The sequence below is a fragment of the Hevea brasiliensis genome, chromosome 3 (assembly GCF_030052815.1).
Source record: "Hevea brasiliensis isolate MT/VB/25A 57/8 chromosome 3, ASM3005281v1, whole genome shotgun sequence".
In the NCBI taxonomy this organism is placed as follows: domain Eukaryota; kingdom Viridiplantae; phylum Streptophyta; class Magnoliopsida; order Malpighiales; family Euphorbiaceae; genus Hevea; species Hevea brasiliensis.
Window position 1 is genome coordinate 53,432,236 of NC_079495.1, and position 288,358 is coordinate 53,720,593.

Genomic DNA, 288,358 nt, shown 5'->3' on the forward strand with positions numbered 1-288,358 from the left:
TGGAGGCATCCCAATGCTTGACTGATAGCTATTGTTATAAGCAAATTCAATTAAGGGCAAGTGTACATCCCAACTTCCTTCAAATTCAATAACACAAGCTCGAAGCATATCCTCCAAAATCTGGATGATTCTCTCAGACTGGCCATCTGTCTGTTGATGGAATACTGTGCTGAAATTCAATTTAGTTCCCATGGCTTTTTGGAGGCTACACAAGAATATAAAAGTGAATCTTGGATCTCTATCAAACATAATGGATAATGGCACTCCATGTAACCTTAGCACCTAATCAATGTATAGCTTAGCCTATCTATCCAGACTATAGTGCATCCTCACTGGCAGAAAGTGTGCAGACTTAGTCAATCTATCCACAATAACCCAAACTGCATCATGATTCGTCTGTGTACTTAGAAGTCCCATCACAAAATCCATAGTGATTCTCTCCCATTTCCACTCAGGAATAGGCAATGGCTGTAGCAACCATGCTAGCACCTAGCGTTCTGCCTTCACTTGCTGACAAGTTAAGCATTTAGCTACATATTCTGCAACATCTTTCTTCATCCCAGTCTACCAATAGTGCTCTTTTATAGTTTTGTACATTTTAGTTCCACTAGGGTGCTGTAACGGTCCGGCCCACTAGTGATATTGTCCGCTCTGGGCCGAAGCCCTCACGGTTTTAAAATGCGTCACTAGGGGTTATGAACCATCAACTTATAAACCCAGCATCTCTCCCGTGTTTTGTCGATGTGGGATTTGCCTAGGGTGTTACAATCCACCCCCCTTATGGGACTCAGCGTCCTCGCTGAGGTTTGCCCCACTATCGTTCAAGGTTGCACGCGGAGCGGCTCTGATACCACAAATGTAACGGCCCGGCCCACTAGTGATATTATCTGCTCTGGGCCGAAGCCCTCACGGTTTTAAAACGCGTCACTAGGGGTTATGAACGATCAACTTATAAACCCAGCATCTCTCCCGTGTTTTGTCGATGTGGGATTTGCCTAGGGTGTTACAGGTGCATAGCAAATGGTGAATCATGTGTTTCCTTCAAAATGATCTGCTTCAATCCAGCATCAATAGGAATGCAAATTCTGTTCTAGTATAGCAACAAGCCTTCACCATTTACTGAAAATTCTGGTTTCTTACCATCTCGAGCCTCTTATACTAATTTTAAATATTTGTCATCATTCTGAGATGCTGTTTTGATTTGTTCAATCAACATTGGCTTCACTTGCCAGGTAGCTACCATCTGCCCATCATTATCTATCTCTAAACTTGCTTGTAGTGCTCTCAAGTCATGCACCATGGACAAAGGTGAAACTCTCAAACTAGCAATGGTCTTGTGACTTAAGACATATGCTACAACATTGGCTTTCCTAGGTTGGTAGTCAATCAAACAATCATAGTCTTTTATCAATTTTAGCCATCTCCTCTGTCTCAAATTTAACTCTTTTGGTGTGCCCAGATACTTCAAACTCTTGTGATTTGTATAAATGTAGCACTTTTCTCCATACAAGTAGTGTATCCAAATGTTCAAGGCAAAGACAATTACTGCTAGCTCTAAGTCATGTGTAGGGTAATTCCTCTCATGTGGTTTAAGCTGGCGTGAAGCATAGGCAATCATGTTTCTATCTTGCATCAACACACAACCTAATCCATTATGAGAAGCATCACTGTAGATGATATACTCTTTACCTGGTGTAGGTAAAGTCAAGACTAGAGCTTCAGTTAAACACCTTTTCAGCTTATCAAAACTCTTCTGGCATTGATCAATCCACTGAAATTTCACATCCTTTCGCAGCAATTTGGTCAATGGAGATGCCAACATAGAGAATCCCTTCATAAATCTACAGTAATAACCAGCTAACCCGAGAAAACTATGAACTTCTGTAACATTTCTAGGCGACTACCAATTAAGAATAGCTTCTACCTTGCTGGGATCCTGTAACACCCTCCTTGTAATAACTTCGTACATTCTACTGTTCCGGTGACCAGTGTCGATCCAGACAGTTAGAACGTCCAGAAAAATATTTAACCTAAAGTGAGGAACCATAATTAACTCAAATATTAATAAGAAATTTTTTTTAAAATAATTAGAAATAAAATACAACCAAGTTAAATGAGCCAATGCCCTAGCGATGGGTAACCTAGTAGGAAGTTGTGGTTCTCCCAACTAAAAGCCCTAGACCAGGGGGAAAATTCATAAAATAATTTTTGAGACTTCAGAGAAGGGTCATTGAGTTTTCTATAACATTAGAATGCCAAGAAAATGCTTAGAAAATTTTTTCTATCGATACAGGTGATTTTGGCTCAATAAGCCAAACGGAGGGCATTTTGGTCATTTCGTCTTCAGAAATGATTTTTGGCCGACTTGTCCATTTAAGTAAATAATTATTATGACATAAAATGTGAATAAATATTGTTAACAATTTAATTAGAAATGAGTTAAACAAATGAGAAAAGAAATTGAAATTAAATGAGGTTTATGACGTAAGCATGACGTCATAAATAACCAAATAAAAATTTTCAACCAATGGGAATTTACCAAACATTTTAAAGGGATAAAGACCAAATTAATTCACTAAAAATTTCACTCATCATCTTCCTCCTCTCTTGTGGCCGAAATTTATCTCTCTTCCTCCATAGCTTTCTTTTTTTTTATTTAAGCTTTGATTCCCTTCAATTTCCCTCATAAAACCTCTTAAACCTTTCATAAAAAATTGTCTTTGCACCTTGGGCAAGTTTAAGGCAGTAAAAAGAAGTGACAAAGAAGAGCTTTTGCAAGCTTGAAAAGTGACTCCATTAGAGGTTAGTGACCAAACTTACTATTTTTCTTTTAATTCATGTTAAAGGAGTGAATTGAATGCAAAATTTACAAGAAAATGGAATAAATATCATGTGTATGCCCATCCCAAATTTTTGGCAGCCTTGGATGTGGTAAAGTTTTAAGGATTTCATGGAACTAAAATGGTAGCATGGCTGCCCTTAGTACTAATCTCTTGAGTGGGATAATGAAATGCAAGTTAAATGCATGATTTGAGAAGGTTGAGTTAGGGTTTGGGTATGAAATTGAGACTTTGATCATGCAAAGGTGAAAGTAAGTTTTAATGGTCAATTAATGTCTATTTGGTTATGTGTGAATGAGAAATGAAGTGGTTTTTTTAGTGGGAATTGAAGTTAGTGTTGCTGCCCTTGGTGACCTGCAGGACAGGGCATGAGTTCAGCAGGTTTGGGCAGCAATAATTGGAGTTGTAGAGGTTCAATTAGTGCAAGACCAATTGGAGATGAAACTAGACACAAAATGGCACAACTTTGGTGGAGAAACCATGCCCAGAAAACAAAACTAAGTTGACCTAAAGATTGCCCTAATCTGGGTGACCTGCATTCTACCTGGGCAAAATGACCAAATGAACAATATTTATTCATTTGGTCATAACTCAGTGTAGAAAGGTCCAATTTACTTGAAATTTTACCGAAAAATAGCTGAGACATAGACCTACAACTTTAATGAAGAAAGCTAACCCAAATTTTGACCATAACATATTCAAAAGGTGACATGCAATCACTGCACAAAACATTATAGATTTGGTCAGTCCAGAAAATCTGGGAAGCTGGCAATCCGGCCAGTCATGGTATTTAGGCCATAACTTGAGCTACAAAACTCCAAAATGGAGTGATTCAAAAAAAGAAATATAACTAGACACAATAAGGAACAACTTTCATGTTGACAACTTTGCTATATTCCGACTGCAAAAATGACTAATGGAACAGTAAATACAAGGCTTAAAATCTGAAAATTTTGAACAACTAACATTAAGCTTAGAAATGGTATGGGCAACCAATACCAACAATTTTAGAATGCAAAATGTGGTATGTTGGGAGTATTAAAACCAATGTACCTATTGTCTATGCAAAAGTCAACATTTTTGTTGACTAATGAAATGAATAGTAACACCTAAACTTAAATTTCAAGAATTGTACAATTTAAGAGTGTAACATGCCCTAATACACCTAGCAAGATTGGTTTGGATAGGTTGGCATGCCACTAGGGTTCTGTTAGCAGTACTGCATATGGCTTCATGCCATTCTGTGTTTTATGGCCTCACATGCCATTCTGTGTTATAATAGCCTTAGGCTATGTTGATTGAGTTGTTATACTTGGGTTTTATCCCTAATAATTATTACAGCTTATTAGTTGTTTTGTTACACATCGGGAGACACAATGTGACCGATGGTGTGATGGTTCGAGGTACTTGGTACCCAGTGCCAATTTACCCGTTTATCTAGTCCAATCGACTAGTATGGATTACTCGGCAATGAAAATAAATCTTACCAAATGTTAATCGAATAATACTGCAATAAATGTCAGAAATTAAGTCTACCTAAAATATAAACATACATTCTGTATATTTATTTTATTTTAGTTATTTTATTTTATATTGTCACCACTAAGCAGAATTGCTTAGCACGTTGCTTTTGCCACACGTAGGTACTGGAGACATAGCTGGGGAGTCTAGCAGACCTCAGACCGGGTGAACTTTCAAATCTGCACATAGAGTCCAGAGTCACCTCACATTTGCAGTGCATTGGTAGGACATTGGGTTACTTTTGGTATTTTGTATTTTGTAAACCTTTGTAATTAGACTTTTATTTTGTCATGTATATTATAAACTCATGTAATTATGTTTTAATGTAAACATCTATAAATCATGTTCAGTAATAAATTTGAGTATTTCTTATTGAGTTGAGTATGATATGAAGCGAATTGAATTTTGAGATATTGAAGTCATTTGAGAAAGTGTGGAAAGATGTTGGTCGTTGACTGAGATTGATAATATGATTATATTGGAAGTGTTTTTAACAGATTCTGAAGAACTGTTTTTTCAAATTATAGCCGGCACTCTGCCAAATTTTCTATAGAATTTGCAGAAAATTCAGATTAATCAAAATTGTAAATAAATGAATTAAAAAGGGTAAATTGTAATGGAAATATGATTTGGTGCTCCGGCATACTGTGTGGCATATGTTGCTCGGCTACACTGTAGACGGGTAAGGGGTGTCACAGATCCACCTTGATACCCTCTGTGGATATAATATGCCCTATAAAGGCAATCTCCTTCAGCCAAAACTCACATTTAGATAGTTTAGCATACAACTGTTTCTTCTTTAAAGTTTGGAATACAATCCTTAAGTGCTTATCATGCTCCTCTACATTTTTTGAATACACTAGAATGTCATCAATAAACACCACTATGAACTAGTTAAGATATGGCCTGAAGATTGTGTTCATCAACTCCATAAAAGCAGTCAAAGCATTAGTCAGCCCGAATGGCATCACCAGAAATTTATAGTGGTCATACCAAGTCCTGAAGGTAGTTTTAGGAATGCTTTGCTCCTGCACTCTCAACTGGTAGTATCCCGATCTCAAATCTATCTTGGAGAACACAGTTGCATCTTTCAACTTATTAAACAAATCATCTACTCTTGACAGAGGATATGGATTCTTCACTGTCACCTTATTCAATTGTCTATAGTTGATGCACAGACGGAGAGTACCATCCTTCTTCTTGATAAACAATACTGGTGCTCCACAAAGTGACACACTAGGGTGGATGAAACTCTTATCTAGCAACTCTTGTAACTGCACCTTCAACTCTTTCAACTCAGTTGGTGCCATTCTATATGGAGTGATAGAGATTGGCTCCACACCAAGCATCACCTCAACTTCAAACGGCACCTCTCTTTTCGAAGGCAATCCTAGTAATTTTTTAGGAAAAATATCAGGAAAATTACACACTATAGGGATATCCTTAAAATCTAGACTCCTTATCCGAGTGTTTATCACATGAGCTAGGTAGCTTCACACCCCTTACGAATTATCCTTCTAGTAAGTGCAGCTGAAATGAGATTAGATGGTAATAATTGCCTCTCCCCATGTATTATTACATTTTTATACTTGGAAAGACCAAAAATGACCATTTTCAGTCTACAGTCAATCATTGCCTGATGCCTAACTAGCCAATCCATGCCCAAAATGATATCATAATCTCTGAAGGGTATTTCAATCAAATTAGACAGGAATGTATGTCCTTGGATCACCAACGGACAATCCTTATACAATTTATTGACCCTAACCTCTTGTCCTAAAGGACTAGGCACCAGCACATCAAAATTCAATTTCACACAAGGAACAGCAGCAAAACAAATAATGCTAGCACTAACATATGAGTAAGTAGAGCCGGGACCAAACAACACATAGACATCCCATTCAAAGATTGAGAATGTACTCGCAACAACATCTAAAGTCTTTGCTTTTTCCCTCTGGCGCATGGTGTACACCCTGGCTGGTGCACTACTTTGCTTTGGTTGATTCACTATACCCTGACTACCAGAAGTACTGCCCCTGCCTCTGGCTTTGCCTCTGCCTTTGCTAATTGACTGTGAACCTCTTGAAGCAGAACCCTGAATTGATCCTTCAGCTGCTGTAGGTGGCCCAGATCTGTGAGTACTGATGCAATCCTTAGCAAAATATCCAGTTCCACTACAATTGTGGTAGGCTCCTATGGCCTTATAGCATACCCCACCATGTACCCTACCATAAATTTCACAAGTATGGACAGGAAAGGAATTCCTAGGCACTTGTTGACTCGATCTGGGTGACCTCTGTCCTAAGGATCTCCCTCTACCAAATCTACGAGTACTAGGTCACCCAAAGTGCTTTCTCTTTCCTGAACCATTGCCTAAAGCTTGACCAAAAGTTTTCCCACTCTTCTCCTTTTTTGCCATTCCCTTTTCAGCTGCACCTTCTAATTCAATTCTTTCCAATTCAAGGGCTTGGGAGATCAGCTCTGAAAAATTTCCATGTTTGAAACCAACCACTTGTAGCCTCAGGCTAGGCTTCAACCCAGCCTCTAACCTCTTGCATCTATCTCTGCTAATGGTAAGCAAACTCCCAGCATAGTGGCTCAAGTGGGAGAATTCCCTCTCATACTCAGCCACCGTTCTATCCCCTTACTTCAAACTGAGAAACTCTTGGAGTTTTATGTCCACATATATATTAGGGACATACTTCTTTCAGAATTCCGTGAGGAAATCTTCCTAGGTCAAGATTGGAGGCTCTACCAAACTGTTGGGGATGGTCTTCCATCGTTCATATGTATCCCCATGTGAAAAGGAGACTGAGTACTCCAATTTCAATTCATCTATGCATTGCAGCTTTCTGAAGACCCTTTCCATCTGCTCTAACCACTATTCTGCTTCTAATGGGTCTACTGTGCCTTTGAACTCTGCAGCCCCATACTTCATTAATTTCTCATATTGTCTTGCTGGAGGTTGTGCTTGTACTGTGGGTTGGACTAGTACATTGTCAACCATTATTGGAATAGTGCAACCATCTGCTGTGCTAAATGTGTAAGAAACTGCATAGGTGGGACTAGTGCAGCTAGCCCATCGGTATTCCACAGAGCTGGGGCCTCTGCCTGTGCCTCAGTTGTAATCGATTGCTCTATGGTGTTATTTCCTTCTTCCATTTCAATTCACAAAAAATTCTATCCCCTGAACAACCAATACAAGGAGATTTCTTTCCATTAGACCATATTCATGACGTAAATGCACTATATTTATCAACCAATGACATTTGAGTAGTTATACTTATCAAAATATTTCAAATATACAATTTAAAACTATAGCTCTGATGCCACTAAAACATGTCTCACCATACCCCTCTGTAAGATATGACATGATCCCGTAGTATACCTAATGAATTATCGAACTCCCCCTACCGATAACCCGTTAAATATACTACAAGGGATTTTAAACAAACTAATTTCTTTTTAATTAAATTATTGCTAAGAAGATAAGAAAATATTATGAAATCCTTTAAGACTCAAAGAATTTATTTTATTTTATTTTACAGAAAATCCACGTGGTGACGGCTATAATTTCATAAAAACCCAAAATTTACACCTGTTAAAAATCAACCTATAACAATTACTATACATAATTTTAAAATCAATCCAAAATTAACAAATTTCTCTTTTTCATTCAACATCAAGAAATAACACTATCTCGTTTACATTCCAAAAGAAACATTTAATTACAACTTTACAAATATTCAAGGTTACAAAAGTATTATTACAAAGTTTATGTACAAATTGCTCATTGTCTTTACATACATACATATAGCTACAAATACATCCAAAATGAAATTAAAAAGGGTATACCTAATATATACCCGAAGTCAAATCAAAACACTACTCCAATGTCTCTCACTTTGCAACTTTCTCTTTTCCCATACCTGATAAAAGCTATCACTAAGCGGTGAACTCAGTGGTGCACAACTATAATTTTTTTTTTTAACTCAATATAAAACATTATTTATCAAATCATAATAAAGAATTTGAAATATCCAAATTTTCCACAATTCATAAAACCAATTTCAACATTTTCAATCATACAATTCATTTGTTTCAATAACATTTTATCAAAACATTCATAAATCAATAGTGTTGCCAACAATCACACAGTTAGGGCCATGATATAAAATTTCACGATCAATGCCGCGTTGTATACCATGACAAAGCAATCTCACTCTAATAACTGAGGTTAAAGGGGGACACAAAGGCTAGCTAGCAATATGAGTACTCCTCCAATCTCAACCTCAACTGGCAAGCCAGAGAGAGAAGTCATATAATCAATCTCATCTCAATTAATGAGGGACACAAATTGAATTGCCATGCCAACTGTGGTTTCAAAATAAATTTAAATAATTTTAATTCAAATAATCACATTTATAAACTCTAATAATGACATTTTATTCATCATAAAATCCCATACAAGGGTGGCAACACATCAAGTTCTCAAAACACTTCTAAAAAGCATTCAAACTAGCTCACCCCCTTGCTACAATAATTTCAAATAGCCAACATCTGCCTGTCCATAATATAAATTCATTTCACAATTTAAAATCCTCAAAACAATGCAAATAATTCCTAAATGCATAAGAAAAATCATACTTCAATCCTACAAAGTTCATTCAATACATTTATAATGTTAAAACAAAAGGAAAGTCTAGTTGTGCACAAACCTTCAATAAATCTCCTTTCCTTTGACTTACTTCTCTTTGTCTTTCATGGTCCCTTTTTCTACTGAAAACACACAAGCGCAATATGTCAATACTCTTCCCAATTATCACCAATAACTAATTAAATAAATATATAATGAATCCCTAAGCTAACTTTGCAATTTCAATGAATTCTTTAGGGCAGTTCTAAAACCTGACATTAAAACCCAATTTTAACTTAGTTCCAGTCAAATTTTGATAATGCAATCTTCATGAACATTGTTCCTCTACGTCTTATTTTTAATTCCCTTTTTAAATCACTCAATTTGGAGTTCTGAATCTCTAGTTATGGCCAAATTACTAGACACTATTTTGGGTGTCATATCCTAAATTTCTAGGTTTTCCAGAATTGTACCTTAAATTTTCATTCTATATCCCGACATCTTATGCACAGAATATGGACCAGGTCCCTGAAACAATGTTTTAGGCCTTTGTCTTAAGTTTTTAAATCATTTTGAATCACTTCAATTAGAGTTTAGTAGAGGAAGTTATGGCCTAATAACCATGCAAAGGTCACAAGGCAATTTTGTTGAAGTGCAGGATTTCCATATTTGGCATTCCTGATTTACCTCAACATTTCTCCCACTTTGCCCTAAGAACTGAGCTTAGGTCAAAACATGAAATTTGTAGTTCTATATCTTATGGTTATTTTGGCTATATAATCACCTAATTTCCTGTTGTGTAGCTTGAGTTATGGTAATTTTTCCAAAACTGGTCGGATGACCAATTACTCACATTTTCAGGTTCAGTCCAGAATGAGGGCAGATTTGCTGGACTAACTTTGTCTAGCAATTTGAGTAAACTAGGGTCATAATTTAACTTCATAATCTTCATAAGAATTGTTCTCCTATGTCTCAAGATTCCATAGGTTCCAGAATTACCCAATTTGGAGTTTCCTAGAGTGAGTTATGCTTAATTGGTTAGGTACTGTTCATTTGGTCAATATCTCTAGGTCCAGAATTGGTAACCCGAATTCAAGCCCTAATTAAGGTTCCCTATGGTCATTTTCTGGGCAGACTCTCTTCATGAAAATTTTACCATTATGTCTTAGGTTTCATTTTCAATTGGTTTCATAGCAATTGGAGTTATGTAGCTTAACTTATAGGCTTCTAAACATACTGGACTCACTTGTCCAGATTTCAGCACATTGACCACACTCCTATCTCATTAATTCCCTTCATCAACCAACATCAATTCACATTCAGCACACCTCAATTGACCATAATTTAACCTTATAAACACTAATTGAATATCATACCACAAAAACCCTAATTTCCAAAACCCTAATTCCACATCTTCCCAATTCATTCTAATTTCATGCAATTTCAACATGTAAATCATGTATACACCTCCATACAAGCTTGAATTCAAGTACACATCAAAACTGTAACACCCCTGCATTAAGTCATGCGTTCTACTATTCTGGTAATTGGTATCTGTCCGGATAGTTAGGATGTCGAGAATTATACTTAAATGTTAGTGAAGAGACATAAAATGATGAAATACATGATAAGAAAATACAAGAAAATAGAGAAAAAAATAAGAGCAATGAAATGTAATTAGGTTAAACGAGCCAAAAACTGTAGCGATGGGTGACCGCATCGGATAGTTACGGCGAGGACCGTTGACTAGCCCTGGACCACGGGTAACCTTGGGAAATATTTTCGGGGCCTAATTAAAGGTCTACTGAGGTATAATTGACATTGAAAACATCAAAGAAAATTTAGTAAGTCAATATAAATGAAAATAAAAATTAAAGAAATCGGCGGGTTAAGAAGTTAATCGGTAGCACCGAAAAATTTGAAATGCAAACCGAAGAGGGGCATTTTGGTTATTTGACACCTAGAGTGGACTTTTGACCTAAATGTCCATTAAAAATAAGTGGTATTAAAATTTTAAAATCCCATAAAAAATGAAATTAAAAATGAAGTGAAATTAAAAGAGAAATGGGGGAATTAATTTCAATTATGAAACTTTGGATTATAATAAGGCTTAATATGAGTTAGTGGAGCATTAGTGGACATATAAAAGCATAAATGGGACAAAATTTTTCCACTAAACTTCATCTTCTCCACTCACCCTTTTCCATGGCCGAATTGAGTTCCTTGTTCTTCCATGGAAGCCGTTTCATGCAAAGCTTCATCTACCCCTTTTCATGCCATTTTCCTTATAATTTCCTTCATTAAAAAAAGATCCTCACACCATGGGCAACAAATAGGCAGAAAAAAGGAGAGAAAATCTCAAGGTTTAGCAAGCTCCAAATAAAGGTTAGTGCTAGTTTTTCATCCCTTGCTTCAGTAAACTTTGTATTAAGCTTGAGGTGAGTTGATTTGCTAAGAAAAATTGAGGATTTGATGAGTATGGACAAGGCCCCAAATTCAAAAGCCATGGATATTGAAGAAGTTTGAGTTGTTTTTACATGAATTTGATGGGAAATGAAGTTGATTAGAGTGTTTAAATGTATAAGAGTTTGATTACCACGTGTATAGTTTGAATTGTGAGGTTGTGAATTGAAAATGAAAGCTTGATGTATATGTGTAAATTGGGCAGCCTTGATGTGCTTAGGAAGGCCTTAATTTCATGTATATTTAATTTTGATTTAAGAACAATGGGATGTATGTTATTAATCTTGGTTAGTTGGATTAGGTTTGAGCAATTGAATTGTTGTTAGACATGGATTTGATCAATTGAGTGTGATGGAGAATTACTTGAGTTGAATTTGTATTTGGACATTAATTAAATTACTGGATATTTGATCACATATATTGTGGCTGGATATTGGTTGTATTAGATTGATATTGGACAATTGAACTAAGTATAAAGTGCATAATGTCCATTAGAATTGCAAAAAATTGCAATGCAAAGTGTGTTAGTAAAAACAGTATATTTTTTAGGTTCTAAATGGAAATGTGTGATCCCAATTGGTATGAGGCCAATTGATGGTGAAATGTGACTAGACCAATTTTCATGTGTAGGTCATGCCTAAATTCTGCATAGAAGTGACCTAAAAAAATGACCAAATCTGGAATTGCCTAACATGTGAACCCAGATTTTTTACTATATGAACAGTAGTCACTAAAATGACCATAACTCACTCAAAACAGGTCAAAATGACCTGAAATTTATATCAATGGAAAGCTTAGACATAGGGCTACAACTTTGGTTAAAACCATCAAGCTCAGAAATGCCATTAAGCAAGTCAAAATGATTGGCCAAGTTGGGTTACAAAAACTGGCCGAATGAACTTTGACCTAAAAATGACCTAGTTGTGCAATGTAAGTGCAACTTAACTAGCCATAGTAAAATGACCATAATTTGGTCCATAAAACTCCAAATGACATGAGATTAGTGGCAAAATTTCAATAAGAAATAGAGCTACATTATTGGTAACTTAACCAAAACCCAGAAATAAAAGAAAATAGGTCAATTAACTAGGTCAAGGCAGCATAACAAATCTGAAAAATTACAATAAAATGCAAAGTCTAGAAAATGCCATTTTAAGCCTATGTAAGGATACAATTAAATAAATTGTTGGAATTATTATGATATGCAATACTGAAATACTGTAAATTGTGTGTTTCAGTTGAAAAAGACATTGAGAGCATAAGGAACATTGAGTTAAGGCCTAGGACGATTCAAATCAGGTCTGTGCACAATAACTCTAAATTATTGTTTTCACCTTGAAAACTTGATTTATTCCATATTGAAAATGTATTGTGTTAATTATGAATTCTGAGAATTATTGTGTTGCCACTTTTTGCCTGTAAATTGGACTTTGGAAATTTATTGGATTTTTCATGCAATATTTGAATAAATTATTTTAAATTGATTTCAAATTCACACTTAGCATGACAGTACCACATTATTCCTCCTCCATGTATGGGGTGAGATTGATTATTTTCCTCCTTCTCTGACTTACCAGTTGAGGTCGAGATCAGATGAGTACTCATTAGCTAGCTAGCCACCTCCCTTATTGATTTTGATTAGTGAGGTTGTAGTTTGCTTTGTCGTGGTGTACAACACGGCATTGATAATAAATTTTGTGTCATGACCTAAGATGTGTATGGATTGGCAACACTATGTTTATTACATTATTTAACAAAATTGTATTATAAATGTGATTTGAAAATTGTGAAATATGAGTGTGAAATGTTTGAATTATGATTTATCAGTAAATATTTTACATTCAACATTTTAAATTTTATTGTGCACCACTGAGTAAATTATATTCAACGATAGCTTATTTTGCTGTCGCAGATAAAAGAAAGGAGAAAGCAATAAAGTCAGCTACTATTGAGATAGAGGACTCTGCTAAATTTTGTACATGTATTATTCTATACCCAATGTATTTATTTTGATGTAAATATTGTAGTGTCATATATATTAATGTAAATTTGAGCAGTTGCATAGTAAATTTGTAATAGTATTATTTTTGGATTTTATGTTTGTAAATTTAACTTGTGTATGTAATTTAAGTATTTTAATGCAATAAGTATAAGTTTTATTTAATTGTCTTGAAAAACAAATGTTGTGATGAGAATTTTGAATTGAAATTGTGATTGATTGTGTTGATTTGAGTTATATTGGTGGTTGGGAGTTGTGAAAATCATTTGGAAGTATTTTTTTATAGGGTTTTGAAGAACTGTTTTCTCAAAATACGGACAGCACTCTGCTGAAATTTTTACAAAATTTATGAAAAAATAAAAGTTGTCAAAAATTCTATCTAATATTTAAACTTCAAATAAAAGTTTTAATACCTGTGAAAAGTGCTCACCACCTTCAAAAGAAGTAAAATTGTTTTAAAATCTCTTGTAGTGTATTTAATGTATTATTGGTCGGCGAAGTTCGGTAATTCATTAAGTATACTATGGGATCATGTTATGCCTTACGGAGGGGTAAGGTATGACATGTTTTAGTGGTATCAGAGCCAGGTTTTGAACTGAGTTTTGATTGTGAATTTGATTATTTCTTTTGATAAGTACAACTGCTCAAGTGTCCTAAGTTGATACTTATAACATATTTACATCATGAATGTAATGTAATGAAGGTTAACCTCCTTGTGTTTGTTATCAAGGAGTAGAAAATTATTGGAATCGGAATGGAAAAAGGAGATCATTCCGTGGAACAGTCTGTTGAGGCTGAGGCACAAGGGGAAGCCCCAGCACTCCAGAATGTGAGTGGGTCAGCCACTCTAGCTCCTCAAGTACCATAGTTTTCTGCTCAGTTTACACAGTAGATGGATGCCTTGTTCCAACAAATGGCTAGGAATTTACCAACACCAGCCCAAACTCAAGCACCAACAGTACAACCACAGCCCCCAGCAGGACAATATGAGAAATTAATGAAGTTTGGGGCTATAGAATTCAAGGGAACCGTGGATCCACTAGAAGCAGAACAGTGATTAGAAAGGATGGAACGGGTGTTTAGGAAGTTACAGTGTGTTGAAGAACTAAAATTTGAATACTCTATATCACTTCTATAAGGGGATGCCTATGAATAGTGGAAGACCATCCCCTACAACCTGATAGAGCATCCAGTTCTTACTTGGTCAGATTTTCTGAGGCAGTTTCGATAGAAGTGGGTCCCTGATGCTTATGTGGATATGAAGTTACAAGAATTCTTGAGTTTGAAACAAAGGAACAGAACCATAGCAGAGTATGAGAGAGATTTCTCTCGATTGAGCCACTATGCTGGAAGCCTAGTTTCCACCCCCAGAGATAGGTGTAAGCGATTTGAGGCCGAGTTAAGGCCTAATCTGAGAATGCAAGTTGTGGGCTTCCGACATCAGAATTTCTCTGAGTTGATCTCACAGGCCTTGGAACTGGAAAGGAAAGAGCTAGAAGGGGTCATTAAGAAGGGTACACAAGAGAAAGAGAAGACTAAAAAGGTTACTAGTCAAGCACTTAAAAGTGGTTCAGGAAAGAGGAAGAATTTTTGGGGATCTATCTCTCGTAAATCTGGCAGAGGTAGATTTTCTAGCCAGAAACCACCCCGATTCGGTCAGCAAACCTAACAGACCGAGCAGACACCCAGAAGGGCATTATCGGTTTGTTAGTGTGAGACCTATGATAGAATACATGGTGGGGTATGCTTCAAAGCCATAGGCACATGTATTAATTGTGGAAGGACCAGATATTTTGCTAAAGATTATACCAATCCACGCCGTTCTAGACCATCTGCCATATTAGAGGGATCAACCCAAGCCTCTACACTGAGGGGTTCATAGCTAGCTAGCAGAGGTAGAGGCAGAGGTAGAGGTAATACCCTAGGAAGTCAAAGCATAGTAAATTAGCCTGAGCAAGCTCCAGCTAGAGTTTACACAATGAGACAGCAAGAAGAGGCTAAGACTTCAGACATAGTTGCCAGTACCTTTTCAATCTTTAATCAAGATGTGTATGTTTTGTTTGACCCCGGGTCTACACACTCATATGTTAGTGCCAGCATTGCTTGCCTTACTGCTGTTACATGTGTGAAAATGGATTTTGAGGTGCTAGTAACAAGTCTGCTTGTACAAGAGGTTAGGGTCAACAGAATGTATAGGGATTGTCCTTTGGTGATCCAAGGACATACTTTTCTGTCTGATTTGATAGAAATGCCCTTCAGAGATTATGATATCATCTTGGGTATGGATTGGTTAGCCAGGCATTATGCCATGATTGACTGTAGACTGAAGATAGTCACTTTTGATCTCCCTCAGTATAGTGATGTGGTAATACATGGGGATAGACAGTTATCACCATCAAACATTATTTCGGTTGCACTAGCTAGGAAAATGATCAGAAAGGGGTTTGAAGCTTATCTAGCTCATGTGATAGATACCTAAGTAGGGAGTCCAACATTGAGAGATATCCCTACAGTATGTGATTTTCTGGATGTGTTTCCTGATGAGTTGCTAAGATTACCTCTAGAAAGGGAGGTGCAGTTTGAAATAGATGTTATGCCTGATGTGGATCCATTCTCCATAACAGCATACAGAATGGCACCTGCTGAATTGAAGCAATTGAAGGTGCAGTTGCAAGAATTGCTTGACAAGGGCTTTATCCGCCCTAGTGTGTCACCTTGGGGAGCGCCAGTGTTGTTTATTAAGAAGAAAGATGGCACTCTACATTTGTGTATTGACTACTGGCAGTTGAATAAGGTGACAATAATGAACAGATACCCACTAGCCTACATAGATGACTTGTTTGACCAATTGAAGGGTGCAGCTATTGTATTTGCTCTTAAGATCTGGAGACATTATTTGTACAGGGAGAAGTGTTACATTCACACAGATCATAAGAGTTTAAAGCATCTGGGCACTCAAAAAGAGTTGAATTTGAGACAGAGGAGATGGTTGGAACTAATAAAAGACTATGATTGTCTGATAGACTTTCAGCCAGGAAAAGTGAATGTTGTGGTTGACGCCTTAAGTCGAAAGACTATGCCAAGTCTAAGAATTTCTCCTTTGTCCATGGTACATGAGTTGAAAGTACTGCATGCTAGTTTGGAGATTAATGATGAGGGACAGACAGCAGTTGCATGGCATGTACAGCTAATGTTGATTGATCAGATTAGCATGGCTACTCAGAATGATGAAAAATATCAAAAGCTACTGAAAGAATTTCAGCAGGGCAAGAAACCTAATTTTTTTATAAGAGATGATGGTTTATTGCTACATCAGGGCAGAATGTGCGTTCCTAAAGATGTTGACTTGAGACAAATCATATTGAAAGAAGCATATGAGTCTTCTTTTGCTATGCACCCTGGTGGCACTAAGATGTACAGAGGATTAAAAGAGCATTACTGGTGGATGGGTATGAAAAGGGATGTAGCTGATTTTGTCTCCAAATACCTAACTTGTCAGTAAGTGAAGGCAGAACATCAAGTCCTAGCTGGTTTACTACATCTATTGCCAGTGCCTGAATGGAAATGGGAAAGGATAACTATGGATTTTATAATGGGACTTTCGAGAACACAGAAGAGTCATGATGCAGTATGGGTCATAGTGGACAGATTGACCAAGCTTGCTCATTTTCTGCCAGTTTGGATGGACTATAGCTTAGAGAGATTGGCCAAATTATACATAGATGAGATTGTGAGACTACATAGAGTGCCAGTATCGATTGTATCTAACAGAGATCCTAAGTTCACTTCTAAATTCTGGAGCAGTCTTCAGAGAGCCCTTGGAACTAGATTGAACTTCAGTATGGCATTCCACCCACAGACAGATGGCCAGTCTGAGAGGATAATTGAGATATTGGAGGATATGCTATAGGCTTGTGTAATTGAGTTTTAGGGTAGTTAGGATATACACTTGCCTTTGATTGAGTTTGCTTATAACAACAACTACCAATCAAGCATTGGGATGCCTTCATATGAAGCTTTGTATGGCAGAAAGTGCAGAACTCTCCTGTGTTGGGATGAAGTGGGCGAAAGAAAGATGATTGGGCAAAAAATTGTTCAGCAAATAAAGGAGAAAATTGGACTAATCAGATATCGCCTTAAGGCTACATCAGACCGTCAGAAGTCCTACATTGATTTGAAGAGGCGAGATATTGAGTACACAGTGGGTGATAAGGTATTCCTCTAGGTTTCCCCTTGGAAGAAAATTATGAGATTTGGCAAAAAGGGGAAACTGAGTCCTCGTTTCATTGGACCATATGAGGTTCTAGAAAGAGTGGGTCCTCTGGCATATCGATTGGCACTACCTCTATAGTTAGAGAAGATACATAATGTCTTCCATGTGTCTATGTTAACGAGGTGTAGATCCATCTCATGTACTATCTATTGAAGAGATTGAGGTAAATCCAGACCTCTCATATGAGGAAGAACCCATAGAGATTCTGGCATATGAGGTAAAGCAGCTGAGGAACAAGCAGATAACACTGGTGAAAGTGCTGTGGAACCATCACTCAGGCCAGGAAGCTACTTGGGAATGAGAGGAGGATATGAGGAGGCAGCACCCACAGCTGTTCAGAGACTGATGCCAGGTAAAATTTTGAGACGAAATTTATTTTTAGGGGGGGAGAATTGTAACACCCCTACATTAAGTAGTGCGTTTTATTGTTTCGGTGACCAGTGTCTATTCGAACAGTTAGGATGTTGGGAATTATACTTAAATGTTAGTGAAGAGGCATAAAATGATGAAATACATGATAAGAAAATACAAGAAAAATAGAGAAAAAATAAGAGCAATGAAATGTAATTAGGTAAAACGAGTTAGAAACCGTAGTGATGGGTGACCGCACTGAGAAGTTACAGCGAGGACCGTTGACTAGCCCTGGGAACCCTGAGAAATATTTTTGGGACCTAATTAAACATCTATTGAGGTATAAATTACATTAGAAATGTCAAAAAAAAATTAATGAATTAGTACAAAGAAAAATGAAAAATAAAGAAATCGATAAAAATTAGTGTTACCGAAAAATTGGGAATATAGCCCGAGGAGGGGTATTTTGGTCATTTGACACCTAGAGTGAACTTTTGACCTAAATGTCCATTAAAAATAAGTGGTATTAAATTTTTAAAATCCCATGAAAAATGAAGTGCAATTAAAAGAGAGATGGGGGAATTAATTTCAATTATGAAACTTTGGATTATAATAAGGTTTAATATGAGTTAGTGGAGCATTAGTGGGCATATAAAAGCATAAATGGGACAGAATTTTTCCACTAAACTTCATCTTCTCCACTCACCCTTTTCCATGGCCGAATTGAGTTCCTTGTTCTTCCATGGAAGCTGTTTCAAGCAAAGCTTCATCTACCCCCTTTCATGCCATTTTCCTTATAATTTCCATCATTAAAAATGAACCTCACACCATGGGCAACATATAGGCAGCAAAAAGGAGAGAAAATCTCAAGGTTTAGCAAGCTCCAAATAAAGTTTAGTGCTAGTTTTTCATCCTTTACTTCATTAAACTTTGTATTAAGGTTGAGATGAGTTGATTTGCTAAGAAAAATTGAGGATTTGATGAGTATGGACAAGGCCCCAAATTCGAAAGCCATGGATATTGAAGAAGGTTGAGTTGTTTTTACATGAATTTGATGGGTAATGAAGTTGATTAGAGTGTTTAAATGTATAAGAGTTTAATTACCATGTGTATAGTTTGAATTGTGAGGTTGTGAATTGAAAATGAAAGCTTTATGTATATGTGTAAATTGGGCAGCCTTGATGTGCTTAGGAAGGCCTTAATTTCATGTATATTTAATGTTGATTTAAGAATAATGGGATGTATGTTATTGATCTCGGTTAGTTGGATTAGGTTTGAGCAATTGAATTGTTGTTAGACATGGATTTGATCAATTGAGTGTGATGGAGAATTACTTGAGTTGAATTTGTATTTGGACATTGATTAAATTGCTGGATATTTGATCACATATATTGTGGCTGGATATTGGTTGTATTAGATTGATATTGGACAATTGACCTAAGTATAAAGTGCATAATATCCATTAGAATTGCCAAAATTTGCAATGCAAAGTGTGTTAGTAAAAATAGTGTATATTTTAGGTTTTATAATGTGTGATCCCAATTGGTATGAGGCCAATTGGTGGTGAAATATGACTTGTAGTAGACCAATATTCATGCATAGGTCATGTCTAAATTTTGCCTAGAAGTGACCTAAAAAAATGACCAAATTCGGAATTGCCTAACATGTGAACCCAGATTTTTGACTATATGAATAGTAGTTACTAAAATGACCATAACTCACTCAAAACAGGTCCAAATGACCTGAAATTTATATCAATAGAAAGCTTAGACATAGGGTAACAACTTTGATTTAGACTACCAAGCCCACAAATGCCATTAAGCAAGTCAAAATGATTACCCAATTTGGGTTACAAAAACTGGCCGAATTGACTTTGACCTAAAAATGACCTAATTGTGCAATGTAAGTGCAACTTGACCAGCCATAGTAAAATGACCATAATTTGGTCCATAAAACTCCAAATGACATGAGATTAGGGGCAAAATTTCAATAAGACATAGAGCTACATTATTGGTAATTTGACCAAAACCCAAAAATAAAGGGAAATATGTTAATTAGCTAGGTCAAGGCAGCATAACAAATCTGAAAAATTATAATAAAATGCAAAGTCTAGAGAATGCCATTTTAAGCCTATGTAAGGATACAATTAAATAATTTGTTAGAATTATTATGAGATGTGATACTGAAGCACTGTAAATTGTGTGTTTCAGTTGAAAAGAACATTGAGAAGCATAAGAAACATTGAGTCAAGGCCTAGAGGTGACTCAAATCAGGTCTGTGCATAATAACTCTAAATTATTGTTTTCACCTTGAAAACTTGATTTATTCCATATTGAAAATGTATTTTGTTAATTATGAATTTCGAGAATTATTGTGTTGCCACTTTGTGCCTGTAAATTATACTTTGGAAATTGATTGGATTTTTCATGCAATATTTGAATAAATTGTTTTAAATTGATTTCGGATTCACACTTAGCATGACAGTACCTCATCATTCCTCCTGCATGTATGGGGTAAGATTGATTATTTTCCTCCTTCTCTAACTTACCAGTTGAGGTCGAGAGCGGAAGAGTACTCACTAGCTAGCTAGCCACCTCCTTCATTGATTTCGATTAGTGAGGTTGTAGTTTGCTTTGTCGTGGTGTACAACACGACATTGATAAAAAATTTTATGTCATGACCTAAGATGTGTATGGATTGGCAATACTGTATTTATTACATTATTTGACAAAATTGTATTATAAATGTGATTTGAAAATTATGAAATATGAGTGTGAAATGTTTGAATTATGATTTATCAGTAAATATTTTACATTTAGCATTTTAAATTTTATTGTGCACCACTGAGTAAATTATACTCAGCGATAGCTAATTTTGCTGTCGCGGATAAAGGAAAGATAAAGCAGCAAAGTGAGCTGCTATTGAGATAGAGGACTCCGTTAAATTTTGTACGGGTATTATTCTATACCCAATATATTTATTTTGATGTAAATATTGTAGTGTAATATGTATTAATGTAAAATTGAGTAGTTATATAGTAAATTTGTAATAGTATTATTTTTGGATTTTATGTTTGTAAATTTAACTTGTGTATGTAATTTAAGTATTTTAATGCAACAAGTATAAGTTTTATTTAATTGTCTTGAAAAAAAAATATTGTGATGAGAATTTTGAATTGAAATTGTGATTGATTGTGTTGATTTGAGTTGTATTGGTGGTTGGGAGTTGTGAAAATCATTTGGAACTGTTTTTTTTATAGGGTTTTGAATAACTATTTTCTCAAAATATAGACAGTATTCTGCCGAAATTTTTATAAAATTTACGAAAAAATAAAAGTTGTCAAAAATTCTATCTAATATTTAAACTTCAAATAAAAGTTTTAATACCTATCAAAAGTGCTCACCACCTTCAAAAAAAGTAAAATTGTTTTAAAATCTCTTATAGTGTATTTAATGGGTTATTGGTAGGCAAAGTTCGGTAATTCATTAAGTATACTACGGGATCATATTATGCCTTACGGAGGGGTAAGGTGTGACAAAAGCCCTACCATACCCCAAGCTGGCCGAAATTCCCTCTTAGTGTTCATGCAAGATTTTCATCAATTTCTCAAGTCAATTCCCCGCAATCAAACTTAATTCAATAAATATGTAACTAATTAAAGCTTGTAAGACACTTACCTCTAATGGTGCTTTTTCATACTTCAAAATCCTTTAATTTCCTTGGTTCCTTTTGCTTTAATTCTTCTAATCAAGACTTAATTTAGGGTTTTCTACTAATTTGGTATGAGATTTACGAGTGAAATGTAGAGTTTCAAGAGCTTGGAAGGATGAAAATTGAGGGGTAGAGAGAGGGAGAGAGAGCCGGCCAAGTGAAGGAAGAAGATGAGTTTTTTATTTTACTTTTAATTGTTTTTGTCTTATATAATACGTAGATAATTATCCTTAATTTAAATATTTTAAATTATAATTATAATTATTATTATTTTTATACAAATTTCTTAATTCCTACCATATCCTTTCTTAATTTTCATGCATTAATCATTTAATTAATTTCTATTTCAATGTTTTAATCTCTCTCATTTTAATAGACATTTAGGTCAAAAGTAAACTCTTGAAGTAAATTGATCAAAATGCCCCTCATTGGGTTATAGTCCATCTGTTTCCATAATACCCGATGAGTCCCTAGGTTTTGATTCACTTATTTGTACTTCTTCCCTTTTCATTTCTTTGATTTTAAAATTTCCACTAATTTCTAAATTAATCCTTCATTAAGGTCTCTATGAGGTTCCTTACGAAATTAGGGTAGCAACTGAACTTACAGTCACTTCTCATGTTGGTCACCCATCGCTGGAACCTAGGCTCATTTAACCTATTTGTACTCCATTTCTTCCATTTTCCTCTAACTTCATTTGATCTTTATTAATTTTATTTATGACTTTTCTCTGTGATTTAGGTATTGTTCCAGATATTCTAGCTGTCTGAACAGACATTAGTCACCAGAACAGTAGAATGTATGGAATTACTTAGTATGAAGGTGTTACACCTTGAGTCTAAAGGTTGATAAAATGATAACTAAATGCCAGAATCAAAATCAATATGGACCTTGAGTCTAGAGGTTGAAAGCATGAAAATTTAAATTGTAGAAAATAAAATTAACATGGGCCTTGAGTCCAGAGGTTGACATCATTAAATTAAATACAAAAATTAAAATCAACATGGGCCTTGAGTCCCGAGGTTGATATTATAAATTTAAATTATAGAAAATAAAATCAACATGTGCCATTAGTCGAGAGGTTGATATCATAAATTTAAATACAGAAATTAAAATCAATATGGACCTTTAGTCTAGAGGTTGATATCATAAAAATTAAATACAGAAATTAAAATCAACATGGGCCTTGAGTTCAGAGGTTGATATCATAAAATTAAATACATAAATTAAAATCAACACAAACCTTAAGTCCAGAGGTTGATATCATAAAATTAAATACAAAAATTAAAATGTATATGGGCCTTGAGTCCAAAGCTTGATATCATAAAATTAAATACAGAAATTAAGAGGTTGATAGGATGAAAAGTTAAATTGTAGAAGGAAAGCAAATTGAAGTTAAGGGATATTAAGGACGAATAATTCCCATTGAGCACTTACCTACTTGATGAAAGAATATGTTGACTTTGAGCTTGCTAAGAGCATTTGTTTATTAAGGAAAAGCTGAGCATATGATGGATGTTTAATTACTAACTACTAACCTAAGTCTAAATTTGGAATTTAGTAAATATCGTTGAGCTAAAAGAGGACAATAGATGCATGGCTTTATTAATATGTTGACTTCAAAGTAAATTTGATGAAAAATCTTACCCGCCATTAAGAGTTTACTTAACCATGAACTCGAAGCCAAGGAGTTGATTGGAGGATCAATATTAATTCCGAAGACAAAGTGTTTTATCTCATTATATTCCCCTTCTTCCTCTATTTTTCTTTCTTTCTTTCTTTCTTTCTCTTTTTTTAAATTACTTTTTCCAAGATGTTTTAAATTACTTTTTCTAGGATGCCCTTTCAAATTTTCATCCCTCCCTCATTCTGCAGAAAAAACTCTTTTGGGTTTTCTCCTTCTTTTCATCATTTTACTAGGAGTGCTTTTTTAGGTTTTCACTCCTACTACCCCTTTTTTTTTTTTAAATATTGGTAGTTTGTATCTTAGTCCCTTTAGCAATTTTTCATGCCTTTATGCTGCTTAATTGTCAGTTATCTTATCCAATGTAATTTCAAAGTAATATATACAATTACCTGTGTTTGAAAATTCTTATTTTATAGTAAAACATGAACAAGAAAATAGCTTATATTTCAGAGTAAAAGCAAGAAGTAAGTTACGCATAAGGTATCATAATAAGAATATCAAAGTAATTTATTTGAATCTAGGCTTTTAACATAAGAAGGTAAGATATATAAAAAGTCTACAATTTTCAAAGGAAGGATAGGATAATCTCCTAAATTTCTTTCGATTAACTTTTAAGACCACTTATTGCCAAGAAAACTAGTAATGCCAAAAAAAAAAAAAAAAAAAAACCTATGCCATGGCCATCAATTACATTTTTTTACAGCTTCAAGTTTATCACCCCTCCTTATCCCCCCGTTCTACATCCTGTAGGTATTCAAAGGATGCCATTGTTAGTAGTATGCCCTAGAGCATACCATTTAGTATGTATCTTATACATGTTTTATTAATAAAAGGTATTTTTACTTTTCTGTTTACATAATATATTTATGTGTAATAGAAAAGGTCCATTGATATTTTGTTAGAAATTCTATTTTTATGTTGTTAAGAATATGAGTGACAGTATTTCTAGCACAAAGTATCATAAATTGGTTCACAATCGAGGATACTTCACAATAAGGACATGACTTATCCCGAAAGATTGTAATCATTTTTGTTCCCAAGTTATTTATATGAGATGTAAATAAGATGGAATGGTGAGTCTCATGCCATATAACAAATATACATGATAAGTAGGCCAAACCAGTGACATTTATGACAAGCACATGGAGTTTACTCTTGTCAATATATTGTCATAAATCATATTAGTGCATATAATCTTTAAACCTGAGATAACACAGTTATCTTGTATATAGGTGGTTTGAGTTTGATACTGCTTTCATACTTGTACTGTGTATGGGTATCTGGGCATGTGTTGCCTCCTACTAGTTATATATGGAGGTAGGTGTTGATCAAAATGGAATCTGTTACCCTATGTAAATAGGGATAAAATCCTATATTCATTTAATTGTTCTTGATGTTTCAAGTTCCTGGCTAGGACAGATAGATTTAATCAGAAAAAAGTTTCTGATGAGAAAATCTTTTTAATCAAGAACTGAAATTAAAAGAGAACATAATATTCATAGCAAATGGCGTTTGACATAAACCATGACTCCAGCTCGAATTGAGATTTTGTAACAGAGAGATTCTAGCGCATGGTAACATATGATTATAGGTTCATTTAAGATAAACCTTATTACTGATTGGGTAGCCATGGCATGCTATGCTAGGAATTAACCATGGCCTATTAGGTTCATAAAATGATTTAGAGAAATCATTTATGTTAAGAAAGAGTTCTGATGATATTAAGAGTTGATATCATGTCTCATTGCCAATTAGTGATGAGCCTAGTAAGCCACACACATACACAAGTTATCACCAAATTAAATATGATTTAATTAATTAATTAAAGAGTTTAATTGATTAATTAAATAGGTTTGGTTTGCAATTAGATTGTAAAGTCCCTAGCATGGCTTGAAACCAAATCTAGGTTAATGGATGTATAATATAAGTTAAATTTATATTTAAGGTATTTAAATATAAATTTAATTATGAAAAATTAATTAATTAATTTATATTTGATATAAATTGATTAGAAGAAGAGAAATAATTATTTTGGGTTGAGAACTCAAAATTAAGACACAGGGGTATTTTGGTCATTTCACAAGGTGACATGTGGCACCATGAGATGGTGACACATGACATAACACATAAGCTTGCCATTTATCTTTTAATCATGCAAGTTTGACACTTGGCATAATGTGATTGGGTCAATTAAACTAAGAGCCAATTAAAAGGTGATATGTGGCAAGGATTTTAAGTGGTGACCTAGCTATATAATGTGTTGTTATACTCAACTCAACTCAACTAAGCCTTTATCCCAAAAATTTGGAGTCGGCCATATGGATTCGCTTTTTCCACTCTGAACGATTTTGGGTTAAATCCTCAGAAATGTGTAATACTTCTAAGTCATGTTGTACTACTCTCCTCCAAGTCAATTTAGGTCTACCCCTTTTTTTCTTTCTATCCTCTAACCTAATGTGCTCTACTTGTCTAACTGGAGCCTCCGTATGTCTATGCTTCACATGACCAAACCACCTTAATCTCCCTTCTCTCAACTTATCTTCAATTGGCACCACTCCTACCTTTTCTCTAATACTTTCATTGCGGACTTTATCTAGTCTAGTATGGCCACTCATCCACCTTAACATTCTCATCTCTGCAACTCTTAACTTAGATGCATACGACTCTTTCAGTGCCCAACACTCACTACCATATAACATAGCCGGTCGTATGGTAAAATTTTCCTTTTAATTTATTGGGAATCTTACGATCACATAAAATAACAAGACTGCTGTTCTTCTTTGGTGCCGCCACCCAAAGGAGCCTCTCCCTCTCTTCTTCTTAATCTCTCATCAATTCAAAGAGAATTGCCAATATTCTCTTGAATTAATCTAGTGTCCTGTATACATCTGTAATCTCTCAAAAGGAAAAACCTGAATTTCTAATTGATTCGAAAGGCTTAAGAAGCTATTCAAAGGGCTGCCATTAGTGATCTTGGTGTGGACAAGCTAGAGGGACAACATCTGGTGTCCTAGGCGCATCCCAAAGGTGCCAAACACACTACAGTGCATCAAAAAGGTTAGTGCACTTGTTCTTTATCTAATCTAGGGTTCTAATGAATTAATCTATTAATTCTAAAATTTTAAATGGCAAATGTAGATCCAAAAACATATTAAAAGAGTTTTAATATGTTGTTTATCATTGATATCAAATAGATAAAAATGAATCTTGCATGATGCATGTGACCCTAGATGAAAATTTTTTGAATTCAATGATCTAAACTTATGTTTTTCATGCTTCCGCTCTTTCAATTAGTATCAGAGCCACTATATTTGCCATTTAGATTGTTGATTGTATGATTTAATTGTGTGATTTGATCATGAGATGATTAAATCATTGCTGGTTGCAATGAAAAAGGTGGCGGCATGATGAAGGCACCATTGGTGCGCATGGTTTGATCCATCTAACCATGCACATGGTTTTTGGGTTTGTTTGTGGGCTTGGTTCCAAGGCCCATAATGAGGCCCATGACTAATTAAAATGTTTAATTAGGAGTTTTAATCGCACAATTAAATTTTGATGTAAATTTGAATTTTTAAATTTGTTTGAATTTGATTCAAATCTGAATTTTTAAATTTATTTGAATCATATTCAAATCTGGATTTTTAAATTGAATATCAGATATTTAATTTAATTGAAGTATATATGTTTTATTTAATTGTTAAATAGTAATATGCATGATGGATGATCATGGACAATAAGAGACCAATGTGATTAGATTTATTTCTTTTATGTTTCTTTGGGTTGTAAATTAATTAATTTATTTTAATTTATTTTGGGCATGTATTATAAAGGTTGTAATATTTTGGGTTGTAATTTCATTTATTTAGTTCTTGTAAATTCACCTTGGTATGCCAAGGATTACTATGTTATTGGATTGCAAGAAGATCAAGGAGGTCAAGAGAATTGGTGGGACCAGTGGGAGGAATTCAAGATCAAGTGTTGATTATGTACCCCTCCAGCAACTCTTGTAATATGAATGAATGAAATGCACCTAGGAATGCCCTGATTTAATTCTTGCTGGCTCAGAATTGAATCCCTTAGAAAGTCCATGATCATACCATATTTATTTATTATCCATAAATGCATGAGATGTATGGGAATGTATGCAAGTATATGACATATGCATACTAATTGGATAATGTGCAAAGTGAGACCTTAATAGTAATTAGGACGATCACAAAATCTTCCAAACAAATGATTAAGTTGGAAATGCTATAATTAAAGTAATTATAACATGGGCCCTCCATTGGGGCAATTATTTTAAGAAATTTTGAATAGTTGCATATGATGCAATTAATTTAAGAGATTTTCTTAAGAATAATCGTTAAGCATGAGATGTTGTAAATATGTAAATGGTTTGGTGGCCAATAATGGATGTGTCTGAGGAAATTAAAATTATTTGCATGTTTACTGGCCCAATGGGATCAACTTAACCAATGTAAGATAAGTCAATAATGGATGTGCTTGAGATTTTGAGCATTAGGGGCTAGGTAAAGGATTGAACCTCACATGAGATGTGATAGGTAAGGAGTTGCTCACTTATAATTTATTGTAATTCCAACAATGGATGTGCCTGAGGATGATCAATAGGATTATAAGAATTCAATTACCCACTAGAAATCCATCTAACTAGGATTTTCGTTTTCTACTTTGGAAGTGTACGATTCGCTAAGTTAGTGGGAGGACCAATTTGATTAAAAGACCATAATCATTTTGGTTAATTACATGATATATTTACTAATTAATCTGGTTATTTTCTACAGTTAATTTTCTGATAATAATGAGCACAGAACAACCACCACCATCCAATATCCTTACAAGCATACTTGATCGCAATAGGTTGACAGGACCTAATCTCTCTTATTGGCTAAGAAATTTGAAACTTGTCCTGAATCTTGAACATATAGGATATGTTCTAAACTCAAATATTCCTGGTCCCTTACCTCCAGAGGCCACACAAGAGGAACATGAAACTTTGCACAAGTGGAAGGAGAATGATAGGAGAGCCAAGTGTTACATGCTTGCTTCTATGAGTAATGAGTTATAGAAGCTACATGAGAACATGCAGAGTACGAGTGAGATCCTCCTTCACCTACAAGAGTTATATGGTGAGCATAGCAGGAATGCTAGGTATGAGATATCTAGACAACTATTCTCTATGAGGATGTCTGAGGGATAGAATGTTGGGGATCATGTCCATAAGATGATTCGGCTGATTGAGCAGCTGGAACATCTTGACTTCAACATGGATTCCCAACTGCAGACGGATTTGATCCTTCAGTCCCTTCCTGAGTCATTTGGGAATTTTGTGATAAATTTCCATATGATTAAACAGGAATGCACCCTGGCTGGTTTACTTAACATGCTGGTTATTGCCCAAAAGAATATACCGAGCAATAAAGGAAAAGAGGTAGCTTTGGATGCATTTTTTTCTACTGGAAAGTCTAACAAGAAGAAAGGCAATAAGAAAAAGAAACCTCAGATTCCTGGTCCTTCCAAGAAAATAGCTAAACAGAAAGGAAAAACTAAAGCTGATGGAGGCAAAGGAAAGTGTTTCCATTGCTAGCAGGATGGGCACTGGAAAAGGGGCACTGGAAAAGGAACTGCCCAGGGTATCTTGCTTCTTTTAAGGATAAGAAGGATACAGCTTTGGAAGGTATGTCCATATCTTGTTATTTAGATTCTGATCATACTCATAGTTCATTTACAGCTTGGGTTTTAGATACTAGTGCCAGTTCTCACATTTCTTATGATATGCAGGAACTAGCAAATAGTAGCAGCTTGCATTCTCGAGATGTTAGACTCCGGATTGGCGATGGCTCAACTATTGAAGCTTTAGCCATAGGATCTAAATCTTTTTACATGTCTGGACATGTTTTGTATTTGGATAATATTTTATATGTACCTGATGCTTTTAAGAACATCATTTCTATATCTAGTTTGACTAGAAATGGCTATGAATTTCAGTTAACAGATGATGTTTGCAATATTTATTTTGGAAACAAATATGTTGGTTCGGGTTATATGAATAATGGTATTTATTATTTGGATAATAATAACAAACACAAAATGAATGCAAGTGATCTAAATAAATGCAATGCCATGGTGAAAATTAACTCAAGTTCAAAATATATTTGGCACTTAAGGTTAGGTCATGTTACAGAAGATAGGATTGCAAAACTTGAGAAAATGGGGATTCTATCCTCATTGGGTTCTGAACCTACTCCAACCTATGAATCCTGCCTTCAGGACAAAATGACTAGATCACCCTTTGTAGGACAAGGGCTAATAGTTGAAAATATTTTGGAGCTAATACATAGTGATGTATGTGGTCCATTTAAAGAAATGGCTAGAGGCAGTTTTCATTATTTTATTACCTTTACTGATGATAAATCAAGGTTTGGGTATTTGTATTTGATGAAATATAAATATGAATCCTTTGAAAAGTTCAAAGAATTTAAATCTGAAGTAGAAAATCAAACGAGAAAGAGTATTAAAGCTCTTCGATCAGATCGTGGAGGTGAATACTTGAGTACTGAATTTGATGAATACTTGAGAGAGCACGGCATTATTTCCCAGCTGACTCCTCTAGGAATGCCACAGCTGAATGGTGTATCTGAAAGGAGAAATCATACCCTATTGGATATGGTACGTAGTATGATGAGCTATACTGATATGCCAATCTCCTTTTTGGGATTTGCATTAGAATCAGCTTTGCATATTCTGAATATTCTATCAAAATTAGTATCTTCCACACTTATGAGATATGGCATGGAAGACAATTAAGTCTTAAGCATGTTAAGATTTGGGGTTGTCCAGCTTATATCAAAAAGCTAAACACTGATAAATTGGAAACCAGATCAGAAAAGGGTCAATTTGTTAGATATCCAAAAGATAGTTTTGGATATTATTTTTATTTGCTTACATCACAAAAGGTTGTGGTAAGTAGAGATGCCACATTTCTTGAACAACAGTTTGTTCAAGAAGGAGGCAAAGGAAGGCAAATAGAGTTTTGGAGAATTCTGATCAACCAACATATCAGATGAATATTGATCCATCTAGTCAACCTACACCTATTGATGAAACATCTACAGCTGTTCCTCGTAGAACAACAAGGATATCTCACCCACCAGTGAGATATGGTTTCCTTCATGAAGAAGAACAAGAGTTGTCTACTCATGAAGAAGTTGATCGTGGAGATGGTGCACTTACCTATGAAGAAGCTATATCAGATATAGATTCTTCAAAATGGATTGATGCTATGAAATCCCAGATTGATTCCATGTATAAGAATCAAGTTTGGGATCTTATTGACCCACCTGAAGATATTGTACCTATAGGGAACAAATGGGTTTTCAAGAAGAAAATTGGTTCTAATGGAAAGGTACAGACCTATAAATCAAGGCTAGTAGCGAAAGGGTATCGCCAAAGGTAAGAAATTGACTATTAGGAGACTTTCTCGCCTGTTGCCAAGCTTAATTCATTTAGGATTCTATTAGCAATAGCTGCACACTATGATTATGAGATTTAGTAGATGGATGTCAAAACAGCTTTTCTCAATGGATACATTAAAGAAAACATTTTCATGGAATAACCTAGGGGTTTTGAATCCCAAGATGGTTCCAAAGTATGCAAGCTAAAGCGATCCATTTATGGGTTGAAACAAGCTTCGAGGAGTTGGAACATCCGTTTTGATGAAGCCATTAAGTCATTTGGTTTTATCAAAAATGAGGACGAGCCATGTGTATATAAGAAGGTTAGTGATAGTGCTGTCACCTTCCTTGTTTTATATGTGGATGATATTCTGTTGATGGGTAATGACACATGTATGTTGACAATTGTAAAGGTATGGTTGTCAAATATATTCTCCATGAAAGACTTAGGGGAGGCAACCTATATTCTTAGGATTTGCATCTATAGAGATAGATTTAAAAGAATAATTGGTTTATCTCAAAGTCTATACTTGCAAAAGGTGTTAAAGAGGTTTAACATGCTTAATTCCAAGAGAGGATTGTTACCAGTGAGACATGTTATCCACCTTTCTAAAGAGATATCTCTAAAAACACCTGAAAAAAGAGATAAAATGGTCAGGATTCCATATGCTTCGGCTATTGAAGGTTTGATGTATGCAATGTTATGTACTAGGTCAGATATCGCATATGCTGTTAGTTTGACTAGCAGGTATCAATCCAATCTAGATTTGGAACACTGGATAGCTGTCAAGAATATCCTCAAGTACTTGAGAAGAACTAAGGATTTATTCTTAATACATGGAGGTGGTGACTTGCAATTGGATGGTTATACTGATTTTGATTTCCAATCAGATATCGATGATAGAAAATCTACCTCTGGATATGTGTTTATTTGTAATAGAGGTGAAGTCAGTTGGAAGAGTTCCAAATAGAGCACGACTGCAGATTGTACTATCGACGCTGAGTATATTGTTGCATCAGATGCTACAAAGGAAGCTGTTTGGATAAAGAAGTTCGTGATAGAACTTGCAGTAGTTCCTTCAATTGAGTCAGCAGTTTTACTTCACTGTGACAATAATGGAGTAGTTATACAAGCTAAGGAACCTCGATCTCACTAGAAATCCAAACACATAGAAAGGCGCTACCACATTATCAGAGAAATAGTTGGGCGAGGCAATGTAACCATGCAGAAAATAGCATCAGCTGAAAATCCAGCTGATCCATTCACTAAGCTTATGTCAAAAACTCAGCTAGACCGACATCTTGAGAAGATGGGTCTAAGATATTGTAATGAATGGCTCTAGTGCTAGTAGGAGATTATTAGTAGTATGCCCTAGAGCATATCATTTAGTCTGTATCTTACACATGTTTTATTAATAAAATGCATTTTCACTTTTTCGTTTACATGATATATTTATGTGTAATAGAAAAGGTCCATTGATATTTTGTTAGAAATTCTATTCTTAAGTTGTCAAGAATATGAGTGACAGTATTTCTAGCACAAAGTATCATAAATTAGTTCACAATCGAGGATACTTCACAATAAGGACATGACTTATCCAGAAAGATTGTAATCATGTTTGTTCCCAAGTTATTTATATGAGATGTAAATAAGATGGAATGGTGAGTCTCATGCCATATAACAAACATGATAGGCACTTATATATGATAAGTAGACCGAACCAGTGACATTTATGACAAGCACATGGAGCTTACTCTTGTCAATGTATTGTCATAAATCATATTAGTGCATATAATCTTTAGACCTGAGATAGCACAGTTATCTTGTATATAGGATGTTTGAGTTTGATATTGCTTTCATACTTGTACTGTGTATAGTATATGGGCATGTGTTGGCTCCTACTAGTTATATATGGAGGTAGGTATTGATCAAGATGGAATATATTACCCTAAGTAAATAGGGATAAAATCCTATGTTCATTTAATTATTCTTGATGTTTCAAGTTCCTGGCCATGATAGATAGATTTAATCAGAAAAGAGTTTTTGATGAGAAAATCTTTTTAATCAAGAACTGGAATTAAAAGAGAACATAATATTCATAGCAAATGGGGTTTAACATAAACCATGACTCCAGCTCGAATTGGGATTTTGTAACAGAGAGATTCTAGTGCATGGTAACATATGATTATAGGTTCATTTAAGGTAAACCTTATTACTGATTGGATGGCCATAGCATGCTATGCTAGGTGTTAACCATGGCCTATGAGGTTCATAAAATGATTTAGAGAAATCATTTATGGTAAGAAAGAGTTCTAATGATATTAAGAGTTGATATCATTCTCATTGTCACTTAGTGATGAGCCTAGTAGTCACACACATACACAAGTAATCACCAAATTAAATATGATTTAATTAATTAATTAAAGAGTTTAATTAATTAATTGAATAGGTTTGGTTTGCAATTAGATTGCAAAGTCCCCAGCATGGCTTGAAACCAAATCTAGGTTAATGGATGTATAGTATAAGTTAAATTTATATTTAAGGTATTTAAATATAAATTTAATTATGAGAAATTAATTAATAGAGATTAATTAATTTATTTATATTTGATATAAATTGATTAGAAGAAGAGAAATAATTATTTTGGGTTGAGAACTCAAAATCAAGACACAGGGGTATTTTCGTCACTTCACAGGGTGACATGTGGCACTATGAGATGGTGACACATGGCACTGTACATAAGCTTGCCATTTGTCTTTTAATCTTGTAAGATAATCAAAGTCAAGATTAAATATAAGTTTGACACTTGGCACAATGTGATTGGGTCAATTAAACTAAGAGCCAATCAAAAGGTGACATGTGGCAAGGGTTTTAAGTGGTGACCTAGCTATATAATGCGTTGTTATGAAAGAATAAAATAACAAGGTTGCTGTTCTTCTTTGGTGCCGCCACCCAAAGGAGCCTCTCCATCTCTTCTTCTTCATCTCTCATCAATTGAAAGAGAATTGCCAACATTCTCTTAAATTAAAATTGCTAGAAATTATTTCTAGTGTCCTGTATACATCTGTAATCTCTCAAAAGGCAAAACCTGAATTTCTAATTGATTGAAAAGGCTTGAGAAGCTGTTCAAGGGGCTTCCATTTGTGATCTTAGTGTGGACAAGCTAGAGAGACAACATCTGGTGTCCTAGGAGCATCCCAAAGGTGCCAAACACACTGCAGTGCATCAAAAAGGTTAGTGTACTTATTCTTGATCTAATCTAGGGTTCTAATGAATTAATCTGTTAATTCTAAAATCTTAAATAGCAAATGTAGATCCAAAAACATATTAAAAGAGTTTTAATATGCTATTTATCATTGAAATCAAATAGATAAAAATGAATATTGCTTAATGCATGTGACCCTAGATGAAAAATTTTTGAATTCAATGATCTAAACTTATGTTTTTCATGCTTCCGCTCCTTCAGCCCTTTATGGGCATTTATCCTTTCTTTGTTTTTTTTTTAAATCACTTTTCCAAGATGCTCTTTTAGGTTTTCATCCTTCTCTCATTTTGTAGAAAGCGCTATTTTGGGTTTTCACCTTCTTTCCCTCATTTTGCTAGGAGCACCTTTTTAGGTTTTTGCTCCTACTTTTTTTTGAATATTTTTTTAGGCATAATACCTTTTTATAGCATCTGCATTTATTGGTTTTGATAATTCTCTATCATCTGTATGAGTCAAGATCAAAGAACCATCAAAAAATGCTTTCTTTACTACAAACGATCCCTTATAAGTTGGTGACCATTTGCCTCAAGGATCATTTTGGTTTGGTAATATTTTCTTCAAAAAAAGATCTTCGGGTTGAAATTCTTGATGGCATACTTTCTTATTAAATGCCCTAGCCATTCTGCTTTGATATAATTGCCTATGACAAACTATAGCTAGCCTTTTCTCATCAATCAAATTAAGTTGGTCAAGTCTTGTTTTGACCCATTCAGTTTCATCTAGTTTTGCCTCCATCAAAAATCTATAGAGAGGGAATTTCCACCTCTATTGGTAAAACTGCCTTCATGCTATACACTAATGAATATGAAGTTACCCCAGTTGACGTCCTTATAGCAGTCCAGTATGCATGAAGAGCAAAAGAAAGCATGTCGTGCCAATATTTATAAGTGATGGTCATCTTCTCAATTATTCCTTTTAGATTATTATTGCAACTTTGATAGCTCCATTCATTTAAGGCCAATAAGGTGATGAATTAAGGTGATGGATCTTATACTGATCACACAACTTCTTGACATTTGAGCCATTCAAAATCTTGGCATTATTAGTGATAATCTCACTAGGAAGGCTACATCTACAAATGATGTTTTTCTTGAAAAATTTATAACTGCATTTTGAGTGACATGAGCATATGAAGTGGCCTCAACCCACTTAATGAAATAATCAATTGCTGCCAAAATGAATCCATGCCCATTGGAGGCTTTGGGAGTAATTGGACCAATGACATCAATGTCCCATATTACAAATGGCTATGGGGATACTAAATTGTAAAGTTGATAGGGAGGGGTATTTATCTGATCAGCATAAATTTGACACTTATGACACTTTTAAAAGGAACCAATATAGTCCTTTTCCAAGGTGATCAAATAATATCCACGCCACAAGATTTTCCTAGCCATCATATGTCTATTGGTATGCGTGGCACAATTTCCTTCATGAGCTTCAAAAAGAATCCTTTTGGCCTCATTTTCATCCACACATCTTAACAATTCACCATCGAAGTTTCTTTTGTATAAAATTTCACCACTGGGGAAATACCCTAAGGCTAATCTTCTTATCATCCTTCTTTCATTCTTACTTGCCCTTGGTGGGTATTCCCTAGTTTTGATGTACTGCTAAATATCATGATATCAGGGTTTCCCATCTATCTCTTCATCAATCATAAGGAAGTATGCTGACTCATCTCTTACTTTTATCAATAATAACTGCACCTCTTGCCCTTCTTCCATTTGAGTCATAACTGTTAATGTGGCTAAAACATTTGTAAATTGGTTCTTATCACGACCCAAATGAGTAAAAGAGATCTCATCAAATTTCTTAATCAGCTCAAGGAGATATTTCTGATATGAGATTAGCGTAAGATCTCTAGCCTGCCATTCCCCTTTCACTTAGTATATTATCAAAGTTGAATCTCCATACACTTCTAATTTCTTCACTTTCATCTCATTAGCAGCTTGCAAGCCACTCACAAAGGCTTCATATTCAACGATATTGTTAGTGCACTCAAATCTCAACTTAACTACTATTGGAAAGTGTTTTCCATCTGGGGATACTAGTACTACCCCAATTCTACTACCAGAGAGGTTAACTGCTCTATCAAAATAAATTTTCCATACATCATCTTGCCTCTCTATTTCTTCATCTATTGCATTGATATGTTCATAAGGGAATTTAAAATCCAAAGCCTCATAATCATTGATTGGATTTTCTGCTAGGAGATCTGCTATCATACTCCCCTTTACAGTTTTCCTTGTCATATAGACAATGTCATATTGTGATAGTATGACTTTCCACTTTGCTATCCTTCCTGGTATGAATGGGCTTTCAAAGACATACTTGATTGGATCCATCCTAGAAATGAGCCAAGTTTTGTAGTTCAACATGTAATGCTCGAGACGATGTGCTGTCCTAACTAGCACACAAAAAGTCTTTTCTATAAATGAATATCATGCTTCACATTCATTTAACTTTTTGCTTAAATAGTAAATGACTCTTTCCTTTCTTCCTGTCATCATGTTGCCCTAGGACACAACCCATAGAGATTTGAAGAACTGCCATGTATAAAATCGATGGTTTATCTGGCGTTAGGGGAACTAAGACAGGTGGATTTGATAAATACTGTTTAATTTTCCCGAAGGCTTTATGATATGCTTCATCCCATTTTGCAGTGTTAGATTTCTTTAACAACTTGAAGATTTGCTTGGCTTTAGCTATAATATTAGAGATGAATATGGGGATTTAATTCAATTTCCCAAGGAAGCTACGCACCTCTCTTTTTATTTTTGGAGATGGCATTTCTTAAATGGCTCTAATTTTGTCTGCATCAATTTCTATCCCTTTCTCACTGACTGTAAATCCTAATAATTTTCTAGATTTTGTCCCGAATACACATTTTGCTAGGTTCAATTTCAACTTGTATTTCCTTAGCCTTTTGAACACCTTTCTTAAAACTTTTACATGGCTATCTAACACTCTTGACTTGATAATCATATCATCCATGTAAACTTTTACTTCTTTATGCATCATATCATGGAACAATGTGACCATGGCATACTGATATGTTGGCCCAGCATTGTTCAGCCCAAAAGGCATAACTTTGTAACATAATACACCCCATTGAGTAATAAAAGCCATTATCTCCTTGTGTAATTCATCCATTGAAATTCGATTATGTCTATATTAACTAGCACATCAATATGCGAAAGTGGAAAGTCATCCTTCAGACTAGCCTTATTGAGATCCCTGTAATCGATGCATACCCTTACCCTACCATCTTTCTTTGTCACCGAGACTACATTAGCTGTCCATTCTCTGTATTTTACCACTGCTAGGAACCAAGCATCATACCGCTTTTTGATTTCATTCCCGACTTTTAGCAATGTGTTAGGATCCATCCTTCTCAATTTTTGCTTTATGGGCACTGCACTTGGAATTAAAGGGATCTTATGAGTTACATTTTGGGGATCTAAACTCGGCATATCATTATAACTCCATGAAAATATATCTGCTAATTCTAGCAATAACTGAATCATGTACTCTAATTCCTCATTTTTTACCACTTTGAGTTCCTTCTTATTTTCTTTTATCCCTAGATTTAAGGTGTTTATCCCATCTCCACAGGGCATAAGACTGGCTTTATCTAATTTTGGCCGTCCTATTATTTCTCATAGGGGTATACACTCTTCCTCTTCAACAAAATTACTAGCTTGCATGTCAATTATAGGTCTTTCAAAGTTAATATGAGGAATATCAGTATTGATTAAATTATTATGATTTGGTTGATCATCAATCCTGAGGAAATTGAAATATGATGATTAAGAGAGTGGAATTTAATAAGTGGTTTTATAAATAAAGAAAAGGCAAAAAGGAAGAAAGTGGACATAAGATTTTGGAAAATGCACTATTAATTCATTTGTAACAGCCCAATCCATCTCTAGTCAGTATTATCCGCTTTGGCCCGTGGGCCTTGTAACACCCCTATTTGCATAGCCTGGTATATGTTACTATTCCGGTGACCGGTATTGGTCTAGACAATTAAGAGGATTAGAACTGTGTTTAAGATACCTAGTTAAGCCCTGAACACAAATAATTAGTAATTGTCAATTAGTTAAGTATAAATAAGAAAAATAGAACATAAAAAGTTAAATGAGCCGAGAGTCACAGCGATGGGTGACCTTCTCGGGAAGGATTGCGAAGTCAATTTAAACTCAAATTTCGAACCGTAAAATATGATGTCGCGGTCCTTAGGACTATTACAAACATAGTGGAAAAGAGAAAATTACGAAAAAGAATTGTTAAGCTAGTCAAATAATTAGGTTAGGGAGCCGGAAGAAATATTGAATTATTTGCAAACCGGGTTGAACCGGTGAGGGGCAATTTGGTCAATCGACCCTTAGAGCTGACTCCTAACCTAATTGTCAAATAAAATCAGAGAAAAGAAAAATTCGGAATTGGGAATTAAATTAAAGAATTAATAGAAAAATAAAAAAAATAAATAAAATAAAATAAAAAAAGAAAATGAAAAAGTGAAGAGAGATGACATCATGCATGACATCATGCATGATGTCATAAATATTATAATTAAAAATTTATTTAATTTGATTTATGGTCTTCCTAAGACATAAAAAAAAAAGAAAAGAAAAAAAAAAGAAAAGAAAAAAAAAAGTCTTCTTCTTTCCCTAACCTTGCCACCTCACTCTCTTTCTCTCTCTCCCTCTCCCTCACCAAAACCTCTATTAAAGCTCATTTTGAGCTTAAGCGAACCCTAAATCCCACCATAGAAAGTTAAACCTCCCAACATTAAACCTTGATTTCAAGCTTTGGTAGAGAACTTGACAACAAAAAGAAGAAGAAAGGAAGAGTTTTGAAGGGAAGAAAATTTTGCATAAGGTTAGTAATTCAAAGTTCAAATTTTTAGTTTAATTAATGTATGTATAGCATAAAGAACTTAGAAATTAACATAAAATGAAAAGAAAACTTATTTGGAGGACTAGATAGAAATTCTAGCAGCTAGGGTTTGTGATGGAAATGCATGTGTTTTGATTGAATTAAATATGCTAGGAAGCTTACTTGAGTTGAGGAATGATGTTGGTATACTTTGAATCAAGTAAATGTGACAAAAATGTGGACTAAGGTTTGGCACCTAGGGTTTCGAAAGCTAAAAATTGGAAGAATGGTCAAATGGTGTGTTTGACCTTGTTTGAGGTGAAAAATGGTCATTAGTGACCAATTGAGGTATATTGGAAGTGTTAGAATTAGGCTTGAATTCGGATTGGTTATGGGCAACCTGTAGGCAGTAGGACCAAGGTCCCTTTGAGGGACCAAAACTAAAAATTTACAAGTCCAATTAGTGTGAGGCCAATTAAGAATGAAAATAGACACAAAATGACACAATTTTCGTTTAGGAATCATGCCCAAAAAGTGACCAAAACCTAGTGAACAAATTGATCAAATCAAGATTTATGCAGTCTGACCTGTACAAAAATGACCAAATGAACAATGTTTGTTCATTTGGCCATAACTTGGGCTAGTTAGGTCTAAATGACCTGAAATTTTACTAGTGGACAGCTGATATATAGAACTAAAACTTTCATGAAGAACACAAACTCAAATTTTGCCCTTAACCAAGTCATTTGGCCACCCAAATTTGGTGACCTAAAACTGTCAGAACCAGTTGGTGCCCAGAAATCTGGGTTAAGTCCAATCCGGCAGCCATGATTCAAATGGCTATAACTTGAGCTACAAAACTCCAATTGGAGTGATTCAAAAAGGAGAATAAAGTTAAGACAATAGGGAACATTTTTTATGAAGAAAGTTTTGCCAAATTCTAACAGAAAAATGACTAATGGAACAGTGCAACTTAAGACACCATAACTGAAAATTTGCAAATTTGCCTAAAAGACTTAGAATTTGAGAAAACAACCAAAACCAACAAATTTAGTAACCAAAATGTGGTATATGGGTGAAGTTGGAATTTCAATACCTATTAAGTCTTAGAAAGTCAACAAATTGACTTGAATAGCGTAGAGAATATTAACCCCGAAACACAAATTTTGAAGAACATTAAGTTTAGCATATATAAGCTAGATAAAAGTGAATTTTAATTTATTTTGGATTTATGATAAGTTATGATACTAAAACACTGTGAAACTGTGTGTTTCATTGGAAAAGAATACCAGGAAAGAACCTGAGACATCGAGTCAAGGCCAAGAGGCGATTCGTATAATGTTTGTGCACAACTAACTATTTTGTTACTTTTCACTTCTAAATTGATTTGAACAAGTTTATTTTATGATTTATAATTTTGTTGTGTTGAGGATTTTAATTTGTTGAATGAAATTGTATGTAACACCCCTAAGTTCGGTAGTGCGTTCTGCTGTTCCGGTGACCAGTGTTGTCCGGACAGCTAGGATGCCTAGAACTACACTTCGTTATGAGTGAGGAGACATAAAATAATGAAATACAAGAAAAGAAAATACAAGAAAAACAAAGGAAAAATAATAGCAAAGAAATGTAACCAAGTTAAGCAAGTCGAGAACCCTAGCGATGGGTGACCGCACCGGGAAGTCACGGCGTGGACCGTTGACTAGCCCTGGACTGCGGGGAACCCTGGAAAATATTTTTAGGACTCAAATAAATATTTATTGAAGTATAAATATCATTAGAAATATCAAAGAAAAATTAATTAATTAGTGCAAAGAAAAGTGAGAAATCGAAAAACGGACAAAACCCGGTGTTACCGGAAAATCGGGAATGCAATCCGAACAGGGGCATTGTGGTCATTTGACATCCCGAGTTGTCTTTTAACCTAAATGTCCATTAAAAATAAATAATATTACACTTGAAAATGTCAAAGAAAAATTAGTAAGTCAATATAAATAAAAATGAAAATTTAGAAATCGATGGGTCAAGGATTTAATCAGTAACACTAAAAATTTCGAAATACAAACCAAATAAGGGCATTTTGGTCAATTGATACCCCGAGTTGACTTTTGACTTAAATGTCCATGAAAAATTAGTAGTGTTAAAAATTTAATAATGCAAAAAAAAAATGAAGTCAAATGTGTGGAGTAATTAAGAGGAATTAAGGGTAAAATGTGGAATAATTAAAAATTTAGATTATTTAAATATTAATTATGTTAGTGGAGCACTATGGATTATTTAAACTCATTAAGTGGACAGAATTTCCACTAACCAAGTCACCTTCTTCAACCTTTGAAACCCATTGCCGAATTCAAATCTCTCTCTCCAAACTTCCATAGCCAACTTTCATGCAAAGCTTAATCTCTCCCCTTTCATGCCATAAATCCAACAAGTCCCTTCATGAAAGTTTATCCTCACATCAAGAACAATCCTTGGGCAGCCATTATGAGAGGAAATAGTGGAGTTGTGAAGGGCAGCAAGGGTCACACATATGAGGTAAGTGCAAAGAACCCCCACCCTTCCTTCTTTAAAGTTGATGAGCTTCATGAGGTGAGTTGAATTCTCTTGAAATTTAAGAGAAATGATAAGTCTACACTCCTTCTAATTTCTGGTAGCCTTGAGGAGAGCCAGGTTTAGATGGTTTTGAATGATTAAACTTGCTGAATGATGCTTGAGAGTGAATATAGACATGTATATAGGTTGAATTGTATGTATAATTGAAATTGAAAAATTATTAGGGTTTTAATGTTAAATTGGGGCTGTTTAATTATGATGAAATTTTGATGATGACTTGATGAAATTGAGACTATTTAATGAGTATTAGAAGTGCCATGTATGCTTATTTGGAGTTTGGAAGAAGGAGGATTGCCAAATTGGAAGTGCAAATTGTGTGCAGGTTGTGTGATTGATGAATCCAGTGTATAAATTAGGTTATAAGTGTAAAGTTGTGACTCCAATTGGTATGAGACCAATTGGAGGTGAAACCAGGCACAAAATGTGCCAACTTTCATTGAGAAAGCATACCAAAATTCTGCTTGCAAGGTGGAATAAAAAAATGACCAATTCGGATTAAGTGCAAGTGAAACCTGAAAACTGACCATTTGGGCAGCAGTTAGTGTTTAGGCCATAACTCACTCAAAACAGGTCCAATTGACCTGAAATTTTAACATGAATAGTTAAGACCCATACCTACAAGTCTTATGAAGACACCAAAGCCCAGAAATGACCATAAGCAAGTCAAACAGCTTGCACAAGTTCGGGTCCAAAAACTGGCCGAACCAAAGTTGACCAAAATTGACCTAAAATGACCTAATTTGATGCCATTTGACCAGAAATAGTAAAATGACCATAACTTGGTCTACATAACCCAGAATGACATAAAATTTTGCCCCGCGTTCCATAAGACATAGATATACAAGTTTTTAGTTTTCACTGAAACTCGAAAACCGAGGGAACTAGGTCGTCCTGCTAGGTCAAACTAGTATACCGGAATACATTAATTTGCAATAAAATGCACTAAACAAGAAAATGAAATTGGTAATGAGTACCAACCCTAAAACACTATCGAATGTGACATATTAGTGACACTAAAACCTAAATTACCTAGAACACATCGAGGGTCGATATATTAGGTGATTAAGCAAATAATAGATTTCAGTGAACTACTTATCAAGCATTATCGATAGAGACAATTTAATTTAGTACTGAAACACTTTAAATTGTGTTTCTCAGTTAGTAAAGACTCAGGGAAAGGGAAGGAAACACTGAGTCCAGGCCAGGAGACAGTCATCAGAGGTTTGTGCACAACTAGTTTTCAACTGATTTTACTCTGAATAAGATTTCATATGATTAATTGTATGTTATTGTTTTAAATTGTGTTTGTACACAACTAGTTTTCAACTGATTTTACTCTGAATAAGATTTCATATGATTAATTGTATGTTATTGTTTTAAATTGTGTTTGTGCACAACTAGTTTTTAACTGATTTTGTTTTGAATATTTCATATGATTAAATGACATATTTTTCTTATGTATTATGCTTAACAAGCATTGGATTTAATTCAATGATTATTGAAATTGTTATAGTATGTATGAATTTAGCTTTGTGAAATGGTATTTCCACAAGTATTAAGCATTGTTATGGATTGAATAAATTATGTTTTGGAAAATTGTGATAGAACATGTTTTGAATTGTGATGGTAATTTTCATGGAAAATGCAAATTTATGATTTGAATTGTGATGAGCATAAAAATTATTGGATATTGGAATTGAATTTGAATCGAATTATATTGTGATTTATGCTCACTAAAAGGATTGTGTTATTGTTTTATATCTCACTATAGATGCTTGACTAGGTTACTACCCGTCTCTCTCATTTGTTGAGAAGACAATGGAGTTAGTTGTGTTTTGATTACCATGGTACGTGCACAGGCTTAGATTTTCCTCTGATTTGAGGTTAGATCTAAGCTTATTTTATCGTTATGGCCCTTGTGGAAGATTCATTATTGTGATGGTACTGTGCACGATGATTCGACCTCCCCAACCATAGGGAGTTAGAATCTGATTCGACCTCCCCGACCATAGGGAGTTAGAATCACATCGAATATGGCCCTTTCGTATTAGTCTTGCATAGTTAGTGAGATAAAGAATGGCTTTTGAGATAAAGAATGACTTTTGAGATAAAGAATGATTTTTGAGATACAACATGGTTTTTGAGATACATAATAATTTTTGAGATACAGAATGGCTTTTAAATGGTAAAGAATTGTGATTTCAATTATGGTTTATGTATAATTGATTTTGTTGGAATTACTTAAATGGTTAGTCATGATTTGATAAATTGAATTTTGTGATCAAAGTCATTTATACAAATGATTTACATTATTGGCAATGAATATTTTGAGTTTTGGAATTTGATGAGTATTCAGATTTTCAAACTATTTACTGTAAATTTTGTCAATGTATATTGTACTATGTTTTAAATTATAGTTGTGCACCACTGAGTTCACCACTCAGCGATAGCTTTGTATGCTGTCGCAGGTAAAAAGAGCATAGAGCAGTGAATAAGTTTCTTTGTAGACATATTCAGATCAGCTCCAGGTATATCATAGGTATACCCATGTACATAGGTTTTGATGTATGCATGTAATAATATGTATGTAAATTATTTGAGTAGTTGTATAAAAACTCTTGTAAAATATTTTGATATGTAATTAAATGTAAATCATTGTAAATATAAAGTTGAGATTTTATTTACTTGAATAGTTTTGTATTATAAATTTTGAGTCTTGTAATCAATGAAATGTTTCTTTATGATGAGAGTAGTTTGAAAATGAATTGATTGTTTATTGAGAATTGAATTGTGAATTGAAATAAAGTTTATTGGAGTTGTATTTGAGAAAACATATTGGGAGCATTTTCTTTTGCAGGATTGAAGAACTGTTTTCTCAAAATACAGCCGGCACTTTGCCGAAATTTTGAAAAAATTTTATAACACCAGATTTTAATCGATGATTTAAATTTCACGAAAATTATTTTAAAATCCCTTGTAGTATATCTAATGGGTTATCGGTAGGCGAAGTACGGTAATTCATTAGGTGTACTACGGGATCATGTTACATCTTACAGGGGAGTAGGGTGTGACATTGTATAAATTAAATGTAAATTTTCTTATACATTTAAGGATTTATTGCATGGTTTTGAGGATTATAAATTTTAAGTTTGATGTGTTGCCAACCTTGAGCATGAATTTATGATAATTAAATATGTTGATTATTTATAAATACTTTGTAAATAGAAATTATTTTGAATATGATTTGAAACCACAGTTGACATGGCAAAATATGTTGTGAATTCTCATTAGCTTGTCTAGTGAGATATCTCCTCCACTAGATGGGGCGAGTTCCTTCCTCTCTGGCTTGCCAGTTGGGGAAGAGTTTGAATGAGTACTCATATATACTAGCTAGTCTTTGTTCCTCCCTTTTAGCTTCAGTTATTGGGAAAGTGTGAAATGTCGTGGTGTATAACACGACATCTATTTGAATTTTGGGTCATAGGTTCAACTGTGTGAATTGTTGGCAATGTAACACCCCTATTTGTATAGCCTGGTATATTTCACTGTTCCAGTGACCGGAGTCGGTCCGGACAATTAAGGGGATTAGAAACACACTTAAGACAACTAGATAAGCCATAAATACAAATAATTAGAAATTGTCAATTAGTTAAGTATAAATAAGAAAAATAGAACATAAGAAGTTAAACGAGCCGAGAGTCACAGCGATGGGTGACCTTCACGAGAATGACTGCGAAGTCGATTTAAACTCAAAATTCGAATCGTAAAATGTGACGCCGCAGTCCTTAGGACCATTACAAACACAGTGGAAAAGAAAAAATCACGAAAAAGAATTGTTAAGCCAGTCGAATAATTAAGTCAAGGATCCGGAAGAAATATTGAATTATTTGCAAACCGGGTCAAACCGGCGAGGGGCAATTTGGTCAACTTGTAACACCCCTTACCCGACTACAGTGTAGCCGAGCAAGTTATGCCACTCAGTGTGCCGAGCACTCTATTTTATCTTAATTCATTTTTATTCTTCCTTTTGAATATAACTTGTGAAATATAATTTATTTAAGCCATTTATCAAAAGTATTATTTATTTAAGGTTCCGAAAATTTTAAAGAAAATCCGGCGGAGTACCGGCTAAAAATGGAGAAAACAGTTCTTCAGAACCTGTGAAAAACACTTCCTATATTCATTTTCCATCATCTCAACTCCATTTATCAAATTCTCAACAATGTTCAATCTCAGTTCTCATTCATCCATCTCATATGATACCATGCATACATCATAGATAAACATTCACTTTTCCATTTACAACCACACTTTTCATTATTTACATGAATATCAAAATACATTACATAAGTTTCAAATACATATGAGAAAATAAAATCAATTACAAAATACCAAAATGACATCTAGCGTCCTACCAATGCACTGCAGACAGTGAGGTGACACAGACACTATGCAAACTGTGAACGGCCTTACCCAATCTGTGGTCTACTGGGCCCTCTGTCCAAAACTTCAGTACCTACGCGTTGCAAAAGTGACGCGCTAAGCATAAAGCTTAGTGGTGCAAATAATACAAGAAAATATAATATGCAAATAAAAATAATAATTTCCTTGCTATTGTGTTCATAAGAAATAAATAATTACTAACTTATTGTTTAGTCGAGGGCTAATCATGTTTTTTGATATTAACTTCTTCATGCATTTTGTTTATTTATTTTCTTCTTGATCTTGAGTTTCTTTGTATTCTATCGTAATCATTCCTGATATTTAATTTTCGTATTTTCTTTAACAATCAGTTCGATTCTGATTATACTTTTCCATGCCCAAGTAACCTATCTTGAACGATCGATCGGATAACGGGTCGTTGGCACTGGACACCGCGGTGCCTTGGGCCTTCATACCATGGGACGCAGAACGTCAACCATGTATGCAGTCAGTATGGCTAAAAAGCCATGATATCACATAATCGGGCATAAAAGCCATGCATATGGGCATAAAAGCCATGAATACGGGCATAAAGCCATGAATACGGCATAAAGCCTTTCGCAGTACTGCTAAAACAATACCCTATTGGCATGCCAATCTATCAAAACCAATCACATTAGGCCTACTAGGGCATTTTGCACTTTTAAGTTTCACAATTTTTGAATTTCAAGTTTTCATGTCACTATTCATTTCATTAGTCAACTAAAATGTTGACTTTTGCATAAACAATAGGTACATTGGTTATGACACTCCCAACATACCACATTTTGCATTCAAAACTTATTGGTTTTAGACACTTTCTCAAAGTTTAGGTCATTTTGGCAAAATTGCCAATTTTTGGTTTTGGTGTCACTATTCACTTCATTGGTCAACAAAAATATTGACTTTTGGATAGAAAATAGGTGTATTGGTTTTAACACCCCAAACATACCACATTTTGTATTTCAAACTTGTTGGTATTGGTTGCCAATACCATTTTTAAGCTTAATGCTAATTGAGCAAAATTTTCGGTTTTCATGCTTCATCTTTACTGTTCCATTTGTTATTTTTACAGTGGGAATTTGAGGAAATGGTAAACATGAAAGTTGTTCCTTATTCTGTCTAGTTGAATTTCCTTTTTCGAATCACTCCATTTGGAGTTTTGTAGCTCAAGTTATGGCCAAAATAAGTTTACTGTTCACGTGCACTATTCATGCTGCACTTTTGGGTTTTGGCAGATTTTGGTCCAACTTTGGTCAGTAATTTGATCAAGTTAAGTTCATAATTTGGCTTAACTTTCTTCATATGAAATGTTCTACTATGCCTTAGGTTTTCATCGGTTCAAGAATTGCCTAAATCCGAGTTTTCTAGAGGGAGTTATAGTAATCCAAACATTACTGTTCAAATGTAAATCTGCAGAGTTGCAGGTTTGATAACTTAACTTTGCCCAATCATTTGAATGGGTTAGTGGCATTATTTGGGGTAGGTTTCTTCATGAAAGTTGTTTGTCTATATCTTATGTTGTTTCTGTAAAAATTTCAGGTCAATTAACCAAATCTACAGTGAGTTATGGCCAAATGAACAGTTATTGTTCATTTGGTCAATTCTGCAGGGGCTGTTGCAGGGTGTCCGGATTGGGGCCAAGTTTTGGTCCTCTTGTCTTTTGGGCATGGTTTCTTCAGAAAAAATGTGCCATTATAAGCCTAGTTTCATGTCCAATTGGACAAACACCAATTGAACCAACACAACCCAAGTTATGGCAGTGCAAGTGGACTGAATTTTCAGTCCCTCTCACGCCCTAGGGCAGCCTACAACTTCACTTTGCAATCCTATTTTTCAGTCCATAATATGGTCAACTTACCTAAAATGGTCACTAATTGACCATTAAAATGTGCTCTAACAATTTCATAAGCCAAATCAATTTTCACTCCCCCAAAACCCTAGCTTCACCTTATGTTTTCTACAAGATACGTTAGTTAGCATACCAATTTATTATCCTTGTGTATATGTATCTTAAACATCATTTCTAATCCACTCTAAGTCCAACAAAACCCTCATTTCTATTCCTTCAATATGGCTGCCGAAATTCATGGCATTCATACACATGGGTTTGGTTCATTTATTCCACAATTTCTTAACTATTACACATCTCTAACATGGAATTCATGTGTTTCAAATACATACGTGCACTAACCTCACTTTAACCTCTTGTAGGCAGATTTTTCCAAGTCCCAATCTTCACTTTCTTTCTTCTTCTTGGCTGCCAAACACTTCCCAAGAGGTAGAGACAAGTTTTTAGTGAAGGGACTTAGGGGTTTTAGGGTGAGAAAGCATGGAAATTTGAAGCTTTTGTTTGAAAATCAATGGAGGGAGAAGAGGGAGAGATTCACGTTTTGGCTGAAGAAGAAGAAGGAAACAACAGAATTTTGGGTCCATTTGTCTCTTTTAATTGTTTAAAAAAAGACTTATTGAATGGTGATTGGTGGAGGGTATGTAAATGACATCATGTGATGTCATTATCCCTAATTTCCTTCATTTTTCTTTTCTTCTTTTCTCTACTCATTTTCAATTCAATTTTTAGCAATATTTATTCATATTTTAGATCATAATAATTATTTACTTAACTGGACAAGTCGGCCAAAAATCACCTCTGAAAGCGAAATGACCAAAATGCCCTCCGTTTGGCTTAACGGGTCAAAATTGTCTGTACCGATTGAAAAATTTTTCTAAATATTTTCTTGGCATTCTAATGCCATAGGAACCTCAATGACCCTTCTCTAGAGTCCCAAAAATTATTTTATGAATTTTTTCCCGGGTCTAGGGCTCCTTGTTGCGAGAACCGCAACTTACCTCTGGTTACCCATCGCTTGGGCACCGGCTCATTTAACTTAGTTGCATTTTATTTCTAAAATTTTTTCTAAATTTTTCTTACTAATATTTGAGTTAATTATGGTTCCTTGCTTTAGTTAAAATATTTTTCCTGACGTTCTAGCTGTCCGGACCGACACCGGTCACCGGAATAGTAGACTGTACGGAGTTGCTACCGGGAGGGTGTTACACAACTGACCTCGAGATCGGACTCCTGACTTAACTGTCAAATAAAATTGGAGAAAAGAAAATTTCAGAGTCGGGAATTAAATTAAAGAACTAATGGAAAAATTAAAAAAAAAAAAGAAAAAGAAAAGTTGAGTTGAAATGGGTGACATCATGCATGACATCATGCATGATGTCATAAACACTAATAAAAAATTTTTTTTTTATAATTTTGGTCTCCCAAGTGGATAAAACTTAATAAAAAGAAAAAGACAAGAAAAGAAAAAAAAAAAGAGAAGAGTGGTCTTCAACCTTGCCGCCTCACTCCCTCTCTCACCCTCTCCCTCACTTAAACCACCATTAAAGCTCATTTTGAGCTTGAGGATACCCTAAATCCTACCCTAGAAAAGTTACTTACCAACCTTAAACCTTGTTGATTTCACTTGAAAAGAAGTTTGAGCAAGAAAAGGAAAGGAAAAAAAAAAAAGAAGAGAATTAAGGAAGAGGAATTTCAAGTGAGGTAAGCAATCTAAATTGACAATTTTAGTTTATTGGTTATGTTTGTGGTTTGAGTAACTTAGAAATTTATTTACAATCAAATGAAAACATTTGTGGAAGACCAAAGGGAATTTTGGCCAGCTTATGAAGGGGGATGAATTGCATGAGTTTGATTGCATTAAACTTGTTAGAATGCTTGAATGAGATGTAAGAGTATGTTAAGATGTGTTGAATCAATCAAATGTAACAATTAGTGTGAATTAGTGTTTTGCACTTAGGGTTTAGGAGACAAAATTTGGAGAAATGGTGAAATGATGTGTTTTACCTAGTTTAAAGTGAGAAATGATCATTTGTGACCAAATGAAGTGTGTTGGAAGTGTTTGAATTGAGGTTAAATTCGGATTCAATGTGGTCATGCTATAGGCAGCAGGACCAAAGTTCCTTTGAGGGACCAAAACTGAAAATTTACAAGTACAATTGGCATGAGACCAATTGGGAATGAAAATAGACACAAAATGACACAATTTTCATTTAGGAATCATGCCCAAAAAGTGACCAAAACCTAGTAAACAAATTGACCAAATCCGGAAATTCTCATTCTGACCTGTACAAACTAATCAAATGAACAGTGTTTGTTCATTTGGCCATAACTTGAGCTAGGCAGGTCTAAATCACCTGAAATGTTACCAGTGGACAGGCGAGATATAGACCTAAAACTTTCATCAAGAATACAAACCCAAATTATGCCACTAACCAAATCATTTGGCCACCCAAAGTTGGTGACCTAAAACTGCTAGAACCAGAATTTGCCCAGAAATCTGGGTTAAGTCCAATCCGGCAGCCATGGTTCAAATGGTTATAACTTAAGCTACAAAATTGGAGTGATTCAAAAAGGAGAATAAACTTAAGACAATAGGGAACATTTTCTATGAAGAAAGTTTTGCCAAAATTTAACAGTAAAATGACCAAATGGAACAGTGCAACTTAAGACACCAAAACTGAAAATTTGCAAATTTACCTAAAAGACTTAGAATTTTAGTAAACAATCAAAACCAACAAATTTAGTGACCAAAATGTGATGTGGGTGAAGTTGGAATTCCCATACCTATTAAGCCTTAGAAAGTCAACAAATTGACTTGAATAGTGTAGTGAATAGTGACTCCAAAACACAAAATTTAAAGAACGTCAAGTTTAGCACATTAGAGTTAGGTATAAGTGAATGTAAATTTATTTTTGGACTAATGATGAGTTATGATACTAAAACACTATGAAACTGTGTGTTTCAGTGGAAAAGAACACGGGGAAAGAACCCGAGGAATCGAGTCAGGGCCAAGAGGGGACTCGCTTAAGGTTTGTGCACAACGTATAATTTTTGTAAATTATCTTCTGCATATTGTTTTGAAGAATTTGAAATATTGAATTGTGACATTATTATGATGCTTTTGATTTAAATTGTTGAAATTTATTTGTGTATATTTGAAATGCCAATGTTAGTAAATTGTTAAGATAAGTTTTGAAATCACAGTGTCATGACCATATATTTGAACACCTCACTAGCATGACTAGTGGGGATAATTAGTTTTGAATTTTGATTCCTTTTCTGGTTGAAGTGTTGAGGTGTGTGCCAGTAGAAGAAGAAATTGAATGTATATCCATATATTTGAGCTAGCTAGGCTTGTGATGTGACTTCTCCTTAGCCTCTGGCTATTGAGATTATATTTATTTCGAATGGCATGATATAACTATGGGATTTATAAAATTGGTTTTGACACTTCAAAATGAAATTATTTGGATTAAAATCTCATAATTCATGTTTTATGTTTAACTCTCATGCTCAGTCCAATTTTTGAATAAATGTGACTTAAATTCTACATAAACATTATTTTAGTATGTTGTGCACCACTGAGTCCTAGTACTCAGCGATGGCTGTTATTGCTGTCACAGATTTAGAGACTAGAGGAGCAGCAGAGTGAGCTACTGAGGATTGTGGAGCAACTTACCTTGAAGTTATATCGGGTATAAGTTATACCTTCACTGTAAATATTTATTTTGATGTATATAATGCACGTAATTATATGGATATGTAAAATTGGTCTTGAGCAGCTTGTACAAAGTTTGTATAAAATTTGTAATAAATTTTAGTTTGGATTTTCCTAATGTAAATTTTTTGTATGATGTATATATAAATTGTTTATCTTTAATGAAATATGAATGAATGAAATTGATTGACAGTATCTTGATAATTACTAAATTTTTGGAAATTGAGAAATGAGGATTGTTGAATTTTGAAACTTGAGAAATTGGTTGAGATTGATTGTGAATTTGAAGAAGTGGTTGAAATAAATAATTGGAAGTGCTTTTTACAGGAATTTGAAGAACTGTTTTCTCAAAATACAGACGGCACTGCCGAAATTTTTATAAAATTTACGGAAAAATAAAATGGGCCAAAAATTTTAACTAGTTTCCAACTTTAATTAAATGTTTTAATATCTATTTAGAAATGCTCATCACTTATAAAAAGTAAGAAAATTGTTTTAAAATCCCTTGTAGGGTACTTAATGAGTTATCGGTAGGTGATGTGCGGTAGTTCATTAGGTATTCTACGGGATCATGTTATGCCTTACAGAGGGGTAAGGTGTGACAGGCAGCGCCCTTTAAAATATGCATAATTTGATAAATTGTGATTGAAATAAATAATTTGTTAGTGATTCAAATATTTTTGTATTGTTTTGGAATTTAAAAGAAATATAAATAAATAGTTATTGTTTGATCAAAATGTTATTCAAATAAATAATTTGCATGAATGAAAATATTGATTTTTGAATGTCATGGATTTTGAAGAATTTAGAAATTTTAAATTTTTATTCATTATGAATTGTTAAGAAAAATTTGTATTAAGTTTTAAATTATTAGTTTGTGCACCACTGAGTTCACCACTCAGCGATAGCTTTGTATGCCGTCGCAGGTGAAAGAAAATATAGAGCAGCTGAGCGAGGTTACTGAAAGACACAGTGAGATTATCCTCGGGTATATCATAGGTATACCCTTGTACATTAGCTTTTGATGTAATTCTGTAATTATATGTATGAAATTTCCTTTGAGTAGTTGTACCAACTCTTTTGTAATATATATATTTCGATTGTAATAAAATACAAATTATTGTAATATTATCTTGAGATTTTATATACTTCTAAAGTTTTGCACTATTAAATTTTAATGCTCCCATGAATGTGAAAATTAATTTATTTACCTCAATGAGATGTTTTAATAGTTGATTTAATTTACACTGTGTATTGAGTGGTTTATGCGGATTTGTGAAATGAGATTGAATAATGGAGTTACGATTGAGAAATATATTGGGAGTGTCTTTATTTTCAGGTTTTGAAGAACTGTTTTCTCAAAATATAGATGGCACTCTGCTGAAATTTTTGTAAAAATTGCGGAGATTTTAAATATCTAAGAATTTAATTTATGTTTGGACTTTAAATAAAGGTTTTTAAAATTTGAAAAAACTTTACCCACCAATTTAAAAATGAACGAAAATTATTTTAAAATCCCTTATAGTATATTTAATGGGTTATCGGTAGGTGAAGTACGGTAATTCATTAGGTGTACTACGGGAGCATGTTACATCGTACGAGTAGGGTGTGACATATTTTAGGGGTATCTGAGCAAAGGTTTTAAAGTAAATTTTAAACTATGAATTTGAAATATTTTTCGATAAGTACAACTGCTCAAATGTTTGATACATATAGTACATTTACATCATAAATATGAACTAACGGGGAGAAATCTCCTTGTGTTAGTTGTATAGAAAGAAAAAACAAATCCTGTGAATAAGTATGGACAAGGGGGATAGAATGGTAGAGCAATCTGATACAACTAATGTACAAGGAGAGGCCCCAGTTTCACAGAGCATTGGAGGTCCAACTGCACCAGTCCCTCCTATACAAATTACTGTACAAATTGCCCAGCAGATGGGCATGTTTTTTCAGCAAATGGCTGATAACCTGTCAGCCCAGGCCTAAGTACAAACCTAACCCCCTCAAGAGCAGCATGAAAAAGAGAAAAGTGCAAAATCTATCGGTCAAAGTTCGAGTAGTAATTTGGGAAAGAGAAAAGATTTTGAGAGACCCCGAGCTCCTAAGTATGACAGACGCGGATCTTCAGGGCGGAAGCAATCAAGAACCATTCGTCAAAGAACCAGAAGTTCCTACCCTATCAGTATCTGTGACGTTTGTGGGAAATTTCATGGGGGGTATTTGCCATAGGGTCACTGGAGCCTGCTTCAATTGTGGTGAAATTGGACATTTCGCCCGAGATTGTACTAGCGCACGTTGATTTATGCCACATACTACACCAGAGGAATTAGTTCAAGATTCTGATTTTAGAGGCTCATTAATAGTTAGTAAGGGCAGAGGTAGAAGTAGAGACAGCACTTCGGGTAATCCTAGCACAATGGACCAACCCTAGCAGAGGAATACACTAGAAAGAGGGAATACCATGCATTGAAGGGAAGAAGCAGAGACTTCAGATGTAGTTACCGGTATGTTGTTAACTTTTGGAATGAATAATTATGTACTAGTTGATTCCGGCTCTACTTATTTATATGCTAATGCTAAAATTATAGGTTCTACTGCGATTCCCTTGCATGGAGATAAATTTTGATGTATTAGTGATTAGTCTTTTAGGATAAGAATTACAATAATAAGTGTGATTGGAATTAATTTTGGAAAAGTTTCTAGTAAGAGACATATCCTAGACTACAATAAATTATAAAGTTAATTAGTAAGCCTAATTAGGTAAGACAAGAGGACCTAAAAGTAAGTTGTAGTAATATATCTGCCCTAGATGAAAGCAAAGGTATTATTGTTGATAGATGTCAGTAGATACCATAATCAAAATAAGTTTAAAACATTAGTGGATTTGAGAGAAATAAGATATAGGAAAGTTTGATATATTGGAATGTGTCGTAGTAACTATGCAATATTCTTGATGTTTGTGCTGTAAGCTGCAGATTATAGTACTGACTTGAGATTTATTGTGTAGAGCTACGTACTACCCAATAGTACATAAGGATAAGAATAGTTAGAAATGACTTTCACTCTGGTACAAATATACCATAATAGAGTTTTATTACTAGAACTGAGTTTGAAAATCCTAATTCAGGATTTAAAACTCTATAATTAGAATATCAAAAGATCATGGTTGCAAGGTAGTGAAAGTTAAAGACTCCGTTACCCTAGCATGAATTATAGTACATCAAGAATTGTTATGGGACTAGAGATTTTAGCATGGTCAAAATTTAAAAATAACACCTATAGGGCTAAGTCATCCAGTCTCCGATATGGGGTTTATAGTTGTTTTGATATTGCAATGGATCTTTTGCTCAAAGTTTAGTAAGGAATAGTATTCTATTTGTATAGCAGTAAGACATAAAATATAATTTTGTTCCCCTATAAGAGACAGGATGCTATGGATGACAATTATAACTTATAATGTTCTATTGATAACAGTAATTCGATAGGAACTAGTTGGCCAGGTATTCTTTAGGAAGAGCACAATTTTATTGTGTGGATCATAAGGATTAGATTAGAATTCAAGAGAAACTTTTGAATAGCATGGGAAACAGGAGAGTCCGGTAGACTCCCTTCTTAAGATTAAAAAATTATTTATGGTTGAAAAAAAGAGAGGTAATGATCGCAAACCAGCGGAAAATAAGCTATAGAATATTGATAGATAAAAGAGTTGTGGAAGTAAAAATTAAAATAGTTGGTGCTAATGTAATAAAGAAACGATATGAATATTAGTTAAAGTGTTGACTAGAATGGTCAGAGGACCAAATCAAAGTAATATTGAAGTATAGTGGATTTATTAGGGATGATAAGAGATGCTAAATCATGACTCGACAGTCAAGTTAAGGAAGAAGATAAGATTGAGGAATAAAATAATTAAAGTTAAGCTGTGGAAAAAAAAAACAAATAGAACGGTAAGAAATTAGAAAACACTAGATGAGGAATTGCCACCAGGGCAAATAACCTACTTAAGACACGTAACGATATCCCGAACTATTTTATCAAGAAGGAAATAAGTTAAACAAAAGCAAACAAGATAGTGCAAAATGGCACATAGGCCTTGGTCATAAATGGAGATGGTAGGATAATGGTTATGGACCTATGGTTAAGAAAGAGATAAGCAGTTCATATATGACCAATAAGGTCATTTAAAAAAAAAAAAAGACTACAAAGGAAAATAATTGCTAAAACAACAGCAAGAAAAGACTAAAATATTCTAAACTAAACTGAAGGTTACATCAAATGATCAAGAGATTTGATAAGAAAAGAGTATTCCCTTATCTTAATTTATTTATTAAAAAGCTTTCAAGTGAAGTTTATGTCATGAATTGAAATTTCAACTAGTTTTGAAGTTATGAAATTTTACAGAAAATTTAGTAGAGTGCTGGTTAAAAATTGAGAAAACAGTTCTTAAAAAACCTGTTAAAACACTTCCAATATACATATCATATCCGCAACTCCAATAAACCTCAACACAATCCCATGAAATCTCAATATTTCAAACTCAATTTCATACATTCCATTCATAGCATACTTAAGCTCAATTTTATAAAGAAACACTCAAATTTTATTAATTAACATAATTTACAGAATTACATAAGTTCATAATTACATGACAAATAAATGTCTAACTATAAAATACATAATACAAAATACAAAATACATGATGTAGTCTAGTTGTAACACCCCTATATTCAGTAGTGCATTCTACTATTCCGATGACCAGTGTCTGTCCGGATAGCTAGGATGCTTAGAATTATACTTAAATGTTAGTGAGAAGACATAAAATAATGAAATACAATAGAGGAAAATACAAGAAAAACAAAGGAAAAATAAGAGCAATGAAATGTGATTAAGTTAAACGAGCTAAAAACCGTAGTGATGGGTGACCGCACCGGGAAGTTGCAGCGAGGACCGTTGACTAGCCCTGGTATGACACCCCTTACTCGTCCACAGTATAGCCGAGTAAGATATGTCACACAGTGTACCGGAACACCCTATTTTATTTCGATCATTTTTATCCTTCGTAATTTATTTTTTTCATAGTTATGAAGTATAATTCGTAAAATATCATTCATTGAAGTCATTTATTGAAATCATAATTTTTTTTGAGGTTCCGTAAATTTTATAGAAAATCCGGCAAAGTGCTGAATAAAAATGGATAAAACAGTTCTTCGAAACCTATGAAAAACACTTCCAAAATTTTCAATCAATCCCAAACTCCATTTCATCAACAAAATCTCAATATTTCTCAAATATACTCCCATTTCTCATCATTTCATTTCATAGGATATTAATGTATAAGTCATAAATAAATATTCACTTTTTCATTCATACACATAATTTCCACTATTTACATTGATAACAAAATACATTACATGAGACTCAATTTCAAATAAGAAAATAAAAATTAATTACAAAATACCCAAAATGAAATCTAGTGTCTTACCAATTCACTGATGTTAGTGAGGTGACACGGACACTATGCAGATCTGCAGAAGGTCTCACCCAGTCTGTGGTCTACTGGGCTCTCGGTCAGTCTCTCTAGAACCTACGCGTGGCAAAAAGCAACGCGCTAAGCAATAATGCTTAGTGGTGCCAATAATAAAATAAAAAGAAATAACATAAAGTAAATATGCAGTGCATGTTTTAATGTCTTATGCAGACAATTTTTCGATCATTATTGGTAATCTTATTTATTATGTTCCTGTTCTATTCATTATTTCATTAAATTTGTTAATTTTCATTTTTGGTTACCCAAGTAACCTATACTAGATGATTGGACTGGATAAACGGGTAAACTGGCACTGGGTACCAAGTACCTCAGGCCGTCACACCATCGGTCACATATGTGTCTCTCGGTATGCAATAGAACAGCTAATAAACTGTAATAACATTAGGCTCAAGGCCAAGTATCAACATAATGTCAGAATGGCTAAAAGCCATGAAATCACATAATGGCATAATGCCATGTGCAGTACTGCTAACTAAACCCTATTGGCATGCCAACCTATCCAAACCAATCTCGCTAGGTGTACTAGGGCATGTTATACCTTTAAATTTTACAATTCTTGAAATTTAAATTTAAGTGTTACTATTCATTTCATTAGTTAACTAAAATGTTGACTTTTGCATAGACAATAGTTACATTGGTTCTAATACTCCCAACATACCACATTTTGCATTCTAAAATTGTTGGTATTGGTTGCCAATACCATTTCTAAGCTCAGTGTTAGTTATTCAAAATTTTCAGATTTCAAGCCTTATATTTACTGTTCCATTGGTCTTTTGTACAGTAGGAATTTGGCAAAATTGTCTTCATGAAAGTTGTTCCTTATTTTGTCTAGTTACATTTTATTTTTTGAATCACTCTATTTGGAGTTTTGTAGCTTAAGTTATGGCCTAAAAACCATAACTGGCTGGATTGGACAGAATCCAAAATTCTGGGCAAAACTGGTTCTGCCAGATTTGGTAACCTAAGTTTGGTTGGCAATTTGACTAGGTTATGATCAGAATTTCAATTTGTGTTCTTCATGAAAGTTGTAGGTCTATGTCTCATCTTTCTTCTGGTAACATTTCAGGTCAATTGGACCTTTGTACGTTGAGTTATGACCAAATGAATAAATACTGTTCATTTAGTCATTTTGCCCAAGCAGAATGCAGGTTACCTGGATTAGGGCAATTTTTAGGTCAACTTGGTTTAGTTTTATGGGCAGGGTTTCTATACCAAAGTTGTGCCATTATGTGTCTAGTTTCATGTCCAATTGGCCTTGCACTAATTGAACCTCTACATCTCCATTTATAACTGCCCAAACCTAATGGACTCATACTCAGTCTTGCAGGTCAACCAAGGCAGCTCACCAACACTCAATTGCCAAGCCTCAACTCACTTCATTTCCTCATCATACACAGCCAAATGGTCACTAGTTGACCATTTAAACTTTCATTCACCAACACATGAGCAAAACCCTAGGTTTTGCCCAAACCCTAACTCCATTAACTTCAATTCTTCTTATACATGCAATTAATGAATTAAGACATCTAACTCATGTTCAATGGCAGCCATGGACCATTATAAATTAACCTAATCAATGAAATCCTAACATACTCTAAGGCTGCCAAAATTTTGATGAGTGCATACTTTCCTTAAACATATATTGAAAGAAAGGAAGAGAGATTGGTCACTAACATTGTGAGCAAAATTTTTCCACTCAAAATTCCTTCACTTTTTTTGGCTTTCTTGGCAGGCAAACACCTTCCCAAGAGGTAAGGACAATTTTTAATGAAGAGAACTTAGGGTTTAGTGGTGAGAATTCAAGGTTTGGAAGAGAGAAAATGAAAGGAATTTTAATGGAGGAAGAAATGGGTCACGGCTGGAAATGGGAAGAAGAAGAAATTAGTTTTTTTCTTTCATTTTCTGCCCATTTTATTCATTTTAAATGGGTTAAGGACATGTGTCACAATGTGATTGGTCATTGGGGTTTTAATGACATCATAATGACGTCAAAATTCTCATTTATTCCATTTTCTTTTCTTTTTCTTTTCTACTCATTTTTTAATTCAATTTTTAGCAATATTTATTCACATTTTATGTTATAATAATTATTCACTTAACTGGACAAGTCGGCAAAAAATACATCTGAAGGCGAAATGACCAAAATGCCCTCCGTTTGGCTTAATAGACTAAAATTGTCTGTACCGATTGAAAAATTTTTCTAAGCATTTTCTTGGCATTCTAATGCCATAGGAACCTCAATGACCCTTTTTTAGATTCCTAAAAATTATTTTATGAATTTTCCCTCAGGTCTAGGGCTCCTAGTTGCGAGAACCACAACTTCCACTAGGTTACCCATCGTTAGGGCACCGGCTCATTTAACTTGATTGTATTTTATTTCTAAAATTTTTCCTAAATTTTTCTTATTAATATTTGAGTTAATTATGGTTCCTCACTTTAGTTTAAATATTTTTCCAGACGTTCTAGCTGTCCAGACCGATACTGGTCACCGAAACAGTAAAATGTACGGAGTTGCTATAGGGAGGGTGTTACAACTCTTCCCCTCTAATTTAAATTTCGTCCTCGAAATTTACCTGCTGCAAACAGTTGAGGGAACTGTTGCCTCATCGTCTCTTCACTTTCCCAAGTTGCCTCCTCGGTGTTGTGGTGCCTCCAAGGCACTTTCACCAGTGGAATCTGCTTATTCCTCAACTCTTTCACTTTCCCAGCCAGGATTCATATGGGTTCTTCTTCATATGTCAAATCCGGTTGTACTTCAATTTCATCCATGGAGATGACATGTGAAGGATCTGAGCGGTATCTTCTTAGCATACATACGTGGAACACATTGTGGATCTTGTCCAGCTCTGATGGTAAAGCTAGCCTATAGGCCACTTGACCCATATGTTCAATGACTTCATATGGGCCAATGAACCTAGGGCTTAACTTACCTTTTCTTTCAAACCTCAGTACCTTCTTCCACGGTGACACCTTAAGGAACACTTTATCACCAACTGTGTATTCTATTTCTTTTCTCTTCAGATCAGCATAGGATTTTTGTCTGTTTGAGGCAACCTTCATATTGGCTTTGATTATCTTTACCTTATCCTCAGTCTGTTTCACCAAGTCTGACCCTACCAGTTTATCTTTGCCCAATTCAGTCCAGCGCACTGGAGTTCTACATTTCCTCCCATACAGTGCTTCATACGGGGCCATTTGGATACTAGCTTGGTAGCTATTGTTGCATACAAATTTTGCTAGTGGGAGGTATCTATCCCAACTTCCCTCAAACTCAATGACACAACTCCTCAGCATATTCTCAAGTTCCTGACATATATTTCATGTTATTATTATCATTTCAGTTCAATATTTGTGTTAGTTCAATTGGTTTCAATTGTTTACCTGGATTACTCTTTCTGATTGCCCATTTGTCTGAGGATGGAAAGTTGTGCTGAAGTGGAGTTGTGTACCCAAGGATTCATGCAACTTCTTCCAGAATCTTGATGTAAACCTTGGGTCTCGATCAGATATGATGGAAAGTGGAATTCCATGCAGTCTAACTATCTCACTGATATATAATTCTGCTAACTTCTCCAGTGAGTAGTCAGTCCTAACCGGCAGAAAATGTGCTGACTTCGTCAATCTATCTACTATCACCCATACTGCATCATGCTTCTTCCGGGTAAGAGGTAGACCACTTACAAAATCCATGATGACCTGATCCCATTTCCATTTAGGTATGCGTATAGGCTGTAGCAAACCCGATGGAACTTAATGTTTTGCCTTGACTTGCTGACATGTCAAGCATTTAGTCACATAGTCAGCTATGTCTTTCTTCATACCAGGCCACCAATATTGAAGCTTCAGATCATGATATATTTTTGTACTTCTTGGGTGCATAGCATAAACACTGGTGTGTGCCTCTTTCAAAATGCTGGCTTTCAATTCCCCATCATCTAGTACACATACTCTTCCTTTGTAGTACAGACACCCATCTGCTTTCACCTCATAGTCATTTGCTTTCCCTTTTGAGATTTTGCTCATAATAGTCATTAACTTTTCATCTACCTTTTGCCCATCTAAAATCTATTGTAGCAGGTTTGGCCTCACTTGCAATTCAGCCAAATAGCTCCATCTCGAGCCAAGGATAGACGGGCATTCAATGATCTCAAAACTGTGATGGATTTTATGCTCACAGCATCAGTAACTACATTTGCCTTCCCAGGATGATAGTCAATTACACAATCATAGTCCTTCAGGAACTCAATCCATTGCCTCAGTCTAAGGTTGAGTTCCTTCTGGATTGGCAAGTATTTCAGACTTTTGTGGTCTGTGTAAATGTAGCACTTTTCACCATACAAGTAGTGCCTCCATATCTTCAGTGCAAATATAATTGTTGCAAGTTCTAGATCATGGGTAGGGTAATTCTGTTTATGTGGCCTTAGCTGCCTAGAAGCATAAGTGACCACCTTCCCCTCTTGCATCAATACACACCCTAACTCATTATGAGAGGCATCACTGTAGACGACAAAGTCCTTTCCCGACACTGGCTGTGTTAACACTAGTGTCTCTGTCAATATAGCCTTCAACTTCTCAAAACTGGTCTGACACTTGTCATTCCAGTCAAATCTGACATTCTTGTGTAACAACTTGGTCATTGGAGCAGCTATTAAGGAAAATCCCTTCACAAATCTTCTGTAATACACAGCTAGCTTCAAGAAGCTTCTGACCTCAGTTGTACTTCTGAGAGGCTTCCATTCCATCACTGCTTCTATTTTCTTGGGATCCACTCTAATCTCATCAGCTGACACTATGTGTCCAAGGAATGTAATCTCATTTAACCAGAAGTCACACTTGGACAACTTAGCATACAGCTTCTTTTCTCTCAGGGTTTGCAGAACAATCCTCAAATGCTCATCATGTTCTTCCCCGGTCTTGGAATACACCAAAATATAATCAATAAAGACCACTACGAACCGATCTAGGTATGGATGGAAGATATGGTTCATAAGGTCTATGAATGCCGCTGGTGCATTTGTTAGGCCAAAGGGCATCACTAGAAACTCATAATGCCCATACCGAGTCCTGAATGCAGTCTTTAGCACATCTGCATTCTTTACCCTCAACTGATGATACCCTTATCCAAGATCAATTTTAGAAAATACTCTTGCTTCCTTCAACTGATCAAACATATCATCAATTCTAGGCAACAGATATTTGTTCTTCACTGTCTCTTTATTCAACTGCCGGTAATCAATGCATAACCTCAAAGTCCCATCCTTCTTCTTTACAAATAGCACTGGAGCTCCCCATGGTGACACACTGGGGCGTATGAACCCCTTATCCAATAACTCCTGTAACTGGATTTTCAGTTCCATCAATGCTGTGGGTGCCATCCTATAAGGAGCAATAGAGATTGGTGCTGTACCCAGCAGTATCTCAATAGCAAATTCAACTTCCCTTTCTAGTGGCAAGCTAGGCAATTCTTCAGGGAACACATCTAGGAAGTTTTTTACTATGTGTATGTCACATAGATCTGGCTTAGCCTACCTAGTATCCACCACATGTGCTAGGTAGGCTTCACAGCCTTTTCTTATCAGTTTTCTTGCAACTGTGGCTGAGATAACATTGGACAAGAAATCTGTCCTTTCCCCTATAACTGTGATCTCATTACCCTCAAGAGTTTTGAAAGAAATCCTCTTCAGTTTACAATCAACTATTGCCTGAAGACATGACAACTAGTCCATTCCCAAAATCACGTCAAACTCATGGAAAGGTAACTCAATTAGGTCTGCCAAGAATTCATACCCCTGAATCCTTAACGGGCAACCCTTGTACACTTTGTTCACCACTATACTGTGGCCCAATGGATTAGTGACCAGGATGTCTTGGTCACTCTCACTTACTAGTATCCCCCTTTCTACGGGTAGGTTGATACAGATGTATGAATGACTGGATCCTGGATCCACCAATGCATGCACAGATGTATTGTAGAGGGAGAACGTACCCCTGATGACGTCCAGGGCATCTTGCTCCTCCTGAGCTCTCATGGCATAAGCTCTGGCAGGTGGTGTACCCTCAAGCCTCTCTGCTGGCTCAGATGCATGCCTCTGTGATGGTCCCACTGCCTTAGATTTACCAGATTTCCTACCCCTTTATGGTGTAGGAGCAGGTCTGTCTGCTTGTGTTGGAGTAGCTGTAGTAGTTCTACATGGATAGTTCCTCAGCTGATGCTTTGTCGACCCACACCTTAAGCAGGCACCTGTCACTCTCCAACACTCCCCCTTATGCCACTTCAGGCAATGTGCACATGCAGAAGATGCTAGGGCTGGTCCCCTGAACCCCATCCCTAGGAAGCTACCCACTGATGGTGTGGACTGACCTCTCCTAGGGGTGAACTGTAGCCTGGGCCCCTAGGTCTGACCCTGACTTTGTGGTTGACCTGAACTCTGTGCAGGTAGACCCTTAAACTTCTTTCCAGGTGCAGGAGATGAACTAGACTGACTTGGGCCCCTCTTCTGCTGTCTCTCTCTTCTGGTCTGCTCACTTCTAACCTTTTCAACTTTTATAGCAGCTTCCACTAACTTGGTGAAGTCTGTGATTCCCAAGGCAGTGATCATGATCTTTATGTTGTCATTTAATCCCTCTTCAAATCTCTTACACCTTTCGGCTTCATTAGGGACTATCTCCTTTCGTAGTGGCTCAGTCTGACAAATTCCATTTCACACTCGACCACTGTCAGCTGTCTTTGCCTCAGGTTAATGAATTCTCTTCTTCTCTCTTCTAGGTATACACTACCCACATACTTTTTCTTGAATTCTAAGAGGAAGAAGTCCCAAGTTATTACTTCTGGCTGTACTTCACTGGATACCGTATCCCACCATTCATATGCATCATCTTGCAACAGAGATACAACAGCTTCTAGATTTTGTTCTGGAGTGCAGTGGAGTTGTTTTAAAACCCTTCCTGTTCTATTTAACCAATTTTTGGCTGCAACAAAATCATCTTATCTCTTGCTAAAGAAATCCACTGCTCCAAATTTTCTCAGTCTTTCCAGGTGTGATTTCTGTTGTGGAGGTTGTGGTGGTGGTGGCATTAACCCAGCCATTTGTCTGAAGAATTCATCCATTTGCTGAAACATGTCCTGTGGAGGCTGAGCAAGCTTGCGTGTCCTCTTGGGTGATGGTGGGGCAAACCTCAGCGAGGACGCTAAGTCCCGAAAGGGGGGGAGAAAGGTCCCTTAGGCAAATCCCACATCGGCAAAGCACAGAGATGGTCTTGGGTTCAAAAAATAATGATATATAAGATGGGGGAACTAATCACTAGAGGCGCCTTTTAGTGGAATAGCCTGGAGAGTTGGAAGAACTCCAGGGTTAAGTGTACTCGCTTGAGAGAAATCCTAAGATGGGTGACATCTTAGGAAGTTTTCCATTCCACCTATGGGACAAAACTGTGAGGCTTATGGCCAAAGCGGACAATTCCTCTAGTGGTTGGAGCCCAATCGTTACACCTAGACTGCGGGGGATCCTTGAAAAATATTTTTGGGACTCAATTAAACATATATTGAGGTATAAATAATATTAGAAATGTCAAAGAAAAATTAATAAATTAGTACAAAGAAAAACGTAAAATCAAGAAATAAACAGAAATCGGTGTTACCAAAAAATTAGGAATACAAACCGAATAGGGGCATTTTGGTCAATTGACACCTAGAGTTGCCTTTTGACCTCAATGTCTATTAAAAATGAGTGATAGCACAATTTGAAAATGTCATGAAAATTAAAAATGTGGTACATAAAATAAATGATGGAAGTTTGGGGCATAATTACAATTAAGGGAAAATTTGGATTTTTAAACATTTAATCCACCTTAGTGGAGCACTATGGATTTGTATATTGATTAAGTGGACATCATATCCCACTTCAGCCACTTCTTCTTCTTCATTTCATCTTCAAGCAGAATCCAATCCTCCTAAAAACTCCATGGATGGCCAAAGTTTCAAGCTCTCATCCACCAAGATCAAGCCATGAAATATTCAAGGTTCTTTCATTAAACTTTATCCTCATACCTTGGGCAACATATTGGGAGCAAAAAGAAGGAGTTTTGTTAAGTTTTGACCAAGCTCCAAAAAGAGCCAAGGGTCCAATTCACTTCATTTCTTAAGTAAAGTTTATGTTTAGCTTGAGATGAGTTGATTGGTGATAAAAATTGATGGAATTATTGAGTTATTGGACTGCCCAATTTTAGGCAGCCATGGGAGCCTATATTATTTGAGTATTCTGCCCAATTTACTTTGCTAGAATTGTGTTGAATAAATATAGAAGTGCCAAGAATGTATATTGAAGTATTGGGAGGAGGAGGATTGCCAAATTGGGAGTGTAAATTCTCTTATGCAGGTTTTGATTGTTGGTAGTGTATAAATTAGGATATAAGTGTAAAGTTGAGACTCCAATTGGTATGAGGCCAATTGGAGATGAAACTAGACATAAAATAAGCCAGATTTCATGTTGAGAGCTTGTCCAAATTCTGCTTAGAAGTGACCTAAAAGAATGACCAAATCCGGAATTGCATGACATGAAAATCCAGAATTTTGACCATATGAACAATAGTCAGTATTTTGGCCATAACTCACTCAAAACGGGTCCAAATGACCTAAAATTTATACCATGGAAAGCTTAGACATAGAGATACAACTCTTATGAAGACACAAATCCTAGAAATGACCAAAACCAAGTCAAAATGCTTGCACAAGTTGGGTTACAAAAACTGGCCGAATTGACTTTGACCTAAAAATGACCAAAACTTTGCAATATAAGTACAACTTGACCAGCAACAGTAAAATGACCATAACTTGGTCCATATAATTCCAAATGCCCTGAAACCAGTGCCAAATTTTCACTAAGACATAGGCCTACAATAATGGTATGTTGACCGAAACCCAGAAACTTAGGGAACTAGGTCAATTAACTTGATTATATTGGTATACCAAATCTGGAAATGGTTCAAATGACCATTAACTCTAGCAAAGTTTTTTAAGTATAACTCCCACTAGAAGTCTTCAAACAAAATGAGCCATACCATTATGGAAAGCTAAGAAATAGACTTTCAACTTTGTTTTAGACCTATCCCTCACCTTATGAATGTAAGAAGCTCAAATGTTGGGTTAAAACTACTGCCCTAGTTGAACATCCTGTCACTACAAGACCATTGAGTCTAGTCCAATGACTTGACCATAAGTAACTCTACAAGACTTGAAAAATTACAATAAAAAATTATTAGTGACCATAAGACATAGGGTAACATATCCTGTGAAGAGTAATAGACCTAAATATGACAGCAACCTACTCAAATAAAATTGGAAAAGTGTAATACTAAAACTGCCTAATAAGGGAACCAAAATTCAGAATTGACCTAGACTTGAGTTATACAAAAAAAAAAATGATATAATTAAAAAAGGAAATTAAAGAAGACACAATGAGAAACAATTTAATGAAGATAAATCTATTAAATTTACACTGTAGCTTGGTCCAATAGACAGTAAACATTGGCCATGAAATCTGAATAATTACAATAAAATGCAATAAGCTTTGAAATGAAACTGGCAACATATGTCAATATGTGAGGAATGAAAAATGGAACATATTAGTGACATTAAAACTAATTCACCTAGTGTGCATTAAAGGTCAACATTATAGGTTGACTAATGAAAGAAATAGTATTAATAAAATTTAATTATTGAACCTTATTACTAGAAACAATTTAAATGAGTACTGAAACACTTTAAATTGTGTGTTTCAGTTAGAAGAGACACTGGAAAGGGAAAAGACCCACTGAGTCAAGGCCAAGAGGCGACTCATCAGAGGTTTGTGCATAACTAGTTTTTAATTGATTTTGTTCTGAAAATTTCATATGACTAAATAACGTATTTTCCCCATGTATTATGTTTATCAAGTATTCAATTTAATTCAATAATTATTGAAATTGTCATAGTATGTATGAATTTAGCTTTATGAAATGGTATTTCAACAAGTATTAATCATTGTTGTGGATTGAATAAATTATGTTTTGAAAAATTTTGATAGAATATGTTTTGAATTGTAATGGGCAATTTGCATGGAAAAATACAAATTTTTGTTTTGAATTGTGATGAGCATAAAAATTATTGGATATTGGAATTGACTTTGAATCGAATTGTGTTGTGATTTATGCTCACAAAAAGGATAAAGAGATTCATGATATTGTTTTATATCTCACTATAGATGCTTGACTAGGTTATTACCCGTCTCTCTCATTTGTTGAGGAGACAATGGAGTTAGCTTTATTTTGATTACTATGGTACTTGCACAAGCTTAGATTCTCCTCTTATTAGAGGTTAGATCTAAGTTTTTATTTGTTATGGCCCATTCGGAAGTTTCATTATTGTGGTGTGTACTATGCACGATGATTCGACGTCCCCGACCATAAAGAGTTAGAATCCGATTCGACCTCCCCGACCATAGGGAGTTAGAATCACCCCGAAGATGGCCATTTCGGATTAGTTTTGCACAGTTAGTGAGATAAAGAATGGTTTTTGAATAGTAAAAAATTTCGATTTCAAATGGGATTTATGCATAATTGATTTTGTTGGAATTAATCTTTATTTCCATGATTGTTGGAATTACTTTCAATGTCTAGTTGTGATTTGATAAATTGAATTTCTTGCTCAAAGTCATTTTAACTAATGATTTATATTATTGGCAACAAAGATTTTGACTTTTAGAATTTTGTTAAATTTCGAGACTTTCAAATTAATTGTTATAATTTTGTCAATGTATATTGTACTATATTTTAAATTATAGTTGTGCACCATTGAGTTCACTACTCAGCGATAGCTTTCCATGCTATCACAATTGAGTAAGCTTATTTGAAGACACATTCAGATCAGCTCCAAGTATATCATAGGTATACCCATGTATATAGGTTTTGATGTATGCATGTAAATATATGTATGTAAGTTATTTAAGTAGTTGTATAAAAAATCTTGTAAAATATTTTGGTATGTAATTAAATGTAAATTATTGTAAATGCAAATTTGAGATTTCATTTAACTGTATAATTTTGTAATAATAATTTTTGAGTCTTGTAATCAATGAAATGTTTCTTTTATGATGAGGTTGGTTTGAAAATGAAATGATTTGATTATTGAGATTGAATTGTGAGATAAAATAAAGTTTATTGGAGTTGTATTTGAGAAAATATATTGGGAGTATTTTCCTTTTCAGGTTTGAAGAACTGTTTTCTCAAAATACAGTCAGCACTCTGCTGAAATTTTAAAAATTTTTTTATAACACTAGATTTTAATCGATGATTTAAATTTCACAAAAATTCTTTTAAAATCCCTTGTAGTATATTTAATGGGTTACCGGTAGGCGAAGTACGGTAATTCATTAGGTGTACTACAGGATCATGTTATATCTTACGGAGGAGTAAGGTGTGACATATTTAGTGGTATTAGAGCAATGGTTTTAAAGTAAATTTTGAACTGTGAATTTGAAATCTTTTTATCTGTAAATACAACTGCTCAAATGTTTGATACATATAGTACATTTGCTGTGACACCCCTTACCTGTCTACAGTGTAGCCGAGCAAGTTATGCCACTCAGTGTTCCGGAGTACCAATTCATATTTTAATTACAATTCATCCTTTTAATTCATTTATTTACAATTTTTGATAAATCCAAAATTTTCTGCAAATTTTATAGAAAGTCCAGCAGAGTGCCGGCTGTAAATCGGAAAAACGGTTCTTTTGAACCTGTTTAAAAACACTTCCAATATAATTTCCAAATCCAAACTCCATTATACACATTTCAAATCAATCTCAAAATCTCAATCTCAAATCACAACATTATTTTCAAAATTTTTTTTTCTTTTCACTTCATTACTGGAAGCACATTCATAAATATTTCTCAACATAATATACAGAAAATTTCAATAATATGAAATTTCATATATTTACATCATCAATAATTTCAAGAGTTTATAGTTACAATCCCAAAACTAATACAAAATACAAAATACAAAATACTACCCAAAATCATAATGTCCTATCATATGCACTGCAGAGATGAGGTGACTCTGGACTCCGGACTCCAGATGCAGCTCTGAAGGCTCACACTGTCTAATGTCTGCTGGGCTCCCCAGCTAGGTCTCCAGTACCTGCGCGTGGCAAAAGCGACGCGCTAAGCAAATCTGCTTAGTGGTGACAATATAAAATAAAATAAAATAAAATAAAATAAAGATAAGCAGGCAGAATGTATGTTTACATTTTTGGGTAGACTTAATTTCTGATATTATTTACAGTATTATTCGATTTAAATTTGGTAAGATTTATTAACATTGCCCGAGTAACCCATACTTGTCGATTAGACTAGATAAACGGGTAAACTGGCACTGGGTACTAAGTACCTCGGACCATCACACCATCGGTCACATTGTGTCTCTCGGTGTTCAACAGAACAACTAATAAGCTGTAATAATTGTCAGGGTTAAAACCCAAGTATATCAACTCAAATAACATAGCCAAAGGCTATTATGTCACAAAATGGCATGGAAAGCTATGAAATACAGAATGGCATGAAGCCATATGCAGTACTGCTAACAGAACCCTATTGGCATGCCAAGCTATCCAAACTAATCTTGTTAGGTATACTAAGGCATATTACACTTTTAAATTTCACAATTCTTGAAATTCAAGTTTTAGTATTACTATTCATTTCATTAGTCAACTAAAATGTTGACTTTTGCATAGACAATAGGTACATTGGTTCTAATACTCCCAACATACCACATTTTGCATTCTAAATTTGTTGGTATTGGTTACCAATACCATTTCTAAGCTTAATGTTAATTAGGTAGAATTTTCAGTTTTCATGCTTTATATTTACTGTTCCATTAGTCATTTTTGTAGTGGGAATTTGGCAAAATAATCAACATGAAAGTTGTTCCTTATTTTGTCTAGTTGAATTCCCTTTTTCGAATCACTCCATTTGGAGTTTTGTAGCTGAAGTTATGGCCTAAAAATCACAACTGGCCGGATTGAAATTTTTCCAGAATTTCTAGACTGACAAAATCTATAATGTTAGGAATAATGGCTGCAACTCACTTTTTGGATATGTTCTGGTCATAATTTGGGTTAGATTTCTTCATGAAAGTTGTTGGTCTATATCTCAGCTTGTTTCTGGTGAAATTTCAGGTCAATTGGACCTTTCTACACTGAGTTATGGCCAAATGACCAAATATTGTTCATTTGATCATTTTGCCCAGGCAAACTGGAGGTCACTCGAATTAGGGCAATCTTTTAGTCCACTTGGTTTGGTTTTTTGGGCATGGTTTCTTAACCAAAGTTGTGCCATTATGTGTTTAGTTTCATAACCAATTGGCCTTGCACCAATTGGACCTCTACAATACAAGTTATTGCTGCCCAAACCTGCTGGACTCATGTATAATCCTACCGGTCACCAAGGGCAGCCACACCAAACCCAAATCCCACTACACAATTCACTTCATTTTTTATTCAAACCAAACCAAATGGTCACTAATTGACCATTAAAACCTACTTTCATCATCACATGATCAAGGTCTCATTTTCCACCCCAAACATAACTCAACATTACAAAACCATGCATTATCATTGCATTTCATCACTTCACTTACAAGATGTATATTATGGGCAGCCATACTACCTTTTTAACTTCATTAAAATCATCACAATCTTGCCCTAAACATGGCTGCCGAAAGTTATGGGTTGGCATACAAGTGGTATTCAACAAATTTTCTTTATAAATTGCACTCATACATAGTCCTTAACATGAATTTGAGGTGAAAACTAAGGTTAAGTCACTAACCTCTATGGAGTGAAGTTTCCCCTCTTGCTAGGGTTCTTGTTTTCCTCTTCTTTTTTCTCCCAAAAGAATCACCAAGATGCAAGAACACTTTTTTTTGTTGGGAGTATAGAGTTTTGTGGGGTGAGAGCTAGGGAAATCAAGCTTGAAAAAGCTTGAAAATGGTGGTTATGGTGGGTAAGGTCACGGTAAGAAGAAGATAGGAAGAGAAGGTTCTGATTTCATTTCATTTTTCAGCCCATTTTATCTCTTTTAAATAAAGTTATGCCATGTGTCAATATTGGGTTGGTTGGGAGAATTTTAATGACATCCTTATGATGTCATAATGCCATTTTCTTTCATTTTCTTTCCTTTTCTTACCTATTTAATTGCAATTAAATTTTTAACAATATTTATTCATATTTTATATTATATAAATTATTATTTAACTGGACAAGTTGGCCAAAAATCATCTCTAAAGACAAAATGACCAAAATGCCCTCCGTTTGGCTTAATGAGCCAAAATTGTCTATACCGATTGAAAATCTTTTCTAGGCATTTTCTTGGCATTCTAATAACATAAGAATCTCAATGACCCTTCTCTGGAGTCCCAATAATTATTTTATAATTTTTTCCCTGGGTCTAGGGTTGCTAATAGCCTTCACCGTCACTTCCCCTTCGGGTTACTCATCCCTGGGGTTTCGGCTCTTTTAATCTTAGTGTATTTGGTTTCTAAAATTTTTTCTTGATTTTTAGGAGCATTATTTAGTTTCATTATAACTCCTCACTATAGTCTATTTATAGTTTCAAATATTCTAGCTGCCCAGAATGACATTGGTCACCGGAACAATAGACTGTACGGACTAGCTAAAGTGAGGATGTTACAACTCTTCCCCTCTAATGAAAATTTCGTCCTCGAAATTTACCTAATTTAAAAAGTTGAGAGAACTGTTGCCTCATCGTCTCTTCACTTTCCCAAGTTGCTTCTTCTGTGTTGTGGTGCCTTCAAAGCACTTTCACCAGTGGAATTTGTTTATTTCTCAGTTTCTTCACTTTTCGAGCTAGGATCTGTATAGGTTCTTCTGTATATGTCAAGTTCGGTTGGATTTCAATCTCTTCCATGGAAATGACATGTGAATGGTCTGAGCGATATCTCCTCAGCATAGAAACATGGAATACATTTGAATTTTATCTAGTTTTAGTGGTAAAGCTAGCCGATAGGCCACTGGTCTCACACGTTCAATAACTTCATATGAGCCAATGAACCTAGGGCTTAACTTACCCTTCCTTCCAAACATCAGTACTTTCTTCCACGGTGAGACTTTGAGAAACACTTTATTGCCAACTGCGTACTCTATCTCTTTTCTCTTCAAGTCGGCATATGATTTCTGTCTATTTGAGGCAACCTTCAGGTTAGCTTTGATTATCTTCACTTTCTCCTCAGTCTGCTTCACCAGGTCTGGTCCTACCAGCTTATCTTCATCCAATTCAGTCCAACACACTGGGGTTCTACATTTCCTCCCATATAGTGCTTCATACAGAGCCATTTGAATGCTAGCTTGGTAGCTGTTGTTATATGCGTATTCTGCCAGTGGGAGTTATCTATCCCAACTCCCCTCAAACTCAATGACACAATTCCTTAGCATATCCTCCAGGATCTATCACATAATTCACATTGTTTGTAACACCCCTATTTGTATAGCCTGGTATATTTCACTGTTCCGGTGACCGGTATCGGTACGGATAATTAAGGGGATTAGAACCATACTTAAGACAACTAGAGAAACCATAAACACAAATAATTAGTAATATTCAATTAGTTAGGTATAAATAAGAAAAATAGAAGATAAGAAGTTAAACGAGCTGAGAGTCATAGCGATGGGTGACCTCCTCGGGAACGTCTGCAAAGTCATTTTAAACTCAAATTTCGAACTGTAAAAAGTGACGCTGCGGTCCTTAGGACCCTTATGAACACAGTGGAAAAGAGAAAATCATGAAAAAGGACTGTTAAGTCAGTCAAATAATTAGGTCAGGGAGCCGGAAGAAATATGGAATTATTTGCAAACCGGGATGAACCGGCGAGGGGCAATTTAGTCAATTGACCCCGAGAGCTGACTCCCGACCTAACTGTCAAATAAAATCGGAGAAAAGAAAATTTCAAAATCGAGAATTAAATTAAAGAACTAATAGAAAAATAGAAAAAAAAGAGAAAAATGAAAAAGTAAAAAGGGGTGATGACATCATGCATGACAATATGCATGATGCCATAAAAGGTATAATTAATAAATTAATTAATTAGGTTTTTGTGGTCTTCCATAACTAAAATAAATAAAGAAAAGAAAAGAGAAAAAAAAACAAAAATCACTTCTTCTTTTCCCTTTGTTGCCGCCACACTTCTTCCCTCTCATCCCCATGAAAATTCTCCATTAAAGCTTGCATTTAAGCTTTAATTCCTCCACTCAACCTTAATAAATCCCCTAAAAACTTCACTAGACCTTGCAATCTCAACTTAAGAACAAGAAAGAAAGAAGAAAGGAGGAGAGAAATTGAAGAATTGGCATTATAGTTGAGGTTAGTATGTTAACTTGTTATTTTTCCATTTTAAATGCATATGTAATGGTTGAAATGAGCTTAGAATTAATGAAATGGAATAAAAATATGGGGGAAGGACCATTGCTGAATTTCGGCCAGCTTGAAGAAGGAACATAAATTGTATGGTTTGATGCATTAGAATGAGTTTAAAAGTCTTAATTAGTTGAATGATTATAGATTAGAACTTTGAAATTGCTAATGGTAATTAAGTAGTGAGATTAGGGTTTGGAGGCCTAGGGTTTTGAGGCAAATTTTGGAGAAATGCATAAATAATGACTTTGACCTATTGTAAAGAGAAAAATGGTCAATAATGACCAAAGGAGATGTGTGGGAATTGTTAGAATGGAAGTCAAATTCGTAGGGTAAATGGTCATGCTGCTGGCAGCATGACCAAGCCAACTTTGAAGGAGCAAAACAGAAATTTCACAAGTTCAATTGATATGCCACCAATTGGGGATGAAAATAGACATAAAATGACACAATTTTCATTAAGGAACCATGCCCAAAAACTGACCAAAACCTAGTGAACCAATTGACCAATGTTGGTTAAGAGCAGTCTGCCACTGCACAAACTAACCAAATGAACAGTAATTATTCATTTGGTCATAACTCGAGCTAGGAAGGTCAAAATGACCTGAAATTATACCAGTAATTAGATAAGATATAGATATAAAACTTTCATGAAGAACACCAATCCAAATTATGCCATTAACCTAATCAAATTATTGAGCAAAGTTGAGTTACTGAACCTGCAAAACTGCAGAATTGCCATTTGAACAGTAAAGTTTCAATGGCTATAACTCTCCCTAGAAAACTCCGATTTAGGTGAATCTTGAACTGATGGAAACCTAAGACATAGTAGAACATTTCATATGAAGGAAAATAGACCAAATTACGAACTTAACTTGATCAAATTATTGAACGAAGTTGGATCAAAAATCTGCCAGAACCAAAAGTGCAGCATGAACAGTGCATGTAAACAGTAACTGTATTTTGGTTATAACTTGAGCTACAAAACTCAAATTGGGGTGATTCAAAAAGGAGAATAAACTTAAGACAATGGGGAACATTTTCTATGAAGAAAGTTTTGCCAAATTCCAACAATAAAGTGACTAATGAAACAGTGCAACTTAGGACTCCAAAACTAAAATTTACCAAATTTGCCAAAACGACTTAGGAATTGAGTAAACAACCAAAACCAACAAGTTTAGTGACCAAAATGTGGTATGTGGGTGAAGTTGGAGTTCCCATACCTATTAAGCCTTAGAAAGTCAATTATTTGACTTGAATAGTGTAGTGAATAGTAACCCGAAACACAAAAATTTCGAGAACGTCGAATTTAACACGTTAGAATTAAGTAAATGTGAAGCTAAATTTATTTTGGATTTATGTTAAGTTCTAGTACTGAAACATTGTAAAATTGTGTGTTTCAGTTGAAAAGAATACCGGGAAAAAACTCGAGGAACCGAGTCAAGGCCAAGAGGCAACTCGCTTGAGGTTTGTGCACAACGTATACTTTTTATAATCATCTTTTGCATACTTTTTTGAATAATGTGAAATATTGAATTATGGCATTCTTATGATGTTTTGATTTAAATTGTTGAAAGTTATTATGTATATTGAAATGACAATGTTTAGCAAATTGTTAAGATAAGTTTTGAAACCACACTGTCATGACCATATATTTGAACACCTCACTAGCACGACTAGTGAAGGTAATTAGTTTTGAATTTTGATTCCTTCTCTGGAGAAGTGTTGAGGTGTGCCAGTAGAAGAGGATGTGAATAGATATCCATATATTTGAGCTAGCTAGCCTTATGATGTGATTTCTCTTTAGCCTCTGGCTATTGAGATTCTATTTGTTTCGAATGGCATGATCTAACTGTGGGTTTTATGAAATGTGTTTTGATACTTTGAAATGAACTTGGTTTGCATTTAAAATCTCATAATGCATGATTTGTACTTAATTCTCATGTTGAGCCAAATTTTTGAATAAATGTGATTTAAGTTTTGCATAAAGATTATTTTAGTATGTTGTGTACCACTGAGTCCTAGTACTCAGCGATAGCTTCTATTGCTATCGCAGATACAGAGACTAGAGGAGCAGCAGATTGAGCTGCTGAGGTGTGAGGAGTTAACAGCTTAAAGTCTTCGGGAATAATTTATACCCTAACTGTAAATATTTCTTTTGATGTATGTATTGCATATAAATGTATGGACATGTAAATGGGTCTTGAGCAGCTTGTACAAAAATTTGTATAAAGTTTGTAATAAAGTTTAGTTTGTGTTTCTTTTGATATAAATTTGTAAGGATGTGTATAAATTATTTTGTCTTTAATGAAATATGAGTGGAACTATTTTATTTAATTTGAACGAAATGTATTGCTAGTATTTTGAGGATTATTGAATTTTGAACTTGAGAAATTGATTGAAATGGGTTGAGTTTGATTGTGAAATTGAAGTAGTTGTTGAGAAAAATTTTTAGAAGTGCCTTTTACAGATATTTGAAGAACTGTTTGCTCAAAATACAGAGGGAACTCTGTCAAAATTTTTATAAAATTTGCGAAAAAATAAAATGGACTAAAAATATTAACTAGATTTACTTTTAATCATATGTTTTAAATACCTATTAGAAAATGCTCACCACTTGTCAAAAGTAAGAAAATTGTTTAAAATCTCTTGTGGGGTACTTAATGAGTTATCGGTAGGTGAAGTTCGGTAGTTCATTAGGTATTCTACGGGATCATGTTATGCCTTACAGAGGGGTAAGGTGTGACATTGTTACTATCATTTCAATTTAATAATTGTGAAAACTCAATTAGTTCTTAGGTTTACTTGGATTACTCGTTCTGACTGTCCATCCGTCTGGGGATGAAAAGCTGTGCTAAGGCGGAGTTGCGTGCCCAAGGCTTCTTGCAATTTTTTTCAGAATCTCGATGTAAACCTTGGGTCTCGGTCAGATATAATGGAAAGTGGGATTCTATGCAGTCTAACTATCTCACTGATATATAATTCTGCTAGCTTCTCCAGTGAGTAGTCAGTCCTAACTGGTAGAAAATGTGATGACTTTGTCATTCTATCCACTATCACCCATACTGCATCATGCTTCTTCTGGGTGAGAGGTAGACCACTAACAAAATCCATAGTGACCCGGTCCCATTTCCATTCAAGTATGCTTATAGGCTGTAGCAATCCTGATGGAACTTGATGTTCTGCTTTAACTTGCTGACATGTCAAACACTTAGTCACATAGTCAGCTATATCCCTCTTCATACCAGGCCACCAATAATGAGGCTTCAAATCATTATACATTTTTGTACTTTCCGGGTGCATAGCATAAACACTAGTGTGTGCTTCTTTCAGAATACTAGTCTTCAATTCCCCATCATCTGGTACACACACTCTTCCTCTATAGTACAGACACCCATCTGCTTTCACCTCATACTCAGTTTCCTTTCCCTCTGGAATTTTACCCACAATGGCCATTAATTTTTCATCTACCCTCTGCCCATCTTGTATCTGCTGTAGCAAGTTTGGCCTCACTTGTAACTCAGCCAAAAGAGCTTCATCTTGAGCTAAGGACAGACAGGCATTTAGTGATCTTAAAGCTGTGATGGATTTCTTGCTTAAAGCATCAGTAACAATATTTGTCTTCCCAGGATGATAATCTATCACACAATCATAGTCCTTGAGGAACTCAATCCATCGTCTCTGTCTAAGATTGAGCTCCTTCTGGGTTGGCAAATATTTTAGACTCTTGTGGTCTGTATAGATGTAACATTTTTCACCATATAAGTAATGCCTCCATATCTTCAGTGCGAAGATAATTGCTGTTAACTCCAAGTCATGAGTAGGTAGTTTTGTTCATGTGGCCTTAATTGCCTGGAAGCATAGGCGACTACTTTCCCCTCTTGCATCAATACACACCCTAGCCCATTATGTGAGGCATCACTGTAGACCACAAAGTCTTTTCCCGACACTGGCTGTGTTAACACTGGTGCTTCTATCAACATAGCCTTCATGTAACACCCTCCCGGTAACAACTCCGTACATTCTACTGTTCCGGTGACCGGTGTCGGTCTGGACAGCTAGAACGTCCGGAAAAATATTTAAACTAAAGTCAGAAACCATAATTAACTCAAATATTAATAAGAAAAATTTAGTAAAAATTTTAGAAATAAAATACAACCAAGTTAAACGAGCCGGTGCCCTAGCGATGGGTAACCAGAGGGAAGTTGCGGTTCTCGCAACGAGGAGCCCTAGACCCAGGGAAAAATTCATAAAATAATTTTTGGGACTCCAGAGAAGGGTCATTGAGGTTCCCATGGCATTAGAATGCCAAGAAAATACCTAGAAAAATTTTTCAATCGGTACAGACAATTTTGACCCGTTAAGCCAAACGGAGGGCATTTTGGTCATTTCGCCTTCAGAGGTGATTTTTGGCCGACTTGTCCAGTTGAGTAAATAATTAATATGACATAAAATATGAATAAACATTACTAGAAATTAAATTGAAGATGAGTAGAGGAGGAAAGAAAAGAAAGTGAGGAAAAAGCTTATTTATGACATCATGGAGATGTCATTAAGAACACTATGACCAATCACAATTAAGTAACCATTTGACTAACAAATAAAAGAGATAATTGAGACTAAAAAAATAAAAGAAAAACCAGCAGCCACCTCTTCCCATTCCAGCCGAAACCCTTGCCCATAGCCAACCTCCATTGCCAACTTCCATCAAGCTTATTTTCTCTCTTCTTTTCACCATAAACCCTAAACCCCTTTCATTAAAAGTTGTCCACTCATCTTGGGAGAGTGTTTGGCAGCCTAGAAAGTGAAGGAAAGTGAAGATTTAACTTGGAAAAAATCTGCCCTATTCAAGGTTAGTGCATTAGATACTTAAAACTCTTTATTTTTATGATTTGTAACTTGAATTGAGTAAGAATTGCAACTAAAATAAACAAGAATTATGTGTATACATACTATGAATTTTTGGCAGCCCTTGTGAAGGAATTATTTTGATTGGTTTGATGGACTTAGAGTGAACTAGAGCTTATGTTTAAAGTGCATACCTATACATATACAAAGAAAGAAAGAGTTAAGTAAGGAATTTGTGAAAACTCATATGGGAATTAGGGTTTTGAGAAGTGAAAAATTGATTTGGCTTAGGAAATTGTTAGAGAACATTTTAATGGTCAATTAGTGACCATTTTAGGTAAGTTGAGCACAATTTGGACTGAAAAATAGGATTGCAAAGTGAAGATGTAGGCTGCCCTAGGACAGCAGCAAAGGGACTGAAAATTCAGTCCACTTGGACAGCCATAACTTAGGCTGTGTTGGTCCAATTGGTGTTTGGCCAATTGGAAATGAAACTAGGCTTATAATGGCACATTTTTGCTGAAGAAACTATGCCCAAAAGACCAAAGTAAGAGGACCAAAACTTGGCCCCAATCCGGATACCCTGCAACTGATTCTGCAGAATGACCAAATGAACTGGCCATAACTCACTATAGATTTGGTCAATTGACCTAAAATTTTTACAGCAACAAGTTAAGACATAGACAAACAACTTTCATGAAGAAACCTACCCCAAATTATGGCCAGAACCAATTCAAAAATGCAATCACAGTCACTGTTCATGTTACTGTAGATATGGTCAATTCTGCAGATTGGCAATCCGGCCAGCTGTGGTTTTTGAGCCATATCTGGAGCTACAAAACTCCAAATGGAGTGATTCAAAAAACGAAATTCAACTAGACAAAATAAGGAACAACTTTCATGTTTGTCATTTTCTCAAATTCTCACTGCAACAGGGCCCAATGGAACAGTAAATTTGGGTCTCAAAAACTGAAATTTCTGCCCTCTTAGAATTAAGTTGAGAAATGGAAATGGCAATCAATTCCAACAAGTTTTAAATACAAAATGTGGTATGTTTGGGGTGTTAAAACCAATACACCTATTTTCTATCCAAAAGTCAACATTTTTGTTGACCAATGAGGTGAATAGTGACATCAAAACTTGAAATGCACAAATTGAAGAAATTAAAAGTTTCAAATGCCCTAGTATACCTAACATGATTGGTTTGGATAGTTTGGCATGCCAATAGGGTTCAGTTAGCAGTACTGCACATGGCAATATGCCATTCTGTGATTTTATGGTTTTTAACCATTCTGACCTTGTATTGAGACTTAGCCTTGTGCCTGATGTATTTACAGTTTGTTAGCTGTTCTGTTGCACACCGGGAGATGCATATGTGACCGATGGTGTGACGGCCCGAGGTACTAGATACCCAGTGCCAGTTTACCCGTTATCCAGTCCAGTCGTCTAGTGTAGGTTACTTGGGGCAACCAAATGAATAACAGTGGACAAAGTAAGTGATATACAAATACCAAACAAATAAAACGTACACATTCACTACACATTTAATTTCTTGCTATTTTCTTTTATTATATTATTGCACCACTAAGCATTATTGCTTAGCGCGTTGCTTTTGCCACGCGTAGGTACTGGAGATACAGATCGTGAGCCCAGTAGACCACAGACTGGGTGAGTCCATCCTGCACTCACGCAGTGTCCGTGTCACCTCAACTTCTGCAGTGCATTGGTAGGACACTAGGTGTCATTTTGACATTTTGTAACTAAATTTTGATTTTCTCATATGAAATTAAACTTGTGTAATGTATATTGATCTTTATGTAAATTATGAAAATTGTATTTGTGAATGGAAAAGTAAATGTTTATTTGTGATATATATGTGATCATCACATGTGATGGATGATTGAGAATTGAAATTGAAATGTTGAGATCATGATATTGAGTTTTGTGATGATATTGGAGTTGAGAATGAATGAATTTGTTTATTGGAAGTGTTTTTCACAAGTTCCGAAGAACTGTTTTCTCCATTTTTAGCCGGTACTCTGCCGGATTTTCTTTAAAACTTTTCGAAACCTCAAATAATTTATAATCTCAATAAATGACTTAAATGAACTATATTTCACAAATTATATTCAAAACTATAATGAAAATGAGTTAAAAAGAATAAAAATGATTGAGATAAGATAGGATGTTCCGGTACACCGTGTGACATAACTTACTCGGATACACTGTAGCTGGGTAAGGGGTGTCACATTTAGTGGTATCAGAGCACGGTTTAGGCGTTTCTTGGCCTAGATTGAGTCCATACCATGCATTGCATTTGCAAGAGTCGAGGTGACACTAATGCAGATCTGTTTGTCTTTCTTATTTTGAATAGGATATGGATCCTTCATCTCAGAGAGCATTCGAAAAGGAAGTGGAGAGTCATGCTCCACCTGCAGCAGCTGAGACTGGGGGTAGGGGAGAACCTACTCCACCAGCTCAAGCAGAGCCTGCTCAGCCTCCACAGGCCATGTTCCAACAAATGGCTGACTTCTTTAGACAAATGGCTGGAGTAATGCCAGCACCACCAGCTCCACAGAAGAAATCACACCTGGAAAGGCTAAGAAAGTTTGGAGCAATGGACTTTTTCGGTAAGAGAGAAGATGACTCTGTTGCAGCCGAGAATTGGTTGAACAAGACGGGCAGAGTCTTAAAACAACTCCACTGCACCTCAGAGCAAAATCTAGAAGCTGCAGTATCCTTGTTGCAAGACGATGCCTACGAATGGTGGGACACTGTGTCCAGTGAAGTGCAGCAAGAAGCTGTAACTTGGGACTTCTTTCTCTCCGAATTCAAGAAGAAATATGTGGGTACTGTATACCTGGAAGAGAGAAGAAGAGAGTTTATTAACCTGAGGCAGAGACAGCTTTCAGTAGCCGAATATGAGAAGGAATTTGTTTGATTAAGCCGATACGGAAGGGAGATAGACCCTAATGAAGCTGAAAGGTGTAAGAGATTTGAAGAGGGACTAAATGATAACATCAAGATCCAGCTCACTGCCTTGGGAATCACAGAATTTAGCAAGTTAGTGGAAGCTGCAATAAGGATTGAAAAAGTAAGAATAAGTGAGCAGACCAGAAGGGAGAGACAGCAGAAGAGGGGCCCGGGTCAGTCTAGCTCATGTCTTGCACCTGGGAAGAAGTTCAGAGGTCCACCTGCACAGAGTTCAGGTCAGCCACATGGTCAAGGTCAGTCTCAGGGGCCCAGGCCACAGTTCACCCCTAGGAGAGGTCAGTCCACACCATCAGTGGGCAGCTCTCCAGGGATGGGGTTCAGGGGACCAGCCCCAACATCTTCTGCATGTCCGCATTGCCTGAAATGGCACAAGGGGGAATGTTGGAGAGTAACTGGTGCCTGTTTAAGATGTGGGTCGACAGAGCATCAGCTGAGGAACTGCCCATGCAGAACTACTACAGCTGCTCCAACACAAGCGCATGCACCGCCTCGCACTACGCAGGGGTAGAGAATCTGTAACTGACGCAGCGGGGACCATCACAGAGGCTCAGATCCGAGCCAGCAGAGAGGCCGGATAATGCACCACCGCCGAAATTATGCCCCGAGAGCTCGGGAGGAGCAAGATGCCCTGACGTCATCGTGGGCACGTTCTCCCTCTACAATACTCCTGTGCATGCATTGGTGGATCCAGGATCCACTCATTCATACATCTGCATCAACCTACCCGTAGAAAGGGGGATACTAGTAGGGGAGAGTGACCAAGACATTCTGGTCACTAATCCATTGGGTCACAGTGTAGTGGTGAACAAGGTATACAAGGGTTGCCCGTTAAGGATTCAGGGGTATGAATTCTTGGCAGACCTGATTGAGTTGCCCTTCCATGAGTTTGACGTGATTTTGGGAATGGACTGGTTGTCATGTCATCAGGCAATAGTTGATTGCAAATTGAAGAGAATTTCTTTGAAAACTCCTGGGGGTAATGAGATCACAGTTGTGGGGGAAAGGACAGATTTCTTGTCCAATGTCATCTCAGCCACAGTTGCAAGAAGAATGATGAGAAAAGGCTGTGAAGCCTACCTAGCACATGTGGTGGATACTAGGCAGGCTAAGCCAAACCTGAGTGACATACCCACAGTGAGAGACTTCCCAGAGGTATTTCCTGAAGATTTGCCTGGTTTGCCACCAGAAAGGGAAGTTGAATTTGCTATTGAGACACTGCCGGGTATAGCACCTATTTCCATTGCTCCTTATAGGATGGCACCCACTGAATTGAGGGAGTTGAAAACTCAGTTGCAAGAGTTGCTTGATAAGGGGTTCATACGCCCCAGTGTGTCACCATGGGGAGCTCTAGTGCTGTTTGTGAAAAGGAAGGATGGGACTTTGAGGCTTTGCATTGATTACCGGCAGTTGAATAAAGTGACTGTGAAGAACAAATATCCATTGCCTAGAATTGATGATCTGTTTGATCAGTTGAAGGGAGCAGGAGTATTTTCTAAGATTGATCTCAGATCAGGGTATCATCAGTTGAGGGTGAAGGATGTAGATGTGCCCAAGACTGCATTTAGGACCCGATACGGGCATTATGAGTTTCTGGTGATGCCCTTTGGCTTAACAAATGCACCGGCGGCATTTATGGACCTTATGAACCGTATTTCCATCCATACCTAGATCGGTTCGTAGTGGCCTTTATTGATGATATTTTGGTGTATTCTAAGACCAGGGAAGAACATGATGAGCATTTGAGGATTGTTCTGCAAACCCTGAGAGAAAAGGAACTGTATGCTAAGTTGTCCAAGTGTGACTTTTGGCTGAATGAGATTGCATTCCTTGGACACATAGTGTCAACTGATGGGATTAGGGTGGATCCCAAGAAAATAGAAGCAGTGATGGAATGGAAGCCTCCGTAAATACAAGCGAGGTTAGAAGCTTCTTGGGGCTAGCTGGGTATTACGTAAGATTTGTGAAGGGATTTTCCTTAATAGCCGCTCCAATGACCAAGTCATTACACAAGAATGTCGACGGATGGAATGACAAGTGTTAGACCAGTTTTGAGAAGTTGAAGGCTATGTTGACAGAGGCACCAGTGTTAACATAGCCAGTGTCAGGAAAGGACTTCGTGGTCTATAATGATGCTTCTCATAATGGGTTAGGGTGTGTACTGATGCAAGAGGGGAAGGTGGTCGCTTATGCTTCCAGACAGCTAAGGCCACATGAACAGAACTACCCTACCCATGATCTAGAGCTTGCAGCAATTATCTTCGCACTGAAGATTTGGAGGCATTACTTGTATGGTGAAAAGTGCTACATTTACACAGACCACAAGAGTCTGAAATACTTGCCAACTCAGAGGGAGCTCAACCTTAGACAGAGGCGATGGATTCAGTTCCTGAAGGATTATGATTGTGTGATTGACTACCATCCTGGGAAGGCAAATGTAGTTGTTGATGCTTTGAGCAGAAAGTCCATCACAGCTTTGAGATCATTGAATGCCCGTCTATCTTTGATTCGAGATGGAGCTATTTTGGCTGAGTTGCAAGTGAGGCCAAACCTGCTACAGCAGATTTTAGATGGGCAAAAAGTAGATGAAAAGTTATCGGCTATTATGAGCAAAATCCCAGGGAAAAGCAATCGACCATGAAGTGAAAGCAGATGGGTGTCTCAGATACAAAGGAAGACTGTGTACCGGATAATGGGGAATTGAAGGCCAAGATTCTAAAAGAGGCACACACGGTGTATATGCTATGCACCTGTGAAGTACAAAGATGTATCATGATCCAAGCTTCAGATTGGTGGCACAGTATGAAGAATGACATAGCTGACTATGTGACTAAATGCTTGACATGTCAGCAAGTCAAGGTAGAACATCAAGTTCCATCAGGTTTGCTACAGCCTATATGCATACCTGAATGGAAATGGGATCGGGTCACCATGGATTTTGTAAGTGGTCTACCTCTCACCCGGAAGAAACATGATACAGCATGGGTGATAGTGATGATTGAAGTCAAGACACTTTCGCCGATTAGACCGACTACTCACTAGAGAAGTTAGCGTAATTGTATATCGCTGAGATAGTTAGACTGCATGGAATTCCACTTTCCATCATATCTGATCGAGACCCAAGGTTCACATCGAGATTTTGGAAGAAGTTGCATGAGTCCTTGGGTACACAACTCCACTTTAGCACAGCTTTCCATCCTCAGACGGATGGGCAATCAAAAAGAGTAATCCAGGTAAACAATTGAACCAATTGAATTAATATAAATATTGAACTGAAATGATAACAATAATATGAAATATATGTCAGGTCCTTGAGGATATGCTGATGAGTTGTGTCATTGAATTTGAGGGAAGTTGGGATAGATACCTCCCACTGGCAAAATTTGCATACAACAATAGCTACCAAGCTAGTATCCAAATGGCCCCATATGAAGCACTGTATGGGAGAAAATGTAGAACTCCAGTGTGCTGGACTGAATTGGGCGAAGACAAACTGGTAGGGCCAGACCTAGTGAAACAGGCTGAGGAGAAAGTGAAACTAATCAAAGCCAATCTGAAGGTTGCCTCAGACAGACAGAAATCTTATGCCGACCTGAAGAGAAAAGAAATAGAATATGTGGTTGGTGACAAGGTGTTCCTCAAGGTGTCACCGTGGAAAAAGGTATTGAGATTTGAAAGAAAAGGTAAGTTGAGCCCTAGGTTCATTGGCCCATATGAAGTCATTGAACGTGTGGGTCCAGTGGCCTATAGGCTAGTTTTACCACCAGAGCTGGACAAGATCCACAATGTGTTCCACGTGTCTATGCTCAGAAGATACCGCTCAGATCCTTCACATGTCATCTCCAGAGAAGAAATTGAAATACAGCCGGATTTGACATATGAAGAAGAACCCCTACGGATCCTGGCTCGGGAAGTAAAAGAATTGAGGAACAAGCAGATTCCATTGGTGAAAGTGCTTTGGAGGCACCACAACACCGAGGAGGCAACTTGGGAAAGTGAAGAGACGATGAGGCAACAGTTCCCTCAACTGTTTGCATCAGGTAAATTTCGAGGACGAAATTTAAATTAGAGGGGAAGAGTTGTAACACCCTCCCGGTAACAACTCCGTACATTCTACTGTTCCGGTGACCGGTGTCGGTCTGGACAGCTAGAACGTCCGGAAAAATATTTAAACTAAAGTCAGAAACCATAATTAACTCAAATATTAATAAGAAAAATTTAGTAAAAATTTTAGAAATAAAATACAACCAAGTTAAACGAGCCGGTGCCCTAGCGATGGGTAACCAGAGGGAAGTTGCGGTTCTCGCAACGAGGAGCCCTAGACCCAGGGAAAAATTCATAAAATAATTTTTGGGACTCCAGAGAAGGGTCATTGAGGTTCCCATGGCATTAGAATGCCAAGAAAATAGCTAGAAAATTTTTTAAATCGGTACAGACAATTTTGACCCGTTAAGCCAAACGGAGGGCATTTTGGTCATTTCGCCTTCAAAGGTGATTTTTGGCTGACTTGTCCAGTTGAGTAAATAATTAATATGACATAAAATATGAATAAACATTACTAGAAATTAAATTGAAGATGAGTAGAGGAGGAAAGAAAAGAAAGTGAGGAAAAAGCTTATTTATGACATCATGGAGATGTCATTAAGAACACTATGACCAATAACAATTAAGTAACCATTTGACTAACAAATAAAAGAGATAATTGAGACTAAAAAAATAAAAGAAAAACCAGCAGCCACCTCTTCCCATTCCAGCCGAAACCCTTGCCCATAGCCAACCTCCATTGCCAACTTCCATCAAGCTTATTTCTCTCTTCTTTTCACCATAAACCCTAAACCCCTTTCATTAAAAGTTGTACACTCATCTTGGGAGAGTGTTTGGCAGCCTAGAAAGTGAAGGAAAGTGAAGATTTAACTTGGAAAAAATCTGCCCTATTCAAGGTTAGTGCATTAGATACTTAAAACTCTTTATTTTTATGATTTGTAACTTGAATTGAGTAAGAATTGTAACTAAAATAAACAAGAATTATGTGTATACATACTATGAATTTTCGGCAGCCCTTGTGAAGGAATTATTTTGATTGGTTTGATGGACTTAGAGTGAACTAGAGCTTATGTTTAAAGTGCATACCTATACATATACAAAGAAAGAAAGAGTTAAGTAAGGAATTTGTGAAAACTCATATGGGAATTAGGGTTTTGAGAAGTGAAAAATTGATTTGGCTTATGAAATTGTTAGAGAACATTTTAATGGTCAATTAGTGACTATTTTAGATAAGTTGAGCACAATTTGGACTGAAAAATAGGATTACAAAGTGAAGATGTAGGCTGCCCTAGGACAGCAGCAAAGGGACTGAAAATTCAGTCCACTTGGACTGCCATAACTTGGGCTGTGTTGGTCCAATTGGTGTTTGGCCAATTGGACATGAAACTAGGCTTATAATGGCACATTTTTGCTGAAGAAACCATGCCCAAAAGACCAAAGCAAGAGGACCAAAACTTGGCCCCAATCCGGATACCCTGCAACTGATTCTGCAGAATGACCAAGTGAACTGGCCATAACTCACTGTAGATTTGGTCAATTGACCTGAAATTTTTACAGCAACAAGTTAAGACATAGACAAACAACTTTCATGAAGAAACCTACCCCAAATTATGGCCAGAACCAATTCAAAAATGCAATCACAGTCACTGTTCATGTTATCAGAGATATGGTCAATTCTGCAGATTGGCAATCCGGCCAGCTGTGGTTTTTGAGCCATATCTGGAGCTACAAAACTCCAAATGGAGTGATTCAAAAAAAGAAATTCAACTAGACAAAATAAGGAACAACTTTCATGTTTGTCATTTCCTCAAATTCCCACTGCAACAGGGCCCAATGGAACAGTAAAGTTGGGTCTCAAAAACTGAAATTTCTGCCCTCTTAGAATTAAGTTGAGAAATGGAAATGGCAATCAATTCCAACAAGTTTTAAATACAAAATGTGGTATGTTTGGGGTGTTAAAACCAATACACCTATTTTCTATCCAAAAGTCAACATTTTTGTTGACCAATGAGGTGAATAGTGACATCAAAACTTGAAATGCACAAATTGAAGAAATTAAAAGTTTCAAATGCCCTAGTATACCTAACATGATTGGTTTGGATAGTTTGGCATGCCAATAGGGTTCAGTTAGCAGTACTGCACATGGCAATATGCCATTCTGTGATTTTATGGTTTTTAACCATTCTGACCTTGTATTGAGACTTGGCCTTGTGCCTGATGTATTTACTGACTTGTTAGCCGCTCTAATACATCGGAGATGCATATGTGACCGATGGTGTGACGGCCCGAGGTACTAGATACCCAGTGCCAGTTTACCCGTTATCCAGTCCAGTCGTCTAGTGTAGGTTACTTGGGGCAACCAAATGAATAACAGTGGACAAAGTAAATGATATACAAATACCAAACAAATAAAACGTACACATTCACTACACATTTAATTTCTTGCTATTTTCTTTTATTATATTATTGCACCACTAAGCATTATTGCTTAGCGCGTTGCTTGCCACGCCGTAGGTACCGGAGATACAGATCGTGAGCCCATGAGACCACGTGATCGGGTGAGTCCATCCTGCGACTCTGCACATGTCCGTGTCACCTCAACTTGCAAGATACATTGGTAGGACACTAGGTGTCATTTTGACATTTTGTAACTAAATTTTGATTTTCTCATATGAAATTAAACTTGTGTAATGTATATTGATCTTTATGTAAATTATGAAAATTGTATTTGTGAATGGAAAAGTAAATGTTTATTTGTGATATATATGTGATCATCACATGTGATGGATGATTGAGAATTGAAATTGAAATGTTGAGATCTTGATATTGAGTTTTGTGATGATATTGGAGTTGAGAATGAATGAATTTGTTTATTGGAAGTGTTTTTCACAGGTTCCGAAGAACTGTTTTCTCCATTTTTAGCCGGTACTCTGCCGGATTTTCTTTAAAAATTTTCGGAACCTCAAATAATTTATAATCTCAATAAATGACTTAAATGAACTATATTTCACAAATTATATTCAAAACTATAATGAAAATGAGTTAAAAAGAATAAAAATGATTGAGATAAGATAGGATGTTCCGGTACACCGTGTAACATAACTTACTCGGATACACTGTAGCTGGGTAAGGGGTGTCACACTTCAGCCTCTCAAAATTGGCTTGGCACTTGTCGTTCCAGCCAAATTTCACATTCTTGTGCAACAATTTGGTCATTGGAGCAGCTATAAAAGAGAACCCCTTCACAAATCTTTTGTAATACCCAGCTAGCCCCAAGAAACTTCTGACCTCAGTTGTATTTCTTGGAGGCTTCCAATCCATCACTGCTTCTATCTTTTTGGGATCCACTCTAATCCCTTCAGCTGATACTATGTGTCCAAGGAAAGAGATTTCACTCATCCAAAAGTCACACTTGGACAGCTTAGCATACAACTTCTTTTCTCATAGGGTTTGCAGAACAATCCTCAAATGTTCATCATGTTCTTCCTTGGTCTTGGAATACATCAGAATATCATCAATAAAGACCACTACAAATCGATCTAAATATGGATGGAAGATACGATTCATAAGGTCCATAAATGCTGCTGGTGCATTTGTTATCCCAAACGGCATCACTAAAAATTCATAATGCCCATACCGGGTTCTGAATGCAGTTTTTGAAACATTTGCATCCTTGACCCTCAACTGATGATACCCTGATCTGAGATCAATTTTTGAAAATACACCGACTCCCTTCAACAGATCAAACAGATCGTCAATTCTGGGTAATGGATATTTATTCTTCACAGTTACCTTGTTTAACTGCAGGTAATCAATACACAATCTCAAAGTTTCATCCTTCTTCTTCACAAACAGCACTGGAGCTCCCCATCGTGACACACTGGGGCGTATGAACCCCTTATCAAGTAACTCCTGCAACTGAGTTTTCAACTTTTTCAATTCAGTGGGTGTCATCCTATAAGGAGCAATAGAAATTGGTGCTGTACCTGGCATTACCTCAATAGCAAACTCGACTTCCCTTTCTGGTGGTAAACCAGGCAACTCTTCAGGAAATACATCTGGGAAGTCTCTTACTGTGGGTATATCACCCAGGTTTGGCTTAGCCTGCCTAATATCAACCACGTGTGCTAGGTAAGCTTCACAGCTTTTTCTCATCAATCTTCTTGCAATTGTGGTTGAGATAACATTGGACAGGAAATCTGTCCTTTCACCCACAACAGTAATCTCATTACCCTTAGAAGTTTTCAGAGAAATCCTCTTCAATTTGCAATCAACTATTGCCTGATGACATGACAACCAGTCCATTCCCAAAATCACGTCAAACTCATAGAAGGGCAATTTAATTAGGTCTGCTGAGAATTCATACCCCTGAATCCTCAACGGGCAACCCTTATACACCTTATTCACTACCACACTGTGGCCTAGTGGATTTGTGACTAGAATGTCTTGATCACTCTCCTCTACTGGAACTCCCCTCTATGGGTAGTTTGATGCAAATGTAGGAATGAGTGGATCCTGGATCCACCAATGCATGCATAGAAGTGTTGTAGAGGGAAAACTTACCCCTGATGACATCCGAGGCATCTTGCTCCTCCTGAGCTCTAATGGCATAGACCCTGGTAAGTACTCTAGTGTCTGGCCTCTCAGCTGACTCGGATGCAGGCCTCAGTGATGGACCAGCTGCCTCAGATTTACCGGGCTTCCTACCCCTTTGTGGTGCAGGAGCAGGTCTATCAGCTTGTGTTGGAGCAACTGTAGTAGTCCTTTTCGGACAATTCTTGATCTGATGTTCTATAGATCCACACCGTAAGTAAGCACCAGTCACTCGCCAACAATCCCCCTTATGCCACTTCTGACAGTACTGACAAGCAGAAAATGCTAGGCCTAGTCCCCTAAACACCGTCCCTGGAGAGCTGCCCACTGATGGTGTGGACTGGCCTCTCCTAGGTGTAAACTGTGGTCTGGGCCCCTGAGACTGACCCTGACCCTATAATGGTCCTGAACTCTGAGCAGGAGGGTCCTTACTCTTCTTACTGGGAGCAGAAAATGTACTGGACTGACCCGGACCCCTCTTCTACTGTCTTTCCCTTCTATTTTGTTCATTGATTCGGACTCTTTCCACTTTTGATGCAATATCTACTAGTTTAGCGAAATCTGTGATTTCCAATGCCGTGATCATGACTTAGATATTATCATTAAGTCCTTCTTCAAACCTTCTGCACCTCTTTGCCTCTATAGGGACTATCTCCCTCCCATATCGGCTCAGTCTGACAAACTCACGCTCATACTTAACCACTGACAATTGCCTCTGTCTCAGACTGATAAATTCCCTTCTTCGCTCTTCTAAATACACTTTGCTAACATATTTCTTCCTGAACTCTATGAGGAAGAATTCCTAGGTGATCCGTTCCAGTTGCACCTCACTAGTTATTGTGTCCCACCACTGATATGCATCATCCTGATGTAGGGACACAACACCCACCAGGTTCTACTCGGGGGTGCAGTTTAGCTGTTTTAGCACTCTGATGGTTCTGTCCAACCAGTTTTCTGCTGTCATGGGATCATCCTCCCTTTTCCTAAAGAAACCCACAGCCCTATGTTTCCGCAGTTTCTCCAGATGAGATTTTTGTGGTACTGGTGGAGGTTGTGGCTGTGGTTGTGCTGGTCGTATAGCCCCCATCATTTGTCGGTAGAATTCAGTCATTTGCTGAAATAGCGCAAACTAAGGTTGGGTAGGTGCCTTAGCTGCTGGTGGAGTAGATTCAGCCCTTGGTAGAGCACGACTCTCCACCTCTTCATCAACTGCTCTTTGCGAAGCAGGATCCATATCCTATTCAAAATAAGAAAACAAACAGATCTGCATCACTTACAAATGCAATGCAATGGTATGCACTCTATCTAGGCCCAGAAACGCCTAAACCGATGCTCTGATACCACTAAATGTGACACCCCTTACCCGTCTACAGTTTAGCCGAGCAAGTTATGCTACTCAGTATGCCGGAGCACCAATTCATATTTTAATTACAATTTATCCCTTTAATTCATTTATTTACAATTTTTGATAAATCCAAATTTTTTCGTAAACTTTATAGAAAATCCGGTAGAATGTCGATTGTAAATTGGAAAAATAGTTCTTCTTAACCTGTTTAAAAACACTTCCAATATAATTTCCAAATCCAAACTCCATTATACACATTTCAAATCAATCTCAAAATCTTAATCTCAAATCACAGCATTATTTTCAGAATTTTTTTTTCTTTTCACTTCATTACTGGAAGCACATTCATAAATATTTCTCAACATAATATACAGAAAATTTTAATAATATGAAATTTCATATATTTACATCATCAATAATTTAAAGAGTTTATAGTTACAATCCCAAAACTAATACAAAATACAAAATACAAAATACTACCCAAAATCCTAACGTCCTCCCATATGCACTGCAGAGATGAGGTGACCCTGGACTTTGGATGCAGCTGTGAAGGCTCACCCTTTCTGATGTCTGTTGGGCTCCCCAGCTAGGTCTCCAGTACCTGCGTTTGGGAAAAGCGACGCACTAAGCAATTCTGTTTAGTGGTGACAATATAAAATAAAATATCAATAGATCTTTCTATTACACATAAATATATTATGTAAATGGAAAAGTGAAAATGCCTTTTTATTAATAAAACTTGTACAAGATACATACTAAATGCTATGCTCTAGGGCATACTACTAACAATCTCCCACTAGTACTAGAGCCATTCATTATAATATCTTAGACCCATCTTCTCAAGATGTCGGTCTAGCTGAGTTTGTGACATAGGCTTAGTGAATGGATCAGCTGGATTTTCAGCTGATGCTATTTTCTACATGGCTACATCGCCTCACCCAATTATCTCTATGATAATGTGGTAGCGTCTTTCTATGTGTTTGGATTTCTGATGAGACCGGGGTTCCTTAGCCTGTATGACTACTCCATTGTTGTCACAGTGGAGTGGAACTGTTGACTCAATGGAAAGAAGTACTGCAAGTTCTGTCACGAACTTTTTTATCCAAACAGCTTCTTTTGCAGCATCTAATGCAGCAATATACTCAGCCTTGATAGTGGAATCTGCAGTCGTACTCTGTTTGAAACTCTTCCAACTGACTGCACCTCCATTACAAATGAACACATACCCAGAGTTAAACTTTCTATCATCGATATCTGATTGGAAATCATAATCAGTATAACCATCCAATTGCAAGTCACTACCTCCTTATATCAAGAATAAATCCTTAGTTCTTCTCAAGTACTTAAGGATATTCTTGACAGCTATCCAGTGTTTCGAACCTGGATTTGTAACACCCCTAAGTTCGGTAGTACGTTCTACTATTCCAATGACCAGTGTTGTCCGGACAGCTAGGATGCCTAGAACTAAACTTCGATATAAGTGAGGAGACATAAAATAATGAAATACAAGAAAAGAAAATACAATAAAAACAAAGGAAAAATAATAGCAAAGAAATGTAACCAAGTTAAGCGAGCCGAGAACCCTAGCGATGGGTGACCGCACCGGGAAATCGCGGCGTGGACCATTGACTAGCCCTGGACAGCGGCAAACCCTGGAAAATATTTTTAGGACTTAAATAAATGTCTATTGAAGTATAAATACCATTATAAATATCAAAGAAAAATTAATTAATTAGTACAAAGAAAAGTGAGAAATCGAAAAATGGACAAATCCCGGTGTTACTAAAAAATCAGGAATGCAATCCGAACAGGGGCATTGTGGTCATTTAACACATAGAGTTGTCTTTTGACCTTAATTTCCATTAAAAATACATGATATTAAACTTGAAAAATGTCATGAAAAATTAAATTGGTGGTACATTAATTAAATAGCAAAAGTAAGGGGTTAAATGTGGGAATTTGGGAATTTAAGATTAAATAAATATTAAACTTCACTTAGTGGTCCACTAACTCCCTTAAGTGGACCATTAACCTTCATTTTGGATAGAAATAATCCATCTTCTTCAACCTCCCAAAGTCCAGCCGAAATGCTCTTAAAAGAATCCTCCATGGCCAAAGCTTCCAAGCTCCATGCAAGCTCCATTCTCTCATCTCCAAGCCATTTTTCCACTTGATTCCTTCACTAAAGTTGTTCTACACCACTTGGGCAGTAGATAGGTAGCAAGAAGATCAAGTTTTGGTGAAGTTTTAAAGAGTTTCAAAAGTGGAAAGTAGGTATTTTTGATGCTTGTTTCATTAAAGTTTGTGAGGAGGTTTTGGGTACTTGAATTGTGAAAAGAATTTTGGAGTTTGATGTTCTAAGGGAGATGTTTATTTTTGGCAGCCATGGAAACTCCTTGAGGGCAGTTTATTCTTGCTTGTAAATGGTAGATTAAAGGGTTGATTAAATGTTTATGTGTGTAGGAATTAATTTGGGTTATGTATACTTAGTATATGTGAATGTGTATTTGAATTTGGAAGCTTGGAAATTAATGGACTGTAATGTATGAATCGGCAGCCTGGTTTAGTGAACCATAAAGATGTTATTTCATGTTTGGTTTATGGAATATTAATGTTTAATTATGATAGTTGATATGGCAGCTTGGATATATGTATGATGGTGTGAGGTTGGACATGTAAATGAGCTAGGTTAGGTGATTGAATTATTGTAATTTGAGCTTGAAAAAATTTGTACTAAATGGTGCATGTTGAGTGTGATTATAAGCTGCCAAAATGACCAAAAATTTGTTATGAAATGTATAGTTTGGTAAGTGTTGAAAGTATCCTTTGATGAGTAATGAACAAATGCAATAGGGCAGTTTATGTTATGGGCCTAGAACCTTAAGTGTGTGGCTACAATTGGTATGAGACCAATTGGAGGTGAAACTAGGCACAAAATGTGCCAACTTTCATGAAGGAAGCTTACCAAAATTCTGCTTGTAAGGTAACTTGAAAAGTGACCAAATCCGGATTAGTGCATTTAAGGCTTGAAAATTGACCATTTGGGCAGCAGTTAGTATTTTGGCCATAACTCACTCAAAACAGGTCCAATTGACCTAAAATTTTGACCATGAACATTTAAGACATATATCTACAAGTCTTATGAAGACACCAAAGCCCAGAAATGACCATAAGCAAGTCAAACAACTTGCACAAGTTCGGGTCCAAAAACTGGCCGAACCTAAAATGACCTAAAGTGACCAATTTTGGTGCATTCTGACCAGCAATAGTAAAATTACCATAACTTGGTCTACTAAACTCAGAATGGTCTGAAATTTTGCCCTGCGTGCAATAAGACATAGATCTACAAGTTTGTAGTTTTGACCAAAACCTGAAAGTTGAGGGAACTAGGTCATCCGGCTAGGTCAAATTAGTATACCGGGATCCGACAAATTGCAATAAAACGCAATATACATGGAAATGAATTCGGTAACATGTACCGATACTAAAAGGCTACAAATATGACATATTGGTAACATAAAAACCTAATTCACCTAGACTGCATCGAGGGTTGACATCTTAAGTTGACCAAGGAAATAATAGAATTCGATAAATTAATTATTGAACCTTATTCCTAGAGACAGTTTAAATGAGTACTGAAACACTTCGAAATTGTATTTCTCAGTTAGCAAAGACTCAGGGAAGGGGAAGGAAACACTGAGTCAGAGCCAAGAGACAGTTATCAGAGGTTTGTGCACAACTAGTTTTTAACTGATTTTGTTTTGAATATTTCATATGATTAAATGACATATTTTTCTCATGTATTATGTTTAATAAGCATTGGATTTAATTCAATGATTATTGAAATTGTTATAGTATGTATGAATTTAGCTTTGTGAAATGGTATTCCCACAAGTATTAAGCATTGTTATGGATTGAATAAATTATGTTTTGGAAAATTGTGATAGAACATGTTTTGAATTGTGATGGTAATTTTTATGGAAAAATGCAAATTTATGATTTGAATTGTGATGAGCATAAAAATTATTGGATATTGCAATTGACTTTGAATCGAATTATATTATGATTTATGCTCAGTAAAAGGATTGTGATATTGTTTTATATCTCACTATAGATGCTTGACTAGGTTATTACCCGTCTCTCTCATTTGTTGAGAAGACAATGGAGTTAGTTATGTTTTGATTACCATGGTACGTGCACAGGCTTAGATTTTCCTCTGATTTGAGGTTAGATCTAAGTTTTTTATCGTTATGGCCCTTGCAGAAGATTCATTATTATGGTGTGTACTGTGCACGATGTTTTGACCTCCCCGACCATAGGGAGTTAGAATCTGATTCGACCTCCCCGACCATAGGGAGTTAGAATCACTTCGAATATGGCCCTTTCGGATTAGTCTTGCATAGTTAGTGAGATAAGGAATGATTTTTGAGATACAGCATGATTTTTGAGATACAACATGGTTTTTGAGATAAAGAATGATTTTTGAGATATAGTATGATTTTTGAGATACAACATGATTTTTGAGACACAGAATGTTTTTGAATAGTAAAGAATTATGATTTCAGTTGTGATTTATGTATAATTGATTTTTTTGGAACTACCTTAAATGGTTAGTCATGATTTGATAAATTGAATTTCGTGATCAAAGTCATTTCATACAAATGATTTACATTATTGGCAATGAATATTTTGAGTTTTGGAATTTGATGAGTATTCAGATTTCCAAATTATTGCTGTAAATTTTGTCAATGTATATTGTACTATGCTTTAAATTATAGTTGTGCACCACTGAGTTCACCACTCAGCGATAGCTTTGTATGCTGTTGCAAGTAAGAAGAGCATAGAGTAGTGAGTAAGTTTCTTTGAAGACACATTCAGATCAGCTCCAGGTATATCATAGGTATACCCATGTACATAGGTTTTGATGTATGCATATAATAATATGTATGTAAATTATTTGCGCAGTTGTATAAAAACTCTTGTAAAATATTTTGGTATGTAATTAAATGTAAATTATTGTAAATGTAAATTTGGGTTTTCATTTATCTGAATAGTTTTGTAATATTAATTTTGAGTCTTGTAATCAATGAAATGTTTCTTTTATGAGGAGATTGATTTGATTATTGAGATTTGAATTATGGGTTCAAATGAAGTTATTGAAGTTGTATTTGAGAAAACATATTGGGAGTGTGTTCTTTGCAGGTTTTGAAGAATTGTTTTCTCAAAATACAACTGGCACTTTGCCGAAATTTTGAAAAAAAAATTTTATAACACCAGATTTTAATCGATGATTTAAATTTCATGAAAATTGTTTTAAAATCCCTTGTAGTATATTTAATGGATTATTGGTAGGCGAAGTATGGTAATTCATTAGGTGTACTATGGGATCATGTTACATCTTACAGGGGAGTAGGGTGTGACAGGATTGGATTGAAACCTGCTAGTCAAACTAACAGCATATGCGATATTCGGCCTAGTACACAACATTGCATACATCAAACTTCCAATAGCCAAAGCATATGGAATCTTAGCCATTTTATCTCTTTCTTCAGGTGTCTTTGGAGACATCTCTTTAGAAAGGTGGATACCATGTCTTACTGGTAACAATCCTCTCTTGGAATCAAGGATGTTAAACCTCTTTAACACCTTTTCCAAGTATAAACTTTGAGATAAACCAATTATTCTTTTCGCTCTATCTCTATAGATGCGAATCCCAAGAATATAGGTTGCCTCCCCTAAGTCTTTCATGGAGAATGTATTTGACAATCATACCTTTACAGTTGTCAACATACCTGTGTCATTGCCCATCAACAAAATGTCATCCACATATAAGACAAGGAAAGTGACAGCACTATCACTAACCTTCTTATATACACATGGCTCATCCTCATTTTTTATGAAACCAAATGACTTAATGGCTTCATTAAAACGGATGTTCCAACTCCTTGAAGCTTATTTCAACCCATAAATGGATCGCTTTAGCTTGCATACTTTGGAACTATCTTGAGATTCAAAACCCCTAGGTTGTTCCATGAAAATGTTTTATTCAATGTATCCATTGAGAAAAGCTGTTTTGACATCCATCTGCCAAATCTCATAATCATAGTATGCAGCTATTGCTAATAGAATCCTAATTGATTTAAGCATGGCAACAGGCTAGAAAGTCTCCTCATTGTCGATTCCTTGCCTTTGGCAAAACCCTTTCGCTACTAGCCTTGCTTTATAAGTCTCTACCTTTCCATCAGAACCAATTTTCTTCTTGAGAACCCATTTGTTCCCTATAGGTACAAATACATGGAATCAATCTCAAATTTTATAGCATCAATCCATTTTGAAGAGTCTATATCTGATATAGCTTCTTCATAGGTAAGTGGATCATCTTCATGATTTACTTCTTCATGAGTAAGCAACTCTTATTCTTCTTTATGAAGAAAACCATATCTCACTAGTGAGTGAGATATCTTAGTTGATCTGCGAGGAATAGCTATAGATGTTTCATCAATAGGTGTAGGTTGACTAGATGGATCTATATCCATCTAATCTGTTGGTTGGTTAGACTTCTCCAATTCTAACTCTATTTACCTTTCTTTACCTCCTTCTTGAACAAACTGTTGTTCAAGAAAAGTGGCATCTCTACTTACCACAACCTTTGTGATGTAGGCAAATAAAAATAATATCTAAAACTCTCTTTCAGATATCCAACAAATCGACCTTTTCTAATCTGGTTTCCAATTTATTAGTGTTCAGCTTTTTGATATAAGCTGGATAACCCCAAATCTTAACATGCTTAAGACTTGGTTTTCTTCCATGCCATATCTCATAAGGTGTGGAAGATACTGATTTTGATGGAATCCTATTCAGAATATGCAAAGCTGATTCTAATGCAAATCCCTAAAAGGAGATTGGCATATCAGTATAGCTTATCATACTACATACCATATACAATAGGGTATGATTTCTCCTTTCAGATACACCATTCAGCTGTGGTGTTCCTGGAGGAGTCAGCTGGGAAACAATGCCATGCTCTTTCAAGTATTCATCAAATTCAGTACTCAAGTATTCACCTCCACGATTTGATTGAAGAGCTTTAATACTTTTTCCTGTTTGATTTTCTACTTCAGATTTAAATTCTTTGAACTTTTCAAAGGATTCATGTATGTATTTCATTAAATACAAATACCCAAACCTTGATTTATCATCAGTAGAGGTTATAAAATAATGAAAATCGCCTCTAGCAATTTCTCTAAATGGGTCACATACATCAGTATGTATTAGCTCCAAAATATTTTCAGCTCTTAGCCCTTGTCCAATAAAGGGTGATCTAGTCATTTTGCCCTTAAGGTAAGATTCACAAGTTGGAGTAGGTTCAGAACCCAATGAGGATAGAATCCCCATTTTCTCTAGTTTTGCAATCCTATCTTCTGCAACTTGACCTAATCTTAAGTGCCAAATATATTTTGAACCTGAGTTGATTTTCACCATGGCATTGCATTCATTTAGATCACTTGCATTCAGTTTGTGTTTCTCATTATTATCCAAATAATAAAGACCATCATGCATAAAACCAGAACCAACATATTTATTTCCAAAATAAATATTGCAAACATCATCTATGAACTGAAATTCATAGCCATTTCTAGTCAAACTAGATATAGAAATGATGTTCTTAAAAGCATTAGGTACATATAAGATATTATTCAAACATAAAACATGTCCAGACATGTAAAAAGATTTAGATCCTATGGCTAAAGCTTCAACAGTTGAGCCATCGCCAATCTGGAGTCTAACATCTCGAGAACGCAAGCTGCTATTGTTTGCTAGTTCCTGCATATCATAAGAAATGTGAGAACTGGCACTAGTATCTAAAACCCAAGCTGTAGGTGAACTATGAGCATCATCAACATCTAAATAACAAGATATAGACATACCTTCTAAAGATGTATCCTTCTTGTCCTTCAGAGAAGTAAGATACTCTGGGCAGTTCTTTTTCCAATGCCTATCTTTCTGGCATTGGAAACACTTTCCTTTACCTCCATCAGCTTTTGTCTTCCCTTTCTGTTTAGCTATCTTCTTGGAAGGACTAGGAATTTGAGGTTTTTTTCCTTATTGCCCTTCTTCTTGTTGGACTTTCCAGCGGAAGAAAATTCAATCAAAGTTGCCTCTTTTCCTTTATTACCCTGCATATTCTTTTGGGCAATAACCAGTATGTTAAGTAAACTAGCCAAGGTGTATTCTTGCTTAATCATATGGAAATTTGTCACAAAATTCCCAAATGACTCAGGAAGCAACTGAAGGATCAAATCCATCTACAGTTGGAAATCCATGTTAAAGTGAAGATGTTCCAGCTGCTCAATAAGCCAAATGATCTTGTAGACATGATCCCCAACATTCTGTCCCTCAGACATCCTCATGCGAAATAGCTGCCTAGATATCTCATACTTGGCATTCCTGCTATGTTCACCATACAACTCTTATAGGTGAAGGAGGATTTAACTTGCATGTTGCATGTTCTGATATTGCTTCTGTAACTCATTACTCATAGAATCAAGCATGTAACACTTGGCTCTCATATCATGCTCCTTCCACTTGTCCAAAGTTTCATGCTCCTTTTGAGTGTGTCGCAAGGTGTTTTGCGGTCCCCTGGACGAACCCTCACCGAAGTGGGAAAGAGTGAGGAGTTGCCACTTTAATTTTGAGGGAAATTAAATAAAACCATTTGCGAAAATAAATTAAAATGAAACCACTTCAAAAACAGAGATTCTAAGTTTGGGGTCCGTAAACGGGTGGGGAAGGTGTTAGGCACCCCACCTCGTCCCTCAATGAGGGTAAGCAGATTTAACTTCAAGCTCTTTATAAACTAGAATTGATAGTTAGGAGGTTCGAACGGAGATGTTAATCCTCTTAGTAAAAGGGAATATTTGATTTTTCACCAATTCGGGTTACCCAGATACATAAATAAATGAGATGACCCTTAGTGAGTTACTGTTGCGTATCAGTTTTGTTTAAGGGGTTATTTTGCATATTTGTTAAAATTCGATTTGAGAATCGGATAAGAACTCTCCTCCGATCTCTTTTAGATAAAAATTTTGATTGGAGATCGGATAAGAACTCTCCTTCGATCTCTTTTAGGTTAAAATTAGAATTTCTTGGATTTAAAATCGGATAAGAACTCTCCTCCGATCTCTTTTAAATATTTATTAAAATTATGGATTGAGGATCTGATAAGAACTCTCCTCCGATCTCTTTTAAATATTTATTAAAATTTTGGATTGAGAATCGGATAAGAACTCTCATCCGATCTCTTTTAAATGTTTGCTAAAAATTTTGGATTGAGAATCTGATAAGAACTCTCCTCCGATCTCTTTTAAATAACTGTTAAAATTTTGGTTGAGAATCGAATAAGAACTCTCCTCTGATCTCTTTTAAATATTTGTTAAAATTTTGGTTGAGAATCGGATGAGAACTCTCCTCCGATCTCTTTTTAATATTTGTTAAAATTTTGGTTGAGAATCGGATAAGAACTCTCCTCCGATCTCTTTTAAATAACTGTTAAAATTTTGGTTGAGAATTGGATAAGAACTCTCCTCCGATCTCTTTTAAATATTTGTTCAAATTTTGGTTGAGAATCGGATAAGAACTCTCCTCCGATTTCTTTTAAATATTTGTTAAAATTTTGGTTGAGAATCGGATAAGAACTCTCCTCCGATCTCTTTTATTTTAATGGGAGTCGGATAAGGACATTTTTGACCTCTCGAAATTTGATTACAGCTACACATCACAAGAGCCTAAGACTAAGGGTTCTGGCATTCAAAGATGCCAGGGATCGGAATAAGGCTTCTTTTAACTCATTGGTACCTCATGACTAGACAGGGGATACCAGACAGAATTTTACCGACCTCCTATGTGGTCGCCTTACCAGTACCTTTTGATATCCGATCTATTCCATTTATTTATCTGAGATTTGGTTTTATTCCGCCTTATGACGTCTTACCCAATTGTCTTCTGTGTTAGTCTAGTTATTCAACTTTACTATTTTCCTGACTTATTATTCAGACCTTTTATCATTTTAAAGAAATTCTTAAGATACAGTTACCTACATTTTATCCAACTACTTATACGCTACTCGGGACTAGAACACTTGCATTTAGAAGTAACAAAGATTAACAAAAAGAATGGACTGATTAACAAAGAAGTAAACTCAAGAATAACCTTCTTCTCATTTTTTAACGCAATATAAACTTGGTGAAAATTACAAACATAAAAAAAAGAAAGGAAATATGTAAAATAAGAACGAGCACTTGATAAAGCAGCGATATGAGCACTCAACTGTAGGGAGCCAAATCTACTGAACTAACTACGGAATCACAAAACGTAATAGGACTACGGGCTGATAGCCTAAGGACTAAGGTTCGCCTTGAAATGAAGGATACTTTGCTAAAATGCAATCAGGTCAAAATAATAACCGAGTTTGAATGAAGTTGAGCTTGGACAACGGGAGTGGAAATAAAGATAACAAAGACAGAAAGTGAGAGTGTCACAGGATAATGAACGAACTGAAAATGGAGAGTTTCAGTATTCAAAAATCCCTTTGCAAGAAAATACTTCAGAAAACTAGTTTCAAAAGTTTTTCTTATGAAAGCTCAAAAATAGCAGAGTAACGAACTGAATTAAGTTTCAGAGTCCTTCCGCTATAGTCACTACCCTTTTTTCATCCTCTTTTTTTTTTTTTTTTTTTTTTTTTCAAGCATAGTATCTTTTGACGGTGTCGGCATTCACAGGTCTTGGAAATTCTTCACCGTCCATGTGGGTCAAGATCTAGGCCCCGCCAGAAAATGCCTTTTTAACCACATAGGGTCCCTCGTAGGTATGTGACCATTTACCCCGGGGATCATTTTGATTCGGAAGCACTTTCTTCAGGACTAGGTCCCCTGGTTAGAATTCACGTGGGCGAACCCCTTTGTTAAATGCCCTGGCCATTCTTCTTTGGTATAACTGCCCGTGACATACAGCCGCTAGCCTCTTCTCATCTAGCAAGTTTAATTAGTCCAACCTTGACTGGATCCATTCCGACTCATCAATCCCTGATTCCTTCAGAATTCTTAGGGAAGGAATTTCTACTTCAATAGGTAGTACAGCTTCCATCCCGTAAACCAATGAGTATGGGGTTACCCCAGTTGATATCCTTACAGAAGTCCGGTATGCATGAAGAGCGTAGGGAAGCATATCATGCCAATCCTTATAAGTGACTGTCATTTTCTGGATGCGGCTTCCACTGCTCCATTCATCTGGGGACGGTATGGTGAGGAATTGAGATGTCGGATTTTGTATTGATCACATAATCTCTGAATTTTTAGACCATTCAAATTCTTGGCGTTGTCAGTGACGATTTCATTGGGGAGGCCATGCCGGCAGATGATATTATTTCTGAGGAATTTGAGAAATGTGTTCTGTGTAATGTGAGCATATGAGGTTGCTTCGACCCATTTAGAAAAATAATAGATAGCCACAAGGATAAATCTGTGCCTATTGGATGCCTTAGGGTTGATGGGGCCAATCACATTGATGCCCCAAATTGCGAAAGGCCATGCTGAAACGAGGTTGAACAATTGGTGAGGCGGAACGTTTATTGGATCTGCGTAGATTTGACACTTATGGCATTTTCGAAAATACTCAACCCTTTTCCATGGTAGTCCAAAAATATCTTCGTCTCATGATTTGTTTAGCCATCATATGCCCATTGGCATGGGTTGCACAATTTCCCTCATGAGTCTCGAAAAGGATCCTCTTCGCCTCTTTTGCATCCACACATCTCAACAATTCACCATTGGAGCTCCTTTTGTATAGAATTTCTCCAATGGGGAAGTATCCCAATGCTAATCTCCGAATCATCCTCTTTTCGTTTTTGCTCGCCCCTGAGGGTAATTCTCTGGTTCTGATGTAAAGCAAGATGTCATGCTACCAAGGTTTACCATCAGGTTTTTCTTCGATCATGAAGCAGTAAGCCGACTCACTCCTTGCTTTAATCTTTAATACCTGAGTCGTCTGCCCTTCTTCCACTTGAGCCATAACAGCCAGGGTGGCTAAGGCATCTACAAATTGATTCTTGTCTCGACTAAGGTGAGTGAAAGAGATTTCTTCAAACTTCTTAATCAACTCCAGTAAGTACTTCTGATATGGGATTAGCTTCGGATCCTTAGTTTGCCATTCTCCCTTGACTTGATAAATGATCAGGGGTGAGTCTCCATATACCTCCAACTTCCTGACTTTCATTTCGATGGCAGCTTGTAAACCCATCACACAAGCTTCGTATTCTGCGACGTTGTTGTTGCAGTCAAATCTCAACTTGATAGCTATTGGGAAGTGTTTTCCATCCGAGGATACCAATACAGCTCCGATTCCATTACCGAACAAATTGACAGCTCCGTCGAAAAACATTTCCCATACATCAGCTGGCTCTTCTTCTCCGCAGTCCACTTCGTTAATATGCTCATCGGGTAACTTAAAATCCAGAGCTTCATAATCCTGGATAGGGTTTTCTGCTAGGAGATCGGCGATCACGCTACCTTTGACTACTTTCCGGGTCATATAGACAATGTCATATTGGGAGAGAATGACCTGCCATTTGGCTATCCTTCCTGGCACGAATGGGCTTTCGAATACATACTTAATAGGATCCATCCTGGAGATGAGCCATGTCTTGTGATTCAACATGTAGTGTTTGAGGTGATTTGTTATCCAAGCTAATGCGAAGCAAGTTTTCTCAAGGAAAGAGTACCTCGACTCACAATCATTGAACTTTTTGCTTAGGTAATAAATAGCCCTCTCCTTTCTTCTTGTATCATCATGTTGCCCTAAAACACATCCCATTGAGCTTTGTTGGACTGCCATATATAGAATCAGCGGCCTTCCTGCTACCGGCGGAACCAATACTGGTGGGTTGGACAGGTACTGCTTGATTTTCTCAAAAGCCTCTTGACAAACTGAATCCCATTGAGTGGTGTTGTTCTTTCGGAGTAGTCTAAAAATAAGCTCAGCTTTAGCGGTGAGATTGGAAATAAACCTTGATATGTAGTTTAACTTCCCCAAGAAACCGCGCACCTCCCTTTCTGTTTTTGGGGATGGCATCTCTTGAATGGCTCGAACTTTGTCTGGATCAACTTCTATTCCCTTCTTGCTCACTATGAATCCCAACAATTTCCAGATCTAGCTCTGAATATGCATTTGGCAAGGTTCAGTTTTAGCTGATATTTCCTGAGTCTCTTAAATACTTTCCTCATCACCTGTACATGGCTCTCTTCTCCCCTGGATTTGATGATCATATCATCCACGTACACCTCCACTTCTTTATGCATCATATCGTGGAATAATATGACCATAGCGCGTTGGTAGGTGGCGCCAGCATTTTTTAACCCGAATGGCATGACTCGATAACAAAATACCCCCCATTGAGTGATAAAAGCAGTTTTCTCCTTATCTTCCTCATCCATTGGGATTTGGTTGTACCCCGATGCCCCATTGATACACGAACACCTGCCCAATCCTGCAGCATTGTCTACTAACACATCAATGTGAGGGAGAGGGAAATCATCTTTCAAGCTTGCTTTATTAAGATCGCTGTAATCAACACACACCCTGACTCTCCCATCCTTCTTCATTACCGGGACAATATTAGCTATCCATTGGGGATATTTGACCACTTCCAGGAACCCTGCATCATACTGTTTCTTGACCTCATCCCTAACTTTGAGCAGTGTGTCAGGATTCATTCTTCTTAATTTCTGCTTTACCGGGATTGTCCCCAGAATTAGGGGAATTTTGTGCATCACTATATGAGGTTCCAAACCAATCATATCATCATAGCTCCAGGAAAACACGTCTAGGAATTCTTTGAGTAAACTGATCATATCTCGCAATTCTTCACTTTCCACAACCTTAAGTTTCCTTTTTACTTCTTCCGTGCCTAAGTTTATGGTGTGCGTTTCGTCTCCACAAGGCACTAGGGAAGGTTCATCTCTTTCATCCCTTTCCTCTGTGAGTTCCACCTCATAATCATTTGAAGTAATGGCAGTTATGGGGATTTCAAAATTAACCAGAGGAATTTCTGAGTCTATTGAATTATTAGGTGCTAATTGATGAATGGTCTCGAAATTAAGTACAGGGATGTCCTATGCTATCCAGTTGTCCAGTTCTTGCCCTTCAGCTATTGGCGAGACCAGAGCCTCATACAAGGAATCCAAGTGGATGACATCGATGGATGGTTCATCGGGTGATTCTTCAACCTCTGTCAGATTTTCAATGACCGGTTTAGTGAATACCTCCGTGATTCTCGGGAATACTTTCATTCTCCCGAGTTTCTGGTCAAATCTTTGATCCCGAAGTCTGTTCCTCATCCAGAATTGCCCATCCATAAGGGCATCCTCCTCATAACCCAAACCGCAATAGCCTACCTTCTGGATAGCCGGTATAGGTTCAATAATCCCTTGCAATGCGGCGCCTAACCCTTTGCCCTCTTCATACCCATTCCTTGACATCACCTTGGCTATCATAGCCATAGCCCCTTCATTCCTTGAGATGGTTTCTTGTAATTTGAGGGCCTGGAAGGAGCTTTCCAATGACTCCTCAGCAGCTTCCACATAAGGAAGTGATTGTGGCTTGGTGACCAATATGGCTTCTTCCCCTCTTACAGTGATGATTTTGCCGTCCATAATGTACTTTATCTTCTGGTGCAAAGTCGAAGGAACGACATTTGCTAAATGGATCCAAGGCCTCCCCAGTAACATAGTGTAGGCAGGTTCAATGTTCATCACTTGGAATGTGACGTTGAAGGTTCATGCGCCAATTTGGAGGGGTAAGTCAATGTCTCCCAACACTTCTCTTCTTGTACCGTCAAAGGCTCTTACCACAATAGCACTCTAACGTATATTTAAATGGTCAACCGGCAGCCTAGCCAAGGTGGCATTAGGCAATACATTGAGCGCAGATCCATTATCAATAATGACCTTGGCCACTATACAACCTTTACATTTCACCGTCACATGCAGAGCTTTAGTGTGCGTTAAGCTTGCAGGGTCTATCTCTTCTCCAGAAAAGGTGACAAACCTGGATGCCTGAATTTGTCCCACTATCTTCTCGAACTACCCCGGTGTGATGTCGGGGTTCACAAAGGCCTGATCCAGAATTTTCTGCAGGGCTTGACGATGTACCTCTGAGCTCAAAATTAGTGACAATAGTGAAATTCGGGCAGGTGTCTTCCTTAATTGCTCAACCACGTCATATTCACTCTGCTTCATTATTTGAAGCAACAGCTCCTCTTCTTCGTTCGAGCCGGTGGGTTCTCCTCTCTCCATTATCTCAACCTCCTCTCCTGTATTCTCTTGGGGCTCTCCCATTTTTACTTTCCCTCTCTTCTTTTCTTTTTCTTCATACCCGTAACATCTCCCACTTCGAGTTATAAACTTGACTTCTTGCTCAGGTGGGAGGATTTTGTGGCAGTGACAGGCTGATGATTAGCTTGGGGAGTAGTACTGCTGGTAGGTCCGGCATAAGTTATCTTGAAATGCTCATGAGGAGTGAAGCACGGTTTTGGAGTGCCGAAGGTGAAGCAAGATTAGGAGCCGATGTACTGCTTGACGCTCCTTGGGTGAAAACTTGGAAGTTATAATTCCAAAGTATGGCATGGGTGTTTATGACAGGAAGCTGAGGCGGGGTTCGTATGATTGTCACTGGAGGTGAGGATAGTGGGGGTGAGAAAGTGATTCTGTGATTAGGGGTAGAGGCGTTTTGGCCGAGTTGGGCTGTATTTACTCCTTCCTCCATTTTGGACCTTGCCTGGCATCTCAGAACTTTGAGGGACAATAAGTTCTGGACCTCTTGCTTAAATTCTTCACAATTTTGTAGCTCATGGCCAGCTGCTCCTCCATGATAGGGGCATCCCGTTTTAACCTCAGGTTCTGGGGCTTGAGGGTGGAGGTAACCTTCCCTTACTGCCATTCTAAAAATTTCCTCAAAGTGAGGAATCAGCTCGTCTACCTCTGGTGCCGACCCCTCTTCGTCTGACTCTATGATGTTTACACCATTGCCCGTATTATGATTGGGCAACGGGTTTGAGGTAACATTGGGGAGGGAACCATTTCCCTCAATCTTCAACCACCCATTCCTGATTAAGGTGTGCACTCTCCCTCTGAGTGCCCCGTAATTGTCAGTCAAGTGCCCCTGCGCCCCTCCATGATACTCACACCGGGCAGTGGCACCATACCACCTGGGGTATGGCAGCTGAATTGGGTCAAGGGGAATGGGTACTATCTAGTTTATACTGATGAGATATCGGTATATTTTGCTGAGTGGCAGGGGGCAGAGGTGGATTAGGATTTCTTGGTGGTCTCGGGTTGTTTTGAGGTGGTCTGGGTTGAGTAGGTGGAGGAGACGGTCTGGGTTGGTAATTTGTAGGTGGTGGATACTGTGGGCGTGGGTGAGGATAATTTGGGAAAGGGGTGGAACGTTTGCAATGGTTTGGCCATGAGGGGGAGGATATGGCTGATAGTTATTTTGAGGAAGTAGGGAGTGATTGTTCTATCGGGTGATGGAATGCACATCACCCTCCTTCTTTTTGCCAAAATTGGCATTTTTCTTTGCAGGGTTCTCAGTCAACTCCTGCAGTCGTCCCATCCTTAAATTAGCTTCTATCCTCTAGCCAGCTTGGATAATATCTGAGAAGCTGTTGGAGGTATTTCCAATCATCAGATTGAAATAAGGAGCCTTTAACGTCTCTATGAACAAAGAGCATAGTTCATTGTCAGTCACTGGGAGATATACTTCTACAGCCTTCTCCCTCCATCTTTGGGCATATTCCTTGAATCTTTCCCTGTCTCTCTGTACTAGGTTTTGGAGGTCTCTCCTTGTGGGGGCCACATCGTAGTTAAATTTATACTGCTTCAGGAAAGCATCTGCCAAATCTTTCCAGGAGCGCGGTTTGCTCCTGTCCAACTGAATGCACCATCTCAGGGCTGCCCCGGAGAGGCTCTCATGGAAGAAGTGGACTAGAAGTCTGTCATCTTCCGTCAAGGCAGACATTTTAGCGATGTAGGTGGCCAAGTGAATGCGGGGGTCTGAGTTTCCGATGTACTTGTCAAAGTCTGGGACCTTGAACTTGGGCAGCACCACCACATCAGGAACCAATCTAAGTGATGCCACATCGACTGAACCATACATGTTCAACCCCTCTATAGCTCTCAATCTCTCTTCCAGAGCGGATAGCTTCTCGTTTTCTCTCATCTTATTTTCCCCTCCTGCTGCAAGAGGTATTCCCCTAGTTGGGAAATGAGGGGCGGAATGAATTGGAGGGATCAGGACTGAAGGGGATGGTTCGGCATTTGAGATAGCCGGATAATAGGAGAAAGGTGGTTCATTATTCAGTGGGGCCGGATTGACAGTGATTGTCAGATCCGGGATCGATGGCTGGAAAGTGAAAGAGTTGAAGCATAGTGAGAATCAACCGTTGTAGGAGGCGGGGGAGGTAGTGGTAAGTTAGGGTCTGAAGCAGGCTTATTATGGGACATTTCCCTTATTAGTCTCATGAGCTCTGAGACTTGGTCTTTCAATTCGGAAACCTGTCCTTTTAGGTTCTGGACTTATTCCTGGTCTTCCATTATCTTCTTTGTTCGTGATCTTGTTAAGTACACTCGTTTGGGTTGAACTGTGTGTCTGGTCAGACTTGCTTTGTTTGAAGCAATGTTGATTTTCTGTAGGGAAGTAAAAAAAGTTTTTAATGAATTTTGAATTTCGTAAAAAAAACTAAAGGTCCTGGTTCAGACAAAGGATATAGTGGCATTTGGGAGCCAAAATGAAATCTGCAGAAGGATGATTGCATCAATTTTATCATGGCATCGTTCGATAGTCTGACTGTGAATGACTGGATTGAATGCGCATATATTATACCTGTCCATATGGCACATCCAATTTTTCACATAACCCTAGTGAGGGGGTTCCTACGGGAGTTATACTATTCATTCACAATTTTGCTAAACAATGGCCCAAAAATTATTCTATTAACTGAATAATTCGTACACAGCATTCTTTACATCGGCCTAGGCTCAGGGAGGTTCTTTATAATGTAATGACATTTTCTGAGATACTCATATAACCTTTCTTCTTGTCTGGCAGGGTTGAACACTTTCAGAGCATACTCGGATTCAGGTAGGAGTTCTTGTTTTCCCTATGCTATCATTCTCTCCAGCTGGTCAACATTCTCTTTCAGCTCCTGATATAGAGCAGCTTGTTTTTCTTTTTCCTTCCTTTCTTTAGCACATTCCTTCAGAATATCATTGATAAGCAGTGCTTGTTCCTTCAGTTCAAGCTTCTTCTTTTTGCTTTCTTGTTTATACTCTTCCATGAGTATCTCTTGATATTTCATTTTCTCCTGAAGCTTGCTATTCTGTACTTCTGCTTCTTTTATTACAGCTTGGAGAGAGTTTTTTTCCTTTTCCCACCGTATCTCTTACTCTTCGAACCCCATCTTTTTCGTCCTTGCCTCTTCCCTGAGCCTTCTTACTTTTCTTTTGAGGATCTGCTATTGGTCCTCCAACTGTTTTATTTGTTGTTGCAGTTGCGAGTTTTCGGTGTTTGCCTTTTGTAGGGAGTTGGCTAAATGATCACCATCTTCTTCTGAAAGGACGTTTCAGCGAGGGTTGCTGTTTTTGAATTTTGTTGGATCTGCAGTCAAGTGTTCTTGATCCCTGTCAGCCCTCCATTTAAGATAATCGCCCGTGGCACTCGGGCCTTTAGGCGACCTCTCCATCAGAGTGATGTTTTCCCAAGATCTGCGAGCTATTTTCAACTCTTCCTCTTCCTTGAGCTCATGGTAGAAATGACCTTGGTGGTATTCTTCAATGTTGATTCTGAACTGTGTTGAGCCGAATTGTCTCATTACTAATGCCAGAGTGTAACTTGTGTATCCAGTCACTCTGATTAGGGATACTGATTGATTACCCCCCGTGCCGACCAAAATGGATTGACCCGACGTCCACAATTTCCTCCAGCAGTAGTCATGGCTGTTGAAGCTCAAAATCCGTTTTTGCCACTGTGGCTCATCCTTCGGGCTGATTACTAATCGGGTCATTTTCTCGATGAGAGGCGGGTCAAGGTACCAAGTTAATCCCTTCGTCTCCACAGGACACATATGACTAATGATCCAGAGGTGCAACAATTGAGAACAACATTTAATGGATCCCTTGCCTTGTTGTCTGCAGTAAGTAAGGGTTAAAAAAGTCTCGGCAAGAATTGCCGGTACTGGATTGACTTTCTGTTTCTCTACTGCCTAGAACATTTCCACAACGCCGCAGGTTATGATTCCGGAAGGTCCAGGGAACAAGATCAGTCCGTAGATTGCTAAAGCGAGCATCAATGAAGGTTGATCCCACTGTTCATCTTGGATGCATTGATCCAACCACTTCTTGAGATAAGTCCAATACCATCCATGCGTGTTCCCTTTGACAGTTTCCCTCGCCTTTGCTTCTTTTGGTGGAATCCCCAGCATATGTGCGAACTGTTTCCAGGTCTGCCTATGCTCGAGGTGTAGGTAAATCCGATTCTATACCGCATAAGGAATTTCTAGCAATGCTTGATATTCTTCCATAGTGGGAGCAGTATCGATATCGTTGAAAGAGAACACCCCATACTTAGGATTCCAAACTGGCAACATGGCCTTTAATGTCGGGACTTGAACTCGTATCAAGGTTGCAATCCTCCCATATCTCTTCTCAAATTGTGCTTTGACCTGATCGAGAAATGACTTCCAACCATTGGCCAGACCCTCGAGACTGTTCATTCTGACTTCAATTTTGCTCAGGTCCAATGGAGGTAATGAGCTAGTATCACTTTGTGGAGGCACTGGACTATGAGGCAGTTCGGGCCATGGTTTAGCATTCTGTTCTGATTTAAGAACTTCTTCTGCCGACTGACTCGAGGATGCCATATTAAAAATGATGCTTATCCTTTTACAGACCTTATTTTGGTGATGCCTGCAGGAAAGACTTGTTAGCAGGATAAATTCAGGTAGTCTTGAATTATACTGTTGGCTGAGTGACACCTACACATTTATCAAAGTAGGAAAGTGTGTAGGTTTTCTTAACAGTATGATTCAAGATTACCCTTAAAAATAAGAACAAAATAAACACAAGCGGAATAGGGTAAGAGTAAGTATGCCCCTTTTGTCCTAAAATAAGGAGAGTCCTAGTATCGGCTAGGTGCTACCTAATTGGATAGTTCTATCTTATAAGGTAGCTTGCTATGGCTTCCAGCTATCGTGATAGTTTAGCTCAAGGTCTAATTTTCTAAAAGCCATAGGTTCCCAAATTGCCCCTACTGTAAACAGTAGAGCCCCATTCTATCCCCCATGATACTGTCGGGAAAGTTCCACGGGTATCACAGTAGATAGAACGAGTTTCAATCTGAGCAGAAGCCTTCACGGATACTAACGGGGTAAAACCCACGGGTACCGCTACATGACCCCCTCCTACTTTCCTAAAAGGGTAAGAAAGCCCGGGTATAGGGCTGAAGTGTGTGAGGACATTATGTGAGTGTTCAGTGTGTGAAGGGACACCTTCACCTCTTCCCAATACAGGGGGATTTTTATTTTTCCTTTTTAGACGGAGAATGCTGTAGGATATAAAACAAAAATAAACAAAGCGGTTAGAGGAAATAACAAACATTAATAGATTAAGGTTTTCGAATTTCTCAAATTGTACCTATCTAAATATAATTATAGTTTATAGGAACATAAAATTAAATCTGCTTTTGGACCTCTGGGCCGGGGTTGAAGAAAAGTCCCCGACTCCCCAGTGGAGTCGCCAAGCTGTCGCAAGGTGTCTTGTGGTCGCCTGGATGAACCCTCACTGAAGTGGGAAAGAGTGAGGAGTCGCCACTTTAATTTTGAGGGAAAATAAAGAAAACCATTTGCGAAAATAAATTAAGATGAAACCACTTCAAAAACAGAGACTCTAGGTTCGGGGTCCGTAAACGGGTGGGGAAGGTGTTAGGCACCCCACCTCGTCCCTCAATGAAGGTAAGCAGATTTAACTTCAAGGTCTTTATAAACTAGAATTGATAGTTAGGAGGTTTGAACGGAGATGTTAATCCTCTTGGTAAAAGGGAATATTTGATTTTTCACCAATTCGGGTTACCCAGATACATAAATAAATGAGGCGACCCTTAGTGAGTTACTGTTGCGTATCAGTTTTGTTTAAGGGGTTATTTTGCATATTTGTTAAAATTTGATTTGAGAATCGGATAAGAACTCTCCTCCGATCTCTTTTAGATTAAAATTTCGATTGGAGATCGGATAAGAACTCTCCTCCGATCTCTTTTAGGTTAAAATTAGAATTTTTTGGATTGAGAATCGGATAAGAACTCTCCTCCAATCTCTTTTAAATATTTATTAAAATTATGGATTGAGGATCGGATAAGAACTCTCCTCTGATCTCTTTTAAATATTTATTAAAATTTTGGATTGAGAATCGGATAAGAACTCTCCTCCGATCTCTTTTAAATGTTTGCTAAAAATTTTGGATTGAGAATCGGATAAGAACTCTCCTCCGATCTCTTTTAAATAACTGTTAAAATTTTGGTTGAGAATCGGATAAGAACTCTCCTCCGATCTCTTTTAAATATTTGTTAAAATTTTGGTTGAGAATTGGATAAGAACTCTCCTCCGATCTCTTTTAAATATTTGTTAAAATTTTTGTTGAGAATTGGATAAGAACTCTCCTCCGACCTCTTTTAAATAACTGTTAAAATTTTGGTTGAGAATCGGATAAGAACTCTCCTCCGATCTCTTTTAAATATTTGTTAAAATTTTGGTTGAGAATCGGATAAGAACTCTCCTCCGATCTCTTTTATTTTAATGGGAGTCGGATAAGGACTTTTCCGACCTCTCGAAATTTGATTACAACTACACATCACAAGAGCCTAAGACTAAGGGTTCTGGCATTCAAAGATGTCGGGGATCGGAATAAGGCTTCTTTTAACTCATTGGTACCTCGTGACTAGACAGGGGATACAAGACAGAATTTTACCAACCTCTTATGTGGTCGCCTTACCATTACCTTTTGATACTCGATCTATTCCATTTATTTATCTGAGATTTGGTTTTATTTCGCCTTATGACGTCTTACCCAATTGTCTTCTGTGTTAGTCTGGTTATTCAACTTTACTATTTTCCTGACTTATTATTCAGACCTTTTATTATTTTAAAGAAATTCTTAAGATACAGTTACCTACATTTTATCCAACTACTTATATGCTACTCGGGACTAGAACACTTGCATTTAGAAGTAACAAAGATTAACAAAAAGAATGGACTGATTAACAAAGAAGTAAACTCGAGAATAACCTTCTTCGCGTTTGTTAACGCAATATAAACTTGGTGAAAATTACAAACATAAAAAATACAAAGGAAATACGTAAAATAAGAATGAGCACTTGATAAAGCAGCGATATGAGCACTTAACTGTAGGGAGCCGAATCTACTGAACTAACTACAGAATCACAAAACGTAATAGGACTGCGGGCTGATAGCCTGAGGACTAAGGTTCGCCTTGAAATGAAGGATACTTTACTAAAATGCAGTCAGGTCAAAATAATAACCGAGTTTGAATGAAGTTGAGCTTGGACAACAGGAGTGGAAATAAAGATAACAAAGACAGAAAGTGGGAGTGTCACAGGATAATGAACGAACTGAAAATGGAGAGTTTCAGTATTCAAAAATCCCTTTGCAAGAAAATACTTCAGAAAACTTGTTTCAAAAGTTTTTCTTATGAAAGCTCAAAAATAGCAGAGTAACGAACTGAATTAAGTTTCAGAGTCCTTCCGCTATAGTCACTACCCTTTTTTCGTCCTCCTCCTTGAACAGTTTTCATGCAGGTATTTATAGGAACCGGGTGCTCCCCATGAAGGGTCAGGATTTATTTTGAGGGAGATGGAGGGTTAGGATTTTAAAGGACATGATCTGAGGCTCAGGAATTAAAGAGAATCATAACGACCGGCTGAGATCCCTTTCAGAATATTTGTCCTTTTTCTCTTCTAATCTGACGGTCTAAAATTTTCTTGTCAAGGGCGATCCGAGGGCTGGGAGTGAAAGGCGCTGGTCTTGTCGTCTTCTTCTTTGATCCAAGGGCTCCGGGCTCGTCCTTACAAGTTAGATCAACGGTGGAGATTGGGATGTACAGCACTGTCATGACATACTCTGGCACATGTCAGTAATGCGGGCGATTTTGGAGTGTGCGGTGGAGATTTCGTTTGCGACGCTTTAACTACCTCGGCTCTGATTATGACGACAGTTAGCGAGAGTTGTCTTATTCCCTTTGTTTTCCAACCTTCCCTCTCTTCTGGTCTTTCTAACATGATCCTTTTCCGATCTCTCATGCCGGGCTCTGCTCTTCCGACCTCTCCAACTCCGATCTTCTCCTTCATCTGGTCCGGTTCAGTCAAAGCATCTATTCCTTCGATTTTCGAGGCATCTGCTTCGTTTTATGCTCGCAATAAATGCTCGGATTTTCCCTATATATATACCTTCAACCAGGAAGCCCCCCGCATTTGATTTTCTCCTCTTCCTTCTCACATTTCCTGTTCTAACTGCTCCGGCAGTAGTCCCGGCCATGATAGTGGCTTTTGATCTTTTTTCGATTGTTCTTTTTATTCCCCGACTGAAAATTTATAATCTCGGTGATTGGGAAATTATGATAGCCTCATTCGATGATAGTGAGAGAACCGGACTAACTTACCGACCTGGATCGAGGACTTCGATCATGTCGATCTCGAATCGTTTCACCGATATAATCAGTGAACTGACTTCGGGTGAGAAGACTGCTAATATTCCCCCTAACATTGGTGACTGTGCCTTGAAGTTCATTTGGCTTCTCACCACATTGGGTGTCCCAACAGCGGCTCGGTTCCGAGCAATAACATCGATGACGGCCTCTCTCATCTTCATGAGAGTCATAATCCCCCCATCTGAGCTGTACATCTGTCTGGTGTCAATGGCTGGCCTAACACATCTTTTGATTCAGCCAGGAGACTAGGCTTTGACATAGGTCTTTATTAGATGGGATGTACTGTCGATCTCTAGAGATCGCCCAAATGATGTAATTTGACTTTCAATGTAATATGATCTCTAGAGATTGCCCAAATGATGTAATCCGACCTTTAATGTAACCCGATCTCTGGAGATCGCCCAAATGATGTAATTTGACCTTTTTGTAAATAAAATTTACTTTGTCAATTATCATTTTTATTATTATTGCATTGATTATTTTCTGATCTCTGATGTGTTTATCCGATCCGGTTCCTAACTGAACAACCCTTAACCGATCTGCCTTAATTCACCGATCTGTAACTAGCCGACCTCTTTTATTATGGAATTTCTGGAATATTCATGAAACGTGTCAGAACCGATGCACCGCCTGGAACACTGTGAGCATTAAATGCTCAGACAGGTATAAATAGGGGATGGGTCAGCCAGTTGCTCTCTTATGTCATTTTCAGCATCTCGCGAGCGATTCCAAAATTCTCTTGATTTCTCAAGTTCTTCCGACACCGATCAAGCTCCGGTGAGGGTTTTGATCCTTCTTTTAGTTTAAATTCTCTATTTCCTTTGAAAATGAGTGGCGCCGAGGGCTAGGGAGTGGCAAGCCCCCCTTCCGTTCAGATCTCGTGGTCGTCTGATGAAGTGGAGGTGGTTGGACCAAGTGTGCGACCTGAACCTCCTAGGGCCTCTGTTCCAGCTCGGGGGCAAGGAGCACCATCAAGGCATGTACATTCTTCAGGGAGAGAAAATCTTCCCATGGACGAACTGCCATCAATCCTTCAAGAAACCGACCTGCAGTCGTTTAGCCAAGAGTATAACATTCGGCCTGATTCATACGAGCTGATTAAGTGTCACGGCGATCTTCGTGCCGATCACTTCTTCGAGGAGAACGATATGATCATGGTATACGAAGAACAATTAAAAGCCGGGCTACGGTTCCCTCTTGACGACTTCTTCAAGAAAGTTTTAAAATTTCACCAAGTGTGCATCGCCCAAGTTCACCCGAACTCGTGGTGGATCCTAGTAGCCTTCAGAGGCCTCTACCGAGCTAAGGGACTCAGTCCTACAGCTAAGGTATTCACCGAACTACATAGGTTAACTCGTCGAAAGGACGACGAGTATTGGTTCTTCCAGGCAAAGCCACATTGTGGGCTCTTTACCGATCTGCCCTCCTCCCTGAAGAATTGGAAGAATCGCTTCTTTATTCTGAGGAGCAAAATTCTGAACGGCTTTGAGGGTTTCCCTCGCAGCTGGCTGTACCAGGGCCCCTTGCTTCCGAAGCGCATCACCTTGAATAGGGAAGAAGGCCTGATGGTGATGGAACTGAAAGATCAGGAGACCAGAGAGAAGTTCTCTTGTTTGGATGCAGTGACAGTCGAACTGCATCACTGGACAATGGAGTTGATTACTGGCGAAGATCGCGGGCTTCAACTCTCTGACCTCGGCATCAGTATTTTCTATATCTCAGATCTTTGGGCCTTAGCGATCTCATTGACCTCTTCTTTGTGCAGGTATGGTAAGCAGCGAGGCTTCCAAGGAGAGCTGAAAGCAGAAGAGGGAGGTCTCCCAGAAAGTGAGGGAGATGAAGCGCTCCGAGCTGCTTCAAATGCCCAGCCATGATCCCATAGAGATGCAAGGAGGCTCATCTCAACCCTCGGGACCGTCGGTCATAGAAGTGGTTTGGTCTCCTCCTCACCAAGAAGAGCCTCCTCCACCTCCTCCAGTCGCTTCGAGTGCGGAAGGGGGTCCTTCCCAACCTCCTGTGAGGACCCTTTCCCGTGGCGCTCAAGTTCTGATCCACTCACCGGAGAAGAACCAGACAGTTCGAGAAAATCCGGGCTTGGCCAAGGTCCTGGGGGCCTCGATCTGCCTTCAAGAGGATCGGGATAGGTTATCCCCGAACAATCTTGATGACATCCTGACCCGGACAATGAGCCTGAACGTGGAGAGTTTGGTGAACTAGCACATTATCCGGCAGAAGGCTCACCTTCTGAGTAAGGAGGTGGAGAAGATGGGTCACGAAGTGGCTTCCCTCCGATCCCAACTTTCATTCGCTCAGAACTACATATCTAAAATTAAGGGGCGAATGAAGTTTTACGAGGATAAGCTGGCCGAGCAAACTCAAGTTCTAGCCGAGCGAGCTCATGTTCTTGAAGAAGTTCGGGCGCTCTGAGCCGGTGAAGTTGCTCACCTCACTAAGGAGCTCAGAGCAAAAGAAGAAGAGGCGGTGACAAGGGAGGCCGGCTCTTATGTGAACGCTCATAGGGATCTCTTAGCCGAGCTCAAGAAGCGATATCCCAAGGAGGACTTCTCTTGGATGGTAGATCTGGCTCCCCAGGACGAAGGTGAGGATAGTGAGGAGGAGGCTGAGGGTGAGAGAGGAAGCGAACAAAATGTAGATCAGGCTGGGGGTGATCCTCCAGCTGAATGACTTGTATAAACTTGAAATGAAATGAAAGTTCCCCTTTTGTTCAATGATTGCATGTGATCGGAAAGTCTCTAAATTGCATAAGCACTTGATTGTCTGAGCATATTAAAACAACAACTAAAAGTGATTATTAATCCAAGTGTAAGGGGTCGAAAAACACAATAAGCATGAGATCGGCTGGGAACCAACACTAAACGGGACTTGATTAAAATTGGAAATTTGACTTGAACACTTAAGATCGGGATCATCATTAAACCGGATCGAAACCTTAACTTTATTATTCCCAAACTTCTAAAAGAGAGATCAGCAATAAGACTGGTGTCACGAAGGCCTAATGTTGGTTCAATCTCGTTTAACAAGAAAGATCGGAAATATAATTGACTGATCAGGGGACTTGACAATTGGTTTGAGAGATTGGTGAGGCTTTAAATGATATGGGAACTTAGTATTGATTAGATTCCTTTTGAGGAGAGATCAGAAATGTGGTTATTTGGCAAAGGGAGACTCAGTGTTAGGGATCGGTTTCAAAGTTTATTGATTTCAGGGATCGGCCAAAATATGGTGTCGGCAGAGTGGCCTCTAGAGGTAAGGGACCCAGAACCTGTGAGTCTATAACATATCCTATATGTTCAAGGTTCAGGACAAGTTTCAAATTTCTTAGTCAATTAGAAAGATTAGGTCCTGTCAACCTATTGTGATCAAGTATGCACGCAAGGAAATTGGATGGTGGTGGTTGTGGTGTGCTCATTATTATCAGAAAATTAACTGCAGAAAATAACCAGATTAATTAGGAAAGGTATCATGTATTTAACCAAAATGATTATGGTCTTTTAATCAAATTGGTCCTCCCACTAACTTATCGAATGCTACACTTCCAAAGTAGAAAATGGAAATCCTAGTTGGATGGATTTCTAGTGGGTGATTGAATTCTTATAATCTTATTGATTATCCTCAGGCACATCCATTATTGGAATTACAATAAACTATAAGTGAGCAACTCCTTGCCCATCACATCTCATGTGAGGTTCAATCCTTTATCTAGCCCCTAATGCTCAAAATCTCAGGCACATCCATTATTGACTTATCTTGAATTAGTTGAGTTGATCCCATTGAGCCAGTAAATATGCAAATAATTTTAATGTCCTCAGGCACATCTATTATTAGCCACCAAACCATTTACATATTTACAACATCTCATGCTTAACAATTATGCTTAAGAAAATCTCTTAAATTAGTTGCATTATATGCAGGTATTTAAAATTTCTTAAAATAATTGCCTCAATGGAGGGCCCATAATATAATTACCTTTATACCTTTTCCAACTTAATCATTTGTTTGGAAGATTTTATGGTCGGCCTAATTACTATTATGGTTTCACTTTGCACATTATCCAATTAGCATGCATATATCATATACTTGCATGCATTCCCATACATCTCATGCATTCATGGATAAACATATAAATATGGTATGATCATGGACTTTCTAAGGGATTCAATTCTGAGCTACCAAAAATTCAATCAGGGCATTCTTAGGTGCATTTCATTCATTCATTTTACAAGAGCTATTGAAGGAGTACATAATCAACACTTGATCTTGAATTCCTCCCTCTGGTCCCACCAATGCTCTTGACCTCCTTTATCTTTTTGCAATCCAATTACATAGTAATCCTTAGCATACTAAGGCGAATTTACAATAACCAAATAAATGAAATTACAACCCAAAAATATTACAACCTTTATAATACATGCTACTAAAATAAATTAATTAATTTACAACCCAAAGAAACATAAAAGAAATAAATCCAATCACATTGGTCTTATATAGTCCATGATCATCCATCATGCATATCACTATTTAACAATTAAATAAAACATACAAACTAAAATTAAATTGAATATTTCATATTCAACTAAAAAATTCAGATTTAAATATGATTTAAACAAATTTAAAAATTCAGATTTGAATCACATTCAAACAAATTTAAAAATTCAGATTTGAATCAAAATTTAATTGTGTGATTAAAACTTCTAATTAAACATTTTAATTAGTCAAAGGATGGGCCTTAGATCATACAACAATTGCACATTCAAAACCCAAACACCATGCGCACCATGGAGGTGCTAAAACCATGCGCACCATATGTGCACAAAACATGCTGCCACCTTTTGATGCAATGCAACCAGCAATGAATCAATCATCTTATGATCAAATCACACAATTAAATCATATATTAAACAATCTAAATGGCAAATATAGTGGCTCTGATGCCAATTGAAGGAGCGAAAGCATGAAAATTATTAGATTAGAACATTGAATTCAAAAATTTTCTTCTAGGGTCTCATGCATCATGCAAGATTCATTATTTATCTAATTGATTTCAATGTTCAATTGCATATTAAAACCCTTTTAATATGTATTAGGATCTATATTTTCCATTTAAGATTTTTTAATTAACAGATTAATTCATTAGAACCCTAGATTAATTCAAGAACATGTGCACTAACCTTTTGATGCATTATAGATGTGTTTGGTACCTTTGTGAAGCACCTAGGACCCTAGATGTTGTCCCTCTAGCTTGTCCAAACCAAGATCACCAATGGCAGCCCCTTGAACATCTTCTCAAGCCTTGCCAACCAATTAGAAAATAGGGATTTCCTTTTAGGGAGGTTGTAGATGTATATAGGACACTAGAAACAATTTCTAGCAACTTTAATTCAAGAGAATATGGGCAATTCTCTTTGAATTGATGAGAGATGAAGAAGAAGAGAGGAAGAAGACTTCAAGGGTGGCGGTACCTCTTTGATAAAAATCAGAATGTTATATTATTCTTTCATAACATTACATTATATAATTAGATCATCACTTAAAACTCTTGCCACATTTCATCTTCTGATTGCACCTTAATTTTAATTGACCTAATCACATTAGGCCAAGTGTCAAAGCTAGGTTTAATCTTGACTTTGATCATCTTACATGATTGGAAGACAAATGGCAAGCTTATATGGTGCTATGTGTCACCATCTCATGGTGCCACATGTCACCCTGTGAAATGACCAAATTACCCTTGTGTTGTAATTTTGAGTTCTCAACCCAAAATAATTATTTCTCCTCTTCTAATCAATTTATATCAAATATAAATTAATTAATTAATCTCTATTAATTAATTTCTCATAATTAAATTCATATTTAAACACTTTAAATATAAATTTAACTTATACTATACATAGAATATTCTAGATTTGGTTTCAAGTCATGCTAGGGACTTTGCAGTCTTATTGCAAATCAAACCTATTTAATTAATTAATTAAACTCTTCAATTAATCAATTAAATCACATTTAACTTGGTGATTATCTTGTGTATGTGTGTGACTCACTAGGCTCATCACTAATTGGCAATGAGATATGATATTAACTCTTAATATCATCAGAACTCTTTCTTACCATAAATGATTTCTCTAAATCATTTTAGGCACCTCATAAACCATGGTTAACACCTAGCATAGCATGCCATGGCCACCCAATCAATAATAAGGAATACCTTAAATGAACCTTTAATCATATGTTACCATGCACTAGAATCTCTCTGTTACAAAATCCCAATTCGAGCTGGATTCATGGTTTATGTCAAACTCCATTTGCTATGAATATTATGTTCTCTTTTAATTCTAATTCTTGATTAAAAATATTTTATCATCAGAAACTCTTTTCTGATTAAATTTATCTGTCCTGGCCAGGAACTTGAAACATTAAGAATAATTAAATGAATATAGGATTTTATCCCTATTTACTTAGGGTAATAGATTCCATCTTGATCAATACCTACCTCCATATATAACTAGTAGGAGCCAACACATGCTCATATTCCCATGCACAGTATAAGTATGAAAGCAGTATCAAACTCAAACCACCTATATACAAGATAACTGTGCTATCTCAGGTCTAAAGATTATATGCACTGATATGATTTATGACAATGCATTAACAAGAGTAAACTCCACGTGCTTGTCATAAGTGTCACTAGTTCGGCCTACTTATCATGCATAAGTGCCTATCATGTTTGTTATATGGCATGAGACTCACCATTACATCTTATTTACATCTCATATAAATAACTTGGGAACAAACATGATTACAATCCTTCTGGATAAGTCATGTCCTTATTGTAAAGTATCCTCGATTGTGAACCAATTTATGATACTTTGTGCTAGAAATACTGTCACTCATATTCTTAACAACTTATGAATAGAATTTCTAATAAAATATTAATGGACCTTTTCTATTATACATAAATATATTATGTAAACGAAAAAGTGAAAATGCCTTTTTATTAATAAAACATATACAAGATACATACTAAATGATATACTCTAGGGCATACTACTAACACTTCTGTGAGCATAGCCTTCAGTTTCTCAAAACTAGCTTAGCATTTGTCATTCCAGTCAAACTTGACATTCTTATGTAGTAACTTAGTTAGTGGGGCTGCTATAAGGGAGAATCCTTTCATAAATCTCCTGTAGTATCCTGCTAACCCCAAGAATCTTCTAACCTCTATTACATTTCTGGGAGGCTTCCATTCAACTACTGCTTCAATCTTTTTTGGATCTACCCTGATTCCATCTGCTAATACAATGTGTTTAAGGAAAAATATCCCATCTAACCAAAAGTCACACTTGGACAACTTGGCATATAACTATTTTTCCCACAATGTCTGTAATACTACTCTCAGGTGATCATCATGCTCCTCCCAATTCTTAGAATACACCAAAATATCATCTATAAAGACCATTAAAAACCAATCTAAGTAGAGATGGAAGATACGGTTTATGAGGTCCATGAAAGCTGCTGGTGCATTTGTCAGCCCAAATGGCATCACTACGAACTCATAGTGTCCATACCGGGTCTTGAAAGTAGTTTTTGGCACATCTGTCTCCCTTACCCTTAACTGATGGTAGCCTGATCTAAGATCTATTTTGGAGAATACACCGGCTCCCTTCAGTTGAACGAATAAGTCATCTATCCTTGGTAAACGATATTTGTTTTTCACGGTCACCTTATTCAACTGCCGGTAATCTATATAAAGCCATAGTGTACCATCTTTCTTCTTCACAAATAACACCGGTGCTCCCCATGGTAACACACTTGGGCATATGAAACCCTTATCCAGTAGCTCCTATAACTGAACTTTCAACTCTCTCAGTTCAGTAGGTGCCATCTTATATGGAGCAATGAAAATTGGTGCAACACCCAGCATAACCTCTATAGTAAACTTCACTTCTCTCTCTAGTAGCAAACCCGGCAATTCTTCTGGAAATACATCCAAAAAATCATAGAAAGTGGGGATATCTTGTAAACTCAGGCTAGTCTTACTAGTGTTAGCCAAATGTGCTAAGAAAGCCTCACAGCCTTTCCTCATCAATCTTCTAGCTACTGTGGCTGATATAATGGTAGAAAGACAACTCGTTCCTTCACCCACAACTGTAATCTCATCCCCATCTGTTGTTTGTAATGAGATCCTCTTTAATCGATAATCTACCATCACCTGATGATGTGACAACCAATCCATTCCCAGTATCACATCAAATTCATGGAATGGTAGTCCAATCAAGTCAGCTGGAAACTCATAACACTGTATTCTCAAAGGACAACCCTTATAGACCTTCTTCACCATGAAACTATGGCCTAAAGGATTAGTAACTTGTATGTCCTCCTCTAACTTCTCTATCTGTAACCCTTTATCAACTGGTGGTGTAATACACACATATGAATGTGTGGAGTCGAGATCAATCAATGCACATACTAACACATCATAAAGAGAAAATGTACCTCTAATGATATCTGTTAGATATGGCTCCTCCCAAGTTCTTATCTCATAAGCATGAGGTGCTACCCTGACCTCTTGCCTCTGAACTGTCTCTACAGTAGGCCTCTGTGATGGACCAGTTGTATCAAGCCTCACAGGTCTTTTACTCCTCTGTGTTGCTAGGGTAGAACTCTCTGTCTGGGGTGGAGCAGTGGGAACACTAGCACTCCTCTGTGGACAATCCTTCAAGAAGTGATTCGTAGACCCACATCTGAAACACCCACTAGTTAACAATCTGCACTCTCCTCGGTGGTTCCTACCACAGTGTTTACAGGCTAGTATTGGGCCTGATCCCCGTGTAGCTGGACCTAGAGAACTACCCACTGATATACCAGATTGTCCTACTGTAACACCCCTATATTAAAGCAGTCTATGCATTCTACTGTTCTGGTAATCGATGTCGGTTCGAATAATTAAGGGGATTAGAACTACGTCTAAGACACCTAGATAATCCCTAAACACAAATAATTAGTAATTGCCAAATAGCTAAGTATAAATAAGAAGAACAGAACACAAAAAGTTAAATGAGCCAAGAGTCACAGCGATGGGTGACCTCTTCGGGAATGACTGCGAGGTCAGTCTAAACTCAAATTTCAAATCATAAAATATGATGTTGCGGTCCTTAGGACTATTGTGAATACAGTGGAAAAGAGAAAATCACAACAAAGAATTGTTAAGCAGGTCAAATAATTAGGTCAATGATCTGAAAGAAATATTGAATAACTTGCAAACCGGATCGAACTGGCGAGGGGCAATTTGGTCAGTTCACCACTAGAGCTGACTTCTAACCTAACTGTCCAATAAAATCAGAGAAAAGAAAATTTTGGAATTGGAAATTAAATTAAAGAAACAAAAAAAAATTAAAGGAAAAAGAAAAAGAAAATAATAAAGTGACATCATCATGCATGACATAAAGCATGACATAATAAAACTATAATTTTAAATTTGAAAAATGGGATAATCATCTAATTAAGTGACCAATTAAAAACAAAAAGAAATTAAATTGAAACAAAAATCATTTTTGTGTCTTCTTCTCCACAATGTGCCGTCCCTCTCCCTTGGGCCTCTCTCTCATTTTTCTTTCTTGAAATCTCCATGGAAGCTTGACTCAAGCTTCACAAACCCTAATCTAGCCATAATTTCCCTAAGGTTTCTTAAGTAAATCTTGTCCTTGAACCTTCATTCATCTATGGACAACAAAAAGAAGAGGAAAGAAGTGGAATTTGAGAAGAGAGAAAAGCCACACAAAGAGGTTAGTTATCCATTCTTTGATTTCTCTTTATATTCATGCATATCTACTTGAATTAATTTAGATTTGAGGGAAATCAGAAAAAAATAATTGTTTAGGGACCAAATAGAAAATTCGTCTAGCTAGAGTTAGGGTTTGATATGAATGAGTTTGATGGTTTTGAATGGTTATTTTAGGTGAATTAGGTGTGTAGAACATGAATACACACTTAAAATTACATTAGATTGAACTTTGTGTGTAGCTAGGGTTTTGAACGTGTGAAAAATTGAAGAAAAATTTGAGAATTGGCCAAATGATGTTATTGACCTTATTTGAGTAGAGAAATGGTCAATTGTGACCATTTGTGATGTGTATGAATTGTTGGAAACAAGTTCCAATTCAGATTGGTGAGGGTCAATCTGCAGGCAGCTTGACCTAGGTCCCTTTCAGGGACCAAAACTGAAAATTTACCAACCCAATTGGTGTGAAGCCAATTGGGAATGAAACTAGACACAAAATGGCACATTTTCCATTCAAGAATCATGCCTAGAAAGTGACTATAACTTAGTGAACAATTAGGCCAAATCTGGAATTGGCAAACTGACTGTTCAAAAATGACCAAATGAACAGTAGTTACATAAATGACCATAAATTAATCTAGGAAGGTCCAAATGACCTGAAATTTTACCAATAGAAAGCTGAGATATAGCCCTACAACTTTTATGGAGAAAACAAACTCAAAATTTGACCATAAGCTATCCAAAAACTCATCTGCAATCAACCTACAAAAACTGCTATTATGCAGAATTTGCTTAGAATTCTGGGTAAAACCAAATCTAGCCAGCCATGTTCAAATGGCTATAACTTAGGCTACAAAACTCCAAATGGAGTGATTCAAAAAGTGAATTAAATATAAGACAATAAGGAACAACTTTGATGATGGACAGTTAGCCAAATTTCTACTGTAGACAGACCAATGGAATAGTACAAATAAGTAACCCAAAACTGAAATTTTGATATTTAACTCTAACAGGCTTTGAATTGAATTTGGAAATCAATGCCAAAAAAAATATGACTCAAAATATGGTATGTGGGTGTAATTAGAATTATCATATCTAATTCGTATGAAAAAGTCAATATTTTGACCAAATGGTCAAATGAATAGTAGCCACAATTATACTAAGTACAAACGACTCAATTTTATGGGGTAAATTAAATGTATAAAATTTAATTATTGAATTTATTAATTGGAAATAAATTGAACAGATATTAAAATACTTTAGTTATGTGTTTTAGTGGAAAAGGAGCCCACCAAGGAAAGAGGAGCAATTGAATCAAGACAAGCCTAGATAAGAGGTTTGTGCACAACTAACTCTTATATTATTTTTCACTTCCAAATTGATTTGAACAAGTTTATTTTATGATTTATGATTTTGTTGGGTTGAGAATTTTAACTTATTGAATGAAATTGTATAATTTAAATATAAATTTTCTTATGCATTTAATAATTTATTACATGGTTTGGAGAATTGTAAATTTTAAGTTTGATGTGTTGCCAACCTTGAGCATGACTTTATAATGATTAAGTATGTTAATGGTTTGCAAACACTTTTATAAATAGAAATTGTCTTGAATATGATTTGAAACCACAATTGACATGGCAATATGTTTTGAATTCTCATTAGCTTGTCTAGTGAGATATCTCCTCTACTATATGGGGTGAGTTCCTTCCTCTCTGGCTTACTAATTGGGGAAGAGTTTGGATGAGTACTCATATATACTAGCTAGTCTTTGTTCTTCCCTTTTAGCCTCGTTTATTGGGAGAGTTTGAAATGTCGTGGTGTACAACATGGCATCTATTATGAATTTTGTGTCATGGGTCCAACTGTGTGAATTGTTGGCATCGCCCTTTAAATTATGCATAGTTTGATAAATTATAGTTGAAATAAATAATTTGTCAGTGATTCAAAATTTTTATATTGTTTCATGAATTTTGAAGAATTTATAAATTTTAAATTTTTATTTGTTATGAGTTTTCAAAGCATAAATTGTATTAAGTTTTAAATTATTAGTTGTGCACCATTGAGTTTACCACTTAGGGATAGCTTTGTATGATGTCGCAGGTGAAAGAAAATATAAAGCAGCTGAGCGAGATTACTGAAAGACACTGTGAAACTATCTTCGGGTATATCAAAGGTATACCCTTGTACATTAGATTTTAATATAATTCTGTAATTATATGTATGTAATTTCATTTGAGAAGTTGTATCAACTCTTTTGTAATATATTTTTGGACTGTAATCAAATACAAATTATTCTAATATTATCTTGAGATTTTATGTACTTATAAAGTTTTGTACTACTAAATTTCTAATGCTCCCATGAATATAAATATTAATTTTGTTACCTTAATGAGATGTTTCAATGTTTGATTAAATTTAAACTGTGTATTGAGTTGCTTGTGCTGATTTGTGAAATGAAATTAAATAATGGAGTTGTGGTTGAGAAATGTATTGAGACTGTCTTTCTTTTCAGGTTTTGAAGAACTTTTTTCTCCAGATACAGACGGCACTCTACTGAAATTTTTTGTAAAAATTGCAAAGATTTTAAATATCTAAAAATTTAATTTATGTTTGGACTTTAAATAAAGGCTTTAATATCTGATAAAAATTTACCCACCAATTTAAAAATGAACGAAAATTATTTTAAAATCCCTTGTAGTATATTTAATGGGTTACGGTAGGAGAAGTACGATAATTCATTAGGTGTACTACAGGAGCATGTTATATCTTATGAGGAGTAGGGTGTGACACCTGCTTTCCTCGGAGCAAACTGAGATCTCTGCCTCTTACCTCGACCCTGAGTCTGACCCTGAGACTCATTAGGCTTCTTACTACCGGTGGCTGTTGAACCAGGCTGACCAGATCCAGAACCCCTCTTACGTTGCCTATCCCTCCTGGACTGCTGCTCATTTCTGACTCTCTTAACATCAAGAGCTAAGGCTACTAATAGGGAGAAGTCTGTAAAGTGATGAGATTTGACTATCAGTTTGATGTTATCATTTAATCCATCCTCAAATCTCCTGCATCTATCAACCTTTGTAGGCATTATCTCCAATGCATATCCACTAAGTCTCACGAATTCTTGCTCATATTCGAAGACTGTAAGCTGCCTCTCTCTCAGTGCTAGGAATTCTCTCCTTCTGGCCTCTAAATACACATGGCTGACATATTTCTTCCTAAATTCTACCAAGAAGAAATCCCAAGTGATCTGCGCAGGCTGTATTACACTCGATACTGTCACCCACCACCGATATGCATCCTCCTGAAGTAATGATAGTGCACACTCCAACTGCTGCTCTAGAGTGCAGTGGAGCTGCTACAAAACCCTCTCTGTCCTCTCCAGCCAATACTTTGCGGTAGCTGGATCATCCTCCTTCTTACCCTTAAAGTCAACTGCCCCATATTTTCACAATCTCTCCAATGGGGACCTGTGTAAGGCTTGCGGCTATAGGGGTACTAGTAACTGCACAGGTGGTGGTGGCGGTGGCTGAGGCTGTGGAGGTGGAGGTTGTTAGTAGTATGCCCTAAAGCATATCATTTAGTATGTATCTTATATACATTTTATTAATAAAAGGCAATTTCACTTTTCTGTTTACATAATGTATTTATGTGTAATAGAAAATGTCCATTGATATCTTGTTAGAAATTCTATTCTGAAGTTGTTAAGAATATGAGTGACAATATTTCTAGCACAAAGTATCATAAATAGGTTCACAATCGAGGATACTTCACAATAAGGACATGACTTACCTAGAAAGATTGTAGTCATGTTTGTTCCCAAGTTATTTATATGAGATGTAAATAAGATGGAATGGTGAGTCTCATGCCATATAACAAACATGATAGACACTTATACATGATAAGTAGGTTGAACCAGCGACACTTATGACAAGCACATGGAGTTTACTCTTGTTAATGTATTGTCATAAATCATATTAGTGCATATAATCTTTAGACCTGAGATAGCACAGTTATCTTGTATATAGGTGGTTTGAGTTTGATACTGCTTTCATACTTGTATTGTGTATGGGTATATGGTCTTGTGTTGGCTCATACTAGTTATATATGGAGATAGGTGTTGATCAAGATGAAATCTGTTCCTCTAAGTAAATAGTGATAAAATCCTATATTCATTTAATTGTTCTTGATGTTTCAAGTTCCTGGCCAGGACAGATAAATTTAATCAGAAAAGAGTTTCTGATGAGAAAATCTTTTAATCAAGAATTGGAATTAAAAGAGAACATAATGTTCATAGCAAATGGGGTTTGACATAAACCATGACTCCAGCTTGAGTTGGGATTTTGTAACGCAGAGATTCTAGTGCATGGTAACATATGATTATAGGTTCATTTAAGGTAAACCTTGTTACTAATTGGGTGGCCATGGCATGCTATGCTAGGTGTTAACCATGGTCTTTGAGGTGCATAAAATGATTTAGAGAAATCATTTATGGTAATGAAGAGTTCTAATGATATTAAGAGTTGATATCATGTCTCATTGTCGATTAGTGATGAGCCTACTAAGTCACACGCATACACAAATAATCACCAACTTAAATATGATTTAATTAATTAATTAAAGAGTTTAATTGATTAATTAAATAGGTTTCGTTTGCAATTAGATTGCAAAGTCCCTAGCATGGCTTGAAACCAAATCTGGGTTATTGGATGTATAGTATAAGTTAAATTTATATTTAAAGTGTTTAAATATGAATTTAATTAATGAGAAATTAATTAATAGAGATTAATTAATTAATTAATTAATTCATATTTGATGTAAATTGATTAGAAGAAGAGAAATAATTATTTTGGGTTGAGAACTCAAAATTAAGACACAAGGGCATTTTGGTCATTTCACAGGGTGACATGTGGCACCATGAGATGGTGACACATGGCACTACACATAAGCTTGCAAAATGTCTTTTAATCATGTAAGATGATCAAAGTCAAAATTAAATATAGGTTTGACACTTGGCACAATGTGATTGGGTTAATTAAACCTAGAGCCAATCAGAAGGTGACATGTGGTAAGGGTTTTAAGTGGTGACCTAGCTATATAAGTATTGTTATGAAAAGAAAAACATAACAAACTACTGCCTTTCTCTTTGTGCCGCCACCTTGGAGACCTCTCCCTTCTCTTCATCAATTCTAAGAGATTAGCAAACAATCTGTTGAATTAAAAATACTAGAAATTGTTTCTAGTGTTCTATTTACATCTCTAATCTCTCAAAAGGAAAAACTTGATTTTCTAATTCATAGAAAAAGCTTTAGAAGCTGTTCAAGGGCTGCCATAGGTGATCTTAGTGTGGACAAGCTAGAGAGACAACATCTGGTGTCCTAAAGATGCATCCCAAAGGTGCCAAATACACTGCAGTGCATCAAGAGGTTAGTGCACTTGTTCTTGATCTAATCTAGGGTTCTAAAATTAATCTGATTAATTCTAAAATCTTAAATGGCAAATACAGATCCAAAAACATATTAAAAGAGTTTTAATATTTTGTTTATCATTGAATTCAAATAGATAAAAATAAATTTTGCATGATGCATATGACCTTAGGTGAAAAAATTTTGAATTCTATGATATAAACTTGTGTTTTTTATGCTTTCGCTCCTTCAATTGGTATCAGAGCTACTATATTTGCTATTTAGATTGTTGATTATATGATTTAATTGTGTGGTTTGATCATGAGATGATTGATCCATTGTTGGTTGCAATGATAAAGGCGGTAGCTTGATGAAGACTCCATATGTGCGCATGGTTTGGGCAATGTTTGTGCAATTGTTGTATGATCTAATGCTCATAATTATGTCCATTTTATTTCTAATTACATAGTTTAATTAGAGTTTTAATCACACAATTAAATTGTGATTCAGATCTGAATTTTAAAAATTATTTAAATATGATTCAAATCTGAATTTCAAAAGTTGTTTGAATATGATTCAAATATGAATTTTTAAAGTTGTTTGAATGTGATTCAAATATGAATTTTTAAAGTTGTATCAATCATATTCAAATCTGAATTTTTAAAGTTGTTTGAATGTGATTCAAATCTGAAATTTAAAAGTTGTTTGAATATGATTCAAATCTGAATTTTTAAAGTTGTTTGAATGTGATTCAAATCTGAATTTTTAAATTTGTTTGAATGTGATTCAAATATGAATTTTTAAATTTGTTTGAATCATATTCAAATATGGATTTTTATGTTAAATATGAGATATTCAATTTAATTTTAGTATGTATGTTTTATTTAATTGTTAAATAGTGATATGCATGATGGATGATCATGGACTATAAGAGACCAATGTGATTGGATTTATTTTTTTTATGTTTCTTTGGGTTGTAATTTAAATTAATTTATTTTAATTTATTTTTGGGCATGTATTATTAAGGTTATAATAATTTTTGGATTGTAATTTCATTTATTTAGTTCTTGTAAATTCGCCTTGGTATGCCAAGGATTACTATGTAATATTGGATTACAAGAAGATTAAGGAGGTCAAGAAAATTGGTGGGACTAGTGGGAGGAATTCAATATCAAGTATTGATTATGTACTCCTTCAACAACTCTTGTAATATGAATGAATGAAATGCACCTAGGAATGCCCTGATTCAATTCTTGGTGGCTCAGAATTGAATCCCTTAGAAAGTCCATGATCATACCATGTTTACTGTTTATCCATGAATGCATGAGACGTATGGGAATGTATACAAGTGTACGATATATACATGCTAAATGGATGATGTGCAAAGTGAGACCTTAATAGTAATTAAGATGACCATAAAATCTTCCAAACAACTGATTAAGTTGGAAATGTTATAATTAAAGTAATTATAACATGGGCCCTCCATTGGGGCAATTATTTTAAGAAATTTTAAATAGTTGCATATGATGCAATTAATTTAAGAGATTTTCCTAAGAATAATTGTTAAGCATGAGATGTTGTAAATATGTAAATGGTTTGGTGGCCAATATTGGATGTACCTGAGGACATTAAAATTATTTGTGTAATTACTGGCTCAATGGGATCAACTTAACTAATGCAAGATAAGTCAATAATGGATGTACCTGAGATTTTGAGCATTAGGGGCTAGGTAAAGGATTAAATCTCACATGAGATGTGATGGGTAAGGAGTTGCTCATTTATAGTTTATTGTAATTCCAATAATGGATGTACCTGAGAATGATCAATAGAATTATAAAAATTTAATCACCCACTAGAAATCCATCCAACTAGGATTTCCATTTACAACTTTGGAATTGTCAGATTCGCTAAGTTAGTGGGAGGACCAATTTGATTAAAAGACCATAATCATTTTAATTATTTACATGATACATTTACTAATTAATCTGGTTATTTTCTGCAGTTAATTTTCTGATAAAAATGAGCACAAAACAACCTTGGGTCCTCCCACTAACTTAACGAATCCTACACTTGCCCAAGGATTCATGCAATTCTGCTAGCTTCTCCAGTGTGTAGTCAGTCCTAACTGGCAGAAAATGTGCTGACTTCATCAATCTATCCACTATCACCCATGCTGCATCATGCTTCCTTCGGGTGAGGGGTAGACCACTAACAAAATCCATAGTGACCCGGTCCCATTTCAATTCAGGTATGCTTATAGGCTGTAGCAATCCTGATGGAACTTGATGTTCTGCTTTGACTTGTTGACATGTCAAACACTTAGTCACATAATCAACTATATCCCTCTTCATACCAGGCCACCAATAGTGAGGCTTCAAATCATTATACATTTTTGTGCTCCCCGGGTGCATAGCATATACACTAGTGTGTGCTTCTTTCAGAATATTAGTCCTCAGTTCCCCATCATCTGGTACACACACTCTTCCTCTGTAGTATAGACACCCATCTTCTTTCACCTCATATTTAATTTCCTTCCCCTCAGGAATTTTACCCACAATGGCCATTAGTTTTTCATCTGCCCTCTGCCCATCTTGTATCTGCTGTAGTAGGGTTGGCCTCACTTGCAACTCAGCCAAGATAGCTCCATCTTGAGCTAATGACAGATAGGCATTGAGTGATCTTAAAGCTGTGATGGACTTTCTGCTTAAAGCATCAGCAACTATATTTGCCTTCCCAAGATGATAATCTATCACACAATCATAGTCCTTTAGGAACTCAATCCATCGCCTCTGTCTAAGATTGAGCTCCTTCTGGGTTGGCAAATATTTTAGACTCTTGTGGTCGGTATAGATGTAGCATTTTTCACCATATAAATAATGCCTCCATATCTTCAGTGCGAAGATGATTGCTGCTAATTCCAGGTCATGAGTAGGGTAGTTCTGTTCATGTGGCCTTAACTGCCTGGAAGCATAGGCGACCATTTTCCCCTCTTGCATCAATACACACCCTAGCCCATTATGCGAGGCATCACTATAGACCACAAAGTCTTTTCCTGACACTGGCTGTGTTAACACTGGTGCCTCTGTCAACATAGCCTTTAACCTCTCAAAACTAGCCTGACATTTGTCATTCGATTCATCGACATTCTTGTGTAACAACTTGGTCATTGGAGCAGCTATTAAGGAAAATCCCTTCACAAATCTTCTGTAATACCCAGCTAGCCCCAAGAAACTTCTGACCTCAGTTGTATTTCTAGGAGGCTTCCATTCCATCACTGCTTCTATCTTTTTGGGATCCACTCTAATCCCCTCTGCTGATACTATGTGTCCAAGGAAAGAGATTTCACTCATCCAGAAGTCACACTTGGTCAACTTAGCATACAGCTTCTTTTCTCGCAGGGTTTGCAGAACAATCCTCAAATGTTCATCATGTTCTTCCCTGGTCTTGGAATACACCAGAATATCATCAATAAATACCACTACGAACCGATCTAAGTATGGATGGAAGATACGGTTCATAAGGTCCATAAATGCTGCTGGTGCATTTGTTAACCCAAACGGCATCACTAGAAATTCATAGTGTCCATATCGGGTTCTGAATGCAATTTTTGACACATCTGCATCATTTACCCTCAGCTGATGATACCCTGATCTGAGATCAATTTTTGAAAATACACCGGCTCCTTTCAACTGATCAAACAGATCGTCGATTCTGGGCAATGGATATTTATTCTTCACAGTTACTTTGTTTAACTGCCGGTAATCAATACACAATCTCAAGGTTCCATCCTTTTTCTTCATAAACAGCACCGGAGCTCCCCATGGTGACACACTGGGGCGTATGAACCCCTTATCAAGCAACTCTTGCAACTGAGTTTTCAACTCCCTCAATTCAGTGGGTGCCATCCTATAAGGAGCAATGGAAATGGGTGCTGTACCCGGCATTACCTCAATAGCAACTCGACTTCCCTTTTTGGTGGTAAACTAGGCAACTCTTCAGGAAATACATCTGGGAAGTCTCTTACTGTGGGTATATCATTCAGGTTTGGCTTAGCTTGCCTAGTATCAACCACGTGTGCTAGGTAAGCTTCATAGCCTTTTCTCATCATTCTTCTTGCAACTGTAGCTGAGATAACATTGGACAGGAAATCTGTCCTTTCACCCACAACAGTGATCTCATTACCCTCAGAAGTTTTTAGAGAAATTCTCTTCAATTTACAATCAACTATTGCCTGATGACGTGACAACCAGTCCATTCCTAAAATCACGTCAAACTCATGGAAGGGCAATTCAATTAGGTCTGCCGAGAATTCATACCTCTGAATCCTCAACGGGCAACCTTTATACACCTTATTCACTATCACACTGTGGCCTAGTGGATTTGTGACCAGAATGTCTTGATCACTCTCCTCTACTGGAACTCCCCTCTCTATGGGTAGTTTGATGCAAATGTAGGAATGAGTGGATCCTGGATCCACCAATGCATGTACAGAAGTGTTGTAGAGGGAAAACGTACCCCTCATGACATCCAGGGAATCTTGCTCCTCTTGAGCTCTGATGGCATAAGCCCTGGCTGGTATTCTAGTGTCTGGCCTCTCGGTTGACTCGAATGTAGGCCTCAGTGATGGACCAGCTGCCTCAAGTTTACCAGGCTTCCTACCTCTGTGTGGTGCAGGAGTAGGTCTGTCAGTTTGTTTTGGAGCAACAGTAGTAGTCCTTTTCGGACAATTCTTGAACTGGTGTTCTGTCGATCCACACCGTAAGCATGCACCGGTCACTCACCAACACTCCCCTTTATGCCACTTCTGACAGTACTGACAGGCAGAAGATGCAGGGGCTAGTCCCCTAAACACCGTCCCTGGAGAGCTGCCCATTGATGGTGTGGGCTGGCCTCTCCTAGGTGTGAATCGCGATGCAGGCCCCGAGGTGACCACGACCTGTGGTGGTCCTGAACTCTGAGCAGGAGGACCCTTACTCTTTTTACTGGGAGCAGAAAATGCACTGGACTGACTCGGACCCCTCTTCTGCTGTCTTTCCCTTCTATTTTGTTCATTTATTCTAACCCTTTCCACTTTTGATGCTGCATCTACTAGTTTAGCAAAATCCGTAATATCCAGTGCTGTGATCATAACTTTGATGTTGTCATTGAGCCCTTCCTCAAACCGTCTGCACCTCTCTGCCTCTGTAGGGACTATCTCCCTCCCATATCTACTCAGTCTGACAAATTCATGCTCATACTCAGCTACTAACAACTGTCTCTGTCTCAGACCAATAAATTCCCTTGTTCGCTCCTCTAAATACACTTTGCTAATATATTTCTTCCTGAACTCTGTGAGGAAGAATTCCCATGTTATCCGTTCAGGTTGCACCTCACTGGTCACTGTGTCCCACCACTGATATGCATCATCCTGAAGTAGGGACACAACACCCACCAGGTTCTACTTGGGGGTGCAGTTTAGCTGTTTCAGTACTCTGATGGTTCTGTCCAACCAATTTTCTGTAGCCATGGGATCATCCTCCCTTTTTCCAAAGAAGTCTACAACCCCATGTTTTCACAATTTCTCCAAATGGGACTTCTGTGGGGCTGGTGGAGGTTGTGGCTGTGGTTGTGGTGGTGGAATTGCTCCCATCATTTGCCGATAGAATTCGGTCATTTGCTGGAATAGAGCAAACTGAGGTTGAGCAGGTGCCTCAGCTGCTGGTGGAGCAGATTCTCCCCTGCCCCCAGACTCAGCCCTTAGTGGAGCATGACTCTCCACCTCTTCATCAACTGCTCTTTGCGAAGCAGGATCCATATCCTATTCAAAATAAGAAAACAAACAGATCTGCATCAGTGTCACCTCAACACTTACAAATGCAATGCAATGGTATGTACTCTATCTAGACCCAGAAACGCCTAAACCGATGCTCTGATACCACTAAATGTGACACCCCTTACCCGTCTACAGTGTAGCCGAGCAAGTTATGCCACTCAGTGTGTCGGAACACCAATTCATGTTTCAATTTCAATTAATCCTTTTTAATTTATTTATTTATAATTTTTGATAAATCTAAATTTTTCCGCAAATTTTATAGAAAATCTGACAGAGTGCCGGCTATAAAATGGAAAAACAGTTCTTCTGAACCTGTTAAAAACACTTCCAATAATATCATTACATTATTCTCAATCAACCTCCAATATTTTCTCAGTAATTTCTCAATTCACTTCAGTATCTCAAAAATTCAATTAAATTCAAACCACAGTCAACTCAATGAAAAATACTCAATTTATTACTGAACATATTCCATAGATACTTACATCAAAAGCATAATTACATGAATTTATAATATACATTACATAAGGTTACAAAATACAAAATATCAAAATATCAAAATATCAAAATGGCCTAATGTCCTACCAAATGCACTGCAATGTGAGGTGACTCTGAACTCTGAGTGCAGATATGAAGGCTCACCCTGTATGAGGCCTGCTGGACTCCCTAGCTATGTCTCCAGTACCTGCGCGTGGCAAAAGCGACGCGCTAAGCAATTCTGCTTAGTGGTGACAATATAAAATAAAATAAAATAAAATAAAATAAAATAAAAACATGTGTACATAATGTATGTTTACATTTTTGGGTGAACTACGTCTCAAATGTTTATTGCAATATTATTCAATTGAAGTTTGGTAAGATTTATTAATACTGCCCGAGTAACCTATACTAGTTGACTGGACTGGATAAACGGGTAAACTGGTACTGGGTACTAAGTACCTCGGACCATCACACCATCGGTCACATTGTGTCTCCCGGTGTGCAACAGAACAGCTAATAAGCTGTGATAATTATCGGGGATTAAACTCGAGTATAATAACTCAATATCATAACCAAAGGCTATTATGTCACAGAATGGCATGGGAAGCCATGAAATACATAATGGCATGAATCCATATGCAGTACTGCTAAGATAACCCTATTGGCATGCCAACCTATCCAAACCAATCACATTAGGCCTACTAGGGCATTTAACACTTTATTTATGTAATTCTTTGAAATTGATTTTTTATGATTACTATTCATTTCATTGGTCAACCAAAATGTTGACTTTTGCATTGAAAATAGGTAAATTAGTTTAAATATCATCAACATACCACATTTTTCATTTTTAACTTGTTGGTATTGGTTGCCAATACCATCTCAAAGCTTAAAGTGAATTGGACGGAATTTTCAGTTTTCAAGCTTTGGGTTTACTGTTCCATTAGTCACCTTTTCAGTGGGAATTTGGAAAAATGATCAACATGAAAGTTGTTCCTTATTTTGTCTAGTTTAATTTCCTTTTTTGAATCACTCCATTTGGAGTTTTGTAGCTCAAGCTATGGCCTAAAAACCATAACTGGCCGGATTGGACAGATTCCAAAATTCTGGGTAAAAATGTTTCTGCCAGATTTGGTAACTCAAGTTTGGTTGGCAATTTGACTAGGTTATGATCATAATTTGGGTCAGGTTTCTTCATGAAAGTTGTTGGTTTATATCTCAACTTGTTGCTGGTAAAATTTCAAATCAATTGGACCTTGCTAGATTGAGTTATGGCCAAATGACCAAATACAGGTCACCCGGATTGGAGCAAGGTTTTGGTCCACTTAGTTTGGTCTTATGGGCATAGTTTCTTCACCAAAGTTGTGCCATTTTGTGTCTAGTTTCATGTCCAATTGGCCAAACACCAAATGAACCTCTACAATTCAAGTTATGGCTGTCCAAACAGGCTGGACTCACATCCAAACCTGCAGGTCACACAAGGCAGCCACTCCAACCTCAAATCCCACAACCCAATTCACTTCATTTTTGATTCAAACCAAACCAAATGGTCACTAATTGACCATTAAAACCTACTCCCATCATCACAAGATTAAAGTCTCATTCTTCAACCCAAACCCTAACTCAACATTTCAAAACCATGCATTATCATTGCATTTATCAATTCACTAATAAGATACACATTAAGGGCAGCCATACTAGCATGTTAGCTCTCCAAAAATCATCACCATATTACCCTAACCATGGCTGCCAAAATATAGGGTTAGCATACCAATGGTGTTTCATCAAATTTCTTTGTCATTTACACCCATTTATAGTTCTTAAACATGAAATTTAAGTGAAATTCAAGGTTTAGGTCACTTACCTCTTTTAGCTCAAATCCAAGCCAACCAAAACTTTAATTTTTCTTCAAAATTTTTCTGCCCAAAGCTTCCTCAAGGTGTGGGTGAATTTTTTGTGAAGACAACTAGGGCTTTTGGTGGAAGAAAGCTAGGGAAATGGAGGTTGAGAAGTTTGTTAATGGTGGTTATGGTGGAATGGTTCACGGCAAAAGGAAGAAGAAAGAAAGAAAGTCTGATTTTCTTCATTTTCCAGCCCATTTGACCTCTTTTAAGTTAGTTTATGCCATGTGTCACCATGTAATTGGGTGAAGGCACACTAATGACATCATGTGATGTCATAAATTCCCATTTAATTCATTTTTTTCTTTTCTTTTCTACTCATTTTCAATTCAATTTTTAGTAATATTTATTCAAATTTTACGTCTTAATAATTATTTACTTAACTGGACAAGTCGGCCAAAAATCATCTCTGAAGACGAAATGACCAAAATGCCCTCCGTTTGGCTTAACGGGCCAAAATTGTCTGTACCGATTGAAAAATTTTTCTAAGCATTTCCTTGGCATTCTAATGCCATAAGAACCTCAATAACCCTTCTCTGGAGTCCCAATAATTATTTTATAAGTTTTCCCCCGGGTCTAGGGCTCCTAGTTTCTAGAACCGCAACTTCTCACTAGGTTACCCATCGCTAGGGCACCGGCTCATTTAACTTGGTTGTATTTTATTTCTAAAATTTTTACTAAATTTTTCTTATTAATATTTGAGTTAATTATGGTTCCTCACTTTAGTTTAAATATTTTTCCGGACGTTCTAGCTGTCCGGACCGACACTGGTCACCAGAACAATAGAATGTACAGAGTTGCTACAGAGAGGATGTTACAAAGCCATTAAGTCATTTGATTTTATTAAAAATGAGGATGAACCATGTGTATATAAGAAGGTTAGTGATAGTGCCATCACTTTCCTTGTCTTATATGTGGATGACATTCTGTTGATGGGTAATGACACAGGTATGTTAACAACTGTAAAGGTATGGTTGTCAAATACATTCTCCATGAAAAACTTAGGGGAGGTAACCTATATTCTTCGGATTCACATCTATAGAGATAGAGCGAAAAGAATAATTGGTTTATCGCAAAGTCTATACTTGGAAAAGGTGTTAAAGAGGTTTAACATACTTGACTCCAAGAGAGGATTGTTACCAGTGAGACATGGTATCCACCATTTTAAAGAGATGCCTCTAAAGACACCTGAAGAGAGATAAAATGGCTAGGATTGCTTATGCTTTGGCTATTGGAAGTTTGATTTATGCAATGTTGTATATTAGGCTGGATATCGCATATGCTGTTAGTTTGACTAGTAGGTATCAATCTAATCCAGGTTTGGAACACTGGATAGTTGTCAAGAATATCCTTAAGTACTTGAGAAGAACTAAGGATTTATTCTTGATTTATGGAGGTGGAGACTTGCAATTGGATGGTTATACTGATTCTGATTTTCCATCAGATATCAATGATAGAAAGTCAACCTCTGGGTATGAGTTCATTTGTAATGGAGGTGCAGTCAGTTGGAAGAGTTCCAAACAAAGTACGACCACAGATTCCACTACAGAGGCCAAGTATATTGCTGCATCAGATGCTGCAAAATAAGCTATTTGGATAAAAGGAACCCCGATCTCACTAGAAATCCAAACACATAGAAAAGGCACTACCACATTATCAGAGATATAGTTGGGCAAAGCGATGTAGCCATGCAGAAAATAGCATCAGCTTAAAATCTAGCTGATCCATAAACTAAGCCTTTGTCACAAGCTTAGTTAGACTGACATCTTGAGAAGATGGGTCTAAGATATTGCAATGAATGGCTCCAGTGCTAGTGGGAGATTGTTAGTATTATGCCCTAGTGTAATACCCCTATTTGTATAGCCTAGTATATTTCACTGTTTCGGTGATCGGTGTCGGTCCGGACAATTAAGGGGATTAGAACCATACTTAAGACAACTAGAGAAGCCATAAATACAAATAATTAGTAATTTCCAATTAGTTAAGTATAAAAAAGAAAAACAGAATATAAGAAGTTAAACGAGCTGAGAGTCACAGCGATGGGTGACCTTCTCGGGAAGGACTGCGAAGTCGGTTTAAACTCAAATTTCGAACTGTAAAATGTGACGCCGTGGTCCTTAGGACCATTACGAACACAGTGGAAAAAAGAAAATCACGAAAAAGAACTGTTAAGCCAGTCAAATAATTAGGTTAGGGAGCCAGAAGAAACATTGGATTATTTGCAAACCGGGATGAACCGGAGAGGGGCAATTTGGTCAATTGACTCCGAGAGCTAACTCCTGACCTAACTGTCAAATAAAATCGGAGAAAAGAAAATTTCGGAATCGAGAATTAAATTAAAGAACTAATAGAAAAATAAAAAAAAATAAAAAAGTTAAAAGGGTGATGACATCATGCATGACATCATGCATGATGCCATAAAAGTAATAATTAATATATTTAAACAATTAGATTTTTGGTCTTCCATAAGATAAAGACGTAAAGAAAAGAAAAAAAAAAGTTGGTCTTCTTCCCATTTTTGCCGCCTCACTTTCTCCCTCACCCTCTCCCTCACTTAAACCACCATTAAAGCTCATTTTGAGCTTGAAGAACCCTAAATCCCAACCTAGAAAATTTACATACCAACCTTAAACCTTGTTGATTTCACTTGAAAAGAAGTTTGAGCAAGAAAAGGAAAGGAAAAAAAAAAAGAAGAGAATTGAGGAAGAGGAATTTCAAGTGAGGTAAGCAATCTAAATTGAAAATTTTAGTTTATTGGTTATGTTTGTGGTTTGAGTAACCTAGAAATTTAATTAAAATCAAAAGAAAACATTTGTAGAGGACCAAAGGAAATTTCAGCCAGCCATGGATGTATGAGAATATGATGAGTTTTGAATGAATTAAATTTGTTAGTAAGCTTGTATGAAAGTGGTAGTAAGATTGAAATGCTTAAATGTGATTAAATGCAATGAATTAGTGTGGTTAGGGTTTGAGACCTAGGGTTTTGAGGCAAAAATTTGGAAAAATGAGTAAATGATGTCTTTGACCTATTGTGAAGTGAAAAATTGTCATTTGTGACCAAATGAGTTGTGTTGGAATGGTTGGAATTAAAGTCAAATTCGGAGGGAGTGTGGTCATGCTGCTGGCAGCATGACCAAGTCAACTTTGAAGGACCAAAAATGAAATTTTACAAGTCCAATTGGTATGAGACCAATTGGGGATGAAAATAGACACTAAATGACACAATTTTCATTTAGGAACCATGCCCAAAAAGTACCAAAACCTAGTGAACAAATTGACTCAATTCGGAAAATCTCAGTCTATCCCTGTACAAACTGACCAAATGAATAGTATTTGTTCATTTGGTCATAACTCGAGCTAGGCAGGTCAAAATGACCTGCAATTTTACCAGAGGTTAGATGAGATATAGACCTAAAACTTTCATGAAGAACACAAGCCCAAATTCTGCCAGCAACCAAGCCATTTGGCCACCCTAAGTTGGTGACCCAAAACTGCCAGCACCAAAATTGCCCAGAAAATCTGGGTTGTGTCCAATCCGGCAGCCATGGTTCAAATGACCATAACTTGAGCTACAAAGATCCAATTGGAGTGATTCAAAAAGGAGAATAAACTTAAGACAATAGGGAACATTTTCTATGAAGAAATGTTTGCCAAATTCTAACAGTAGAATGACCAATGGAGCAGTGCAACTAGGGATACCAAAACTGAAAATTTGATAATTTTGCCTAAAGGACTTAAGCTTTGAGAAAATGACCAAAACCAACAAATTTAATGACCAAAATGTGGTATGTGGGTGAAGTTGGAGTTTCCATACCTATTAAGCCTTAAAAAGTCAACAATTTGACTTGAATAGTATAGTGAATAGTAACCCGAAACACAAAAACTTCGAGAACGTCAAATTTAGCACATTAAAGCTAGGTAAAAGTGAAGTTAAATTTATTTTTGGAGTTATGCTAAGTTATGGTACTGAAACACTGTGAAACTGTGTGTTTCAGCTGAAAAAGGCTTGGAAGCTCTGAGAGACTGAGTCAAGGCCTAGAGGCGACTCACGTCAGGTCTGTGCACAATAATTCTTGTTTAAATATTTTATTCTCAAAAATTTGACTTCTCTGATTAATTATGTACTGTGTTGCCATTTTATAATCGCAAATATGACTTTGGAAATTGATCAGATTTCTCATAAATTGAAAAAATGATATATTTACATCATGAATATGCACTAACGGAGGTCAAGCTCCTTGTGTTTGATCTCATGAAGTAGAAAATTTGGGAAAACGAAATGGAAGAAAGAGATCATTCCGTAGAAGAATCTGTTGAGGCTGAGGTTCAAGGGGAAGCCCCAACACTCCAGAACGTGAGTGGGCTAGCCACTCCAGCTCCTACTCCTGCACCGCAGTTCCCTACTCAGTTTATACAGCAGATGGCTGCGTTTTTCCAGCAAATGGTGGGAAATGTGCCACCCCAAGCTCAGATGTAAGCACCTGTAGCACAACCATAGCCCTCAGCACGGCAATATGAAAAAATGATGAAATTTGGGGCCACTGAGTTTAAAGGCACTGTGGATCGACTGGAGGCAGAATAGTGGTTGGAAAGAATGGAACGGGTTTTTAGAAAGCTGCAGTGTAGTGAAGAATTAAAATTTGAGTATTCAGTATCTCTTCTCCAAGGGGATGCATATGAATGATGGAAGACCATCCCCCACAGCTTGGTTGAGCCACCTGTGCTGACATGGATAGACTTCCTGAGGGAATTCAGGCAGAAATGGGTTCCTGATGCGTATGTAGATATAAAATTACAAGAATTCTTGAGTTTGAAACAAGGAGACAGAACCATAGCAGAGTGTGAGAGAGACTTTTCAAGGCTAAGCCACTATGCTGGAAGCTTAGTCTCCACCCCTAGAGATAGATGTAAGAGGTTTGAGTCCGGGTTAAGGCCGAATCTGAGGATGCAAGTCATGGGTTTTTGACATTAGAATTTTGCTGAGTTGATCTCACAGACCCTGGAACTAGAAAGGATAGAATCAGAAGGGGCAGTGAAGAAGGGTACACAAGAGAAAGAGAAGACTGAAAAGACTACGGGACAAGCATCTGAGAGTGGTTCTGGAAACAGGAAACAGTTTGAGGGATCCAGCTCCCGTAGATCTGGCAGAGGCAGATTTTTTGGCCAAAGACCACCCCGGTCTGGTCAGCAGACCTAGCAGGCACCCCTAGGAGTTCTATCAGTACGACAGTGTGAAACTTCTGGTAGAACTCACAGTGGGGTTTATTTCAAGGCCATCGGTGTATGTTTTAACTGTGGAGGGAGCGGACATTTCGCTAAGGATTATACTAGTCCGCGCCGGTCTGGACCTTCTGCTACATCTGAAGGATCAGCCCAAGTCTCTGTACCTAGAGGGTCACAGTCAGCTGCTAGAGGTAGAGGCAGAGGTAGGGGTCCTGGTAACACTTCTGGAAGTCAAAGCACTGTTAACCAGCCAGTACCCAGTGGCGCACCAGTCAGAGTGTATGCCATGAATCAGAGGGAGGAGGCTGAAACATCAGACGTTGTAGCTGGTAATTTTTCCATCCTTGACTAAGATGTACATGTGTTATTTGATCCTGGCTCCACACATTCGTATGTTAGTGCTAGTGTGATATGTTCTGTTGCTATTCAGTGTGTACCAATGGACTATGATGTGCTAGTGACTAGTCCATTAGGCCAGGAGGTCAAGGTAAATAAATTATATAGGGATTGTCCTTTGGTGATCCAAGGACACACTTTTCTATCTGATTTGATTGAAATACCCTTCAGAGATTATGACATTATCTTGGGCATGGATTGGTTAGCCAGGCATAACGCCATGATTGACTGTAGACTGAAGACAACCACTTTTGGTCTCCCTCAGTATGGTGATGTAGTAATACATGGGGAGAGGCAGTTATTGCCTTCAAACATCATTTCAGCTGCACTGGCCAGAAAAATGATTAGGAAAGGGTGTGAGGCGTACTTGGCACATGTGATAGACACCCAAGTGGGGAGTCCAAAGATCGAGGACATTCCTATCAGATGTGAATTTACGGATGTGTTTCTGATGAATTGCCGGATTACCTCGTAAAGAGAAGTGCAGTTTGAAATTGATGTTATGCCTGGTGTGGACCCAATCTCCATAACACCATACAGAATGGCACCAGCAGAACTAAAAGAATTGAAAGCACAGTTGCAAGAGCTGCTTGATAAGGGCTTTATCCGCCCTAGTGTGTTACCTTGGGGAGTGCCAGTATTGTTTATAAAGAAGAAGGATGGCACTCTCCGGTTATGCATTGACTATCGGCAGTTGAATAAGGTGACAATAAAGAATAGATACCCATTGCCTCGCATTGATGACTTATTTGATCAGTTGAGAGGTGCAACTGTGTTCTCCAAAATTGACCTAAGATCAGGTTATTATCAGCTGAAAGTACAAGAGCAGAGTATTCCTACAACTGCCTTCAGAACCCACTATGGCCATTATGAGTTCTTGGTTATGCCATTCGGGTTAACTAATGCTCCGGCTGCTTTTATGGATCTGATGAACACTATCTTCAAACCATACCTCGACCAGTTTGTTGTGGTATTTATCAATGATATATTGGTTTACTCGAGGAATGTAGAAGAGCATGATAGACATTTGCGCATTGTACTGCAGACTTTGAGGGAGAAACAACTATATGCCAAATTGTCGAAGTGTGAACTTTGGTTGAAGGAGATATCCTTTTTGGGGCACATAGTATCAGCAGAGGGTATTAAGGTAGATCCTAGCAAGATTGAAGCTATCCTTAATTGGAAGCCACCCAGAAATGTCACAGAGATTCGTAGTTTTTTGGGTTTAGCTGGATACTTCCGTCGATTTGTGAAGGGATTCTCCATGTTGGCATCTCCATTGACCAAGCTGCTTAGAAAGGATGTGAAATTTTAGTGGATGGACAAATGCCAGCAAAGTTTTGATGAATTGAAAAGATGTTTGACTGAGGCTCCAGTCCTGACTTTACCTACACTGGGTAAAGAATATACAATTTACAACGATGCTTCTCACAATGGGTTAGGTTGTATGTTGATGCAAGATTGAAATGTTATTGCCTATGCATCATGCCAGCTAAAACCGCATGAGAGGAATTATCCAACACATGATTTGGAGCTTGCAGCTATTGTGTTTGCTCTTAAGATCTAGAGACATTATTTGTATGGGGAGAAATGTTACATCTACACAGATCATAAGAGTTTGAAGTATTTGGGCACCCAGAAAGAGTTGAATTTGAGACAGAGGAGATGGTTAGAGTTGATAAGAGATTATGATTGTCTGATAGACTATCAGCCAGGAAAAGATAATGTTGTAGCTGACGCCCTAAGTCGCAAGACTATGGCAAGTCTACGGATTACTCCTTTGTCTTTGGTACATGAATTGAGATCATTACATGCCAGTTTAGAGATTAATGATGAGGGGCAGACAGCAGTTGCATGGCATGTACAGCCAGTGTTGATTGATCAGATCAGAATGGCTGCTCAGAATGATGAAAGGTATCAGAAGCTGTTGGAAAAAGTCCGGTAGGGCAAGAAACTAGAATTCTCAATTAGAGATGATGGTTTACTGCTACACCAGGGCAGAATATGTGCTCCTAATGATGTTGATTTGAGGCAGATCATTTTGAAGGAAGCACATGAGTCTCCTTTTGCCATGCACCCTAGTGGTACAAAAATATATAGAGGGCTAAAAGAGTATTACTGGTGGATGGGTATGAAAAGAGATGTGGCAGAGTTTGTATCCAAATGCCTAACTTGTCAGGAAGTAAAGGCAGAGCATCAAGTACCCACTGGATTGTTACATCCACTACCAGTGCCAGAATGGAAATGGGAAAGAATAACAATGGATTTTGTGATGGGACTTCCGAGGACACAGAAGAGTCACGATGCAGTTTGGGTCATTGTTGACAGACTGACTAAATCTGCTCATTTTCTGCCAGTTCGAATAGACTACAGTTTAGAAAGATAGGCCAAGTTGTATATAGATGAGATTGTGAGACTGCATGGAGTGCCAGTATCCATTGTATCAGACAGAGATCCTAGGTTCACTTCTAGATTCTCGGGTAGTCTTCAGAGAGCCCTAGGAACTAGATTGAACTTCAGTACTGCATTCCACCCACAGACAGATGGCTAGTCTGAGAGGATAATTCAAATCTTGGAGGACATACGACAGGCTTGTGTGATTAAGTTTGAGGGTAGTTGGGATACACACTTGCCTTTGATTGAGTTTGCTTACAATAACAGCTACCAATCAAGCATTGGGATGCCTCCATATGAAGCTTTATATGGTAGAAAATGTAGAACCCTATTGTGTTGGGATGACATGGGTGAAAGAAAGATAATTGGACCTGAAATTGTGCAGCAAACTGAGGAAAAGATCAGAGTGATCAGAGATCGACTTAAAACTGCATCAAACCGTCATAAGTCCTATATTGATTTGAAAAGAAGGGATATCGAGTATGCAGTGGGTGAGAAAGTTTTCCTCAAGGTTTCTCTTTGGAAGAGGATTATGAGATTCGGCAGAAAGGGGAAACTAAGTCCTCGTTTTATCGGGCCATATGAGGTTCTGGAAAGAGTGGGTCTTTTGGCATACCGGTTGGCACTACCTCCAGAGTTGGAGAAGATACATAATGTCTTCCATGTGTCCATGTTGAGGAGGTATCGATCAGACCCATCTCATGAACTACCAGTAGAAGAAATTGAAGTAAATCTAGACCTCACATATAGGGAAGAACCCATAAAGATTCTGGCTTATGAGGTGAAGCAGCTACGAAACAAGCAGATACCATTGGTAAAAGTGCTGTGGAACCATCATTCGGGCCAAGAAGCTACTTGGGAATGAGAGGAGGACATGAGGAGACAACACCCACAGCAGTTCAGAGATTGATACCAGGTAAAATTTCGAGACGAAATTTATTTAAGGGGGGGAGAATTGTAACACCCCTATTTGTATAGGCTGGTATATTCCATTGTTTCGATGATCGGTGTCGGTCCAGACAATTAAGGGGATTAGAGCCACACTTAAGACAACTAGAGAAGCCATAAATACAAATGATTAGTAATTTCCAATTAGTTAAGTATAAATAAGAAAAACAGAATATAAGAAGTTAAACAAACCGAGAGTCACAGCGATGGGTGACCTTCTCGGGAAGGACTGCGAAGTCATTTTAAACTCAAATTTCGAACCGTAAAATGTGACGCCGCGGTCCTTAGGACCATTACGAACACAGTGGAAAAAAGAAAATCACAAAAAAGAACTGTTAAGCCTGTCAAATAATTAGGTTAGGGAGCCGGAAGAAATATTGGATTATTTGCAAACCGGGATGAACCGGCGAGGAGCAATTTGGTCAATTGACCCTAAGAGCTGACTCCTGACCTAACTGTCAAATAAAATCGGAGAAAATAAAATTTTGAAATCGAGAATTAAATTAAAGAACTAATAGAAAAATAAAAAAAAATGAAAAACTTAAAAGGGTGATGACATCATGCATGACATCATGCATGATGCCATAAAAGTAATAATTAATATATTTAATTAATTAGATTTTTGGTCTTCCATAAGATAAAGACATAAAGAAAAGAAAAAGAAAAAGAAAAAAAAAAACAAAATTGGTCTTCTGACCATTGTTGCCGCCTCACTTTCTCCCTCACCCTCTCCCTCACTTAAACCACCATTAATCATGGACCAACCTTAAAAGAGAGATGGTGGTGGAATGAGGAAGTACAAAAGGCAGTGAAGAGAAAGAGGGAATGGTATCAGAAATTACCTAAGTGTGATAATAATGAGACTTATGAACAATACAAGATAGTAAAGAAAGAGGTAAAAAAGGCGGTTAGTCAAGCAAGAGCACAGGCCTTTGAAAAGTTATATGAGAAACTAAGAACTAAAAAAGGGAAGAAAGATATTTATAGATTAGCAAGGAGGAGAGAAAAGAAATGTCAAGATCTCAATCAAGTTATGTGTATTAAGGATAAATAAGGAAAAGTGTTGGTAAAAGATGAGGACATTAAAGAAAGACGGAGAAATTAGCTTAATGATCTCTTTAATAATAGTCAAAGTGGTAATAGTGTGAATATAGACTATAGAGCAATAGAAAAGAATGTGAATTACACTAGAAAGATTAGATCTTCAGAAGTAAAAGAAGCACTTAAGAGAATAAAAGTGGGTAAAACCTGTGGACCCGATGGAATACCAATTAAAGTGTGTAAGTGTTTGGGAGATGTGAGAGTGGCATAGTTAACTAAATTATTTAATAAGATTTTAAACTCAAAAAAATGCCTGATGAATGGATGAAGAGTATTTTAGTACCTATTTTTAAAAATAAGGGAGACATACAGAGTTGATCAAACTATAAGAGAATTAAACTCATAAGCCGTACTATGAAGTTATGGGAGAGAGTTGTGGAACATCGACTAGGTCATGACACTTCTATCTCTCCCAATCAATTTGGCTTAATGCCCGGTCGTTCAACTATAGAAGCAATCTTTCTCATTAGAAGCTTAATGGAGAAATATAGAGATATGAAAAAAGATTTACATGTGGTTTTTATCGATTTGGAGAAGGCTTATGATAGTGTTCTAAGAGATGTTTTATGGAGAGTATTAGAACAAAAAAGGTTATCTATTAGGTACACAGAAATTGTGACACCCCTATTTGCATAGCCTAGTATATGTTACTATTCCGATAACCGGTATCGGTCGGGACAATTAAGGGAATTAGAACCATGTCTAAGATACCTAGATAAGCCTTGAACACAAATAATTAGTAATTACCAATTAGTTAAGTATAAAGAAGAAAAACAAAGTACAAAAAGTTAAATGAGCCGGGAGTCACAGCGATGGGTGACCTTCTCAGGAATGACTGTGAGGTCAGTCTAAACTCAAATGTGACGCTGTGGTCCTTAGGACCATTACGACCACAGTGGGAAAGAGAAAATCACAAAAAAGAGTTGTTAAGTAGGTCAATTAATTAGGTCAGGGATCCGGAAGAAATATCGAATAACTTGCAAACTGGATTGAACCAGCGAGGGGTAATTTGGTCAATTCACCCCTAGAGCTGACTCCTGACCTAACTGTTCAATAAAATTTGACAAAAGAAAATTTGAGAATCGGGAATTAAATTAAAGAACTTATGAAAAAAAATAAATGAAAAAGAAAAAGGAAAAGAAAAAGGTTTATTTACATCATGCATGACATAAACATGATGCAATAAATCTAATATTTAAATAATTGAAAATTTGGGGATAAATCCTAATAATTAAAAGACAAAATAAAAAGAAAAAAAAAATTATTTCTCTTCTTCCATTTTAGCCGCCCCATCTCTCTCTCACTTCTCTCTCTCAAAACTCCATTGAAACCCCATTTCCAAGCTTGTGTGAACCCAAAAATCAGCCATAAAACTTATAGATTTCTTAATTAAATCTTGTCTTTGGACCTTGCTAAGCAACTTAGGAGCAAAAAGAAGAAAGGAATCAAAGATTTGGGAAGAGGGAAAAGCTCTAATTGAGGTAAGTAATTGAATTTGGAAATCTTAGTTTATTTATTGTGTTTGTATCTTAATTAAACTAGAAATCAACTTAAAAATCAAAACAAAACAATTGTTGGTGGAGTAATATGGAATTCGTCCAGCTATAGTTAGGGTTTGAAATGAATGAATTTGATGGTTTTGAATGGTTATTTGAAGTGAAATAGGTGTATAGATCATGAATATACACTTTAAATTGCATTAGAGTTGAAATTTAGGTAATTAGGGTTTGAGCATTTTGAAGAAAATGGAGAAAAAGTTGAGAATTGGTCAAATGATGTAGTTGACCTTACTTGAGTTGAGAAATGGTCAATTGTGACCATTTGTGGTGTGTATGAATTGTTGGAACCAAGTTCCAATTCGGATTGGTTAGGGTCAATCTACAGGCAGCTTGACCTAGGTCCCTTTCAGGGACAAAAACTGAAAATTTACTAACCCAATTGGTGTGAGGCCAATTGGGAATAAACTAGACACAAAATGAACCATTTTTCATTTAGGAATCATGCCCAGAAAGTGACCATAACTTAGTGAACAACTAGGTCAAATCTGAATTTGGGCACACTAACCTATACAAATGACCATAACTTGGTCTAGAAAGGTCCAAATGACCTGAATTTTATACCGATAGAAAGCTGAGACATAGCCTTACAACTTTCATGAAGAAAAAAAACCCAAATTTTGACTATAACCTGTCCAAAAACTCACTTCCAATCAACCGATAAAAATTGCCAAAATCCAGGAAATGCCCAGAATTCTGGGTAATACCAAATCTAGCCAGCCACGTTCAAATGGCTATAACTTGAGATACAAAACTCCAAATAGAGTGATTCAAAAAGGGAAATAAAGTTAAAACAATAAGGAACAATTTCTATGAAGAAAACTTAGCCAAATTTCAATAGCAACTTGACCAATGGAACAGTGCAAAATAGGGCACCAAATTTGAAATTTTAGAATTTCACCTAAGAAACTTAAAGTTTGAGGAAAACAAACAAAACCAACAAGTTAGGTAACCAAAATGTGGTATGTGGGTGAAATTAGAATTCCCATACCTATTAAGTATTAAAAAGTCAACAAATTAACTTGAATAGTATCGTGAATAGTAACTCCGAAACGAAAATTTCCAAGAACGTTAGTTTAAGATATTGGGGCTATAATTAAATATATATGAATTAATTATTAGGTTTATTATGAGATAAGATACTAAAACACTATGAATTGTGTGTTTCAGCTACAAAAGATGTGACACCCCTTACCCGTCTACAGTGTAGCCGAGCAAGCTATGCCACACGGTGTACCGGCACACTCTATTTTACCTTAATTAATTTTTTTTGTCAAGGTTTTGAATATAGTTTGTGAAATATAGTTCATTTATTGAAATTATAATTTATTTGAGGTTCCGAAAATTTTATAGAAAATCCGGCAGAGTACCGGCTAAAAATAGAGAAAACAGTTCTTCGGAACCTGTTAAAAACACTTCCAAATTTTGTATTCAATCATCTCAAACTCCAATATCCCAAAATCTCAACAATATTTCTCAATTTCAGTTCTCAATAACCTTTTCATTTCTCAAACATCCATTTCTCATAATACTCATATACAAGCAATAAATAAATGCTCAAATTTTGCATTCATAGTCATAACTTTCATTATTTACATGAACATCAAAATATATTACATAAGTTCAAATACATATGAGAAAGTAAAAATTTGCTACAAAATATCAAAATGACACCTAGTGTCCTACCAATGCACTGCAGAAGTTGAGGTGACAAGGACACTGTGCAGAACTGCAGGATGGACTCATCCAGTCTGTGGTCTACTGGGCTCACGATCGGGATCTCCAGTACCTACGCCTGGCAAAAGCAACGCGCTAAGCAATAATGCTTAGTGGTGCAATAATATAATAAAAGAAAATAGCAAGAAAACGAATATATAGTGAATGTGTATGATTCATTTATTTAGTATGGTTATATATACATTAATTCAGTAACTTTGTTCACTTTCATTCATTTGGTTGCCCCAAGTAACCTACACTAGAAGACTGGACTGGATAACGGGTAAACTGGCACTGGGTATCTAATACCTCAGGCCGTCACACCATCGGTCGCATATGCATCACCCGTGCAGCAATGAGCGACTACCAAGTCGTAAATAATCTCAGGTACAAGGCCAAGTCTCAATGCAAAGTCAGAATGGCTAAAAGCCATGAAATCACAAAATGGCATTTTTGCCATGTGCAGTACTGCTAACTGAACCCTATTGGCATGCCAAACTATCCAAACCAATCATGTTAGGTATACTAGGGCATTTGAAACTTTTAAATTCTTCAATCTTTAAATTTCAAGTTTCAGTGTTACTATTCACCTCTATGGTCAACCAAAATGTTGACTTTTGGATAGAAAATATGTACATTGACTTTGGCACTCCCAATATGCCACATTTGGCATTCAAAACTTGTTGGCATTAAGTGTTAATACCATTTCTAAGCATTAAACCAAAGGAGCAGATTTTTCAGATTTTGTACCATAACTTTACTGTTCCATTTGGAACTGTTACAGTGAAAATTTGAGTAATTGGTAAACATAAAAGTTGTTCCTTATTTTTTCTAGTTGAATTTCCTTTTTTGAATCACTCCATTTGGAGTTTTGTAGCTCTAGATATGGTCCAAAAACCCAAGCTGGCCGGATCACCATTCTGCAGAAATTACCATATCTACAGTAACATGAACAGTGGCTGTCACTGCCATTTGGGTTAGGTTCTGGCCATAATTTGGAGTAGGTTCCTTCATGAAAGTTGTTTGTCTATGTCTTAACTTGTTGCTGTAAAAATTTCAGGTCAATTGACCAAATCTACAGTGAGTTATGGCCAAAGGAACAGTTACTATTCATTTGGTCATTCTGCAGAATCAGTTGCAGGGTATCCGGATTGGGGCCAAGTTTTGGTCCTCTTGCTTTGGTCTTTTGGGCATGGTTTCTTCAGAAAAAATGTGCCATTATAAGCCTAGTTTCATGTCCAATTGGCCAAACACCAATTGGAGCAACACAGCCCAAGTTATGGCAGTGCAAGTGGACTGAATTTTCAGTCCCTCTGCTGCTGTCCTAGGGTAGCCTGCAACTTCACTTTGCAATCCTATTTTTCAGTCCATTTTATGGTCAACATACCTAAAATGGTCACTAATTGACCATTAAAATGTGCTCTAATAATTTCCTAAGCCAAGTCAATTTTTCACTCTTCAAAACCCTAGTTCCATTATAGGTTTTCACAACACCTTAAATACTAGCTCCTTTCAATAATCACATTCACACATGGTTTAAACTTGATCTATAGCCCACTTTAAGTCCATCAAAACAATCAAAATAATTCCTTCACAAGGGCTGCCAAAAGTTCATAGTATGTATATACATAATTCTTGTTCATTTTAGTTGCAATTCTCACTCAATACAAGTTACAATTCATGAAAATAAAAAGTTTTAAGTGTCTAATGCACTAACCTTGATTAGGGCAGATTTTTCCCACCTCTAAACTTCACTTTCCTTCACTTTCTAGGCTGCCAAAAGGTTGTTTAAGGTGTGGGGACAAGTTTTAGTGAAGAGTGTTTAACGTTTACTAGTGAAACAAAGAGAGAAAGGGAGCTTTGGTGGAGCTTTCATGGTGGAATGGTTATGGAAAATGGAGAGCTACGGGTGTGTTTTTGTGGGAGTGGTGGCTGCTGGAATTTTTTGTTATTTTGGTGTTCATTTAGTCTCTTTTATTGGTTAATCAAATAATGGCTTAATTGTGATTGGTTGGAAATTTTAAATGACATCACAATGATGTCATTAATAAGCTTTTTCCTCATTTTCTTTTCTTTCCTCCACTACTCATTTTCAATTTAATTTCTAGTAATGTTTATTCATATTTTATGTCATATTAATTATTTACTCAACTGGACAAGTCGGCCAAAAATCACCTCTGAAGGCGAAATGACCAAAATGCCCTCCGTTTGACTTAACGGGTCAAAATTGTCTGTACCGATTGAAAAATTTTTCTAGGTATTTTCTTGGCATTCTAATGCCATGGGAACCTCAATAACCCTTTTCTGGAGTCCCAAAAATTATTTTATAATTTTTCCCCCGGGTCTAGGGCTCCTCGTTGCGAGAACCGCAACTTCCCTCTGGTTACCCATCGCTAGGGCACCGGCTCGTTTAACTTGTTTGTATTTTATTTCTAAAATTTTTACTGAATTTTTCTTATTAATATTTGAGTTAATTATGGTCCCTGACTTTAGTTTAAATATTTTTCCGGACGTTCTAGCTGTCCGGACCGACACCGGTCACCGGAACAATAGAATGTACGGAGTTGCTACCGGGAGGGTGTTACAAAAGACCTGGAAAATGATATGGCAAATGAATCAAGGCTTAAAGGTGACTCACATCAGGTTTGTGCACAACAAACTTAAAATTCTTTGTTTCTACTTGACAATTCGTGAAATAAATGTTGTGAATAATTTTGATTGTTATGGCTTTGAAAATCTTATTTGAAAAATAGTGTGTTACCTACTTTGTAAATGAAAAGTTTAGAATGAAATATGATTTGTGAATTGTATGAAATGTTTGAATAACTTGATTTAAATTGTTTTTGATTCACACTTAGCATGGCAATATCACTATGTTCCTCCTACATTTATGGGGTGAGTTTGACTATATTCCTCCCTCTCTGGCTTGCCAGTCTGAGGTGAGTTTGAATAAGTACTCATTAGCTAGCTAGCTACCTCTCTCATTGATTTCGATTAGTGGGGTGAGTTTGCCTTGTCGTGGTGTACAACACGGCATGTTTGGAAATTTTGTGTCATGGCCTAAATTGTGTTATTGATTGGCGACACTATGATTATTAAATTGTTTGATCAAATTTGTGTTATATTAAGCTTTGAAAATTGTGAAATATTAAAATTGTAATTTGTGATAAATGTGATTTGAAAATTGCAATATGATTATGAAATATTTGAACTGTGAATTAATAACAAATGTTTTATATTTTTCATTTTATATTTTATGGTGCATCACTGAGTATTTTTATATTCAGTGATAGCTTTCTTTGCTATCGCAGACAAAAACAAGGGAAAAGCAGCAGAGTGAGCTGCTGATTGTTGGGACTACACTGGGGCTTTTTTATGGGTATTTAGTTATACCCTTGCAATTAGTTGATGTAAATAATGTTATAGTCATATGTATTTTTTTTTTTTTTATAATTGAGCAGTTGTACAGTCATATGTAAAATTATTATCTTTTGGTTTGTTATGGCTATGAACTATATTGTGAGTGAAATTAAATATTTTCAATGCAATGAGAATGGATTTACTTGAATGTTTTGCAATTGTCATAAATTATGGAGATTGATTGGATTTGTGATGATTTGAGTTTTGGTGGTTGCAATTGGGTTGAAATGAATTATTTGGATGTGTTTTTCACAGGTTTTGAGGAACTATTTTTCCCAAATTTAGACAGCACTCTGCCAAAAATTTTTCAAAATTGGCATAAAAAAATGTACAAAAATTTTAACTAGTCTTTAAACTTTAAATAAATGTTTTTAATACCTGTTATAAAAGCTCACCACTATCAAAAAGTGAGAAAATTGTTTTAAAATTTCTTGTAGTATATTTAATGGGTTACCGGCAGGCGAAGTACGGTAATTCATTAGATGTACTACGGGATCATGTTACATCTTACTGAGGGGTAGGGTGTGACATGTTTTAGTGGTATCAGAGCATGGTTTTGAAATGATTTTTGATTGTGCATGTACATATTTCCTTTGATAAGTACAACTGCTCAGGTGTCCTAAATTGATACATATGACATATTTGCATCGTAAATATGAATTAATGGAGAGAAATCTCCTTGTGTAGGTTATCTCGACAAAAGAAAATTTTCTGAATAGAAATGGAAGAGGGGAATAAACCAGTAGAACAGTCAGATACGGTTGAGGCACAAGAGAAGGCCTCAGCTCCTCAGAGTGTCGAAGGCTCGACTGTACCAATTCCACCGGTACAAATCACTGCACAAGTGGCATAGCAAATGGCCACCTTTTTCCAACAAATGGCTGATAGTTTGTCAGCCCAAGCTCAAACCCAAGCTCAAGCCCAAGTACAAACTCAACCCCCACAAGGGTAGTATGAAATAGAAAAGAGTGAGAAATCTATGGGTCAGAACTCAAATAGGCAATTAGGGAAAAGAAAAGAATTTGAGGAACCCTGAACTTATAGATATAACAAAGGCAAATCTTTAGGGTGGAAGAAATCGAGAACCCGTCGGCAAAGAATTTGAAGTTCCTACCCTATCTGCGTCTGTGAAGTATGTGGCAAGTTACATGGGGGTATTTACTATAAGGTTACTGAAGCCTGCTTCAATTGTGGTGGAATTGGGCATTACGCCCTATATTGTACTAGAGCACGTCGATTTATGCCACATACTACCCCAGAGGAATCAGTCCAAGGTTCTGATTTTAGAGGCTCATTAATAGTCAGTAGGAGCAGAGGCAAAAGTAGGGACAACACTTCGGGTAATCCTAGCACAATGGACCAACCCGAGCAGAGGAATACACTAGAAAGATGGAACGCTATGCATCGAGGGAAAGAAGCAGAGACTTCAAATGTAGTTGTCGATACGTTCTTAACTTTTGAAAGGAATAATTATGTACTATTTGATTCTGGCTCTACTTATTTATATGCTAATACTAAAATTATATGTTCTACTACTATTCCCTTGCATGGAGATAAATTTTTTATGTGTTAGTGATTAGTCTTTTAGGATAAGAATTACGATAATAAGTGTGATTGGAATTAATTTTGAAAAAGTTTCTAGTGAGAGACATCTCCTAGACTACGATAAATTATAAAGTTAATTAGTAAGCCTAATTAGGCAAGGCAAGAGGACCTAAAAGTAAGTTATAGCAATATAGTTACCTTCGATGCGGGTAAGGGTATTACTGCTGATAGATGTCAGTGGGTACCATAATCAAAATAAGTTTAAGATATTAGTAGATTTGAAAGAAATAAGATATAGAGAAGTTTGATCTATTGGGATGTATCGTAGTACCTATGCAATATTCATGATGTTTGTGCTGTAAGCTGTAGATTATAGTACTGACTTGAGATTTATTGTGTAGAGCTACGTACTACCCAATAGTACACAAGAATAAGAATAGTTGCAAACGGCATCTGTTTTGGTATAGTTATGATAAGATAAAGTTTCTTATTGGAAAGGAGTTTGAAAATCCTAACCCGGGATTTAAAACTCTAAAGTTAGAATATCGAAAGGTTATAGTTCAGTACAAAAGGAAATAATAACTACATATCAGTGTAAAATAAGCTATAGAATATCGATAGATAAAAGAGTTGTGGAAGTAAAAATTAGAATAGTTGGTGCAATTATAATAAAGAAATGTTATGAATATTAGTTAAGGTGTTAACTAGAATGGTCAGAGGACCAAATCAAAGAAATATTGAAGTATAGCGGATTTATTAGGGATGATAAGAGGTGCTAAATCATGACTCGATAGTCAAGTTAAGGAAGAAGGTAAGTTTGAGGAATAAAATAATTAAAGTTAAGTTGAGGAATAAAAAAAAAAGGAAGATTATAAAGAAAAATAATTGCTAAAGCAATACTAAGAAAAGATTATGATTGTACAAACAAATTAAATATTACATGAGATTGTAAGAACGTAATTATGATATAAAATTTTGGCCAAAATTCTGTTGGTATAAAATTTTGAAAGGAAGATTATAAGATTATGTAAAAAGGAGAAAGACTAAGTTCTCATTATCTAGGATCACATGAGGTCCTAGAAAGAGTGGATTCGTTAGCACACAGATTTGCTTACCTCTAGAATTGAAATGAATTCAAAATTAACTTATGACAGAAGCTCATAAGGAACTTGGCACACGAGGTGAGCAATCGATATGTAAATATTATTGGTTAAAGTGCTACGGACCATCATTCCGATGATGAGGCTACATGGAAATGTGAGAAAAACATGAGAAAATGACACATATGACTAATTAAGGACAGATAGTGGGCAGAATTTCGAGGACCAAATTTCTTTTAAGGGGGGGAGAATTGTAACACCCCTATTTGCATAGCTTGGTATATGTTACTGTTCCGGTGATTGGTATCAGTCCGGACAATTAAGAGAAATAGAACCACGTCTAAGATACCTAGATAAGCCTTAAACACAAATAATTAGTAATTGCCAAATAGTTAAGTATAAAGAAGAAAAACAAAGTACAAAAAGTTAAATGAGCCGGGAGTCGCAGCGATGGGTGACCTTCTCGGGAATGACTACGAGGTCAGTCTAAACTCAAATTTTGAACCATAAAATGTGACGCTGTGGTCCTTAGGACCATTGCGAACACAGTAGAAAAGAGAAAATCATGAAAAAGAGTTGTTAAGCAGATCAAATAATTAAGTCAGGGATCCGGAAGAAATATCGAATAACTTGCAAACCGGATTGAACCAGTGAGGGGTAATTTAGTCAATTCACCCCTAGACCTGACTCTTGACCTAACTGTCCAATAAAATTGCACAAAAAAAAATTTTAGAATCAGAAATTAAATTAAAGAACTAATGGAAAAAAATAAATGAAAAAGAAAAAGGAAAAGAAAAAGGTTTATTTACATCATGCATGACATAAGCGTGATGCAATAAATCTAATATTTAAATAATTAAAATTTTGGGGATAAATCCTAATAATTAAAAGAAAAAATAAAAAGAAAAAAATTCATTTCTCTTCCTCCATTTTAGCCGCCCCATCTCTCTCACACTTCTCTCTCTCAAAACTCCATTGAAACCCCATTTCCAAGCTTGTGTGAATCTAAAATCAGCTATAAAACTTGTAGATTTCTTAATTAAATCTTGTCTTTGGACCTTGCTAAGCAACTTAGGAGCCAAAAGAAGAAAGGAATCAAAGATTTGGGAAGAGGAAAAAGCTCTAATTGAGGTAAGTAATTGAATTTGGAAATCTTAGTTTATTTGTTGTGTTTGTATCTTAATTAAACTAGAAATCAACTTAAAAATCAAAACAAAACAATTATTGGTGGAGTAATATGGAATTCGTCCAGCTATTGGTAGGGTTTGAAATGAATGAATTTGATGGTTTTGAATGGTTATTTGAAGTGAATTAGGTGTATAGATCATGAATATACACTTTAAATTGCATTAGAGTTGAAATTTAGGTAATTAGGGTTTGAGCATTTTGAAGAAAATGAAGAAAAAGTTAAGAATTGGTCAAATGATGTAGTTAACCTTACTTGAGTTGAGAAATGGTCAATTGTGACCATTTGTGGTGTGTATGAATTGTTGGAACCAAGTTTCAATTCGGATTGGTTAGGGTCAATCTGCAGGCAGCTTGACCTAGGTCCGTTTCAGTGACCAAAACTAAAAATTTACTAACCCAATTGGTGTGAGGCCAATTGGAAATGAAACTAGGCACAAAATAGACCATTTTTTATTAAGGAATCATTCCCAGAAAGTGACCATAACTTAGTGAACAATTAGGCCAAATCTAGAATTAGGCACACTGACCTGTACAAAAATGACTAAAAGAACAACAGTTACGTAAATGACCATAACTTGGTCTAGGAAGGTCCAAATGACCTGAATTTTATACCAACATAATTTTGGGTAACACCAAATCTAGCCAGCCATGTTCAAATGGCTATAACTTGGGATACGAAACTCCAAATAGAGTGATTCAAAATGGGAAATAAAGTTAAGACAATAAGGAACAATTTCTATGGAAAAAACTTAGCCAAATTTCAATAGCAACTTGACCAATGGAACAGTGCAAAACAGGGCACCAAATCTAAAATTTTGGAATTTCAACTAAGAAACTTAAAGTTTGAGGAAAACAACCAAAACCAATAAGTTAGGTAACCGAAATATGGTATGTGGGTGAAATTAGAATACCCATACCTATTAAGCATTAGAAAGTCAACAAATTGACTTGAATAGTATCATGAATAGTCACTCCAAAATGAAAATTTCCAAGAAAGTTAGTTTAAGCATATTGGGGCTAGAATAAGTATATATGAATTAATTATTGGATTTATTGTGAGATTGTCGCACCTTATCCCTCTGTAAGGCATAACATGATCCCGTAGAATACCTAATGAACTACCGAACTTCACCTACTGATAACTCATTAAGTACCCTACAAGGGATTTTAAAATTATTTTCTTACTTTTTAGAAGTGGTGGGCATTTTATAATAGGTATTAAAACATTTAATTAGAGTTTGTAAACTAGTTAAAATTTTTATCCCTTTTTATTTTTCCGCAAATTTTAAAAAAATTTCGACAGAGTGCTGTCTGTATTTTGATAAAACATTTCTTCAAATACCTGAAAAAAAAAAACACTTCCAATGATTTATCTCATCAACTCAACATCCACCACAACAAATTTCAACATCATTTCTCAAATTCCAAAATTCAAATCAATAATTTCCAATTCAAACATCATAAAAAATAATACTAAGTAATTTCATTCAAATTAAAACAAAATAATTTGATTCATATTTCATTTAAGTTAAAACAATTTATATTCATCTATCCAAAATTTACATTAGAAAAATCGAAACTAATATTATTACAAACTTTATACAACTGCTCATGACCAATTCTACTTATACATACATTTACATACATCAAAATAATTATTACAATCAGGGTATAAAATATACCCTATAGAACTTCAGGGAAGGTGGCTCCACAATCCTCAGCAGCTCACTCTGCTGCTCTTCTAGTCTCAATATCTGTGACATCAATAACAGCCATCGCTGAGTGCAATGACTCAGTGGTGCACAACATACTAAATAACCTTTATGCAGAATTTAAATCATACTTATTATAAAACTGAACTTAATATGATCAACAAATACAAAAAATGATTTATAAGCTTTTAATCCAAACAATTTCATTTCGAAAGTCTCAAACAAATTTCATAAAAATACATAGTTATATCATGCCATTCGAAACAATAATTATCTCATTAGCCAGAGGCTTATGAGAAATCACATCACAAGGCTAGCTAGCTCAAATATATGGATATCTATTCAATTTCTTCTTCTACTGGCACACACCTCAACACTTCGGCCAGAGAAGGAATTAAAATTTGAACTGATTTCCCCCACTAGTCATGCTAGTGAGGCATTCAAATATATGGTCATGATACTATGGTTTCAAAACTGTCTTAGCAATTTACTAAACATTTAATGCCATTTCAAATATATACAAATAAACTTTCAACAATTTAAGTCAAAAGCATAATACACATTTCATGCACTTTGTAAATAAATTTTAAAGAATATTGATGTTGTGCACAAACCTTATACGAGTCGCCTCTTGGCTTTGACTCGATGCCTCGGGTTCTTCTCTGGTATTCTTTTCAACTGAAACACACAATTTTACAGTGTTTCAGTATCACAATTTATCATGAGTCCAAAAATGAATTCAAATCTACTTATAACTAGTTTTAATATGCTAAACTTGACGTTCTTTAAAATTTGTATTTTGGAGTTACTATTCATGATACTATTCAATTCAATTTGTTGACTTTCTAATACTTAATAGGTATGGGAATTCTAATTTCACCCACATACGACATTTTGATTACCTAGTTTGTTGGATTTGGTTGTTTTCTTAAATCTTAAGTCTTTTAGGCACAAATTTCAAATTTTTAGTTTTGGTGTCCTGTTTTGTACTGTTTCATTGGTCATGTTGCTGTTAGAATTTGGCTAAGTTTTCTTCATAGAAGTTGTTCCTTATTGTCTTAACTTTATTTTTCTTTTTGAATCACTCCATTTGGAGTTTTGTAGCCTAAGTTATAGCCATTTGAACATGGCTGGCTGGATTGGTCTAACCCAGATTTTTTGGGCACCTAATTTGGTTCTGGTAGTTTTGGGTTATTAATTTTGGGTGGCTAAATGACTTGGTTAAGGGCATAATTTGGGTTTTTGTTCTTCATAAAAGTTGTAGGGATATGTCTCAGCTTTCTGCTGGTAAAAGTTCAGGTCATTTGGACCTGCCTAGCCCAAGTTATGGCCAAATGAACAAATACTATTTATTTGGTCATTTTTGTATAGGTCAATTTGCCTAATCCGGATTTGGCCAATTTGTTCACTATGCTATGGTCACTTTTTGGGCATGATTTCTAAATGAAAAATGTGTCATTTTGTGTCTAGTTTCATTCCCAATTGTCCTCACACTAATTGGATTGGTAAATTTTTAGTTTTGATCCATGAAAGGGACCTAGCTCATGCTATCTGCAGAATGACCATAACCAATCCAAATTTAAACTTAATTCCAACACTTCCTACACACCACAATTGGTCATACATGACCATTTTTCAACTTAAGTAAGGTCAGCCACATCATTAAACTAATTCTCACATTTTTCTCTCCCAAACCCTAGGTGCCAAAACCCTAATTCATAAAATTCAAACCTAATGCATTCTAAACATCTATCCATTGTCTACACACATAATTCAACCTAAATAACCATTCAAATGCATCAAATTCATTCATTCTCAACCCTACATACTGTTGGCCGAATTTCACTTATAGTCCACACTTTTGATTTGTTTCAATAGTTTACCAAATTCTAGTGTAATTTAACTACTTGAACATGAATTAAAAGAGAGAATTTAGAAACAACCACTAACCTCTTTCTTTGTATTTCAACTCTTCAATTCTCTCCACTTCCTTTCTTTTTTTCTTAATCAATCTTCTTTTCTAGTTGCCAAAGTAAGGTTTAACCAATAATAATGGGAAAATTTATGGGAACTTTAGGGTTTATGAAGCTTAAAAGTAAGCTTCCATGGTGGATTGTCAATGGAGGTGGAAATGGGAGGGGCGGCCAAAACTTAAGGAAAGGGAAGAAGTGATTTTTCTTTTTAATTTTTAGGTATTTTAAATGAAATTTTATGTATTAAACTTGGTTAAAAAAGTTGAGAAAATAATATTAATTTTTTTGACATCACAATGATGTCATTCACATGATGTAATAACCTTTTTCTTTTCCCTTTTTTTTTCATTTATTTTTCCTTAGTTCTTTAATTTAATTCTTGATCCCAAAATTTTATTTTTTCTGATTTTATTGGACAGTTAGGTCAGGAGTCAGCTCTAGGGGTGAATTGACCAAATTGCCCCTCGCCGGTTTGATCCGATTTGCGAGTAATTTAATACTTCTTCCGGATCCCTGACATAATTATTTGACCTTCTTAACAATTCTTTTCTATGATTTTCTCTTTTTCATTGTGTTCACAATAGTCCTAAGGACCACGGCATCACATTTTATGGTTCAAAATTTGAGTTTAAATCGACCTCGCAGTTCTTCCCTAGAAGGTCACCCATCGCTGTGACTCTCGGCTCATTTAACTTCTTGTGTTCTATTTTTCTTATTTATACTTAACCATTTGACAATTACTAATTTTTTTTTAGGGCTTATCTAGTTGTCTTAAATGTGGTTCTAATCTCTTTAATTATTCTGACCGACACCGGTCACCGGAACAGTGAAATATACCAGGCTATACAAATAGGGGTGTTATAGAGATAAGATACTAAAACACTATAAATTGCATGTTTCAGTTGAAAAAGACCTGGAAAAGGATAGGGCAAACTGAGTCAAGGCCTAAAGGCGACTCACATTAGGTTTCTGCACAACAAACTTAAAATTTTTTGTTTCTACTTAACAATTCTTGAAATAAATGTTGTGAATAATTTTCATTGTTATGGTTTTGAAAATCTTATTTGAAAAATAGTGTGTTGCCTACTTTGTAAATGAAAAGTTTGGAATGAAATATGATTTGTGAATTGTATGAAATTTTTGAATAACTTGATTTAAATTGTTTTTTATTCAAACTTGGCATGACAATATTACTATGTTCCTCCTCCATTTATAAGGTGAGCTTGACTATATTCCTCCCTCTCTGGCTTGCCAGTCTGAGATGAGTTTGGATGAGTACTCATTAGCTAGCTAGCCACCTCCCTCATTGATTTCGATTAGTGGGGTGAGTTTGCCTTGTCGTGATATACAATACGGCATGTTTAGAAATTTTGTGTCATGGCCTAAGTTGTGTTATTGATTGGCAACACTATAATTATTAAATTATTTGAACAAATTTGTGTTATATTAAGCTTTGAAAATTGTCAAATATTTAAATTGTGATTTGTGATAAATGTGATTTGAAAATTGTAATGTGATTGTGAAATACTTGAACTGTGAATTAATAACAAATGTTTTATATTTTGCATTTTATATTTTATCCTGCATCACTGAGTATTTTTATACTCAGCGATAGCTTTCTTTGCTGTCGCAGATAGAAACAAGGGAAAGAGCAGAGTGAGCTGCTAATTATTGGGACTACATTGAGGCTTTTGTACGGCTATTTAGTTATAACCTTGTAATTAGTTGATGTAAATAATGTTATAGTCATATGTTTTTTTTTTTTTATGTAATTGAGCAGTTGTACAGTTACATGTAAAAATATTATCTTTTGGCTTGTTATGGTTGTGAACTATATTGTGAATGAAATCAAATATTTTCAATGCATTGAGAATGAATTTACTTAAATATTTTGCAATTGTCATAAATTATGGAGATTGGTTGGATTTGTGATTATTTAAGTTGTGGTGGTTACAATTGGGTTGAAATGAATTATTTGGAAGTGTTTTTCACAAGTTTTGAAAAACTATTTTTCCTAAATTTTTGACGGCACTCTGCCGAAAATTTTCCAAAATTTGCGTAAAAATAAAAATGTACAAAAATTTTAACTAGTCTTTAAACTTTAAGTAAATATTTTTAATACTTGCTATAAAAGCTCACCACTTTCAAAAAGTAAGAAAATTATTTTCAAATCCCTTGTAGTGTATTTAATGGGTTACCGGTAGGCGAAGTACGGTAATTCATTAGATGTACTACGGGATCATGTTACATCTTACTGAGGGATAGAGTGTGACATAAATGTTAAAAGATATTTATGAAGGAGCAACTACTATTGTCCACATAGTGAGAGGGGACACGAGAGATTTTCCTATCTCAGTTGGATTACACCAAGGTTCAGTTGTGAGCCCTTACCTTTTTACATTAGTTCTAGATGAATTAATGAAACATATGCAAGAGAGTATCTCTTGGTGCATGATATTTATAGATGATATAGTTCTGATAGATGAAACGCGAGAAGGAGTCAATGCAAAACTAGAGCTTTGGAGAAGTACACTAGAGTCAAAGGGCTTTAAGTTAAGTAGAACGAAGACAGAATACATGCATTGTAAATTTAGTGAAGATCAAACTAGTGATAGGGAAAGAGTTAGTTTGGATGGAGTGATATTGCCCCAAAGTAATCACTTTAAATATCTCGGCTCAATCCTTCAAGTAGATAGGGGATGTGAGGAGTATGTTTGTAACACCCTCACTTTAGGTAGTCTATACATTCTACTATTCTAGTGACTAATGTCTGATCGAACAGCTAGAATGTCTGGAACTATACTTAAAACTAGAGTGAGGAGTCATAAATAAACTAAATAAAGGTGAAGTAAAATTAAGGAGAAATCAAAAAAATGAAATGCAAGTAGGTTAAAGAAGCCGAGGTCCTGGCGATGGGTAATCCTAACGAGAAGCGACTATGAAGACAGTTGTTAATCCTGAACACGTGAGGAACCCTGTGGAATAATTATATGGGACTAAATTGAAGGATTTATGAGGTTATATGATAATAAAAATGTCAGAGGAATGCAAGGAAATAAAGCTAATCGGTAAAAACAATTATTACTAGATGAACACAACGAAGGGCATTTTGGTCATTTCACCCTCAGTGTTGAATTTTGACCTAAATGTCAATTAAAATGGGAGAGATTAAAACACTAAGAATGAATTAAAATTTTGAAGTGTGAAATAGAAATGGGAAAAGAAAGAAAAGAAAATAAAATCTAATTAATGACATAAGCATGATGCCATGGTGATGTAATTAAAACCTTTAACAAATTAAAGTTTGACAAACACATTTAAAAGAGATAAAAGTGATTAAAAGAAATAAAAATTGGTCATCTTCTTCTCCCCACCCAAGTTGCCCAAACCACCATTGTCATTCCCTTCCACCATTTTTCTCCTTTCAAGCTTCCTCTTCTCTTATTCTCATCATATTTTCCATAGTTACCTTCACTAAAATTTTTCACTAGACCTTGATTAAGAGTTTGAGAGTAAAAAGAAGATAAGAAATTGAAGTTTGGGAAGCTTGGAATTGACTCAAGTAAGGTTAGTGCTAGCTTCACTCTTCTTTTCTTTTCTATTGTTGAAATTAAGGTTAATTATGAGTGAATTACATAAGAAAGGTTGAAATTTATGAATGAAAGGAGAGACCTAAATTTTAGCCAGCTTTGTAGAAGTAGGGTTTGATATGTTTAATTGTATGTGAACATGGATTTTTGCTTAGACAAGATGAAATACATGATTTATATGTTGATTTACATAAGGAAGTATGAGATTGTGATCTTGAAGTTAGGGTTTTGAATGAATTGGGGAAAATGATGCTATGATGCTTAATTGAGATGGTTAATGTCAATTATTGACCATTTGATGAGAATTGAATGAGTTTTGAAGTTGGTAGTAGTATGGGATTATTGGATTGGAAGTGTTGTTTTCATGCAGGAAATTTTGGACCTTGAGTCTAGTACATAAATATGGCCATAAGTAAAGCTATGTTGCTCCAATTGGTGTGAGGCCAATTGGGAATGAAACTTAGGACATAAATCCACATTTTTCATGAGGAGACCCTACCTAGAAACTAATCACGAAATGACCTAAAATTGGATTGAATCTGGGTAATCATATGCTGGACCTGGAAAAATGACCATATGAATAGTAAATGTTCAAATGGCCATAACATACTCTAGGAAGGTCAAAATGACCTGATTCTTGAACCATTGGAAAGGTTAGACATAGGAGCACATTTTTCACGAGGAACATAGAGTCCAATTTTGCCTCTAACCCAACCAATTTGCTAGAATAATTTAGGTTAACAATTTTGACCAAAACCAAAAGTGACCTGAAATTCTGGACTTGGACCTACCCTACCAGTTTTGGCAAAAATGCCATAACATAGTCCACAAAATTGAAAATGTAGTGAAACTAAAGCCAAAATTTATGTAAGACTTATAACAACAATTTTGATTGTTTTGACCAAAACCCAGAACCTAATGCAACTTGGACAAATTGCTAGGAAAAGTCAGCCATCCAAATCTTGAAATTAAACTAAATAGCTACTTGACCCCAAAACAGTATTTATACCATATATACCACTAGGAAACTCCAATTTGGATGAGCTAAATTATTCTGGAAACTTAAGAAATAGGGCTCCAACTTTGATTTAGGAACTTTCCTTAAATTTTGAGTGTAAGGACCATAAATTGGGAATTAAAGACACTGACCTGAACCTAAAATCCTGATGGCACAGGGTTCATGAGTCCAGGTCAGTTAATTAGCTATAAATCACCCTACATAACCTGAAAAATTGTGATTCTTGAGCCTGAGTGACCCTAAGACATAGGTAACAAATCATATGAAGAACATTAGGCCTAAAAATGACTGTAGCTTGCCCAAATGACTAGACAAAAATTGACTCCAGAATCTGCCTGGTTCTGGAACCAGAAAGAGGTAATGAACCAGTTTTGGTAATTTGACTATAACTTGAGTTCTAAAACTACAAATGACATGATTCAATAAGGTAAATAAAGATAAGACATAGGGGAACAACTTCCATGAAGGAAGTATGGCCAAATAGACTGTGCATCTTGGCCAAATTGCTAGAGGAAATTAAAGTATAAAATCTGAAATCCATGAAATTTTTATGGACAACTTGGAATAAGAATGGTACCCACTTAAATGACTTAATAAACACCTAAATCATGTGAATAGGTAGTTGGGGCTTGCATCCCCATCACAAATAGAGCTTATGATACATTGTGTAACACCCCTATGTTCAGTAGTGCGTTCTACTATTCCAGTGACCAGTATTGTCTTGACAGCTAGGATGCCTAAAACTACACTTAGATATGGGTGAAGAGACATAAAATAATGAAATACAAGAAAAGAAAATATAAGAAAAACAAAGGAAAAATAATATTAATGAAATGTAACCAAGTTAAATGAGCTGAGAACCATAGCAGTAGGTGACCACACTAGGAAGTTGCGGCGTGGACCATTGACTAGCCCTCGACCGTGGGGAACCCTGGAAAATATTTTTAAGACTTAAATAAATATCTATTGAAGTATAAATATCATTAGAAATATCAAAGAAAGATTAATTAATTAGTACAAAGAAAGACGAGAAATCGAGAAAACGACAAAACTTAGTGTTACAGAAAAATCGGGAATGCAACCCGAATAGGGGTATTGTGGTCATTTGACACCCCGAGTTGCCTTTTGACCTAAATTTCTATTAAAAATAAATGATATTAAACTTTAAAAATACCATGAAAAATTAAAATGAGATACATTATGTAAATAGTGAAAGTGTGGTGACCAAATTGCAAAAATTAGAAAGTTTAACATTAAAATAGATTTTTAATCAGTTAGTGCTCCACTAACATCACTTAAGTGGACAGCCAACTCCACTAACTCCATCTTCTTCTTCTTCTACATCCTTCTCCAAGCCAAACCAAATTCTCTTAAAAAATTCTTCCATGGCCGCACCATACCACAAGCTCCATCTACCATGATTAAGCCAGGGTTTCTTGCAAATTTCTTCATTAAAAGTGGTGTATACCTCTTGGGCAGATTATTGGCAGTAAGAAAGTTAAGTTTTGGTGAGGTTTTGAAGAACTTCAAAAGTGGTAAGTGAGTGTTTTCAATTCTTATTTCATTAAAAGTGTAACCAAGGTTGTGGGTAATTGATTTATAAAAGAATTTTTGAAGTTTGATGTTTTAATGGAGATGTACATTTTGGCAGCCATGGAAATTTTGTATATGTAGCTTGTTTTTACTTGTTTATGGTTGTCTAAGATGTTGTTATTGATGGCAGCATGGATATGTGTATAATGATTTAAATTTGGACAGGTAAATAAGGTATGTCATGTGGTTAATTATTGTAATTGAACTTGGAAAAATTCTGAGTTATAATGTGTTTGTTGAGAGTTGTTACAAGCTACCAAAATGAATAAAAATATGAAGTAAAGTGTGTTAATGTTATGGTACAAACCAAAATTGGCATGGAAGAATTAATTTGGTAAGTGTTGGATGTGTGATTGGTAAGGATAAACAATGTGTAATAGGGCAGTGTACATTTTAGTTTAGAACCTTAAGTGTGTGACTCCAATTGGTATAAGACCAATTCGAGGTGAAACTAGGCACAAAATGTGCCAACTTTTATGAAGGAAGCTCACTAAAATTCTGCCTAGAAGGTGACTTGCAAAATGACCAAATCCGGATTAGTGACTTGAAAGCCTGAAAATTGACCATTTGGATAATAGTTAGTGTTTTGACCATAACTCACTCAAAACAGGTCCAAACGACCTGAAATTTTCACAATGAATAGTTTAGACATATATCTACAATTCTTATGAAGACACCAAATCCCAAAAATGGCCATAACCAAGACAAATAGCTTGTACAAGTTCAGATACCAAAACTGGCTGAACCAAAAGTGACCTAAAAATGACCTAAAGTTACCATTTTGGTGCATTCTGTCCAGCATTGGTAAATTGACCATAACTTGGTCTACACAACTCAGAATAACCTGAAATTTTGCCTCGCGTACAATAAGACATAGACCTACAAGTTTGTAGTTTGAACCGAACTCGAAAACTGAGAGAACTAGGTCATCCGGCTAGGTCAAAATAGTACACCGAAATCCAGCAAAATGCAATAAAATGCAATATGCTTGAAAGTGAATTTGGTAACATGTACCAATACTAAAAGGCTATAAAATATGACATATTGATAACATTAAACCTAATTCATCTAGAGTGCATTGAGGGTCAACATTTTAGGTTGACTATGGAAAATAATAGAATTCAATAAATTAATTATTAAGCCTTATTGTTAGAGACAGTTTAAATGAGTACTGAAACACTTCAAATTGTGTTTTTCAGTTAGCAAAGACTCAGGGGAGGGGGAAGGAAACACTGAGTCAGGACAAAGAGACATTTATTAGAGGCTTGTGCACAACTAATTTTTAACTGATTTTGTTCTGAATATTTCATATGATTAAATAACATATTTTTCTTATGTATTATGTTTAACAAGCATTGGATTTAATTCAATGATTATTGAAAATGTTATAGTATGTATAAATTTAGCTTTGTGAAATGGTATTTCCACAATTAAGTATTGTTATGAATTGAATAAATTATGTTTTTGGAAAATTGTGATAGAACATGTTTTGAATTGTGATGGGCAATTTGCATGGAAAAATGCAAATTTATGATTTGAATTGTGATGAGCATAAAAATTATTGGATATTGAAATTGACTTTGAATCGAATTGTATTGTGATTTATGCTTACTGAAAGGATTGTGGTATTATTTTATATCTCACTATAGATGCTTGACTAGGTTATTATCGGTCTCTCTCATTTGTTGAGAAAACAATGGAGTTAGTTGTGTTTTGATTATCATGGTACGTGCACAGGCTTAGATTCTCCTCTTATTAGAGATTAGATCTAAGTTCTTATTTGTTATGGCCCTTTCGGAAGATGCATTATTGTGATGTGTACTGTGCACGATGATTTGACCTCCCCGACCATAGGGAGTTAGAATCCGATTCGACCTCCCCAATCATAGGGAGTTAGAATCACCCTGAAGATGGCCCTTTCGGATTAGTCTTGCATAGTTAGTGAGATAAACAATGGTTTTTGAGATAAAGAATGGTTTTTGAATAGTAAAGAATTGTGATTTCAATTATGATTTATGTATAATCGATTTTGTTGGAATTAGCTTAAATGGTTAGTTATGATTTGATAAATTGAATTTTGTGATCGAAGTCATTTTATACAAATGACTTTTATTATTGGCAATGAATATTTTGAGTTTTGGAATTTGATAAGTATTCAGATTTCTAAATTATTTGTTGTAAATTTTTTTAATATATCTTGTACTATGTTTTAAATTATAGTTGTGCACCACTGAGTTCACCACTCAGCGATAGCTTTGTATGCTGTCGCAGGTGAAAAGAACATAGAGCAATTGAGTAAGCTTCTTTGAAGACACATTCAGATCAGCTTCAGGTATATCATAGGTATACCCATGTACATAGGTTTTGATGTATGCATGTAATAATATGTATATAAATTATTTGAGCAGTTGTATAAAAACTCTTGTAAAATATTTTAGTATGTAATTAAATGTAAATTATTGTAAATGAAAATTTGAGATTTCATTTACCTGAATAGTTTTGTAATATTAATGTTGAGTCTTGTAATCAATGAAATGTTATTTATGATGAGATTCGTTTGAAAGTGAATTGATTTGATTATTGAGATTTGAATTGTGAGTTGAAATGAAGTTATTAGAGTTGTATTTGAGAAAACATATTGGGAGTATTTTCCTTTCCAGGTTTGAAGAACTATTTTCTCAAAACACAGCCGGCACTTTGCCGAAATTTTGAAAAAAATTTTATAACACCAGATTTTAATCGATGATTTAGATTTCACGAAAATTGTTTTAAAATCCCTTATAGTATATCTAATGAGTTATCAGTAGGCGAAGTATGGTAATTCATTAGGTGTACTACGGGATCATGTTACATCTTACGGGGGAGTAAGGTGTGACACATTACCAATATAACTTGAAATATGAATTGTAATTAACATAAATGAATTGTTAAATGTATAAATGAGGTGAAGCTATCATTAGGACTTATGTTTCCCTTGCAAATAGAATAATAATACTTTGCACAATAAATGGCTCATGAGAGGGAATAATGTGAATTATAAATACTTAGTATGCAAAATACCTCTTGAATTGTGAATGCTAATTCACATAAATAGAGTAATGAATAAATAAATCACATAAATGTGTGAATGGAACATTTGTTCCCATTATGAGAGAAAGGAAAAAAGCTTTTGAGTACAAATTGTAGTGCCCTCACTTTAGATAGTCTGTACGTTCTACTGTTTCGGTGACCAATGTCTGACTGGGCAGCTAGAATGTCTACAACTATATTTAGACTAGAGTGAGGAGTCATAAATAATTCAAATAAGTATAAGAAAAATTAAGTAAAAAATTTAGAAATAAAATACAATGAAGTTAAATGAGCCGGTACTCCAGTGATGGGTAACCCTAACAGGAAGTTACTGTCTTCACAGCTAGTAACTCTAAACCCGAGAGAAACCCATTGAAATAATTTTTGGGATTCCAGAGAAGAGTTATGGAACCCTTGGTAGCATTAGAATGTCAAGAAAAGGCTAGGAGAATTCTTAAGATCGGTACAGACAGTTTTGGCTCCTTAAGCTAAACAGAGGGCATTTTGGTCATTTCGTCTTCAGAGATAATTTTTGGCCAACTTGTCCAATTAAATTAATAATTATTATGAAATAAATATAAATAAATATTGCTAAAAATTTAATTGAAAATGAGTAGAAAAGAAAAGAAGAGAAAATGAAGAAAAATTAGAATTTTGACATCACTATGATGTCATTAAAGTTCCTTCCAGCAATCACAATTTAACCAATTAACTAAAAGGATAAAAATGACATAAAAATGAGATAAAAATAAAACAAACCAGCAGCCTTCTTCTCCATACGAGCCGGCCAACATAGGAAGAGAGAGAGAATAGAGAAAAACCCCATTGATGCTTGTTTACAAGCTTGAGTTCACCCATCAAACCACCATAAAACCTCATCTTGTCTTCATAAAAATTGACCCTTACAACTAGAGCAAGACTTGGACAGCAAAAAGAATTGGAAATCAAGAAGTTTTGGAAGTTGGGAACTGCTCACAAAGAGGTTAGTGCCATATTTCTTGCCTTTATTCCCTTTTAAGCATGAGTTCAAGTTAAGTTAGGTTAGAAATTGATAAAAAAAGAAGTAAATATGCATGCTTAGGTTTCATGGAATTTCGGCTAGCCTAATGGGAGTGAGAGTTTGAGGGTTTTGATGGATTTGAATGGTTTAGAAATGGTGTTTGATGTGTAGACATCAATTAGAAATTGATTAGTATGCCTAATGTGATATGTATTGTGTAAATCTTGAATTGGAGCTATTGATATAAAAATTAGGAATTTAATGATATGTTGATAAATTGTTAATTTTGAGACCAATTATGGACTAATTGAAGTGCATGGAATGTGATTTATAGATGGTAGTAGTGTGGGAAGGTGGTATTGGAAGTGTTGTTTTTATGTAGGGAATTTTGGACCTATGAGTCCAGTGTGTTTAAATGAACATAAGTAGAGCTAGATAGCTCCAATTGGTGTGAGGCCAATTGGAGATGAAATTTAAGACCTTAAGCCACATTTTTGGTGAAGAAACCATGCCCAGAAAACCAACCTAAGTTACTCTAAAAATTGACCTAATCCGGATAACACACATACTACCCTGGAAAATTGACCAAATGAACAGTGTTTGTTCATTTGGCCATAACTCAGTGTAGAAATATCCAATTGACCTGAATTTTATATCAATGGAAATATTAGACAATTTAGAACAACATTCATGAAGAACACAAACTCAAATTCTAAACCTAACCAATTCAAATTGCTAGTCCAAATTAGGACACCAAATCTAGCAGAATCAAATTTGCCCAGAAAATCTGGGTAAGGACCAATCTGGCCAGTTATGATAAATTGACCATAACTTGAGCTACAAAACTCCAAATGGAGTGATTCAAAAAGGAAATTAAAGAAGACACATAAAGGGACAACTTTGATGAAGAAAAGTTTGCCAAATTCTCACTGTAGCTTAGACCAATAAAACAGAAAACATAGGACACAAAAACTGAATTTTTTAAAATACTTTTAGGAGGCTTAAAATTGCAATGGGCAATCAATGCCAACAAACTTACAACCCAAAATGTGGTATAAAGATATATCAAACATTTGTGTACATAGTATATATGAAAAAGTTAAGAATTTGAGTGAATAGTAATTCCAAAGACATAAGAAATAATAATATAAATATTGTAATAAATAAGAAAATCATATGGATGTATGAAGGGGGCATTAGTCCTCATTATGAGAGAAAGAAAAATATTTTGATGTATAAATACTACACAAAAATCGATCGATGTGAATTGCGATTATATGAATGATCAAATGAATGTATAAATTGTAAATTATAATGAAATAATGAAATAATAAAACATAATAATAATTAATGATATTTATGAACCCTTAATGGTACTAATGTGATTAATGAATTTAAATTCTTGAAGTTGAGTGACTCTAGGATTTACAAAAAATTTAGTTAAATTTGAGATCCATGAAATGTTCATGGATTACTTGAAATATGAATGATAAATTATATAAATAATGTAATAAATAAATGGATTATGTTAATGTATGAATAAGACATTAGTTCTCATTATTGTAAAAAGGAAAAGTACTTTGAGTACAATGGTATATGAGAACCATTATTATGAATTGGATCAATACAAATGATATAATGAATAAATATATGAATTATGATGAAGGCAAAATTTATGTAGAAATGTATTTTAAAAATTTATACTTCTGTTAGGAATAGAATTGAAATGCTATAAATTATAATTGGAATTTGTCATGAAATAATGAAGTCATAAAACACAATATATTAACATTTAATGGTACTATGTGCCCATGTATTGCCTAGACACGTGTGTCAGATTGGATAGATTGGCATGCCAATAAGGTATTATTTTAGCAGTACTGGATAAGGCTTTATGCCTATATTCATGGCTTTATGCCCACACTCATGGCTTTTATGCCTGATTACTTGTTATCATAGCTTTTAGCCATACTAATATGTTATCATGGCTTTTTAGCCTTACTGACTGCATATGTGGTTGACGTACTGAGCTTACACGCCCCATGGTATGACTGCCCGAGGCACCACAGTGTCCAGTGCTAACGACCTGCTATCTAGTTTAGTCAGCTTGTCATAGGTTACTTAGGTAGTGAAATTTATTGAAATAAGTTAAGAATATTAGCAATTAAAAATATTAGAAATTAAATAAATGAGTAAGAAGACCTAAAATAAATTAGATTAGTTATTTAGCAGAAAGAACTAAAATGAACTGGACTGATATTTAAAATTTATCTATTATGAAATGACTCTGAGAGCCTTAGTTATTATGAAATAATCAAAGATAACCTAGAAAGTATTGAATTAAACGATACAACAGATTAGTAATAGAATTATAATTTAAATAAATGTTACAATGAACTATATTTTATTTCCATTTGTATTTTGTATATTGTTTTCTTTCTTATATTATTGCACCACTGAGCAGCAATGCTTAGCCCGATGGATTTGTTTCCTTGTGCAGATATTGAAGATAAAGGCTAGTGGATATTAGACTGAGAATTTGGAGTTCTAATCTGCAGAGTGTTCAAGGTTATCACCTCATCAGCAATGCATGCAGATAGGGCTCATATAAGTCATTTTATGTATTTTGTATATTATAAATATTTCTTATGTTGTAATGTAAACTAGGAAATTGTAATTAATGTGCATATGTTGTAAATTAATAAATTGACTATTTCATCTGAAATTAACTTGTATATTATGTAAATTATAAACTTGTGTAATTAGTTTATAACTCATGTAAATTTATGTAATTTGAGAATTTTTACATAAGAATTGAGTATGAATGGAAAGTGTATGGATTTGAATACGGAATTGAAATATATGGATGATATTCAGTATGGATGAGATTTTATTTCAAAATATTATAGAAAATTTAAGCAGGTGAATAGTAAAATACGCCAAAAGATAATAAAATAGGGGAAACTCCGCTGGTTTTTCCTTAGAAAAATAATTGATATTAAAATAAAATGAGAACAAATTATTAAAGAATAAAGTAAGATAAGATAGGGTGCTCCGGTACTGAGTGTGATATGTGTTGCTCGGCTACACTGTAGACGAGTAAGAGGTGTCACATAAATGGTGCATGAAATCAATTAATGCGAATTGTAATCAACATAAATGATATGATGAATGCATAAATTATGTAGAAATGTGATTTGAAAATTTATGCTCCCACCATGAAAAGAATTAAAATACTATAAAATATAAATAGAACTTATAATGAAATAATGAAACATATAAACACCTAATGGTACTAATGTGCCCATTTATTGTCTAGACATGTGTGTCAGATTGGATAGATTGATATGTAAATACGGGATTGATTTAGCAGTACTGCGTAAGGCTTTATGTCCGTTATTAAGGCTTTATGCTTGCATTTATGGCTTGTATGCCCGATTATGTGTTACTATGGCTTCTTAGCTATATTGATTGCATACGTAGTTGATGTTATGCGTCCCATGGTATGATGGCCTGAGGCACCACGGTGTCTAGTGTCAGCTATATTGATTGCATACGTGGTTGATGTTATGCATCCCATGGTATGACGACCCGAGGTACCACGGTGTCTAGTGCCAGGGACCCACGTATCCAATCCAGTCAGTCTATCATAGGTTACTTGGGCAATGAAATAAATTAAGAATATTAGAAATTAAATAAATGAGTGAGTAAGATCAAAATAAATTAGATTGGTTCTAATAAAAATTTATTTATTATGAAAGGATCCAAAATACATAGAAAATGTTAATTAAAACAATAAAAAGGCTAGAAAAATAAGTATAACTTAAATAATTATTACAAATACATCTTCTATAATAATATGAATATAAATTCAATATTTTTATTAATTTTGTATATTGTATATTATTATTGTAAACTTATGAAATGAGCTCTTCCAAAGAATAACAAAAATGTCAAAAGATATTTAATATAAAAAATTTCATATGAAATCAAAATAATTCTCGATTACACAAATTATGCCCTTATCTTTATCTTTATTTGTAAATATTATTTCCTTGTTATATTATTGCACCACTAAGCAGAAATGCTTAGTGCGATGGATTATTTTCTTGCGTAGGTACTGAAGATAAAGCCCAGTGGACATTAGACTGGGATTTTGGAGTCTGGATCTGCAGAAGTGTCCAGAGTGTCACCTCCTCAGCAATGCATGTAGATAGGGCCCACATAGGTCATATTAATGTATTTTGTACATTATAAATATTTATTATGTTATAATGTCAATTATGAAATTGCATTTAAGATGTATATGATGTAAATTAATAAATTGGCTATTTCATGTGTAATGAGGGTTGTAAGCTGTTATAAATCAAAATGGATGAAATTTTTGAAATTGTGATGGGAAAACATGAATTGAAATTTATGAGATGATATTTAAAATTATGCAAATGATGATGTTGAAAAATGATATTTGGGATAATGAGTTGAAATTATTTGGTTATGATGAATATGGATGAGATTATTATTGAAAATTATTGTTAAAATTTTTTAACAGGTGAATAGTGAAACACGTCAAACGGTAATAGAATAGGAGAAACTCCGTCAGTTTCTCCTTTGAATTTAATTTATTTTAAAATATAACGAGATTTAAAATTATTAAAGGAATAAAGTAAGATAAGATAAGGTTCTCCGGCACAGAGTGTGACAATCCTTGCTTGGCTATACTGTAGATCGGGTAAGGGGTGTTATGTGACACCCCTTACCCATCTACAGTGTAACCGAGCAAGATATGGCACATAGTGTACCGGAACACTCTATTTTAATTCAATTATTTTTATTCTTCCTAATTTATTTTTTTTTTCATAGTTATGGAGTATAATTTGTGAAATATAATTCATTTCAGTCATTTATTAAAGTCATAAATTTATTTGAGGTTCCGTAAATTTTATAGAAAATCTGGCAGAGTACCGGCTAAAAATGGAGAAAACAGTTCTTCGGAACCTGTGAAAAACACTTCCAATATTTTCAATCAATCTCAAACTCTATTTCATCAACAAAATCTCAATATGTTTTTCAACAACATTCCCATTTCTCAATCATTCATCTCATATGATAATCATGTAAAAGTCATAAATAAATGTTCACTTTTTCATTCATAAACACAATTTCTACTATTTACATTAATACCAAAATATATTACATAAGTTTCAATTACATATGAGAAAATAAAAGTTAATTACAAAATATCAAAATAAAACCTAGTGTCCTACCAATGCACTGATGACGGTGAGGTGACACAGACACTATGCAGAGCTGCAGGAGGTCTCACCCAGTATGTGGTCTACTGGGCTCTCGGTCAGTATCTCTAGAACCTACGCGTGGCAAAAGCAACGCAATAAGCAATAATGCTTAGTGGTGCCAATAATAAAATAAAAGGAAATAACAGAAAATAAATATGCAGTGAATGTATTAATGTCTTATTGCAAATAAATTTTCGATGAGTATTTGTAGTCTTACTTATTTTGTACTTGTTATATTCATTATTTCATTAAATTTATCCACTTTCATTTTTGGTTGCCCAAGTAACCTATACTGGACGATTGGACTGGATAAATGGGTAAACTGGCACTGGGTATCAAGTACCTCGGGCCATCACACCATCGGTCACATATGTGTCTCCCAGTGTGCAACAGAACAGCTAATAAGCTGTAATAACATTAGGCACAAGGCCAAGTATCAACATAATGTCAGAATGGCTAAAAGCCATAAAATCATAGAATGACATAATGCCATGTGTAGTACTGCTAACTGAACCCTATTGGCATGCCAAGCTATCCAAATCAATCTTGTTAGGCATACTAGGGCATTTTACACTTTTGAGTTTTACAATTTTTGAACTTCAAGCTTTGGTGTTACAATTCACTTCATTAGTCAACTAAAATGTTGACTTTTGCATAGAAAATAGGTACATTGGTTTTAATACTCCCAACATACCACATTTTGCATTCAAAATTTGTTGGTATTGGTTGCCAATACCATTTCTAATCTTAAAGTTAATGGAGCAGAATTTTCAGTTTTCATACCTTGTCTTTACTGTTCTATTAGTTATTTTTGCAGTGGGAATTTGGAAAAATGATCAACACAAAAGTTGTTCCTTATTTTGTCTAGTTAAATTTCCTTTTTTGAATCACTCCATTTGGAGTTTTTTAGCTCAAGTTATGGTCCAAAAACCACAACTGGCCGGATTGGAATTTTTCTGGACTGACCATATCTACTGTGCAGTGAACAGTGACTAGAACTCACTTGTTGGATAGGTTCTGGTCATAATTTGGGTTAGGTTTCTTCATGAAAGTTGTTGGTCTATATCTCAGCTTGTTGTGGGTAAAATTTCAGGTCAATTGGACCATTCTACACTGAGTTATGGTCAAATGACCAAATACTATTGATTTGGTCATTCTACAGAAACAGACTGCAGGTCACCCGGATTGGGGCAAGCTTTTGGTCCACCTGGTTTGGTCTTATGGGCATGGTTTCTTCACCAAAGTTGTGCCATTATGTGTCTAGTTTCATGTCCAATTGGCTAAACACCAATTGAACCTCTACAATTCATCTTATGGCTGCCCAAATCTGCTGGACTCATGTCTAATTCTGCAGGTCACCATGGGCAGCCCACCCATACACAAATGCCAAGCCTCAACTCACCTTATTCCCTCCTCACACACATTCAAATGGTCATTAATTGACCATTACAATGTTCATATACCATTTCATGAGAAAACCCTAATTTTGTTCAAGTCTCAAAGTTCTCAAAGTTCAATTTATGCATTAAACTTACAATTTCAACTTAAATCATGTCCTTAAACATGAATTGAGTGAGAGAGAGAATAAATTGGGCACTAGCCTCTTTTTCTATCTTTTCCAAGTCTCCAAAACTCCCTTATTCCTTCTTCTTTTTGCTGGCTAGAGGTTGTTCAAGTTGCAAAATCAATTTTTAGTGAAGCAAGGTTGTGGTTTCAAGGTGATTTGGTGGGTTGTCTCAAGCTTCCATTAAGCTTCCATGGAGGAATGGGTTTGGGAGAGAGTGTAATGTCTGGTTTTTGGGTGAGGAAGAGCAGATGGCTTTTGTTTTTCTTTGTGTCAATTATCCTCTTTAATAGGTTAATTTAAGTGGTGCTTAATTGTGATTGGTGGATAGGTTTTTAATGACATCAAATGATGTCATTATTAGGTATTTTCTTTCATTTTCTTTTCTTTTCATCTCTACTCATTTTCAATTTAATTTTTAGTAATGTTTATTCACATTTTATGTCATAATAATTATTTACTTAACTGGACAAGTCGGCCAAAAATTACCTCTGAAGGCGAAATGACCAAAATGCCCTCCGTTTGGCTTAACAGACCAAAATTGTCTGTACTGATTGAAAAATTTTTCTAAGCATTTTCTTGGCATTCTAATCCCATAAGAACCACAATGACCCTTCTCTGGAGTTCCAAAAATTATTTTACAATTTTTCCCCCGGGTGTAGGGCTCCTAGTTGAGAGAACCGCAACTTCTCACTAGGTTACCCATTACTTGGGCACCGGCTCATTTAACTTGGTTGTATTTTATTTCTAAAATTTTTTCTAAATTTTCCTTACTAATATTTGAGTTAATTATGATTCCTCACTTTAGTTTAAATATTTTTCCAGACGTTCTAGCTGTCCGGACCTACATCGATCACCGGAACAGTAGAATGTACAGAATTGCTGTAGGGAGGGTGTTACATATTACAATTTTAGTCATAGGATTAAAGCCGAATGGTTAAAGTGGAGACGTGCTACAGGAGTTTTATGTGATCACAAGATTCCTAATAAGTTGAAAGGAAAATTTTACTATATAGCCATACGACTGACCATGTTATATGATAATGAGTGTTGGGAAATGAATAAGCTGTACGTGTCTAAGATGAAAGTTGCGAAGATAAGAATGTCAAGATGGATGAGTGGCCATACTAGACTAGATAAAGTGCATAATGAGAGTATTAGAGAAAAGGTAGTTGTAACACCCCTATGTTAAGCAGTTCTGTACTTTCTACTATTGTGGTGACTAATGTCTATTCGGACAACTAGAATGTCTGGGACTGTACTTAATTCACATAGAAGAGCCATAAATAAAATTGACAAAGAGCAAATGAAGTTGGATTAAAATAGGAGTAATAAAGTACAATTAGGTTAAATGAGCCTAGGTCCCAAGGATGGATGACTTACTCGGGAAGCGACTGCAAGTTCAGTTGCTACCCTAACTTCGTGTAGGACCCCATGACATCCTTAGTTAAAGGATAATTGCGAAACTATTGGGAACTACAAAATTATGGAAATAAAAAGGGAACAAGCACAAATAAGTAAATCAGAACTTAAGGACTCATCGGGTGTTATTAAAAGATGGACTATAGCCCGATGAGGGGCATTTTGGTCAATTCACTCCTAGAGATGACTTTTGACCTAAATGTCCATTAAATTGTGTGAGATTAAAATATTAAAAAAAGGAATTAAAAATAAATAAGTGTAGGGAAAGAAAAGAAAAAGAAATGAAAATTTCTAATTTTAATTCCATTATGACATCACCATGACCTAAGCATGATACAATTAAAAATTTTAATTTATGAATTTTAGGGATAATTATCAACTTAGAAAGATGAAAAATCAAATAAAAAAAAAAACCATCTTCTTCCTTAGTCTTGGCCGGCCATTCTCTCTCATAAGCCTCCCTCCATTTTTATTTTTCCTAGCTATTAAACCTTGAATTTCTCCCTAAATTTTCATGATCAAACATTAGAAAATCCTTAATTAAACCTTGAATTGAAGATTTGGAGCAAGAAGAATAAGAAATAGTGAAGGAATTAAAAGATTGGGAAGAGCTCCATTAGCGGTAAGTCACCCTTCTAACTTAATTCATTATATACCTATAGAATTAAGGTTGAACAAGTAGAAATAACAAGAAATATGAAAGAAATCATGTTGTATGGGAAGGTATGATTTTTCGGCTAGCTTGTTAGGGTTAGGGGTTTGATGAGTTTGATCTAAACTAAACATATATTGTGATGTTTTATGATGTGGTATAGATGATTGGTGAAGTGTAATTGCATGGGATTGCATGAATTATGAAGTTAGGGAAATTAGGGTTTTGGTGGAGTTAGGGTTTTGCTGTAAGAGGTGCAATTGATGATATTAAAGTTGAATTATAGCCATTTGGTATGTATTGAATGTGGTTTGATGTGAATTGATGAAAGGACTTAATGCATTTATTGTGTGCTGAGCTACTAGAATTCTGGACCCTTGAGTCTAACAGGTTTGAATGAGTATGATGTGAGCTACATAGATCCAATTAGTGTGAGGCCAATTGGAGATGAAATATAAGACATAGAACTAGAATTTTCATGAAGACACATTGCCCAAAAAATAACCATAAGTTGCCCTAAATGAACCTTGAATCTGGATTGTAATTCTAGATCTGACCAACGATGACCCAATGAACAGTTCTTAGTAAATTAGGCATAACTCACACTAGGAAACTCCAATTGACTTGATTCTTGAACCAATGGAGATCTGAGACAAAGGAGAACTGTAACTCTCTCACTTTAGCTAGTCCGTACATTCTACTATTCCAGTGATTAATGTCTGTCTGGACAGCCAAAATGTATGGAACTATATTTAAACTAGAGTGAAGAGTCATAAATAAACCAAATAATGATATGAAAAATTAAGGAAAAATTTTAGAAATGGAATGCAATAAGGTTAAATGAGCCGTAGCTCCGCTGATGGGTAACCTTAATGTGAAGTAGCTGTGAAGGCAATTGCTGACCCTAAACCCATGGGGAAACCCTATGAAATAATTTTTGGGACTCTAGTGAAGAGTTATTGAGTCTTAGATGACAATAGAATGCCAAGAAAATGCTAAGAAAATTTTATAAATCAGTACACACAATTTTAGCTTAATAAGCAAAACGAAGGGCATTTTTGTCATTTCGCCTTCAAAGATGATTTTTGACCACTTGTCCCTTTAATTAAGTGAGTTATATGACATAAAATATGAATAAATATTGATGAAAATTTAATTAAAAATGAGTATAAAAGAGAGAAAAAGAAAATGAAATTAAAACTCAATTATCACATAAGCATGATGTATGGATGATGCAATAAAAAACCTCTTAGCCAATTAAAATTTAACAAGCGCACATAAACATCATTAAAAATGATAAAAAGAGGTCAAAATTAAGAGAAGCCATTAGCTCCTTCTTCTTCCTTAAGTGGCCGAATTCACTCTCTCTCTTCCCTCCATTGTTACTCTTATATCTACCTTGCATAACCTTGGTTTCTCACTATATTTTCCCTAATCAAGTTCATTAAAACTTCATATCTAACCTAGCGAAGGTGCTTGGGAGCAAAAAGAAAGGGGAAAATAGAAGAGTTGGAGTTTTCTAAAATTAGCTCAATTGAGGTTAGTGTCAATTTCTTCCTCTCTCTCTCTCTCTCTCTCTCTCTAATTTCTTTGTTAGGACCATGAATTGAGTTAAGAATTGTTGAAATTTAAACAAAATATGCATGTTTGGACCTCCCTTAATTTTCGGCAGCCATGAATTGAAGATGGTCTTGAAGAATTTTAATGGAATTGAAATGGTGTAGTGATGGTTTATAATGAGTATACAAGTTTTAGAACTTTGATTTGTATGTGTGGAGCAAAATTAGAAACTTTGGAAATTAGGGTTTGAGCAAAATTAGGGTTTTGTTGAATTGATGGTGAAGTGGTGTTCTAATGGTCAATTAGTGACCATTTGATAAAGTTTGACCTTAAAATGAAAGCAATTGTGGCATTGAATTGGGAATTAGAGATGCTGCCCTCTTGTGCCAGAAATTCTAAACTTGAGTCTAGTGGGTTTGGGTAGCCATAACTTAGCTTGTGTAGCTATAGTTGGTATAAAGCTAATTGAAGGTGAAACTAGGCACATAATGCCACATTTTTTATGAAGAGACCCTACCCAGAAAACCAACTTAAGATGACCTAAAATTTGTCTAAATTCGAGTATCCCAATTCTGGACCTGGAAAATGACTAAATAAACAGTGTTTGTTCATATGGCCATGACATTGTGTAAAGAGGTCCAAATGACCTGAGTTTTGAACCCATGGAAAGCTTAGACAATGTAGAACAACTATCATGAAGGACAAAACCCAAATTCTGACCATAATCTATTCGAATTGCTAGCCAAATTTAGGACACAAAAACTGCCATAATCAAATCTGCCCAGAAAATCTGGGAATGGACCAATCTGGCTAGTTATGGTAAAAATGCTATAACTTGAGCTAAAAAACTCCAAATGGAGTGATTCAAAAAGGAAATCAAAGAAGAAATATTAGGGAACAACTTTGATGAAGAAAGTTTAGCCAAATTTCCACTGTAGATTGGTCTAATGGAATAGTAAACCTAAGTGACCAAATCTGAATTTTTGGAATTACTTCTAATGAGATTTGAATTGAAATTGACAACTAATACCAACAAATGTAAAATCCAGAATGTGGTATTTTGGTGGAATTAGAACTTGCATACTTATTAATTATGAAAAAGTCAACAATTTTGCATGAATAGTAAGGTAAATAATAACCACCAAACTTCAAATGCAAAGAATTAACCAATTAACTAAGTTAACATGCTCTAGTATGCCTAGAATGATTGGTTTGGATAGGTTCGCATGCCAATAGGGTTCCGATAGCAGTACTGAATAAGGCTTCATGCCATTTCTTGATTTATGACATATAGTGCCATTTTGTGATATTATGGCTTTTGGCCATTTTGATACTCTTGATATACTAGGCCTTGTGCCAGATGATTATCATGGCTTGTTAGCCATTCTGTTGCACACTTGGCAGACACTATGTGGCCGATGGTGTGACGGCCTGAGGTACTTGGTACCCAGTGCTAGTTTACCCATTTATCCAGTCTAGTCAACTAATATAGGTTACTTGGGCAACCAAAATAAGTCTTAATATCTTATAACCAAATAATGAACCAAAAAAAGTACTAAATTAATAATATTATACTCAACTTAACTCAACTCAACTCAACTAAGCTTTTATCCTAAGAATTTGGGGTCAGCTATATGGATTCTCTTTCTCCATTCTAATTGATTTTGGGTTAGATCATCGAAAATGTGTAAATTAATAATATTATGAATATTTACTCAAAAATTAGTCTGCATAAAATAGTACTATAGTTTTCGCATATTTAATTATTTTATTTATTTTTATTTTATATTGGCACCACTAAGCTGTATTGCTTTGCTCATCACTTTTGTCGCGTATAGGTACTAGTGATATAGATAGAGAACCCATCAAACCTTAGACTGGGTGATAGTCTAGATCTGCATTGAGCCGGTGTCACCTTCACTGCAGTGCATTTTGGTAGGACCACTAGGCTTCATCAAATATTTTGCATTTTGTATTTTATAGCTAGACATCATTTTGTCTTGTAATTTATGAATCTATATAATTATTGTAATCTACGTAAATTAATAAAATTGAATATTTTGCCATTAAGGAGAACATTATTTTTATTTGTTATATATGAATGAAAATTGCGATTTTGAGATAAATGATCTGAAATATTAGGATTATGAAAAATTTATGCCTTTGAGATTATATTGTTGAAAAATTTAACAGGTGAGAAATTGTCAAAATTACTAATAAATTAGTGGAAACTCCATCAGTTTCTCAGACAAAATAATTAGATTTAAATTTAATAAAATAAAATGTGATAATTAGGAATGTAATAAGATAAATTAAGGCACTCCAGCACCGAGTGTGACATACTTTGCTCGGCTACACTGTAGACAGCTAAGGAGTGTCACATTTAGTGGTATCAGAGCGTAGTTTAGGCGTTTCTAGGTTTAGATAGAGTCTATACCATGTATTGCATTTCTAAAAGTTGAGGTGGGATTAATGCATATCCATTTGTTTTTTGTTGTTTTGATTAGGATATGGATCTGACTTCACAGAGAGCAGTAGATGAAAAGTTGGAGAGTCATGCTCGACCCATGGCAGAAGCTGGAGGTAGGGGGGAACCTGCTCTACCAGTGCTAGAGTTGCCTACACAGCCTCAATAGGCCATGTTTGAACAAATGGCTGCTTTCTTCAGGGAGATGACTAGGGCTATACCACAACCACAGCCACAACCTCCACCACCACCACAGAAGTCCCATCTGGAGAAGTTAAGGAAATATGGGGCTATGGACTTTCTGGGAAAGAAGGAAGATTATCCTCCAACAGCCAAAAACTGGCTAGACAGAACAGAATGGGTACTGAAACAACTTCACGGCACCCCAGAGCAGAACCTAGAGGGTGCTGTATCCCTATTCCAGGACGATGCCTATCAATGGTGGGACACAGTATTTAGGGAGGTGCAACTTGACCAAATCACCTGGGATTTCTTCCTCACGGAGTTCCGAAAGAAGTATGTTAGTAATGCGTATCTGGAAGAGAGGAGAAGAGAATTCATGAGTCTGAGGCAGAGACAGTTATCAGTGGCAGAATATGAGAGAGAATGTATCAGACTGAGTCGGTATGGAAGGGAAATAGTACCCATAGAGGTTGAGAGGTGCAGAAGAGTCGAAGAAGGGCTAAATGACAATATTAAATTGCTTATTATTGCATTGACGATTACGGACTTTGCTCAGTTGGTTGAAGCTGCACTAAAAGTAGAAAGGGTCAGAATTAATGAGTAGAGCAAAAGGGATAGACAGTAGAAGAGAGGTCCAGGTTAAACCAGTTCATCCTCTGCACCCAGTAAGAAGTTTAGAGGTCCTCCTACTCAGGGTTCTATTCAGACACCAGATCAGGGCCAGTCTCAGAGGCCCAGATCTCAGTTCACATTGAGGAAAGGCCAATCCACACCATCAGTGGGCAGTTCTCTAGGGATAGTGTATAGGGGACCAGCCCCAGCAGTCTCTTCAGCCTGTCCACACTGCCATAAGTGGCACAAGGTTGAATGTAGGCGAGATACTGGGGGTTGCTTCCAGTGTGGGTCTACTGAGCACCAAATCAGAGATTGCCCAAGGAGGACTGCTACAGCTGCTCCAATACAAGCTGACAAACCTGCCTCTATAGCTCAAAGGGGTAGAAGGCCGGATAAATCTGAGGCAGTTGGAACTTCACAGAGGCCAGCATCAGAGTCAGTTGAGAGTCCAGAAACCAGGGCACCAACAAAGGCATATGCTATGAGGGCTCAAGAGGAGCAAGATGACCTAGATGTCATCAAGGAGATGTTCTCTCTCCATGACATACTTGTTTATGCATTGGTGGATCCAGGATCTACACATTCATATATTTGTATTGAGTTACCCGTAGAGAGGGGATGTAACACCCTCACTATAGCAATTTCATACATTCTACTGTTCCGGTGACCAGTGTCGGTTCGAATAGCTAGAACGTCTGGAAAAATATTTAGACTAGAGTAAGAGTCATAAATAACTCAAATAATACTAAGAAAAATTTAGGAAAAATTTTAAAAATAAAAAACAACCAAGTTAAATGAGCCAGTGCCCTAGCGATGGGTAACCTAGTGGGAAGTTGCTGTCTTCACAGCTAGTAACCCTAAACCCGAGGGAAATCCCGTGAAATAATTTTTGGGACTCCAGAGAAGAGTCATTGAGGTTTCTATGGCATTAGAATGCCAAGAAAAGGCTTAGAAAAAATTTTCGATCGGTACAGACGATTTTGGCTCAATAAGCCAAACGGAGGGCATTTTGGTCATTTCGTCTTCGGAGATGATTTTTGACCAACTTGTCCAGTTAAGTAAATAATTATTATGACATAAAATATGAATAAATATAGCTAAAAATTAAATTGAAAATGAGTAAAAAAGAAAAGAAAAGAAAATGAATTAAAATTACAATTTTGACCTCATGGTTATGTCATTAAAGAATTTCCACCCAATCACCACTTGACAAATAAATTAACGGGATAAATATGATATAAAATAGGACAAAAATAAAACACATTTCAGCAATTTTCTTCCTCATTTTCAGCTGAAACTCATCCCTCTCTCCCATCCACCATTTTTCTTTTCTTTAGCTCAATTTCTTGTTGAGTTGCATATGGTGGAAGTTGAATTATAAAGTCTTATGCATGAAGTGAGGTATTGAAAGTTAGGGTTTTGAGCTATAATAGGGTTTGGCCATATTGATGGTAAATTGAAGTTCTAATGGTCAATTAGTGACCATTTGGCTGAGTATAATGAGGATTTGAAGTGAATTGTGCCAAGGGAATTGAGGTTAAGTATGCTATCCAATGTGCCCTGTAGGTCTGGATGTGAGTCCAGCACGTTTGGGTAGCTATAACTTGAGTTGTGTAGGTTCAATTGGTGCAAGGCTAATTGGACATGAATTTACACACATAATGACGCAACTTTGATGAATAAACCTTGCCCAGAAAACAAACTTAGGATGACATAAAAATTGGCCAAATCTGGGTAACCAATTCTAGACCTGGTAAAAGTGATCAAATGAACAGTGTTTGTTCATTTGGCCATAACTCAGAGTAGGAATATTCAATTGACCTGAATTTTATATCAATACTTAGACAATTTAGAACAACTTTCATGAAGAATAGAACTCCAAATTTTGATTAGAACTTAATGGAATTATCCACCAAAGTCAAGATACCAAATCTGGCAGAACCAGGATTGCCCAGAAATTCTGGGTACAGATTAATTCGGCCAGTTATGGTAAAATGTCCATAACTTGAGCTAGAAAACTCCAAATGGAGTGATTCAAAAAGGAAATTAAAGAAGACACATAAAGGAACAACTTTGATACAGAACAATTTGCCAAATTCTCACTGTAGCTTAGACCAATGGAACAGTAAACTTAAGGTATGAAATTTGAAAATTTTGAATAGCATAAAATAAGCTTTGAAATGGTATTGGAAATCAATGCCAACAAAAATAAAATGTAAAATGTGGTATATTGTTGAACTTAGGCTTAAGAATTCTATTATGAATCAAAAAGTCAATCTTTGAAATGGAAATGGTCAAATGAATAGTAACCACTAAATTATGTAAAGTAGAAAAATAAACTATAAGAATCATTGTAGTTGTTAATGTAGGATGTGGTAGGTAAATTGTGAATAGTGAAGTTGAGTGACCCCAATGATATAGGAAAGGGTATAATAAATTAAAAAGCTATTGTAATGGTTAAGATATAGATAATGTAAATAGTTGATTTAAATTTTTGAATTTGAGTGACCCTAAAACATAGAAGAATGTTTTAAGTACAATGGTTCATGAGAACCATTGATGATAATTGTGATCATATGAATTATCAAATGAATGTATAAATTATGGAATTTGTCATGAAATAATGAAGTCATAAAACAAAATATATTAACATTTAATGGTACTATATGCCCATGTATTGCCTAGACACGTGTGTCAGATTGGATAGATTGGCATGCTAATAGGTTATTGTTTTAGCAGTACTGCGTAAGGCTTTATGCCTATATTCATCGCTTTATGCCCACACTCATGGCTTTTATGCCTGATTATATGTTATTATGGCTTTTAGCCATATTGATATATTATCATGGCTTTTTAGCCATACTGACTGCATACGTGGTTGACGTTCCGCATCCCATGGTATGACGGCCCGAGGTACCGCGGTGTCTAGTGCCAACGACCCGTTATCCAGTTTAGTTAGCCTGTCATAGGTTACTTGGGCAGTGAAATTTATTAAAATAAGTTAAGAACGTTGGCAACTGAAAATATTAGCAATTAAATAAATAAGAATATTTAAAATAAATTAGATTAGTTATTTAGCAGAAAGAATTGAAATAAATTGGAACGATATTAAAATTTAATTATTATGAAAGAATTGAGCACTTTTGAGGAGGAATAAGTTAGAACAAAAGATAGTTAATACTAGAAGTATTATATGAAATTAGATTAAATTCCAGAGTATCCAAATTTTAATCCATTTCTTTTTTTTTTATTGTATATTATTTTCTTGTTATATTATTGTACCACTAAGCAGCAATGCTTAGCGTGATGGATTTGTTTCTTTGCGCAGGTACTAAAGGTAAAGCCCAGCGAATACTAAACAGAGATTTTGGAGTTTTGATCTGCAGAGTGTTCAAGGTTGTCACCTTCTTAGTAATGCATGTAGATAGGGCCCATATAGGTCATAATTTGTATGTTGTATAAAATGCTTAGTTATAGTATTGTAATGTAAATTATGAAAATGTAATTAATAGGTATGTGATGTAAATTAATAAATCAGTTAATTCATATGTGATTAAATTGTATATCATGTAAATTAATGAAGATTGAAAATTTTCATATATGAGTTGAGCATGAATGGGAATGTATCCAATTGGATATGAATGAAATTGTATGGATTTGAATACGTAATTGAAATATATAGATGATGCATGAAATGATGAGATTTTTATTTTAAAATATTATTGAAATTTTCAAACAGGTAAATAGTGAAACATGTCAAACGATAATAAAATAGGGGAAACTCCGTTAGTTTCTCCATCGAAAAATAATTGATATTAAAATATAACAACTTGAAAATGATTAAAGGAATAAAGTAAGATAAGATAGGGTGCTCCGGCACCGAGTGTGACATGTCTTACTCGGCTACACTGTAGTCGGGTAAGGGGTGTTATAGGGGAATTCAAGTAGAGGAAAGTGACCAAGATATTTTAGTCACTAACCCACTAGGCCACAGTGTGGTGGTAAATAAAGTGTGTAAAGGTTGCCCGTTGAGGATTCAGGGGTGTGAGTTCTTAGCAGACCTAATTGAATTGCCCTTCCATGAGTTTGATGTCATCCTTGGAATGGATTGGCTATCACATCATTAAGCAATTATTGATTGTAGATTGAAAAGGATTACACTGAAAACTCCTGAGAATGATGAGATAACAGTTGTGGGGGAAAGGACAGATTTTCTATCTAATGTAATCTCAGCCACTGCTGCAAGGAAATTGATGAGAAAAGGTTGTGAAGCCTATTTGGCATACGTGGTTGATACTAGGTAGGCTAAGCTTGACCTGTGTGACGTACCTATTATAAGTGATTTCCTCGTTGTCTTCCCTGAAGAATTACCTGGTTTGCCACCATAAAGGGAAGTAGAATTTGCTATTAAGGTTATGTCAGGTACAACACCAATCTCAATTACTCCTTATAGGATGACACCCACTAAATTGAAAAAGCTGAAAATCCAATTGCAGAAGTTACTGGATAAGGGGTTTATACACCCCAGTGTGTCACCGTGGGGAGCTCCGGTACTGTTTGTAAAAAAGAAGGATGGGACTTTGAGATTATGCATTGACTACAGGCAGTTAAATAAAGTGACTGTGAAGAACAAATACCCATTGCCAAGAATTGATGATCTGTTTGACTAATTGAAGGGAGCAGGCATATTTTCCAAAATTAATCTCAGATCAGGGTATCATCAGTTGAGGTTAAAGGATGCAGATGTACCTAAAACTGCATTCAAAACCCGATATGTGCACTATGAATTTCTGGTGATGCCGTTTGGGTTGACCAATGCACCAACAGCGTTTATAGACCTTATGAACCGTATATTCCATCTATACTTAGATCGATTTGTAGTGGTCTTTATTGATGACTTCCTAGTGTATTCCAAGAACAAAGAGGAGCATGATGAGCAATTGAGAATTGTTATGCAGACATTGAGAGAGAAGAAACTGTAAGCTAAGCTATCCAAGTGTGACTTCTAGTTGAATGAGATTTCCTTTCTTGAACACATAGTATCAACTGATGGGATTAGAGTGTAAAATTTGATTGGAATGACAAGTGTCAAGCTAGTTTTGAGAGGTTGAAGGCTATGTTGACAAAAGCACCAGTGTTAACATAGCCAGTATCCGAGAAAGACTTTATGGTCTACAGTAATGCTTCCCATAATGGGCTAGGATGTGTTATGATGCAAGAGGGGAAAGTAGTAGCCTATGCTTCCAGGTAGCTAAGGCCACATGGAAAGAACTACCCCACCCATGATCTGGAGTTAGCAACGATCATATTTGCACTGAAGATATGGAGACACCATTTGTATGGTAAAAAGTGCTACATATACACAAACCACAAAAGTCTGAAATACTTGCCAACCCAGAAGGAGCTCAACCTTAGACAAAGGTGATGGATTGAGTTCCTGAAGGACTATGATTGTGTGATAGACTACCATCCTAGGAAGGCAAATGTAGTTGCTGATGCCTTAAGTAGAAAGTTCATTGCAGCATTGAGATCATTGCATGCCCGTTTATCCTTAGCTCATGATGGAGCTATTTTGGCTCAGTTGCAAGTAAAGCCAAACTTGTTATAGCAGATATAAGATGGGCAGAAGGTAGATGAGAAGCTATTGATTATTATGGGTAGAATCATAGAAGGGAAGGAGATAGAATATGAGATGAAAGCAGATGGGTGTTTGCACTGTAAAGGAAGAAAGTGTGTACCAGATGATGGGGAATCGAAGAAAAGTATTTTGAAAGAAGCACACCACAGTGTTTACGCTATCCACCTAGGAAGTACTAAAATGTATCATGATTTGAAACCTTATTACTGGTGGCCTGGTATGAAGAAGGACATAGCTGACTGTGTAACTAGATGCTTGATATGTCAGTAAGTCAAGGCAGAACACCAAGTTCCATCAAGTTTGTTACAACCCATAAGCATACCTAAATGGAAATGGGATAGGGTTACCATGGATTTCGTTAGTGGTCTACCACTCACCCAGAAGAAGCATGATGCAGTATGGGTGATAGTAGATAGATTAACCAAGTCAGCCCATTTTCTGCCAGTTAGAACTAACTATGCACTGGAGAAGCTAGCAGAGTTGTATATCAGTGAGATAGTTAAGCTGCATGGAATCCCAATTTCCATTATATCTGATCGAGACCCGAGGTTTACATCCAGATTTTGGAAGAAGTTGCAAGAAGCCTTGGTGATACACTTGAATTGTATAGATGTTTTTAAGCACATTTGTATACTAATTCATAGCATTTAGGCAAGTATTTTCATGCATAGTAGTTGAATTCATTAGTTTTTGTAATTTCTATTGTCAAGCCCTTAATTCCATATTTTCTGCATCATTTCAGGTGTTTGGGTGAAGCCCCAGAGCATAGGAGTGTCACACCTTACCCCTTTGTAAGGCATAACATGATCCCATAGAATACCTAATGAACTACCGAACTTCACCTACCGATAACTCATTAAGTACCCTACAAGGGATTTTAAAACAATTTTCTTATTTTTGGTAAGTGGTGAGCATTTTCTAATAGGTATTTAAAACATTTAATTGAAATTAAAAACTAGTTAAAAATTTTGGCCCATTTTATTTTTCCGCAAATTTTATAGAAATTTTGGCAGAGTTCTATCTGTATTTTGAGAAAACAGTTCTTTAAATACCTGTAAAAAGCACTTCTAAAAATTTTTCTCAACCACTACTTCAAATTCTCAATCAATCTCAAATATCAAGATTCCACAATCAACATTTTTCAATTTCCAAAATTCAATAATCCTGAAAATACTAGCAATTCATCTCATTCAAATTAAACAAAATAGTTCCACTCATATTTCATTAGAGACAAAACAATTTATATATTTACATCATTACAAAATTTACATCAAAGGAAATTCAAACTAAATTTTTATTACAAACTTCATACAAACTTTGTACAAACTGCTCAAGACCGATTTACATGTCCATACATTTATGTGCAATACATACATCAAAATAACTATTTACAGTTAGGGTATAAATTATACCCTATGACTTCAAGCTGATAGCTCCTCACACCTCAGCAGCTCTGTCTGCTGCTCCTATAGTCTCTATATCTGCGACAACAATAAAAGCTATCGCTAAGTACTAGGATTCAGTGGTGCACAACATACTAAAATAATCTTTATATAGAAATAAAATCACATTTATTCAAAATTTAAACTGAGCATGCGAGTTAAACACAAAACATAATTTATGAGATTTTAATCCCAAATAATTTCATTTTGAAGTATCAAATCACATTTCATAAAACCCACAGTTAGTTCATGCAATTCGAAACAAATAGAATCTCAATAGTCAGAGGCTAAAGAGAAATCACATCACAAGGCTAGCTAGCTTGTAACATCCCTATATTCGGTAGTGCGTTCTACTGTTCCAATGACCAGTGTTGTCTAGACAGCTAGGATGCCTAGAACTACACTTCGTTATGAGTGAGGAGACATAAAATAATGAAATACAAGAAAAGAGAATACAAGAAAAACAAAGGAAAAATAATAGTAAAGAAATGCAATCAAGTTAAGCGAGCCGAGAACCCTAGCGATGGGTGACCGCACCGGGAAGTCACGGCGTGGACCGTTGACTAACCCTGGACTGCGGGGAACCCTGGAAAATATTTTTAGGACTTAAATAGACACCTATTGAAATACAAATACCATTAGAAATATTAAATGAAAATTAAATAATTAGTACAAAGAAAAGTGAGAAATCGAAAAACGGATAAAACCCGGTGTTACCGAAAAATCGGGAATGTAACCTGAACAGGGGCATTGTGGTCATTTGACACCCCAAGTTGTCTTTTGACCTAAATGTCCATTAAAAATAAATAATATTACACTTGGAAAATGTCATGAAAAATTAATTTAGTGGTACCTAATGTAAATAGCAAAAATGGAGGGTAAATGGAGTAATTATCAATTAAAACATATAATATACTTTAATTAAGGTGAGTGGACCACTATGGGAATTAAATTAACACCTTATGGGCAGGTGTACTTCCACTAAACATCATTTTCTTCATTTCTTTCATCCAAGCCGAAATGAAATTCCTTGAAAACCTCCATTGCCGCATTTGATTCAAGCTTCATCATCTCCTCCATTTCACCTCCAAACACCAAGTTCCTTCATTAATCTTGATCCCCACCTCACAAGGAAGAGTTTGATAGCAATTTTAAGAAGATTTAGTGAAGATTTAACAAGCCTCATCAATAGGTAAGTTTGAGTTTTTTATTGTTGCTTTGTTAAAGATTGTAAGGATGTTATGGGTGTTTGATTTATGGAGAAATTTTTGAGGTTTGATGTTGAATGGGGATGTGTACTTTTGGCAGCCATAGAAACACTTTGAAGGCAGTTTATTTTTGCTTGTAAATGGTGAATTAAATGATTAATTAAATGTATATTGTGTAGGAAATTGTTTGGGTGATGTATACTTAGTATATGTAAATGTGAATTGAAATTTGAAGCTTGGAAATTAATGGAATGTAAAGGTACCATTGCGGCAGGTTGTTGACTCTTAAAGAATGCTGGAATTCATGCTTGGTTTATGTTATATTAATGTTGAATTGTATTGGATGTTAGGACAGTTTGAGTGTATATAGGATGGTGTGAAGTTAGACATGTAAAAGTGTTATGGTTAGGTGCTTGAATTGTTGTAAATTGAGTTGAAAAATTCTGCACTTTATGGTGTATGTTGAATGTAATTTTAAGCTGCCAAAATGACCTATAATGTGTTGTAAATTATTGTAACACCCTCCCCGTAGCAACTCCGTACATTCTACTGTTCCGGTGATCGGTGTCGGTCCGGACAGCTAGAACGTCCGAAAAAATATTTAAACTAAAGTCGGGAATCATAATTAACTCAAATATTAATAAGAAAAATTTAGAAAAAATTTTAGAAATAAAATACAACCAAGTCGAATGAGCCGGTGCCCAAGCGATGGGTAACCAGAGGGAAGTTGCGGTTCTCGCAACGAGGAGCCCTAGACCCGGGGGAAAAATTATAAAATAATTTTTGGGACTCCAGAGAAGGGTCATTGAGGTTCCTATGACATTAGAATGCCAATAAAATATTTAGAAAATTTTTTCAATCGGTACAGACAATTTTGACCCGTTAAGCCGAACGGAGGGCATTTTGGTCATTTCGCCTTCAGAGGTGATTTTTGGCCGACTTGTCCAGTTGAGTAAATAATTAATATGACATAAAATATGAAGAAACATTGCTAGAAATTAAATTGAAACTTGATAGAAAAGAAAAGAAAGAAAAAGGAGCTTAATTGGGAATTATGATGTCATGCTTAGGTAATTAAAAGTGTATTGGCCAATCAAATTTAAGCAAGTCCATTAAAATGAAATAAAAATGGGTAATGAGGCAGAATTCTAGAGACCCAAAACCAGCTCCCTCTCTTCTTCTTCACTCCACTCACTCACTCTTACCCATTCCACCATTAACAACCTTTCATCCTTCATCTTTCTTAGTTTTCTTCCACTAAAAACCCTAACTATCAACACAAAAATTCATTCTATCATCTTGGTGATTATTGTGGGAGCAAAAAGAAAAGGAAATCAAGACTTTGAGGAAGGGAAAAATTCTGCCACTTGAGGTTAGTGCATTTATATCTTAAAAACTCATTATTTTCATGGGTTGGGACTTGAAACTAGTAAGGATTGTGATTTAAATTAACAAAAACTTATGTGTATAACATCTTGAATTTTGGCTGCCCTAGCTATGGAATAGGGGGAAGTGTTTTGATGAGCTTAGAGTGGAATAGAAACCATGTTGAAGTGATAAACATATGAGCAATGCATTGGTAGCTACTAAGATACATGGCATAAACCATGAATTTGAATTAGGGTTTGGAAAGGTGAAAATGTGACTTGGCTTAGGAAATTATTAGAGAGCATTTTAATGGTCAATTAGTGACCATTTTAGGTAATTTGACCAACAAATGGACAGAAAAATGAGATTGCAAAGTGATGATTGCAGGCTGCCCTAGGACAGCAGCATAGGGACTGAAAATTCAGTCCCTTTGCACTGCCATAACTTGGGCTGTGTTAGTCCAATTGGTGTTTGGCCAATTGGACATGAAACTAGGCTTATAATGGCACATTTTTGCTGAAGAAACCATGCCCAAAAGACCAAAGCAAGAGGACCAAAACTTGGCCCCAATACGGATACCCTGCAAACAGCCCCTGCAGAATGACCAAATGAACAGTAACTGTTCATTTGGCCATAACTCACTGTAGATTTGGTCAATTGAGCTGAAATTTTTACAGAAACAAGTTAAGACATAGACAAACAACTTTCATGAAGAAACCTACCCCAAATTATGACCAGAACCTAACCCAAATGGCAGTCACAGTTACTGTTCAAACCTGCAACTCTGCAGATTTTCATTTGAGCAGTAATGTTTGGATGGCTATAACTCTCTCTAGAAAACTCGGATTTAGGCGATTCTTGAACCGATGAAAACCTAAGGCATGGTAGAACATTTCATATGAAGAAAGTTAGACCAAATTATGAACTTAACTTGGTCAAATTACTGACCAAAGTTGGACCAAAATCTGCCAAAACCCAAAATCTCAGCAGGAACAGTACACGTGAACAGTAAACTTATTTTGGCCATAACTTGAGCTACAAAACTCCAAATGGAGTGATTCAAAAAACGAAATTCAACTAGACAAAATAAGAAACGTTTTCTATGAAGGAAGTTTTGTCAAATTCCAACAGTAAATCGACCAATGAAACAATGCAACTTCGGAGCACCAAAACCGAAAATTGGCAATTTTGCCAAAATGACCTAAGCTTTGAGAAAGTGACCAAAACCAACAAGTTTTAAATGAAAAATGTAGTATGTTTGAAGTGCCAAAGTCAATGTACATATTTTCTATGAAAAAGTCAACATTTTAGTTGACTAATGAAGTGAATAGTGACATGAAAACTTGAAATAAGCTTGGAAATGGATTTGGTAATTAATTCCAACAAGTTTTAAATGCAAAATGTGGTACATTGGGAGTGTTAAAACCAATGCACCTATGATCTATGCAAAAGTCAACTTTTTGTTGACTATTGAAGTGAATAGTGACATAAAAACTTGAAATTCAAAAATTGAAGAATTCAAAAGTATTAAATGCCCTAGTAGGCCTAATGTGATTGGTTTGGATAGGTTGGCATGCCAATAGGGTTCTGATAGCAGTACTGCGTATGATGTATGGCTTCATTGCCATTCTGTGATGTGATAGCCTATGGCTATACTGATTATGATGTTTTACTTGGCTTTATGCCTTATTGCTTATATGGCTTATTAGCCATTCTGTTTGCACACCGGGAGACACATTGTGACCGATGGTGTGACGGCCTGAGGTACCTGGTACCCAGTGCTAGTTTACCCGTTTATCCAGTCCGGTCAATTTGTATAGGTTACTTGGGCATGGAAAAGTATAACTGTAATTGAACTGATTGTTAAAGAAAATACGAAAACTAAATATCAGGAATGATTACGATAGAATACAAAGAAACTTAAAATTCATGAAGAAGTTAATATCATAAAACGTAATTAGCCCTCGACTAAACACTAAGTTGGTAATTATTCAGTTCTTATGAACACAATGGCTAAGAAATTATGATTTTTATTTGCATATTATTTCTTTCTATTTTATTATTTGCACCACTAAGCTTTATGCTTAGCGCGTCGCTTTTGCAACGCGTAGGTACTGAAGATTGGACAGAGGGCCCAGTAGACCACAGATTCGGTAATGCGTTCCACGATTCGCATAGTGTGCATGTCACCTCACATCGTGATGCATTGGTAGGACGCTAGATGTCATTTTGGTATTTTGTAATTGATTTTATTTTCTCATATGTATTTGAACTTATGTAATATATTTTGATATTCATGTAAATAATGAAAAGTGTGGTTGTAAATGGAAAAGTGAATGTTTATCTATGATATATGCATGGTATCATATGAGATGGATGAATGATTGAGAAATGAATGGTTGACAAATGTTGAGAACTGAAATTGAGAAATATTGAGGAGATTTTGATATTGGAGTTTGGAAATGATTGAATGTGAATATTGGAAGTGTTTTTCACAGGTTCCGAAGAACTGTTTTCTCCATTTTTAGCCGGTATTCTGCCGGATTTTCTTTAAAATTTTCGGAACCTCAAATAAATAATAATTTCGATAAATGGCTTAAAATGAATTATATTTCACAAGTTATATTCAAAATTATGATAAAAATTAATTAAGATAAAATAGAGTGCTCCGACACACTGAGTGGCATTGCTTGCTCGGCTACACTGTAGTCGGGTAAGGGGTGTCACAATTATGTTTAGGTCATGATACAACCAGAATTGACTTGAATATTGAGTTTGGTAAGTGTTAGGAGTGATCCTTGATGTGTATGAAAGAAATGCAATAACGCAGTTTGTATTTTAGGCCTATAACTTCAAGTATGTGGCTCTAATTGGTATGAAACCAATTGGAGGTGAAACTAGACACAAAATGTGCCAACTTTCATGAAGAAAGCTTGCCAAAATTCTGCTTCCAAGGTAGCTTGAAAAATGACCAAATCCGGATTAAGTGCAAATAAGGCTTGAAAGTTGACCATTTGGGCAGCAGTTAGTGTTTAGGCCATAACTCACTCAAAACAGGTCCAATTGACCTGAAATTTTAACCACGAATAGTTAGGACCCATATCTACAAGTCTTATGAAGACACCAAAGCCCAGAAATGACCATAAGCAAGTCAAATAGCTTGAACAAGTTCGGGTCCAAAAACTAGCCGAACCTAAAATGACCTAAAATGACCAATTTTAGTGCAATTTGACCAGCAATAGTAAAATGACCATAACTTGGTCTACATAACTCAGAATGACCTGAAATTTTGCCCTGCGTTCCATAAGACATAGATCTACAAGTTTGTAGTTTTGACCGAAACCTGAAAACCAAGGGAACTAGGTCGTTCGGCTAGGTCAAACTAGTATCCCGAAATCTAGCAAATTGCAAGAAAATGCAGTATACACGGAAATGAACTTGGTAACATATACCAACCCTAAAAGACTATCGAATGTAACATGTTAGTAACATTAAAACCTAATTTACCTAGAATGCATCGAGGGTCGACATATTAGGTTGACTAAGCAAATAATAGCATTCAGTGAATTAATTATCAAACATTATCGTTAGAGACAATTTAATGAAGTACTGAAACACTTCAAATTGTGTTTCTCAGTTAGCAAAGACTCAGGAAAAGAGAAGGAAACACTGAGTCAAGACCAGGAGACAGTTATCAGAGGTTTGTGCAAAACAACTATTTCTTTTGAATTTGTCAATTGAAATGAATTATGACTATTTCAATATTATTGTTTTAAATTGTGGAAATGTGTTTGAATGAATATTTATTGCTTGAAAAGCATTGTAAATGGTTTGAAACTGTGAAAAATTAGTCATTAGTCATCGACTTTTGGGACGAATTGAATACCTCATTAGCCATCGGCTTTTGGGACGAATTGAACCTTGGAACATGATTAAGCTGTGTGTGATTTATTGATATGTATTGTGAGATTGTGAAATGAATTTTAAACTCTTATTGACATTCACTGTCTTTTGAAGTTAACTATGTTTTGATCTCTGAGATTTACTGTGATATTGTGTTAAATTCCTTATGACATTAATTGTTTTGAATTTAACTATGATTTTACGTATCCATCATTTATATGATTTATGAATTGTGATTTAAAGTTGTATATGGTTAATGTTGCGCACCACTGAGACATTGTCTCAACGATAGCTTTTCATTGCTGTCGCAGGTAAACAGACAGACAGGGCAGCAGATTAGGCTGCTAGTACATCCAGCGAGAGATTAACGGGTATAACGAATATAGCACATTTTGCATTTTGTACTGTAATGTATGACCACTGTATGTACATATTGTTCTTGGTTTTGAGCAGTTGTAAATTAAAATTGTACATTAAAGTTGTAAAATAAATTATGAGTTATTTTGACTTTTAAAAATTGTATTATATTTCTTGTATCTCAATCTTTGAAAAATTATTGTGGATTTGTGTTGGATTATGTTGGAGTTTGAGATTGACGAAAATATTGAAGTGTTTTTTACAGGTTTTTGAAGAACTGTTTTATCCAAATTACAGAGGGCACTCTGCCAAAATTTTTACATAAATTACTAATAGTCTAAATGTGTTAGCTAATTCACTTCAGTTCAAAAAGATTTTTTTAACACCTGTAAATAGTGCTCACCACTATAAAAGAAGTAAGAAAAGTTTTTAAAATCCCTTATAGTGTATTTAATGGGTTATCAGTAGACGGAGTTAGTAATTCATTAGGTATACTACGGGATCATGTTATGCCTTATAGAAAAGTAGGGTGTGACATAGCTCAAATATATGGAAATCCATTCACATCCTCTTCTACTGGCACACCTCAACACTTCTTCAGAGAAGGAATTAAAATTCAAAACTAATTACCCCCACGAGTCGTGCTAGTGAGGTGTTCAAATATATGGTCATGACACTGTGGTTTCAAAACTTATCTTAACAATTTGCGAAACATTGTCATTTTAAATATACACAATTTAAATCAAAACATCATAAATAAGGTCACAATAAACTTTTAACAATTCAAAGCAAAAATAAAATGCATATTTCATTCACTTTATCAATGAATTTTAAAGCATAGTGATGTTGTGCACAAACCTCAAGCGAGTTGCCTCTTGGCCTTGACTCGGTTCCTCGGGTTCTTTCCCGGTATTCTTTTCAACTGAAACACACAATTTTACAGTGTTTCAGTACCATAACTTAGCATAAATCCAAAAATAAATTTAACTTCACTTTTACTTAGCTCTAACGTGCTAAATTCGACGTTCTTGAAATTTTGTGTTTCGGGGTACTATTCACTACACTATTCAAGTTAAATTGTTGACTTTCTAACGCTTAATAGGTATGGGAATTCCAACTTCACCCACATACCACATTTTGGTCACCAAACTTGTTTGTTTAGGTCATTTTCTCAAAACTTAGGTCTTTTAGGCAAAATTGCCAAATTTTTAGTTTGGGTGTCTAAGGTTGCGCTGTTCCATTGATCACTTTGCTGTTGGAATTTGGCAAAACTTCCTTCATAGAAAATGTTCCCTATTGTCTTAAGTTTATTCTCCTTTTTGAATCACTCCAATTGGAGTTTTTTAGCTCAATCTATAGCCATTTGAACCATGGTTGCCGGATCGAATTCAACCCAGAATTCTGGACAATTTTTGGTGCTGACAGATTTGGGTCACCAAATTGGGGTGGCCAAATGACTTGGTTAATGACATAATTTGGGTTTGTGTTCCACATGAAAGTTTTAGGTCTATATCTCATCTAACCAATGGTAAAATTTTAGGTCATTTTGACCTGCCTAGCTCAAGTTATGACCAAATGAACAAACACTGTTCATTTGATCAGTTTGTACAAGGCAGCCTGCAATTTGCCAACTTTGGTCAATTTGTTCACTAGTTTTTGGTCACTTTTTGGGCATGCTTGCTGAATGAAAATTGTGTCATTTAGTGCCTATTTTCATTTCCAATTGGTCTCATAACAATTGGACTTGTAAATTTTCATTTTTGGTCCCTTAAACATAACTTGGTCATGCTGCTCAATCCGAATTTGCTTTTGATTCAAACACTCCAAACACACCTCATTAGGTCACAATTGACCATTTCTTTCCTTAAACTAGGTCCAAGACATCATTTACCAATTTTTCACTTTTTTGGTCTCTAAACCCTACGTTAGTAATATGCCCTAGAGCATATCATTTAGTATGTATCTTGTACATATTTTTATTAATAAAAGGCATTTCCACTTTTCCGTTTACATAATATATTTATGTGTAATAGAAAAGGTCCATTGATATTTTATTAGAAATATTATTCTTAAGTTGTTAAGAATGTGAGTGATAATATTTCTAGCACAATGTATCATAAATAGGTTCACAATCGAGGATACTTCATAATAAGGACATGACTTATCCAGAAAGATTGTATTCATGTTTGTTCCCAAGTTATTTATATGAGATATAAATAAGATGGAATGGTGAGTCTCATGCCATATAACAAACATGATAGGCACTTATAAATGATAAGTAGGCCGAACCAGTGACACTTATGACAAGCACATGGAGTTTACTCTTGTCAATGTTTTGTCATAAATCATATCAGTGCATATAATCTTTAGACCTGAGATAGCACAGTTATCTTATATATAGGTAGTTTGAGTTTGATACTGCTTTCATACTTGTACTATGTATGGGTATATGGGCATGTGTTGGCTCTTACTAGTTATATATGGAGGTAGGTGTTGATCAAGATGGAATATGTTCCTCTAAGTAAATAGAGATAAAATCCTATGTTCATTTAATTGTTCTTGATGTTTCAAGTTCCTGGCCAGGATAGATAGCTTTATTCAGAAAAGAGTTTCTGATGAGAAAATCTTTTAATCAAGAACTGGAATTAAAGGAGAACATAATATTCATAGTAAATGGAGTTTGACATAAACTATGACTCCAGCTTGAGTTGGGATTTTGTAACAGAGAGATTCTAGTGCATGGTAACATATGATTATAGGTTCATTTAAGGTAAACCTTATTACTAATTGGGTGGCCATGGCATGCTATGCTAGGTGTTAACCATGGTCTATGAGGTTCATAAAATGATTTAGAGAAATCATTTATGGTAAGAAAGAGTTCTGATGATATTAAGAGTTGATATCATGTCTCATTGCCAATTAGTGATGAGCCTAGTAAGTCACACACATACACAAGTTATCAACTATTTAAATATGATTTAATTAATTAATTAAAGAGTTTAATTGATTAATTAAATAGGTTTGGTTTGCAATTAAATTACAAAGTCCCTAGCATGACTTGAAACCAAATCTAGATTATTGGATGTGTAGTATAAATTAAATTTATATTTAAAGTGTTTAAATATGAATTTAATTAATGAGAAATTAATTAATAGAGATTAATTAATTAATTTATATTTGATATAAATTAATTAGAAGAAGAAAAATAATTATTTTGGGTTAAGAACTCAAAATTAAGACACAGGGGCATTTTGGTCATTTCACAGTGTGACACGTGGCACCATGAGATGGCGACACATGGGATTACACATATGCTTGCCAAATGTTTTTTAATCATGTAAGATGATTAAAATCAAGATTAAATATAGGTTTGACACTTGGCACAATGTGATTGGGTCACTTAAACCTAGAGCTAATCAAAGGGTGACATGTGGCAAGGGTTTAATGTGTTAACCTAGCTATTTAAGTGTGGTTATGAAAAGAAAAAATAACCAGTAGCCACTCCTCTCCTTTGTCACGCCACTTTGAGGCTTTTTATGTATTCTTCTTCATCTCTTATCAATTCAAAGAGATTAGCCATCAATCTCTTGAATTAAGAACACTAGAAATTATTTCTAGTGTCCTGTTTACATCTCTAATCTCTTAAAGGGCAGAACTTGAATTTCTAATTAATATAAAAGGCTTTAGAAGCTGTTCAAGGGCTGCCATAGGTGTTCTTGGTGTGGACAAGCTAGAGGGACAACATCTAGTGTCCTGAAGATGAATCTCAAAGGCGCAGACACGCTGCAGTGCATCAAGAGGTTAGTGTAATCATTCTTGATTTAATCTAGGGTTCTAAAATTAATCTGATTAATTTTAAAATCTTAAATGGAAAATACAGATCCAAAAACATATTAAAAGATTTTTAATATGTTGTTTATCATTGAAATCAAATAGATAAAAATAAATCTTGTATGATGCATGTGACCCTTGGTGAAAATTTTTGAATTCAATGGTATAAACTTGTGCTTTTCATGCTTCCGTTCCTTCAATTGGTATCAAAGCCACTATATTTGCCATTTAGATTGTTGATTATATGATTTAATTATGTGTTTGATCATGAGATCAAAAGATCATTGCTGATTGCAAAGCAAGGTGGTGGTATATTTAAAAAAACACCCTCAATGGTGCGTATGGTTTGGCTACCATGGGTGGTTCAAGGTTTGACTTTTAATTCTGCAATTGTTGTATGATCTAAGGCCTATTCTTTGACTAATTAAAGTGTTTAATTAGTAATTTTAATCACACAATTAAATTATGATTCAAATCAGAATTTTAAAAATTGTTTGAATGTGATTCAAATCTGAATTTTAAAAGTTGTTTGAATGTGATTCAAATCTGAATTTTTAAAGTTGTTTGAATCATATTTAAATCTGATTTTTTAAAATTGTTTGAATAAAATTCAGATCTGATTTTTTAAAAAATGTTTGAATGTGATTCAAATATGATTTTTTAAAAAATGTTTGAATGTGATTCAAATCTGAATTTTTAAAGTTGTTTGAATGTGATTCAAATATGAATTTTTAAGTTTGTTTGAATGAGATTCAAATATGAATTTTTAAATTTATTTGAATCATATTCAAATCTGGATTTTTAAGTTGAATATGAGATATTCAATTTAATTTAAGTATGTATGTTTTATTTAATTGTTAAATAGTGATATGCATGATGGATGATCATGAACCATAAAAGACCAATGTCATTGGATTTATTTCTTTTATGTTTCTTTGGGATTGTAAATTAATTAATTTATTTTAATTTATTTTGGGCATGTATTATTAAGTTTGTAATAATTTTTGGGTTGTAATTTCATTTATTTAAGTTCTTGTAAATTCGCCTTGGTATGCCAAGGATTATCATGTAATATTGGATTGCAAGAAGTTCAAGAAGGTCAAGAGCATTGGTGGGACCAGTGGGAGGAATTCAAGATCAAGTGTTGATTATGTACTCCTTCAGCAACTCTTGTAAAATGAATGAATGAATGAAATGCACCTAGGAATGCCCTGATTCAATTCTTGGTGGCTTAGAATTGAATCCCTTAGAAAGTCCATGATCATACCATATTTATTGCTTATCCATGAATGCATGAGATGTATGGGAATGTATGCTATTATATGATATATGCATGCTAATTGGATAATGTGCAAAGTGATACCTTAATAGTAATTAAAATGACCATAAAATCTTCCAAACAAATGATTAAGTTGGAAATGCTATAATTAAAGTAATTATAACATAGGCCCTCCATTGGGGCAATTATTTTAAGAAATTTTAAATAGTTGCATAAGATGCAATTAATTTAAGAGATTTTCTTAAGAATAATTATTAAGCATGAGATGTTGTAAATATGTAAATGGTTTAGTGGCCAATATTGGATGTACCTAAGGACATTAAAATTATTTGCATAATTACTGGCTCAATGGGATCAACTTAAATAATGCAAGTCAATAATGGATGTACCTGAGATTTTGAGCATTAGGGGCTAGGTAAAGGATTGAACCTCACATGAGATGTGATGGGCAAGGTGTTGCTCACTTATAGTTTATTGTAATTCCAATAATGGATGTACCTGAGGATGATCAATAGACTTATAAGAATTCAATCACCCACTAGAAATCCATCCAACTAGGATTTCCGTTTTCTACTTTGGAAGTGTAGGATTCACTAAGTTAGTGGGAAGACCAATTTGATTAAAAGGCCATAATCATTTTGGTTAATTACAAGATACATTTACTAATTAATCTGGTTATTTTCTGTAGTTAATTTTCTGATAAAAATGAGCACAAAACAACCACCACCATTCAATATCCTTGCAAGCATACTTGATCACAATAGGTTGATAGGACCTAATCTGTCTGATTGGCTAAGAAATTTGAAACTTGTCCTGAACCTTGAACATATAGGATATGTTCTAGATTCAAATGTTCCTGGTCCCTTACCTCCAGAGGCCACACAAGAGGAACATGAAACTTTGGACAAGTGGAAGAAGCATGATATGAGAGCTAAGTGTTACATGCTTGCTTCCATGAGTAATGAGTTACAGAAGCAACATGAGAACATGCAGAGTGCGAGTGAGATCCTCCTTCACCTACAAGAGTTGTATGGTGAGCACAGCAGGAATGCTAGGTATGAGATATCTAGACAGCTATTCCGTATGAGGATGTCTGAGGGACAGAATGTTGGGGATCATATCCACAAGATGATTTGGCTAATTGAGCAGTTGGAACATCTTGACTTCAACATGGATTTCCAACTACAAACGGATTTGATCCTTCAGTCCCTTCCTGAGTCTTTTGGGAATTTTGTGACAAATTTCCATATGACTAAACAGGAAAGCACCTTAGCTGGTTTACTTAACATGCTGGTTATTGCCCAAAAGAATATGCCAGGCAATAAAGGAAAAGAGGTAGCTTTGGTTGCATCTTCTTCTGCTGGAAAGTCCAACAAGAAGAAGGGCAATAAGAAAAAGAAACCTCAGATTCCTGGTCCTTCCAAGAAAATAGCTAAATAGAAAAGGAAGACTAAAGCTGATGGAGGCAAAGGAAAGTGTTTCCACTGCCAAAAGGATGGGCACTGGAAAAGGAATTGCCCAGAGTATCTTGCTTCTCTGAAGGACAAGAAGGATACTGTAACACCCTCCCAGTAGCAATTTCGTACATTCTACTATTCCGGTGACTGGTGTCGGTCTGGACAGCTAGAACGTCCGGAAAAATATTTAAACTAAAGTCAAAAACCATAATTAACTCAAATATTAATAAGAAAAATTTAGTAAAAATTTTAGAAATAAAATACAACCAAGTTAAACGAGCCGGTGCCCTAGCGATGGGTAACCAGAGGGAAGTTGCGGTTCTCGCAACGAGGAGCCCTAGACCCGGGGAAAAATTCATAAAATAATTTTTGGGACTCCAGAGAAGGGTCATTGAGGTTCCTATGGCATTAGAATGCCAAGAAAATACCTAGAAAAAGTTTTCAATCGGTACAGACAATTTTGACCCGTTAAGCCAAACGGAGGGCATTTTGGTCATTTCGCCTTCAGAGGTGATTTTTGGCCGACTTGTCCAGTTGAGTAAATAATTATTATGACACAAAATATGAATTAATATTTATGAGAAAATGATTAAAAATGAATGAAAGAAATAAAGAAAAGAAAAGAAATAAGATTTATATATATGATGTCATGATGACCTCAATTAAAAAAACTTCTAAACCAACGGGGGGTTAACAAATTTTACTAAGGCATAAGAGGGATATAAAATAAGACCAAATAATAAAAAAAAAACTTACATCTTCTTCTTCATCCCCCATGGCCGGCACCCTTCCCATACCCCTTCCTCCATTGATGCTCAAATTGAGCTTTAAATCTTCCAACATCCAACCTTAAAATCCTAGGTCACCTTCACTAAAATTAATCTACACATTCTAAGGAAACTCTAGGCAGCCACAAAGAGGAGAAATTCTAGAGTTTTCACAAGCTCAATAAGTTGAGCAAAGAGGTTAGTGCTATACTTTCACTCTCACTCTTTTAATCCTTGTTAGAGCATCACTTTAAGTTAAGAAATTGTTAGAATTTGAAGTAAATCATATATGTTAGGGTATCTTCAATTTTCGGCAGCCCTAAGGAAGGATGAGTTTGATTGTTTTAATGAACTTAGAGTGGCTAGAAATGATGTTTAAGGTATGAATATGCATGGATGTTGAATTAGTATGCTAATTAAGGTTTATGAGTAAATTGAATTGGACATTAGGGTTTTGAGAAGTGAAAAATTGACTTGGCTTATGAAATTGTTAGAGAACATTTTAATGGTCAATTAGTGACCATTTTAGGTAAGTTAACCATAAATTGGACTGAAATGTGGCATGGTAAAGAGAATGAGTGTGCTGCCTTGTGAGGGCAGCAGGGTGACTGAAATTTCAGTCCACTTGGACTGCCATAACTTTGGCTGTATAGGTCCAATTGGTGTTTGGCCAATTGGACATGAAACTAGGCTTATAATGGCACATTTTTTCTGAAGAAACCATGCCCAAAAGACCAAAGCAAGAGGACCAAAAGTTGGCCCCAATCCGGATACCCTGCAACAGCACCTGCAGAAATGACCAAATGAACAGTAAGCCATAACTCACTGTAGATTTGGTCAATTGACCTGAAATTTTTACAGCAACAAGTTAAGACATAGACAAACAACTTTCATGAAGAAACCTACCCCAAATTATGGCCAGAACCAATTCAAAAATGCAATCACAGTCACTGTTCATGTTACTGTAGATATGGTAATTTCTGCAGAATGGAAATCCGGCCAGCTGTGGTCTTTGGGCCATATCTGGAGCTAAAAAACTCCAAATGGAGTGATTCAAAAAAGTAAATTCAACTAGACAAAATAAGGAACAACTTTCATGTTTGTCATTTCTTCAAATTCCCACTGCAACAGTGTTTAATGGAACAGTAAACATATGCTTCAAAAACTGAAATTTTCTGCCCTCTTAGTTTTAAGTTAGAAATGGTAATGGTGACCAATTCCAACAAGTTTTAAAGGCAAAATGTGGTATGTTGGGAGTGCCAAAACCAATGTACCTAATTTCTACCTAAAAGTCAACATATTAGTTGACCAAAGAGGTGAATAGTGACACTGAAATTTGAAATTCAAAGATTGAAGAATTTAAAAGTTTCAAATGCCCTAGTATACCTAACAAGATTGGTTTGGATAGTTTGGCATGCCAATAGGGCTCAGTTAGCAGTACTGCACATGGCAACATGCCATTCCGTGATTTTATGGCGTTTAGCCATTCTGACCTTGTATTGAGATTTGGCATTGTGCCTGATGTATTTACAGCTTGTTAGTTACTGGTACACCGAGATGCATATGTGACCGATGGTGTGACGGCCCGAGGTACTAGGTACCCAGTGCCAGTTTACCCGTTTATCCAGTCCAGTCGTCTAGTGTAGGTTACTTGGGCAACCAAATGAATGAAAGTGAACAAAGTTAATGAAATGATGGATATACCAATACCAAACAAACAAATCATACACATTCTATACATATTTATTTTCTGCTATTTTCTTTTATTATATTATTGCACCACTAAGCATTATTGCTTAGCACGTTGCTTTTGCCACGCGCAGGTACTGGAGATACAGATCGTGAGCCCAGTAGACTGCAGACTGGGTGAATCCATCTTGCAGTTCTGCACAGTGTCCGTGTCACCTCAACTTCTGCAGTGCATTGGTAGGACGCTAGGTGTCATTTTGGCATTCTGTAATAAATTTTGATTTTTTTCATATGTAATTAAACTTGTGTAATGTATATTAATGTTCATGTAAATTATGAAAATTTTATTTGTGAATGGAAAAGTAAATGTTTATTTGTGATTTATACTTGATTATCACATGTGATGGATGTTTGAGAAATGAAAAGGTTGTTGAGAACTGAAATTGAGAAATATTGTTGAGATTTTGGATATTGGAGTTTGAGATGATGGAATACAAATATTGGAAGTGTTTTTAACAGGTTCCGAAGAACTGTTTTCTCCATTTTTAGCCGGTACTCTGCCGAATTTTCTTTAAAATCTTCGAAACCTCAAATAAATAATACTTTTGATAAATGGTTAAAATAAATTATATTTCATAAATTATATTCAAAAGCATGATATAAATAAATTAAGGTATATTAGAGTGTGCCGGTACACCGTGTGGCATTACTTACTCGGGTATACTGTACACGGGTAAGGGGTGTCACAGATACACCTTTGGAAGGTATGTCCATATCTTGTTATTTAGAAGGATACACCTTTGGAAGGTATGTCCATATCTTGTTATTTAGATTCTGATGATACTCATAGTTCATCTACAGCTTGGGTTTTAGATACTGGTGCCAGTTCTCACATTTCTAATGATATGCAAGAACTAGCAAACGATGGCGACTCATGCTTTTCAAGATATTAGAGTCCGGATTGGCAATGGCTCAACTGTTGAAGCTTTAGCCATAGGATCTAAATCTTTTTACATGTTTGGACATGTTTTGTGTTTGGATAACATTTTATATGTACCTGATGCTTTTAAGAACATCATTTTTATATCTAGTTTGACTAGAAATGGTTATGAATTTCAGTTCACAGATGATGTTTGCAATATTTATTTTGGAAATAAATATGTTGGTTCGGGTTATATGAATGATGGTCTTTATTATTTGGATAATAATGACAAACACAAATTGAATGCAAGTGATCTAAAAGAATGCAATGCCATGGTGAAAACCAACTCAAGTTCAAAATATATTTGGCACTTAAGGTTATGTCATGTTGCAGAAGATAGGATTGCAAAACTGAAGAAAATGGGGATCTATCCTCATTGGGCTCTGAGCCTACTCCAACTTGTGAATCTTGCCTTCAAGGCAAAATTACTAGATCACCCTTTGTTAGACAAGGGCTAAGAGCTGAAAATATTTTGGAGCTAAAACAAAGTGATGTATGTGGTCCATTTAAATAAATGGTTAGAGGGGGTTTTCATTATTTTATTACCTTTACTGATAATAAATCAAGGTTTGGGTATTTGTATTTGATGAAATACAAACATGAATCTTTTGAAAAGTTCAAAGAATTTAAATATGAAGTAGAAAATCAAATAGGAAAGAGTATTAAAGCTCTTCGATCAGATCGTGGAGGTGAATATTTGAGTACTGAATTTGATAAATACTTGAGAGAGCATGGCATTGTTTCTCAGCTCACTCCTCCAGGAACGCCACAACTGAATGGTGTATCTGAAAGGAGAAATCGTACCCTATTGGATATGGTACGTAGTATGATGAGCTATACTGATATGCCAATCTTCTTTTGGGGATTTGCATTAGAATCAGCTTTGTATATTCTGAATAGGATTCCATCAAAATCAGTTTCTTCCACACCTTATGAGATATGGCGTGGAAGAAAACCAAGTCTTAAGCATGTTAAGATTTGGGGTTGTCCAGCTTATATCAAAAAGATGAACACTGATAAATTGGAGACCAGATCATAAAAAGGTCGATTTGTTGGATATCCAAAAGATAGTTTTGGATATTATTTTTATTTGCCTACTTCACAAAAGGTTGTGATAAGTAGAGATGCCACATTTCTTGAACAACAGTTTGTTCAAGAAGGAGGCAAAGGAAGGCAAATAGAGTTAGAATTGGAGAATTCTGACCAACCAATGCATCGATGGATATAGATCCATCTAGTCAACCTATACCCGTTGATGAAACATCTACAGCTGGTCCTCGTAGAACAACCAGGGTATCTCACCCACCAGTGAGATATGGTTTTCTTCATGAAGAAGAACAAGAGTTGTCTACTCATGAAGAAGTAGATCATGGAGATGATCCACTTACTTATGAATAAGCTATATCAGATATAGACTCTTCAAAATGGATTGATGCTATGAAATCCGAGATTGATTCCATGTATAAGAATCAAGTTTGGGATCTTGTTAACCCACCTGAAGGTATTGTACCTATAGGGAACAAATGGGTTTTCAAGAAGAAAATTGGTTCTGATGGAAAGGTAGAGACCTATAAGGTAAGGCTAGTAGCGAAAGGGTTTCGCCAAAGGCAAAGAATCGACTATGAAGAGACTTTCTCGCCTGTTGCCATGCTTAAATCAATTAGTATTTTATTAGCAATAGCTGCATACTATGATTATGAGATTTGGCAGATGGATGTCAAAACAGCTTTTCTCAATGGATACATTGAAGAAAACATTTTCATGGAACAACCTAGGGGTTTTGAATCCCAATATGGTTCCAAGGTATGCAAGCTAAAGCGATCCATTTATGGGTTGAAACAAGCTTTGAGGAGTTGGAACATCTGTTTTGATGAAGCCATTAAATCCTTTGGTTTTATAAAAAATGAGGATGAGCCATGTGTATATAAGAAGGTTAGTGACAGTGCTATCACTTTCCTTGTCTTATATGTGGATGACATACTGTTGATGGGTAATGACACAGGTATGTTGACGACTATAAAGGTATAATTGTCAAATACATTCTCCATGAAAGACTTAGGGGAGGCAACCTATATTCTTGGGATTTGCATCTATAGAGATAGAGCGAAAAGAATAATTGGTTTATCTTAAAGTCTATACTTGGAAAAGGTGTTAAAGAGGTTTAACATGCTTGATTCCAAGAGAGGATTGTTACCAGTGAGACATGGTATCCACCTTTCTAAAGAGATATCTCCAAAAACACCTGAAGAAAGAGATAAGATGGCCAGGATTCCATATGCTTCGGCTATTGGAAGTTTAATGTATGCAATGTTGTGTACTAGGCCGGATATCGCATATGCTGTTAGTTTGACTAGCAGGTATCAATCCAATCTGTGTTGGAACATCGATAGTCACAAGAATATCCTTAAGTATTTGAGAAGAATTAAGGATTTATTCTTGATTTATGGAGGTGGAGACTTGCAATTGGATGGTTATACTGATTCTGATTTCCAATCAGATATCGATGATAGAAAGTCTACCTCTGGATATGTGTTCATTTTGTAATAGAGGTGCAGTCAGTTGGAAGAGTTCCAAACAGAGCACAACTGCAGATTCCACTACAGAGGCTGAGTATATTGTTGCATCAGATGCTGCCAAGGAAGCTGTTTGGATAAAAAAGTTCGTGACAGAACTTACAGTAGTTCCTTCCATTGAGTCAGCAGTTCCACTACACTGTGACAATAATGGAGCAATCATACAGGCTAAGGAACTAAGGTCTCACCAGAAATCCAAACACATAGAAAGGCGCTACCACATTATTAGAGATATAGTTGGGCGAGGCGATGTAGCCATGCAGAAAATAGCATCAGCTGAAAATCCACCTGATCCATTCACTAAGCCTATGTCACAGACTCAGTTAGACCGACATCTTGAGAAGATAGGTTTAAGATATTGTAATGAATGGCTCTAGTGCTAGTGGGAGATTGTTAGCAGTATGCCCTAGAGCATATCATTTAGTATGTATCTTGTACATATTTTTATTAATAAAAGGCATGGCCAATTTTCCGTTTACATAATATATTTATGTGTAATAGAAAAGGTCCATTGATATTTTGTTAGAAATATTATTCTTAAGTTGTTAAGAATATGAGTGACAATATTTCTAGCACAAAGTATCATAAATAGGTTCACAATCAAGAATACTTCATAATAAGGACATGATTTATCCAGAAAGATTGTATTCATGTTTGTTCCCAAGTTATTTATATGAGATATAAATAAGATGGATGGTGAGTCTCATGCCATATAACAAACATGATAGGCACTTATAAATGATAAGTAGGCCGAACCAGTGACACTTATGACAAGCACATGGAGCTTACTCCTGTCAATGTTTTGTCATAAATCATATCAGTGCATATAATCTTTAGACCTGAGATAGCACAGTTATCTTGTATATAGGTAGTTTGAGTTTGATACTGCTTTCATACTTGTACTATGTATGGGTATATGGGCATGTGTTGGCTCTTACTAATTATATATGGAGGTAAGTGTTGATCAAGATGGAATCTGTTCCTCTAAGTAAATAGAGATAAAATCCTATGTTCATTTAATTGTTCTTGATGTTTCAAGTTCCTGGCCAGGATAGATAGATTTATTCAGAAAAGTGTTTCTGATGAGAAAATCTTTTAATTAAGAACTGGAATTAAAAGAGAACATAATATTCATAGCAAATGGAGTTTGACATAAACTATGACTCCAGCTTGAGTTGGGATTTTGTAATAGAGAGATTCTAGTGCATGGTAACATATGATTATAGTTTCATTTAAGGTAAACCTTATTACTAATTGGGTGGCCATGGCATGCTATGCTAGGTGTTAACCATGGTCTATGAGGTTCATAAAATGATTTAGAGAAATCATTTATGGTAAGAAAGAGTTCTGATGATATTAAGAGTTGATATCATGTCTCATTGCCAATTAGTGATGAGCCTAGTAAGTCACACACATACACAAGTTATCACCTATTTAAATATGATTTAATTAATTAATTAAAGAGTTTAATTGATTAATTAAATAGGTTTGGTTTGCAATTAAATTGCAAAGTCCCTAGCATGACTTGAAACCAAATCTAGATTATTAGATGTGTAGTATAAATTAAATTTATATTTAAAGTGTTTAAATATGAATTTAATTAATGAGAAATTAATTAATTAATTTATATTTGATATAAATTAATTAGAAGAAGAAAAATAATTATTTTGGGTTAAAAACTCAAAATTAAGACACAGGGGCATTTTAGTCATTTCACAGTATGACACGTGGCACCATGAGATGGTGACACATGGGATTACACATAAGCTTGCCAAATGTTTTTTAATCATGTAAGATGATTAAAATCAAGATTAAATATAGGTTTGACACTTGGCACAATGTGATTGGGTCACTTAAACCTAGAGCTAATCAAAGGGTGACATGTGGCAAGGGTTTAATGTGTTAACCTGGCTATTTAAGTGTGGTTATGAAAAGAAAAAATAACCAGAAGCCACTCCTCTCCTTTGTCACGCCACTTTGAGGCTTTTTATCTATTCTTCTTCATCTCTCATCAATTCAAAGAGATTAGCCATCAATCTCTTGAATTAAGAACACTAGAAATTGTTTCTAGTGTCCTGTTTACATCTCTAATCTCTTAAAAGGCAGAACTTGAATTTCTAATTAATAGAAAAGGCTTTAGAAGCTGTTCAAGGGCTGCCATAGGTGTTCTTGGTGTGGACAAGCTAGAGGGACAACATCTGGTGTCCTGAAGACGAATCTCAAAGGCGCAGACACGCTGCAGTGCATCATGAGGTTAGTGTAATCGTTCTTGATTTAATCTAGGGTTCTAAAATTAATCTGATTAATTTTAAAATCTTAAATGGCAAATACAGATCCAAAAATATATTAAAAGAGTTTTAATATGTTGTTTATCATTGAAATCAAATAGATAAAAATAAATCTTGCATGGTGCATGTGACCCTAGGTGAAAATTTTTGAATTCAATGGTATAAACTTGTGTTTTTCACGCTTCCGTTCCTTCACCCTAAGTGTCCAACCTAGTTCACAATTTTCTTGGATTTAGCTAATTCAATGCCTTTAATTATAATCATTCAACTAATTAAGGTTCATATACCCATTCAAACCAATCAAACCATGCCATAAAACTCCCATGCACATGCTGGCCGAATTTCAGTCATGGTCCCTCAACAAATTTTTCTTTTCATTTTAAGTTTATTTACAAGTTAATCAAGCTAAAAATGTAGAAATCAAATTAAATTTATCAAGTTTGCTTACTAACCTTTCTTAGAACTTCAATTCCTTCAAATCTCTATCTTTTGTATTTCTTTCCTCTTTCAATCTTCTTCTCAAGTGACTAAAACAAGCTCTAATGAGGTTTTTATGGAAGTTATTAAGGTTTAGTGAAGAATTTCAAGCTTGAGTGCAAGCTTTAATGGAGGTGTATCAATGGAGAGGGAGAGAGAGATGGGAGACGGCAACATGTGAGGAAGATGACTTTTTGTCTTTTTTTTTTCTTTCTTCTTTTATGTATTTTGTCTTATGGAAGACCCAAAAATCCATTTAATCAAATTTATTAATTATAGGATTTATGGCATCATGCATGATGTCATGCATGATGTCATCTTCCCTTAACTTTTTCATTTTTTTTATTAGTTCTTTAATTTAATTCTCGATTCTGAAATTTTATTTTCTCCGATTTTATTTGACAGTTAGGTCAGGAGTCAGCTCTCGGGGTCAATTAACTAAATTGCCCCTCGCCGATTCAACTCGGTTTGCAAATAATTCAATATTTCTTTCAGCTCCTTGACCTAATTATTTGACTGACTTAACAATTCTTTTTCATAATTTTCTCTTTTCCACTGTGTTCATAAGGGTCCTAAGGACCGCAGCGTCACATTTTACGGTTCTAAATTTGAGTTTAAATCGACTTCACAGTCGTTCCCGAGAAGGTCACCCATCGCTGTGACTCTCGACTCGTTTAGCTTCTTATGTTCTATTTTTCTTATTTATACTTAACTAATTGAACATTACTAATTATTTGTGTTTATGGCTTCTCTAGTTGTCTTAAGTGTGGTTCTAATCCCCTTAATTGTCCGGACCGACACCGATCACCGGAACAGTGAAATATACCAGGCTATGCAAATAGGGGTGTTACAATTCTCCCCCCCTTAAAATAAATTTCGTCTCGAAATTTTACCTGGTATCAATCTCTGAACAGCTGTGGGTGCTGTCTCCTCATGTCCTCCTCTCGTTCCCAAGTAGCTTCTTGGCCCAAATGATGGTTCCACGGCACTTTTACCAACGGTATCTGCTTGTTCCGTAGCTGCTTCACCTTATAAGCCAGAATCACTATGGGTTCTTCCTCATATGTGAGGTATAGATTCATTTCAATTTCTTCCACTGGTAGTACATGAGATGGGTCTGATCGATACCTCCTCAACATAGACACATGGAAGACATTATATATCTTCTCCAACTCTGGAGGTAGTGCCCATCGATATGCCAAATGACCCACTCTTTCCAGAACCACATATGGCCCAATGAAACGAGGACTCAGTTTCCCCTTTCTATCGAATCTCATAATCCTCTTCCATGGGGAACCTTGAGGAATACTTTCTCACCCACTGCATACTCAATATCCCTTCTCTTCAGATCAATGTAGGACTTCTGACTGTCTAATGCAGTTTTAAGTTGATCTCTGATTACTCTGATCTTCTCCTCAGTTTGCTAAACAATTTCGGGTCCAATCATCTTTCTTTCACCCACGTCATCCCAACACAACAGGGTTCTACATTTTCTGCCATACAAAGCTTCATATGGAGGCATCCCAATGCTTGATTGGTAGCTGTTGTTGTAAGCAAACTCAATCAAAGGCAAGTGTGTATCCCAACTGCCCTCAAACTCAATCACACAAGCCCGTAGCATGTCCTTCAAGATCTAAATTACCCTCTCAGACTGGCCATCTGTCTGTGGGTGGAATGCAGTACTAAAGTTCAATCTAGTTCCTAGGGCTCTCTGAAGACTACCCCAGAATCTAGAAGTGAACCTAGGATCTCTGTCTGATACGATGGATACTGGCACTCCATGCAGTCTCACAATCTCATCAATGTACAACTTGGCCAATCTTCCTAAACTGTAGTCCATCCGAACTGGTAGAAAATGAGCAGACTTGGTCATTCTGTCAATAATGACCCATACTGCATCATGACTCTTCTGTGTCCTAGGAAGTCCCATCATAAAATCTATTATTATTCTCTCCCATTTCCACTCTGGTACTAATAGTGAATGTAACAACCAGGCGGGTACTTGATGCTCTGCCTTCACTTGCTGACAAGTTAGCCATTTGGATACAAACTCTGCCACATTCCTTTTCATACCCATCCACCAGTAATGTTCCTTTAGCCCTCTATACATTTTTGTGCCACTAGGGTGCATGGCAAAAGGAGACTCATGTGCTTCCTTCAAAATGATCTGCCTCAAATCAACATCATTAGGAACACACATTCTGCCCTGGTGTAGCAGTAAACCGTCATCTCTGATTAAGAATTCTGGTTTCTTGCCCTGTCGAACTTTTTCCATCAGCTTCTGATACTTCTGATCATTCTGAGCAGCCATTCTAATTTGATCAATCAACACTGGCTGTACATGCCATGCAACTGTTGTCTGCCCATCATCATTAATCTCTAAGCTGGCATGCAATGATCTTAACTCATGTACCAAAGACAAAGGAGTAACCCGTAGACTTGCCATAGTCTTACGACTTAAGACGTCAGCTACAACATTAGCTTTTCCTGCCTGATAGTCTATTAGACAATCATAGTCTTTTATCAACTCTAACCATCTCCTCTGTCTCAAATTCAGCTCTTTCTGGGTGCCCAAATACTTCAAACTCTTATGATCTGTGTAGATGTAACACTTTTCCCTACACAAATAGTGTCTCCAGATCTTAAGAGCAAATACAATAGCTACAAGCTCCAAGTCATGTGTTGGATAATTCCTCTCATGCGGTTTCAGCTGGCGTGATGCATAGGCAATGACATTTCGATCTTGCATCAATACACAGCCTAACCCATTGTGAGAAGCATCACTATAAACTGTATATTCTTTACCCGGGATAGGTAAAGTCAGGACTGGAGCTTCAGTCAAACATTTCTTCAATTCATCAAAACACTATTAGCATTTATCCATCCACTGAAATATCACATCTTTTCTAAGTAGCTTGGTCAATGGAGATGCCAACATGGAGAATCCCTTTACAAATCTACGGTAATATCCAACTAAACCCAGAAAACTGCGAATCTATGACATTTTTGGGTGGCCTCCAATTAAGGACAGCTTCAATCTTACTTGGATCTACCTTAATGCCCTCTTCTAATACTACATGCCCCAAGAAAGATATTTCCTTCAACCAAAATTCACACTTCGACAATTTGGTATATAGTTGTTTCTCCCTCAAAGTCTGCAGTACAATCCGCAGATGTCTATCATGCTCTTCTGCATTCCTCGAATACACCAATATATCATCTATGCTACCACAACAAACTGGTCGAGGTATGGTCTGAAGATAGTGTTCATCAGATCCATAAAAGCAGCCGGAGCATCAGTTAACTCGAATGACATATCCAAAAACTCATAATGGCCATAGCAGGTTCTGAAGGCAGTTTTAGAAATACTCTGCTCTTGTACTTTCAGCTGATAATAACCTGATCTCAGGTCAATTTTGGAGAACACAGGTACACCCCTCAACTGATCAAACAAGTCATCAATGCAGGGCAATGGATATCTATTCTTTATTGTCACCTTATTCAACTGCCGATAATCAATACAGAAATGGAGAGTGCCATCTTTCTTCTTTACAAATAACACTGGCGCTCCCCAAGGTGACACACTAGGGTGGATAAAGCCCTTGTCAAGCAATTCTTGCAATTGCACTTTCAACTCTTTCAATTCTGCAGGTGCCATTCTATATGGCGTTATGGAGATTAGGTCCACACCACGCATAACATCAATTTCAAACTTCACCTATCTTCCTGGCAATTCATCAGGAAACACATCCAAAAAGTCACATACAGTAGGGATGTCCCTCAATGCTGGACTCTCCATTTGGGTATCTATCATATGTGCCAAGTATGCTTCACACTCCTTTCTGATCATTCTTCTGGCAAGTGCAGTCGAAATGATGTTTGATGGCAGTAAATTCCTCTCCCCATGTATTACCACATCACCGAACAAAGGGAGACTAAAAGTGACTGTTTTAAATCTACAGTCAATCATGGCGTGATGTCTGGCTAACCAATCCATGCCCAAGATAATATCATAATCTCTGAAGGGCATTTCAATCAAATCTGATAGAAAAACATGTCCTTGGTTCACTAAAGGACAGTCCCTATAAATTCTGTTGACCTGGACCTCTTGTCCTAACGGACTAGTTACTAGCACTTCAAAACCCATTTGAACACATGGAACAGCAAGTGAACTGACTATGCTAGCACGAATATATGAATGGGTTGAACCTGGATCAAACAACACAAATATTTCTTGATCAGAGATAGAAAATGTACCAACTACAACATCAGAAGTCTCAACCTCTTCTTGCTGTCTCATTGTGTAAACTCTGGCTGACGCACTTCCTTGTGCTGACTGACCAACTGTGCCCTGACTGCCAGAAGCAATGCCTCTACCTCTGCCTCTTCCTCTGCCAACTGACTGTGAACCTTTGGGAACAGGACTCTGAATAGATCCCTCGGCAGTAGTAGGAGCTGAACCATATCTCGGAAATAGAGCACTAGTGCAGTTTCTTGCTAAATGATCCTTGCCTTCACAGTTAAAGCAGGCTCCAGTGGCCCAATAACATTCCCCCCATAAATCTTGCCATAAGTCTCACAGGGGTGGGTAGAATGTGAACCCCTGCTCGACTGCTGACCAGACCTAAGTGGTCTCTGTCCAGAAAATCTGCCCCTACCAAATCTTCCACCTCGACCCCTGCTGGGTCCATTAAATTTTTTCTTCTTTCCAGAGGTACCACCAGAACTTGGCTCTACTGACTTTTCCCCCTTGTCTTTCTCTAATTTCTCAGCTTTCTCTGATTTTTCTTTTATTGGGGTTTCTTCTGATTCAATTCTCTCCAGCTCAAGTGCTTGAGACATGAGCTCTGAGAAATTGTTGTGTCTGAATCCCACTACTTGCATCCTTATACTGGGCTTTAAACTTGTCTCAAATCTCTTGCATCTTGCCTTGCTGGTGGTAAGGAGACTCCCTGCATAGTGACTCAGGCGGGAGAAATCCCTCTCATACTCTACCACTGATTGGTTCCCTTGTTTCAAACTCAAAAATTCTTGCAATTTCTGATCAACATACACATCTGGGATGTATTTCTATCTAAATTCCCTGATGAAGTCATCTCAGGTCAGCATTGATGGTTCAGCTAAGCTGTGGGGGATGGTCTTCCACCAATCATACGCATCCCCTTATAGTAGAGACACAAAATATTCAAACTTCAGTTCATCTTGGCAGTGTAGCTTCTTAAATACTCTGTCCATTCTTTCAAGCCATTGTTCTACCTCTAAAGGGTCCACTGTACCCTTAAATTCTGCAGCCCCACGCTTCAATAACTTATCATACTGTCTAGCTGGAGGCAGTGGTTGTGCCACAGGTGTCTATGGTGGAGCTTAAGCAAGCATACCCCCAGCTATTTGTTGAAACATTGCAGCCATCTGCTGTTCAAATTGTGCAGGAAACTGTAGCATTTGTGGGGCTGGTGCTACAGATCCACTAACATTCTGTAGAGCTGGGGCTTCCCCTTGTGCCTCAGCTTCAATAGATTGCTCGACTGAGCGATCCCCTTCTTCCATTTCAGTTTGACGTTAGGGTATCTCCTGAACAAGTAACACATGGAGATTTCCCTCCGTTAGTTCATATTTATGATGTAATGCACTGTATGTAACAAATATGGACATTGAACAGTTGTACTTAACAAGGAAAGACACAAATTCTCAAGTTAAAACATACTTCAAAAATTTGCTTTGGTACCACTAAAACATGTCACACCATACCCCTCTGTAAGGCATAACATGATCCCGTAGAATACCTAATGAACCACCGAACTTCACCTACCGATAACTCATTAAGTACCCTACAAGGGATTTTAAAACAATTTTCTTATTTTTGGTAAGTGGTGAGCATTTTCTAATAGGTATTTAAAACATTTAATTGAAATTAAAAACTAGTTAAAACTTTTGGCTCATTTTATTTTTCCGTAAATTTTATAGAAATTTTGGCAGAGTTCTATTTGTATTTTAAGAAAACAGTTCTTCAAATACCTGTAAAAAGCGCTTCTAAAAATTTTTCTCAACCACTACTTCAAATTCTCAATCAATCTTAAATCTCAAGATTCCACAATCAACATTTCTCAATTTCCAAAATTCAATAATCCTCAAAATACGAGCAATTCATCTCATTCAAATTAAATAAAATAGTTCCACTCATATTTCATTAGAGACAAAACAATTTATATATATACATCATTACAAAATTTACATCAAAGGAAATTTAAACTAAATTTTCATTACAAACTTCATACAAACTTTGTACAAACTGCTCAAGACCGATTTACATGTCCATACATTTATGTGTAATACATACATTAAAATAAATATTTACAGTTAGGGTATAAATTATGCCCGATGACTTTAAGCTGATAGCTCCTCACACCTCAGCAGCTCAGTCTGCTGCTCCTCTAGTCTCTATATCTACGATAGCAATAAAAGCTATCGCTAAGTACTAGGACTCAGTGGTGCACAACATACTAAAATAATCTTTATGCAGAAATAAAATCACATTTATTCAAAATTTGAACTGAGCATGCGAGTTAAACATAAAACATAATTTATGAGATTAACAATTTCATTTTGAAGTATCAAATCACATTTCATAAAACCCACAGTTAGTTCATGCCATTCGAAACAAATAGAATCTCAATAGCCAGAGGCTAAAGAGAAATCACATCACAAGGCTAGCTAGGTCAAATATATGGATATCCATTCACATCCTCTTCTACTAGCACACCTCAACACTTCTCCAGAGAAGGAATCAAAATTCGAAGCTAACTACCCCCACTAGTCGTGCTAGTGAGGTGTTCAAATATATGGTCATGACACTGTGGTTTCAAAACTTATCTTAACAATTTGCTAAACATTGTCATTTCAAATATACACAATTTAAATCAAAACATCATAAATAAGGTCACAATAAACTTTTAACAATTCAAAGCAAAAATAAAATGCATATTTCATTCACTTTATCAATGAATTTTAAAGCATAGTGATGTTGTGCACAAACCTCAAGCGAGTCGCCTCTTGGCCTTGACTCGGTTCCTCGGGTTCTTTCCCAGTATTCTTTTCAACTGAAACACACAATTTTATAGTGTTTCAGTACCATAACTTAGCATAAATCCAAAAATAAATTTAACTTCACTTTTACCTAGCTCTAACATGCTAAATTCGACGTTCTTGAAATTTTGTGTTTTGGGGTACTATTCACTACACTATTCAAGTCAAATTGTTGACTTTCTAAGGCTTAATAGGTATGGGAATTCCAACTTCACCCACATACCACATTTTGGTCACCAAACTTATTGGTTTTGTTCATTTTCTCAAAACTTAGGTCTTTTAGGTAAAATTGCTAAATTTTCAGTTTTGGTGTCTAAGGTTGTACTGTTCCATTGGTCACTTTTCTATTGGAATTTGGCAAAACTTCCTTCAAAGAAAATGTTCTCTATTGTCTTAAGTTTATTTTCCTTTTTGAATCAGTCCAATTGGATTTTTGTAGCTCAATTTATAGCCATTTGAACCATGGCTGCCGGATTGAATTCAACCTAGAATTCTGGGCAATTTTTGGTGCTGGCAGATTTGGGTCACCAACTTGGGGTGGCCAAATGACTTGGTTAATGGCATAATTTGGTTTGTGTTCTTCATGAAAGTTTTAGGTCTGTATCTCGTCTAACCACTGGTAAAATTTCAGATCATTTTGACCTGCCTAGCTCAAGTTATGACCAAATGAACAAACACTGTTCATTTGATCAGTTTGTACAGGGCAGCCTACAATTTTCCAACTTTGGTCAATTTGTTCACTAGGTTTTGGTCACTTTTTGGGCATGCTTGCTGAATGAAAATTGTGTCATTTAGTGCCTATTTTCATTCCCAATTGGTCTCATAACAATTGGACTTGTAAATTTTCATTTTTGGTCCTTTAAATGTAACTTGGTCATGCTGCCAGCAGCTTGACCATACTCAATCCGAATTTGCTTTTGATTCAAACACTCCTAACACACCTCATTACGTCACAATTGACCATTTCTTTCCTTAAACTAGGTCCAAGATATCATTTACCAATTTTTCACTTTTTTTGTCTCTAAACCCTAAGTGTCCAGCCTAGTTCACAATTTTCTTGTATCCAGCTAATTCAATGCCTTTAATTATAATCATTCAACTAATTAAGGTTCATATACCCATTCAAACCAATCAAACCATGCCATAAAACTCCCATACACATGCTGGCCAAATTTTAGTCATGGTCCCTCAACAAATTTTTCTTTTCATTTTAAGTTTATTTACAAGTTAATCAAACTAAAAATGTAGAAATCAAACTAAATTTATCAAGTTTGCTTACTAACCTTTCTTAGAACTTCAATTCCTTCAAATCTCTATCTTTTGTATTTCTTTCCTCTTTCAATCTTCTTCTCAAGTGACTAAAAAAAGCTCTAATGAGGTTTTTATGGAAGTTATTAAGGTTTAGTGAAGAATTTCAAGCTTGAGTGCAAGCTTTAATGGAGGTGTATCAATGGAGAGGGAGAGAGAGATGGGAGACGGCAACATGTGAGGAAGATGACTTTTTGTCTTTTTTTTTTCTTTCTTCTTTTATGTATTTTTTCTTATGGAAGACCCAAAAATCCATTTAATCAAATTTATTAATTATAGGATTTATGGCATCATGCATGATGTCATGCATAATGTCATCTCCCCTTCACTTTTTCATTTTCCTTTTTTTTATTAGGTTTTTAATTTAATTCTCAATTCCAAAATTTTCTTTTCTCCGATTTTATTTGATAGTTAGGTCAGGAGTCAGCTCTCGGGATCAATTGACTAAATTGCCCCTCGCCGGTTCAACTCGATTTGTAAATAATTCAATATTTCTTCCTGCTCCTTGATCTAATTATTTGACTGACTTAACAATTCTTTTTCATGATTTTCTCTTTTCCACTGTGTTCATAAGGGTCCTAAGGACCGCAGCGTCACATTTTACGGTTCTAAATTTGAGTTTAAATTGACTTTGCAGTCATTCCCGAGAAGGTCACCCATCGCTGTGACTCTCGGCTCGTTTAACTTCTTATGTTCTATTTTTCTTATTTATACTTAACTAATTGTGAATGAACGGAAGCGTGAAAAACACAAGCTTATACCATTGAATTCAAAAATTTTCACCTAGGGTCACATGCATCATGCAAGATTTATTTTTATCTATTTGATTTCAATGATAAACAACATATTAAAACTCTTTTAATATGTTTTTGGATCTGTATTTTCCATTTAAGATTTTAAAATTAATCAGATTAAATTTAAAACCCTAGAATATATCAAGAATGATTACACTAACCTCTTGATACACTGCAGCATGTCTGCGCCTTTGAGATTTGTCTTCAGGACACCAGATGTTGTCCCTCTAGCTTGTCCACACCAAGAACATCTATGGCAGCCCTTGAACAGCTTCTAAAGCTTTTTCTATTAATTAGAAATTCAAGTTCTGCCTTTTAAGAGATTAGAGATGTAAACAGGACACTAGAAACAATTTCTAGTGTTCTTAATTCAAGAGATTGATGGCTAATCTATTTGAATTGATGAGAGATGAAGAGAAATAGCTGGAGAGGCTCAAAGTGGCGTGACAAATGAGAGGAGAGGCTGCTGGTTATTTTTTCTTTTCATAACCACACTTAAATAGCTAGGTTAACACATTAAACCCTTGCCACATGTCACCCTTTGATTTGCTCTAGGTTTAAGTGACCCAATCACATTGTGCCAAGTGTCAAACCTATATTCAATCTTGATTTTAATCATCTTACATGATTAAAAAACATTTGGCAAGCTTATGTGTAATCCCATGTGTCACCATCTCTTGGTGCCACGTGTCACACTGTGAAATGACCAAAATGCCCCTATGTCTTAATTTTGAGTTCTTAACCCAAAATAATTATTTTTCTTTTTCTAATTAATTTATATCAAATATAAATTAATTAATTAATCTCTATTAATTAATTTCTCATTAATTAAATTCATATTTAAACACTTTAAATATAAATTTAATTTATACTACACATCCAATAATCTAGATTTGGTTTCAAGTCATGCTAGGAACTTTGCAATCTAATTGCAAACCAAACCTATTTAATTAATCAATTAAACTCTTTAATTAATTAATTAAATCATATTTAATTAGATGATAACTTGTGTATGTGTGTGACTTACTAGGCTCATCACTAATTGGCAATGAGAAATGATATCAACTCTTAATATCATCAGAACTCTTTCTTACCATAAATGATTTCTCTAAATCATTTTATGAACCTCATAGACCATGGTTAACACCTAGCATAGCATGCCATGGCCACCCAATTAGTAATAAGGTTTACCTTAAATGAACCTATAATCATATGTTACCATGCACTAGAATCTCTCTGTTACAAAATCCCAACTCAAGCTGGAGTCATGGTTTATGTCAAACTCCATTTGCTATAAATATTATGTTCTCTTTTAATTCCAGTTATTGATTAAAAAGATTTTTCTCATCAGAAACTCTTTTCTGAATAAATCTATCTGTCCTGGCCAGGAACTTGAAACATCAAGAACAATTAAATGAACATAGGATTTTATCTCTATTTACTTAGAGGAACAGATTCCATCTTGATCAACACCTACCTCCATATATAACTAGTAGGAGCCAACAGATGCCCATATACCTATACACAGTACAAGTATGAAAGCAGTATCAAACTCAAACTACCTATATACAAGATAATTGTGCTATCTCAGGTCTAAAGATTATATGCACTGATATGATTTATGACAAAACATTGACAAGAGTAAACTCCATGTGCTTGTCATAAGTGTCACTGGTTCGGCCTACTTATTATTTATAAGTGCCTATCATGTTTGTTATATGGCATGAGACTCACCATTCCATCTTATTTATATCTCATATAAATAACTTGGGAACAAACATGAATACAATCTTTCTGGATAAGTCATGTCCTTATTATGAAGTATCCTCGATTGTGAACCTATTTATGATACTTTGTGCTAGAAATATTGTCACTCATATTCTTAACAACTTAAGAATAATATTTCTAACAAAATATCAATGGACCTTTTCTATTACACATAAATATATTATGTAAACGGAAAAGTGGAAATGCCTTTTATTAATAAAAATATGTACAAGATACATACTAAATGATATGCTCTAGGGCATACTACTAACAATCTCCCACTAGCACTAGAGCCATTCATTACAATATCTTAGACCTATCTTCTCAAGATGTCGGTCTAACTGAGTCTGTGACATAGGCTTAGTGAATGGATCAGCTGGATTTTTCAGCTGATGTTATTTTTTCTGCATGGCTATATCGCCTTGCCCAACTATATCTCTGATAATGTGGTAGTGCCTTTCTATGTGTTTGGATTTTGGGTGAGACCTTAGTTCCTTAGCCTGTATGACTGCTCCATTGTTGTCACAGTGTAGTGGAACTGCTGACTCAATGGAAGGAACTACTGTAAGTTCTGTCACGAACTTCTTTATCCAAACAGCTTCCTTTGCAAAGATCTCGATGCAAAGAATGTACTCGACACGTAGTGGAATCTGCAATATACTCAGCAATATCCAGTGGTAGACTTTCTATCATCGATATCTGATTGGAAATCAGAATCAGTATAACCATCCAATTGCAAGTCTCCACCTCCATAAATTAAGAATAAATCCTTAGTTCTTCTCAAGTACTTAAGGATATTCTTGACAGCTATCCAGTGTTCCAAACATGGATTGGATTGATACCTGCTAGTCAAATTAACAGCATATGCGATATCCGGCCTAGTACACAACATTGCATACATTAAACTTCCAATAGCCGAAGCATATGGAATCCTGGCCATCTTATCTCTTTCTTCATATATCTTTGGAGACATCTCTTTAGAAAGATGGATACCATGTCTCACTGGTAACAATCCTCTCTTGGAATCAAGCATGTTAAACCTCTTTAACACCTTTTCCAAGTATAGACTTTGGGATAAACCTATTATTCTTTTCGCTCTATCTCTATAGATGCGAATCCCAAGAATATAGGTTGCCTCCCCTAAGTCTTTCATGGAGAATGTATTTGACAACCATACCTTTATAGTTGTCAACATTCCTGTGTCATTACCTATCAACAGTATGTCATCCACATATAAGACAAGGAAAGTGATAGCACTGTCACTAACCTTCTTATATACACATGGCTCATCCTTATTTTTGATAAAACCAAAGGATTTAATGGCTTCATCAAAACGGATGTTCCAACTCCTCGAAGCTTGTTTCAACCCATAAATGGATCGCTTTAGCTTGCATACCTTGGAACCATCTTGGGATTCAAATCCCCTAGGTTGTTCCATGAAAATGTTTTCTTCAATGTATGCATTGAGAAAAGCTGTTTTGACATCCATCTGCCAAATCTCATAATCATAGTATGCAGCTATTGCTAATAAAATCCTAATTGATTTAAGCATGGCAACAAAGCAGAAAGTCTCCTCATAGTCTATTCCTTGCCTTTGGCGAAACCCTTTCGCTACTAGCCTTGCCTTATAGGTCTCTACCTTTCCATCGTAACCAATTTTCTTCTTGAAAACCCATTTGTTCCCTATAGGTATAATACCTTGGTAGGTCAACAAGATCCCAAACTTGATTCTTATACATGGAATCAATCTCGATTTCATAGCATCAATCCATTTTGAAGAGTCTATATCCGATATAGCTTCTTCATAGGTAAGTGGATCATCTCCATGATCTACTTCTTCATGAGTAGACAACTCTTGTTCTTCTTCATGAAGAAAACCATATCTCACCGTGGGTGAGATACCACGGTTGTTCTACGAGGAACAGCTGTAGATGTTTCATCAATGGGTATAGGTTGACTAGATGGATTTATATCCATCTGATCTGTTGGTTGGTCAGAATTCTCCAATTCTAACTCTATTTGCCTTCCTTTGCCTCCTTCTTGAATAAACTGTTGTTCAAGAAATGTGGCATCTCTACTTATCACAACCTTTTGTGAAGTAGGCAAATAAAAATAATATCCAAAAATATATTTTGTATATCCAAAAAATCGACATTTTACGATCCGGTCTCCAATTTATCAGTGTTCAGCTTTTTGATATAAGCTGGACAACCCCAAATCTTAACATGCTTAAGACTTGGTTTTCTTCCATGCCATATCTCATAAGGTGTGGAAGAAACTGATTTTGATGAAATCCTATTCAGAATATACAAAGCTGATTCTAATGCAAATCCCCAAAAGAAGATTGGCATATCAGTATAGCTCATCATACTACGTTGTCACACCCTACCCCTCTGTAAGGCATGACATGATCCCGTAGTATACCTAATGAATTATCAACTCTGTCTACTGATAACCCATTAAATACACTACAAGAGATTTTAAAAACTTTTCTTACTTCTTTCAAAGTGGTGAGCACTATTTACAGGTGTTAAAAACTTTTGTGAACTGAAGTGATAGAATTGACACATTTGAATTATTTGGAATTTCTGTAAAAATTTTGGCAGAGTGCCCTCTGTATTTTGGATAAAACAGTTCTTCAGAAAACCTGTAAAAAGCACTTCAATATGTATTTGCAAATCTCAACTCCAACATATTTCTCAAAACAACATTTTTCCCAACTCAAATCTGCAGTGATTTTTCAAAGACTGAGATACAAGAAATATAATACAAAACTATTCAAGTAAATGAAATCTCAAATTTGCATTTACAGTAATTTACATTTAATTACATACCAAATATTTTACAAGAGTTTCTATACAACTGCTCAAATAATTTACATACATATTATTACATGCATACATCAAAACCTATGTACATTGGTATACCTATGATATACCTGGAGCTGATCTGAATATATCTTCAAGGAAATTTACTTACTGCTCTATGCTCTTCTTACCTGCGACAGCATACAAAGCTATCGCTGAGTGGTGAACTCAGTGGTGCACAACTATAATTTAAAACATAGTACAATATACATTGACAAAATTTACAGTAAATAATTTGGAATTCTGAATACTCATCAAATTCTACAACTTAAAATATTCATTGCCAATAATATAAATCAATTGTATAAATGACTTTGATCTCAAAATTCAATTTATCAAATCATGACTATCCCTTTAAGTAATTCCAACAAAATCAATTATACAAAAAAAACCATAATTGAAATCACAATTTCTTACCATTCAAAAGCTATTATGTATCTCAAAAATCAATGTTTATCTCAAAAATCAATCTTTATCTCACTAATATGCAAGACTAATCCGAAAGGGCCATATTCGATGTGATTCTAACTCCCTATGGTCGGGGAGGTCGAATCAGATTCTAACTCCCTATGGTTGGGGAGGTCGAATCATCGTGCACAGTACCATCACAATAATGAATCTTCCGCAAGGGCCATAACGATAAAATAAACTTAGATCTAACCTCAAATCAGAGGAAAATCTAAGCCTGTGCACGTACCATGGTAATCAAAACACAACTCACTCCATTGTCTTCTCAACAAATGAGAGAGACGGGTAATAACCTAGTCAAGCATCTATAGTGAGATATAAAACAATATCACAATCCTTTTAGTGAGCATAAATCACAATATAATTCGATTCAAATTCAATTCCAATATCCAATAATTTTTTTTATGCTCATCACAATTCAAATCATAATTTACATTTTTCCATGAAAATTACCATCACAATTCAAAACATGTTATATCACAATTTTCCAAAACATAATTTATTCAATCCATAACAATGCTTAATAATTGTGGAAATACCATTTCACAAAGCTAAATTCATACATACTATAACAATTTCAATAATCATTGAATTAAATCCAATGCTTGTTAAACATAATACATAAGAAAAATATGTCATTTAATCATATGAAATATTCAAAACAAAATCAGTTAAAAACTAGTTGTGCACAAACACAATTTAAAACAATAACATACAATTAATCATATGAAATATTATTCAGAGCAAAATCAATTGAAAACTAGTTGTGCACAAACACAATTTAAAACAATAATGTACAATAGTCATAATTTATTTCAATTGAAAAATTCAAAAGAAATAGCCGTTGTGCACAAACCTCTGATGACTGTCTCCCTGATCTGGACTCAGTGTTTCCTTCCCTTTTTCTGAGTCCTTGTTAACTGAGAAACACAATTTGAAGTGTTTCAGTGCTAAATTAAACTGTCTCTATCGATGGTGTTTGGTAAATAATGCACTGAACTCAATTATTCACTTAATCACCTAATATACCAACCCTCATTGCATTTTAGGTAAATTAGGTCTTAGTGTCGTTAATATGTCACATTTGATAGGGTTTTAGGTTTGGTACGTTTTACCAAAGTCATTTCCTTGCTTAGTGCATTTTAATGCAAATTGCTGGATTCCGGGATACTGGTTTGACCTAACCGGACGATCTAGTTCCCTCGGTTTTCGGGTCTCGATCGAAACTACAAACTTGTAGATCTAGGTCTTATTGCACGCGGGGCAAAATTTCAGGTCAATCCAAGTTAAGTAGGCCAAGTTATGGTCATTACACTCTTGCTGGTCAATTGGTATTAAATTAGGTCATTTTTAGGTCAAATTGGTCAATTCTGGTTCGGCCAGTTTTTGGACCCGAACTTGTGCAAGCTTTTTGACTTGCTTCTGGTCATTTCTGGGTTTTGGTGTCTTCATAAGACTTGTAGGTATGGGTCTTAACTATTCATGGTTAAAATTTTAGGTCAATTGGACCTGTTTTGAGTGAGTTATGGCCTAAATACTCACTGCTGCCCAAATGGTCAGTTTTTAGGTCTCAAGTGTACCTAATCCGAATTGGTCATTTTCTTAGGTCACCTTGCAAGCAGAATTTTGGTATGGTTTCTCAATGAAAGTTGGCACATTTTGTGCCTAGTTTCACCTCAAATTGATCTCATACCAATTGAGATTACACATTTAAGGTTATAGGCTAAAATGTACACTGCCCTTGATTACTTTGCTTAACACACATCAACTACACCCATTTACTTTGCAATTTGTTTACTTCCCTACAAATCTGTTTTGGTACATTAACCATAGTATAATCTACTTTACATTGACATTATTTTGGGCAGATTACCATTACCCTCAACACACCAAATATAATTCACATTTACAATATCTCAATACCATTACATACACACCTAAACACCACTAATTCTCACATACACTTTACACAATAATTTCATACACATATCCTTCATTCCTTAATGCCACAATTCTGCCAACACTCCCATGAATATACACATTTATTCAAGTGTCCCCAAGGCTGCCGAAATTGTCCTTCAACACCACATTGCCCTACAATCCATCAATTCTCATCCAAGTGCCAAAATCACCATGTATATGTGAAACAATTCATTAGGATATTAATTTACCATGATCAACATTATTTCTCATCAATTATATGCATAATAAATCATCAAATGTGTGACCCCATGGCTGTCCAAAAATGGCTATCTCAATAACTATTTAAACTTCAAAATTTCCTTCACAAAACTAACACCCATAACATAAACATAAAGTTTAACAAGAAAATTCTCAAAAATGCAAACTTACCTTTAATTGTAACTTGCTAAACCTTCACCAAACTTCTCAAAATTGGTATCAATATCTTCCTTGTGATGTGTAGACCATTTTTTGTGAAGGAACTTAAAGGATTGGAGTTGAAAATGGGAGGTTAAGAGAGCTTGCATGAAAAATGGCCATGGTGTTTTTCATTTCCTCTCAATTCGCCAACTTTGGTTGTTTTGGAGAAGATGACTATTTCTGCTGGTTTAGTGGAGTTACAGCTGCCCTATTATGTATTTAATTTATGCATTAGTGGTCCACTCACAAATTTAATCATTTTATAAACTTAACTCCCACTTATTCCACATTTAACCCATGATTTTAGCTATTTACTTTAGGTACCACTAAACTAATTTTTCATTTTATTTTCTGAGTGTAATATTATTTATTTTTAATGGAAATTTAGGTCAAAAGACAATTCGGGATGTCAAATGACCATAATGCCCCTGTTAGTTCACGTTCGATTTTTAGTATACTGGTTTTGTCTGTTTTTCGATTTCTCACTTTTCTTTGTACTATTTATTTAATTTTTCTTTGATATTTCTAATGAGATTTATACTTCAATAAGGGTCCATTTATGTCCTAAAAATGTTTTCCAGGGTTTCCCGCAGTCCAGGGCTAGTCAACGGTCCACGCCGTGACTTCCCGGTGCGGTCCCCCATCGCTAGGGTTCCCGGCTCGCTTAACTTGATCACATTTCTTTGCTATTATTTTTCCTTTGTTTTTCTTGTATTTTCTTTTCTTGTATTTCATTATTTTATATCTCCTCCCTCATGTCAAAGTGTAGTTCTAGGCATCCTAGCTGTCCGGACAACACTGGTCACCGAAGCAGTAGAACGCACTACCGAACTTTGGGGTGTTACATACGTACCATATCCAATAGGGTACGATTTCTCCTTTCAGATACACCATTCAGCTGTGGCGTTCCTGGAGGAGTCAGCTGAGAAACAATGCCATGCTCTCTCAAGTATTCATCAAATTCAGTACTCAAATATTCACCTCCACGATCTGATCGAAGAACTTTAATATTCTTTCCTGTTTGATTTTCTACTTCAGATTTAAATTCTTTGAACTTTTCAAAAGATTCATGTTTGCATTTCATCAAATACAAATACCCAAACCTTGATTTATCATCAGTAAAGGTAATAAAATAATGAAAGCCCCCTCTAGCCATTTCTTTAAATGGACCACATACATCACTATGTATTAGCTCCAAAATATTTTCAGCTCTTAGCCCTTGTCCAATAAAGGGTGATCTAGTCATTTTGCCCTGAAGGCAAGGTTCACAAGTTGGAGTAGGCTCAGAGCCCAATGAGGATTGAATCCCCATATTCTCCAATTTTGTAATCCTATCTTCTGCAACATGACATAACCTTAAGTGCCAAATATATTTTGAACTTGAGTTGGTTTTCACCACGGCATTGCATTCATTTAGATTGCTATACTCTGGCCAGTGGAAACACTTTCTTACTGGCAATGGAAACACTTTCCTATTAGCAATGGAAACACTTTCCTTTGCCTTCATCAGCTTTAGTCTTCCTTTTCTGTTTAGCTATTTTCTTAGAAGGACCAGGAATCTGAGGTTTGTTTTTCTTATTGCCCTTCTTCTTGTTGGACTTTCCAGCAGAAGAAGATGCAACCAAAGCTACCTCTTTTCCTTTATTGCCTGGCATATTCTTTTGGGCAATAACCAGCATGTTGAGTAATTCAGCTAAGGTGCATTCCTGTTTAGTCATATGGAAATTTGTCACAAAATTCCCAAAAGACTCAGGAAGGGACTGAAGGATCAAATCCGTTTGTAGTTGGAAATCCATGTTGAAGTCAAGATGTTCCAACTGCTCAATCAGCCGAATCATCTTGTGGACATGATCCCCAACATTCGTCCCTCGGACATCCTCATGCGAGGAAATTTGCCTAGATATCTCATACCTAGCATTCCTACTGTGCTCACCATACAACTCTTGTAGGTGAAGGAGGATCTCACTAGCACTCTGCATGTTCTCATGTTGCTTCTGTAACTCATTACTCATGGAAGCAAGCATGTAACACTTAGCTCTCATATCATGCTCCTTCCACTTGTCCAAAGTTTCATGTTCCTCTTGTGTGGCCTCTGGAGGTAAGGGACCAGGAACATTTGAATCTAGAACATATCCTATATGTTCAAGGTTCATGACAAGTTTCAAATTTCATAGCCAATCAGACAGATTTGGTCCTGTCAACCTATTGTGATCAAGTATGCTTGCAAGGATATTGGATGGTGGTGGTTGTTTTGTGCTAATTATTATCAGAAAATTAATTGCAGAAATAACCAGATTAATTAGTAAATGTATCATGTAATTAACCAAATATGATTATGGTCTTTTAATCAAATTGGTCCTCCCACTAACTTAGCGAATCCTACACTTCCAAAGTAGAAAACGGAAATCCTAGTTGGATGGATTTCTAGTGGGTGATTGAATTCTTATAATTCTATTGATCATCCTTAGGTATATCCATTATTGGAATTACAATAAACTATAAGTGAGCAACTCCTTGCCCATCACATCTCATGTGAGGTTCAATCCTTTACCTAGCCCCTAATGCTCAAAATCTCAGGTACATCCATTATTGACTTATCTTGCATTAGTTAAGTTGATCCCATTGAGCCAGTAATTATGCAAATAATTTTAATGTCCTCAGGTACATCCAATATTGGCCACCAAACCATTTACATATTTACAACATCTCATGCTTAACAATTATTCTTAAGAAAATCTCTTAAATTAATTGCATCTCATGCAACTATTTAAAATTTCTTAAAATAATTGCCCCAATGGAGGGCTTATGTTATAATTACTTTAATTATACCATTTCCAACTTAATCATTTGTTTGGAAGATTTTATAGCCATCCTAATTACTATTAAGGTCACACTTTGCACATTATCCATTTAGCATGCATATATCATATAATTGCATACATTCCCATACATCTCATGCATTCATGGATAAGCAATAAATATGGTATGATCATGGACTTTCTAAGGGATTCAATTCTGAGCCACCAAGAATTGAATCAGGGCATTCCTAGGTGCATTTCATTCATTCATTTTACAAGAGTTGCTGAAGGAGTACATAATCAACACTTGATCTTGAATTCCTCCCACTGGTCCCACCAATGCTCTTGACCTCCTTGAACTTCTTGCAATCCAATATTACAAAGTAATCCTTGGCATACCAAGGTGAATTTACAAGAACTTAAATAAATGAAATTACAACCCAAAAATTATTACAAACTTAATAATACATGCCCAAAATAAATTAAAATAAATTAATTAATTTACAATCCCAAAGAAACATAAAAGAAATAAATCCAATCACATTGGTCTTTTATAGTCCATGATCATCCATCATGCATATCACTATTTAACAATTAAATAAAACATACATACTTAAATTAAATTGAATATCTCATATTCAACTTAAAAATCCAGATTTGAATATGATTCAAATAAATTTAAAAATTCAGATTTGAATCTCATTCAAACAAATTTAAAAATTCAGATTTGATTCACATTCAAACAACTTCAAAAATTCAGATTTGAATCACATTCAAACATTTTTAAAAAAATTAGATTTGAATCACATTCAAATATTTTTTAAAAAATCAGATCTGAATTTTATTGAATCAATTTTAAAAAATCAGATTTAAATATGATTCAAACAACTTTAAAAATTCAGATTTGAATCACATTCAAACAACTTTTAAAATTCAGATTTGAATCACATTCAAACAATTTTTTAAAATTCTGATTTGAATCATAATTTAATTGTGTGATTAAAACAACTAATTAAACACTTTAATTAGTCAAAGAATAGGCCTTAGATCATACAACAATTGCAGAATTAAAAGCCAAACCTTGAACCACCCATGGAACCATTGTTGCCGCCACCAATGGTGGCTTCACCATGTGTGCCGCCACAACTCTTGATCCAACCAGCAATGGATCAATCATCTCATGATCAAATCACACAATTAAATCATATAATAAAAAATCTAAATGGAAAATAGTGGCTCTGATACCAATTGAAGGAACGGAAGCGTGAAAAACACAAGTTTATACCATTGAATTCAAAAATTTTCACCTAGGGTCACATGCATCATGCAAGATTTATTTTTATCTATTTGATTTCAATGATAAACAACATATTAAAACTCTTTTAATATGTTTTTGGATCTGTATTTGCCATTTAAGATTTTAAAATTAATCAGATTAATTTTAGAACCCTAGATTAAATCAAGAACGATTAAACTAACCTCTTGATGTCTTTGCAATGTTCGCGCCTTTGAGATTCGTCTTCAGGACACCAGATGTTGTCCCTCTAACTTGTCCACACCAAAAACACCTATGGCAGCCCTTGAACAGCCTCTAAAGCTTTTTCTATTAATTAGAAATTCAAGTTCTGCCTTTTAAGAGATTAGAGATGTAAACAGGACACTAGAAACAATTTCTAGTGTTCTTAATTCAAGAGATTGATGGCTAATCTCTTTGAATTGATGAGAGATGAAGAGAAATAGCTGGAGAGGCTCAAAGTGGCGTGACAAATGAGAGGAGAGGCTGCTGGTTATTTTTTCTTTTCATAACCACACTTAAATAGCTAGGTTAACACATTAAAACCTTGCCACATGTCACCCTTTGATTAGCTCTAGGTTTAAATGACCCAATCAAATTGTGCCAAGTGTCAAACCTATATTTAATCTTGATTTTAATCATCTTACATGATTAAAAAAACATTTGGCAAGCTTATGTGTTATGCCATGTGTCACCATCTCATGATGCCACGTGTCACACTGCAAAATGACCAAAATGCCCCTGTGTCTTAATTTTGAGTTCTCAACCCAAAATAATTATTTTTCTTCTTCTAATTAATTTATATCAAATATAAATTAATTAATTAATCTCTATTAATTAATTTCTCATTAATTAAATTCATATTTAAACACTTTAAATATAAATTTAACTTATATTATACATCCAATAATCTAGATTTGGTTTCAAGTCATGCTAGGGACTTTGCAATCTAATTGCAAACCAAACCTATTTAATTAATCAATTAAACTCTTTAATTAATTAATTAAATCATATTTAATTAGGTGATAACTTGTGTATGTGTGTGACTTACTAGGCTCATCACTAATTGGCAATGAGAAATGATATCAACTCTTAATATCATCAGAACTCTTTCTTACCATAAATGATTTCTCTAAATCATTTTATGAACCTCATAGACCATGGTTAACACCTAGCATAGCATGCCATGGCCACCCAATTAGTAATAAGGTTTACCTTAAATGAACCTATAATCATATGTTACCATGCACTAGAATCTCTGTTACAAAATCCCAACTCAATTTGAGTCATGGTTTATGTCAAACTCCATTTGCTATGAATATTATGTTCTCTTTTAATTCCAGTTCTTGATTAAAAGATTTTTCTCATCGAAACTCTTTTACGAATAAATCTATCTGTCTGGCCAGGAACTTGAAACATCAAGAACAATTAAATGAACATAGGATTTTATCTCTATTTACTTAGAGAGCAGATTCCATCTTGATCAACACCTACCTCCATATATAACTAGTAGGAGCCAACAGATGCCCATATACCCATACACGGTACAAGTATGAAAGTATCAAACTCAAACTACCTATATACAAGATAACTGTGCTATCTCAGGTCTAAAGATTATATGCACTGATATGATTTATGACAAAACATTGACAAGAGTAAACTCCATGTGCTTGTCATAAGTGTCACTGGTTCGGCCTACTTATCATTTATAAGTGCCTATCATGTTTGTTATATGGCATGAGACTCACCATTCCATCTTATTTATATCTCATATAAATAACTTGGGAACAAACATGAATACAATCTTTCTGGATAAGTCATGTCCTTATTATGAAGTATCCTCGATTGTGAACCTATTTATGATACTTTGTTCTAGAAATATTGTCACTCATATTCTTAACATATTAAGAATAATATTTCTAACAAAATATCAATGGACCTTTTCTATTACACATAAATATATTATGTAAATGGAAAAGTGGAAATGCCTTTTATTAATAAAAATATGTACAAGATACATACTAAATGATATGCTCTAGGGCATACTACTAACAGGAGGAAGAAGAGCTAGCATCACCAGCATCACCATCATCATCATCAGAGACCTTTTAGACCTAGGACTATAGGATATGATCTTTATTGTAATATCTTACATGCTTTAGTCCTAAACTGCAATCACAGGTCTCTTTTATTTGCTTTATGTCCAAAAATTTTCCATGCTTAATAAATAATATGCTTCCTTTTAATCTTTGTACATCTTCTCCGCTTTTGCATATTATTTTAACATTGAGGACAATGTCTGATTTGTGTTTGGGGGGGATACAAGTGCATTGCATAACATTACATTTGCACATCAATACATCGTTTAAATTCAGCTACATTATTCTTGTGTATCAAAATTTTTGAAAATTTTTGAAAAATTGTGAAACTTAGCACTATAACCAAATTCTAGTAAGCCAATAATTGAACTCCACGAAATAGAGCAATGAACATATCTAGATAGGCAAAAAGGGATTCTAATATGTTGTTTGTGAAGAAACTAATCTTTTCAATGGAACTAGACTAGTTAAACCTCTTTATAACTATTAATTTATCACATTGAACTTGTGAAATTAGGAGAATAATTTTTGAAATACAAGAAAACCTAAAAATGCCTCCCTAGCTCTAGAACATATCTCTTGGACCTATTAAGGCGAAATCCTAGCATATGCTTGATGAAGAGATGATTAAGGCATTTTTTGATATAGCCTTACTAAGCCTTAGCCACTCCTAATTAAAATGTATATCCCTTGTAGCCAACTTAAAGCCTATGTTTATCCCTTAGAATTTATTGCTTACCCATGTCATTTACCTAGCCCCTAGCTTAAACACCTACCATACCCTTTTGAGGAAGCAAAATACATAAGGAAAATGAAGAGAGGATGTAGAACTTAAGAAAGAGTGCAAGTGTGCAATTGAAATCAAAGAAAAACTTATCTTTCCAAACCAGCAAAGGCAATGAGTTTGGGGGAGAGGACAAAAAGGGACATAAAAAGAAAGAAAAAAGAAAAGAAAAGAAAAGAAGTCCCAAGATAAGTATCATGGAAGCATACTTGGCACTGTTAAAAGCCAAAAGCCCTTCCTCTCCATACAAAGTCAGTATTTTATGCATACATGCTATCCTCATATTTGTATTCCCTAAAGACCTTACATTGGCAACCAAGTCATTATCCTTTAGCCCCATTACAACCCTTTTTAAAGACCTTTTGATCTTTTGAAAAGTGCATGCTATATTAGTGGAGATAGAAAATTGAGATATGCCTATGGAGTTGGAATTGAATTACTTCTCCATAATTACTTATAAAAGAGGCAAATTTAGGGGAGTTAGTGTTTTTCAAATCTATCCCGATAAAACAAGTTATTTGTGGCTTATTAATGGTCTTGTATAGAGGAATAATTAGTCAAAACACCATGAAAAGAGGTGAAGATTCTAAATAAGCAGCTATTAGAATCCTTATGCCTTGAAAGAGGGAAATTGGAATGAAGGTTGGAGGAGTTCAATTCTATGCTTATTAAATTATTGGTTATATTCCTAAGTATCCCTTGAAATGTGTTTTAAAACAGAGTTTTGGTTTGCTTGAGGACAAGTAAAAGTTTAAGTTTGGGGGTATTTAATACACTTGAATTGTATAGATGTTTTAAGCAAATTTGTATACTAACTCATAGCATTTAGGCAAGTATTTTTCATGCATAGTAGTTAAATTCATTAGTTTTTGTAATTTCTATTGTCAAGCCCTTAATTCCATATTTTCTGCATCATTTCAGGTGTTTGGGTGAAGCCTCAGAGCATAGGAGTGCAAAGGAAAGCTTAGAGAAGCCAAGAGATAGAGAATTGCTACTGATACAAAGTACACGGGTCGTGTATGACAAGCCCCAGACCCGTGTAACTCTCTGCCAGAAGAAAGCTAAGAGAATCAATGGAGAAACACAAGTACACGGGTTGTGTAAGTAGACCCGTGTAATCTTCAAGGACCCGTATAAGTCTCTGCCGAGGACAAGCTTGAAGCACCTTATGGGAACAATAGTACACAGCCCGAGTAACTAGGCCCGTGTACTTGGCGCAGACCCGTGTAACTTTCAGTGCCAATGCAAGATTTCGCAATTCTCCTCCAACAAGTTACACGGCCCTATATTACGGGACCCGTGTAGTGACAAATGGCCTGTGTACTATGCTATAGCCAGTTCTATAACTCGAATTCCCCTCCTGTTTTTAGATAAAAATGAGACTCCTAAGGCCCTTTGGACTCAAAATGACCTAACCCTAAAGCCACCAATATAAATAGAAAAAAAAAACATTAGAAGAAAGGACGGTCGTCTGGACTGTTGCTGAAGGCTGCTGCTATCGAGCTCTACATCAGTACCAAAAGAAGTTTTCCAACTGAAGCTCCACAAGATCAAAGCTGCAAACTCTCTGCGGTTCCTTCGTTTCATCTCCCTAGACAGATATTTATTGTTTTTATTTCTTCTGCATGATTGTTTTTTTATTGTTTTTTTTATCTTTTATCATGATGTTTGCTGGACTGACCATAAGTGAGTAGTTTTCTTATTCTGGATTTAGGAGAGTAGTACTTGTAATTATTATTATGGATGAACACTAAGTTTTATTTATTGGATAAAAAGCTCCATGCTATTTATTATGCTAGTAAGACACTCGATGATGCACAAATCAATTATGCCACTACAAAGAAAGAATTCCTAGCAGTGGTGTTTGCAATGGACAAATTCGGATCCTACCTCATTGGGTCAAAAGTCATTGTATTCAAAGATCATGTTGCAATCTGGTACCTTATGAACAAGAAGGAAGTAAAACCAAGACTAATTTGATGGATTCTACTCCTGCATGAATTTGACCTTAAAATCTATCTGACCATCTTTCCAGACTAAAATTGGAGTACACAGAGGACTTCGAAGATTTACCAATTGATGATTCATTTCCTGATGAGCAATTACTTGCATTCTCCAAAGCTCCACGGCATGCTGCATACAAGAAAATTAATAAAGTCAGCGTACCGTGGAGCTTTGGAGAATGCAAGTAGTTGCTCATCAGGAAATGAATCATCAATTGGCAAATCTTCAAAGTCCTCTGTGTACTCCAATTTTAGTCTGGAAAGATGGTCAGCTACTACATTTTGGATCCCTTTTTGTCTTTGATTTCAAGGTCAAATTCTTGCAGAAGTAAAATCCATCGAATCAGCCTTGGTTTTACTTCCTTCTTGTTCATAAGGTGCTAGATTGCAACATGATCTTTGAATATAATGACTTTTGACCCAATGAGGTAGGATCTGAATTTGTCCATTGCAAACACCACTGCTAGGAATTCCTTCTTTGTAGTAGCATAATTGATTTGTGCATCATCGAGTGTCTTGCTAGAAAACCAAGATCTTGAACCTAGGAATTCTGACTGCTGATACCTTTGTGGAACTTCAAAATTCGTCAAAAATGTTGAAGAATTTTAATTAATTTAATCGCCACAAAAGTAGGGTTTGAGTTAATTGGAATACACCCTAGATGCTTTAACAGAGGATTTAGGATAGCTTAGGATTGATTTCCATCAAGGAAAATGACCCTCAATCCAGTAAATAAGTTTGATAACATCCTTAGTAAGATTCAAGTGTGAAATCTTAATCCCAAAATTGTTTCAAATAAATCATTTCGTTTTAAGTCTACCATTCTAGTGTTTAAATTTAACAAACTTCATTCCCTAAGTATTCAATAGCCTAAACAGTCAAAATTTTTGTGTAGATTGGTACTTGCTAAATAAAATTCCTCGTGGGAACGATACTCTACTTATCACTTTATTATTTGTTAGCGATCCGTGCACTTGCGGTATTTGCAAAATGGCGAAACACTTGGGCACATAACTCCATTTTAGCATGGCTTTTCATCCTCAAACGGATGGACAGTCGGACGAGTGATTCAAGTAAAACTTTAAAACTCATTGAATTAGTATAAATATTAAATTGAAACAATAGTAATAACATGAAATATGTGGTAGGTGCTTGAGGACATGCTAAGGAGTTGTGTCATTGAGTTTGAGGGAAGTTGGGACAGATATCTCCCACTAGCAGAATTTGCTTACAACAATAGCTACCAGAGTAGCATTCAGATGGCTCCATATGAGGCATTGTATGGGAGGAAGTGCATAATACCATTGTGCTAGACTGAATTAGGTGAAGATAAGCTTATGGGATCGGACCTGGTAAAACATACTGAGGAGAAGGTTAAATTAATAAAAGCTAATTTGAAGGTCGCCTCAGACAGACAGAAGTCTTATGCTGATTTGAGGAGAAAAGACATAGAATATGAAGTTGGCGATAAGGTGTTTCTCAAAGTCTCACCATGTAAGAAGGTATTGAGATTTAGGAGAAAGGGTAAGTTAAGCTCTAGTTTCATTGGCCCATATGAAGTCATTGAACGTGTGGGTCCAGTGGCCTATAAGCTAGCTTTACCACCAGAACTGGACAAGATCCATAATGTGTTTCATGTGTCCATGCTGAGAAGGTGCATATCAGACCCTTCACATGTCATCTCCATGGAAGAGACTGAAATCCAACCAGACTTGACATATGAAGAGGAACCGATATGGATTCTGGCTCAGGAAGTGAAAGAATTGAGGAATAAGCAAATTCCACTGGTGAAAGTGCTTTGGAGGCACCACAATGCCGAAGAGGCAACCTGAAAAAGTGAAGAGATGATGAGGCAACAATTTGCTCAACTATTTGTATCAGGTAAATATCAAGGATGAAATTTTAATTAGAGGGGAAGAACTGTAACGCCCTAACTTTAGCTAGTTTGTACATTCTATTATTTCGGTGATTAATATCTGTCCAGATAGCCAAAATAAATGGAACTATATTTAAACTAGAGTGAGGAGTCATAAATAAACCAAATAATGACAAGAAAAATTAAGGGAAAATTTTAGAAATGAAATGCAATAAGGTTAAATGAGCCGTAGCTCCGGCGATGGTAACCCTAACAGGAAGCAGCTGTGAAGGCAATTGCTGACCCTAGTCCCATGAGGATGTTAGTAGTATGCCCTAGAGCATATCATTTAGTATGTATCTTGTACATAATTTTATTAATAAAAGGCATTTCCACTTTTCCGTTTACATAATATATTTATGTGTAATAGAAAAGGTCCATTGATATTTTGTTAGAAATATTATTCTTAAGTTGTTAAGAATATGAGTGCCAATATTTCTAGCACAAAGTATCATAAATAGGTTCACAATCGAGGATACTTCATAATAAGGACATGACTTATCCAGAAAGATTGTATTCATGTTTGTTCCCAAGTTATTTATATGAGATATAAATAAGATGGAATGGTGAGTCTCATGCCATATAACAAACATGATAGGCACTTATAAATGATAAGTAGGCCGAACCAGTGACGCTTATGACAAGCACATGGAGTTTACTCTTGTCAATGTTTTGTCATAAATCATATCAGTGCATATAATCTTTAGACCTGAGATAGCACAGTTATCTTGTATATAGGTAGTTTGAGTTTGATACTGCTTTCATACTTGTACTATGTATGGGTATATGGGCATGTGTTGGCTCCTGCTAGTTATATATGGAGGTAGGTGTTGATCAAGATGGAATCTGTTCCTCTAAGTAAATAGAGTTAAAATCCTATGTTCATTTAATTGTTCTTGATGTTTCAAGTTCCTGGCCAGGACAGATAGATTTATTCAGAAAAGAGTTTCTGATGAGAAAAATCTTTTAATCAAGAACTGGAATTAAAAGAGAACATAATATTCATAGCAAATGGAGTTTGACATAAACCATGACTCGGCTTGAGTTGGGATTTTGTAACAGAGAGATTCTAGTGCATGGTAACATATGATAATAGGTTCATTTAAGGTAAACCTTTTTACTAATTGGGTGGCCATGGCATGCTATGCTAGGTGTTAACCATGGTCTATGAGGTTCATAAAATGATTTAGAGAAATCATTTATGGTAAGAATGAGTTATGATGATATTAAGAGTTGATATCATGTCTCATTGCCAATTAGTGATGAGCCTAGTAAGTCACACACATACACAAGTTATCACCTATTTAAATATGATTTAATTAATTAATTAAAGAGTTTAATTGATTAATTAAATAGATTTGGTTTGCAATTAAATTGCAAAGTCCCTAGCATGACTTGAAACCAAATCTAGATTATTGGATGTGTAGTATAGATTAAATTTATATTTAAAGTGTTTAAATATGAATTTAATTGATGAGAAATTAATTAATAGAGATTAATTAATTAATTTATATTTGATATAAATTAATTAGAAGAAGAAAAATAATTATTTTGGGTTGAGAACTCAAAATTAAGACACGAGGGCATTTTAGTCATTTTGCGGTGTGACACGTGGCACCATGAGATGGTGACACATGGCATAACACATAAGCTTGCCAAATATTTTTAATCATGTAAGATGATTAAAATCAAGATTAAATATAGGTTTGACACTTGGCACAATGTGATTGGGTCACTTAAACCTAGAGCTAATCAAAAGGTGACATGTGGCTAGGGTTTAATGTATTAACCTAGCTATTTAAGTGTGGTTATGAAAAGAAAAGAAAACATAACGAGCAGCCTCTCCTCTCATATGTCACGCCACTTTGAGCCTCTCCAGCCATTCTTCTTCATCTCTCATCAATTCAAAGAGATTAGCCATCAATCTCTTGAATTAAGAACGCTAGAAATTGTTTCTAGTGTCCTGTTTACATCTCTAATCTCTTAAAAGGCAGAACTTGAATTTCTAATTAATAGAACAGGCTTTAGAAGCTGTTCAAGGGCTGCCATAGGTGTTCTTGGTGTGGACAAGCTAGAGGGACAACATCTGGTGTCACGAAGACGAATCTCAAAGCGCGAACATATTGCGGCACATCAAGAGGTTAGTGTAATCGTTCTTGATTTAATCTAGGGTTCTAAAATTAATCTGATTAATTTTAAAATCTTAAATGGCAAATACAGATCCAAAAACATATTAAAAGAGTTTTAATATGTTGTTTATCATTGAAATCAAATAGATAAAAATAAATCTTGCATGGTGCATGTGACCCTAGGTGAAAATTTTTGAATTCAATGGTATAATCTTGTGTTTTTCACGCTTCCGTTCCTTCAGAGGAAACCCTGCGAAATAATTTTTGGGACTCTAGTGAAGAGTTATTGAGTCTTAGATGACAATAGAATGCCAAGAAAATGCTAAGAAAATTTTCTAAATCGGTACTGATAATTTTAGCTCAATAAGCAAAACGAAGGGCATTTTGGTCATTTCACCTTCAGAGATAATTTTTGACCAACTTGTCCCTTTAAGTGAGTTATATGACATAAAATATGAATAAATATTGATGGAAATTTAATTAAAAATGAGTATAAAAGAGAGAAAAAGAAAAAGAAATTAAAACTCAATTATTACATAAGCATGAGGTATGGATGATGCAATAAAAAACCTCTTAGCCAATTAAAATTCAACAAGCACACATAAACATAATTAAAAATGATAAAAAGAGGTCAAAATTAAGAAAAGCCATTAGCTCATTCTTCTTCCTTAAGTGGCCGAATTCACTCTCTCTCCTCCCTCCATTGTTACTCTTCCATCTACCTTGCATAACCTTGGTTTCTCACCATATTTTCCCTAATCACCTTCATTAAAACTTCACATCTAACCTAGCTAAGGTGCTTGAGAGCAAAAAGAAAGGGGAAAATGAAAGAGTTGGAGTTCTTGGAATTAGCTCAATTGAGGTTAGTGTCAATTTCTTCCTCTCTCTCTCTAATTTCTTTATTAGGACCATGAGTTGAGTTAAGAATTGTTGAAATTAAAACAAAATATGCATGTTTAGACCTCCCTTAATTTTTGGTAGCCATGAATTGAAGATGGTCTTGATGAATTTTAATGGAATTGAAATGGTGTAGTAATGGTTTATAATGAGTATACAAGTATGAACTTTGATTTGTATGTGTGGAGCACAATTGGAAACTTTGGGAATTAGGTTTTGAGCAAAATTAGGGTTTTGTTGAATTGATGGGGAAGTGGTGTTCTAATGGTCAATTAGTGACCATTTGATAAATTTTGACCTTAAAATGAAAGCAATTGTGGCATGGAATTGGGAATTAGAGATGCTGCCCTCTTGTGCCACAAATTCTAAACTTGAGTCCAGTAGGTTTGGGCAGCCATAACTTGGCCTATGTAGCTTCAGTTGGTGTAAGGCTAAACTAGGGACATAATACCACATTGTATATGAAGAGAGCCTGCCCAAAAAACCAATTTAAGATGACCTAAAATTTGCCTAAATCCGGGTATCCCAATTCTGGATCTGGAAAATATCCAAATAAACAGTGTTTGTTCATATGGCCATAACTTTGTGTGGAGAGGTCCAAATTACCTGATTTTTAAACCCATGGAAAGCTTAGACAAAGTCAAACAACTTTCATGCGGATCAAAAATCCAAATTCTGACTATAACCTCTTCGAATTGCTAGCCAAAATTAGGACACCAAAACTGCCAATCTGCCCAGAAAATATGAAAATGGACTAATCCGGCCAGTTATGCTAAAAATGCCATAACTTAAGCTACAAAACTCCAAATGGAGTGATTATGAATTTCCACTGTAGATTGGTCCAATGGAACAGTAAACCTAAATGACTAAATCTGAATTTTTGAAATTACTTGCAATAAGCTTTGAATTGAAATTGGCAACTAATGCTAACAAATGTAAAATCCAAAATGTGGTGTTTTGGTGGAATTAGAACTTGCATACTTATTAATTATGAAAAAGTCAACATTTTTGAATGAATAGTAAAGTGAATAGTAACCACCAAACTTCAAATGCAAAGAATTAACCAATTAACTTTGTTAACATGTCCTAGTATGCCTAGTATGATTGGTTTGGATAGGTTAGCATGCCAATAGGGTTTCAATAGCAGTACTGCATATGGCTTAATGCCATTTCATGATTTATGGCATATAGTGCCATTTTGTGATATTATGGCTTTTGGCCATTTTGATACTCTTAATATACTTGGCCTTGTGCCCAATGATTATCATGGCTTGTTAACCATTCTATTGCACACCTAGCAAACACTATGTGACCAATGGTGTGACGGCCAGAGGTACTTGGTACCCAGTGCCAGTTTACTCATTTATCCAGTCCAGTCAACTAGTATAGATTACTTGGGCAACCAAAATAAGTCTTAATATCTTATAACCAAATAATGAACTTAAAAAAGTACTAAATTAATAATATTATGAATATTTACCCAAAAATGTAGTCTGCATAAATAGTACCATAGTTTTCGCATATTTAATTATTTTATTTATTTATATTTTATATTGCCACTACTAAGCTGTATTGCTTAGCGCGTCGCTTTTACAACGCGTAGGTACTGGAGATACAAATAGAGAGCTCAGTAGACCTTAGACTGGGTGAGAGTCCAGATCTGCACTGAGTCCGGTGTCACCTTCACTGCAATGCATTTTGGTAGGACCACTAGCCTTCATCAAATATTTTGCATTTCGTATTTCGTAGCTAGACTATCATTTTGTCTTGTAATTTATGAATCTATGTAATTATTGTAACCTATTTAAATTAATGAAATTGAATTTTTTGTTATGAAGGAGAACATTATTTTTATTTGTTATGTATGAATGAAAATTGTGAATTTGAGAAAAATTATCTGAAATATTGGGATTATGAAAAATTTATGCCTTTGAGATTATTGTAACACCCTCACTGTAGCAATTCTGTACATTCTACTGTTCCGGTGATCGGTGTTTGTCCAGACAGCTAGAACATCTGGAAAAACATTTAGACCAAAGTGAGGAGCCATAATTAACTCAAATATTAATAAGAAAACTTTAGGAAAATTTTAGAAATAAAATACAACTAAGTTAAATGAGCCGGTGCCCTAGCGATGGGTAACCCAGTGGAAAGTTGCTGTTTTCGCAACTGTAAGCCCTAAACCCGAGAGAAAATTCATAAAATAATTTTTGGGACTCTAGATAAGAATCATTGAGGTTTCTATAGCATTAGAATGCCAAGAAAATGCTTAGAAAAATTTCTAAATCGGTACAGACAATTTTGGCTCAATAAGCCAAACGGAGGGTATTTTGATCATTTCATCTTCAGAGATGATTTTTGGCCGACTTGTCCATTTAAGTAAATAATTATTATGATCTAAAATAAGAATAAATATTGCTAAAAGTTTAATTGAAAATGAATAGAAGGAAAAGAAAAAAAAATGAAGAAAAATGGGACTTTTGACATCATATGATGTCATTTAAAATCCTCCCACCCAATCACATTGTGACACATGGCAATAACTCATTTAAAATGACTAAATGGGTCGAAAATGAAAGAAAATAAATCAATTTCTTCCATCTTCCTCAGCTGGCCGAGCCAGCTCCAAGGTATTCCACCATTGCCATCCCCAACCAAGCTTCCTTTCCCACCATTTTGCACCATAAAATCCCTTGCTCCTTTCATTAAAAATTATCCTTACACCTATAGCAAGTCTTGGGCAGCAAAAAGAAGGAGCAAAAGAGAAGTTCTCAAGCTTTGGAAATTAGCTAAATCAAGGTTAGTGCCCAATTTATTTTCTCTCTCACTCAATTCATGTTTAAGGACATGATATAAGTTGAAATTGAAAGTTTAATGCATAAATTAAACTTTGAGAACTTGGAGACTTGAACAAAATTAGGATTTACTCATGTAATGGTATATGAAAATTTTAATGGTCAATGAGTGACCATTTGACTATATGTGAGGAGGAATTGAAGTGATTTAGGTCAATGGAATTGAGGTTAGGCATACTGCCCTTGGTGACCTGTAGGACTGGGTGAGAGTCCAGCAGCTTTGGGTAGCTATAATTGGAGTTGTGTAGATTCAATTGGTGCAAGGCTAATTGGACATGAAACTAGACACATAATGCCACAACTTTGGTGAAGCAACCCTGCCCAGAAAACCAAACCAAGTTGACCTAAAAACTACCCTAATCCGGGTGACCAATATGCAGTCCCTGGAAAATGACCAAATGAATAGTATTCATTTATTTGGTCATAACTCAGTATAGAAAGGTCCAATTGACCTAAATTTTTACCAGAAGAAAGATGAGGCATAGCCCTACAACTTTCATGAAGAAAACAAACCCAAATTTAGACCATAACATGTCCAAAAACTGACCTGCATTCAGTGTATAAAAAACTACAGAATTGATTCTTTACAAAAATTCTGGAAAAATTGCAATCCAGCCAGTTATGGTGTTTAGGCTATACCTTGAGCTACAAAACTCCAAATGGAGTGATTCAAAAAAAGAAATGTAACAAGACACAATATCGAATAACTTTGATGAAGAACATTTGGCCAAATTCTCACTGTAGAATGGCCTAATGGAACAGTGAACTCTAGCACCCAAAACTGAAATTTTTGATTTATTTACCATTGGTTAGAGTATGGATTGGCAACTAATGCCAACACTTTTGGGAATCAAAATGTGGTAAATTTATGTGATTAGGACTTATTTTGCTATTATGCATTGGAAAGTCAATAATTTGACCTAAATAGTAAAATGAATAGTAACCTTACATGTAAAGCATGAAAATTCAATCAATAACTTGGTAATGTGCCCTTAGTACACCTAGTAAGATTGGTTTGGATAGGTTGGCATGACAATAGGGTTCAGTTAGCAGTACTACATATGGCATTATGCCATTCTGTAATTTTATGGCTTTTAGCCATTCTGAAATTATGGTGATACTTGGCCTTGTGCTTGATAATTATTATAGCATATTAGCTGTTCTGTTGCACACCGGGAGATACATATGTGACCGATGGTGTGACGGCCCGATGTACTTTGTACCCAGTGCCAGTTTACCCGTTTATCCAGTCCAGTCATCCAGTATAGGTTACTTGGGCAACCTAAAATGAAAGTTAATAAATTTAATGAAATAATGGATATAACAAGTACCAAATAAATAAGACTATAAATAATTACCAAAAATTTGTCTGCATGAGACATCAATATACACACTGCATATTTATTTTCTTTTAGTTCTTTTTATTTTATTATTAGCACCACTAAGCATTATTGCTTAGCGCGTCATTTTTTGCCACGCGTAGGTTCTAGAGAGACAGACAGAGAGCTTAGCAGACCACAGACTGGGTGAGGTCACAGATCTGCATAGAGTCAGAGTCACCTCTCATCTGCAGTGCATTAATGGTAGGACCTTTAGGTCCCTTTTGAAATTTTGTTTTTGCATTTTGTAATGGGTAGTAGTTTGTGATTTGTAAATTATGAACTCATCTAAATAGTAAATTTATGTAATCTTATGTTGATGTACGTATTTTGTAAAATTTCATTAATTAATATAGTTTGAGAATATCTTCATGAAATTAAATTTGATTTTGATCTAAATGAAATTGTGGATTTATGTTGAAAACTTGAGATGGTTGTGATTGTTGAAAATTATTGAGACCATGTTGATGGTTATTTGAGTTTGAGAATATGGATGAATGTTTTGGAAGTGTTTTTCACAGGTTCTAAAGAACTGTTTTCTCTATTTTTAGCCGGTACTCTGTCAGATTTTCTATAAAATTTTCAGAACCTCAAATAAATTTATAATTTCAATAAATGACTTAAATGAGTTAAATTTCACAATTACACTTCATAACCATTAAGAAATAAATTAAGGAAGAATAGAAATAATTGAAATAAAATATGGTGTTCCGGTACACTGTGTGGCATATCTTAGTCAGCTACACTGTAGACGGGTAAGTGGTGTCACATTTAGTGGTATCAGAGCACGATTTAGGCGTTTCTGGGTCCAGATCAAGTCCGTACCATGCATTGTATTTGTAAGAGTCGAAGTGATACTAACGCAGATCTGTTTGTCTTTGTTATTTTGATTAGGATATGGACCCCACATCTCAGAGGGCAGTTGAGGAGGAAGTGGAGAGTCATGCTCCACCTACAGCAGTTGAGACTGGGGGTAGGGGAGAACCTGCTCCACTAGCTTCAGCAGAGCTTGCTCAGCCTCCACAGGGCATGTTCTAGCAAATGGCCGAGTTTTTTAGACAAATGGCAGGGGTAATGCCACCACCACCACCTCCACAGTAGAAATCCCATGTGGAAAAACTGAGAAAATTTGGAGCAGTGAATTTTTTTGGTAAGAGAGAATATGATTCTGTTGCAGCTGAGAACTGGTTGAACAGAACAGGGAGAGTTTTAAAACAACTCCACTACACTCTAGAGCAAAACCTAGAAGCTGCTGTATCTCTACTGCAAGATAATGACTATCAATGGTGGGATACAGTGTCCAGTGAAGTACAGCTAGAACAAATAACCTAGGACTTCTTCCTCTCAGAGTTCAAAAAGAAGTATGTGGGTAGTGTATATCTGGAAGAGAGAAGAAGAGAATTTATTAACCTGAGGTAGAGACAGCTGACAGTGGCAGAGTATGAAAAAGAATTTATCAGACTAAGTTGTTATGGAAGGGAGATAGTCTCTAATGAGGCCAAGAGGTGTAAAAGATTTGAAGAGGGGCTAAATCACAACATAAAGATAATGATCACTGCCTTGGGAATCACAGACTTTACCAAGTAAGTGGAAGCTGCAGTAAAAGTTGAGAAAGTCAAAATAAGTGAGCAGATCAGGAGAGAGAGACAGCAAAAGAGGGGCCCAAGTCAGTCTAGCTCATCTCCTGCACCTGGGATGTGACACCCCTTACCCTACTACAGTGTAGTCGTGCAAGTTATGCCACTCAGTGTGCCGAGCACTCTATTTTATCTTAATTCATTTTTATTCTTCCTTTTGAATATAACTTGTGAAATATAATTTATTTAAGGTTCCGAAAATTTTAAAGAACATCCGGCGGAGTACCGGCTAAAAATGGAGAAAACAGTTCTTCGGAACCTGTGAAAAACACTTCCAATATTCGTATATTCGTATTCAATTACTCTCAAACTCCAATAATCATCATCTCAACAATATTTCTCAATTTCAGTTCTCAACAACCTTTTCATTTCTCAATCATTCATCCATCTCATATGATACCATGCATATATCATAGATAAACATTCACTTTTCCATTTACAACCACACTTTTCATTATTTACATGAATATCAAAATACATTACATAAGTTTCAAATACATATAAGAAAATAAAATCAATTACAAAATACCAAAATGACATCTAGCGTCCTACCAATGCACTGCAGACAGTGAGGTGACACAGACACTATGCAGAACTGTGAACTGCCTTACCGAATCTGTGGTCTACTGGGCCTTCTGTCCAATCTTCAGTACCTATGCGTTGCAAAAGCGACGCGCTAAGCATAAAGCTTAGTGGTGCAAATAATAATATAGAAAGAAATAATATGAAAATAAAAATCATAATTTCTTAGCCATTGTGTTCATAAGAACTGAATAATTACCAACTTAATGTTTAGTCGAGGGCTAATTACGTTTTATGATATTAACTTCTTCATGCATTTTGTTAATTATTTTCTTCATGATCTTGAGTTTCTTTGTATTCTATCATAATCATTCCTGATATTTAATTTTCGTATTTTCTTTAACAATCAGTTCAATTCTGATTATACTTTTCCATGCCCAAGTAACCTATCTTGGACAAGCTGAATTTGGATAACGGTCGTTGGCCTTTGGACACGCATGGTGCCTCGGGCCTTCATACCATGGGGCCTTGAGCGTCAACCATGTATGCAGTCAGTATGGCTAAAAAGCCATGATATCACATAATCGGCATAAAAGCCATGAATACGGGCATAAAAGCCATGGATACGGGCATAAAGCCATGAATACAGGCATAAAGCCTTTCCTTTCGCAGTACTGCTAAAACAATACCCTATTGGCATGCCAAACTATCCAACCAATCACATTAGGCCTACTAGGGCATTTTGCATTTTTAAGTTTCACAATTTTTGAATTTCAAGTTTTCATGTCACTATTCATTTCATTAGTCAACTAAAATGTTGACTTTTGCATAAACAATAGGTACATTGGTTTTAATACTTCCAACATACCACATTTTGTATTCAAAACTTGTTAGTTTTGGTCACTTTCTCAAAGCTTAGGTCATTTTGGCAAAATTGCCAATTTTTGGTTTTGGTGTCACTATTTACCTCATTGGTCAACAAAAATGTTGACTTTTGGATAGAAAATAGGTGTATTGATTTTAACACCCCAAACATACCACATTTTGTATTTAAAACTTGTTGGTATTGGTTGCCAATACCATTTCTAAGCTTAATGCTAATTGAACAAAATTTTCAGATTTGGTGCTTCATCTTTATTGTTCCATTTGATATTTCTACAGTGGGAATTTGAGGAAATGGTAAACATGAAAGTTGTTCCTTATTTTGTCTAGTTGAATTTCTTTTTTTTAATCACTCCATTTGGAGTTTTGTAGCTCAAGTTATGGCCAAAATAAGTTTCTGTTTCGATGTCTTGTTCATGCTGAAATTTTGGGTTTGTGATTTTGGTCCAACTTTGGTCAATAATTTGACCAAGTTAAGTTCATAATTTGGTCTAACTTTCTTCATATGACATGTTCTACCATACCTTAGGTTTCCATCGGTTCAAGAATCGCCTAAATCCGAGTTTTCTAGAGGGAGTTATAGTCATCCAAACATTCTTGTTCAAATGTAAATCTGCGAGTTGCAGGTTTGATAACTTAACTTTGCCCAGTAATTTGAATGGGTTAATGGCATTATTTGGGGTAGGTTTCTTCATGAAAGTTGTTTGTGTATATCTTATCTTGTTGCTGTAAAAATTTCAGGTCAATTAACCAAATCTACAGTGAGTTATGGCCAAATGAGCAGTCTTGTTCATTTGGTCAGTCTCACATGTTGCGGGGTGTCGGATTGGGGCCAAGTTTTGGTCCTCTTGCTTTGGTCTTTTGGGCATGGTTTCTTCAGAAAAAATGTGCCATTATAAGCCTAGTTTCGTGTCCAATTGGCCAAACACAAATTGGACCAACACAGCCCAAGTTATGGCAGTGCAAGTGGACTGAATTTTAGTCCCTCTCACTTGTCCTAGAGCGACTGCAACTTCACTTTGCCATCCTATTTTTCGGTCCATTTTATGGTCAACTTACCTAAGATGGTCACTAATTGACCATTAAAATGTGCTCTAACAATTTCCTAAGCCAAGTCAATTTTCACTCCCCAAAACCCTAGCTTCACATTAGGTTTTCTACAAAATGCCTTAGTTAGCATACCAACTTATTATTCTTATGTTTACAAACTTCCTACATGATTCTAATTCACTTCAAGCTCATCAAAAACACTCCTTCCTATTCCTTCACTAGGGCAGCCAAAACTCATGTACACATACACATGAATTTTGTTCATTTAAATTACATTTTCTTACTAAATTCAAGTTCCATTTCATGAAATTAAAGAGTTTTAGGTATATAGTGCACTAACCTTGAATAGGGCAGTTTTTTTCCCAACTCAAACTTCTCTTTCTTTCCTCTTCTTAGCTGCCAAAAGCTTGTTTAAGGTGTAGGGTAAAATTTTAATGAAGTGGGGTTAGGGTTTTATGGTGAAACAAGGTAGGAAATTAAGCTTGCTTGATTGAACATCAATGGAGGGAGGAAGAAGAGAAACTCACGTTTTTGGCTGAAGAGAAGGCAGCTGGTTTTTGGTCTTCCTTGGTCTTTATTTAGCTCTTTTATTAGTTAGTCAAATGGTTACTTAATGGTGATTGGTTAGCAATTTTAAATGACATCACAATGATGTCATAAATAAGCTTTTTCTTCACTTTCTTTTCTTTCCTCCACTACTCATCTTCAATTTAATTTCTAGTAATGTTTATCCATATTTTATGTCATATTAATTATTTACTCAACTGGACAAGTCGGCCAAAAATCACCTCTGAAGGCTAAATGACCAAAATGCCCTCCGTTTGGCTTAACGGGTCAAAATTGTCTGTACCGATTGAAAAATTTTTCTAAATATTTTCTTGGCATTCTAATGCCATAGGAACCTCAATGACCCTTCTCTGGAGTCCCAAAAATTATTTTATGAATTTTTCCCCTGGTCTAGGGCTCTCGTTGCGAGAACCGCAACTTCCCTCTAGTTACCCATCGCTTGGGCACCGGCTCGTTTAACTTGGTTGTATTTTATTTCTAAAATTTTTCCTAAATTTTTCTTATTAATATTTGAGTTAATTATGGTTCCTGACTTTAGTTTAAATATTTTTCCGGACGTTCTAGCTGTCCGGACCGACACCGGTCACCGGAACAGTAGAATGTACGGAGTTGCTACCGGAAGGGTGTTACATGGGAAGAAGTTCAAAGGTCCACCTATGCAGAGTTCAGGTTAGCCTCAAGGTCAGGGTTAGTCCCAGGGGCCCAGGCCATAGTTCACACCTAAGAGAGGCCAGTCCACACCATCAGTGTGCAGTTCTCTAAGGACAGTGTTCAGGGGACCAGCCCACACATCTTCTACATGTCCGCATTGCTTGAAGTGGCACAAGGGGGAGTGTTGGAGAGTGACGGGTGCTTACTTAAGGTGTGGGTCGACAGAGCATCAATTAAAGAACTGTCCATGCAGAACTTCCATAGCTACTCCAGCATAAGCAGATAGATCTGCCTCTGCACTTCAAAGGGGTAGGAAGTCCAGTAAATCTGAGGCAGTTGGTCCATCACTGAGACCTGCATCTGAGCTAGCCGAGAGGCCAGAGGCCAGAGCACCTGCCAGAGCTTATGCCATGAGAGCTCAGGAGGAGTAAGATGCCCTGGATGTTATAAGGGGTATGTTCTCCCTCTACAACACATTTGTGCATGCATTAGTGGATCTAAGATCCACTCATACATACATCTGTATCAACCTACCCGTTAAAAGGGGGATACTAGTAGGGGAGAGTGACCAAGACATTCTGGTCACTAATCCATTGAGCCACAGTGTAGTGGTGAACAAAGTGTACAAAGGTTGCCCATTAAGGATTCAGGGGTATGAATTATTGGTATACCTGATTGAATTGCCTTTCCATGAGTTTGACCTGATATTGGGAATGGACTGGTTGTCACGTCATCAGGCAATGGTTGATTGTAAATTGAAGAGGATCTCTTTGAAAACTCCTGAGGGTAATGAGATTACAGTTGTGGAGGAAAGGACAGATTTCTTATCCAATGTCATCTCAGTCACAGTTGTAAGAGAACTGATGAGAAAAGGCTGTGAAGCCTACCTAGCACATGTGGTGGACACTAGGCGAGCTAAGCGGATGCATGCGATATACCTGAAGAGACTTTCGGATGTGTTCCCTGAAGAATTGCCTGGCTTGCCACCAGAAAGGGAAGTCGAATTTGCTATTGAGATACTGCCAGGTATAGCACCAATCTCTATTGCTCCTTATAGGATGGCACCTACTGAGTTAAAGGAGCTAAAATCTAGTTGCAGGAGTTACTAAATAAGGGGTTCATATGCCCCAGTGTGTCACCATGGGGAGCTCCAGTACTATTTGTAAAGAAGAAGGATGGGACTTTGAGCTTACGCATCGATTACCAGCAGTTAAATAAAGTGATAGTGAAGAATAAATATCCGTTGCCTAGAATTGATGATCTATTTGATCAGTTGAAGGGAGCAGGAGTATTTTCTAAAATTGATCTCAGATCAGGGTATCATCAGTTGAGGGTGAAGGATGCAAATGTGCCAAAGACTGCATTCAGGACCTGGTATGGGCATTATGAGTTTTTAGTAATGCCCTTTGGCCTAACAAATGCACCAGCAGCATTCATGGACCTTATGAACCATATCTTCCATCCATACCTAGATTGGTTTATAGTGGTCTTTATTGATGACATTTTGGTGTATTCCAAGACCAGGGAAGAACACGATGAACATTTGAGAATTGTCCTATAAACCCTGAGAGAAAAGAAGCTGTATGCTAAGTTGTTCAAGTGTGACTTCTGGTTGAATGAGATTGCATTCCTTGGACACATAGTGTCAGCTGATGGGATTAGAGTGGATCCCAAGAAAATAGAAGCAGTGATGGAATGGAAGCCTCCCAGAAATACAACTGAGGTTAGAAGTTTCTTGGGGCTAGCTGGGTATTACAGAAGATTTGTGAAAGGTTTCTCTTTAATAGATGCTCCAATGACCAAGCTATTACACAAAAATGTCAGATTTGACTAGAATGACAAGTGTCAGGCCAATTTTGAGAAGTTGAAGGCTTTGTTGATGGAGGCACTAGTGTTAACACAACCAGTGTAGAGAAAGGACTTTGTGGTCTATAGTGATGCCTCGGATGATGGGTTAGGGTGTGTATTAATGCAAGAGGGGAAGGTGGTCGCCTATGCTTTCAGGCAGCTAAGGCCACATGAACAGAATTACCCTACCCATGATCTAGAACTTGCAGCAATTATCTTCGCACTGAAGATATGGAGGCACTACTTGTATGGTGAAAAGTGCTACATTTACACATACCACAAGAGTCTAAAATATTTGCCAACCCAGAAGGAGCTCAACCTTAGACAGAGGCGATGGATTGAGTTCCTGAAGGACTATGATTGTGTGATTGACTACCATCCTGGGAAGGCAAATGTAGTTGCTGATGCTTTGAGCAGAAAATCCATCACAACTTTGAGATCATTGGATGCCCGTCTATCCATGGCTCGAGATGGAGCTATTTTGGCTGAGTTGCAAGTGAGGCCAAACCTGTTACAGTAGATTTTAGATGGGCAGAACGTAGATGAGAAGTTACTGGCTACTATGAGCAAAATCTCAGAAGGGAAGGCAACTGATTATGAGGTGAAAGCAGATGGGTGTCTGTATTACAAAGGAAGAGTGTGTGCACCAGATGATGGGGAATTGAAAGCCAGTATTCTAAAGGAGGCACACACTAGTGTTTATGCTATGCACCCAGGAAGTACTGTCACACCCTACCCTTCCGTAAGGCATAACACGATCCCGTAGTATACCTAATGAATTACCAACTTCGTCTACTGATAACCCATTAAATACACTACAAGGGATTTTAAAACTTTTGTTACTTCTTTTTACAGTGGTGAGCATTATTGACAGGTGTTAAAAATATTTTAACTGAAGTGAAACCAAATAACACATTTGAAGTGTTAATAATTTATGTAAAACTTTTGGCAGAGTGCCATCTATATTTTGAATAAAATAGTTCTTCAAAAACCTGTAAAAAACACTTCAAATATATAATTCCTCAATCCCAAACTCTAATAATTTGTTCAACACAGTTTAACAACCAATTTCCCAGTGTTTCCAAAAATTGAGATAAAAGAAATATATCACAATATTTACAAGCCAAAATAATTTACAATTTTAATGTATAATTTTAATTTACAACTGCTCAAAAACAAGAACACTATATACTTACAGTGAACATACATTACAATACAAAATGAAAAATATGGTACACTCAATATACCCGATGAACTCTCAATATAGCATTAGCGGCCTGATGCGCTACCACATCGATCTGTCTACACTTTCTGATAAAGCTATCGCTGAGTAAAATTTACTCAGTGGTGCACAATAACAATTTGAAATGCGATATATAAATCTTTTATTGACAATTAACAAATCAAAAAATTCACAATTCCATTTCACAATTTACAAAGTTCATATAACATAAATTTGATCAAACAATTGAATAACACAGTTTTGCCAATCAATAACACCATTTGAACAAATAACTGAATAATATAGTTTTGCTAGTCAATAACACCATTTGATCAAATAACTGAATAATACAGTTTTGCCAATCAATAACACCATTTGATCAAATAACTGAATAATATAGTGTTGCCAATCAATAACACCATTTGATCAAATAACTGAATAATACAGTTTTGCCAATCAATAACATAATTTGATCAAGTAACTAAATAGCACAGTGTTGCCAATCAATAACACCCTTTGATCAAATAACTGAATAACACAATTTAGGCCATGACATAATTTTCCCACACATGCCGTATTGTATACCACAACAAGACACACTCACCCCAATAATCGAAATCAATGAGGGAGGAAGCTAGCTAAATAATGAGTACTCATCCACACTCACCTCAGAATGACAAGTCAAAGAGGGAGGAACATTGATTACAATGTTATACTAAATATACCCAATGAACTCTCAATATAGCATTAGCAGCCTAGTCTGCTACCCTGTCAGTCTGTCTACCTGCGACAGCAATGAAAAGCTATCGCTGAGTAAAATTTACTCAGTGGTGCACAATAACAATTTGAAATGCGATATATAAATCTTTTATTAACAATTCACAAATCAAAAAATTCACAATTCCATTTCACAATTTACAAAGTTCATATAACATAAATTTGATCAAACAATTGAATAACACAGTTTTGCCAATCAATAACACCATTTGATCAAATAACTGAATAATACAGTTTTGCCAATCAATAACACCATTTGATCAAAAAAATGAATAATACAGTGTTGCCAATCAATAACACCATTTGATCAAATAACTGAATAATACAGTTTTGCCAATCAATAACACCATTTGATCAAGAAACTAAATAACACAGTGTTGCCAATCAATAACACCCTTTGATCAAATAACTGAATAACACAATTTAGGCCATGACACAATTTTTCCGCACATGCCATATTGTACACCACGATAAGACACACTCCCCCCAATAATCGAAATCAATGAGGGAGGAAGCTAGCTAAATAATGAGTACTCATCCACACTCACCTCAAACTGACAAGTCAAAGAGGGAGGAATATAATAACATTGTCATGCCAAGTTTGAATCAAAATAATTTCAAATCACAATATTTCATACAAACCACAAATCACATTTTATCTCTAAATTTCCATTTGCAAAGTTGGCAACACAATAATTTCCAAATAATATTCCCAAAACCAAAACAATAAAACATTATTCATAACTCATTTCTCCAAATAAATTTGCTAGTAAAAGTAGTGAATATAAAAGTATTGTGCACGGACACAATTTAAAACTATAATATTCAATTAAATTTTTAAGTAGAAAATGAGAAGTCAAAATTATTGTGCACAAACACAATTTAAAATAATAACATATAAATAATCATAATTTATTTCAATTGAAAAATTCAAAAGAAATAACTATTGTGCACAAACCTCTGATATATGCCTCTTGGCCCTGACTCAGTGTTCCTTATGCTTCTCAATATCCTTTCAACTGAAACACACAATTTAAAGTGTTTCAATACTCAATGAATTTGTTTTTAACAATAAAATCTAATATTTAAATTTTCTTGGTACTATTCCCTTCAATTCATTTCATTAGTCAACTTATAATATTGACCCTTGATGTACTCTAAGTGAGTCAATTCTAATGTTACCAATATGTCACATTTAATAGCCATTTAATGTTGGTACATGTTACCAAATTCATTTTCAAGTATATTGCATTTTATTACAATTTTTTGGATTTCGGTATACTAATTTGACCTAGCCGGATGACCTAGTTCCCTCGGTTTTTGGCTTTCTGTCCCAACTACAAACATGTAGGTCTATGTCTTATTGCACGCAGGGCAAAATTTTAGGTCATTCTGAGTTGTGTAGACCAAAATATGGTCAATTTACCAATGCTAGACAGAATGCACTAAAATGGTAGGCTTAGGTCACTTTTAGGTCATTTTTGGTTCGGCCAGTTTTGGTACCCGAACTTGTGCATGCTATTTGACTTGCTTATGGTCATTTCTGGGTGTTGGTGTCTTCATAAGAATTGTAGATATATGTCTAAAATATTCATGGTAAAAATTTCAGGTCAATTGGACCTGTTTTGAGTGTGTTATGGCCAAAACACCAACTGCTGCCCAAATGGTCAATTTTCAGGCTTTCAATTCATTAATCCGGATTTGGTCATTTTTCAAGTTACCTTCTAGGCAGAATTTTGGTAAGCTTCCTTCATGAAAGTTGGCACATTTTGTGCCTAGTTTCACCTCCAATTGGTCTCATACCAATTGGAGTCACACACTTAAGGTTCTAAGCCAAAACATACACTGCCCTGCCACATGCTCTTCATCACATACCAAAGGACACATTCAACACTTACCAAGTCACTTCCTCCATGCCATTTCTGTTTTGTACCATAAAATAAACACATTTAGCAACTCATTTTTGGTCATTTTGGTAGCTTATAACCATTCTCAATATGCACATTATAGTACAAAATTTTCTAAGTCCAATTACAAACAATTTAACCACATAACATAGCTCATTTACATGTCCATACTCAAACCTTTATACACATATACAAGCTGCCATAACAAGCACCATAATTCAACAATATAATTCCATAAACCAAACCATGAAATAACATATTTTGGTTCACACTTCAAGTTTGCCGAATTGTACATTTCCTTCCATTAGTTTCCAAGCTTCCAAAATCAAATGTACTATCACATATACTAGTATACATTATCTAATTTATTCCTACACACATAAATACTTACATCAACACTTTAATCTATCATTTACATGCAAGGATAAATTGCCCTTATTGAAGTTCCATGGCTGCCAAAAATGTACCTCTCCCTTAACTCATCAAAGTTCAAAAATCCTTCCACAATTCAACTACCCATAACATCTATTCAAGGTTTAATGAAACAAAAATTAAAACTAAATACTTACCACTTTTGAAATTCTTCAAAACCTCATCAAAACTTGATTTTCTTGCTGCCTATCTACTGCCCAAGTTGTGTAGAACAACTTTAGTGAAGGAAAGTGTAAGGAAATTGGCTTGGATCATGGGAGAATGAAGCTTGCATGAAGCTTGGGAAAATGCGGCCATGGAGGAACTTCTTTGGGATATTTTCGGCTGGTTTTGGGCAAGGTGAAGAAGATGAATTATTTCTGCCCAAATGAAGGTTAATGATCCACTTAATGGGGTTAGTGGAGCACTAAGTAAAAATTTAATGTTTCTTTATTCTAAAGTTTTCAAATTCCCACATTTAATTCCTATCTTTTGCTATTTAATTTATGTACCACCAATTTAATTTTTCATGACATTTTTCAAGTGTAACATCATTTATTTTTAATGGACATTTAGGTCAAAAGACAACTCGGGGTGTCAAATGACCATAATGCCCCTGTTCGGGTTGCATTCCCGATTTTTCGGTAGTACCCAATTTTGTCGTTTTCCCGATTTCTCACTTTTCTTTGTACTAATTAATCAATTTTTCTTTGATATTTCTAATGATATTTATGCTTCAATAGGTCTTTAATTATGTCTAAAAAATATTTTTCAGGGTTCCCCGCCGTCCAGGGCTATTCAACGGTCCACGCCGCAATTTCCCAGTGCGGTCACCCATCGCTAGGGTTCTCGGCTCGTTTAACTTGGTTACATTTCATTGCTATTATTTTTCTTTTTTTTTCTTGTCTTTTCTTTTCTTGTATTTCATTATTTTATGTATCCTCACTAATATTTAAATATAGTTCTAGGCATTCTAGCTGTCCGGATAGACACTGGTCACCGGAGCAATAGAACGCACTACCGAACATAGGGGTGTTACAATTCCCCCCCCCCCCCCTAAAAATAAATTTTATCCACAAAATTTTACCCAATAGCCATCTTACAATAGTCATACGTTTATTTTCTCCTTTCTATATGATCGTCTAATCTTCTTTCCCTCGAATTTGTATAAGACTTTTAATAATCTAATACAACATTTAATTTGTTTGTATAACACCAATCTTCTCTTACTGTTGTGCTGTCTAATATTTCGGTTCATGTTCCTTCTTGAATGACCCTTGAGGTCATGTTAGAATGATTTATCTAGTCATTGGTCCTCTGACGATTCTAGTCAATAGTCTTCCTCACATTCGTAACATTTCTTTGTTATATCTGAACCAACTGTTCAAATTTTTACTTCCATAGTTCTTTTTATCTATTAATATTCTATAACTTACTTCCTTTTGTACTAAACTATAACCTTTCGATTTTCTAACTTTTGAGTTTTAAATCCCTAAGTAGGATTTTCAAACTTATTTTTAACAATTAAATTTTGTCCTGGCATAACTATACCAAAACAGATGCCGTTGGCAACTATTCTCATCTTGGTGTACTATCGAGTAGTACGTAGCTTTACACAATAATCTCAAGTCAGTACTGTAATCTGCAGCTTACAGTATAACTATCAAGAACATTGCATAGTTATTACGATACATCCCAATCGATCAAATTTTCCTATATTTTATCCTTTTCGAATTTACTGATATTCGAATCTTATTTTTATTACAATATCCATAAACAATTACTAACAGTAACATCCTTGCCCTCATCTACTGCAATTCTATTACTGTAACTTACTTTTATATCCTCTTGCCTTACATTAATTAGGCTTGCCGTTTAGCGTTATAATTTATGGTGTGTTAGAAAATACATTTCGCCGATAAACTCTTTCAAAACTAATTTCACTTATTATCACAATCCTTATCTTAAAGGACTAATCACTAATGCATCAAAATTTATTCCCCTGTAAAGGAATAACAATAGAACATATAGTTCTAACACTAACATAAAAGTATGCAGACTCTAGGTCAAACAATACATATATATATCTTAGTTACTAATTGAGAAAGTACCAGCAACAATGTCAAAAGTCTCAGTCTCTTCTCTCTGTCGTATAACGTATACTCCAGCTGAAGCATCACCCTATTTTGGCTGATTCACAGTACTCTGACTTCTAGGTGTACTACCCCTATCTCTACCTCTGCCTCTACTAACTGATGGTGAACTCTTTGGGGTAGAAACTTGGGTTGATCCCTTTGGTGTAGTAAATGATCTATAACGACATGGATTTACACAATCCCTAGCAAAATGACCAGTCTCTCCACAATTAAAACATGCTCCTATGGCTTTATAACATAACCCACTATGTGGTTTACCACAAGTTTCACAAAGTCGATCTGACAGCGCATTTTTGGGTTTCTGTTGAGTTTGCTGATCGGATCGAGGTGGTTTCTGTCCAGAAGATCTATCTGTACTGGACTTCTTAATACCTTTGTTGTGTCCCCCAAAGTTTTTCCTCTTTCCAGTAGGACCATTGGAACTCTGTTCTACTGACTTTCCCTTTTTTTCTGTCTTCTCTGATTTCTTTTTCTCAGGGGCCGCTTCAAATTTGATTCTTTCTAATTCTACTGCTTGAGAAATAAGCTCAGAGAAGTTGTTATGTTTGAATCCGACCACTTGTAATCTGATACTAAGCTTCAAGCCGGTTTCAAACCTCTTACTTCTCTCCCTACTAGTAGAAAGTAGACTTACTGCATAATAGCTCAGGCAGGAAAATTTCCTTTCATATTCAGCCACCGATCTACTCCCCCGTTTCAGACTTAGGAACTCTTGCAGCTTCTGGTCCACATAAGCATCAGGGATATATTTTTGTTTGAACTCCCATAGAAAATCATTCCATGTTAGCACTGAAGGTTCTAGCAGACTATGGGGAATGGTTTTCCACCAGTCATATGCATCCCTCTGTAGCAGAGACACTGAATATTCAAATTTGAGCTCCTCTGTACAATGTAGCTTCTTGAACACCCTATCCATTCTCTCTAACTACTATTCTGCCTCTAGAGGATCTACTGTCCCCTTGAACTCAATAGCCCCATATTTCATCAATTTGTCATACTTCCTAGCAGAGGACTGTGGTTGTACCACTGGTGTCTGTAGTGGGACTTGAGTAGGCACGTTACCAGCCATCTGTTGGAACATTGCAGCCATCTGCTGAGCGAACTGAGCAGGAAACTGCGGTACTGAGGGGGCTGGTGTGGCTGATCCACTGACATTGTGTAGGGCTGAGGCATCCCCTTGTAGTTCAGCCTCTATTGATTGATCGACTGAATGACCCCCTTCTTCCATAGTCAATTAGAGGATATTACACCTCCTGAACAAATAACATAAGGAGATTTCCTCCCGTTAGTGCATATTTATAATGTAATGTACTGTATGTATCAAACAATGACATTGAGCAGTTGTACTATGAAGAAAGAATATTCAAATTATAGGCGAAAATAGAATTTAAAAACTAGCTCTAATACCACTAAAACATGTCACAACCTACCCCTCCGTAAGGCATAACATGATCCCGTTGTATATCTAACGAATTACCAACTTTGTCTACTGATAACCCATTAAATACACCACAAGGGGTTTCAAAACTTTTCTTACTTCTTTTTTACAGTGGTGAGCACTATTGACAGATGTTAAAAATTTTTTAACTGAAGTGAAACCAAATAACACATTTGAAGTGTTAATAATTTCTGTAAAACTTTTGGCAGAGTACCATCTATATTTTGAATGAAATAGTTCTTCAAAAACCTGTAAAAAGCACTTCAAATATATAATTCCTCAATCCCAAACTCCAACAATTTGTTCAACACAATAAATTTCTCAAGCATTATCAACATAGTTCAACAACCAATTTCCCTGTATTTCCAAAAACTGAGATAAAAGAAATACATAACAATATTTACAAGCCAAAATAATTTACAAATTTAGTTTACAATTTTAATGTACAATTTTAATTTACAACTGTTCAAAACCAAGAACACTATATACATACAGTGAACATACATTACAATATGAAATGCAAAATATGGTATACTCAATATACCCGATAAACTCTCAATATAGCATTAGCAGCTTAGTCTGTTACCCTGTCAGTCAGTCTACCTGCGATAGCAATGAAAAGCTATCACTAAGTAAAATTTACTCAGTGGTGCACAATAACAATTTGAAATGCGATATATAAATCTTTTATTGACAATTCACAAATCAAATAATTTACAATTCCATTTCACAATTTACAAAGTTCATATAACACAAATTTGATCAAACAATTGAATAACACAGTTTTGCCAATCAATAACACCATTTGATCAAATAACTGAATAATACAGTTTTGCCAATCAATAACACCATTTGATCAAATAACTAAATAATACATTGTTGCCAATCAATAACACCATTTGATCAAATAACTGAATAATACAGTTTTGCCAATCAGTAACATAATTTGATCAAGTAACTGAATAACACAGTGTTGCCAATCAATAACACACTTTGATCAAATAACTGAATAACACAATTTAGGCCATGACACAATTTTTCTGCACATGCCGTATTGCACACCATGACAAGACACACTCACCCCAATAATCAAAATCAATGAGGGAGGAAGCTAGCTAATGAAGGAGCAGAAGCGTGAAAAATAGAAGATTATACCATTGAATTCAAAAATTTTCATCTAGGGTCACATGCATCTTACAAGATTTATTTTTATCTATTTGATTTCAGTGATAAACAACATATTAAAACTCTTTTCATATATTTTTGGATCTGTATTTGCCATTTAAGATTTTAAAATTAATCAGAATAGTTTTAGAACCCTAGATTAAATCAAGAACGATTACATTAACCTCTTGATGCACTGCAGCATATTTGCGCCTTTGAGATTCATCTTCAGGACACCAAATGTTGTCCCTCTAGCTTGTCCACACCAAGAACACCTATGGCAGCCCTTGAACAACTTTTAAAGCTTTTTCTATTAATTAAAAAATCAAGTTCTTCCTTTTAAAAGATTAGAGATGTAAATAGAACACTAGAAACAATTTCTAATGTTCTTAATTCAAGAGATTGTTTGCAAATCTCTTGGATTGATGAGAGAAGAAGATGAAGAGAGAATGGGAGGCTTCAATGTGGCGGCACAAAGAAGAATAGCTATTGGCTTTTTTATTTTCTCTTCATAATAACACTTATATAGCTAGGTTAACACATTAAACCCTTGCCACATGTCACCCTTTGATTAGCTCTAGGTTTAAGTGACCCAATCACATTGTGCCAAGTGTCAAACCAGTATTTAATCTTGATTTTAATCATCTTACATGATTAAAAGACATTTGGCAAGCTTATGTGTAATGCCATATGTCACCATCTCATGGTGCCACGTGTTACACTGTGAAATAACCAAAATGCCTCTGTGCCTTAATTTTGAGTTCTTAACCCAAAATAATTATTTCTCTTCTTCTAATCAATTTATATCAAATATAAATAAATTAATTAATCTCTATTAATTAATTTCTCATTAATTAAATTCATATTTAAATACTTTAAATATAAATTTAACTTATACTATACATCCAATAATCTAGATTTAGTTTCAAGTCATGCTAGGGACTTTACAATCTAATTGCAAACCAAACCTATTTAATTAATCAATTAAACTCTTTAATTAATTAATTAAATCATATTTAATTAGGTGATTACTTGTGTATGTGTGTGACTTACTAGGCTCATCACTAATTGGCAATGAGATATGATATCAACTCTTAATACCATCCGAACTCTTTCTTACCATAAATGATTTCTCTAAATCATTTTATGCACCTCATAGACCATAGTTAACACCTAGCATAGCATGCCATGGCCACCCAATTAGTAATAAGGTTTACCTTAAATGAACCTATAATCATATGTTACCATGCACTAGAATCTCTCTATTACAAAATCCCAACTCAAGCTGGAGTCATGGTTTATGTCAAACTCCATTTGCTATGAATATTATGTTCTCTTTTAATTCCAATTCTTGATTAAAAAGATTTTCTCATCAGAAACTCTTTTCTGAATAAATCTATCTGTCCTGGCCAGGAACTTGAAACATCAAGAATAATTAAATGAGCATAGGATTTTATCTCTATTTACTTAGAGGAACATATTCCATCTTGATCAACACCTACCTCCATATATAACTAGTAGGAGCCAACACATGCCCATATACCCATACACAGTAAAAGTATGAAAGCAGTATCAAACTTAAACTACCTATATACAAGATAACTGTGCTATCTCAGGTCTAAAGATTATATACACTGATATGATTTATGACAAAACCTTGACAAGAGTAAAGTCCATGTGCTTGTCATAAGTGTCACTGGTTCGGCCTACTTATCATGTATAAGTGCCTATCATGTTTGTCATATGGCTTGAGACTCACCATTCCATCTTATTTATATCTCATATAAATAACTTGGGAACAAATATGAATACAATCTTTCTAGATAAGTCATGTCCTTATTATGAAGTATTCTCGATTGTGAACCTATTTCTGATACTTTGTACTAGAAATACTGTCACTCATATTCTTAACAACTTAAGAATAGAATTTCTAACGAAATATCAATGGACCTTTTCTATTACACATAAATATCTTATGTAAACGGAAAAGTGGAAATGCCTTTTATTAATAAAAATATGTACAAGATACATACTAAATGATATGCTCTAGGGCATACTACTAACAATCTCCCACTAGCACTAGAGCCACTCATTACAATATCTTAGACCCATCTTCTCAAGATGTCTGTCTAACTGAGCTTGTGACAAAGGCTTAGTGAATGGATCAGCTGGATTTTTCAGCTGATGTTATTTTTCTGCATGGCTATATCGCCTTGCCCAACTATATGTCTGATAATGTGGTAGTGCTTTTCTATGTATTTGGATTTCTAGTGAGACCTTCGTTCCTTAGCCTATATGACTACTCCATTATTGTCACAGTGTAGTGGAACTGCTAACTCAATGGAAGGAACTACTGTAAGTTCTTGTGACACCCCTTACCCGACTACAGTGTAGCCGAGCAAGTTATGCCACTCAGTGTGCCGAGCACTCTATTTTATCTTAATTCATTTTTATTCCTCCTTTTGAATATAACTTGTGAAATATAATTTATTTAAGCCATTTATCAAAATTATAATTTATTTGAGGTTCCGAGAATTTTATAGAAAATCCGGCAAAGTACCGGCTAAAAATGGAGAAAACAGTTCTTCGGAACCTGTGAAAAACACTTCCTATGATCATATTCAATAATCTCATCACTCTCAAACTTCAATATCAAAATCTCAACATTTTTCACCATTCATTTCTCAATCATTCATCTCATGTGATAATCATGTACAAGTCACAGTTATGTATTCACTTTTCCTTTCACAAACACAATTTTCTTAACAATTCCTCTATTTGTCATTCATTCATTTCACATCATCATTAGACTCAAATCATAAATAAATTCTCACATGTGATTTATAATCATAATTTACAAGTACTTACATTAATACAAAATTATATTACATTTGTTTCAAATACACATGATAAAATAAGAGTTTAATTACAAAATTTACAAAAACCTCAAAATACAAAATGGGACCTAGTGTCCTACCAATGCACTGTGGATGGTGAGGTGACACGGACACTATCTTAATCGTGAACTGCCTTACCGAATATGTAGTCTACTGGGCCCTCTGTCCAAATCTTCAGTACCTACGCGTTGCAAAAGCGACGCGCTAAGCATAAAGCTTAGTGGTGCCAATAATACAAGAAAATATAATATGCAAATAAAAATAATAATTTCCTTGCTATTGTGTTCACAAGAGATGAATAATTACTAACTTATTGTTTAGTCGAGGGCTAATCATGTTTTATGATACTAACTTCTTCATGCATTTCGTTAATTATTTTCTTCATGATCTTGAGCTTCTTTGTATTTTTGTAATCATTCCTGATTCTTAATTTTCGTATTTTCTTTAATAATCAGTTCAATCAGAGTTATACTTTTCCATGCCCAAGTAACCTATACTGGACGACTGGACTGGATAACGGGTCGTTGGCACTGGACACCGCGGTGCCTCGGGTCGTCATACCATGGGACGCAGAACGTCAACCACGTATGCAGTCAGTATGGCTAAAAAGCCATGATATCACATAATCGGGCATAAAAGCCATGAATACGGGCATAAAAGCCATGAATACGGGCATAAAGCCATGAATACAGGCATAAAGCCTTTCGCAGTACTGCTAACACAATACCCTATTGGCATGCCAAACTATCCAAACCAATCACTTTAGGGCTACTAGGGCATTTTGCATTTTTAAGTTTCACATTTTTTAATTTCAAGTTTTGGTGTCACTATTCACTTCATTGGTCAACAAAAAGTTGACTTTTGCATAGAAAATAGTTGCATTGGTTTTAACACTCCCAATGTACCACATTTTGCATTTAAAACTTGTTGGCATTAAGCATTAATACCATTTCTAAGCTTAAACCAAGAGAAGCAAAATTTTCAATTTTTGTAACTCAACTTTACTATTCCATTGGGCACTGTTGCAGTAAGAATTTGAGGAAATGGTAAACATGAAAGTTGTTCCTTATTTTGTCTAGTTAAATTTCCTTTTTTTGAATCACTCCATTTGGAGTTTTGTAGCTCAAGTTATGGCCAAAATAAGTTTACTGTTCACGTGCACTGTTCATCTTTGAGATTTTGGAGTCCGCGATTTTTGGTCCAACTTTGGTCAGTAATTTGATCAAGTTAAGTTCATAATTTGGTCTAACTTTCTTCTTATGAAATGTTCTACCATACATTAGGTTTCCATCGGTTCAAGAATCGCCTAAATCCGAGTTTTCTAGAGAGAGTTATAGCCATCCAAACATTACTGCTCAAGTGAAAATCTGCAGAGTTGCAGGTTTGATAACTTAACTTTGCCCAATAATTTGAATGGGTTAATGGCATAATTTGGGGTAATGTTCTTCATGAAAGTTGTTTGTCTATATCCTATCTTGTTGATGTAAAAATTTCAGGTCAATTTGACCATTCTACAGTGAGTTATGGCCAAATGAACGGTTACTATTCATTTGGTCATTTCTGCAGGTGCTGTTGCAGGGTATCCGGATTGGGGCCAACTTTTGGTCCTCTTACGTTAGTCTTTTGGGCATGGTTTCTTCAGCAAAAATGTGCCATTATAAGCCTAGTTTCATGTCCAATTGGCCAAACACCAATTGGACCAACACAGCCAAAGATATGGCAGTCCAAGTGGGCTGGAATCATAGCCTCCCTACTGGTTACCCTAGGCAGCCTACCAATTCAGTTTGCATCACTCTAAATCTCTTCAAATTATGGTGAACTTACCTCAAATGGTCACTAATTGACCCTTATAAGGTTCACTTACCACTTCATAAGCCAAAACCAAATTTCACTCTCCAAAACCCTAGTTTCCCATTGTGATTCACACTAGTTACCCTAGTTAATACACTAACTCATTATCCATGTATATAAATACCTTAAACATCATATTTAGTCCACTCTAAGTCCATCAAAACAATCAATCCTATTCCTTCCTTAGGGCAGCTGAAATTCATGGTATAGATACACATGAGTTTAGTCCATTTAATTTACAATTTCATACTAAGTTCAAGTCCCTAACATAGAAATAAAGAAATATTTGTAAAAGTAAGCACTAACCTCTTATAGGCAGATTTTTCCCAACTCAAAACTTCACTTTCCTTCACTTTCTAGGCTGCCAAACACTTCCCAAGAGGTAGAGACAAGCTTTTAGTGAAGGGACTTAGGGTTTTATAGTGCAAATTCATGGGAAAATGGAAGTAATTAAAGAAAACTTCCATGGAGGGTTATGGAGGAGAGGATCACGTTTTGAAGAAGAAGATGGCTGCTTGTTTTTGGTCTTCCTTGGTCTTTATTTATCTCTTTTATTAATTAGTCAAATGGTTACTTAATTGTGATTGGTGGACAATTTTAAATGACCTCATAATATGTCATAATTGGCATTTTATTGTATTTTCTTTTCTTTTCTCTTCTACTAACTTCAAATTAATTTTTCATCAACATTAATTCATATTTTATGTCATAATAATTATTTACTCAACTGGACAAGTCGGCCAAAAATCGTCTCTGAAGGCGAAATGACCAAAATGCCCTCCGTTTGGCTTAACGGGTCAAAATTGTCTGTACCGATTGAAAAATTTTTCTAAATATTTTCTTGGCATTCTAATGCCATAGGAACCTCAATGACCCTTCTCTGGTGTCCCAAAAATTATTTTATGAATTTTTCTCCGGGTCTAGGGCTCCTCGTTGCGAGAACCGCAACTTACCTCTGATTACCCATCGCTTGGGCACCGGCTCATTTGACTTGGTTGTATTTTATTTCTAAAATTTTTACTAAATTTTTCTTAGTAATATTTGAGTTAATTATGGTTCCTCACTTTAGTTTAAATATTTTTCCAGAAGTTCTAGCTGTCCGGACCGACACCGGTCACCGGAACAGTAGAATGTACGGAGTTGCTACCAGGAGGGTGTTACAGTTCTATCATGAACTTCTTTATCCAAATAGCTTCCTTTGCAGCATCTGATGTAGCAATATACTCAGCCTCTGTAGTGGAATCTGCAGTCATGCTCTATTTGGAACTCTTCCAACTGACTGCACCTCCATTACAAATGAACACATATCTAGAGGTAGACTTTCTCTCATCGATATCTGATTGGAAATCAGAATTAGTATAACCATCCAATTACAAGTCTCCACCTCCATAGATCAAGAATAAATCCTTAGTTCTTCTCAAATACTTAAGGATATTCTTGACAGCTATCCAGTGTTGCAAACCTGGATTGGATTGATACCTACTAGTCAAACTAACAGCATATGCGATATCCGACCTAGTACACAATATTGCATACATTAAACTTCCAATAGCCGAAGCATATGGAATCCTGGCCATCTTATCTCTTTCTTCAGGTGTCTTTGGAGACATCTCTTTAGAAAGATGGATACCATGTCTCACCGGTAACAATCCTCTCTTGGAATCAAGCATGTTAAACCGCTTTAACACCTTTTTCAAGTGTAGACTTTGGGATAAACCAATTATTCTTTTCGCTCTATCTCTATAGATGCGAATCCCAAGAATATAGGCTGCCTCCCCTAAGTCTTTCATGGAGAATGTATTTGACAACCATACCTTTACAGTTGTCAACATACCTGTGTCATTACCCACCAACAGTATGTCATCCACATATAAGACAAGGAAAGTGATAGCACTATCACTAACCTTCTTATATACACATGGCTCATCTTCATTTTTGATAAAACCAAAGGATTTAATGGCTTCATCAAAACGGATGTTCCAACTCCTCGAAGCCTACTTCAACCCATAAATGGATTGCTTTAGCTTGCATACCTTGGAACCATCTTGGGATTCAAAACCCCTAGGCTGTTCCATGAAAATGTTTTCTTCAATGTATCCATTGAGAAAAGCTATTTTGATATCCATTTGCCAAATCTCATAATCATAGTATACAGCTATTGCTAATAGAATCCTAATTGATTTAAGCATGGCAAGAGGCGAAAAAGTCTCCTCATAGTCGATTCCTTGCCTTTGGCAAAACCCTTTCGCTACTAGCCTTGCCTTATAGGTCTCTACCTTTCCATCAGAACCAATTTTCTTCTTAAAAACCCATTTATTCCCTATAGGTACAATACCTTCAAGTGGATCAACAAGATCCCAAACTTGATTTTTATACATGGAATCAATTTTAGATTTCATAGCATCAATCCATTTTGAAGAGTTTATATCTGATATAGCTTCTTCATAGGTAAGTGGATCATCTCCATGATCTAATTCTTCATGAGTAGACAACTCTTGTTCTTCTTCATGAAGGAAACCATATCTCACTGGTGGGTGAGATACCCTGGTTATTCTACGAGGAACAGCTGTAGATGTTTCATCAATGGGTATAGGTAGACTAGATGGATCTATATCCATACGATCTATTGGTTGGTCAGAATTCTCCAATTCCAACTCTATCTGCCTTCCTTTGCCTCCTTCTTGAACAAACTGTTGTTCAAGAAATGTGGCATCTCTACTTATCACAACCTTTTGTGAAGTAGGCAAATAAAAATAATATCCAAAATTATCTTTTGGATATCCAACAAATCGACCCTTTTTTGATCTAGTCTCCAATATCAGTGTTCAGCTTTTTGATATAAGCTGGACAACCCCAAATCTTAACATGCTTAATACTTGGTTTTCTTCCATGCCATATCTCATAAGGTGTGGAAGAAACTGATTTTGATGGAATCCTATTCAGAATATACAAAGCTGATTCTAATGCAAATCCCCAAAAGGAGATTGGCATATCAGTATAGCTCATCATACTACGTACTATATCCAATAAGGTACGATTTCTCCTTTCAGATACACCATTCAGCTGTGGCGTTCCTGGAGGAGCCAGCTGGGAAACAATGCCATGCTCTCTCAAGTATTCATCAAATTCAGTACTCAAATATTCACCTCCACGATCTGATCGAAGAGCTTTAATACTCTTTCCTATTTGATTTTATACTTCAGATTTAAATTCTTTGAACTTTTCAAAGGATTCATGTTTGTATTTCATCAAATACAAATACCCAAACCTTGATTTATCATCAGTAAAGGTAATAAAATAATGAAAGCCCCCTCTAGCCATTTCTTTAAATGGACTACATACATCACTATGTATTAGCTCCAAAATAATTCCAGCTCTTAGCCCTTGTCCAATAAAGGGTGATCTAGTCATTTTTCCCTGAAGGCAAGATTCATAAGTTGGAGTAGGCTCAGAGCCCAATGAGGATAGAATCCCTATTTTCTCTAGTTTTGCAATCCTATCTTCTGCAACATGACATAACCTTAAGTGCTAAATATATTTTGAACTTGAGTTGATTTTCACTATGGCATTGTATTCATTTAGATCACTTGCATTCATTTTGTGTTTGTCATTATTATCCAAATAATAAAGACCATCATTCATATAACCCGAACCAACATATTTATTTCCAAAATAAATATTGCAAACATCATTTGTGAACTGAAATTCATAGCCATTTCTAGTCAAACTAAATATAGAAATGATGTTCTTAAAAGCATAAGGTATATATAAAATATTATCCAAACACAAAACATGTCCAAACATGTAAAAAGATTTAAATCCTATGGCTAAAGCTTCAACAGTTGAGCCATTGCCAATCCAGACTCTAACATCTTGAGAACGCAAACTGCTACTATTTGCTTGTTCCTGTATATCATTAGAAATGTGAGAACTGGCACCAGTATCTAAAACCCAAGCTGTAGATGAACTATGAGTATCATCAGAATCTAAATAACAAGATATGGACATACCTTCCAAAGGTGTATCCTTCTTGTCCTTCATAGAAGCAAGATACTCTGGGCAGTTCCTTTTCCAGTGCCAATCCTTATGCCAGTGGAAACACTTTCCTTTACCTCCATCAGCTTTAGTCTTCCCTTTCTATTTAGCTATTTTCTTAGAAGGACTAGGAATCTGAGGTTTCTTTTTCTTATTGCCTTTCTTCTTGTTGGACTTTCCAGCAGAAGAAGATGCAATCAAAGCAACCTCTTTTCCTTTATTGCCCAGCATATTCTTTTGGGCAATAACCAACATGTTGAGTAAACTAGCTAAGGTGCATTCCTGTTGAGTCATATGGAAATTTGTCACAAAATTCCCAAAAGACTCAAGAAGGGACTGAAGGATCAAATCCTTCTGTAGTTGGAAATCCATGTTGAAGTCAATATGTTCCAACTGCTCAATCAGCCGAATCATCCTATGGACATGATCCCCAACATTCTGTCCCTCAGACATCCTCATGCGGAATAGCTGTCTAGATATCTCATACCTAGCGTTCCTACTATGCTCACCGTACAACTCTTGTAGGTGAAGAAGGATCTCACACGCACTCTGCATGTTCTCATGTTGCTTCTGTAACTCATTACTCATGGAAGCAAGCATGTAACACTTAGCTCTCATGTCATGCTCCTTCCACTTGTCGAAAGTTTCATGTTCCTCTTGTGTGGCCTCTGGAGGTAAGGGACCAAGAACATTTGAAACTAGAACATATCCTATATGTTCAAGGTTCAGGACAAGTTTTAAATTTCTTAGCCAATCAAAGAGATTAGGTCCTGTCAACCTATTGCGATCAAGTATGCTTGCAAAGATATTGGATGGTGGTGGTTGTTCTGTGCTCATTATTATCAGAAAATTAACTGTAGAAAATAACTAGATTAATTAGTAAATGTATCATGTAATTAACGAAAATGATTATGGTCTTTTAATCAAATTGGTCCTCCCACTAACTTAGCGAATCCTACACTTCCAATGTAGAAAATGGAAGTCCTAGTTGGATGGATTTCTAGTGGGTGATTGAATTCTTATAATTCTATTGATCATCCTCAGGACATCCATTATTGGAATTACAATAAACTATAAGTGAGCAACTCCTTGCCCATCATATCTCATGTGAGGTTTATTCCTTTACCTAGCCCTTAATGCTCAAAATCTCAGGTACATCCATTATTGACTTAGCTTGCATTAGTTAAGTTGATCCCATTGAGCCAGTAATTATGCAAATAATTTTAATGTCCTCAGGTACATCCAATATTGGGCATCAAACCATTTACATATTTACAACATCTCATGCTTAACAATTATTCTTAAGAAAATCTCTTAAATTAATTGCATCTTATGCAACTATTTAAAATTTTTTAAAATAATTGCCCCAATGGAGGGCCTATGTTATAATTACTTTAATTATAACATTTCCAACTTAATCATTTGTTTGGAAGATTTTATGGTCATCCTAATAACTATTTAGGTCTCACTGTGTACATTATCCATTTAGCATGCATATATCATATAATTGTATACATTCCCATACATCTCATGCATCCATGGATAAGCAGTAAATATGGTTTGATCATGGACTTTCTAAGGGATTCAATTCTGAGCCACTAAGAATTGAATTAGGGCATTCCTAGGTGCATTTCATTCATTCATTTTACAAGAGTTGCTGAAGGAGTACATAATCAACACTTGATCTTGAATTCCTTCCACTGGTCTCGCCAATGCTCTTGACCTCCTTGAATTTCTTGCAATCCAATATTACAAAGTAATCCTTAGCATACAAAGGCGAATTTACAATAACTTAAATAAATGAAATTACAATCCAAAAATTATTACAAACTTAATAATACATGCCTAAAATAAATTAAAATAAATTAATTAATTTACAATCCCAAATTAACATAAAAGAAATAAATCCAATCACATTGGTCTTTTATAGTCCATGATCATCCATCATGCATATCACTATTTAATAATTAAATAAAACATACATACTTAAATTAAATTGAATATCTCATATTCAACTTAAAAATCCAAATTCGAATATGATTCAAATAAATTTAAAAACTCATATTTGAATCTCATTCAAACAAATTTAAAAATTCAGATTTGAATCACATTCAAACAACCTTAAAAATTCAGCTTTGAATCACATTCAAACATTTCTTAAAAAATCAGATTTGAATCACATTCAAACATTTTTTAAAAAATTAGATCTGAATATTATTCAATCAACTTTAAAAATTCAAATTTGAATATGATTTAAACAACTTTAAAAATTCATATTTGAATCACATTCAAACAACTTTTAAAATTCAGATTTGAATCACATTCAAATAATTTTTAAAATTATGATTTGAATCATAATTTAATTGTGTTATTAAAACTACTAATTAAACACTTTAATTAGTCAAAGAATAGGCCTTAGATCATACAACAATTGTAGAATTAAAAGCCAAACCTTGAACCACCCATGGAAGCCAAACCATGCGCACCATTGATTGTGTTTTTCAAGCATGCCGCCACACCTCCATTGCAACTAGCAATGGATAAATCATCTCATGATCAAAACGCACAATTGAATCATATTATCAACAATCTAAATGGCAAATATAGTGGCTCTGATACCAATTGAAGGAGCGGAAGCCTAAAAAATAGAAGATTATACCATTGAATTCAAAAATTTTCACCTAGGGTCACATGCATCATACAAGATTTATTTTTATCTATTTGATTTCAATGATAAACAACATATTAAAACCTTTTTAATATGTTTTTTGATCTGTATTTGCCATTTAAGATTTTAAAATTAATCATATTAATTTTAGAACCCTAGATTAAATCAAGAACGATTACACTAACCTCTTGATGCACTGCAGCATATTTGCGCCTTTGAAATTTGTCTTCAGGATACCAAATGTTGTCCCTCTAGCTTGTCCACACCAAGAACACCTATGGCAGCCCTTGAACAGCTTCTAAAGCTTTTTCTATTAATTAGAAAATCAAGTTCTGCCTTTAAAAAATTAGAGATGTAAACAGGACACTAAAAACAATTTCTAGTGTTCTTAATTCAAGGGATTGTTTGCTAATCTCTTGGATTGATGAGAGAAGAAGATGAAGAGAGAATGGGAGGCTTCAATGTGGCGGCACAAAGAAGAATAGCTACTGGCTTTTTTATTTTCTCTTCATAACAACACTTATATAGCTAGGTTAACACATTAAATCCTTTCCACATGTCACCATTTGATTAGCTCTAGGTTTAAGTGACCCAGTCACATTGTGCCAAGTGTCAAACCTATTTAATTAATCAATTAAACTCTTTAATTAATTAATTAAATCATATTTAATTAGGTGATTACTTGTGTATGTGTGTGACTTACTAGGCTCATCACTAATTAGCAATGAGATATGATATCAACTCTTAATACCATCAGAACCCTTTCTTACCATAAATGATTTCTCTAAATCATTTTATGCACCTTATAGACCATGGTTAACACCTAGCATAGTATGCCATGGCCACCCAATTAGTAATAAGGTTTACCTTAAATTAACCTATAATCATATATTACCATACACTAGAATCTCTCTGTTACAAAATCCCAACTCAAGCTGGAGTCATGGTTTATGTCAAACTCCATTTGCTATGAATATTATGTTCTCTTTTAATTCCAGTTCTTGATTAAAAAGATTTTCTCATCAGAAACTCTTTTCTGAATAAATCTATCTGTCTTGGCCAGGAACTTGAAACATCAAGAACAATTAAATGAACATAGGATTTTATCTCTATTTACTTAGAGGAACAGATTCCATCTTGATCAACACCTACCTCCATATATAACTAATAGGAGACAACACATGCCCATATACTCATACACAGTACAAGTATGAAAGCAGTATCAAACTCAAACTACCTATATATAAGATAACTGTGCTATCTCAGGTCTAAAGATTATATGCACTGATATGATTTATGACAAAACATTGACAAGAGTAAACTCCATGTGCTTGTCATAAGTGTCACTGGTTCGACTTACTTATCATGTATAAGTGCCGATCATGTTTGTCATATGGCATGAGACTCACCATTCCATCTTATTTATATCTCATATAAATAACTTGGGAACAAACATGAATACAATCTTTCTGGATAAGTCATGTCGTTATTATGAAGTATACTCGATTGTGAACCTATTTATGATACTTTGTACTAGAAATACTGGGACTCATATTCTTAACAACTTATGAATAGAATTTCCAACCAAATATTAATGGACCTTTTCTATGACACATAAATATCTTATGTAAACATAAAAGTGGAAATGCCTTTTATTAATAAAAATATGTACAAGATACATACTAAATGATATGCTCTAGGGCATACTACTAACAGCTAAATAATGAGTACTCATCCACACTCACCTCAGACTGAAAAGTCAAAGAGGGAGGAACATAATCACACTCACCCCAGACTGATAAGTCAAATAGGGAGGAATATAATAACATTGTCATGCCAAGTGTGAATTAAAACAATTTCAAATCACAATATTTCATACAAACCACAAATCACATTTTATCTCAAAATTTCCATTTGCAAAGTTGGCAATACAATAATTTCCAAATAATATTCCCAAAACCAAAACAATAAAAAATTATTCATAACTCATTTCTTCAAATAAATTTGCTAGTAAAAGCAGTGAATATATAAGTATTGTGCACGGACGCAATTTAAAACTATAATGTTTAATTAAATTTTTAAGTAGAAAATGAGAAGTCAAAATTAGAGTGCACAAACACAATTTAAAACAATAACATACAAATAATCATAATTTATTTCAATTGAAAAATTTAAAAGAAATAACTATTGTGCACAAACCTCTGATATATGCCTCTTGGCCCTGACTCAGTGTTCCTTATGCTTCTCAATATCCTTTTCAACTGAAACATAAAATTTAAAGTGTTTCAGTACTCAATGAATTTGTTTCTAATAATAAAATCCAATATTTAAATTTTCTTGGTACTATTCCCTTCAATTCATTTCATTAGTCAACCTATAATATTGACCCTTGATGCACTCTAAGTGAGTCAATTCTAATGTTATCAATATGTCACATTTAATAGCCTTTTAGTGTTGGTACATGTTACCAAATTCATTTTTAAGTATATTGCATTTTATTGCAATTTGTCGGATTTCAGTATATTAATTTGACCTAGTCGGATGACCTAGTTCCCTCGATTTTTGGGTTTCGGTCCAAACTACAAACTTGTAGGTCTATGTCTTATAGCACGCAGGGCAAAATTTCAGGTCATTTTGAGTTGTGTAGACCAAGATATGGTCAATTTACCAATGCTAGACTGAATGCACCAAAATGGTAGGCTTAGGTCATTTTTAGGTAATTTTTGGTTCGGCCGATTTTGGTACCCGAATTTGTGCAAGCTATTTGACTTGCTTATGGTCAAATCTGGGTGTTTGTGTCTTCATAAGAATTGTAGATATATGTCTAAACTATTCATGGTAAAAATTTCAGGTCAATTGGACCTGTTTTGAGTGAGTTATGGCCAAAACAGCAACTACTGCCCAAATGGTCAATTTTCAGGCTTTCAATTCACTAATCCGGATTTGGTCATTTTTCAAGTTACCTTTTAGGCAGAATTTTGGTAAGCTTCCTTCATGAAAGTTGGCATATTTTGTGCCTAGTTTCACCTCCAATTGGTCTCAAACCAATTGGAGTCACACACTTAAGGTCCTAAGCCAAAACATACACTGCCCTGCAACATACTCTTCATCACATACCAAAGGACACATTCAACACTTACCAAGTCACTTCCTTCATGCCATTTCTGTTTTGTACCATAACATAAACACATTTAGCAACTCATTTTTGGTCATTTTGGTAGCTTATAACCATTCTCAATATGCATATTATAGTACAGAATTTTCCAAGTCCAATTACAAACAATTTAGCCACATAACATAGCTCATTTACATGTCCATACTCAAACCTTTAAACACATATACAAGCTGCCATAACAAGCACCATAATTCAACAATATAATTCCATAAACCAAACCATGAAATAACATATTTTGGTTTACACTTCAAGTTTGCTGAATTGTACATTTCCTTCCATTAGTTTCCAAGCTTCCAAAATCAAGTATACTATCACATACATCTAGTATACATTATCCAATTTATTCCTACACACATAAATACTTACATCAACACTTTAATCTACCATTTACATGCAAGGATAAACTGCCCTTATTGAAGTTCCATGGCTGCTAAAAATGTACCTCTCCCTTAACTCATCAAACTTCAAAAATCCTTCCACAATTCAACTACCCATAACATCCATTCAAGGTTTAATGAAACAAAAATTAAAACTACATACTTACCACTTTTGAAATTCTTCAAAACCTCACCAAAACTTGATTTTCTTACTGCCTATCTACTGCCCAAGTTATGTAGAACAACTTTAGTGAAGGAAAGTGTAAGGAAATTGGCTTGGATCATGGGAGAATGAAGCTTGCATGAAGCTTGGGAAAATGTGTCCATGGAGGAACTTCTTTGGGATATTTTCTGCTGGTTTTGGGCAAGGTGAATTATTTCTGCCCAAATGAAGGTTAATGGTCCACTTAATGGGGTTAGTGGAGCACTAAGTAAAAATTTAATGTTTCTTTATTCTAAAGTTTTCAAATTCTCACATTTAACTCCTATCTTTTGCTATTTAATTTATGTACCACCAATTTAATTTTTCATGACATTTTTCATGTGTAACATCATTTATTTTTAATGGACATTTAGGTCAAAAGACAACTCAGGGTGTCAAATGACCACAATGCCCTTGTTCGGGTTGCATTCCCGATTTTTCGGTAATACCCAGTTTTGTCATTTTCTCGATTTCTCACTTTTCTTTGTACTAATTAATTAATTTTTCTTTGATATTTCTGATGATATTTATGCTTCAATAGGTCTTTAATTATGTCTAAAAAATATTTTCTAGGATTCTCGGTGGTCTAGGGCTAGTTAACGGTCCACGCCGCAACTTCCTGGTGCGGTCACCCATCGCTAGGGTTCTCGGCTCGTTTAACTTGGTTACATTTCATTGCTATTATTTTTCCTTTGTTTTTCTTGTCTTTTCTTTTCTTGTATTTCATTATTCTATGTCTCCTCACTAATATTTAAATATAGTTCTAGGCATTCTAGCTGTCCGGACAGACATTGGTCACCAGAGCAGTAACGCACTACCGAACATAGGGGTGTCACAAGTACAAAAATGTATCATGATCTGAAGCTTCATTATTGGTGGCCTAGTATGAAGAAGGACATAGCTAACTATGTGACTAAATGCTTGACATGTCAGCAAGTCAAGGCAGAACATCAAGTTCCATCGGGTTTGCTACAGCCCATACACATACCTGAATGGAAATGGGATCGGGTCACCATGGATTTTGTAAGTGGTCTACCTCTCACCCAGAAGAAGCATGACACAATATAGGTGATAGTAGATAGATTGACAAAGTTAGCACACTTTCTGCCAGTTAGGACTGACTACTCACTGGAGAAGTTAGCAAAATTATATATTAGTGAGATAGTTAGAATGTATGGAATTCCACTTTCTATCATATCTGATCGAGACCCAAGGTTTACATTGAGATTTTGGAAGAAGTTGCATGAATCCTTGGGTACAGAACTCCACTTCAGCATAGCTTTTCATCCTCAGACGGATAGGCAATCAGAAACAGTAATCCAGGTAAACATTGAAGCCAATTGAATTAATACAAATATTGAACTGAAATGATAATAATAACATGAAATATATGGTAGGATTTGAGGGAAGTTGGGATAGATACCTCCCACTGGCAGAATTTGCATACAACAATAGCTACCAAGCTAGCATCTAAATGGCCCCGTATGAAGCATTGTATGGGAGGAAATGTAGAACCCCAATGTGTTGGACTGAATTTGGCGAAGATAAACTGGTAGGGCCAGACCTGGTGAAACAGACTGAGGAGAAGGTAAAGTTAATCAAAGCCAATTTGAAAGTTGCTTCTGACAGGTAGAAATCCTATGCTGACCTGAAGAGAAAAGAAATAGAATATGAAGTTAGAGATAAGGTGTTTCTCAATATCTCACCATGAAAAAAGGTATTGAGATTTGGAAGAAAGGGTAAGTTGAGCCCTAGGTTCATTGGCCCACATGAAGTCATTGAACGTCTGGGTCCAGTGCCCTACAGGCTAGCTTTACCACCAGAGCTAGACAAGATCCACAATGTGTTCCATGTATCTATGCTAAGAAGATACTGCTTAGATTCTTCACATGTCATCTCCATAGAAGAAATTGAAGTACAACCAAATTTGACATATGAAGAAGAACCCTTACGGATCCTGGCTTGGAAAATGAAAGAGTTGAGGAATAAGCAGATTCCACTGGTGAAAGTGCTTTGGAGGCACCACAACATCGAGGAGGCAACTTGGGAAAGTGAAGAGACGATGAGACAACAGTTCCCTCAACTGTTTGCATCAGGTAAATTTCGAGGACGAAATTTAAATTAGAGGGGAAGAGTTGTAACACCCTCACTGTAGCAATTCTGTACATTCTACTGTTCTGGTGACCGGTGTCAGTCTGGATAGCTAGAACGTTTGGAAAAACATTTAGACTAAAGTGAGGAGCCATAATTAATTCAAATATTAATAAGAAAAATTTAGGAAAAATTTTAGAAATAAAATACAACTAAGTTAAATGAGCTGGTGCCCTAGCGATGGGTAACCCAATGGGAAGTTGTTGTTTTCACAACTAGAAGCCCTAAACACAGGAGAAAATTAGTAAAATAATTTTTGAGACTCCAGAAAAGAGTCATTGAGGTTTCTATGGCACTAGAATGTCAAGAAAATGCTTAGAAAAATTTTTAAATCGGTACAAACGATTTTGGCACAATAAGCCAAATGAAGGGCATTTTGGTCATTTCGTCTTCAGAAATGATTTTTGGCCGACTTGTCTATTTAAGTAAATAATTATTATGATCTAAAATATGAATAAATATTGCTAAAAATTTAATTGAAAATGAATAGAAGGAAAAGACAAAAAAATGAAGAAAAATGAGACTTTTGACATCATATGATGTCATTTAAAATCCTCCCACCCAACCTGTAACACTCCTCACCCGTCTATGTTGTAGCCGAGCAAGGCGTGCTACACGGCGTGCCGGAGCACTTAGTCTATCATTATCACATTTTCTAAACTCAATTTGATTTTAAGAAGTCTTTATGTGCTATTCATAGCATACTGGTTCTATTTTCACACTTTAATAAAATCAGTGTTTTAAAAATGGTAATAAAAATTTGGCAAGGTGCCATCTGTATTTTGGACAAACTGTCCTTCCAAACCTGTTGAAAATAGTTTAATATGATAATATCAAAATCTCAAATATTTCACAGTCTCTATTTCTCAGTAAAATCAATAGACTTTTATAGTCATTAAACAGTTCCATAATACAGTCCATAATAATTCAAATATATAAAGAAAATTTCCATGTTATTTAATATGTACAAGATATTACAAACTTTAAAGCTTTCATAATATTACAAAATACAAGGCCAAATTTCAAAGATACAACAAAAGTACAAAATACAAGATATCCTAAGTCCTACCATGTATGCAATGCAGTGCAGATGACTCTGGACTCCTGTGCAGATCTGATGTCTCACCCGGTCGTAGGTCTGCTGGGCTCCCCAGTTGTGTCTCCAATACCTACTCATTACAAAAGCAACGTGCTAAGCAATTTTGCTTAGTGATGCCAAATATAAAGAAATATACACTAAAATAAAGTAAATAAAGTGTTTACGAATTTTTGGTGGTGTTGTATATCAGTAGACTGGATATAGCTATTTGAATTTAATAGTACTTGAATTACTGCCCGTGTAGCCTATATACTGACCAGACTGGATAAACGGATATACTGGCACTGGGTACCTGGTACCTCGGGCCATCACACCATTGATCACAAAGTATCTCCCGGTGTGCAAATAGCGTGGCTAAAAAGCCATATAGTCAATCTGGTGATAAGCCACGAATAAATACACAATATGTATAGCCGTAGGCTATTAAAGTCACAGTGCAGCATAATAAGCCGTAAAAACACAGTATGGCATGAAGCTATTTACAGAACAGCTGTTAGAATCCTATTGGCATGCCAACCTATCTATACTAGTCAACTAGGTAAACTAGGGCACATTATAAATTAATTGTTTAATTCTTCAATTTTTAGAGTTTACTAACTATTATATAATTCACAAGTCAATGCATATGTTGACCTTTTTAGGTAATATGGATAAGTTGTCTCTAGCATCAATATGTCACAATTTATATCTCAATATGCTGCCAATATAGTGCAATTTACCGTTTTTAAAAGTTGGCATTCATTGCCAAAATGCTTTAAGCATCATTGTATGTAAGATGTCAAATTCTTAATTTTTGTGTGCTAGATTAGTCTAGCTTAAAGTCCTATTTCTCTTGGTTTTTAGCTTCTAGTCAAAGAAGAAAAATTGTATCTCTATGTCTTATTGCACGCAGGGCAAAATTTCAGGTCATTCCGAGTTGTATAGACCAAGTTATGGTCAATTTACTAAAGCTGGACAGATTGCACCTTTAGTGCAAAATTTGGTCAATTTTTAGGTCACTTTTGGTTCAACAGTTTTTGTACCCGAATTTGTGCAAGCCATTTGAATTGGTTATGGCCATTTCTGGGCTTAGGTGTCTCCATAAGAATTGTAGATCTATGTCTAAATGAACCATGGTAAAAATTTTAGGTTAATTGGACTTGTTTTGAGTGAGTTACGGTCATCCCAAGGACTACTGTTCATATGGTCAAAAGTCTGGGTTGCAAGGTTGCTAATCCGGATTTGGTCATTTTTAAGGTCAGTTTCTAGGCAGAATTTTGGCAACATTTCTACATGAAAGTTGGCCTATTTGGTGTCTAGTTTCACCCCCCATTGGCCTTATACCAATTGGGTTCATAGTTTGGCACTTATGGCCTAATTTATGTACTGCCTTCAATACACAACCTGCACAAAGCACATACACTTCCAATTTGATATTCCTTCTCCTTCTCATTACTTCAATATTCAACCAATAACACTTCCATATATATATTGTACACAATTCCAGCAACAATTTGGACAGAATATTCAAGTGCTCAATGCACACAATTCACCATTAAGTTCAACATTCACTTCCACCAAAATTCAACATATCTCAATGTCAATATTACACATACACTTCAACATAATCATACTTCAATATCACTTACACTTGCTGCCCACAATTTAATATTAGCATATTTCATTAATAACTACATGTTCACACACAAATTTATGGTTTAATAGGCTGCCAAACATGGCAGTTTTCCCAAAGCATTAAGGTTCCATTACACACCCTTAATTCAAGCACTACATGCACATACTTAGATTTTAACTTACTACTTCCTCCATTTAAGTTATTCAACCTTAGTTTCCATCCATTATAGGTAAGAAAAATTCAACTACGACATATATTCATGGCTGCCAAAAATGGACTATTTCATTTCTCAAGATTTTCTTCAATTCTCTTAACCAAAATACTCACCTCAACCTAAACACTAGGTTTACTAAAGCAAGGGAGAGGTTTTGGACACTTACCACTTTTGGAGCTTATCAAAACTTTACCAAATCTTGTTTTTCTTGTTGCCAATATCTTCCCCAAGGTAAGTAGGCAAGCTTTAATGAAGGAATCAAGAGGAAAGGATGGCTTGATCAATGGTGCATGGTGATGGAGGGAGTTTGGCCATGGTGGACTTCCATGGAGGTTTTGGGAGGATCAACTCGGCTGGTCATTTGGGAGGAAGAAGATGGACTGAATTTCTGTCCAAAATGACTTAATTAAGTGTCCTAAGACTTGAGTTAGTGGAGCACTCACTTTAACTTAATGTTTAATTATTCCAATTTTCCTAAATTGCACATTTATCTCATTTCCTTCACTATTTACATAATGTACCACCATTTAATTTTTTCATGACATTTATAAAGTGTAATATCATTTATTTTTGTTGTACATTGAGGTCAAAAGGCAACTCTAGGTGTCAAATGACCCAAATACCCCACTTCGGGTTATATTCTCGATTTTTCGGTAACTCTGAT

At 35.7% G+C, this 288,358-nt stretch overlaps 1 protein-coding gene across 1 annotated transcript; it reads left to right on the forward strand.

The window, feature by feature from the left end:
- The first annotated feature begins 186,591 nt into the window (after nucleotides 1–186,591).
- Nucleotides 186,592–191,271, forward strand: LOC110659178 (uncharacterized). Its single transcript, XM_021817040.2, has 3 exons — nucleotides 186,592–187,068; nucleotides 187,177–187,659; nucleotides 191,242–191,271. Exons 1-3 carry the CDS (start codon nucleotides 186,592–186,594, stop codon nucleotides 191,269–191,271), a joined length of 990 nt encoding a protein of 329 aa, XP_021672732.2.
- The last annotated feature ends 97,087 nt before the right edge of the window (nucleotides 191,272–288,358 follow it).

Excerpts from the sequence above, each read along its gene's own strand:
- LOC110659178 (XM_021817040.2), top strand. The coding sequence starts at position 186,592 with ATGGACTTTCTGGGAAAGAAGGAAGATTATCCTCCAACAGCCAAAAAC. Across the intron at positions 187,069-187,176 it reads CTGCACTAAAAGTAGAAAGG|GGTTCTATTCAGACACCAGA; the intron begins GTCAGAATTAAT and ends CCTCCTACTCAG. Across the intron at positions 187,660-191,241 it reads ACATACTTGTTTATGCATTG|ATTGAAAAGGATTACACTGA; the intron begins GTGGATCCAGGA and ends TATTGATTGTAG.